Source organism: Pituophis catenifer, unplaced genomic scaffold (genome assembly GCF_029215685.1).
Source record: "Pituophis catenifer annectens isolate HBS135680 unplaced genomic scaffold, rPitCat1.0.hap2 SCAF_1, whole genome shotgun sequence".
NCBI classification, from domain to species: Eukaryota; Metazoa; Chordata; class Lepidosauria; order Squamata; family Colubridae; genus Pituophis; species Pituophis catenifer.
In genome coordinates this window covers 243,883,983-244,120,628 of record NW_027256881.1, presented here as the reverse complement: position 1 = coordinate 244,120,628, position 236,646 = coordinate 243,883,983, and the positions used below count along the sequence as shown (strand labels likewise).

The 236,646-nt window shown below is 38.4% G+C and overlaps 5 protein-coding genes across 5 annotated transcripts; 3 read left to right on the top strand and 2 right to left on the bottom strand.

Moving 5' to 3' along the window:
* Positions 1-16,013: 16,013 nt before the first annotated feature.
* On the bottom strand, positions 16,014-70,677 carry PNPLA2 (patatin like phospholipase domain containing 2). The gene is made up of 9 exons (XM_070932766.1): positions 70,168-70,677; positions 40,087-40,319; positions 39,807-39,872; positions 32,132-32,341; positions 30,664-30,724; positions 28,764-28,928; positions 26,397-26,529; positions 23,144-23,266; positions 16,014-21,414 (listed from the first exon to the last, which is right to left on the bottom strand). Exons 1-9 carry the CDS (start codon positions 70,352-70,354, stop codon positions 21,150-21,152), a joined length of 1,443 nt encoding a protein of 480 aa, XP_070788867.1. The 5' UTR covers positions 70,355-70,677; the 3' UTR covers positions 16,014-21,149.
* A 10,231-nt stretch (positions 70,678-80,908) lies between these two features.
* Positions 80,909-91,116, bottom strand: RPLP2 (ribosomal protein lateral stalk subunit P2). Its single transcript, XM_070957392.1, has 5 exons — positions 91,010-91,116; positions 89,823-89,946; positions 85,584-85,632; positions 81,559-81,654; positions 80,909-81,022 (listed from the first exon to the last, which is right to left on the bottom strand). The coding sequence occupies exons 2-5, from the start codon at positions 89,943-89,945 to the stop codon at positions 80,946-80,948; spliced, it is 345 nt and encodes a 114-aa protein (XP_070813493.1). The 5' UTR covers position 89,946; positions 91,010-91,116; the 3' UTR covers positions 80,909-80,945.
* A 3,929-nt stretch (positions 91,117-95,045) lies between these two features.
* On the top strand, positions 95,046-119,015 carry PIDD1 (p53-induced death domain protein 1). The gene is made up of 15 exons (XM_070957391.1): positions 95,046-95,310; positions 96,702-97,115; positions 97,720-97,923; positions 98,950-99,004; positions 100,566-100,767; positions 103,126-103,248; positions 104,097-104,276; positions 105,083-105,230; positions 105,610-105,745; positions 107,322-107,472; positions 109,219-109,342; positions 110,821-110,939; positions 114,008-114,115; positions 116,297-116,502; positions 118,778-119,015. The coding sequence occupies exons 1-15, from the start codon at positions 95,046-95,048 to the stop codon at positions 119,013-119,015; spliced, it is 2,673 nt and encodes an 890-aa protein (XP_070813492.1).
* Positions 119,016-127,942: 8,927 nt separating this feature from the next.
* SLC25A22 (solute carrier family 25 member 22) lies at positions 127,943-193,673 on the top strand. The gene is made up of 10 exons (XM_070957390.1): positions 127,943-128,242; positions 155,375-155,489; positions 159,239-159,364; positions 163,703-163,758; positions 173,193-173,283; positions 181,592-181,710; positions 185,476-185,650; positions 186,207-186,361; positions 188,745-188,820; positions 192,511-193,673. The coding sequence occupies exons 2-10, from the start codon at positions 155,470-155,472 to the stop codon at positions 192,662-192,664; spliced, it is 972 nt and encodes a 323-aa protein (XP_070813491.1). The 5' UTR covers positions 127,943-128,242; positions 155,375-155,469; the 3' UTR covers positions 192,665-193,673.
* A 34,211-nt stretch (positions 193,674-227,884) lies between these two features.
* On the top strand, positions 227,885-228,322 carry CEND1 (cell cycle exit and neuronal differentiation 1). The gene has a single exon (XM_070957389.1). It carries the CDS (start codon positions 227,900-227,902, stop codon positions 228,320-228,322), a length of 423 nt encoding a protein of 140 aa, XP_070813490.1. The 5' UTR covers positions 227,885-227,899.
* Positions 228,323-236,646: the final 8,324 nt, after the last annotated feature.

The following is a 236,646-nucleotide window of genomic DNA, read 5'->3' as shown; positions in this document are numbered from 1 at the left end:
TATAATCGAGATGAAATCACTACAGCACCACATTTGGAGAAAATAAAATAGAAAAGAGCAGAGGTGAAATCTAAAATTTGTTACTACTGGTTCTGTAGTGGGGGGAGGTAATGGTGGGGGGTAATGTGACTGGGTGGGCGTGGCCAATTTTTTTTTACTTTTAAAACCATTTTTTACATGTAAAACCATGTAAAAAAATGCTTTCAAAAGGCTCTGACGATCCCACCTGAGTTGCCTGATTAGCAGGCAACTCAGCTGGGATCGTCAGAGCCATTTAAAAGAAAAAAAAAGCTCTGATGATCACGCGGTTCAGCTGGGCATGGGGGGCAGGGGCAGGGATTTTTGCTACCGGTTCTCCGAACTGCCTGCTGCCATCGCTACCTACTTGCCCGAGCCGGTCCGAACCGGGAGCATTTCTCCCCTGGAAAAGAGGCATGCCACTATTCCAGACTTTAATATTTGAAAGTCTTTTATATTATACCACCATTGATTTAGATTCAAGAAAACTCAGTTTTTGCTTCTTATGTCTACAATCAATTTCTAAGTTTAGGAAGCAGCTTATAATTTGCTTCCATAAAATGTTTAGAACATATAATGGATTGAGGCTATAATTTTGATGAGAATAAGTAATGCTAAATTCCATGGGATTACTTCTGGAAAAACATGCCAGGAAAAAGGCTACTTACATACATATTATATTGCAGGCTTGCTGATGTAGAAGAGTATCTTGTATTTTTGTCCATAAATCTGGTATGAAATTTATCTACTGTAAAACAAAAACTACAAATATTAAATACTATATAACAGATCTGAGATAATTACAGATACTAAATAAATATCAAACTAAAACCTATTTCATTCAAGTACATATGCTTCCACCAAAACAAGAGTATCAGTTTCACAGGTATGACTGATAACTTGCCTTCTAGAAAAAATCTTCTTATTTGATCAAACTCTACTAAACTAAGTTTTAGATACATATCATCCCTAAATGATAGATATGTGTTGGAAGGAAGGAATATAAATCTTTGTATAAAATAAACAGCACTTATATTTGGAAAGTTACTCTTCAGTACTTAACTCAAAAAAAAAAAGAGATTTATTTAGCGGATGATGAGAACACAACAGAAGGGAAGTATACACACAATCCACATAATTATATACAAAACTTCTTGGGGCATTTGGCAGTGGCCTCATAACTGGATGTTCAATGTATCCTGTTTCCTCGAAAATAAGACATACCCTAATAATAAGCCCAACTGGGCTTTTGAGCGCATGCGCTAAAATAAGCCCCCCCCCTCAAAAATAAGCCCTCCCTGAAAATATTTAAACGCACGTGGAGCAGGTCTCTGCCATTTCCTCTGGTTAGGGTTAGGGAGACAGAGCTGGAAATCAGGTAAGTTGGCAAGAAGAGCCCCATCTTGCTCCACATGTCCCAAAATAATAAGACCTCCCCGAAAATAAGGCCAAGCGCTTATTTCGGGGTCCAAAAAAAATAAGACAGGGTCTTATTTTCAAGGAAACACGGTATATAAAAAAGAGATTAACAGATAAAATACCTTTAAAGACTTCATTTCAATGGCAGAGATCATAAATCCTTTGCTATCACGTGCACAGACGCCTTCGTTTTTTACAACTCTTCAAGAGCTGAGGAATTAACGCAGTTTTTCCTCAAATGGGGCACATTTTCTCCCCCAAAGCCTACAAAGACCAAACATTCATTATGTAATTAAAACCATGAAAAGAATCCATGCCATTTGAAAGAAAAATCAAAATAGTATTACTATAAATGAGGACACAGAAACACAGACATGTGTATTATCTGAAATGTTTATTCTCCTTTTAGTCCATTCAGTTTGCTCATAAAGAGTCCTTTGACAGAAAACAGGAAAGACCAGTAAGAAGATACGGTAGAATACTGGTATGGTATTGTATGTTCAACAGAAGAGATTAACACTAAGAAAAAGTAGCAGGATGTATTCACACTATCACAATGCTTATTGCAGCTCAGTTGGTTCAGCACAGCAGAAGTCTAATTTTAAAAAGTCCTTATTTCTATAATATGATAAACAAAGGCTGTCTAACTCTTAAGTGCCCTTTCCTAAGGATTATTAAAAGCTAAAGATAAATTACTTCAATGCAGTATAGCCAAAGGCAAAGGATCATATTTCACAATGAGGGAAACAGAAAACCTTCCTCCAAAAACTTCAAAGACATTTTGTGAGAGATGCAGAGGAATAAGACCCTGTTGTTGTTGTTTATCCCAGTTACTTTGTACAGCAGTGTTCTAGCAGAACTTTAAAATAATTTAATATTTTCTCTCTTCTTCCAACAGTGAACAGAAATATGGAGTCTGCAGGCAAAATGAGGCTACACTTCGTCCAAATTATGGGGTTTTGGTGCTTGTTTGCTTGCAGATATTTCATTACCCGATTAGGTAACTTCATCACTGCCAATGAGTGTGGAGTTTGCACTATATAATCAAACTCAGAGAGCATCAAGAACTCCACAATTCAAGCCTGAGTGACATATGTTCTCTGCATTTGTTCAGATTGTTAGACAGAGATGCTGGGATGCTAAGTCTTCACACAGACCCTAAGCAAAAAGATACAGATAATATAGATGCCTGAGTCATACATATATCTGGGAGCTGTCCCAGGATGGAGTTCAATAAAAGCATGGGATTGGTCTTCTTTATTGCCCTGGCTTAATAGCTGGAGAAATATTTTGCTAGACATTTAGCATTAGTTATTTAAGATCTTCAAACAAGATATATCAACTGGTAGATTGTACAGATATTCTAAGTGGGGGAAAGGATATTTTAGATAAGAAAAATGGCAGATACTGGCATTAAATGAGTGATAATATACTCAGCTCCTCATCAGGAAATTAGTAAAGTTACCAAGGCAAAGTATCTTTCAAGTCATGTTAGAAGTTTAGTATTTCTCCAAAGCTTAGTACTTGATGGACATATTCATGCAGTTTTTCACTGGCAGTAAGAAATTGCCTTGCCTTTAAAAACAGACATCCGGGTCAGGTTTACAGTACAACCTTGGAATTTTCCAGAGGTCTCCCATTCAAGCACTAACTAGGAAAAGCTGTTTTACTTCTGGGTTCAGACAAAGTTGGTTGGGTTGTAGTACCTATTGAGATGATAAAATTCTGACTTTTATCAAATGCCTATTTAAAAATACATGGTTAAATAACAAATGTATCTTACAGGTAATCCTTGATTTACAAAAGTTTATTTAGTGACAGTTTGAAGTTACAACAGCACTGAAAAAAGTGACTTATGACCATTTTTCACACTTATGACCATTGCAGCATCTCTGTGGTCACAATTGAAATTTAGACCCTTGGCAACTGACTCATATTTATGACGGTTGCAGTGTCCCAGGGTAATGTGATCACCTTTTGCAACCTTCTGACAAGCAAAGTCCATGAAGAAGTCAAAGTCACTTAACAACGTTACTAATCTAACAACTGCAGTGATTCACTAAACAATATGGCAAAAAAGATCATAAAATGGAGCAAAATTCACTTAACTGTTTCACTTAGCAACAGAAATTTTGGGCTCAGTTGTGGCTGTAAGTTGAGGACTACCTGTATTATTTATGCATAAGACTAATGACTGAGAGATACCTGTGTGTAGACTGGCCTGGTAACAGCACACCCAATTTAAGTTCAAATATATGCAGCTTTTCAGTTGCCTTTGAGTGTTCAGCATCACCTTTCCTTAACCTGGTGCCCTCCTTATTTAGAATTCAACTTCCATAAACCAAGTCAGGAAAGCCAATAACTGGAATGAGTTTGGAACAAGTAGAAGCAGAGTTTCTCAAGGGCATCTTTCTTTATAGGGTTCCAAACTATACACACTCACAAAATAAGACCCAAGTATAATTAGCTTTTTAAAGTACTGACATTAATTCAAATGCAACAACTTCTTTAAAAGCAGAACATTATCGTTGCCTCTTTATTAAAGAGATGGAGATGAAAGCCTAATTATACATTCTCTTAGGAAAAGCATAATTACAGTATTACATTTTCAATTAAACTTCAATCCTATGAGTTGTTCAGCAAAAATTTCAATAAAATTCCCTTTCCCATGAAGCAATTTATATTAGGAAGACCCTTGCTATTGGCATCTCTAAGAGATTGATACTAAAAATAATAACTAAGTTGAGACTGAACACATAGTCCTGAACAACAACGTCACTGCTCATTTCCATAATCACTTTATCCTATAATAACAGGATCTTTATGGTTGATTCCTCATGCCTTTGTGAGCCAGTCTAAGGTTTCCAGTTTAGAAGACTTCCGAAGAGATATATTGTATGCCTAGCACAAAACCTTTTCAATGCTGACACCAACATTTGGGAAGAATATTGAGAAATCTACTGGATGTGTTTGTGCTTATATTGATATTTTAACAAAACTATGTCACTTACTGTGGTCAAAACAGACAAGACATTTACGTAGTGCAATTGCCCTTTCTCAACTGAAGAACGTTAGGTACATTCTGCTGTGTTTTATCATTATATTTATCTTCTTACTTTCTTGAGAAAATACAATAAGGGAAGATGGAACAGATGCACAATGTCTTTTGATGGTAATGCCAAGAATTGTTATTGGGAAACATCCCTCTGCTTGGTGTGCAGGACGCACCAGGCTGAAATTTGGTTTGGGCTGATCATGATGTTTGAATGGATTAGCTTCAAGAGTGAAGTAAATCACTGTCGTTTGTTCAGCAAATGATAAATAAAACAAACTGTGGCAAAATTCGGCAGTCTTCTTTTTCCTAACCTTCCAAGTTCCCTAAATGGACAAAAATCAGTAGCAAAGTTTTCCATCATTTTGAAATGAAAATATATGAAATCTATAATGGAATTCTTAAAACAGATTCAACATAATTAAAAAAGATTCCATGGCCCTTCCCACTTATGAAACCCAATTAAAAGAAAATTTCTCCATCAGCCTTTTGTTTTATTGCTCCATTCAATATGGAGTTCTCTTTCCAAATGATAAGTGGTCTCTGGGAATCAAAACTCTGCCCACCCTTAAACTGGTGCAATACCCAAATTCAGCCTAAAGGAAAACAGTAGAGCTCATATAAGCAATTATTAGATATACTGTACCTTGCAAGACAAAATATCAAGTGCTGCATTCTGTTTATGACCCCCAAAAAGGTTCTAAAAATCCCCTGCTTTTCTAATTGGAAGAAGAGACTTTTGGGCTAACATTTAGTTCCTTTCTTTCACTATTTAAAATCAACTCTCCCATCTTGAACAGTAGCTAAACATACTTAGTCCAACTCAGTTATTTGAAAAGCCAAAAAGATGGACAGATATCTTATTTTGCAAAACTTAAGAGCTCACTAGAATCTGATTTGCCAAAAAGGAAAAAAAAAAGAACAATAAAAACACATAGCTTTAAGCTTCTTTCTACACAGCATTTCTGACAATTTATTTTCTCTAACCCATTGAAATCTCCAAAATCAACTCACACAGAACAATTTCTGTGTGTGAGAATGGTGCTGATTGAAAATGGAAACAAGTCCAACTAAACACATTGGGATTTACACACAGAATACATGTATAAAATGATACATTTTGTGACAGAGAAGTGAATTACTGTATATTTTATTCCACTGGCATTCAGAGGATTTTTTGATATGGTGCCATAAGATGGATCCTAGGAATAAGGAAGTCTGCAGAAAATTCTACCCATTATGCTTGGCTAGATTGCTATTTATTTTATATTTAACAATGACAATTTTGCACACATTTTTGCAGGAATGCTGATAGGTACAACATTGCCCTGTAATTGCTACTGGGCATGTATTTGTTTTCTTTCCATTAAGTCAGGAGGAAGCCAAAGTGAGCAAAATCTGTTTCAGAAATGTCAAAGGAGGGTGCTTTTTGTTTTGAAAAGCAGATAGCTCAGGGCAGCAAGCCAAGAGAAAGATGCCCTTGGCCTTCTCTACATCAGCCAAGGGCACCAGATTTTGGCACAGCAACAGAAATTCTAACACACTGGAGACCTTTGGTGCCAGGATCATGGGAGAGTTTAACAGCCTTGAGTAAAGCTCTTCACTTATGGATACCAGAGCAGCCCTCTAAGGTAATATTTACCTAGCAAAAGCAAACGTTGACATACCAACGTCAGAAGGAACATTTGGTCAGGTGAGAGAGTCAGAGTTGCTTGGGGATTTTCCTCCGTCCTTCATTTTTTGACTGCTTCTTTCCTCGAACCTAAACAGCTATTTTGTCTTGGGTGCCCTTTAATATCACTCCAATGATCGGGAGCTGAGAAGGTACATAATTGATTGGATCCTTCTAGCAATTACAACTCATATGAGAGGGGCAAAGGCAGACAGTGTAAAGTCAAACAGGAATGGGGGACCTTGTCAGAAGTTTCATTCAGGTACATAAAATGATGAAAACAGGAACTGCAACAAATTGGAGGTTAGTGTGAGAAGGGTAGTTACCCTAACACTGAAAGTATCTGTGATGCAAATACTGTTGTACAATCTAAAGTAAGAAAACTAGAAAGTTGAGAAGCAAATCTTAGAGGACATATGGTAAAAGAACATAGTAAATTAATTAGGTGAAGCTTTTGATTACAGTACTAAGCTCTTTGCTATGCTTTATTATTCCAGTTTATTAACAATTGCTTCATATGCAAACTTTTAGAAAGCCAAAACACGTGCATAGATATTGTTAGACTATCTGGGAGCCAAAAGATGTAAATTCATGTCCCCTCTTTGCTATTAACTGGTTGAAGAACTTAAAATAATAAAGCTTTTCCTTGAACTACCTTTAAACGTAAGGGGAACATGGGATACTAATAATTTTACAGTTTTACTCCTGGTAGATATTGTATGCATGTGTGTTTGCACCTGCATAAATATATAAGCTCCTCCAGTTTTTCTCCTTGTGTGTTCTTCGAAAAAGTGATGCCATCCCAGGTCCAATACATTTAGGTTAGATTTTGCATAGGTAGCCTGATATTTAATTCTTTTCATATCACCTTGTGTTCCCCAAAAATACACTGAGCAGAGCTATTTACCAATACTCTGGCATAATTTCTGCAACAAAACTTATGAAAGCAGGGAACAAAAGATATCCACCTCCACATAAGAATAAATATAAGTTGAAATAATAATAATTATAATAATAATAATAAATAATAATAATAATTATTATTATTATTATGGAAATATATAATGGAATGTGAAAATTACCTTGGAAGGGGGGGGGAGATGCTGCTTAGGGAACAATCAGAGAAAAAGGGGGAATGCCCACAGCTGAGTAATGGACATAGAAAGAAACTTAGAATTTGCCCAATGAAATAGGCAGTAAAAAGAGATTGCAGAAGACTTGTACAGCTGTCAGAATGTTGCTGATTGTTCCATCTGGAGAATAATAAAGCTAAGCTTTATTATTTTAAGCTCTGCAACCAGATAACAGCAAAGAGGGGAAATGAATTTACATCTTTTGGCTCCCAGATAGTCTAACAATATCTACCTACATTTTGGCTTTCTAAAAGTTTGCATATGAAGCAATTGTTAATAATGCAGTTTGCCCCATGCTTCCAAATATATGGCCACTGCAGGTAAAAGGATAAGAAAGAATTCCAGAAGCCATGCTCTGTACAGGTAGATCATCAACTTATAAGAGTTCATTTAGCAACCGTTTGAAGTTACAGCAGCACTGAAAAAAGTGACTTGTGACCGTTGTTCACACTTATGTGAACAAAAATGGTCATAAGTCACTTTTTTCAATACCGTTGTAACTTTGAACAATCACTAAATGAAAACTGTTGTAACATGAGGACTACCTGTAATTGAGCTTTCACAAGCATGCTAGTAATTGAAGGCAGAGTTCATGAGTGGGTTGAATCACCCATCTGAAACCTTGGACCTAAGCCCAAACATTTAGACTTAAATGTGCACAAAGAGCACGTTTGTTTCTCTTGGCTGGAATGGACAATTTCCTCAAAGTTGGGAGAAGTAGGATCTGCACATCAGGGGACACACGTCAGCAAAGATTTATCTAATGGAGTGGTGTCCACTGAGAATTAGTATTGTACAGTTTCAAGTAAAACCAGTTGGGATTTGTGTTATAAAAGCTCATGATGGCTTTGCCTTTGGTATAGAATGTTATGAAATAAAAAGGTCCAGTACTGCCAAAGCCCACATCATGCATTATTGGTAAACTGACAAGATAAATACTTGACTGGGGGGGAAAATACTGTAGTCTTTGAAGCTGGCTCCAATAGGATATGCCAAACTCATAGCTGATTGGACTGACCTTTCAGCCATTTTTTCTCTCTTCCTTAAATGTAGCTCAGACCCAATCTTGAATAGGGTTTGTGTGTGTGTGTAAAACTTAAATTATTAATCATGTGACAAGGCATGACTGTAAACTATCTCTTATCCATGGCCCTCAAACTATGCCAGGCTGAAAATCTCTCATTTCCAGAATCTAATTCCATGCTTTTAAAAACATAATGTATGTTTTATTACCCTCTTATAGTCACTGCTCCAAATCAGGAACCGATTTATCAAACTGATATCTAATCACAAGGATGGTAATCCACTGCCTACATGTCATACACAGCTCCACAACAATAATTTTGTGGCTCTTGGGATTGGCCCTGTTCCTAAATGTGCTACTAACATGCGGAGGTAGTCATTTCCCCCTTGCTTTAATACTGGCTTAATCTTTGGGAAGTGCAAGATTCATTTTAAGAGAAGATCCTGCTTGCAATTAATATGACTCCTACCACAGCATACCACAGCATAAGAACATGAGGTCCTTGGACACTAAATATTCCCCAAGCCTGCTTTAAAACAACTACAGACAGCTTTGCAAATAAAAGAAACTCTGCAATTCATGTAATTGCAATATGTTCATTTGAGTGGGAATGGAAACAAAAATCACTGTTATTTTCAGTGACTAGAATCGAAAGGAAATTGTGCTCTCTGATTTAGGCAAAGAACAAGCACAATTAAACAAGATTATCCACTCTATAAATGTAGGTTCCACTTGCTACAGGATCTAAAAGTAAAGCTAACTTTCATTCTATTACCGCTACCAGAACTAATTGAACATTTCTATTTTGTAGGTACGGTAGCTAAATTGACAGTTATCTGCCAATATATGACATGCTAAAGCTGTTACATCTGTGTATCAATATAATTTATTATGGTGTTAGTTTTTGTGAAACAGAGTTTAGGTCAAAAAATGAAATATAAGTCTAAACTGGCATTTTTAGGGTGTGTGTCACATTCACTTTTTAAAAAATAAAGACAGATGGAGAAAGGGATAGAAAACATGCCAGATTTTATACAGAACCAAAGACACATAGATAGTCCTTATTTAGCAACCATGATTGAGACTAGAAATTTGATTGTTAAGTGAAGTGAACCACAACTGTGTTTATTATCTCCCAGTTCACCACAGATCTGCTATAGCTGCTTCTGGAATAGTACATTTTCAGAAAACACATTCAAAGAAATTCTACCTTAATGCATGAGACTTCACAAGGAAGTTAGCATTTTGTACCTCTCACATTTGTCTCAAAGTGTCTTTACCATATAGCTTTGCAACATTCACTATCCAACAAAAAGTATCCAATAAATTATAGAACAAACAAGAAAAAATTACTATACAATCTTCAAATTGTATGTGCAGAGGACTAAACTAATAGAATTTATGCTTTAGCAACTCTGCTTAAAATTATACTGCAAGAATAAGTAGATAAGTGTCCTCTCTTATAAGGGATATTTCAAAAGAACAAGGATTTCCATTTTTCATAAACACTACTTTATGATTCATCCCTTGGTTTTTAATATTCTGTAACCTACACCATTTTCTGCCTTAATTCCAGAACTGCTTTCTGGAAATTCTGGAACAAAATTATGTTGAAAAAAACAAAACAATATTCAAAAATCTAATTAGCATACAATTTATTTACTAAGAAAGGCCCAGGCAATTTGTTCAAACTCAGGAATCATGTTGGAAAAGTACTGTGAATGAAAAACATAAAAGTATTTGCATATTTATTTGCAAGTAGTTAGCCAAATCACATCTTCCCAGGGAAATGTGTGGAGGGAGGGAGGGACTCTAAATTGTAGCTGGTTAAAATTAGATTTCATAATATCTAATTTTAATTCAATCTAATTTTAACCAGCTACAATTTCCTCTACATAATCAGCTAACTTAGAAATTTTGAAATCTGAATGCAAATCTAAGTCACATATTACTTTCCTTGGGGCCATATTACCTTTGATAACATTGCAGCTGTGTTTTCAAACTCATCTCTATAGCTACAAAGAATGGAAAGCATGTCTTTTTTTAAAAAGCAAGCTGGAATTCTAAAAGGTTTCCAAGGAATTCACAGAAACAAACTGGAACCAGCATAAAACTATAGATTGTTGCCCCTTATTACTAAATCCATTAAAATATTAAAATTAAATGAATAAATATAGGGACATAGCAAATTCTAGAATATAATTCTAGGGAGAATTACAAAGTTAAACTAAACATGAGGCTCATTGCTAAGACATTACCTATGTTAATGCATCACTCATCAACGATCAGGAACTGTTTTGTCATAACAATTATTATCTAACAGCGTTCCGTGCGCCTTTGGCGTTTAGTCATGCCAGCCACATGACCATGGAGACGTTTTCGAACAGTGCTGGCTCTTCGGCTTTGAAATGGAGTCGGGAACGACTAGCACATATGTGCAAGGGAAATCTTTACCTTTAATATAGGGGGTGGAAGGAGGGAGAAAAGGAAGTTTTAAAGATTTCTGAATGTATTTTCAAGTAAATACATGTGCGTGTGTGTGTGTATATAGATATAGATATAGATATATATGTATATGTATACACACACACAGTGTATAGGGAGAGCTGTAGTTGATTAAGTATCCTGACTCAAGAACAACAGGTTATTCTGAACTCCAATTTGGAGTGCACATAATATTCTCCTTAATTATGTACCTATTTATGGAGCAAGCTAAAAACTCCAAGAACAGAAGTTATATATACCATCACAGAATCCAAAAAGCTGTTCAAGCTGTTGGGTTAGAACATCTATCTTCTTAAGATTAAAAAAAAAAAAAAGTCTCAACTAAAGTTCAAGTCCTGTGCTATTTTTTAGGTAGGTAGTCTCAATCTGTTCTGAGCAAACTTAGATTTTCAAGATCAGCTCAGTTTGGCTATGTGCTGCCACCTAGCAGTGTTTCACCTAGAAGGTAGAAAATAAAATATCTGCAACTGTACGTTCTCAAATTTTATAGTCATCAAATAAAGTTTTAAGACAGTGAAATCTATAGACATTGTTATCAAATTCAGCACCAAGAGATCAAAATATTTGCTCACTTGTTAAAAGTGAGCATTTCCAGGTGCAAACAGACACAAGAGTAGCCTACCTCACAAGTATGTTCTCTAAAACAGTACAGCAGTTTAATTTAATTTAATTTAATTAATTAAATTTATATGCCATAGTTAGGATAACTATAAATTATTTGCAGGATGTTTGGACATCACAAAGGAGGCTTATTTATTCCCCAAAGTGCACTAAAATTTAGTGCACCAAAGTTTAACCAGGTATTATTTTTATTTTTTTCTATACTGTGTTTTATTGCTTGTAAGGCATCTAGAGTCCCTGTGAACAAACAGGTGACTATATAAATTTTCTTTAAAAATTAAGATACACTGGAAATTAACTTTTTACTCCATCAAGAGTCTCTCTTTAAACAGCAGCATAACTAACAAACCTTAAACAGGTGCCTGAAGGACAGAGGTGAAACAATGAAAAAGAAAACAATGTCTTTAAAATCTACTTCTGTTAAGCAACCGCTAATGACAGACAGTCCTTCATAAGGGAAAACATGGCCATGTTAAGACAGCCTAACTCAGCCTGGAAACTCAGGCTTTTGAGAAGGCGGGTAATGAAGCATCGTTTGTTAATTATTGCCTGTGGCAACCTAAAAGCTACACCAGCATCCAGGGAGGGGGGGGGGGGGGAATTGAAATTTCAGAAGTGATCTTCTCCAGAAAGAAAGGAATGCGTTGGTGAAAGTTAGTCTTAAATCCATTGCAGGAAAACCACCCACTAAGTGATTGCAGCAGATACCTGGCTTCGACCCAAGTTCAGTTTGCTTTCCTTTCCGAGATTCACCCCAAAACTCGCCCATTCTTAAAGAAGCCCTGGACTCTTTTACTCCATTTGGCTAAGAGTAAGAGCAAACGTCCACCAGTCGCTCTTCCTACAGCGTCCTTTTTCCACCTACCTCGTTGGGAAGGGAGAGAGGTGCAGCGAACCCGCATTTGGGGAAACGCTTTCTAGAGCATTTGCGCTGCTCCCGGTTTAAAAGAACGCGTGTGGCCGGGTTAAGTTGCCAGCCGAGGAAAGAAAAAGCCCTCGGTCCGTGGTTTTCGCGCAGACGAAAAGGCCGGCAAAACCTCTCGGACAGCCCGACCTGTTCTTTCCGAGCCAAAGGAACAGCTTGGAAGAGAAAACCAGCCAGCCGTCCAAAAAAAACCCAAGCGGGGAAGGCGCGGAAAAGAGGCTTTTTTGGCAAGCCGGAAATGACAGAACAGCAACTCGCCGCTCCGAAAGGTCAGCAAAGGGAATCTCCGCGCTTATACTTTCCTCGCGCGCTCTAAGCTTCCCGCCGCCGCCGCCTCGCAGGTGCCGAGAAAGCAGGAGGAGGAGGAGGAGGAGGAGGAGGAGGCCGCGCCTGGAGCGACGTCTCCTCTTGAGACAACCCACACCAGGTTGTCCTGGCTTCCAGTTGCCGGGCGGAGGTTCGGAGGTATCAGGACATTTCCGAAGAGGTGGAAGTCTATGGAGGTTGTCAGTCATCCAGGTCATGGTTGTCCCAAAGGTGCTTTTTCAGGAGGCAAGCGGACTTTCTGGTTTTTCTTTGAAGACGTTTCGCTTCTCATCCAAGAAGCTTCTTCAGCTCTGACTGCATGGTGGGGAATGGAAGGATTTATATTCCTTGCAGACAGCTGGTCATTTGCATCCTTTTAGAGGGTCCTTGAGGCACTTGGAGGTTTATCTGTGTCCTCAGGGTCACCTGAGTAGTGTTCCTGGGTCCTGTAGTGTACAATTTTTCTGGAAATCCGTTCATACTTCCACACCATTTGGAGGGCGTTCATCTCAAAGTGCATAACTAAAATCTATGGAGGTTCTCAGTCACCAGGGTCATGTTTGTCCACAGGATATGGTTGTCCTCAACGACTCTCCAAACTGATGCAAATGACCAGCTGACTACAAGAGACTAGGCTGGATTCCAATCCTTCCATTCCCTACCATCCAGTCAGAGCTGAAGAAGCTTCTTGCATGAGAAGTGAAATGTCTTCAAAGAAAAAAAACAAGAAAGTCCTGAAAAAGCACCTTCGGGATTCTGAAGAGGTGGAAGGACAGAAGCGTGGCGTGGGCAAAAGAGTGAGCTGAGTAAATGGATCATCCTGGACAAAAGGCCGTGCACAGGAAGAGCCCATTATGTGGGGATGTGAGTCCCCAAAAGGAGTAGATAAATCAAGTTGAAGCCAAAGGGTAGAAAGTAGTAGTTATTTAACCTATTGCTTCCTGGGGCTTTCTAGACCCATAACCCTGCGAGCTCTTTCTTTTCCAAAGCCTTGGAAATCTCGGAGCCAAAATCTTGACTCTCTGTTTATGAAGCCGTGATTTGGAAACATGTTTCACAAATGCTGCAAGCCTTCAGCTGCTACAATGATATGTGAGTGATAACAAGCATTTTTTGCACTAGTGTCACATCAGTACTGTAGAGAGTGAATCTCAGCACCTTTTCTTGTATATTGATGGTGACTATGTGTCTCCAATTGTCTTTGATCTTACACCCTGCGGGATTAAAGCAGGGGTGGGGGACTTTCCTGGCTTCCACAGCCACAATTATGCACTTGTTTCAGAATGTATAACACAAGTATGTCAGTCGCAGCATGTGTGGGATTGTCATCATATATGTATCACTTGCCCTTTACCTGTTCCCCCACCCATTGGTGCCCATGCAGTCATCTTCCATTTACTACAGGAAAATTAAATCATTCTGTGACTATTCACTAATATTAATAAAAGTATAGGTTCATGAAGATATTCTAAAAGCCCTAAAGTCTAGAAAGGTGTGGTTGTCCTCTAAAATCTTTGCTATATCTCAATTATAAGAGCTGAAGAAGCATCTTGGATGAGAAGTGAAATGTCTTCAAAGAAAAACCAGAAAGTCCAGTTGCCTCTTGAAAAAGCACCTTTGGGGTAACCATGACCTGGATGACTGAGAATTTCCATAGACATCTATCAATTATGGTTTCTTCAGTGCTCAAAGATCAGCAAGCCAGGGTTTTGTGCAATGTATGAATCCAGTTTATATGAAAATTGGTTTTGCTGATACTGTTTTCTTTGTACATGAAAACATGTATGTTACTTTGAAACTTTAGTGAGTTCCTCGAATCAGAATGTTATTCTTCAGCATCTAAAGCCAGGATAATGCAAGAGCTCATTTACTTTAGATATAAATATATGCTGCTTTTTATTTAAAAAAATTTCTATATGCCATTGTCTGTTTTCCATAGCTTAGTCACACATTAAAAATTCCTTATATTGAATCTGGTCATCAGTCAAGTGGTCATGGCTTTCTAACCTTTCAACATTGAATCAACAAGGTATTTCCTAATTCTATCTGGAAATGGTGGTGGGAATTAAGTATGGATATGTTGCATAGCCGCAATAAGCACTTCACACAACTCTAGCTTACCATCCGTCACTTGTCAGATTGAAAAAGGCTAGCAATGAAAAGGGGTTAGATCCATACCTCAGATTAATAGTTGGAAGGGATCTTGTAGGTCATCTAGTCCAACCCCCCCGCCCAAGCAGGAGACCCTGCACCGTTTCTGACAAATGGCTGTCCAATCTCTTCTTGAAAGCCTCCAGTGATGAAGCTCCCACAACTTCCAAAAGCAAGTTGTTCCCCTGGTTGATTGTTCTGTCAGAAAAATTCTCCTTCTTTCTAGGTTGAATCTCTCCTTGAACAATTTCCATCCATTATTCCTTGTCTGGCCTTTGAATGCCTTGGAAAATAGCTTGACCCCTTCATCTCTGTGGCAGCCCCTCAAATATTGGAACAATGCTATCATGTCTCTCCTGGTCCTTCTCTTCACTAGACTAGCCATGCCCAGTTCCTGTAACCAGTCTTCATGTTTTAGTCTCCAGTTCCCTAATAATCCTGGTTGCTCTTCTCTGCACTTTTTCTAGACATCTTTTTTATAGTGTGGTGACCAAAACTGGATGCAGTATTCTAGGTGTGGTCTTACTTAGGCTTTATAGAGTAGTATTAGTACCTCACCTGATCTTGATTGTATCCCTTTGTTAATGCAATTTAGGATTAAATTGGCTTTTTTTGGCTGCTGCCACACACTGCTGGTTCATATTTAGCTGGTTGTCCACTAAGACTCCAAGATCCCTCTCAGTTATTGCCATTGAGCCTGGTTTCACCCAGTCTACTTTTGGTTTTTCTTGCCTAAGTGTAAGACTTTACTTTTCTCTACATTGAATTTCATTTTGTTAGATAGGGCCCAGTGTTCAAGTCTGTCAAGATCTATCTGGATCTTGAGCCTAATATCTAGTGTGTTACTTATTCCTGCCAGCTTAGTATCATCCACAACCTCAGTCAGATGGAATTCCTGCATTTGTTATTTGACCTTCATGGCTAATGCAAATTTAGGAATAACATGGCAATAGTGACTTGAGGAATCCAGTGAAGCTGAGCAACACCTGTGGCTGTAATGCCTAATGGATGACTATGTAGCAAGAGTAACTGTGAGCATAGTGTAGGACTGCAGATCACAGAAGGCATCTTGGATCCATCTGGTTTGCCTCTTGCCAACTGGATCAAAAATACCTGATTATCAGAAAGTATCAACTGACTATGACTACACAAAGCATGAATAAATGCAAATCCACATTTCAATTCAATAAGTTTAGAAAGTATTTTATTAGAGATACATTTTAAAAGAATAAATAGCACATTTCCAGTAAAACACATAGAAGAAAGGAACTGAGGACATGGATAATGCAAAGCACGAAGAAAATTAACTCAAGAATGACTATTATAATACTTGATTAGTTTTCCTCACAGTATTTATTGCTTTCCTAATGCTACTAAATAATACAGGTTTTTATTTTAGTTGCAAGTGCTAAAAATGAGCTATTGCAATTTGACCAACAGCATCAGATCATGGTCATCTCCCACTCCCTAAATACGATTGAGTTCTTATGTTGAATTTTCTTTTTTCTTACAGAGTGCATTTTTTGCAGAGATTTTTTTATTTGGCATGTTGGATTTACTATGGCTTAACATCAGAGCAAGGTAAATCAGTTGCTTCTCACAATGATTAGTTCAGCCTTAGTAGTGTCAACAACTTAAGAACTATTACAGAATTCAAGAATGGTCAGAATGAAAACAGCAGAGGAATCCAGGTAGTCCTCGACTTACAATCATCCATTTAGCAACTCTTTTGAGATTTCAATGGCACTGAAAAAAGTGATCATGACTAATGCTTGCACTCACAACCATTGCAGGATCCCCATGGTTACATGATCAAAATATGGCCGCTTGGCAAGCAGCTTGTATTTATGACAATGGCAGCATCCTTGGATCATGTAATCATCATGTGACTTTCCCATCTGGCTTTCAACCAGTAAAATCAATGGGGGAAGTCAGATTTTTTTTAATGACTGCATGATTCACTTACTGATTAAGGTGACTCACTTAACAACCAAAACAAAATGGTCATTAAATTGGCATGATTCACTTAACAATCACGATGCATAGTAATAGAAATTCTGGTCCCAAATGTGGTTTATAAGTTGAGGACTACTATAGGTGCCCATAAAGATAACAGCAGCAGCAAGCTGTAAATAGTTTGGCTTTCTAAAAAAAATATAAAAGGCACTGTGGAATCTTAAACCATGCAACTTAACAAATCAAGCTTCTCTTTCATCAGCTTCTGATGTAATCAAATGTTGCTTTTCAACTTGCCCAAATTTCTATCTGCCAAGTCAAACAAGGTGATGTAAGTTGTTATCAGTTTTTGTTCAAGAGTTTCAAATCTGATACACCAATTTTTTTTTTCTTTTTAAGAAATTAGAGCTGGGCTGGTTGGCTTTACTCTGTGGATACTTTGTTGGTTCTAACTTCTATTTTTATTATGAATTAAAATCAGTTGGGAGCATTGCTTACACTACTTTTTAAGTTTTAGAATTAAAAGAAAATGTCTGTGTGTGTTTTTGCTGTGAAAAACACAGTACATATTGCAATACCAGTTTTTGGCACTAACATTTGAACTTACACTTTTAACATTAATATATAAAATTAAATAATTTTATATTTTGTTTTATAAAACCAACTATTTTTAAAATCCTGATTATCTTCAAACAGGTAAGATAGTTAAAAAGAGGGCTGTCTAAATTACAGTGCAGTGTATTAGCAATAAATAGAATCCCAGCGTTACAATAGCTGCATTTGAAGCAGCAATAGCAGCTTACAATTTTTTTAAAAAAAGACTATATAATTGTGCAATACATTTCAAAATAGAATACAGTGTTGAATAACTTAGTGGTTAAAGACATGCAAACACTGGCACATTTTCATCTAAAAGACAACAAATGACATTCACATTATAGTTGTAAGGGGGGAAAACTCTTGACGCTTATTAGAATTCAAAAGCAAAATCATGCTTTTCCAGCTATTTCACGATACAAGAACATTTTCCTCTAACAGAGGCTACTTTGCAGAATAAGCAGACAATTGTGTACTTAATAAGGGAAAGTATCTAGGCCAGGGGTGTCAAACTCACGGCGTCACCACATGACATATCGGGACTTTTTCCCTCTTCACTAAACCGGCTTTGGTCGTGTCCAGCGCATGATGCATCCAGCCTGCGGGCCAGGAGTTTGACAGGCCTGATCTAGGCACTGTTGTATTTTATGTGGGAAAGCTGAGATGATGTAATACCTATGGAACTTATTTGAATTAAGATAAGAGGAAGATTGCTTCCTCAATAGAGTTTTATAAAGGATCTTTTGCTCAAAGCTTTTCTCTTAAAGAGACATTGCTACTAGAGGAAACACTTCAATTTTGCATTTCTCCTGTCTTCATTTATTGTATATCCTACTTGTAATTAAATATGGGAGAGTAGGCATGAATCTTTGTACGTGACAGCTCAATCCAAAGCATTTCTTCCTCAAAAAAAAAAAATGTCTACCTTTGCTCAGCCTCTTCATTTTAATGTTAGTGAAGAGAGACAGGTCCTTTCTTTTCCTCTGCACTAAGAGTTGGTAGCTGCTGTACTTACTTATCCAAACATAGTAACATGGAAGAAATTATCAAAATTCGGTACTGAATTCCAGACCAGGAACTGGATTCTGTGCAAGTGCTCTGAATGCTTTGCAATTTGCTACTGCTGCTTACATTAAAGGAAATATTAGCAGTTAAAACAGTGTACTCTTGCCATCCTAAGCATTTATGTAACGTATAGGAGAGCCACTGTTAATTGCTAAACTTGATGACTCCTCCCATCCTGCCTGGTTGCAAATATTCATTCTTCATAGCTCCACTTCTCCCAGGGATGTGTAAAAGGAAATACTGGTGCAGAGATTCAAAACAGGCCCTTATGCCAAATGAGTAGACAGCAAAGGAATTTTTTTCTGGCAATAAGCCTATTTTTATAAAATCACTTCATTCCCAACTGATTTTTAATATTTGCGCTAGAAATTTTTACAAGTGAAAGCATTGCTGAAATGCTCCTTGTATTTTGCTCCCGGGTTCATTTCCTGGAGCAATACTATTATCCTGGTTTCAGCCGCTTTCAATAATTCTTTTTCCAGAAAAAAAAGCATGTGTATCTCATAGGCTTTGCTAATATAGAACCTCTTATTGCTCATAATACTTAAAGTTAGTAGTCTGTTGTAGTCTACTAAGAGAACAAATACACTATATAATAAAGCATTTCTACTCAGATTTATCCTTTTTGTTATCTTGTAGCATTTAAAATTCTATTACTATTAACTTATTTCTAAGCAATCGTTATGTCTCCCTCTCCTTCCATCCATTGTGTTATCTTTGGAATTTAACAGATAGTTCTGTACTAGGAGAAAAACAGAAATTCAGCAAAGAAAAGCAATCTTTTTTTATCCAAAAACAAATGTACCCAAACTTTTTTCCCTGCAGCATCAAACACTTCAGTCTATAACGATACAAAATCATAACAAGCACTCTACATATAGTCTCACACACAGTGACTAGAAATATGCCACTATTACTATACGGGTGCAGCTCCTGCTTTCTGCCATCATAATGAATATTTGCCATGCTATATATACAGTTAGCAGGAAGAAAACAACAGCAGTGAATGATGAGATCAAGTATGGTGCTGGTGATAATTGATAGACACAAGATAGTTGGTATGGGGCTGTGAGAAATTAACCAGAGTGCTTCATGTCGTGCTTATATGACAAAAGGTAACTGTTGTAAAGAAGGCTTATGAAAGAAATGGATAATGTATACCAGATCTGCTTCTTGGGCTATGTGTGAAGGGGAAAATGCTTCTATATTAACCTACCAACATTTTTTTCACAGCAATTGAAAGCTCCACTGGTTTATCACGAAAAGATTGAAATAAGACTATACATTCAATTTTGTTCAGCAAGAGAGCCAGTTTAGTCTAGTGGTTAAGGCACCAGGCTAGAAACCAGGGATTGTGTATTTTAATCCCACTTTAGGATGAAAGCCAGCTGGATGACTTTGGGATAGTCACTCTCAGCACACAACATTAGGCTCAGGTGACAAACCAGTCAATCAATTCCTATAATCTGAGAAAAAATGGACCCTGCACTAGTGGGGAAAAAGTACTTGGAAGGGAGAAAAAAAACAAACAATTTTGTTCAGCTGACTTACAAGCCAACCCTGTTCCTCCTCTTTATGCAATACCGTAACATTCAATACCTGCAAAACTATTACTTTCTTTCTGGCCTTCAACTTCAGACCCTGCTTATTTCCATCTCAGTGCAAGACAATTAATTTCTACAATTCTGCTGAGCAATGAGCAATGTTCCAAAGGGGCCACATTCACCACTGACGCAAGTGATGTGGATCCCACAAGCCAACTTAAATGCATTTAGAATATATTTTGGCTTCTGGATTCATATTCCTTTGCAGCTAGAATCAAAATCCCTTTCCTTCTTTCTCAAATGGCCAACTGATCCAGTCAGTCACAAACAGTTTCAAAACATACATTACACTGACTTAGCTGTTGCTTCCATCTATCCTTCTTGACATCCTTCTGCAACTGTACAAATTCAGATTTAAGCTAATTAAAATTACTGGGAAGCAGGGAAAAAAATAGTGCATCCAAATGAGATGGGACTTAAGTACATATTTCAAGACTTCTATTTTTTTCTCTCATCTCTCTAGAATAGAAGGACCTAGAAGACGGTAGGCCATGAATCCAGGTAGTATAAAAGTTAGCTGCATTCCTTATATATGACAAATTTACAAGAAAACAGTACAGGAATTATAAGGTGTCTCTACTTAGAGTGAAAATTTAGGACTGCATTTGGTTTAAGAGCTGATTTGGTAGCTCGTGCTGGCTTTTCTTTTACTGCATCATAACACAGAGAAGGATGATCCCAAAGGACTCAAGTCTTTAAGAACAAAAGCATGTTACAATATTGATTTAAAGTAAAGTGGATTAAAAACAAAAGCTAGAATCCTGATGATGACCCAGTCGTCTTATTATAAACAGTCCAAGAGGTGCCCTGAATGAAATTCTTTTCAGTTCAGCCCAAGCATCAACCATTTTGGTTGCAGTTGTCGAGTTATTTATGCCACTGTTTCCCAGAAAATACGCAACACCCAACACATTTTGGTGGGTATTTACATGGTGCTAGTCACCTGCTTAGTTATGGCACAATTGCCTATTTTGTTATCAGTACCCTGTCTGAATTGTGAGGGGAGGAGAAATCCCTCTGATTGTTAGAGTTCCATTAGGAAGCTGCTAAATGCAGCCTCTGCCCACCCTCTTTTCCCCAACCAGATTCTGAAGGTTATATTTAAAAGAGCTGAAGGGTCTCTTCCGTGCAGCTTGCTCGTGGATGTCTCATCTGCAGCCCTTCTGATGGGAAGATGGAGGCCTGCAGGTCCACATTGATGCAGAACAGCCCTAGCATCAGCTGGCGCTGGTATTCTTCCCATTTTGTCATAACGTCTGTTAGCGAGAGACTGTTCCTGAGCCATTTTGGAAATGCTTCCCCATAAGCCGTTCCCAAAGGGATAGGTAAACTCTGTGTTTTTCGGAGTTCAAGATGGTAGTATAGCCTAAGAGAGAAAGAGAGAGAGAATTAAAGTTTGCCATGCTATTTTGGTAAATATTATTTAACATATTTGGGTTTTCAACGTTGACATATAAATAAAAATGGAAGGAGAATGGAGAAGGAGAAAGAAGGAGAAAGATGGAGTACACGTCCCATTGAAATTGCCCCTTTGCATCATGCAATGACACAAAAAAAATCAGAAGATAACCTAAGGCTGCAGAGAGATGGAAGTGAGCAGCAGATTATTTTTCCCTGAGGATCTCACTACTGACACCCTCTAGCTATTCTGATCCTGTTTTCTTGGCCCATTAGGAGAAAATGCCACTTGAGCTGCATTAGCTTTAAAAGAAACTTTCAGAGACCTCAGATTCATGATCATCAAATTTCTAAGTTTCATTGAAAATCAAGTATACAGGGAGACTGTGATAAGAATAGGTGTCTCTGGGAAAGAGCCTCTTCAGTGATAAAGTAGATTCCAATTCCCAATAATGCTACCAGCCAAGGGCTTGGCAAAAACACATGTCTCTAGCTCAAACTATGATCACTGCTAGTCGAGAGATAAAACCTAACAGTAACTTTGATCTCAGGAGTAGGAGAATTGTGTATATCCCCTAAATGTTACAACCTCTAATATCCCTCACCATTGACCATGCTGTTTGGGGAACATAGGAGCTCTCATTCATAAGTACTTAGAAAGCACATATCCCCCATGCCTCAGCAATAATTATATAGCTCTTTATATATTGTGAGCTGTGTACACATGACCTTTGATAAGGAACAGGTATGGAAATAATGGGATGAATTTTTTATTTTCTCAATCTAGTATTTGGGAACCTCTTTCAATAATCCTATAGTGACAATCTTTGAACAATCTGCTTAAAATTGTTATTTCAGTTTGTTTCAATCCAAAAGGTTTTTCAAAATATAAAACTTTGACTCCCCGTTTATAACTGTAAACTTGTAGACTACCATTATATCTTCTTTAACATTTAAGGACCTTAGTTATTTTACACTTTACAAATTTAATTCAAATACGAAAGTGGATTTTGTTACCTAGTTTTGAAATGGACTGTACTAGGTATCTTACAATTTATTTATGTATTTTTATTTATTACATTTCTATCATGACAGTTGTCTTAAGGATTTTAGGACAAATTAAAATCTATAAATCCACAAGCTTAAACAATAACACAAAATAAAAATAAACAATACATTCAATATTAAAGCAGCAATAACTATACTACAAAAAAATAATCACAGACACGTAGGCTGTGATTTTTAAAGCACTCGGCCTTTAGAGAAAGGGCAATTCAAAGCTGGAGTGCTATGTTAGAGACCATAGAGCAGGGCTGTCAAACTTCCGGCCTGCTGTGACGCTGCGTGACAACCTGAGTCTGACACCCCTGCCATAGAGATTATAGAAACATAGCTATATTCAAAATTATTCTGACTGGGGAATATGTTTGGTTTTTATTTGCTCATTATACTTACTTGGGTTCATATATCATTCCAGTCCAGCAGACTCTGGCTTTAAGAACAAAGCAAACAAACACGACACCTTAATCATGCAAACCTGGAACAGAATCCAAAGGCACTAATTTCGATGCATGGGCAAATCCAACTGCAAAATCTCCCAATTCAAGAATGTTACGGCATTAGTGATATAAAAACATTGTATTGTGCTTCAGAATTCAGCATTTTCAGAAATGCAAGATAAGAAGCAACAATCCTACCTGGCTGAAAGGTGACTTCCTAGCTTCTTCTTGGCTTTTCTCATGAAATAATGACAGACTTTCCGTGTCTGTTCTTTCATCCACCTGATGTCCTCTGGAACATCTGGCAGCCATTCAAGCAGTCTAAATATGGCAGGTGCAATGCACAAGTATTAATTGAAAAAAAACTGTCCCAGTATTGTAAACACGCTCAAGTATACTATCTGCAGGTTCAAGCACTTTACTGAAATTTTTAACTAATCATCCCAGGATTGAGCCTTGGTGGCGCAGTGGTTAGAATGCAGTACTGCAGGCTACTTCTGCTGCCTGCCAGCTGCCTGCAATCTGGCAGTTCAAATCTCATCAGGCTCAAGGTTGATTCAGCCTTCCATCCTTCTGAGGTGGGTAAAATGTAGAGCCAAATTGCTGGGGGCAATATGCTGACTCTGTAAACTGGTTAGAGTGGCTGTAAAGCACTGAAAAGCGGTATATAAGTCTAAGTGCTATTGCTATTGCCATTTGTATCAACAGAAAGTGCATACATAAAACCCACTGTGCTAGAAAAGATCAAAGATCTATCTAATCCAGCATCCACAGAGATCAATGGGATGATTCTTGAACGAGCACAGAGAAGACCATAGGAACATATTTCCCAATAACTGCTATTCAAAATGACTCTTAACATTAGGCAGAATATGTAACTAATTAATGTCCACTGAAAATCATAGGCTGCAGGTTATAGTGATGCACAAAGCTGTGACGAGCAATCCCAAAGTAATATGTTAACTCTGAAAATAGCACGTTCCAATTAAAACTTGCAACACTTTAATTAAGCATCTAAAAACAGTGCTAGCATGGGAACTGGTCCCCAGAATTGGAAAGGTCATTACATATTGTATAGAAACTACTTCCTCATAGTATTCTCCCCATGTAACTGCAAAGTTAGTCAGGTGCCATCAAGTCAGAGTCTACTCTAGGTAACCTTAAGAACTTTGTGACCTCTCTCCAAGAACAATTTGTAGCTGTTTCCAGGTCTGTTCTGTAATTTTTTTGATCTCTCCATTAATTATCCCATTGTCTTCCCCTTTCTTCTAAAAGTCGTAAGCAACAATGAATACTATCTGCCAGATCAAGGGACTGGACACTCTTGGGGTGTATTTGTACAGGCTATCTCAATGCACGCCAGATGTCCTTTCAATGAAAAAAACAGCCTGTAATGGCTATTATTATCCTGATTTTTATAAAGTAGCAAGGATGATCCAACCCATAGACCTCTTCAGCATACTTCTGCCTTTGAAAAGAAGCAGGCATTGGTTTCAGAAAGCCAAACAGCATCCTGGGACTTGCAAGCATGAAGGCCACCTGTTGGCAATCACCTCAAGCATCCTCCTAATCTTCCCATTGCAAATGTCAGTGCAACTGCCTCCTATATTGGTAGGAAACCCCACCCATCCCCCATATATGAATATATCAGGATGCATAAGGCACTTAGGACAGACTATCTTAACTGGCCTTTTCATTCAGAAAAGTCCTAGAGTAACAACACCTTTTCTGGACGAGAAGTGATCCAACCACAGCAAAGGATTTGGAGTAATGACCTCCAGCAATGGGGCATGCATTAATTTCTCTGAGGCAAAAATAAAGTCAAACACATGTCTCTGTGTGTGTCAGGCTAGAGACTATCTGGATTAAACTTCAACTGTTACAGAGGCCACTAAGCTTTTCCAGAATCCTACAATATTATGATGTCCATATTGCTTGGAAAAATTGAAGGACAAAAAAGGAGGATGACCAGAAACAAGGTGGATAAATATGATTACAAAATCAATGAATATACACTGAGAAACGAACAAGACCAAGTTGAAGGCAGACCATTCTGAGGACTCTATCCATGTGGTTGCTAACATTTAATACAATTGATGGCATTTAATCAATCAGATAAAACCCTAAAATTATAATCAATATTTGAATACATTTTGGATTATTCTAAAGGCTATCGTGTTTTATAATCACTTAAAGAGCATCTCTAAGATTTGCAAAAACAGTGGAATAAAGAATTGGAATATTCCATGTTAACAAACTGATGGTTACCTTTTAAAATATATATTATGACCCTTGATAACATGGTGTTACAAAGTTCAATACGGATTAAAGAAGTGAATGTATTTTTAATTTTATATACAAAACTTAGAATGTATCATGAAATTAAAAATTATTATTTTTCAAGTAGGGATAAGGAAAACAGTTGGCAAGAAAGTGTGACCCAAAATTTAAAATCTTTGATTGCCACTATGTGTTTGCTGTCTGATTATGACTTAGTTCTCTCTGATGTCATAGAAAGACCGATCAGTATTATTCCACATGACCAAGGTTTAATGAGTGTTTAAAAGTAGGCCGAATCATTTCCTATCTATACCATCTATGCTACTGTTCTTTTCCTTGTTTCTTTCCCCCCCTTTTTCTCCAATACTAAAACAATACAAAAAGATATACAGCATTAAACAAAGAAGCGAAATCATATGAAAAATAACAACTATAGTCTGCTTTGTTGCCTTTATGTGTTGAAAGGCAAATCAAGACCCTTTTACAGAGATTTTGACACAAGAGCTAGATGCTCCTTTAATTGCTTCTTAATTTTTGTTTCGTAGTTGTGTTTTTGTTGTTAAATGAGAAAGCCTTGAAAGAGAAGATATTCAGATGCCAAGATATGCAGAATGATGCAAGCAATGGTTTTTCCTGTGACATGCTATAGAAATAAAAATTGGCCAGGGCTGGGGACAAACTGTGCTAGAGAAAAATTGTCTATGCTGTCACTACAGGTCAACACTGACTTGATTGCAGGTAATCAAAATAAACACTCATTTTGCAGCATAAAAAAAAAAAGATTTTGCCTTGTAATGAGATAAGAACTACTTCATAAAGTTACATTTTAAATTGAACAGTTACACCCAAATTTAAATTTACTAGCAGGAAAGCCTTTTCTCTCTAAGGAATTACCTCTATAATTTCAAAATTTACAATCCAGCAGGATACAAAACTCTCTCACCCCAAAATCTTAAAATGTGAATTCTGTTTCATTCTAACTATACCAAAGGAGATGCCACTGACTTGGAAGGAATTTCATCTAAACGTATTCTATCTCTGCTTTATTGGAAAGAAATACAATTAAATACGATTTTTTTAAAGTTGAATGCTGTAAATGGATTTAACATCCAATGCAAATCCTACTAATGTTCTATCACCACAGAGGCTCAGAAGGAAATTCAGAACATACCTGACTGTAAAGGAGAGAGCAGACTCTAGAGGAAGAGTATATGGTAGCATCAAAGTAGAGGCCAAACGCATGGGTAGAAAATTGGCAATGCAAGTGAATAATCCCCTCCTCTCAGTACAGGCTTCCAAAAGTGCTGCAGATGGAAAAGGTATATTAAATCAATGCCCTCCCGCTAAGGTTTGAGCACAGAAACCAATGATTTTTTTTTACCTAATTCAACCATTTAATTGTTGCACTTCTAATCCGGTTGCAAAGGATTTTATTCCTCAATGCTAAATCTTTCCTTATCTGTTATAAGCCCTCCCCAAATGTGCACATATCCACGACTTAAATGATACCCCTATTACTACTTCATGAGATTCTAAACAAAGAAAAATTCAACTAAAAATCAATAATTGGAGGTTTTGTTTAACTGAGTTGATTTATATTGGTGTAGTTTCCTGTTATTGTCCCTTTCGCTGGGTCCTTTTGAATCCAATATATTTTACCATCATTAAGCTGTCACTGATGTTTCCTTTATGCAATATTTCATTAAGCTGTTTAGCTTTAATTAGATGCAAGGTAGTCAGATATCTGAGGCAAAAGACATGCAACTGATCATTTTCCGGTCATGTCCAATTTTTAATCCTTTTCATTCAATTTTTAACCATTTTTGCTTTCACTAGTTCTTCCATTTGATTTTTACTAAATTCTTCTTGAAATTCTTTTGTCCATCCAGCATTTTTATTATAGTATTTTTTTAATTTCCCATAAATCTTTCCAAAACTGGATTATTTCCTTTTTGTTTGGTTTTCCATTTTCAGAATTTCTAGTGTCATTTAACTTTGGCAGAATCGTCTCTCGTCTGATTGAAATAACTGATTTTGCTTTAATTAGATTATTTGAGCCCCGTGGCGTTCAATTTTCCTTGCCATTGCTGTTATTTGTTGCTTTATGATTTCCAAAGCTTCTTCAATTTTTCTGGTGCTACGCCAATACTTTTTTTATTAGGCTTCGCTTGATCCTTACATTTTTCCAAATTTTGCTCTTTTTGTTTAAATTACTTGCTTCTGATCTTAGTTTCTTTTTCTGGGCCCCAGTCTGATCTTCCTCTTTGGGATTAAATATGATTTTGATTTTGGTTTTTTGATTATGATACATAGTTCTTTTGTAACCACCACTGCTGTACTGTAAGAGAGCTGATTGGTATGTTTGATAAATGTTATTTTAATCCTTGCAAGCGCCTTATTCATATACTTCATTATAGATGCCAGGTCTTAATGCTACTCTTAATGCTAGCAGTCTTTGTCTTTCTACTAAAAATTCTGCATAATTTTCACTCCTGTTAGTGAGGTCAGTTCATTGTCTATTTTAGTGCTGACCTGTACTGGTTCTGTTAATAACAACTAACCAAATTATTATTTCTATAGTTCATACCCGCTCTTTCCTTTATATTTAGAATTGCTATCCGAATTTCTTCTACTTCTACAATTGTTTTGGATCTTTCATTTTCATAATTTTTCTGACTTTTTTCCATTCTGTATTCCTAAATATTTTATTTCTGGTAATGAATCAATCTCCTTTGATCTAATCATTGTTCAGTGAAATTCGAATCTGGATAATTATTGTTATTATCAAATGTTTATCTTGCCTTTTTAAAATGTAAGGTAGAAAATATATTTAATACTGCTTTCTGTTTTCCCCATAACAATAATCCTGTGAAATTATTTGGGCTGAGATAGTGACCGGCCCAAAGTTACCCAGCTGGCTTTCATGGCTAAAGGAGTTCTAGAACTCAGAATCTCTTGGTTTCCAGGTCAGCACCTTCCCCAGCATGCCAAACCAGTTCTCTTATGTTCACAAACTTCTTGCAACTTCACAGCTTCTTCACAGCTTCAACAGTTCTCTGTTAACAAAACTGACAGCTCTTTGATTTTAACACCAATTGGTGATCCTGAAAACTTGTATTCCAATCACCAACTGATGTAGTTAAAATCAATGAGCTGTCCGTCTCCTCAACCGAGCCAGGAATTTAAATTTGGCCTTTGATTATCTTGAACCAAGATTGGTTCAGGAATTATATGAACGCCTTTGTCCTCTTCCAAGAGCAATGACTATGTCTACATGTGGACATATTTTCTTTGAAAATTTGCTTATCTGGTTTCTTTAAAAAGCATACAACGAACAGCCATTCCAGGTGTGTAGATTTCAACTGCCAAGATTCTCAGCAATAGCCAGCCATGCTTGCTGATAATTCTGGGAGTTGAAGTCAATGAATGACTTCTGGAGGAGGGCCAAGTCAGCAAAAACTGACCTAGAACCTGAACAGCTCCATTAAATTGGGGACAAAGCAATACAGCAACTTTCCTCTCCAACAAAAGATCTTACCTTGGTTCAGTTTAGGAGGCAAGTGTTCCAGAATATGTTCTTCAGCCTCTGCCAGTTCAGCACTTTCTCCCAGCTGATCGTCCTCATCCTTTTCTTTTTCAGAGTCCGTTTCCTCAGCATCACTGCTAATGGCTAGCGGAGGAAGGGGAGGTCTTTGGAGGAGAGCTAGAGAAAAAGGATAGGCGGCAGAATTGTGAATTTACCAGAAAACATCATTAGACTGTTAGATTATCTTCTCTTCACCATTTTACTTTGGAGAACGTGGCAGTAGCAGATAGAAACAACCTTTTGCAAGAAAGCCATCTTGTTGACTATTATGTGCAATAAGCAGGGGACAAGGAGCAGCCACACAAAAATAGGTTGAGCAGCCACAAACCAAAGTAGCTTTTAAAGTGAATCTTGGCATTTCTGTATAAATATTCTGTGTTGTTTTATAAGCATCAAATTTGCTAGTATGTGTAGGTCCTTCTGGAAAAAAAATACGGATGGAGAGGATATTCAGATGTACAATTGTTTTTACCCCTGTTTGGAAGCAAAATAGATGAAACTCAATCGCTTATAATTTGTCTTTGTATAAATATCGGACCTGGACAATCAGCTGAGCATCATTCAATTAGTGACTTTATAACTCTACTCTAAGAGGACAGAAATCTATATATAACATAATATGGCATGACATGACATCATAAGAAATCTTTGAAATTAATACAGGCAATTATGCTGAGAATGTATCATTATGGTTATTTAATCACAGCATATAATGATCAATGGCATGAGTCTCCTTGTGGGTATAAGTAGCATGCTGCCATGATTAAAAACAATTATTCATTTTATTCAGTGAATAAAATGGTTGCATGAGAAATTTGCACCACTAGGTGATGCTATAGAAACAGAAAATATACTGCAGTTACAGAATTAGACAACCTAAAAGAGTTCTACGGAATCACATGACTTTCAGCTAGACAAGATGCTCCTTCAATACCACGTAGGCACCTCTGGAAGCAGATAGCTCCTCTGCCAGGAGTGTGCATTACATGGCAGCTAAACAGAGAAAATGTTTTTTTGTTGGGTCTGAAATTCTTCCTCCATAAAGAAAATATGGAAAATATAGTGTCTCTCAGTATTGGCATGTTGCTAGGGTTCCTGAGATTTATAAATCAGCAAAATCCATAGGATTACATTATGGCCTCTGGCCAGCATATTATTTGAACTGTATATAAAGTTATTGTTGCTTTTATCAGTATAATTAATTTTGGTCATTTTTTTTTGCATACACCCCATTTCCTTAAGAATGGTTTAAACTATTTTTGAACAAACCATACAACAAAAGGTGCATAATACATCACCATACTTTTCCACACCTTCCATTCATTTCAAGGAAATTTGTGTACAATTTGCTGACTAGTAATATTTTCTATTGTATCTCTATGCACAAATATAAAATTTGCAGATGCCTGCCATTCAAAAAGAAAGTTTTCATTTAAAAATAAACCTCAATTTGTGCAAGAACATATAAAACATCAAATCATTTTTTTTAAATAATACAGAATAGAAAAATAATTAAAGTTCGATTAAGCAATAAGCAATAATGTCAGTTTTGGAAATTCACTTTGTAGTAATTTGACTGACCTCCTTCCTTTTGGCTTAGTGGGGAAGTTTTTATTTTTGAAATTTGAGCATTAACATATGCATGTATCCAAATAATGTTGCTCTCACTAAAAGGGACTGCAAGAGTTGCACATTTTCTACACAGCGAAAAGGGACTAGACAGGATGATATACAGTCATGACTGGAATGCAAGACCAGGCTCTGCTTTTTAATACTCTATTAGAAATAGAGAAAAGAACACCTGACACGAGATTCACTTTTGCTAGAGGATACAAAACTATTAAGAACTTACCATTCTTCTTCAAAAAGTGAAGAGCGTCCCTGTAGCCCTGCTTGCACATTTCCTGAAGAACCTGCAGAGTGATAAAGCAGCATGTTACTTACAATTAGTTGTAAGACATCTAAACGCTGCACTACCAGCATGCCCACAGGCTTCAGCAGAGGGAAGAACCCATATCTCCAAATGTACTTCCAGCTCATGTAGCCCCTGGCAGAAAGAGGGATCTCCAATGGAGACCTCTGCATCAGGCATGACAAGCAGACATGGCCAGCGATCACTGTAGGCTGGGTTTGATCAGATAGAAACACATCTCCGGTTGTATTGCTGATTAAGGAAGTTATACAAAGACAAGAGATGCTATTAAACAGCATTAAATGAAATAGTATTTCATTTTACAAAGTGGTCTTAATCCATATTCTCTGACAAGTTGGGATAAAGTAAAAGGCACAATTAATTACAGGAGTAGCCAAGTAAACCCCTCAGGTTTGATCCTGAAATGGGACTCCTTGTGAAAGAAACTCAATAAAAGTTTCTGCCAATTCTGAAAAAAAAAAAATTCAATTTTTCTGCCATTGGAATGAAACAGCTGCCCTCCAGCTGCAGTGTTTCCAAACTATTGAAGGCGTATATTGTCTCATGAGTTTTCAGCGTGAGCCAGCTTAACAATGTCTGAACAAATTGTCTTTAGCACCTTCTAAAGCATGGGTGTCAAACTCAGGGTCATGTTACCGGCACATATCGTATCACGACATTTTCCCCCTTTGCGGAGCTGGAGGGGGTGTGGCTTGCACACGACGCATCCATCCCGCGGGCTGCCATTTTGACACCCCTGTTCTAAAGGAAAAACTGAGCTCTGGAATTCTTTTCAATATCTCTGCTAGCACTACAGGAAGAATCTATATTTTCTTCTTGTATCAAAGTCGTGTGTTGCGTCTGCTTTCTTAACATATTAATTCTGTTTGGGTTGTGGGTACATTGCCAAATACAGGTGTTCCTTGCTCCACTAAAGACAGGGGGATTTAGCTCCAATAGAGGATTAAGCTGTTATAAAAATGCAGGCAAATTGTGCTGGGAAGTCATGAGAGGGATTGGCAGTGGATTATAGCTACTTCCTAAATAAGAAATTTCCTAAAGTTTCCTATGAACTATGAAAAATAGAAAATCAACAACAACAGCAATACTGAATCAATCTGCTATAGAATGAAGGCCTCTTTACTGAAGGTTATTAACCATAATTTTCTTTGCTGATCCAGTGCAGTTTGCTACTTGTAAATACTAGTAGTTTTTTTTTTTTTTAACTTTCTAGTCTAGGTTGAGAGTGACTGGCCTAAAGTCACCCAGTTGGCTTCAATGCCTAAGTGAAGCTTAGAAGCTAAATTTCACACTCTTAGTTCAGTACCTTAACTGCTACATCGTACTGGCTCTCAGTTTATTTAAATAAAAAACAATGAAAGTGTCTATTATGGTGGGGAAAGCTCACCTGGGGCTCTGGAGGAAACAGGGCTTTTGAAAGGCGGTACAAATTGCGCAGATTAAACTGAATGCTGGTATTGGTGATTCTGAGTTCATGAATGTTTGTGGAACTATCCCGTGGACAAATATCACTCTCCCCAGAGAAAGGGGATACAGTGATGGTGTTCTTCAGCTCATATTGAGGCAAGTTGTCAGAAATCCCTCCATCAACGTACCTCTGGGGAGAAAAGAAAATATGACGTTAGCTTCTTTTTCTCTCTGTCTTTTTCATAGTCCCCAGTCTGTTCTTCCTCTCTCAGATCTCTACATGCACATAGATAGTAGTTCAGCTTACTAGAGCATCAAGCGAAACAGACTCTGGGAGGAGGGAAGGTTGAGCAAATGATAAAACATTAATTGCAATGTTATGACCCGAACATCTGCTCTTGCACTGCAAGGTACGTCGCAAAAGGCCTATCTTGCATCATCACGACACAATACATCATTCAACATTCGGATCATTATGGTAAAGGAATGTACAATTATGGAAGTGAGAAATCAAAGGAATGAAGGTTTTTTTACTCCCCAATAGATCACTATATATTTCTGCAAATTTAGTGAATGAGATCTTTGCCAATCCTGTTTTATCTAATAGGGTGTAGTATTGGGTAGCTTCCGAGTTCTGTTCTCAAATGAATAAGATGAGGAAGAAGCGATGAAAGCATTTTTCTGAAATTAAGAGTAGTCCCCGCATGTCTAGCACAATAAATAAATAAATCTTTTTTTTTAATCCATGGCCTTTCACTTATGTTCCAGAAAGTAATGAAAAGTTCATGTTGACCTCTTCTACATGTTCCAGACTACAAAAATGAAGTTAAACAAAGAGTAATCTACATGCTTTTTCTATCTTGTGCACATGTTGCACACCTTTGTATTTTCCTTTCCACAATTACAGAGACCGGATACTTTAACACTGTGCATCAGCTTCAGAATCCTGTGTACCCTTCTAATGGCCCCAGCCTTTTCCTCCATTGGGACAGTTCAGACTGAAATTGGGGAAAAAAAGTATCCAAGCAACCATGGTTTGATGTTGTGTCTAAACCTCACACTGTAGTTATTCTTAATTGTAAATAAAAACAAAGATTACTCTCTCAGCTATGATGTGTTTAAACAGAAGCATAGCCTTCCAAGTTCCTCTTCCTGTTTCAACAATGGATGATCAGACAGATAAGCAGCAGACATATCTGTGACTCAAAGCCATTTATTTTTCAATAATGAGCCACATTTGAGTTATCACTGCATCTGAATGAATCGCACTGGGCTCTGACATAGCATAATTCTTTCAGCTTTGCACAAATTTAGTTCTATCTGGTTTGGGTGGATGGTTAGTGGGCAGTTCCCTATTCCGTTGGCCTTAAACAAAAGAGTTTAATGCCATCAGGAGTTGCATTAATGCATTACAGAATACAGTCACATGCAATACAGATAACTGATGACTTCATCTCTTATAGAAAAACTGATGCCCAGAATATGACCACATGAAAAACAAAATGCCAATCTTCGAGAGAAATAATTTACATGGAAAAACTAGCTCTGTTGTAATCATAACCCAATATCCAAATGCAAGAAAAATCACCCTGGTTGCTGTGCTGGGATTATTTACTGATATTATAGCTTCAAAAGCAAGTCAGCTTCTCCATTATATACTTTCCTGCAGCTCAGAAAGTGGTAACATTTATTGAATAATAGATATCCCATTTGGAATTCTAAAACGTCAGAATTAACACTATAGCTTAAATGTAAAGAGCCACCAATGATCTAAAGCTGCCAAAATGGTTGTGATCCCTTTAATTTCAAATATCTACAATGACCACTGTACTGTATTAACCAATGACATCGAGATGTTTGCCAGGCAGAGATCAAGAGAATGTTTCTCCAGAGGGCCAAAATATAATGTACTTAAGGGGCTCTAGAAGGAAAAGAACATGTCCAGAAGATACTCATTAAGAACTTTTCCCTGCTGTTGAGTTAAAATATTATCCATCCATTCTCGAGTTAGTAGCAGCTTATACAGACCAATCTGTATCCTTCCTCTACTGCCCCTGTTCTGACTCACTGCTAAATAAATGGTTCTGTTCAGATTTCGAATGTACTGGGTGTGATAGGCAAAGCAACTGGTTGAGTCCTCCAATTTCACTGGCCATCCTCTTCAATACATCACCAGCTTTGGGGAAGATCATTTGCCAATCATAGTGGTGCAGCAAAAAAGGGATGTGTTTTGGAAATAATGTTTTGTTGTCATATCTCGAGACTTCTTTTTATGCTTCTCCTCCTGCCCTTCATTCTGTAGTAATTCAAGTTGAATTAATTTTTTTTAATGAACCACAAAAAGGTATGACTAAGCAGCATTTTTATTTAGAATCTGCCTCCTGTGCTTTTCCTTATTATTGTTATTTTTTTTACTGGCAAGAATTGTAAAGGGTGGATAGATGAATGAGGTTTTTCATCATTCCACTGTTAGGCAGTTTAAGAGTTAGCAGCTTACTATGTTGCTAGCTAAGCGGGCTAATGCTACTGAGACCAAAGGGGAAAAGGTTTGCCTGCATCAAATCTAGAACAGCCTATAAATACAACTCTGATCCCAACTAAGGACAAAATTGTATCTCCCTAACCTTGAATCCTCCTAGAAGTGAAAAAACTATGTTCGTTTTTGAAAACTTATCCGTCACTCCTACTCACAATAGTCTAGAGCCAAACTGAATCTCAAGTGTATCAAGTGATACAAATACTAAAAACAGAAGAAAGTTCAAAGTGGAGTGGAAGTCAACTGGCAAGAGGAAGGAGAAGCATACCATGTTCTCCAGCAACCAGCATGTTCCTATAATGTTCCACAAAGTCAGTTCCAGGAAACTCAGTACATTACTGTATGTTAGCTACTAGCTGGACAATTAAGGATAGAACATCCACTACACAAAACTTTTTCACCAAGACTTTTCCACTAACAGTAAGATCAGTTTCTTCCTTTGTCCCTTTCAAAACCTCTACATTTATACCAGGGGTCTCCAACCTTGACTATTTTAAGACTTGTGGACTTCAACTCCCAGAGTTGAAGTCCACAAGTCTTAAAATTGCCAAGGTTGGAGACCCCTGATTTATACTTTAATCAAAGAATAAAAGCTGAATAGATAGAAGAGGCAGCCAGTTTGCAATCCTGCATTATTTTTTTCCCCCTTTATTTCATGTTTTTACACAACATCAGGAACAGAATCTGGCTAGATGGTGAAATTGTCTGCTGAGAGTTGGGTGATGTTGGTGGGTGGGCCAACTTCCCAAGCCCCGCTCATACTGGTATCATGTCAGTTATTCGGAGCTGCCTTTTTAGATTGCTGGAGCATCTTATAGATAGCCTTTATGACATACAACCACAACTGGGCCCAGAATCTTGGTTGTTAAGCGAAGCAGTCATTTAGCAAGATGCCCCATGCAACTACTTCACTCAATGATCACAATCCCAGCTCTCCCAGGTGCAGTTGTTAAACAGACAGAGCAAAACAGCATCTTATCTCAGGAGAATAGGCAGCTGCTCTCCATTCATGGAAGGGAACTCCTGCACTGGGCTGGAGAAGCAAAGCTTGGATCTTCAGAAGCTTTGTTTCTGCAGCCTGGTAAAAGATTCCTTACTCTCGCCCCCCTCCATACACAGAGGAGAAATCTGTTGGCAGGCAGCAGCAGATCTTGTAATCTTCCCTGTTGTCTTACCCATTAAATTTCTTTGGAACCCAGCAGAGAGGACTCCAAATCATGATCACATGATCACAGGGCACTTGGCAAGCAATCGTAAGTACAAATAGATTGCTAAGCATCCAGATCACTATTGCATGATCATGAGGGGAAGCAGCGGAGCCCTTTCCAAGTCATCGAATGTCAAACTATTATTAAGCAATCAGTCATGAAGCAAGGACTTCCTGTATGAATCTGTCTTTGGTTCCCACTTAGACTATACCAGAGGTGGATTTCAGCAGGTTCTGACCAGTTCTGGAGAACCAGTAGCGGAAATTTTGAGTAGTTCGGAGAACTGGTAGTAAAAATTCTGACTGGCCTGGCCCCCATCTATTCTCTGCCTCCCGAGTCCCAGCTGATTGGGAGGAAATGGAGATTTTACAGTATCCTTCCCCTGGAGTGGGGAGGGAATGGAGATTTTACAGTATCCTTCCCCTACCATGCCCACCAAGCCATGCCCACCAAGCCATGCTACGCCCACCAAGCCACGCCCACAGAACCGGTGGTAAAAAAATTTGAAACCCACCACTTGATTATACCATTGACTAGTCAAGACCCAATGAGTTGCAGCTTCAAAGCAATTAAAACATCTATAAAATTGTAGCTGTCCTAGGATTCCAATGCAAAAATATGCTGTCTACCTTCATCTCTTCCTTCCTGCATTAACCCAAGATTTCCTGCACTATTCATCCTTTCTTACTGCCATAGAAGCTAACTTGGAGATTTCAGAATAGTCATGATCTCTAACCTATTTCATCGGGCTTTTATTGAGAGGAAATAAAACATTGCTACTAAAATTTTCATGAGCTCCTGGAAGAAAGGCAGGATAGTAAGTTAGCCAAATAAAATGTAAGATTTCTTTGTTTGTATGTCTGTTTGCATGAATTAGAACAGAGTAACTAAGAGCTGGAACTATTTCACTTCTGCCTTAACTAGCCAGCTTTTCTCCCATGAAGTTCTTAATGTAGATATGTAGGCTTAAGCAGTCAGATGTTTTCAACCTTCAGCTGTCCATTTTTAATGTGGGAATAATAAAGCTGTTCATCCTTGGAATGGTCATGGCTTGCTTAGTATCTATGCTTTACAGACAGTGTTGATGCTAGAGCACTGGTTATGCAACTAACAGTGAAAAAGCATGACAATCTTCTGAAGCAGAAGGACCGGAAATGGAAATGGCTCATTGCCGTCAAAGAAACAGCTCAGGTTTCTGACTTCTGATGAAAGATGGCCAAATAACAATAAGCCCAGGGAAGGATCTCTGAAGGGGTTTTCTCTGAACTGTTGCTTTTTCAACTGGCATTCCTTTAGTTTATATGACACTCATGAATTAGGGAGAGTCGTAGAATCACCCCATAAGATCCTCCATACTGCATCAGTCTGCAAGAAGCTTCAGGAGCTGGGCTTTGGAGTATCTGATGAGTGATTGAGCTAGGGGGGGGGCTGCAATAACTTTATTATTAAAAAAATAGTCACTTTGGAATTTATTTTTCAAATGGACAATAAGTTTTTCCTTTCATTTCTTAATCACTTTTTAGAATTATTTATTCACTTAAAAGAGGCTTGAGCCACAGTCTGTTACTCCGTTTTGAAGATCTGTGCCATTTTGGGGACTTCTTTATTGTTAAACTACAACAAAAAGGGGATTGCTAAAGACAAGCTAAAATAAGGAAAGCTTGGAGTACCTTTTAACTTTGAAAGAGAAACATAAGGGTAGAAAGTTGTTGTTTTACTATTTTTAAGTAATTTGTAGCTTGGTTTGTTTTTCTGTGGGTGGTTAAAACTTTCAGATTTTTATAAACTCTGATTGCCAGAAATTCTTACAAGGGTCTCACAAAAAATTTACTCTTTGACCATAATAAGGAATTAACAAGATGGAGCATGGATTTGAGCAAATGTGATGTGTCTGAAAAATTATTAAATAAAACTCTATAGATCAATTATTAGATCAATTATTTCTAAGGATAGTATAAAAATACTCAAACTACTTCAGAGTGTAATTATGTGAAAAAAATGATCAAACCACTGAAATTACTGAGGCAATTTCAGAAGTAGCTGACAATGCAAAGGACTAAATTGCAACTTTGGAATATAAATCTGACACCAATCTTTATTATGATGATAAACCTCCCAGCATAATTGAAAGAAGTGTTCCAAGAAAATCTGCAACTTTCAAGAGGACAAGTTTGAAACTTTTTCTTCATGGATACTAACAAGGTTGAGAATTCTTTGAGAAAAAGAGAAGTCTATAATTACTTGATAGATATTACAAAGAAGAAAAATATTTTATTTTATGAAGATAAATTGGAAGGAGTGACTCAAATTTAATGAGTTAGAGTAAGGATGGATTTTTACCAGTCTGATATATGTAATTGAAAGAAAGTTTTAACGTAAAGTGGGTTTGACAATGTGTTTTTTTCCCTTTATTATAATGCTTAAGTAATTCCCAAAGCTTGTAAAATATTGAAAGAGTATTTGAAAGTATTTTTGTTAAGAGGAAGTTAAAAAAGATGTATTAGAATTTGAATATTTTTAAAGAAAAAGTTAAAGTTTTAAAATGGATGTAAAAAAAGGTTTTTTTCCTTTAAATTTAAAGAATACAGTGAGTTTTGCTAATATAAATGATGATAATCTATAAAGATTAATAAGAGCAGATAGAAATATATATTACTTTCCACAGCAAAGAAAAAAAGTAAGAGATGATTAAATTGATTCCTTTATTCAAAGAAAATAATATATCTAATTTTGTTTTTAATTGGAAATTGCTTCTAGATTTTGTACTTATGATGGAAAAATGAAATTTTGGGTTTGCTGATTAGATAGGTTTGTTGTTATAGAAATGGCTAGTATATATTATTGTATAAAAGTAAAAATTTGAGGTTGTAATGTTATTATTTCATACTGTGCTAAAGAAAGTTGAAAATCAACACTTTTTTTCTTTTTCCCTTTTTTACCCCACTCTCTCTTTTTTCCTTTTCCTGTCCCCTAGTTCCCATTATTTTTATTTTCCTTTGTATTTTATATTCTGATAAACTAATTAAAAGTTTCAACCCCAACCCCAACCCTCAAAAATAGCCCAAGTTTCTCTCCAAGTCCTAACAGAATATATTTTATTTTCTGCTTTGGCACACCCCAAAAATGTTTTTACTAAATTTTAAAACAAACTCATGGCAATGCTGAAGACCATTATATGCACTGTGACGACTCCCTTTGTGACATCAAAGTTCCAGGTTTGGTCATTGACATCCTAGTCCATGCAGTGCTTCAACTTCAATAAAGTGTTGTGACATTTCCTTTGTGGCAACAGGTGTTTCCTCCAAAACTGTTGATCAATACTTACTCAACAAAGAAAAGCAAACACTAAGAACAACACATTTTGACTTAATTCTACTAAACCTACTAAACCTTTTGCTAAATATACATTATGTCTATAAACATTATAGTCCAGAAACGTAAATGTGATACTACAAATAAAACTATTCCCTTAAACTCCGCTGAAAATATTACCTAGCCTGGTTAATGAAACATTCGGAAACCAACCCACAAGTCGGAGACCTAACCTTCACCCACATCCTACACCCGAGTTAAAGGTATTCACCACTATTGCAATACTATTTCTTTTCTTTTTTTCCCTTTTTTTGGAAAAAAGTCCTGTTTTCTCCCTTTTTTGTTTTTTCCCTTCCAAACATCAGATCTATAGTGCTTGATCTCAGCAATCAAGAAAAAAAAAACAGTCTTTTGAGAATAGTTTGATTACAACTGTACATTGTTCTTATTATTTTGCCAGAATTATGGAGCATATCATGTCATCTTCCCTAGTCTCCAGGTTTTCCCTTTCCCTCTTGTTGAAGCATGAAAATCAGAAACAGGCTCTTGTCATACAATACCAAACAGCTGAAAGTTAAAACACTCTGGTGCTTACTTACCACTCCTTGAAGAGTTGGAGGGATCAGGCCACAGTATACTGGGATGAAAGTGCTGCAGACACATGCCTGGAGGAGAGATGGGAAAACACCATGTAAAATAAATGAACTGACTAGAGAAGCCTGCAGTATTTGCAGAAGATAAATCCAGGCGGAGGATGAAGAAAGAAAGGAGAACTTCCATGACAAGAATAGGTCATATCAGCTCTACTGGTTCCTGGGAGATAAGGCATTTATGGCTTCATGTTGAAAGCTGCTAGAAAGCCCCACAGTTACAACTTGCCTGGACAAGCTCTTCTTTGGAGTTGAACTCGGATAATATGACATTTTCTCCATCCGAAACCCGGGTTAATGAAATGCCCAAACGTCCGGTGGCCAACTCATGTGCTTTGCCTGGTAAGGTTTTATATAAGCAGGCACGGATGATTTTCACCAGGTTGAAGGATGGGTGTAAAGGGCCAAGAAACCTCTTCCGGGCCTCTTTGGAGACATGGATGATATTTGCTCCAGCGTCACCTAGTATGAAGAAAACAATATAGATTTTAAATGATTAGGGATAAGAGTACAATAGATAAAGTTTTGATTCAAAATTAGCTTATTCTCATTTTTATCCTTAAATTGTTGGATTAATAGCCTGCTTTTTTCTACCATTTGAACGTAACTTACATGGGGAGATTTTCTTCATTTTAACAATGACTCCGCAGCAAAGATTGGACTAAGAAGATGGTGGACCACCAAAGTCTCACAGTGAGTTTCCAGGCTTGAGAGTGAATTTGATGTGAAACTCCCCAATCCTAACCCAACTCCTTAAGTATTAAACTGCTTATTTGAACCCTATGACTATTATTAAGTGTTGTACCTTATGATTCTTGATGAATGTATCTTTTCTTTTATGTACATTGAGAGCATATGCACCAAGACAAATTCCTTGTGTGTCCAATCACACTTGGCCAATAACAAATTCTATTCTATTCTATTCTATTCTATTCTATTCTATTCTATTCTATTCTATTCTATTCTATTCTATTCTATGGCACTGGTTCTAAATCCACTGACCCATGGGCTTAATGTACAAACTGACATGTACACATCACAAAGCAGGGGTGGGTTCTAAATTTTTTTACTACCGGTTCTGTGGGCGTGGCTTATTCTGTGGGCGTGGCATGGCTTATTTTGCGGGCATGGTTTATGGGGGGTAATGTGACTGGGTGGGCGTGGCCAACTTTTTTTTTTTACTTTTTTTTTTTTTACTTGTGGAGCAGCCTGTCTCTTAGCTGGCAAGAACGGCCACAGCCTGCCCCCGCCCTCTCTGGCCCGCCAGCTGGTGTGGGGGTTCTGCCGGAGAAGTGGCAGCACGAGAACTGTTGTTTCTGGGGGCAAAGGGGGGGTGGCAGCAAGGATAGGCAGTCCAGGGCTTCCCTGTCTCCCTGCCCGAGCGGGCTTTTGGCATGGCCCAGACCTCCGGGGGAAGGGATTGAAGCCCCAGTCCGTTGCTCCTTCCGTTGTACGGAAAGACCAATATATTGCTTGAATTATCCATTCCCTCCCTTCCCTCAATCCCATTTCATGGCTTCCCAACTTCCTCATCCTCGGCTTTTTTGCTGTTTTCTCCAAGCAGCCAAGAGAGAATGGGCTTGCCTGGCTGTCACAGTCTCCCATGACTGCGATGCCAGATCTCGCCTCCCGCCCGCCAGAGAGACTCTGCTTTCCTTGGCAAAGTGCTTCATTATTGCAGGACAGGGGACACGGGCAGCACCAGGGGATCCGTGCAGCTACTATCCCACCCCTCCTCAGCCTCAGTCACACCGCGAGGCTCCAACTCAAGGAGGAGAAGAAGACGGAGGAAGAGGAGGGCGAAGAAAGTCTAAATGGCAGCTACCTCGAGCAAGCCGCAGCCCTATTATGCAGGGCTCTGAGTGGTTGGAGAAGAGACAGAAACAGCAGCCAGGGCTGCGCTTTCAGCAGATAAGCACCGCTGCCTCTGCCGTGAGGAACTTTGGAGAGAGAGGGCGGGGGCAGGCTGTGGGAGCAGCCTGTCTCTTAGCTGGCGAGAATGGCCAGACTCCCCCCCACCTCTTTCTCTGTCTTCTCCTCCTCGAGTTGGAGCCTCATGGCCTGGCCGAGGCTGAGGAGGGGTGGGATAGTAGCTGCACAGATCCCCCGGTGCCACCCGTATCCCCTGCCCTGCAATAATGAAGTGCTTTGCCAATAAAATCAGAGTCTCAGGCTGCTCCTGGAGCAGGCAGGCAGAAGGAGAAGCTGCCAGCGGGGAGGCGAGCCGCCCCAGGAGGACCAGAGGAGAGCGCAGCTTCTCACTCATGGAGATCTACCGGTGGGGAAGTGGGTGCGATAAGAGGTGTGCTGGCCAGGAAGCTCCCTGGCCGGAGAGGGTTGCACAAACCTTTGCTAGAGTGAACGTGCAACCCTCTCCTGCCAGGGAGCATGACCGCTTCCTGGCTTGCGCATTTCTTACCGCTTTCCGTGACCACTTCCCTGCTGGTGGATCTCCATGAGTGAGGAGCTGCGCTCTCCTTCAGTCCTCCTGGGGCAGCTCGCCTCCCTGCTGGTGGCTTCTCCTTTTCCTGCCTGCTCCAGGAGCAGCCTGTCTGTTACCCGGCAAGAACGGCCTGCCACCACAGACTGCCCCGCCCTCTCTGCCCCGGCAAATACTCCTGGTGCTGCTGGAGAAGCAGCAGCATGAGAACCACTCTTGCTGGGGGCAACAGGGTGTGGCGACAGGAGCAGCAGGCCAGGGCTTCCCTCCCTCCCTCCCTCCCTCCGGAGGCCTGGGGCTATGCCAGAAGTCTGCTCGGGCGAGGAGACAAGGAAGCCCCGGACCGGCCATCCTTGCCACCACCGCCCCCTTGCCCTTGGTGGCAGCAGTTCTCACACAGACGCTTCCCTGGCAGTGGCAGAAGCAGCTGGCAGCGGAGAGGGGATGGCAGCAGGCTGCGGCAGCAGACAGTTCGAGCCAGCTAAGAGGCAACGTTCCTCCTCCTGCCAGCCTTGAGCTCAGTTACGGGCAGCGTCCAGCTAGCCATACCTGGCTTCTCCCTGCGGCAGCCCACAGGGATCCCAGGCAGCGCAACTTCGGGGCCTTTCCTCATGGTGGCGGTGACGAGGCAGGCAGGCAGCCAGGTGCACAGGAGCAAATGGCGGCAGCGCTCCTGGCTGGTAAAGGGCGGAGTCCCAGGGCTGCATGCGGGCAATGATGGTGGGCAGGATAAGCAAGGGGCGACCGGGCCGGGAACGGTTCGGGGGTGTGGCCAGCCAATGTTATTACAGGTTCTCCGAACTACTAAAATTTGTTACTACCGGTTCTTGCGAACCGGTGCAAACCGGGAGGAACCCACCACTGTCACAAAGAACCAAAATCAGTTATAGCTTAGTATGTTGTGTGAAGCAGGCCATGGATTGTAACCATCCATTGTCAAAATCACCATTTGGTAAATTTATTGTATTGCAATTGAAGAGTTCCTGGTTCCTGAAAAATTGTACATCATAAACATTTAAAGAGGTAACTAGGCAGCGCTGATCAACATCCTAAAAGTTATATATTTAATATAACACACATACATCCAGACTACATATGTTTTTCATATTTTAATCTCAATTTAAAAATTAGATGCCTTAATCTAGGTGGACATTTATAGCCCTTACTAAATTTTTTTTAAAAAAATCAAACTAAGTAATGCTGAAACTTTCAAAGGCATACCTTTGAAGTTTTCAAAAGCATTCTTTATATTGATAGAATCCAGAGGTGAGTTTCAGCAGGTTTTGACCTATTCTGGAGAACCGGAAATTTTGAGTAGTTCAGAGAACTGGTAGTAAAAATTCTGACTAGCCCTGCCCCCATCTATTCTCTGTCTCCCACGTCCCAGCTAATCGGGAGGAAATGGGGATTTTGCAGTATCCTTCCCCTGGAGTGGGGAGGGAATGAAATTTTACAGTATCCTTCCCGCCATGCCCACTAAGCCACGCCCACCAAGCCATGCCACGCCCACCAAGCCACACCCACAGAACCGATAGTAAAAAATTTTGAAACCCACCACTGATAGAATTCTTTCTAAAGCTAAAGTTATGCCCTAAGGATCCCTCACCATAAAATGTGGCCCGAATATTGTTAGAATATTAAAACGATAAATATAGCATTCATAACTTTCCAAGGATTGTTTATTTAATCCATTAAATACTTAAGAGGAAGCAGATTACAATATAATTCTCTTTTATCCAAAATAGATAACTATCCTAATTCAGGGTAGGTTCCATTCTGCTCATAGTTTTTGGCACCAAGAATATAAAGAGTTTTGTTTATAGTTCTACATTATGCTCAAGAAAAAGTACCTAGCACATGTTAATTGGACATGATATAAATTAAACAGCTAAATAAACTGCTTTGGGGGAAACAGCAAGAAATATGATTTCCCTAAAAGCATACATCACTTGTCAGGTTTTCCATCTTGAGCTCAGGACTACATCACAGATTTGATACCACTGAACAAATCTTCTAACCCACTGACAATGTGTTAACTATTAAACAGAGCACTGTTTTCAGGACAACGTTGTTGTGCTGCCCAAAGTTCTCTTTATCAGCCATCTCTGAGCTGGGAAAATTATCTCATTGCTAGTTGACCTTTTCCCCTAAGACCAAAGTTGTTTACCTTACACTGTGTTTCCTGCTCATCATAAAAAATATACTCAAGGTTAAACAGAGCTCAACTGACTGTGTTATAATGAGTTATGCTATTTTTTTCTTTATTGGTAGCCAACTTTCCCAAGACACATGCCTTTCAATCAAATACCATCCCTAATAGTCAGAAACAGTCACTTGATTAAAAGACACATGCCTTTCAATCAAATAGCCTTGGTAGTACAGTAGTCTAAAGCACCCTGTTATTAAGACCAGCTGCCTGCAATTACTGCAGGTTCGAATCTCGCCAGGCTCAAGGTTGACTCAGCCTTCCATCCTTTCTAAGGTAGGTAAATTGAGGACCCAGTTGTGGGGGCAATAAGCTGACTTTGTATAAATATATAAAAGGATGAAGGCTATTGCTTAGCGCATTGTAAACCGGCCTGAGTCTCCGGAGAAGGGCAGCATATAAATCAAATTAAAAAAAAAAAAATACCATCCCTAATAGTCAGTAACAGTCACTTTATACAGCTTTATTTGGGGTTTTGTGCTTTCAACTTAGATTTGACTCCTGACAACCATCTGGGCAAGTCCACGTACAGTGAAGTTTTGAATTTTCAATATTTCTGCACACATATGACCTAAAATGTGGTTTGTTCTCCACCCAAGTCCTAAAACTAGATAAAGAGTTAACCCAATTAAACAAATTAAGTCAAGAAAATGGTCCAAAGTTATATATTTGTGTATGTCAAAAGTACATAAATCTCTAGGATTATCATTTTATTTGAAGGGGAAATTAAAGTCAGCTGTTTCAGTCAATGGGCCTGGAAGATTGAGTGAGCAAAACCCTGTTCACCCACAAGCTATATAATAGGAACCATGTCCCTCTCTTAAGTCACACTGGTGATGTGTAATCATCAAGGGCATTCAACAAGTGTTATCTTTCCAAAGGAAGAAAAGCTGCACATGTATAGCTATATATATGTGAAGATTTCCTGGGTACAGACCTTCTCATTGAATGATGTGACTGTCATATGCTGAATCAAGCACTGCCAGTATGCTTTGAAGGGGTAGGGGTCACCTTATGGTTTTCATGGTAAGAACTACACTTCAGTTCATCCCAGGAAGAACCAAAGTACTTCTCAGAACACACAAATCTTGCCTTTTAAACTTCAGGTTCTAGTTTAGCTATATAAATTCTAAATTTCCAATTCTAAAAACGGGCCATCAATTCTATTGCTTGTTTCACTCTGTTTCTCATTGGTTCCAGCAAATTTCAAATCAGCTTGATATTAGGAGAAGGAAAGTTTCCATGTGTACTCAAAAATGACCGACCATTTAACCCCAACACAATAATGAAATTGCAGCATCCTTTTTCAACCACAAAACCTGTTTCTTTGTTTTCTGAAATGGAAACTAGCAGCAATTTTTTTCATGAATCTCTGCAAAGGAGATTAAAATTAAATTAAAAGAGAATAATGTTGGGATGGTTGTTGAACAAAACTTAATGGTACAGCTTTTTATTATCAAGGGCTCTAGAAGTACATTTATAGAAATCAGAGAGCAATTGCTTCATTCTTGGCCTCCCCTTTAAACTGGAGTGGGTCAGAGGCCTGGTGGTAGAAAAACAAGGAGACACCCATTTTCTTATTTCCTCTGGGGTACTTAGCTAAATATCTTGCTGATGTGTGTGTCCACAGAACTTTCTTCTAACAGTCTTCTGGGTCTTCCATGTGGTTTTTCACAAACTGTAGGTGTTCTTTATGGGACCAGTGACTTTTTCTTTGCCGTCCTGTCATGCACACCATTGTTGTTCAGTGTTTTCCTGATGGTAATCCTATGAACACTGACATTTTGCCCTACATTAATAGGTAATTTTGGATAATTTTCCTCAATAAATGAACAGGTATAATATTTTTGACCCATATGTTTAATTGAGTTCTCTTTATCTAGATTTAACACATGTGGAGAACACATCACATTTTTAGGCCATGTTTATGCAGAGATTTAGAAGATTCAAAATGGTTCACACATTTTTAAGCACCATTGTGTGTCCAGGATACCAATGGTCAACTGACTTCTTCATTTTCAGTCTACCAAATCCTATTGATTATGATGCATATATAAAGGTATTTACTTAGATCTGGGTGAATATATATGAAGATAACTAAATAAATATTGGATTATTTGGGTAAAGCTATATGCAACATCTGAATGCACCTGAACGACATGAGTCATACCGTGTTTCCCTGAAAATAAGACAGGTTCTTATTTTCTTTTGACCCCACCTATCCCACCCCAATGGCAACAGCTGCTTCTCTTCCCCGCCATCTCTTTATTGAGAGGAGTGGCAGGTGGGGCGGGGGAGAAGCAAAACGCGTGGAGCGAGACGTGGCTCCCCTTGCCGTCTCTTCTCTACCCTTCACGGGCATGGCATGGCTCTTGCCCCTTGCTTAGCCACCCCCCACCTTTAGTGATGCAATTTGGGCATGGCAGGTGGGGCAGGCGAGAAGCGGGACGCAGGTCTTATCTTTCAAGCTCTGTTGATTTCCTCACCGTTGTGTCCAGGGAAACAAGCTGTAAAAGAAAACCTTCTCACAAGTTCAATCAAATTTCTCAAACTCGCGAGAAGGCTTTCTTTTACAGTGTGTTTCCCTGGACACAATGGCAAGGAAAGTGATGGAGCTTGAAAGGTAAGACCTGCATCCCGCTTCTCGCCTGCCCCACCTGCCATGCCCAAATTGCATCCCTAAAGGTGGGGGGTGGCTAAGCAAGGGGCAGGAGCCCTGCCATGCCCGGAAAAGGGAGGGAGGGAGGGAGAAGAGATGGCAAGGGAAACCATGTCTCGCTCCACGCATCTTGCTTCTCCCCCACCCCTCCTGCTACTCCTCTCAATAAAGAGACGGCGGGGAAGGGAAGCAGCGAGGCTGCTGTTGCCATTGGGGTGGGGTGGGATGTGTTGGGCCGCTCTGCCAGCATGAAGAGCAGGGAGGGGAGGGCATGTCCCCCCTTCCCTCCCCTGGCCTCACCTCCTCAACTCATTTTGGTTGCGCGGCAAGCAGGGATGAAATGCTCCCGGTTCGGACCGGATCGCCTGATCCAGTAGCGATGGAGGCGGGTGGTTTGGAGAACCAGTAGCAAAAATCCCCGCCACACCCCCCCCCCCAATGCCCAGCTGAGCCGCACAATCATCAGAGGCTTTTTTTTTTACTTTTAAAAGCAGTTTTTCTACAACTACGGCCGAAAAAATGCTTTTAAAAGTAAAAAAAGCCTCTGATGATCACGTGGCTTGTCAAAGGCATTTAAAAGAAAAAAACCCTTTTTTCCTTTTAAATGCTCTGACGATCCCAGCTGAGTTCCCTGATCGGCAGAGGCTTTAAGCCTCAGAGCCTTTTGAAAACATTTTTTTACAACCTCTTTGCAGAAGAGGTTGTAGAAAAAATGGTTTTAAAAGTAAAGAAAAAAAATTGGCCACACCCACCCAGTCACATTACCCACCACCACCAAGCCACGCTCACAGAACCAGTAGTAAGAAATTTTAGATTTCACCCCTGGCGGCAAGCAACCAGAGGAAATGGCGGGACCGGCTGCGAATATGTGTAAGTAGGTGGGGGGGCTTATTTTGGGGGGGGGCTTATATTATCGCATACACTGAAAAGCCTGATTGGGCTTATTATCCGGACATGTCTTATTTTTGGGGAAACATGGTAGTTAAACAGTCCAACCTATATATGGTAGCCAAGTTACACTTTTAATAGTTGGATTGCTGGGATGTAACACAAACCTATCACCAAATTAAGAGAAGTCAGAAAAGAAAATGAATAGCTTCTCTTCACTGAATATGCTGAAGGGAGCATGGCTTGGCAAGGCAATAAAAGATGCTTCAGTTATTGAAAAGACATCATCCTGTAACCTTGGCTAATGCCAAAATAGCCTTAGAAATTGGACAGATATAGATTGAACTTCAGACTTCCTAGAAGAGAGCTCAATTTTGATGTCCTGCCAAAAGGGGATTGGTTTTATTTAGATAGATCCACAGAGAACAACAGAGCTGAAGATAACTCAACATGCCTAGTAACCTTGGAAAATGTCATCTATGTACATACACACACAAACTTTGGCAGGAAAGATCATCAGCTCAGCAAGCTGAGATATGAGAATGCCAGAGAGGATTATCAATGAAAGTTAAAGAGGTCAAAAAAATGGTGGAGCCTGAGGAACCTAGTATTTTTTAAAAAAAACTTGACAAGTATCCCTAATATTTTAATTAGTTTACATTTCAAGTGGACCACTTTTAAAAACATAACAGTTTTGTATTTACCTAATCACTCTTCTTCCAATGTTATGGGGCATCATCTCCATATTTGTTTGTTTGTTTGTTCCAACAACAGGAGAGAGAACCTTGGTTCTCACATATTCTTTTCTTATATTTCACACTCCCTGTCCTACACAAATGGTCTAATCTAAAATCTTTTTATTTATTATTTTTATTTATATTACACCTTAATTGTTTTTATAAACAACTCAAGGTAGTAAACATATTTAATATTACTTCCTCCTCCTATTTGCCTCACAGCAAAAACCCTTTGAGGTAAACTGGGCTGAGAGAGATGTGACCAGCCCAAGGCCACCCAGCTGGTTTTCATGGTTAAGGTGGGACTAAAACTCACAGTCTCCTAGTTTCTAGCCTGATGTCTTAACCACTAGACAAACTTGCTCAACTTTTTACAATTTCCTGAGACATAAATCAGAAGAAAGATATTGAATCTGAAGCACCCAGAAGCTCCTTTGTCAGGAAAGGTCAATTTGATCTGAAACAATATTTTGGCAATATTTGGAAAACAAAAGAATTAAAATATCATCATACACATATTAAATTTATCTGGGTAGCCACTAACAATACAAATTTTGGAATCTGTAACTCTTCTTGGAAATGCTCCACTGCAGAGTAAAGGGTGCCACTTCAAGCCAAGGACATTCCAGCTTCACTTGGAATTCCAAGATGCCTTTCACAGAGGACATTTAATCATATGACGCTTTAATCAGTCCAACAGGAATACAAAATTGTATTTTGTTTGCTTGAGTTTGTGCAAGTGGGATGAATAGTTTCCATCTCCTTGTTAAAGACCTCACACACCCACTTCACAGACGTTTCTGTTGCTCCCCTCTGGGGCGGAGTTTCGAAGTATTTCTAGCAGGACTACCAGATTCTGTAACAGCTTTGTTCCTTATGCCATCCGTCTGATAAACTTGCAAGATTCGTTTTTCTCGCTATGTACATGTATACATCTGAACTAGACTGTGTTGTTTCTCTGTGTCATATATGTGGGGTATATGCATAATTTTGTATGTATGTATGTATTTATATTTTTGTCATGTTTATGTAATGTATATTGGAGGTGGTGAGCCTTTGAAACCTGTATGCAACGAAATTTCATTTTAATGTATGCTGATTAGTGTACATCTAAAGTGACAGTAAAGTTATTCTAAGTCTTCTAAGTCTAAGTCAGTGGTGGGTTGCCCCCAGTTTGGACCAGTTCTCAAGAACCAGTAGTAAAACCGGTGGGAGGCTCCGCCCACTGACCCAGATGTCATCAGGAAGTTTCTGCACAAGCAAGCGCAAGAGAGCAAAGAGTACACGCGCAGTCCCGTTGCGAACCGGTAGTAAAGGTAAGTAGAACCCACCCCTGGTCTAAGTCTTCTATTGGTGAGAAAACACACAAACAGCAGAAAAAAAAGAAAAAAAAAACCACCCCACAAAAAAACCCCAAACGGTACCTCCCGAGATTGCCACGTAAATTTATATGAAAATCCTATAAAACTGGTTATATTCATGAAAGGTGCATAATCTACACTTCATATTTGCTATGTATCTCCAAATTTTCAAAAAGTCTTCTGCTTTACATCATACATTCATATAGAATTCATGGCCAAATTTAAACCCAGAATACCCTTCAAAATATAAACGAAGAACTGAATACGAGAGTCATTTTTTTACATGCTGCCCTAAGCATAACTCATTAGTTGAGCTATACACTTTTCAAAAAAAGATTCAAAAGTGCTTCTAACCACAGGAGAGCACAGGGATAGTACTGCCCTGCTGAAAACTTAAAACACTTGAATTTTTCCAGATTTCCACATGAGCCTGAAAAAGAGGTTGCAGCGGCTTTAAGGCTCAAATTAATTTTAACGAATTCATTCATTAAAGCAGCTGTATTTTTTTTCAGCCTCTTGTGGAGGAAGTCTTCTTTAAAACAGGAGGGAGCTGCCATACTTGTACCAGGTTCAAACCACTTTTTCAAATCATTTCCAAGGTGTATAGAGCCCTACCCAGTTTCATTCTTCAATGGCCTGAAAATTTGTCACATAGAAGGCAGCAAATTACCCCAGAGGACAGGACACAGAACAACGGATTAAAGTTGATGGAAACTCTAAATATATTCAAGCACACATGATGGTATTTTAAAATGAGTTCTTCCACCCTTTGCACCTTGATGGTTTTTGCCTTTAATGTTGTCTCTTTTGGACAAGAAAATGAAAATGGGCAGTAATTACACTGGTGGTGCATTCAGGGAAGAAAATGCTGCACAGAAAATAAATTCTATTTTTTTTTGTCCTTAAAAAAATGAAGCTTTGAGATAATCAGATCCTGACATTACTGAATAATAATGTTTTGCAGAGCTACAAGGGTTATTATATAAGTTTTTAAAATGGACAGTCCAGGGAACAAACATGTGGTTGGTTTAGAAAAGCCTCGTGCTGCAGAGAATGTCTAGTCTAATATTAGCTTAAGACATGCACATGAGTGCAGCCAAATTCTCAACTTGATTGTCTGATTGCCCAATATGATGTTGTATACTAGGGATGTAATGCAAGGAGAAGCCATTCTATAAATTACCGTATTTCTCAACACAAAGGTTTTATGCCACTTTTCATAACTCATCATGCTTCACATCCAGGAGCACGGAACAATCCAGGAACCATTCGCAAACAATGTGAATTTTGCAAATTCCTGACCTGTTCTTTTTCTAAAATATCATCTGACCTTTCCAAGTTGATTGTGTCATCTTATTCCAACAAGATGTGCCAAGGCTATCCAAAATTACTTGATGGCCCTTCTCTGCACTATTTGGCAATCTGTTTAACATTATATCCTTCCTCTTTTCACATACCTCACATTTGTTCTTATTATCTCTTTCATAACCCCGTCTTTGTTTTCATTGAACTGTTCCCTCTGCTTCTGCAATAGCAAAAGGCAGCGACAGAAAAAATAAGAGTGCCAGTGACGTACACAACATCGACCAAAGCACAGCTTGGAAATAATGTCTGCAGGATGTACCCCAAAGGCAAAGAGATTGGCTTCTCCCAGGAGAAGTGAGGGGAAGATTTCATTTAAAACCCTTTCCTAATCCAACAGCTCCAGTGTCCCCATGCAAGTCCTATTTGCTAATCTGAAATTATAAATTTCGCAGAGGAGAAGATATTGTCCTTGAAAAGGAAAGGCAAAACCCATTGAAATTATTAAAACCTAGAAGAGGTAAATGATCATAATTTGTTTTAAAGAATCTGAGAGTGGGAAGTGGGATAAAGCAAGATATTACACACAGACACAGAAAGGTACTACCAGGAGTATGACACAATCATTCATTGTGTGATTTAACACAAATTCTTAACATAGTGTGATTTCTTTCCATAATGCACCATTAAAATGTTCCCAAGTAATTGGCTGCAGAAGATGTTTGCTCTGTAAGCAAGAAATATATAATTGCTGCTAATATTTGTACCCAGAAATGTTTTGACCAGCACCTAGAATAATTAATGTAGTAATGAAAACTACCATTAACCATTATTTTGTCATTTAAAAATGCATATGCTGCCTCTCTCACAATGACACATGGTGTACAATCAAGAAAAGAAAATCAAAATCCAAACAACAAAGGTAAAAACAAGCACTGTACAAAACAAAAACAAAAATAAGTACCATGCATGAGAGCCTGGTGATAACAATGCACTGGAGAAGAGCTTAGTTTTTATGGCTCTATGGCCAACAAGGGTGGGGCCATCCAAACCTGGAGGAGGAGACCTCATTTCAAAGTATAGGTGAAGTAACAGAAAGGGACATCTCCTAGGTTTCGTTACATGGCACTGTGCCCTCAGAGATGCCTACTTTGTGTGACTTTATAGAAAGATGTGGGAAAATATGGCACTGCAAATAACCCAGTCTTGTGCTACATAGACCATTGTAAGTTGTATACCTGGAATTACACCTGGAAGCCAGTACAGTTCATAAATAGCAACTTGCTTTGATGTACCAACACATACTAATTAATATCCCCTCTGTTTCATTCTGGACTAGTTGCATCTTCTGGAAGTCTTCAAAAACAATCCCATGTAAAGGACATTGTAGAAATCCAAATGGTTGAGGCATGAGTAAAAATGGGAACCAAAGACATCCTGACCACAGCTGCCACTTGCTCTTCATGCAGGAGTGGACAGCCAAGGAGGATTTCCAAATTTTTGAGAAGGGAGCAAACTACCACTTCTTTCAGAGCCTGTAGAACCATGCACCCTCCCCCTTTCAAAGACACTTTTTACTACCCCATGGATGGATCCAGCTACATGTTGCTCACCTGGATGCCTTGGACCAGCCTGGAAGGGCATGAAACTAAAACATAGGTGGACAAGCTGACAGATCCCTGTCCACTTCCTCAAGGTCAAACTCTTCCCAGGTAACTATTATGCTAGATATGCCTACTTAACATCCAACTCAGAATGAATCCAAATGACTTTGTCCAGGAAGTGCCAAAAATAATTCTCACAGAGGTCTTTCAGTTTCTCCTTATCCAGGAGAGATGGTCACTGAATGGCAATTTGCAGACTCAATAACAGCAGAGAACATTTGATTGCTCTTATGCCAAAGGGCTCTTCAGGATGCACAGAGACAGTACACCCACACGCCTCCAATTCAATCTAAGGCTGTTATTGGCTGCCCATTTCAGGTATTGACTAAGGTCTCTGTAGAATCCGAGCATACCTGAAGAATAACCACAAACTCCTTCTAAAATCCAAAATACACCTGCGGCAGACTAATCCAACAGGTCTTCCTTCCTGCAGGACAGGGTAGACAACTCCAGGATTAACAGTGAGTAATCTATCTATAACAAGGGTGTAATAGCAATATCCCCCAACTACAGATCACATTGCCACTGCCCCAAGACAAAAACCAGAACTGGCATGTTACCCATTGCGTATGTCAGGTATTTGAATTATCTAGGGCAGGTCCATAATTGCCATGGAGGCCACAAACAACTGGACTGCTTCCAATTCTATGCCCTAGGAAAAAAAATTAAGTTTTCGAAGATCACAAGCTTGGAGAACTCTATTGCCAATCCAGCTATGGCATCCAGCACCTTAGACAGAAAAGCAGCTATGCAACAGGCAGGTTGGTACAGTAGCAGCCAGAGTGGATAAAAATCAATGATTTAAAAAAAAAAAATCAAAAAAATCAGATTTTTTTTATTTTTATCGAATTTATTTTAATAAAAAACTTTTGGGGTAAAAATCTATCATAAGATAGTTTTCTATTTAAGATACATAAATAATTTAGTTTATTCATCATGAAATGGAGCTTAGTTATGTAGCATGAGGCTGTATATTCTGCAACACTGGGACTATTGGTGAGTCAACAGTGGGTCAAAGGAGTAGCAGAGATGACAGTTACTCTTTAAAAATTATGATTTAAATCGAGTTGATTTAAATCAAGCCTTTTTACTAGTGATTTAAATCATGATTTAAATTGTGATTTAAATCAACTCGATTTAAATCAAATCCACCTGGTAGCAACAATCCCATCTGATCCCTTAGAACCAACTTCAAAAAGGGTCTTATATCCATATCTGCAAAGCAGTAGTTCTGAAACTTCCAAAGGTTTTTTTGATACATTGGCTATAGCCTGCCCATGCCTTGGTGTCACAACTGATGCCATACCTAAAACCCAGGTGGTCAAATTTCTGATACAAGCATTCTGTGATGACTCCTCCAGATGCTTTCCCAGATGCCTCTCCAGATGTCATTTTACAGAAGGATGAACCAGTCTTGGGCACTTCAAGAGGGGAATTGGTCAATGGCTCCAAACAGCCAGCTGAGAGTGATGTTGCTGAAACACAGCTGCAGCAGGACAGCCCTGAGGCTTCAGGTGGGAAAAGCACACAACTGCAGCCAGTTAGTGATGAAGATGAGGAATTACCTTCTGCACCTCATTCCGAGAACACATAGGGCAAAGAAAAGGCAAGAGCAGCAAAGGTTCAGCCTGATTACTCATGAGGGGGCAGCCTCGCCCTTCTTGATGGGATGCACCAGAAGTTGGTTATTTAGCACAGCAGACAGCTGGAGGTGATGCTGGGAATCCTCAATGGCACCTCAGGTCAGACATTAGATTCTCGTAGAAGTGGAAACCCTGCTGTAAACTGTGCATGCAAGGGATGCAGATTGCACATTTCCCCCCCCCCCTTTCAGTTCATGGAAACATTAGCTTCCATGAAATTGGTCCCTGATGCCAAAAAGGTTGGGGATCGCTGTCATAGACCTTTGGGGCAACTGCAGTAGGATCAGACCAATGTTCAATCTGGTTTTGGGCTTTAAAAAAGAGGTGAATGTGCCTTCTGCAAGTGCTTTAGTTGTGGCAACTTATGTTTCTAGTGGAAAAAGAAAATAAATCTGACTTCCCATCTCATGTCTAGGTCAACAAAGATAATTTTATCATCAGGAATCTGAACCTCCATAGAAAGACCTGTCTCAATCTGGGGGAAAAATTGAACTAAACAAATACCATTCTTGGTAGGAGGGGGGAAAAGAAGCGCATAACTTGATACCTGAGAAAAACCTCCCTTTACAGGAGCTGATTCCTACTTCATTGTTTTAAAAGGATGTGTCTCTGTTGCTGTGGTCAAATAGTATGGGATGGTCGAAATTGTTCTTGTTTTCTCCCTTGAGATTTTCCTGTGCTTCTCAAGCCCATAAGCCAAGGAAGAAGGCGATGGGAGAATGTTCTTTTCTTTTCTAATACAGAAAAAAAGAGGTTGGCAGGCTGGGACATATACAACATATACAAATAATTCTCCACATAACAAAGGCAATCTGCATGTTGGATTTACAAAGCCTTTGTTATGTGGAGAATTATTTTTAAATAAAAAAATAACCCTGTGCAAATATTCCTCTATGGAAAGATAGAGTTCTATAAAAGAGAGTTCTTAGAAAACCTGGCCCGGAGCCATCTTTGCATTTCTTTGTTCCCACAGAAACTAACCCAAATGTTATCTGGGCAAAGCAACTTCAGCCTAGCAAGGGATTTCAAGAATTCTATGCTATCTGCAAATGAGTTAATATCTGGGAAAAAGAAATACGATGCAACTGAGCATATCTAACAAACTGACAGCTTCCACTGTGCACCATCTGTAAGGTGCTGGCCTTGAAACTAGGCCTAAAATTCACCTAGTCCCACTTCAGGCAAGAAAGCCAGCTGGCCAGTCCCTCTTCTCTCTCAGCTCAACCCACCTCACAGGGTTGTTGTGGTGGTGTGTAAAATTCCTCTGTCACATACAAATGCACACATGCAACGTAACATTTCTACTTAGAACTGTCGTGAATAACTTCTTTATCTTTTTTTGTTTCTATTTTTCTTCAACTTTTTTGGGGGTTCCTTTTTCATTGATTCTTTCTTACTTTATATTAGTTTGCATTAGTTTTTATCTTCTTGTTTAAAAGTTACAAAACACTATAATACAAATACAGTGTAATATTTTACGCATCTAAATAAGTGGATGCATTTACAACAGGAATCCTCAAAATAAGTCATTATTGACCATCAAGGTTGACTTTCCAAAGGGTTGATAAATATCTGGGGGTCAACAGGTCAATAAATAATGTAAAATTGACTGGAGTTCATTAATCTTTGAGGACCTTATAGTGCTCCATGGCAGTCCCTAGTCCTGAAGGTGAGATGAGGGGCAAAATAGTTTACCCAGGGTTAGTATACCTGTGAGAGTGGCCTTGAATTGTCTCTATCATCTCTGTATTACTCTGTATTACCAGCACTGTGTGTCATTTACCGGCATGTTTTGCACTGAGACCTTTCACCCTCCCTTGTCTCTATCATCTCCCCCGTCTTAGGAAGGATATACATACCGTGTAGTATTCCTGTTCATCTCCCATCTGACCAATCTCCAACCAAGTATCAGTACCCTTGTGGATGCTCATCAGATGCATCCTTCCCATTAATTATATCATCCATTTCAGTAAAAACAATGTTAAATCTTGTATTTTTCCAAATTTCATAAACCACCAATTTTTGTGAAGTCATTGTTACCCATTATTGTATTCTTTCTGTTATTATTCATAGTACTATTGATGAAAGTCTCATTTTATTTTTGTATAATAAATATTTGAAGGTCAATGAACAATCTGAAACTTCATAAAGCAGTCTATGAGTTTGGAATGAAGCCCCAGAGTTAGAGCCACACAACTTCTTTTCAGTACAATAGACTAAAACCACTGCAATACCTATAATACACTATTGCTCTTTGTGGTGAGAACATGTTGCACTAAGTCATGTTTTGCTTAATCATTGCTCAGTAAGCTATAACTTATGAGCTTTGTAGTAATGCCATAACAAATTGTTTGCTCTTCTCAAAACAAATCACAGAAGTGATGGCTATCTGTTGCAATCAGGCTGTTGAAAAGGCCAGAATGACCAAAGACTTGCAACAAGAAGGTTTAATCATGCCTGTGTATAAGGCAGCAGTTAAATGACATAGGCATAAAGAACCCTTGAGGAAATACTGATGTCTGAAGCCCTGATTTAATGCTTCTTAGGTTGTCCATGTACCCAAGCCACAAAGATTTTATCACTGAAAAAATCAGGGTAACCTTGGAGCAAACTGAAATGGTCTAGATCTATATGGATGGGAGAGGTGGAACATTGTAGTTATTCATTTTACATTATGATTTTGCAACTAGCATTATTGCATGATAAAGAGAACTCAGTAAATATAAACCAAGATATTCACAGTGCCAGTTTGTCATAGCACCCTTTTCCTTTTGGTTTGGATTTGCTGCCTTCTGTGAACACAAGGTAACCAAATATTTGTTATGATGCAAGACAATATATTTGTTGGAAAAAAAGAACAACTAAAAGCAATCTAAATCATTGGCCTCTTTCATCATAAAAATATTTGAGGATTCCTTAACAAAATCACCAACGATGTTTCATCAACTCAAGGTAGAAACCCCCATGGAATATATTTCAATCCTTATTGGGTTTGTTTTTTAATGATCAGGTTTTAGTCTACACAATAGCAAATGCCATGAAATAACTAAAGCATAATCCAGCCACACAAAATGAATATTCAAGTTTGGTTCTTATTTTAAAAGAAAAGTTACATTCAAGGCATCTTTAAATGAAAAGGTAGAGTAGTAACTATATAAACAGTAGTTTCTAAATCAATGGATACAGTAGTTCTGCATTGTTTTTATTCTTATAACTTTATAAGTACCGGTAACTCAAGATTGTAAACATACATAACATTCTTTCCTTCTCCTATTTTCCCCACAACAGCCACCATGTGAGTGATTGGCCTGAAGTCAACCAGCTGACTTTCATGCCTAAGGCAGGACTAAAACTTCTGGTTACTAGGCCAACACAACACACCAAACTGGCTCTCTGGATTGATCGTATCCTTCAAATATCTGAAAGGATGTTACACAGAAGGTCAGGAGTCAGGACCTATTCTCTACACTCCAAAGTGCGGGCCACAGAATAATGGATGTAAAGAAAGCAAATTGCCATTGACTGCTAGGGAAATGTCCTATCATAAGAACAACTGAATAACAAATACTGATAGAATTTAAAGTATTGCAGAATCTAATTTCCTACAAAACATTGCAGTCTCATATAAAGAGAGCACTAAGACCAATAATGTGACTCACACATTTCTGGGAAATGCCAAGACTGACAGCAATTTCCCTTTCAATGAATTCCAACTGTCTTTAGTCAGTTCATCAACTTTTGTCACACGTGAAACTCATTGGTTACTGTCAGAGATCATCCATTTTCTTCTTGAGTCACACAAATCCACCCTTCACAGTTTACAATCTGTATATTTTTGGCTCAGCAATGTACAGTAATCCTATCAGCACAATCATCATCAATTTGTAGGTGAATTTGAACTGAAGAAATTTCTTCAATAGTTAAAAAACGTCAATTATGGTGCATTGTTTAAAAGACACTGACAAGTACTCACTGGAGGCTTTAATTTCATAAACAGTAAAAACATGTTTTCTCACAGCAACTTTCTGTCAACTGAAGTGAAAGAAATGCTAAAGAACATGTCAGAGCTCTAAAGCATTTGTGGTAACCTATAATATTGGAAGCGTTACCTTTCATTCAACCCTCAGATGAAAGGATCTGAATAATGGCTGCACAAAAATACACAGGAAGCTCAAATCTTAGAGTTCATTATGAACAAACAGTAGCCAGTCAAGAAAAAGTGTCTAATGAGTTTAATTAGCTTTTCACACTGTCCTAATTTATACAAGATACAATACCCTACTGTTGGATTGAATTTGGCTAAAAGTGATACAGAAATCTCTTATAATGAGACATTTATGCAAATCAGTTAATGTTACCTTGGCCAGTTCTTTTATTCTAAGGACTAATAATTGCCATTCAAACTTTGGATGGCTTCAGATACTCTGTTAAAAATTCTTTAAACAATGGTGTATTGAATAAGCTACAATGCCTGAATTTACATAATGTTGTGTTTATTTATTTAACAATATTGCTAGGCTGCCCCATTCCAAATAGATTGTGGGCAGCAAATAAAACAATAGTACAATTAAAATGAACAAATATTACAATTAAAAAATCTACCAAAACCAAGCACCATGAGATTCCCTATTCAGGGACTTGCTTATGAAAAGTAGATCTGCACACATCTATTGGGAAGGAGGGAGAGAGGAAGCTACTACTGGGAAGTACATCCTATGTCAGTGTTTGTCAATCTTGGCAACTTTAAGATATGTGGACTTCAACTATTAGACTACAACTACTACAATATGTGGACTATTGTAACACTCTCTACATGGGGCTCCCCTTGAGGAGCACTCGGAGGCTCCAACTGGTGCAGAGTGCGGCCGCGCGGGTGGTAATGGGAGCGACGTGGTGCTCCCATGTAACACCTCTCCTGCGCGAGCTGCACTGGCTCCCGGTGGTCTTCCAAGTGCGTTTCAAGGTCTTGGTTATCACCTTTAGAGCGCTCCATGGCTTAGGACCTGCTTATTTACGGGACCGCCTGCTACCACCAATAGCCTCCCACCGACCAGTACGCTCCCATAGAGAGGGGCTCCTCCGGGTGCCGTCGGCCAAACAATGTCGACTGGCAGCCCCCAGGGGGAGAGCCTTCTCTGTGTGGGCACCTACTGTCTGGAACGAGCTCCCCCCGGAGATACGGAGGATCCCGGATCTGCGTACCTTCCGTCGCGTGCTCAAGACGTTCTTATTTCATCAAGCTGGCCTGACCTAAGTTTTTCCCCTTTTTAAATGGAAATTTTAAATTTGGTTTTAAATCATTGGGGTTTTAAATTTTCAGCCAAATTGTTTAATTCATTTTATTTTATTTTAAATTTTGTATTTATATGTTTTATTCTATGGCTGTTCATCGCCCTGAGTCCTTCGGGAGTAGGGCGGTATACAAATTGAAATAATAAATAAATAAATAAATAAATAACTCCCAGAATTCCTGAGCCAGCATGCTGGCTGGAGAATTCTGGGAGTTGATGTCCACATATTGTAAAACTGCTGAGATTGAGAAACACTGCCCCATATTCTTTAGAAGGGATGGGTGGGACTTCAAACAGGCCCTCTCAGGATGATCAGACTAGGCAGGTCGATTCTATTATGGCAAGGTGTAGTCATGGATGAGGTAATCCAGTGGTGTGGAGGGCTTTAAAAATGTGAATCAAGAGATCAGTGAGGCAGAATTTTATGATAGTGGAAAATGAAACCCACCCTTTAAACATGCACTCACTATTTTAACTCTGCAGTTTTGCCAAAACTGATCAGTATTAAATTCACCCATATTAAATCATCATGGTTTGTAAAGTATGGCTTGGTATCATCTGAACCAGTTTATTATTTTATGATCTATTCAGTAAATGTCTAAAATAAACCATGACTTAGCTTAATATATAAACCTAGCTGTTATGACTGTGCATTGCACAATAATTTTTTTAATGAACTAGGTTTCATTCATTACATCAATTTTAGATGAATGGGAATATTTGTACTCAATGGCCATTTTTTTCATGGCATGTAATAGCCATTAAGAAATAAGTTCAGAGTCCTTGCATTACAACTCAGAAGTCTCCTCTTCAATATATGTATACTTCAATAAGTATACATACTTATCAGGGACTGATTTGGTTCATCATCATGCTGACATATGATTTTCTTCATAGTGGTTTGTTCTACCAGTCACACTTGGTTTAGTATTCCAGAAGACATAAACCATACTTTAAAATGGATAATGACTGGATTGCATTGTGATCTTAAATCCAAAATAAACTTCTTTCTCAATGGCAAGGCCTAAAAAGCTGCTATCTCTGGAATAGAGACTTTTACTGCTAGGCCATGCCACATCATCTTGCCAAAGATACGAATGAATCATGTATTGCTTTTTGATAACATTTATTTGATTACATGCTTATAGACCAATGTACATGATTTATCATAGAGGAAAATGCATGCTTCAGTAAATACCCTGCCCAGTCTCTGATTGCTAATTTGTGCTAGCCCCATCTGCCAATGTATATGCACTTTCAGAAATGTTTCCCAGCTGCTGCCTTGAAAGATAACACTTATCTAAGACAGCCCAAAGCTTCTTCCAGTATACACAGGAGAAGAAGAAGTGTGTCTGGGAGTTTTTAGAGAAAGTTCAGTGGTACAATCAAGAGGACTACTTGATGTTTGCGTTTTTAACAACCTGAAATCCAGGATCCCATTTTAAGCCAATCCACAGCAGTGAAGTAAAGTTAGTACCCTCTGTTTATATTTCTTTTTGTCACAAGTTTTTAAAAAGACTAATAAAATAATCCTCTTTAAAAAGAGGCATAATTCAATTATACGCTCTGTCCCAACAGCAGAAATCTGGTGCCAAATGGGTCTCTGGAATGACTTGGCTGGCGAGCTGCAAGTTAGATCAGATGAACCTTTAGACTAATTCTAAAGGTCTCTTTTTATATTCTCTATAACTAGCATCCTGTTTCAATACTTGTTCTTGGCATACTATATTCCAGAGTTTTTTAAAACACAGTGATACATGGACAGGTACAATATTTGAAGCGATAGACATTTAAAATTATAACAAGTTTTAGTTAGTTCCATGTTGGGCTTAAAAATTCTATCTATTTCTATCTCATCCTACATATCTACAGGAGATAATTAAACAATGAGCTGCCATCACAGATCTAAGTGTAAATATTGCAGTAAGAATTGATGTAATACTAGAATAAGAATTGCTGGTGGAAACCAAACAGACATATTTCTTGGCACAATCCACTCTGCTAGCTTGTTTCATATATCAACTTTCACTCCCTCTGGAATTCAGTCCTCTTTGCCCTTACATAAAGTGCTTACACTTACACATTATGTCCTACGGATCATAATTTAACTTTGACCCATTAGTCCTGGGTTACTGAAGCTGAATTGCCAACAGTGAAGTCATAGCCCAGTTTTTAATCTTCTAATTTTGAGTAGACAAGTGGATTCTTACACTAGTATGGTATTCTTGAAATTGATTAAGGAAAGACCTATCAAGCTTGAGGTGTTCTTGGAAATCCACTTTTTCTCAATTCATTTTGATCTGCTTTTTGTGTGTGGTTTGTAAGAAAAAAAAACTGTACAATACTGATTCCTTTACTATGACAGCAAAGTTCAGGAAGTACAATGTTGTTCCTTCACATCCATGAGACAAGTTTGGGTGGGGACAAACAAGGCATTGCTCTTTAATGGTTCCACTCTTATTTTGCAGAAGTTTTCAAACTGTATGCTGAACAATGTCTATGAAAATTGCTTTGGGTATTTCCAAGATTACATTGCATTTATGCCAGCCTTGCCCATAGGCTCTGTTGTTGAAAACTACCTTATTCATTTTAAGAAAAGCCAGGATATAATTTTCTTCATAACAACACACACAGAAACACATAGGGTAAAAAAAATTAAAATTGGATAGGAAACTGCAATAGTTTGTGGGAAGAAAGCAAAAGAACCACATATAAAATTGCTTCCCAGACACAATCATGTTCACTTCTGCCCACAAGTTGAAAGTAACCTGTTACAACTGAGAGTTTTATCAAATCTTTCCAATTTCTCATTTCCACTTTACATCTCCACTTTATCTCTGTCAGGTAGGAAAACTAAGATTCACCCAAAAGTCCCATTTATTTCACCCAAGGCTAACCAAATGTTCTGCTCAGAAATAAATCCAGTTGAATTTTCCCCCTTCCCAACAGTTATTGATTAAAGCTGCAGTTCTTGAGCATACTTCATCGCTTCAAGTCAGTGAATCTTGATAAATTTCAAAGTAAAGCATTTGGGACTGACTGCATTGGTATTTTTTGGAAGTTCTCTAAAAGCACCAAAAATATCCTTTTAAGGAGAGGGTGATAATAATTGTTAGCCTCAAATAACCAGAGCAAAAAGCACAGCTAATACCAGCCTTATGAGAGGGTCTCCCATCAAATCTGGTGGTCACATGGAAAACTGCTTCCTTATCATCTAATGATATAGATCTGATCATAGAGTAGCCAGTACTGAGTCCTGGATCAAGACTGGAACAAAAGGTCTTGAAGAAGACACTAATAAAATCTTCCTTACGCTCTCCTAAGTAAATATCTGTGGAATGTCAAACAACTTTATCATACCAAGCAAATATGCAGCCTTCTCTATTGCAGGGTGTAGAGGCCACATGTGCATGAATTCTCACTACTGAGAATGTCCTTACATGCTTTAATGCTTTTGCTGACCACCAAAGATTAAAAATCTTAAGAAGGCTGGCGAGATTCCCTCAAATAACTTCTTGACAATGTCTGGTTGTACAGTAAGTGCTTTTTCGTCAAACAGGACCTGATCAGTCACACATGGTCCTTTAGAAAAGGGATTATTCCTCATCAGTGTACTATGGTTATATTTGCAACTGAATTGCCCATCAACCAGCAAACAGAAGGAGCAAGCATTTGGCACACATCAGCACACATGCACAAGTGCTCTTGAACTGATTCAAGGAACTGAATCCTATAAGCTTGTCATGAGCCCAAACCATCTACTTTATGATACCTTAATGTGGTAAATCCAGTTCATAGACTGGGAATAGACAATCTGGTGTTTTACAAAGTTTGCAATCATTGTCTACTCTGGCTAAGCTTTCAGAGCTCTGTTTCTAAACATCTAGCAGTTTATCCCTGCCACATCCTTCTTCATGTTGGGCAATTGTGTAAATAATGTTACTCATCTTTTGGGGGAATACCTCAAATGAAAATGGCTGAAAGGAGTTATAGAGTGGAACAAAACTACTTTTGAGAGCTTAGGAAGATAAAACTGAAAGCTGTGTGGAAATGTCCTCAGTCTGCCAAATAAAAATTTAGACAGGACAAAAGATATGCAAGAAGCATAAGAGGTATTTTAAGTCTCCATTATTCAGTATTTAAAAATATGAAAACTATTTGTAGCTCTGCATTTTTTGTTTTACTTCTCAGGAGAAAGAGATGAATTCTGCAGACATATTTTCTGAGGAGATAAAACTTGCTTAATTTCTGTAAGCAATTCTGACTTGTGATGAGAATTGTATTCCAGCACTATGGTAGCTAGTTTTAACAATCTTGTCTAATAATCTTTTCTGCACCACAATAATTAATTTTCAAGATTATGAATTATATATTTATTTTTTCCAAGAAGGGTGGTTACTTTATGAGTACAGCAGACGGCTCAACCACACTACTGAATACAGTGATGCAATTTCTCCCTGATTTTCAGTCGAAAATCAGAATCTTAAACCTCTCACAAGGAACCCATTCAATATTTTAAAAGTCCAAAGACATCAAAAACAAGCCCATTCCTATACCTTCTGGAGATATGGGTCACATATCATAAATGTCATTTGCTTTTAGTTTAGTGCCAGCTGTGAGTTAGGATAAACCTTGGCTTCGTATAGCTATGAACACTGCCATTTCTTTAATTATGTAGCTATGAACTCAATCATTACTTTAATCAAGTAAATCCTTGATTTACACTTGCCGATCTTTACTAGGTCCTAATGCACACATTCTCTTTCTCTTACAACCACAGAAGCATAGTCAAAGGGCAAATTCCACACTGATGCCCTCTGCTATATTTTAACATATTTTAACACCTTGTTTATATAATGCACATCATGAGGATCAACTAGTAGGGTTTTTCAGCTACAGTTGCCTTTAATTTCATTCACTGCTTATGAATTTTAAATATCCAGAACATTCCTCACATTCATAAATAACATATTCTGATGAGGGGGGGGAACCTACATTCAAGAGATAGACTTAAGCAAAGTGTACCTATGGAAATACAAAGCGAATAACAGATAGTTTTACCATCTGTGCTTCATCTTAATTATGAATTTCCTTCCACCATTAAAATTGAAAATACATTTCCTTTTATTGTAGCATCTCAAAAACATGCAAGTAAATATCCAATATTTTGTTATTTGTGTTGCTCATTGGGAACTTACATTGCATCCCACATATGCGACTTAAAAAAAATAAAATAAAGTACTTCATTGGGGATCTCACTCTTCAGGTTCCTAATGTTAGTTACTTGGCTTAGCTTAACTCTTGCTAACACCTCTCTTCCTATTCATATTTATATATATGCTTCAGCTCTCATTAAAAACAGTGCAGTGTAAATTGTTGGACTAGGACTGAGGAGACACAGATTCTAATTCCCCTCAGGCACAGAAACCAGCTGGGTAATCTTGGGACAGTCAGACTCTTCATCAAAATGACTGACACTACCATTGCTACATCATGTATTGACAGCTTCCTTGCAAACCAGAAATGTGCAATAAAAAACCAAGCAGACACTACATCTTCGTTACACAATACTAGGAAAACAACAACAATAACAACTTCAGATCTCACCACATTCAGTTCAGGTGCCACATGCTCTTAAAAAATACATTTGTGACAGTGGTGGGTTGCTACCGGTTCGCCAGATTGGGTGAACTGGTAGCGGCGGCAGCGGGAGGCTCTGCCCACCTGCCCAGACACTTCTGTGCATGCGCAGAAATGTTGCGCACACGCATGAGCACCCGCGCACCCACAAGCGAACCAGTAGCGAGAGGTTTTGAAACTTGCCCCTGATTTGTGAGTATTGTATTTAATGTCGCACTCCAATCTAATGCTTTTAGATAACATTACGAGCTACATCTCTAATCACCCCCAGCAACCTAACACCCTGGGAATGACAGAAGTTGTAGTTCATATGGGCAATGGGATATACATACACATTCCCCATTATTTTAAGCAGTACTGCAGCAATTAGGCAGCATATGAGATTGCTGCATTTAATTATTTATCTATCAAATTTATTCAACTGCCCATCTCACAAAAGGCAACTCTGGGTGACATACAATTAATAAAACAATATTAAAAAACAATCATTATAAAAATCATTATTAAACACTAACATATTAAAAATTTAAATATACAGAACAAGGCTTGGAGAGGGTGAATATATCAATCGCAGAGGAGCCATTTAAGAATGTTTCCAGTTCTGTATTAATGGTACATCATGTAAACTAGGGGTGTCCAACCTTGGCGTCTTGTGGACTTCAACTCCCAGAATTGGCTAGCTGGGGAAAGTTGCCAAGGTTGGACATCCCTGACGTAAGCCATTCCTATTTGCAAAGGCTAATTCCGTCTCCTTTTTCACAAGCTTCAATAGTTCAACCAAGATGAATAAGCAATTCTGGAGAAGAAAACTCCCTAGACCTGACCTTTCCTAGATATTGGCCAGCTGAGGCTGTTTTGACAAGTTTCCACCCTCTGCTTGTTCAGCACTTGCACTCAGTCCTGACAGGTGGAGGAGATAGGAAAAAGGTAAACAGATTCTTCTCAGTTCTGAGAAAAACCCCCATATCAGACCTGAGACCCTCCATTCCCATCAAAGGCAACAGGAGCTCACCTGTCATCTTTGTAAATTGAGCAATAACAAAATATAATAATGATTAAGATGATGACATGGATATCATAAAGATCAATGAAATCACTTGCTATCACAGTGCAACATGCTTTCTGGTGAATAAAGTAGGCCACACCTGACATTTCAGACTGAACAATCTTTCTCCAGAAATGTAGATGCAGGTAAATATCATAATATAATATATTAAACATTAAAATCAGTATGGCTTGCCCAAGGCAATAAAAAGTGTTAGATAAATGTTTCTACCTAGGCCAAGCTAGGTTAACCACCAAAACTCCTGCCCTCATAATCTTATTAACTGGATTATTGTAACTTGCTTCACTGGGTCTGTCTTAGATAATTCAGAAGTTACAAAATAATGCAATCTGCTAAATAGGTACAGTAAATGGGGCTGCTAAGGGAGACCATGTTACATTGATTCTTAAAACTCATAGGCGCAGACTGCGTACGAGGGTGGGGGGCGTGTACCTCAGGGCTGCTTTACTGGCTAAATCCTTAAAAGATCAATTCCAATACCATGGATTAAATCAGATGGACAGGCCTTGCTCATAGTTTTATCTATGGGCTTGGCCCACAGGAGAGGACTTTCTTGATGATTGCCCCATTTAATAACACTCTCCTCTTGAACCATAAATATGGCTGGTCCATATACTATAAGGCTTCAGGGGAAAGTCCAAAACAGGGTTTTTCTCACAGCATTTGCTGAAGAATTCAACTCCTGGGCCACAATGTCACCAAGATATTATGGATTATGAGTATTTCCAAGGAAGCAATATTCTTATTGGGCTTTCCTCTCTATATGATTTCAGATTTTGTGAACTGTTCTAAGCTTTTTCTGGTAGGAAAAAACAGTATGAAATCGATAATAATTAACCCCATAGCCACTATACTCAAAGAGGTTTTGCCACAATACATTCAATATGTCAAATGGCATTATTTATGCCATTGTGAATAATGCCCTCCTCTGCATTTTTCAGGAATCATGAATTCAAGATGCTTTTGTGCTTGTCAAGATTCCCTTCTGCAGCTCCTTTATAACAAAGGAAATTAGAACACAGAGAAACAACAGAAGACTTCAGAATAAATTTCCTGTGGATTGCAGTAGGCCTCATAGAAGGAACCAAGGAACCAATTTCCTACTTGGACCTCTCCCTTATGATAAGAAAGAAATGTTTTCTTACATATCCTTTAATAATTCTCAAATTGAGAAATATGGGGTGAGGGAAAGTCAGAATACTTTGTTCTATATTTGTAACCCTCCCATTACATTAGAAGGATCACACGTTAGCATCAAACCTTCCAGAGCATTCTATGACAAATGGCAACTTGTCAGCAGGTTGGAAACTAACTACATCCAAGAAAAAAATAGAACATCCTGTAATTCCAAAACATAGCAGTGGCCATGGGAGAAAGAGGGAAAAGTTCACAAGCAGTTGTTTTAGAAGGTGACAATAATGCCTGGAAATGTAACAAGAAGCTTCTCAAAAACCAAGCTACAGATCTTGCTAGTAACCTCCAAAATAAATCTGTTCTTTTCATAAAAAAGAAAGGCTGAATTCTTGACCAAGATATTTAATGTTTGTTAGATCTACCTCATCTTTCTCTCAAAGCAAAGAGAGACATAAACATAAGCTTTTGAGCTATAAAAATATTAACTATAAATAAGTACTGTACCCAGTTCTTTCAAAAGCAATGTGGATGGGACTGATATAGCCATGTCTCATCCAGACATTAACTAACAACCTCAACTTCTTGTCTTTGGTCGTTGTGTGTATCAAAGCAAATTATGGTTAGTCAATTAATATCTACCCAAATTTAATAGACAAGTTAATTTACTTGATTTTTATTCCTCTGTTGTGAAGAAGGTTGAAGCCTTTTTTTTATATCTTCCTTTTTGTCTGCAAATGCTTTTGATCCCTTCCCTAGAGACACTAGAGGAAGAGAAGACAACTGAGACTCGTTTATGTAACGTTATATAATGTTTCTAAGAAAAAAGTGGAGGTGAACAGGCCTAAATTCTCCTCTCTCTGCCATACCATGGTGCCAGGAACAATATATATCCTGAACTACAGCTCTGCAAAACTGAATAATTCCAGTAAGCAGACATCTAAGTTTTTAAAATTATCCACTAAAATTTGTACTATATATGTCAGGATATATAGGACTACGGTTCAAGGCTCTCTGGGCATACATGGCAGAAAGCATCAAGGGTGAAGAAAGGAATTAAACAGCAAACAGTAAAACTTTAGGAACACATTAGGATAGCCTCTATATACTCCATATACACAAATGCATAATTTCCATCATCTATTTGTAGCTCCTACTAATGTGACCACTGCAAAGTAAAGCTCTCCTTTAGTTTATGTTTAGTGAAATTACAATGAGAAATTGCAAAGTGAAAGAAAGAAACTATCCTTGAAAGAAAGAAAGCATCTATAAAGGCTAGTTCTTGCTGCCTTCTGGGAAAAGCTTGGAGGCAACTCTCAAATGATTTAAAACAACAAGTATGAAATCTTTTTGTATTCCTGACCTTAACAAAGATCAAAGAATCATGTGCTGTGGGAGAAAACATCATGTAATAACTTGTGGCATAGATTTGTTTCCTTAGAGCCTGAATACAATGAACATTAATAGTCTATTCTACAACAACATATAATAGGAATCCATCATTAGCCTAAATAAATGAGTCTGGACATTTGGAAGAGCATTTATTCTTTCCCACCTATCTCCCTTTGAGATAAAATAACTACATGTCCCATAACCAGATCTGAGGAATGTATGCATACATTCCATTCTCTCCCTCAAATAATACAATGATTCATGTAAGAGCAGGAATCATAGCATATATCAAAGCACAGCAAAGTATCTTTTTAACATACAGCACTGCACTGGGCATTGCAATGGTCTGACTTAATAATTTTGACTCATCAATCAATTCTTAGTAATTATAATGTATAAAATATAATTTGCTTACTTCTGATTTATTAGTCCGAGGACAAATATGTTATGTGATGTGTGCAACATGCGACAGTACGAACCCAGCCAAACTTGTCTTTTAATAATAAACTAGGATAACAAGTGTAACAAGTATTAAAACAAGTCACCCTTCCGCAAAACCTTTTTTCGCCCCCCTCTTCTGAGTTGATCTGGTTTTGGAAAAAAAGCACCGGCTTGGTCGATCACAAGCCCTTCATATTTCAGCACTAAAGGTACAGCAGAATCTTTCCTAAATCGATTCCCTCCCGATCCAACACGCGAGATAGCAACGCATCCTGGATGAGGAGGGGACGGGGGCGGGGGGGAGGCTGCGGGATTGTGGTTTTGACAGCGCCCAGGAGCAGGAAAGGGCAGAGAGGGAATAACAATTTGAGGGGCACTTTCATTCACTATTCACTATTTCCCCTACACCCCCTACCCGGGTAGGAAAGATGATCGCCGCGCTCCCTTACCTAGGCAGGCACCCGAAACAAGGGCTGTAGCCGTCAGGGCTCCGGCCGAAGCGCCATAAATCTTTTTGGCATTCGCCACCAAGAAGGGGGCATGCTCTTGAAGGCAACTGGCTACCCCGATGTGGTAGATCCCGAGGAATCCGCAGCCGGCGAAGGAGATATTCCAGGTGGAGCCCGGCGGGTACATCTCCTCGCCTCCCCGCCACCAATTTAGTCGCACGCCCGGGAGGAGGCGCGGGTGGTGGTGGTGGTGGGGAGGAGAGACCACGGCTGGGAACGGGAGAGCGCCGGAACCCAGCAAGGTGTCCACGGGCGCGGGCAAAGGCAAAGAGGAGGCTCGGAGCAGCTCTCAGACCAGCCACCGGCGGAGTTGCCTGCCCTTCCGGGACTCTGGTTCACCTCACCCTCCGCGCCGGCTTTTTTTATTTTTTTTCCTCCCTTCCCCACTGCTCGCTCGCCACTCCGCTCTTCCTCCAATCGCCTTGCGCCTAATCGGCGACTGCTCGCCGAGGAAACGTTATATGAGGTGCTTTGCTGCTTGCGGCGGGGAGGAGGAGGAGAAGGAGGAGGAGCTCGGGGTGGTGACAACCTCCCCCCCTCAAGCTGCCCAGGGAGCAAACAAACAAACAAGCAGCGCCAGCCCCGGCTAATGGCTGCTGCGTAGGTAACGCCACCCAGCTCGGGGCGGAGTCCGGATCCTAGAAGTCTGGCGGGAGGAGCGACGGGGAGGTGGGGGTCCTTTGGGGACCCGCCGGCGGGCGGGCACAACAAAGAAGCGGGTGCGGTGGATTCTCAGAAAGCCGGGGGCGTTCCGAGACGCCAGCCAATAAGGGCGTGCGTGGGGCAAGCTGGGTAACCTATACAGTATTCCTCGGAGTTTGTGGCTGGGGCTGCCGCCCCTAGCGACCCAGCTTAAGTTTATTTAGTGGTACCTTTTGTCTCCTCCCCGGGGTCCTGCTTCCTAACGTGAAGGGCTTCTACTGTTAATGCGCATTGTGACGATTCTTGCGACGTAAGTGGTGGAAGAGAAAGGGTGCGTGGTCTCTGCAGGGGGAGGACTGGGGTGTTCGCCTTCTTTTATGCTTCTCGCATTGAATGAAATGGGGCATATTCTCCCCAATCCTTGCAAGGTAAACTCTAAATGTTAGTCAGAAAGTCCAGTTGCCTTTTGGAAAAAAAAGGGGGAAATAGCACCTTTGGGACAAGGTAATCTCTAGTTCCCCTAATACTGGGCGAATTCAATTCCTGGTGGTTTTAGAAAGCCTGGCCGTGAACAATAGAGTATCTGTAGGTCAGCAATACAGGTAATCCTCGATTTATGACCACAATTGAGCCCAAAATTTTGGTTGCTAAGTGAGACATTTGTTAAGTGAGTTTTGCCCAGGTGTGAAATCCAGCAGGTTCTGACAGGTTCTGGAGAACCGGTAACAGAAATTTTGAGTAGTTCAGAGAACCGGCAAATACCACCTCTGGCTGGCCCCACAGTGGGGTGGGAATGGAGATTTTGCAATATCCTCCCTCCAGAAGTGGGGATTTTGCAGTATCCTTCCCCTGGAGTGGGGAGGGAATGGAGATTTTGCAGTAACCTTCCCCTGCCATGCCCACCAAGCCACGCCCACCAAGCCACATCACGCCCACCAAGCGGTAATAAAAAAAATTGGATTTCACCACTGGTTTTGCCCCATTTTACGACCTTTTCCCCCCACAGTTGTTTAATGAATCATTACAGTAGCTGAGTTAGCAACGTAATTGTTAAGTGAATCTGGCCTGTCAAATTGATTTTGCCCTGTCAAAAGGTTGCAAAAGGGGATCACATGACCTTGAGACAAAGTAACGGTCACAAATCTGAACCGGCTGCCAAGCATCTGAATTTTGATCACATGATCGTAGGGGATGCTACAAAGGTCGTAAGTGTGAAAAATGGTCATGTCACTTTTTTCAGGGCCATTGTAACTTTGAACGGTCACTAAATAAACTGTTGTAGGTTGAGGACTACCTGTATCTGGAGGATTGCCACAGGAGGGCAAGAGGGCCTCCTGGATGAAAGAGAATTAATTGCCTTTGAGCAAAATCAATCAGTTTTCCGGTGGATAAGGGCTAATCCCAATTAATCTTACTATGGATCACACTGAGTACATGATGATAAAACCTGCTCCCCAGGAAATAAACACACATAGGTTAGCTTTACAAAGTAGTATAAGATCGTCTAGCACCCAGTACATCATGTACTTAACATTGTGACATTGATTAGTGGAGGCGGGGGAAGAGCTCTGTTAGTCTGTGCCCATAACACAAACAAAGTCTAATTAAATTGCATAAGCTTGAAGGTACTACCAAGCTTAAAGTCCCTTTTCCTGACATATTTACTATCGTTAGTGTCCATTTTTGTCAGATAGAAGGACAAGTCTAACTGGATATTAAGTGGAAGGTGCTTACAACATATTAGTGGAAATAGGTAGGAGAAGACCAGCTGCTTTATGACTTACTAAGTGATATCTGAATTTTATAGACCAGCAGTTAAATAAGTCATGATTAAAAGCTAAAAACTTCATTTTCCTGGAACTCAAAAGAACCAAGCTGATTCAGAATCTGCTGACACACGTTAAATTATTGTTTGTGGAAAGAACCATAGTTATCACAATTCACATAATACACTCCTAAGCAAAGGACATTATAGTTTAGTGAGATATATGAACCACCAAATAACAGTCTCTCAGATTAGCCTGCTTCAAATAATTCTGACGATTAAATTGAAAAGACAATCATGTATACCTGTTTGAGACCCTGTAAAACAGGGGTGTCAAACTCGTGTCATCAAGTGATGTATCATGACTTTCTTCCCCTTTGCTAAAATGGGCGTGGGTGACCAGCGGGGCCAGCGCGTGATGCATCCGGACCGGAAACTGCAAGTTTGACATCACTGCTGTAAAAGATCACCTTAACGTATATTTTTTTCCAACGCAAATGTTATTTTAATTTAAGAAAAAAAAAGAAGCATCCTGCTATTTCACCCCAGCATTGGAGTACAAGGATTAAAAATGGCTCCTTAATCTTCTAGTCCTACAGCCAAATACTGAGACCTGGAATTTCATTAGAAACCAGGTGTTGGGGAATAAGGGGTGGCAAAGGGGATTATATTTTCCACTTCATTCAGTAATTGAAGATTGATGCCCTAGTCCAGGGATGTCAAACTCCCAGCCCAGAGGCTGGATGCATCACACGCTGGCCAAGTCCATGCCCGGTTTAGCAAAGGGGGGGGAATCCTGATACATCACGTGACACCGCCATGACGACATGAGTTTGACACCCCTTGCCCTGCCAAACCATTTATTTTATTCCTTAAAGGAAGACTAGGTTCTTTTCCTCTGAAAATTGGAAAATAGCCTTTGATTTGTTGAGAAAAAGATTATGAAAGATGAAGACAGTTTTGTTTTGCTATGTTCTAATGTTCCTTTTTCCAACATTCAGAGAAATGCTTGTCAGAGATGATGTATTTAGAACAAAAATCTTCTACTTGGATGATCCAGAAGCTAGAATCTCTCTTGATGGTTTCCCCCACTTACCCTTCCTCAGGGGATTGTTCCTACGCAATCAGAGGAGGTGAAATGGAGATCTATAATTTCCATGTAAGCCTAATCTTTTTTTTCCTAGAAAAGACTGAAATCCAGGGGGATCTAGCTTTTATTTTATTTCTTGAAGATTATATATGGCTGAAAGAATAACATGGCATAGTTCTTTATGACTGAATTCACTTAGTAAGTTTTTGAGCAATTCCATAATTAGGTAGAATTAAACTAGTTATACAGTAAGTGAGTAGCACTGAACTGCAGAAAATTTTCATGAAGTTTTGTAAAGTATTTTTTGAAACTCCACTGATTTAAAAGTAATTATTCAGCCTTTAGCCATTTTTCTTTACAGTTGGGCCTTAATAAAATTGGAAGATTGGAACTACCATCTTAAAGCAGTGATAGACAATCCACAGACATGGGCCACTAATTCCATGTTTGCATCTTTAACCTGCTATCAAAAATACATTGTTGGCATTCAGGATCCTGCTGGAGGTATTCCAATGTTGGTTCCACAGTAAAGACTCCTTATAGACAATAAATATATTTATGGCTTCCAATATACTCCTGGAGTAAATGATATCTGAAGTGAAGGCAAGTCAATTTTAAGAGTGGGCAGAGGTCCAGCAAAGCCAGCAAGCTCATTTTTTTAAAAGTAACCTAAGATTTTCTCTCTTTTTGACACATGATTTTAAAAGGGATCCTCTCCATTTAGCCTGGGTTCTTTCTCTTCCATCACACAAGAGAAAAGAATCTCCCCTGGCTGGCTTCTACAAGAGAAGAATCTGCCTTAAGGACTAGTGAATTAGAAGGAGTACCTGCCTTGGAAAATGTAGTGAATTGGGATGATTAAAATATGAAGTTTTAGCTACTAGTTTGTAACCATAAGTTTTATTTTGTTTTATATATATTGTGTGTTTATGTATACAGGGCATTCTTTCTGGCAGGACATTTTCCTATCTCCTTTCCTCATCATCATTTTAATGCTGAACTGGTTCCTTAATTGTTAATATAGATAATAAGTACACATTTTACTAGTACATAATTCTGCAAGAGAAGTAACCTTAGATGCCTTGCAGCTCTGACTAGAAATGAGAGATGGAGAATCTTCCTCTTTCTCTACCAAAAGACAAATAGGGAGAAAATTTGCCCTATAGGAAAAATGATGATCACATCCTGTTAAGAGACACCTTCCTCAATTTTGAGAGACTGCAACAGTAGAGACGGTGGAAGAAGAGCTTAGGGCATTGGTAGTGGAGGGGGTGGGATGGAATATCAAATGCAAAACATGTCTGAGATGGTGCATAGTCGCTGTGGATCCATGGTAGCATCTCAAATGGAAGAGAAGCAACAATGGGATACAGTCGTGAGAGGGAGCTAGAAGGGTTAACTCTCCACACTCCCACACATGAAAGTGCCATCACAATGTCCATCTGATAATAAGGGAACTGAGTGAACCAACAACTAGCTCTTTGGAAATGAAGGAGCACTCAAGGTAGCTCCTAAGTTGAGATAAACATGACTCAACCTAAACCCATGATGGCGAACCTATGGCACGCGTGTCACAGCTGGCACGCAGAGCCCTCTCTGCAGGCACGTGAGCCATCGCCCAGCTCATGTCCACTGCGCATGCACACGTGCCTCCTGCCAGCCAGCTGATTTTTGGGATGCGTAGGGGGCGGGGCACATGCGGGAGTCGTGCACGCATGCGCAGGGGGTGGGGAAGAGTGGGAGAGCGGGGCACACATTCCAGAAGTGCAGAAATGGGCCTGTTTCTGGCCTCTGCAGGGGAATCCGTTTTTGCCCTCCCAGAGGCTCAGGGAAAGCCTCCGGAGCCTGGCAAGGGTGAAAAATGGGCCTACTGGAAGTTCCAGAAGTCCGGAAATGGGCTCGAGGAAAGCCTGTGGAGCCCCCCGCCATGGTACAGGTTGCTAAAATTTTTGAATCCCATCCCCTTGCACAGGGGGGGCACTGGGGGCAGATGCACGTGGGGGGGCGCATTGCAAGAGAAAATGGTTAGCCGTCACTGACCTAAACAAAGCAACCAGAATACTAAATCAACAGGCATTACAATAATGAAAATGGATCACAGTTAGTTTGTATCTAGAATGGACTTTTACTTTTCAACCTCTTTCAAGCCTTCAGAACAGATTTAAGCAGCTAGTTCAGCCAGAGTCAAGATCAGATAATGTTTATTAAAGTATACCATTCTCTTTTTAGAAATAATTGGTCATAACTGTAAAATATTTTTGTGGCATTTTATCTACACAGTACTAAACTCTCATATCTTTTAATTTTTAACTGGGCAAAATGGTACATCATAGGGCAAAACATTTTCAAACAAGGTACCTCAAATGGTTAACTTACAGAATACAAGCAAAATTTGGACCCTTAACTCCCATGGAATTGAAATTTGACAAAATACAAAATGTCATAAAACTTCTCCCATGGTGAACTTTGGACTGTGCTACACAGTTCAACATGGGCTACTTTCAAAGCAGATACATTTCTGAATATCTCTCTGAATTTTTAAGAATTTCCAATACAATAGAAGCTTTGCCATTACAGGAATTTAATTAAAGGGATTTAATTAGTTAAAGGGATTGAAGACTCTGTTAAGGAAATATATCTGAGATGACCACCCAGAAAATGACAGGTTTGTCTAGTTTTGTTTATTTATTAGCATTTGTTAAAGTCAAATTCTTCGGCCACCTAATGAGAAGGAAGGACTCTCTGGAGAAGAGGCTAATGCTGGGAAAGATTAAGGGCAAAAAAAGAAAGGGACGAGAGAGAATGAGGTGGCTGGATGGTCACTGAAGCAGTAGGTGTGATCTTAAATGGACTCCAGAGGATGGTAGAGGACAGGAAGGCCTGGAGGAACATTGTCCATGGGGTCGCAATGGCTCAGACACGAGTTCACAACTAACAACAAATTTGTTAAAGCATGTACTTTTTAAATCTACAGTTCATTTCAATTCAGTTAATGACTAAATTTATTCTAAACAGTCTTGTTGCTGGTAGACTGGTTATAAGTTGACTCATTGAATCTTTATGATCATTTAAGTGATTGGAAAGATATCTTAATATCTCTTCCAGTAAACCCTGAATATGTAGCATAGCGTCTTACACAAAATCACTTTGTGATATTAACTACATTCCAGTTCACTTCAAGATTTCAATCACACTATGGGAAGATAATTATCAGTCATTGTTGGAACAGTATGAATGCTTTCTTACACAAAAATATTGTAAACATATGCTTATCTCTGAGTAGCTGCCTGAATGAACTCGATACAGTAAATTGTATCTCAGAAATGGATTTTAGTAACTGTTCTATAGAATGCTCCATCTCAAGTTCTTTTTATCTTTGCAAGGAGGTATCCGATATTATTTTTTTACAATGTGTCAGGAACCAAATAGGTGAAGCCAGGGCACACAATAAAAGATTGAACTAAAATTTAAATAAAACTCTATTAAATGGAGGAACTATAGACTTGCACTAGATTTAGTATTTCTATTGAAATACTAAATAAAAAATTACAATGGTAAATTTGGGCAGAATGTCAACAACCACCCCCATGCCTCTAAGGAGTGAAAAGATTATGCATCCTTAATATTGGGGGCAGACTGGCGCATAGCACACAATGTCTTAGACATTTTCTCTTAACCAAATGAACTAAGGATTAAATGTGAACTTACCTGGAGCCTTTAATAAATCTCTGGAACTGAACTCTGATCTTCTACAGCCCAGGCTATTGTTTTATAGCACAAAGATGGAGTTACATTTTTACCTCTGTTCTACCGGTATGTACATACATTGAAAATTTGTATTTATTTTGGACTGATTCCGGGTGTATATAGGCATTCTACAAAAAGCTGTTTTAAAAAGGCAGATGAGATAACTGGTCCAGCTAAAATAATGTTGTGTTCTCTCCTTCAAACCATGGCTCAATTCCTTTAATATCTTTATTAGCAACCACAACCTTGTTCTTTGAGCACTGGATAAGGAGTATTCATCACTGCCCTATATTATTATTATTACTATTATTACTATTATTACTGCTACTATTACTATTATTAAAAAAAACCACAGGTAGTCCTAAATTTACAACCATAATTTGGACCAGAACTTCTGTTGCTAAACAATGTGGTGGTGAAGTGACTCACACCTGATTTTACAACTTTTTTGCCAAGGTATCCCTATTGACTTTGCTCCTTGGAAGTCCTGGAAAGGTCACAAATGGCAATCATGATCCCATGTCACTGCAAACGTAACATCCTGGTTCCCAAATTCCTAAATTTTGGGACTGTGAGGATGGAATTATTTTTTTTTTTAGTGCCGTCGTAATGTCAGTTATTGAACGGAAGAATGTAAGTCAAGCACTTACATTCTTAGGTGTTTTATGAGCTGAAAATTAGGTATTAGCGGCAGTTTATGAACTTGCTTTAGTAACACCAGGCTTTTGCATCAAATGCATTAGAACTACAAACGGATATCGAGTCTTTTCTTTTTATAAGCATCCTCAAGTCTGCTGTTTTTTCTAGGGCTGTGCCTTCTAGATATGCCAATTTAAAATTCCTGGCTACATGATGATGGAAAATATGATCTATAGAGAGCACCAACTTCAGGAAAGTTTTAATTTTTCCTGAAGAATCTACGACCAACATGTTTCTATAGCACACAAGTTGTTTATTGTGTTTTTAAAAACTCTGTATTTTGTATATAACCTTGTATATAACAGGGTGCAGTATCTGTACAGTAATGAAACTATATGATCAGCATGCAGCTGATTAGATTGTACTCAGTTTCAATTTCATTTGAAACAAAACACTTGATGAGAGAACTTAAAAACCTCAACAGGATGAGAGTTGGCGTTACAAGGAAATCCCGGGTCCGTAATCAAATTGTGAAGTAGGAAGTGTATAAAAAGCAGCGGAAAACCACTTCCATAGTATTACTCCGAAAAAACATAATTGTATGAAGTTACTATGAAAGAGCTTGATCTGAAGGCAACTCAGTTCTTGTTTAAAGCATAGTATTGGCTGGTCTGGAATCTGATCCATATTTGGGATGCAGGCAGAAAAGTCTGTCTTAAGTCAGTATCAACTTATACCGTACATAATGGAATATGTACCAGAGCTCCAATGACATCTATATTAGCGAGGTAGAATCTTACAAATACATTAATTAATCCGTTTGACCTGATAATTTAGTATATAAAAAAACAGCTCCTTAAAATCATACAAAGATGTATTGTTGAGAAGTCTCTAATGCTGGGAAAAGTAGAAGAATGACCAGCACTAAGGCAAACAGACTACATTGCACTGCAATGGGTGCACTATTAAAAAGATCTTCAATTTAGGCAATGGATAATTAAAAGCTGATTACAGGTATTAAAATTAGGTCATTTTCTCCAGAAAGGTGCCCAGTTGAAGATGTACAAATGCATTTCTACTGTTACTGGCTTTTCTCACTGCCAACATTTGTTAAGAAAATACTGAGCATTCTGCTCAAATACTTGATGCTTCATTAGTTGTGTAGCTATTCTAGATTTTGTATTCTTATGGAATGGCTTGTTTACTACCTAATGGGCCCCTTGTCTTGATTAAATCCCAATACATATTTTGCTGTATTTCTGAATGGGAACCTCAGGCTATCTTTTTAGATGTAACTATTTTAACAATTATTAAAAATTTGGATTATATCAATTGCATTTAGGCTAATTAAATACAAACATGAGAATCCTTTACAGGAAAAATGTCTTTATAAAATTTTTGAGAAGATACCTCACAATTAGATAATTTGTTGGAACAAAATATATTCAGAAAATAATCCCAGAAAACCAGTGCCTCACAAAGGAATGCTGTAAGCAAAATAAGCTTTGCATGCATGTTCCTGGAATATTTAGATATGTTAGGAAAAAAGAATTCTGTTTACAACTTAGATATCGTGTGCTCAATATTTTGATTATAAACTATGGTGTACAAAGCACAGTATTTTTTTTTTTTTAAATTTGATTTATATGCCGCCCTTCTCCGGAGACTCAGGGCGGCTTACAATGCGTTAAGCAATAGCCTTCATACTTTTATATATTTTATACAAACTCAGCTTATTGCCCCCACAAACTGGGTCCTCATTTAACCTACCTTAGAAAGGATGGAAGGCTGAATCAACCTTGAGCCTGGTAAGATTCGAACCTGCAGAAATTGCAGGCAGCTGTGTTAATAACAGGGTGCATTAAACCACTGTACTACCAAGGCTCTTTGAATGCATATAGCACATAAGTAGCTAATACTAATTCTTTTTCTTATATTTCTTATATTTCTCCAGAACACTCCTGTCAGGTCATATTATATTAGCTATTACTTTGTTCAAGTTAGCACATCCTCTATCCATTTACATTAAAAGTATTAAAACAAGTGGTAGGATACCAATGCCAACTGTCACATAGTCACATAAGGGCAGCAAACAAGAGTCTTAAGGTCTAGTCCATATTAAGAACAACTGCCTGCAATTACTGCAGGTTCGAATCTCGCCAAGCCTCACGGTTGACTCAGCCTTCCATCCTTTCTAAGGTAGGTAAATTGAGGACCCAGTTTGTGGGGGCAATAAGCTGACTTTGTATAAATATGCAAAAGAATGAAGGCTATTGCTTAGCGCATTGTAAGCCGCCCTGAGTCTCCGGAGAAAGGCGGCATATAAATCAAATTAAAAAAAAAAAAGGGAGTAGTTTATCATGGACTGACAGCACTAAGTGTTGAAAGGTCAGCTAGAAGATACTGTATAATTGAGATATCTCAAACACCAATTCAAAAATCAAAAGCTATAATGTAACTTGGTTCTAGCTTAATATAGTATGTTAAACCAGCCATGGCGAACCATAATCCATGACTGAATTCCGAGAACCCAAATAACTGATGATCTAATGCAGGAAACCAGTACAGTAGTTTTGTAGTATATAAACTCAAGATAATTATGTTATAAATTAGTAAAGACAAGGGTTTAATTTTTACTAGAAAAAGCATTTTAAGTTTTAAAATGATCATAAGCTTTAAAAAGTGACAAAATATTCAAAACTCATCATAATGAATACACAATATTCTGGTTTCTTTTGGGCAGGTCCAACTTTTGAAAGTATTAACTAAGCTTATAAATTAACAAAACAATGCAAAAATCTTTGAAAAATATTTATTACAGACTAACTCTTATTTTTAGTCAAATAATCCAAAACCCATATCATCATCAGATTCTTCAGACTCCTCTTTCTTTTCCTCTTTCTTTTCTTCTGCTGAAAAGACAAGTAGATAAAATCAATTAGCCAATAATTTTAAATGCTACAAAGTTATAGGTTTTCTAAGTAAAGTTCCCTTCAAAGCAAGACATTAGGGATAAGCAATAATTAGGATTTTAAAAAATGTACCAAGTTAAAAGATGGATTTGCTGACAGGATTAAGCTCAAGCACAGAATGTACTGTATATGAATTTATCTGCTTTTTACAATCATGCACCAATAAAGGAATAATAGAAATGGCTGGATATCTACAGTATAATTTCAAAATGAAGTATAATTAGAAGTGAACAACTGTTGAAATATTTCATTTTATACAATTGCTGATAGAAAAGTTTTTCAGAGATTAGCATGTTCCTTTTTATATAGAACTATTCATGTTTGTCTTTAAATGCAACAAGGGTATTTAACAGACTGGATAGGTAACAGGCTGTTTTACTGCTCTGTAAACTTCAGAAAAACTTATTTGTGGAAGAGAAGTTCAGCTTGAAGTTTACCCACCCAAAACATTTGTTTTCATGATAAATTATACTTACCAGCAGCTGGTGCAGGCCCTCCAGCTGGAGCAGCAGACCCTCCTGAAGAAACCGCTACAGCCCCACCAGCTGGCATGCTAGCAAGCTTGCTGTTACCTAGAGGAGAACAAACCAGAAAGATGACATATTGCACATAAAACTTGCCAGGCAAAAGTGAAACTAATATCTGAAGACAATGAGCTGCAAAACAATTAAATTTACTGCACTTCTACCACTCCTTCCTCAGCTTGATTCCATATTCCCTTCCCTTGTGCTGTGCTACCTCAAGTTTATTTATGACAATGATGGAAAGTGAACAATGAACTTTGCAACTGATAGGTTAGTCAGCATCCTTGTGGCTTATCAGACCTAGAATAGTAGTAGATAAGTTATTTATTTATTTATTTATTTATTCAATTTATATGCCGCCTTTCTCCGGAGACTCAGGGCGGCTTTGCTGTGATTTATTCATTTGCAGTTGCAACACAAGGCCAAGCTTAGAACTGGCAAAGAGTTCCAAGGAACTGCAGAAGTAACATGATGGATGGGCCCCTGAGATACAAAGATTTCCTACAGATTAATGCCAATAGTTCTAGGTATGTTTGAAATACACTATTTCCCTTGCGAGCAATGAGATGATTTTGGCTTTCAGAAGCACATTGACAAGGGCAAACAGCCTATTCTCTATTTCTAGGAATACATATCTAAAGTGTTCCATGTTTTCAAGCCCCAAAAGTAAACATGTTTTATTAAAAAGAATATAGTTTAGATATGGTTAAACACTTACTCAGAACAGATAGAGCAAACCATTAAGTATTAATCACTCTTAACAGTGTGTTGTATTAGTCTTCCTAAAGACAAACCTAAATGCACTGATATAATCAGGTGGCTGATGACACAGCAATTACTTTATTATGCTTTTGTTTCATTCAGTATAATAAATGCTGTAAGATATTCCGACCATACTACATGTATTTCAGCTTTGCAATGAGAATAGAGACCAAGTCAAATTTTACAGGAAGTACAGTATGTCAACCGTACAAACATCCAAGGGCATAATTCCATGCAGAAAGGTTATTTTTAAAAAGGGCAGATAATGCTGCTTAAGTGGGCAGATTGTTTAAGTAGAAGAGAAAGTTAGAGACAAGAATATAATCTATTAACAGTAAGAAAATGAATTCTGAATAGGATGGAAGAATAATTAGAGAAAGTACAAATTTATTTTGGATGTCCTCTAATTGTTTTTAAAATATTCTTATTGCTTTAACTGTTTATTTTTTTAATTATAAGTTGCCCAGAGTCATTGATTGCGATCGGCAGCTATAGAAATTGAATAATTTAAAAAGATCATAACTAGAGCATAGAAGGCTAAATCAAAATACTGAACGAAAAATACTGTGTTGAATGTAGGGTATGTGTATTAGCAAAACCCTTTCAATTTAAGTGAGAGGTTAAAAAAAAAAGTATCAAATGTTCAAATGGGTATGTGAAGAATACCATGAAAACCTAAGGATCCCCAGAGATGGGATGGAGATTTTGTCATCAATAGATATTTTGAACAAACAATAAAGACAAGCTAAGAACAATTTCATTATAAAGGACAGACATTTCAAAATAGCATTTTCAGTGATGTGCAGAAACTAGGTTACAAGGCAGAAGTAATTTCCCTAGTGGCTGCAACTTTGACAAAATAAGTCAGCTACAGGTATCCCAGAAGAACATTACATAACAGAAAGTACTGAGATCTAATTTTATTTTTGCTACTTGTTTTTAGCAATTATGGATGAACTTAAGGATAAGGACATGTGAAGAAAGCCTCTGGGAGATAAGGTTCATTTAACTGTAGAAAAAGAACTAAAGGAACTGGAAATAAACAGCATGTTTCAAGAATCTGAAATCAGAAAACAGTGTTGGAATGCAGTTGCAAAAAACAAAATTTATCAAGGAGCATGGAGAAAAACATGGTGTGTTTAAAAAGCAGTATAACTGCAGTATAAAAGCAAAAATGCACATGAAAAATATACTATTAAAATTAAATACATACTTCAGATGATAAAACAAAGAGAAAATAACAGTAAGAGAAGGCATCTCACAAAATGAAATAGAGAGATGAAAGGAGTAATAATATATTGATGCTTTGAAAGCTTCAAATCTTTTATGTGAAGATTATTAGGCCTAGAATAGGGTAAAATCAGTAACAGAACACAAGCCTTTGTATAGCAGAGGATGCTGAATAAATGTTATGAGAATAAATTTTTCCTTTGAATGACTTGCATTCCAATAATTAAACATTAGTTTAGTTTTTAAGATAAAAGCTCAATTTTTCTAGTAATCTGTTGAGAACATCCTCTATATAAACAGATCAGCATGTATCTGTTTTTAAGAGGGTTACTCTAAGTTAATGTAGTCCACCAGCGAAGCCCATCAGGTAACAATATAAGCCTGTGAGAATTAGGATGGACCCATTTCATGTATGATACATAAATAGAATGCAATCGTCACCCACTGCATCATGCATGCACTGAAAATGCTCTGGGGCCTATTTTGATTGCAGAATCCCAACCAAGGACTACACACCCCTCCTCCTGAACATTGCAGACACAAGGAAATTATGAGTGTTGGTTTTACCCATCCCTTGTTCCTTCTCATGGAGAAATCAGAGGATACAAACAGCCAAAATGATTTTTATAAACATTACCAGGATCAGCTAATTTTCCTAAGTCTACCTTTCCACTCTAGGGAAAGGGACACTGTGTATGAAATCAGTAACAGCTCATTTTATCAATGGCTCTACAAAAACAGTGGAATCATTGTCATTTCCCCCTCAGTCGAGTCTATGATTTTCCCAAAGGGAGAAGATGTGCACTAGTTGAATCACTTTTCTTGATGTCAAATAACATGTCATAAAGGATGTGATTTCCTATTTTCAGGCAGAGAAAATGAATTGGGTTTGTGTGTATAAAGCTTAACAAGGGATTGATAAACAACTTTACCCTTTGATGTCATTCACTCTCCCAAATTATACTTTAAATACAGTCATCAGTTCATTTAGTTTGAAGTTACATCACTGAAAAAAGTGACATGACCATTTCAGCATCCCTGTGGTCACATGATCAAAATTGAGAGTTGGCAACTGACTCATTTTTGATGGTTGCAGTGATCATGTGATTACCTTTTACAACCTTGTAACAAGCAAAGTCAACGATGAAGTCTCATTCACTTAATAACCATGCTACTAACTTAACAATTGCAGTGACTGTGGCAAGAAAGGTTGTAACATGGGACAAAGCTCACTTAATTGTCTCGCTTAGTAACAGAAAGTTTGGGATCAATTGTGGCTGTAAGTCAAGGACCACCTGTTAATAAATATAATAATAATATTCAAGCTAAATACAGTTGAATGTTGAAATGACCCCTCTTTTAAAGGACCTTTGGCTAGAGTTTATTTCTAAAATTAATCTCCATCAATATATTTTGCACAGGTAGTCCTCAATTTACAATAACTGAGTCCAAAATTTATGTTGCTAAGTGAGAAATTTGTTGAGTTTTCCCCCATTTTATGACTTCTCTTGCTACATTTGTTAAGTGAATCACTGCAATTGTTAAATTAATAACATGGTTAAGTAAATCTGGTTTCTCCATTGACTTTGCTTGTTAGCAAAGGTTGTAAACAGGTGATACCGGGGCATAGCAACTGTCATAAATGTGAGTCAATTGTCAAGCATCCAAATGTAAATCACATGATCATGGGGATGCTGCAATGGTCATGTGTAAAAAATGATCCTAAGACACTTTTTCCAGTGCCGTTGGAACTTTGAACAGTCACTAAGTTAACTGTTATAACTCAAAGACTACCTGTATATGCCCCAAACTGGACTGCGGAGACCCATTTTTGATTCTCCAAGTTAACTGGAAACTCATTGGATGATTTGAGGCCAATCACTATTTCTTATGTTTTGCAGATATGTCTTTGGAAGGGTAAACAACAGAAGACTCCTTTAATATTCAGAAAAAACACAGTATAGAAACATAATAAATCATCTCACCTTGGGCAATGACATCTTCAATATTTTTCCCATTTAACTCACTAATTACCTGTATAAAATAAAATTACAGAGTTAATTTAACAGCTAAGCAGCTAGTTTGATGTAGTGGTGAAGGTGCTGGCCTAGAAATCAGGAGATTGATTTCAGGCCTGCCTTAGGAATAAAAACTGACTGGATGATTTTGGACTAGTCATTCTCTTTTAACCCAGTCTACTTCAGAGGGTTGTTGTGGGAAAATAGGAGGCAGAGGGATTAGATATATTTATATATATTAAAAAGGTGGTATAAAAATCTAATAATAATGAACATGGTGCTGCTGCATCCGTGCTCTTGAAAAAAAAAACGTGACTATCTCCTATTAGGATGGGAACAATCACTTAAACTACTTGTACATATTGCAGAGCAATAATTTGCGAATTTCCAATATTAAACTCTATAAAGATTACAAATACAGTCACAATAAACATAAAGGAGGATAACTCACAATAGTTATCAAAATAAGAAACAGGTTCCACCCACTGTTTCTTCTTTATCAATGGTATTTCTACAGAACTGTATCTTGTCTGAATCTAAACATTAAATATTATCACTCCCTATATTCTCCTCAAAGCAAGGAATAAATAAAGCAAGCAATATCTATGTTACTCTTGACTATCTAAACTACATTCCATAATAATAGTTTAGTTAAATAATTCATTGCTACTTCAGAGATGAGCATTCATCAGCAAGAAGAGCCTTGGTAGTACAGGGGTTTAAGGCACCCTGTTATTAAAGCTGGTTATTAAGACCAGCTGCCTGCAATTTACTGCTGGTTCGAATCTCTCCAAGGCTCAAGGTTGACTCAGCCTTCCATCCTTTCTAAGGTAGGTGAAATGAGGACCCAGTTTGTGGGGGCAATAAGCTGACTTTGTATAAATATACAAAAGGATGAAGGCTATTGCTGAGCACATTGTAAGCCGCCCTGAGTCTTCGGAGAAGGGCGGCATATAAATCAAATTAAAAAAAAAAAAAAAAGTGTTGAAAACTAGCATATGTAAAAAAAAATGCTAAAATATATGAATCAAAAAAATCATATCCTATACAAAATCATGGACATATTTCCAAAAGTTTTAAGAGCCTTCTGACCTTCAGTTTGATGACTTCCAATGAACAAAAACTCGGGGGAGCGGACTAGAAAGTTCAGTGGTACAATCTACCCTGGAAATATTACAGCACACATGTAAACAGGCTGTAGTTTTAAAACAAATTTTTAACTCTCCTGTCCTGCGTGAGCTGCACTGGCTCCCAGTGGTCTTCCGAGTGAGCTTCAAGGTGTTGGTTATCACCTTTAAAGTGCTCCATGGCATAGGACCTAGTTATCTTTGAGACCACCTGCTGCTACCGATGGCCTCCCATTGACCTGTGCGCTCCCACAGAGAGGGCCTCCTCGGGGTGCCATCAGCCAAACAATGTAGGCTAGTGACCCCCAGGGGGAGGGCCTTCTCTGTGGGGCCACCTACCCTCTGGAATCAGCTGCCAGAGATAAGGAGAATCCAAGACCTCGGTGCCTTCCGCCGTGCCCTTAAAACCTTCTTTTTCCAGCAAGCCGGGCTGGCCTAATACTTTTTAAAATGTTTTTAATTGTTTGTTATTGTTTTTAATCATGGGGCCAAATTTATATATATATCTTTTTAATTGTATTTTAATGTTTGTAGTTTATGTTTTTACTTGGCTGTTCACCGCCCTGAGTCCTCAGGGAGAAGGGCAGTATACAAATTTAAAAATAAAATAAAATAAAATAAAATAAAATAATAAAATAAAATAAAATAAAATAAAATAAAATAAAATAAAATAAAATAAAATAAAATAAAATAATAAAATAAAATAAAATAAAATAATAAAATAAAATAATAAAATAAAATAAAATAAAATAATAAAATAAAATAAAATAAAATAAAATAATAAAATAATAAACTATAAGCAATGCTTTTTTCTGGAATTTTTAAAAATTTAAACTGATATTGCAATTTAAGAGACTGAGCAATATATCATGGATAATACTTGCTCAGTAGCTACAACTGGAACCGCTGCCAAACAAAACATGTGACAGTTATCTCACTTTCCATTTGGTTATTATGTAGGTCACTCTGGGTCATTAAGTGAGACATATGATTTGCAATCTTACTGCCAACTTTGCCACTGATTTTGCTTGTGCGAGAACAGTTGTAAAGCATGTGGGGATGCTACAATGGTTGTAAATATGAGGATTGATTGTAAAGTTACTTTTTCATCACCCTTGTAACTTCAAATGATTGCTAAACAGGGCTGCTGGGCAAGTGACTCTTATTCAATTAAACATTCCAATTTAATGGACAGTAACAACTTAGCCTGAGCACTTTGAAGCAGAGTAACAGCAAGATGAATATGGCTTCTTTCATTGGCTTATGAATCAAGGCAGCAAAGGAAAGTGTCTTATTTGCAAATCTATTTTTTACATGATATAATCAGTTGGAAAAATAGATAACAATTATTGAATAAAAAATCTATGGCTGTTTACTAATTAAAACTTTGTGCAAATTGTTTACATGTCATTTGTTCTGTATTATAAATACAAATATTAAAAAAATAATTGGTTTTTAGTGTGTCAACCTGGGAGCAGCTGCACTGTGCCACAATAACCTTATTATCTCCCTTGGATGCATTATGTAATATTGAAATTGTACTTAACCTTAAAGTACTTTGGCAGGACTTTTTAGTAATAGCCCCCATGTACTGAAACAGGCTCCCTCTTGGGTCACATTTGGCAGCATCCTTCCAAGCATATTCCGTAAGACTTACCATCATCCCATTCCCATCCCATGCCTTTGAATTTGGGTAATAGTGGATGGCCACTACATTGGTTATAATATGTATATTGGACATTTTATATTTATTTACTCTTTTACTCTGCTTTGTTCTTATAACTCATGGAGTCTTCACTGATGGTGAATACTGCAAATAAATTAACTAATTCCAATGATCACCTTTTAAGTAATATGAAAGCACAATACTAAGCTATATATAAATTTCAAAACAGAAATTAAAGTATTTTTATATAACAAGACATAGAGGAAAATTAAATCATCCCACTTTAAATAAGATTTAAATGAATTTATAGGATATTACAGAAACAGCTATCACTGGCTGTGTACAGGATGCAAGTTTTGATCTCTTAAGTCTTTCATCTGTCCCACCTTTAGGAAAAGGAAAGTTTTCACTGTGCTGAGTAACAAAACCAGCCCCATCTTGTTTCATGGAGGGATAGTTATTGTTACTCGGACTGCTCTTTGGAAAAGGCATTTGTAGTTTACAGGCTTTAGCCTGAAATCTAAGTGTGAGAGAAGAAAATGTCCTCAACCTAACAGAATTCAACAAATAAAAGCTGTTTTTGCAGGTAATAACAATATTGCACTTATTCATCTATAGCTTTTCCTTCTTAAATAAAAAAAATATTTCACAATGATGGCTAATAAAAACCCAAGTCTGTCACTACGTCACAAACTGATTTATAAACCATAATAGGTGAATTACAACACAGTAAACTAAGCCAATCAAACCATGTTATTATGATTATGTACTATGACAGATCAGCCTTCTAGTGATTTTGCAATATATTATACTGAATCAAACCTAGCTTAATACATGAATGTTGGATTTAGGCGAAATCATATTTAAGGCTACTGAAATCAATATGAACAACTAATTATGAGTAACTTGGGTGCAACTGATTTCAGCAGGGCAATCGTATTGCAGGCAGTTCTATTTCATCTACCTGGAAATAGCTTTTAACTAAATTCAAAGGAATTTATTTCTCAATAAGCATTAAAAACTACCCTATATCTGATCTGAATAGGCTACCTAAGCTTTTTGTTTGTTTGTTTTTGCTCAGGTACATACAATTCCAGTAAAATGAAATTAGGTCTAATATTTCATTCCAAGACTCAGGAAAATATTTAATCCACTGCAACAATACACATAGCATTATAGCTAAAGTACTCCAAATCACTAGTTCTGAATAGTGGAAGTCAGTTATAGTGTGATGTCTTCAAGACCTCAAGGGCTCTCTATGGAAAACAAGCCATGAGGAACACATGTTGTAAACCTTCATGTCATCCACTTGGTTAACTGTGAAGATTACACTTACAAAATAGTTGTTTCATGTGTGTCTCTGAATGATGGCCAAGGAAAACAGGAATACATGTATTATTTATCTAGTCTCACCTTATTCACACGTTCATCGTCTGTCTCAATGCCTACACTATCAAGAATTTTCTTCAAGTCTTTTGAACTTGGAGATTCATTGCCACCAAGGACAGCAAGAAGGTAAGCTGCAACGTAACGCATTCTGTGAAGAGAAAAGCAAACATTTGTGTATTTGAATAGCAACATATATTTCTTAAATCTAGGGCAAAGACTATACTGTCTCAATTTCCTGAAGAACATATACACTACTCATAATTTTGATAGTACTCATACTGAAAATCCAACCCTAGTCACTTTGCATGAAATATGATCTAAGCTAACCTTTCCAGTTCAGTCTCCTCTATACATGGATATTAAAAATTAAAGATTGGGAATTTTATGCAGTAAAGATCCAACACCCCAGAAGATAAGTATAGCATGTATTTTGTTAATTCTGACATTATTACTTTTTATTTTTAAAGAATCGCATAACAGGTATTTAAAATATTGAACTTAGAAAGCCACTGCTCATTATTATAAAAAACTACCAGCTATATAATAAAAATTGAGACTGTAAGTTCAAAGGAAGATTGGAAAAGACAGTACTGATCTGTATTGCCTATCACTATGCTAAGGACAATAAAAATTATACTCGACCACATTTAAAAACTAGCAATTTGAAAACGTTGATCCAGATACAGTATTTGAATCAGTTTAAACTCTGTAAAGGGCCTGGCTTTTAAAAGAGGAGGTTCTATTTTTCTAAGTATTCTTGGGCAACTGTCTCTCTTCCCCAAAGAGGAGAAAGTACAGACCCTGATGGGCCAAGCATAGCCTTACACAAGCTTTCCTTCACATACTGTTCTCACTTTCTACAGCCTTTTTGCTTTAACTTATTTTTTCCAAAAGTCCGTGTTTTAATATCCCATTTTCGAGTATTGTATAAATCCAGTGTCTTAATTCAAGCCCTCTTTCTTTGTACTGTATTTTATTCTTTTCATTTCATAGACCGCCGTGATTATGCCATCCGGTTCCTCACGCCAATTCGAGAAGCACATGGCCGCCATGTCAACTCCCCCCCCCACTCTACCTAGGCCCAAGCTACATTTCTCGGCCTTTCTCCCGCAGATATATTCTCCCTCAGCGGAACAAAGCCTGAACCCCCACATGTCTTGTGAGCACACTAAGGCGACGGAGAGGCCGGCTTCCAGTCCGCCGTTACTTACTTCCCCTCGTTGTCGGCGCAAAGGCCAGGCCTCAGACCACACGCTCCCTAACACGGCGACAGCCAAAAAGAAAGGGCGGAGCCTACAGAGTAAGGTTCTGCCCAGCGCCGCAACAATCGGCTCTCACATTGGGCGCAAAAAGCAACCAATCCGAGATCACGTAGCTAACTTGAAGCTTCGAAGGCGTTCCGCCAATAGAAACGCGAGTCTTCAAACGGCGAGATCGGCGACTGCATGGGCGGGGTTTTTATAGTAGTCCCCGAGCCGGTAGGCGGAGCCTACTGGTGAGAAGTGGGAAGTTTTATATAGTTTGAACTGCTGGAAATGAAATACTTTGACTGTCGCTAACCTGAAATGATCTGAATCCTAAACCTATTAACTTGATCATTGCTTGGCTTCTATTATTAATAGGCTACAATATGTCCTGAATCACAGGCAGCATATTTTTTAAAATATCAGCTGCTTATGTAGGGAAAGTGGAAAAAGGCCTTCCTGTTGTAATTGATGAATGCATCTGGTTTGATCGACCCACTTTTTGTCTTAACACAGGAAGGAGCTTATGGTTCTGTTAACAGGGTTTTGTTTTGTTTTTTGAACTTTGCATATATCACAGCAGTCAATCAGATACATTCAGAAACTCTGGCAATGTTCAGTGGCAAAGAGATGCAAAATTCCAGAAAAGTGTAAAAGATGCATTTTTTTTTCTACAGGATATTGACATCCAGTCTTTAACTGTCCTAATTTGGGAAAAAAATTCAAGAAGTTCGGTTTTTACTTTTAAATATAGAGTAAAATTGAACAAGAAAAAACACCTCCATGTCGTTTTATGACTTATTTTCAACAACGACCAAACTTCCTGGTTGTGAGGAAATGATTTTAGTCAAAAAAATTCAGAGTGTTTTTGTATCATATTAAAGAGTGCGTGGTTGTAGTGAGTTTCTTCTTTATGTTCGATGATTTTTGTTCTTTAAAGTGTCCAGAATCCTTAGGGTTTAGTTTAATAACAATAAATCTGAAATCCTCTCTGACGTACAAATCGCAACATAATTAACTCGTCACTGCTGAGCCTGGAAAAGCAAAGATATCAATTCTCACACCGGCTAAGTTTTGTCGCAAAAAGCAGGTGATTGTAGAATTCACTTAACCAGATCCTTGGCACGCAAGTTAACTGCTTCCTTCCTTTTTCCGTTAAAACGTAGTAACCCTTAGTTTGCCAGGGTGAGAAGACTTGTGAATGCAGGGAAGGAACGGGAGCAGCTTTTCCTTTAACAAAAAAAGTCCCGAGTGTTGAGAAAAAAAAATGAGGCTTCAGTCCGCAGCGATGTACAAACGTCAGACGATCGACTGCAGCGGTTCAGCATTCTAAACACACCTATTTTCCTCCACAAAAGTAGCGTGGCTTCTTTTTAAGCAACAGCGGGACGAAAATGACTTCAAAACAACAACAAAATGACCTTGCTGGGTAAGATTTTTTTTTTTTTTTTTTGCCAGTGAGAATTGAGGAATGGGATTGTTCAATCGGAGGGACTGCTAATCCGAATGGAAATTTCTGTTAAAGCCTCTCTTCTCTATATGGGAGTGGACCTAAGAGGACGCCCTTCACCATGCTTCTTTTTCCGGGCAACTTTTCTGCTTGCTTCCTGCAAAGTTCCTCCAAAGTTGCTGGTTTTTTTTTTTTCCCGCCTCCTCAGAACGTTATGACAAAATAAATTAATAAAATCTAGTTGCTTCGCCTTAAGGTAAAACAAATCAAAAACATAAACATGAATTTATGCAAGGCACTATACCTGCCAGCAATTCTCTTCTCAAAACCGGAGCCCATTCCAGGACCAACGGCTGGAAATGCTCAGGCTAGGAGCTATGGGTTTTGTTTTGTTTTTCCACAGCTGCATTTTACAAGACCAAAAACGTATTTCAGAGATGTGTGCAGATAATTCTACAGGATTTAACACTAAAGGATTGACTCTGACTAAATGACTGAATCTGAGAGTCGGAACCCTTCTAAAGACACGGAGAAAGTAACCACGCTGCCTCCCGATCTTTGCTTCTTCTGCCCACAGTGTTGTCTTTCACCCCTTCTATTAACCTCTTCGGAGGATCTCACCAAGGGAATGCCGCCTTGTCTTTAGACCCTTTCAGCTTTGGCTCTGATCATAGATTATGCTTCCCTGAACTCCCAACTTCCTGATGCTGGCCTGTTCTTGGTATTCCCAGTGAGTTTGAGGGCACCAAGTTGAGAAAGGATGTCAAAATAAAAAAACAGGAAGTATATTTAGGTAAGCAAACCTTGTAATGAATAAGCAAGAACATGTAAAAGGGGTCTTGGATTTTGTTGTTTTGTTGTTCCTTCAATGAAGTTTTGACTCCTGGCAACTGCCTGGAGAAGTCCCTGGAGCTTTCTTACCAAGATTTTTCAGAAATGGCTTACCATTGCCTGCTTTCTAAAGCTGAGAGAGAGTGACTGGCTCAAGATTACCCAGCTGTCTTTGTGGCTAAAATAGGACTAGAACTCACAATCTCATGGTGTCTACTAAACTGTACACTAAGATGGCTGTTCTAGATTAGACATACTAACTCGAAGTTCATTAATAAATGAGGGTTTGGGGCTTTTTTTTCTTAACATTGTCCACAACTGTTTAATGAAAGAAGAAACTAATGCTTGGCATAGGAAATAATAAATCATATACAAAAGGAATTGGGGGCTTTAGTGATGTGCAAACTTGAGACAAGAAACTAAGACTTGTTGTTCAGTAAATATACATTATATTACAGGTAGTCCTTGACTTACAGTCATTCATTTAGTGACTGTTGAAAGTTACAATGGCACTGAAAAAAGTAACTTACGATCTATCCAAACACTTCTGACATGGCAACAGCCCCATGGTCACGTAATCAAAATTCCCAGTGCTTGGCAACCAGCATGTGCAGACAAAGTTGCAGCATCCAAAACCATATAATTATCCCGACCTTCCCAGCTAGCTTCCAACAAGCAACCAATGAGGAAGTTGGATTCGCTTAACCACATTATTCGCTTAACTATGGTGATTCACTTAATGATTGTGGCAAAAAAGATAAAATTGGTCACAACTTTTTTACAACCACTTTGCTTAGCAAAGGAAATTCGGGTCCCAGTTGTAATCAAAAGTCAAGGGCTATCTGTATATGCCTTTTTTTTTTTCATTCCTAGCATTTTCACACAAGTTCGGGTTCTACTTTTTTAGGATCAACCTAGCATTGATCCATTGGTTACAACAGGAATTGACCAATCAGTTTATTGCCTGAGCCTGACATCATGGCCTGAGAAAGAGTGACTAGCCCAAAGTCACCCAACTGGCTTACATAGCTAAGACAGTATGGTTAAGACAGTATGGCTAGTATAAGACAGTTTCTAGCCTAGTGCTTTAACCACTAGACCAAACTGGCTCTATAGTATGCAATATAATGTGTAAAATAATGTAATTGTATTAATTTGCTGGATTCATCCTGGCACCGTTTGCTGACAAGATGATTCTTTGCTCTAAAATACAAGAGAAATGTGATAAAAGACAGCACTGCTGCCATATGCTTCATAATTGAGATAGAAATCATGCTAGTAAGAGAAAAACTGCACCTAATATTTTCTAGCTAATTGCCCTATCAGTTCCTCATCTGTTCAAGAAGATTATTTATACAAGATTTGGCTGTTTCACTATATTAGGGAGCCATTACTTAAAGCACTGGAAGCTTGAAATATCCAATAATTTCTTGCCAACAAGAAATTCCTTATTTTTAGTGTAAAAGCAATTATCACTTGAAAATGTGTGCTTGAATAAAAGGATGCCTGTAAGACGGGACTCGTCAGTGACATCTTGCTCAGGTGCAATCTCTGTGGCTTTCTTCACCAGACTAATTGTGCAGTTCTATAATTTCCTAAACTGTTTTCATGTTCTTCCCATCTCTTTTCCCCAGAGGCTGCCTCATTCTTCCATCTTTAATGATTTGTAGTACCATTGGCAAGTCAGAACATGCATAGCCCATGGTGATATAAAACCAGAAGATGACAGGACTGCCAGAGCCTGGGTACCCTCCAGGGGAGGGCACTTTGGGGGCTGAGGCATTTGCTATTTCTTATTTGGCTGGCAACCGATTGAACCTAGACGTCTATCCTGAGAGCTGCTGCTTGTTCCTCAAGCTGCTGGAGAGCAGGAGAGAAGAAGTAGAACAGGTGGAGTTCTTGAGGCTGAACTGCAATGAGGACCTTATCACTTCCACCCTGAGCAGCCTCCCTGCTTTGCGGGGCTTGAAATCTCTTGTGCTCAAAGGTAACTGCATGTTTATATGGCCACTTTGTTCAGCTGCCTGCTTCTAATGTGCTCTTTCACAGTTTCTTTTTCTGTCCTGATGGTTTGGTTCATTTTCTTGTAGCTTCTAGGAATGATCTCAGACCAGTTTCCTTCACAAAGTTATGTGGCAAGAGGCATCTGCCTTTACTTAGATGTTGTTCACTCTCCTTAAAAGGGGCTTACTTGCAAATAATGATATGAAACCTTGTAGCCTTAGCATTCTTCAATGGGAAAAAACCTCCACAATTTTCTGCTAATATTTTTCTGTCTGACATGGATTACCCCTGCAATGATGGAGGGTTCTGTGATAAAAGGTTGCAATTTGTGATAGCATTCCTGTCAAATACAGATGTTTTCACAACTGAGAGCATGCAAAAATACGAAATCAATGGGAAATCAATTTTTCTGATTTCTGTCATCCCAAAGTTTATATGAATCTTGATTTCACAATCATGCAGCATAGTGAACTCATTTTAACAGTTGTGTAAAATTTCTAAACTCTTATGGAAGACATGTTTTTTCTCATCTTTCATCTTTTTACAGCTTTCATTGCATAAAACCAGCAATATTTTCAATAATGAAGCTCAGCAGGTGGAGGGGTATAAATGTTGGTAAAAGCACAGTAGATGATGTTTAATGCTGTTCTTTAAGAACAGTGTATCTTACTTAATTCCCCTCCCCCTTTCATTTGTGCAGAGGAGATTTCAATATTTAATTAAATTTGGAATCTTTATCTTATTTTCCCTAAAGTAAAGCCGTGGCAATCATTAGATCTTAATTCTGAATGTCTATTCAGAGAACTACACTCTTATTTCTGCATAGATTATGTACAAGTTAAATCTGCAAATGTGGTATCCTATTAAAGTCAGTGTCATACAACTCAGTCATATATGAATGTGAGCCTAATATTTTTGCCTGTTATGTAAATAGTTAAAATAACACCTTAGAAATAGTTATTAATATACATATTAATAGTGAGTTAATGCTGAATATTAACCAAATAATTCCCTTATCTCAATTGCAGCTTCCCAGTTTAGTAAATTGTATCATTAGAGAGCTATTCAAGAGTTAGTGGACCAAGAGGCCCAAACAGTGGTTGTGTGTGCCCTTACTGGTTTTCAAGGAGAATTTAACTATCTCTGTCTTGGTCTTTTAATTACCACTATATCCTGAAAGAAACAGGAGAACCTCACCAAACGTTCACTCACTACAGTTGTATCTTATTGTTGTATGCATCAAAATTCTTTAGCTTCCTGTGCATTCCTTAATGTTTCATTCTGTATTGCAAATTATTTCAAGTAAATACCATGTCTATACGAAGTTGCTGTGGTGCAAACATCTTCTTTGTTTTCACTTTTGCTTGCTTTCAGGTGGACACTCCAGAGATGACATTGGTGCATATGAGAAAGGATTGCTAGCATCTTTGCCACAAGAGTTTGGGCAGCTACAATGCCTTGCTCATCTAGATCTCAGCTTCAACAGCTTCACCATTTTACCTCCCTGCATTACTAAGCTGGCCAGCCTCAGTTTTCTCTCAGTCAACTACAACAATTTACAGAGGCTGCCTGAGGACTTTGGCCAGCTTGCCAAGCTGACTTTTTTCTCTGCCATGAAGAACCAGCTAAAAGGTTTGCCACAGAGCATTGGGGGGCTGGCAGCCTTGCAGACACTGAATCTCTCTGAAAATGCACTGGAATCACTCCCCGAAGAGATTGGGAACTTGCACAACTGCACTGAACTTGATCTCTCTGGAAATGAATTAACAGGAATACCCAGTTCTCTTGGTAAGCCGTTCACAAATTAAAGAAAAGGATATGGATTCCCTATTCCACTTCCTGGAAAAAAGAAGTGCCCCCGGTTATCAAAAAACACTGACTGAGGAGGCTGAGAAGCTTCACCTTGTAGGCAGAAAGCTGGGATTAAAATAATAATTATAATTCATTTATAGCATCTTTGCAACCAGCTATATAACCCTGAATATATAACAGACTAAACCTGATTTCCTTTGTACCCTTATTAATTAGATGTTCCTTGTATGGGTATATATCCATTTTGAGCTACATGCTGGTGATGTTACCTAGTTTGGGTAATGAAAAGTCTGCAAGAAAACAAGCAAGCTCAGAGAGCACCAAAGACCCCTCATAGTTCTTTATAATCGGTGTGCCAGTGTGAGTGTATTGTAAAGCTAAGAAATCAAGTATGCGTGGTTAGTTGGTTGTTTTGTATGTATAACAACTAGATTGGGATGGATTGATATAAGACCCCTGGTGTTTTCTAAAGGGATTTGTAATTTGTAGAGATTAAGAGAGGTGTGTGAATGTATGTATTTATTTGGTTTTACCATGGCTAGGTTTTCTTTCAATTTTTAATCTGCGTTGTGACCTGCAGCCAATTTACAGTCTCTGCAGCAGCTGCATCTTCACAGCAATCTTTTGACAACTGTTCCTGCCTCCCTTGCCTGCCTACCTCACTTGTCCAGACTTGATCTGCAGAATAATAGGCTTCGAAGCATCCCTCCGGAGATTCAGAGTTTTCCTTTTGTGCATCTAAGGGGCAATCCTCTAGGAGAACTGGAGGTGCCTCTGCAGTCAGGTAATTGCTTTTTTCTGCTTGATTTGCCTACTGAACAGCTGTTCTCTGGCACTCTCGTCTCATCCTGGGGAGGTGCCATCTGATCAACTATTTTGGATGGCACAGAATAAGGTGCTCTCTTTTGTTGTTGTTTTTTGTTGTTGTTAAATGCAGTTCCCAAACTGAAGACATGGTCATTCTTGATACAAAATATATACCGGTACTAGGAAAGCATCGTTAGAAAAAATCACCTCAATTTCTTGTTGGTATTAGTTATTTGTTCCATTTGTTTTCAGCTGCCTAGCCAAAATAACTGTTTGGAAGATATACAGCACTTAAAATAAAACTAACTATAATCCATAATTCCTTTAAACAGAAAAATTAAAAAGCAAGAAAGTGTTCCAATTTTAACAAATGGAAAACAATTCCAATGCAAGCTGAAATTTAAACACCCTGTGGCTGAAAGGCAACAGAATTTTTTTTCCACAGGGCTAAATAACTCTGGTGAAGCCACAATACATGAAACACTAAATTTATCAAATTAAAAGATTAAAGATTTTTGAAACGTCTAGGAAATAATAGCAAGTCATTTATAATATGTCAGAAGAGTTTTACAATAGGTTAGTTGAGGATATGTTCAGTTGGATAAGAAAAGGTCCTTTGTCATGTGACTCCCTTTCACGTCTCAGATGGAGCTATGCTTATAAAATAAAATAAAAATTTGCATCATAGGCATCATATCATAACATACTTATTGTCATTTCTTTATTCATTTCTGTTTTTTCTTTCTTCTGGGAGCTCAAAGTGACTCACATCAAACTCTCTCCTTATGTTTTTCCACAACAGTAAAGAGAGGTTTTATTTATTTGTTCAACTTATATGCCTCCTTTCTCCGAAGACTCAAGGCGGCTTACAATGCATTTAAAAACCATATATAAAAACATTAAAAATTAAAACATTAAAAAGGTTAGGACATGGACAGGTTTCCCTAGATTATATTCTTCTTCTCAACCACAGACTGAAGGAAGGTCTTTTGTTTTCTTGCAGATGACTCTAGTTCAGAAGAATTGCAGAGAGTGTATCTTAAAGCTGATGAAGACAGGTATTTCATGTAGTGTTTGGCTGATATCTTGATCAGGTGTCCTAACTCCCCACCAATTTAGCATACATAGGCATCCAATATAAGCCATAATAAAATAACAAATAATGCAAATTACAGTCTTGTTATTTAAGTTACGACAGTCATGTGTTTCGTGATATCACTTCCTTCCAAAGATACACTCCATAGCATGCATATTGCACCCAATGTTTTTCTTAAACCAGTCTCATTCATTCAAATATGATTTTCTCAGTGTTTAAAATCTCAGCTCATTCAAATGAGCCAGATTTTGCTTTTGAAGACTAAAGAGTTGCATTACAACTACTAATGGTTGAGTGTATGCAGTAAAACTAGGCATAGATTACAAAGTGGCATCCCTGGGCAACTGCCACAATATTAGCTGCCTGGTAGAGTCTCCTCACACTTAGAATTTGCATTCATGTGCAAATGCAATGAAGGAAGAATGGGAACACCTAAGGGCGGTGTACAAGTGTATCATCTTATTTTGTCATCTCAGCTTATATATGAAGCATAGAGGGAGATTGTGTGGGTGTATGAATGAGTGTGGTTTTCTTTATTGTTGTTTATTGTCCAGAAAACTATGTGTATTTCCTGAAGATCTGGGGAGAAAGAAATGATAACTAGGACTCATCAGAAATCTTCACATTCTTTGATCATGATTGTAGGAACAGGCAACAAAGTTTCTCGCCCCAAAAGAATGGGGAATCTGTAAGATAAGTCTTAATAGAGACATAGTCACATTTTATTGAAGGCTATCAATTGACAATTTAAATTGGGCCTTTATGTTTAAGATGCTGGAAGAAATGGACTTTGGAGTGAACTTTATCCAAGGAATTAAAGCAATCTATATGTCCCAGAATGCAAAAATTGTTATAAACTTAACTAATTCATGCAAAATTCAAAAGTATACAAGACAAGGATGTCCCTTGTCTCCACTGTTGTTTATCTGGGTTTTGGAAGTCCTGAATACTAGTATTATACAAAAAGATAAAATAAGGGGTATAAGTATTAAGAAAGAAACTTATAAATTGCGGGCCTTCGCTGATGATCTGGTTATAATTTTACAGGATCCCATAAAAAAGATAGAATACTTGATGATGAAATTGAATGAGTTTGGGGCTTTGGCAGGTTTCAAAATAAATAAACAGAAAACAACAATGCTGACCAAGAATATGTCTTCTCAGGATAATGATATATTGAATAAAAAGTCAGGTTTTAGAGAAATAGTCACAATTAAAACCACCTCCCCACAAGACCAGTCCCTCTCACTCTGCAGAGCTCACCTGCCTCAAAACTATGGTAACCAAAAAGTGGTCCACCCCTGTTTAGGCCATAGCCTTTAAAAAAAAAAAACCTAAATTCCAGATGAATCAAAGACAAACAGGTTGGACTCCAGCACCCTATAATTCACAACCAATTGTGAAACATTGTTGTGATTTATGGGAGTTGTGATCCAATCCATAATTATTTTTTATTTCAACTCTTGCATCTCAACAAGAATAAAGATTATAAAGACATTTTGTTTCTTTTTGCATTTCCAAAGCTTTACTGTGACTCCTGAAGGCTGCCACGTCTTCTTGGCTTGTGGCATACAACTCCGTTTCCCACGGGGTGCTACAACTACTCTAGTAACTATTCACTTCCAGAAACGCTCCCCTGACCCTCATTGGGTGAAGCTTAAGCACCATGACATCCTGCTAAGTGAAGTCCTGGAACTGCAGCCCCATGGGATTCATTTCCAGCAGGTAAGCACAGAGGAAAGTTTAAAAGAGATTAAGCTGGAACCTTGCTAATTCTCTTGTTCATGTTAGTCTGCAGATTTACAATTTGCAAACTAATATGAACCAGAAGGAGAAAATATGCAGAGCGTGGCTCCTGGAATTCTTTTCAAATTCTTTACAACTGTTATTTTCTTCTATGTGATTAAGTAATGTTTGCCTTCTCTGAGTGTGATTCTGCTGTTTCCTCTGATTGAATCTGTACGTGTGCACTAGGAAGTGGAGAACAGACTGCATATCTAAACTCCACGTGGAACAGTTAACAGCATTTTGAGCTATTGCCCATCTTCCTCTCCTAGAATAATTTTTCTTCTCTAGGACCCCTGCCTGGATTTAGTCATTTTCAAGCTCAATCCTTCTTTTGATAGCTTTTTCTTGGACAGACAAAACAGATAGAGTTCTGAATACCTGTACAGAGGGGTGAAATCCAGCAGGTTCTGACAGGTTCTGGAGAGCCAGTAGCGGAAATTTTGAGCAGTTCAGAGAACCGGTAGCAGAAATTTTGAGTAGTTCGGAGAACCAGCAAATACCACCTCTGGCTGGCCCCAGATTGGTGTGGGAATGGATATTTTTGCAATATCCTTCCCCTAGGAGTGGGGAGGGAATGGGGGATTTTGCAGTATCCTTCCCCTGGAGTGGGGTGGGAATGGAGATTTTGAAGTATCCTTTCCCTGCCACGCCCACCAAGCCATGCCCACAGAACCAGTAGTTAAAAAATTTGGATTTCACCACTGCCTGTACATTCTTTATTTCCATTGGGTTGTTGCACTGGGTGGTGGTGGATTAGTTGCTTGTTAAATAGGCTAGTGAGTTGGATCAGTTGATGGGTTCTTACTAAAGGTTTAGGCTGAATTTTGAATTTACAATAATATTGCTCCCCCTCCCCCCACTCAGACACTAATCCAGATTAGAGACCTGGAATTTAGGAAATGAAGAGGAGAATGTTGTTGAGTAAGTGCAGGCTTTGTTCACTTGTCCCAACAATTCTCCATCAGTTATGCAAAGGCGAATTGTAGTAATATAAGAAATTATTTCCTAATTCAGAGATAATTGTTTAGGACAGAGTAGAAACTGCTTCTCCCATTTTAAAAAATCCACTAAATTGTATTTATTTTAACCCTGTATGTGGCTGTCTTTCTTTTGGGTATATATGGAATGATTAAGCACATGGATTCCTATTTGCAAAGAAAATACTATGAAATTACTGGGAATTCCAAAAATTACTATAAGTTACAAGATGCTATCATATCCCTAGAACATCTAGCTAATTGTCTAGAATGAACTAACACCCTGTTAAATATCTCCTTTGCTTTGCTAACTCCCTAAACCTTGGCAGTGGCATTCCATGCCACACTGTGATATACAGTGAGCAGATGGTGTTGCCCGTCTTGCTTTGTTGCATAGGCATCCATCTGAAGAAGAAGAGGGCCAAATGATAACCTGCATGTGATGACAACATCATGCATGCCATAACATGCAAATATATAATGACAACTTTTGTGTGGTAATATCATTATACACATGCTATCATTTTTGAGAGATTGTTTATGTTGCTGTTTGCAGGCAGCATGCTGAACTAGGTCAATTTATGGGTGGAAAAGTATATTCATTCCTTTTTCATTTAGTGTGAGGTGTAAATCCTTTTGAAGCATGTCTATGAGAATCTATAGCATTTATGTATGGACAACTGCATTTTTTTTTATAAAAGTTTTTTATTTTTATTTCTCATAAAACATATATAAATGTACAATCTCTTTAACCATTCTTATCACACATATTATCTTTTGGTTTCCATATTGGTTCATTCTTCATCCTAAAACTTTAAAATATATTCGGAGTTGCTCTTCTACCATTCCATATCTCCCTTCTTCCCTTAAAGGGACAGGTAGGAAGGAGAGAGGAGAAGAGGGAAAAGAGAGAGAGAGAAGAAAGGAAAAAGGAGAGGAAGAAAGGGAGAGGGAAATAAGAGTAGGAGAGAGGGTTAGAAAGAGAGGAAGAGGGGAGGAGTGGGGGAAAGGAAGGGGAAGGAGAAGAGGGGAAGGAGAGGAGGAAAGAAGAAAGTTGAAAAGAATAGAAGAAGGGAGGGAAGGTTAGAGGGGAGAAGGAGAGGAATGGCTGTTGTGGAAGGTAGACAACTGCACTTTTGATGCCATAGTATGCTGGCTTCCATATTATCACATCCCATTTCCTATATTGCCTTATTTGTGTTCTATTTTTACTCCCTGGAGTGAGTCTTTCTCTTGCTCCATATATTGCAGAGCTTGACTAAGGTTGTCTCTCTGGGATGAACTTATGGACACCCTCTCTTCTCTCTTGGCATGCTAGGAGGTGCGGATCTGGATGCCCTATGCTTCTCCTCACAGCCTGAATGACCGTGAGCTCATAATTCGAACCTTTGATGGACATAAGTGGAGCGATTTGAGAACCAGAGTGAAATGCAAAGGCAAGGTATGTTGAGGATGGTTGTCATACCCATTTCTTCCCTTATCATTTTTTTCCTTTTCCTGTCATTTTTTCCTGCGAGAACTTGACATGTAAACTCTGTCTGATATAAACAATCTCTCATAGCTTAGAACAGTGTTTCTCAACCTCAGCAACTTTAAGATGCGTGGATTTTAATTCCCAAGAATTAGGGATCCCCGACTCCCATGGCTGTGGCATTCTAATCTGCAGGCTGTCTTGTGCCTTGGGAATTGCATTCTGGGAGTTGAAGTCCACACTTCTTAAAGTTGCTGAGGTTGAAAAACACTGGTTCAGAAATTATCAAGCTCTTTGGTTGACCTTTAAAGAAACATTCGGTGCATCAATATTTCAATGGACTAGTTCAGATATAAACTCTTTGAAGAAACATGAACCCCTCATGTGATGAAAGGCAGATGTTCTGTTTTTTTTTTATTATATAAAGCTGATAAATAAGTAATTCAATTCATCCTGAGAGCACCCTTTGTCCTTCTACTTACCTACTAGGACTTATATGTCACTGAGCATCTTACATTTCCTCTTACAGTAAAAAGGATAAAATACAAAAGCAAAATAAGAACATAATAACTATCAAAGAAACTGAGGCTACTGAGAACAAAATTAGACACAACTCAGAGTATCGTAGGTGCCCTTCCAAGGTATTCTTTAAAAGCCAGATTTTAATAGCTGTCCTAAAACAGCAAGCCGGGGGGTAATCCGACTTCACTATTAAGCCCTGAGTTATGATCTATTGTGGTAGTGAGTTGGTGTCTGTATCATTAAAGTAATTCCGTATGTCCTGAAGGTTCTCTTCATTCTTCCACATTCTTGGACAGAAGCATTCAGCTTGCTGCAGCGTCTCTCACTTCTCCTGGTTTTTGGTCGTCTCACGTCTTGTGGAGAATGAATGCAAAGTCTGTCAGGAAGGGGGCTTGCTTTTTTCAACTGTTGATCCCAACATTAAAGTGACCTTTCCTCCTGGTGTGACCGAGGAGATGAGGACAGTGAAGCTTCAGGTAAGGAAGAAGCCACCCACCCACCCAAACAAATACAGATAAACATTGACACCCAGTAATCCAGGCTTCCAGTAAAAAAATTTGCCTGCCTTACAAGATTGAAAATCACCTGGTTCAGGTCACACAATTTGGGTCATGTGAATTTAAAGCTGTACAGTTAAAAGACGAGTCCTGAAATAACTGCTTCATCTCAGGTTTGACTTGTATAGCCAGTCCTCAATTCTTTTTCTTAATTAACCCACGTTGCTTGTTTGTAAAATTTCATTAGGGATGTTTGTTTAATTTCAGCCAGGAAGGATGGTGAGAATGCAAATAATCAGGGCCTGATCGCACTCTGCAATTCTCTGAGCCAGATTTGAGAACTAACAACTAGAAAGGCTGACCCAAGAGCCCTCACAAGGAACAAATTGGGGCCTGAATCTGTGGCCAGAATCCAAGCGACTTCCTGTTTATTTTTTTTCCAAGGGCATCTCTTAAATCAGTGGTCCCCAACCAGGGATGGGTTCCGTGGAAAGAGGTTTTTCCTTGAACTGGAAGGGGCATGGTTTTGAGTGCTGGCTGCATACCTTGGATGGGGCTTCGCTTGTTTACGTGGCCTAGTTTCTGGCATGCCGTGGACCAGTGCCGGTCCATGGACCGGGGATTGGGGACCTCTGCCTTAAATTCTGTCAGATTCCTCTCCAGTAAGACTCTTGATGTTCATGATCAACTTTTGGCTGTGGGAAGAAGCCCTGAGAGATTTTTCATGTATGGAAGCCCACACAGTTTTGAATGGGCCCGATTATATTTTTTATTTTTACTTTAAGGTGCTTCCTGTATCAACAAAGGACCTAAGAGAGATCACTGGTGATTCTGAAACAATTGCCAGCCCTCTCCTCTGTCTCTCTCAAAGTTCCACTGTGGACTTTCTTCAGCCTGTTAAAATTCAGCTTCCACTGCCTCCTGGTGTCACAGGTTAGTTTGCCAGGTTTTTTTAAAAAAATGTTTTCATGGGATGGGAATATTTCTTTAAGATACACAACTCCCTGAATTTCAAGAGCAGTTCAATGCCTTGATACAGTTAAATACAATTTCAAGAACATTTATCTTCTGCGGAGGAAATTAGGTTAAATTCTTAAGGATAGGCATTGCAAAAGTTTAGGGTAGTTTAGCTCTATCCTGCAGAACATTCATTGTTTACATTTGGTCAAACTATCATAGTCCTTTCCACATGTTATCTGTCCCATCAGTGACATAAGTCAACCTCCATCCCCTCTGATGCAATTATAAACTGAAAAGAGCTCAGTTCAACCTTTAAGTTTATGGCCAACATCTTTTCATTTTCCCCCCTCAGGTCTAACCTTGGATCGTTCCAGAGTACATTTGTTGCACAGTGACTGGGATGCTCAGAACTGGAGTGACATCACCGATCAAGTGATACTGGAGTTCACCCACCTCTATGCTTTATTTGAAGTAACACACTTCTCTTGGTTAGTGGGCCAGCGGTCATAATCTTAACCTCAGTAGCACTTAAGTAGTTGTGGACAGCAAATGTTCTCAGATGCCCTTTCCATATTTACAACAGAATTGATATGCATTTGGAGCATTTTACTTGACCATAAGAGCTGAAGCCCTGCTTACACAGTTGTTTTGCAAAACAACTTGGAGAGGCATTTGTCTGACATGCTATAGACTAGAGTCCCCTACACGAGCAGGGGGTTGGAGTAGAAGACCTCCAAGGTCCCTTCCTATTCTGTTAAGTGATGGGAAACAAGCTGTTCCCACTTTTTGATGAGATTGCTTTTCTTCTTTAGAATGCTTTCAAAGTCATGATATGGTGGACACAAGGGTGAAATGCTCCCGGTTCGGACTGGATCACCCGATCCGGTAGCGATGGCAGCGGTTGGTTCGGAGAACCAGTAGCACAAATCCCTGCTCCCACCCCCATGCCCAGCTGAGCCGCGCAATCATCAGAGGCTTTTTTTTTTTTTTACTTTTAAAAGCATTTTTTCTACAACCTCTTCAGCCGAAAAAATGTTTTTAAAAGAAAAAAAAAGCCTCTGATGATCGCATGACTCAGCTGGCATTGTCAGAGCCTTTTAAAAGCATTTTTATACAACCTCTTCAGGCGAAGAGGATGTAGAAAAATGCTTTTAAAAGTAAAAAAAAAAAAAAAAAAAGTTGCCCATGCCCACCCAGTCACATTACCCCCACCAAGCCATGCCCACAGAACCGGTAGTAACAAATTTTACATTTTACTTTGGATTGCTTGGATGGACATCAAGCAATCCACAGATACAGAGTGCCTTCCTTATGCACAGCCTCATTATCGGCAGTTTCTAAGCAGAGACCAGACCTCAATAAAACACCAAATATTTTTCATATCGGAAATTTAGACTGTTGTTTTTGTTACTTTATGCATGTAATGGCACATGGGTTTTGGTGTATGTGTAATGTACATTTTTAAGATGTAGGCTAGAATACCTGCTGTATATTTGTTCTTCCTCCTGCACCACATTTTTCTGGGTCAGCCTGGGGAGCAAGGCTTCACATGGCTTCTTCATAGAAGCTGGCTTTCTCTGACTTGCTTAGCGGTGATGGATGTGCACCCATGTGGATCAAGAGGATTTCTCTTCTCCCCATAGTCAAAGTCTCTTGATCCTGCTATTGAATGCTCACACAGACTCCAGAACTCCTGTCCTCCTCTTACTCACTGGTGCAGCACCAGCTATGATTGCCAGCATTGTGGTTGGAAGCTTTGTGGAGACACAAAAGGCAGCTGAGTGACTTTGAGTAGGTCATTCTAACTCAACCCAACTGCTCTGAGAGTTGTTGTGGAGAAAAAGAGGAAGGAGTGTTATGTTTGTTCACCACCATGAGTTATTTATAAAGTTAAAAAGTAATAAAATCTAATAAATATTTTCTTTTAGCATAAGAACCATTCATACTTGCATTTTTTCATTAATGAAGCAATTGTGTAGCCCTCATACACTCGTATATGGTTGACTTTATCAGAGAAGACCTGGACCCATCCAAATCATTTTACAAATCTCCCTTTCCCTCCAGGTATTGGTTATGGTGCACCACAAAAGCTTACATTGGTGGCTTTGCTAAAGAAGTCTATAAAAGATTGCGCATGTACCGGGTGAACTTCATAGCACTGCAGAGAAAGAAAGATCCAGAACAAGTCTTGCTCCAGTGCCTCCCAAAGCACAAAGTGAGTGTTTGTATGTGCATAAGAATATATCCCTGCACACATCACATATACCGATGCACACATATGTCCATATAATAGAAAATACAGCATGTATTCTGCAAACACAAAGTTGTTCTTTTTAGCCAGAATTCTAAAAACAGGAATATAGTGAGGAATATAGTTGGAATAACTAGGAATGTTTTTTTTTTTCATTTAAAGCTGCGCTTGGCCTGTAAGTGTGTGTCTGGAGCCAAACTTATTAAAATATAGAATCAAAACAAAATTCATTTGTAAGTGTGTGTTGTATATAGTATGTTGTATATAAATTGCACTTGGAATACTGCATCCACTTTGCCCACCATGATATAAAAAAGATGTTGAGACTCTGGAAAGAGTGTAGAAAAGAGCAATTAAGATATCTGGGAGGGGGAAGGGGAGGAGGCTAAAATATATGAAGAACAGTTCCAGGAATTGGGTATGTCTAGAGAAAAGAAAAACTAGGGGTGACATGATAGTAATGTTCCAATATTTGAGGGGCTGCCACAAAGAAGGGGGGGTCAATTTTTTTTCCAAAGCACCAGAAAGCAAGACAAGAACCAATAGATGGAAACTAACCAAAGAGAGAAGCAACCTAAAACTAAAGAGAAATCCCCTGAGTACAATCAACCAGTGGACTAGGTTTCTTTCAGAAGTTGTGGATGCTCCATCACTGGAGGCTTTTAAGAAGAGATTGGACATCCATTTGTCTGAAATGGTATAGGGCCGTGATGGCGAACCTATGGCACAGGTGCCACAAGTGGCACACAGAGCCATATCAGTGGGCACGCGAGCATTGCCATAGCTCAGCTGCAGTGCGCTGGCCAGCTGATTTTTGGGCCTTCCGATCCCACCGGAAGTTGGGAAATGGGCTGTTTCCGGCCTCTGGAGGGCCTCCGGGGGGAGGGGGGTTGGGGAAGGCTGTTTTTGCCCTCCCCAGGCTTCTAGAAAGCCTCTGGAGCCTGGGGAGGGTGAAAAACGGGCCTACCGGGCCCACTGTGCCATCACATGCTAAAAGCGGGGCGGGGGGAGGCGCAGGGGCAGGGCGCATTGAACTATGGGTGTGGGCACACACGTGGGCGACCTCCCCACACTCCCCCCGCTTTTGGCACGCGATGGCAAAAAGGTTAGCCATCCCTGGTATAGGGTCTCCTGCTTGAGCAGGAGGTTGGACTAGAAGATTTCCAAGGTCCCTTCCCACTCTGATGATGATGATGATAAACATATAAGCAGATCTTTTGGAGTTCAAATGGAAGATCACAATTCCAAAATACGTCAGTTCTAGGGAACAATTTGCAGGTTTCAATACATTTTAGGAGAGGTTAGATTAGCAAACATGGAGGGAGAAGAGGAAACTTGTCTGATGAAATCTTTATTATTTGATCAGACTATTATTGATTGCTGCACTACTTGGATAAGTGAGTTTTGGTAAATTGTTTCAATTTTCTATGAGAATATATACATTTTTTGCGGTTCATTAGACAGTTTCCATTGCACTGACTCCTTAAAACACCACCATATTTTTCAGCCTTTTGTGGAATTGTTATTATGTGAGAGTCTATGATTAGAGATACATAGAGAGCTCCTATTAAATGTATTGCATTTTATTAAGCCTCTGGGAGCTCATTTCCTTGGAAATCTGAATCTTGCCTCTGAAGTGATAACAAGGATAAAGAAATGAGGATTTTAAAAATATGTTCATTTTTTTATTCCTTTCTGATGGTCTTTTAGGTGGATCCTGTTTTGAAAAAGCTCCATGACCGATATCGAGGCCCTGAGCCATCTGACATTGTGGAGATGTTTGAAGGGGAGCAGTTCTTTGCAGCTTTTGAACGGGGTATCAGCATTGACGCAGGTGAAATGTCAAACAGCTTGTCTATATTTATATATGTATGTCTCCATAACTCAGGTTTAACTGTGCAATTCCAAATCAGCTCATAACAGTAGCAATAGCATTTATCTACCATCTAATAGTGCTTTGCAGCACTCCCTAGGCAGTTTACATTGTCAGCATATTGCCTCCAACAATCTAGGTCCTAATAAAGGAAAATATTTATAACTCAGGGTTGAAATGAAATAATGCCAAAGAGCCATTAGTAAACAGCCCAACCAAAGAATCCCTAAGATCCTTGCCCACCCAGACAGGCAAGACACCAGAATATAAACTGACAGCAAACAGCATTCCTTACTAGCACTGATGGTGTTACCTAGTTTGGGTAATGAAACGTCTTCAAGAAAATAAGCTCAAAGAGCACCAAGGACCCCCCTCAATCTAGGTCCTTATTTTACCAACCTTGGAAGGATGGAAGGCTGAGTCAGCCTTGAGCTGGTCAGGATTGAACTTCTGACTATGGGCAGAGTTAGCCTGAAATACTGCACTTTAACCTCTGCGCCACTACAGCTCATTTTAAGAGTATTTCCAAAAGAGAGAATCAGTTGCGTAAGTAGAACCTGGATGCATCTTAATCCCACATTACATGGTATCATAGCGGAGGCCTATATCTGAGAAACAATAAATATGAGTTCTCCTGCCTCTGACTATAGAAACCACTTCCCTCTGTCCCCCACCGCCACCCTGGGACTATTTTCTAATTTATTGCTAAGGAGGAATTTCTTTTCTGAATTTTCCAGGAAAAGATTCAGTTACTTTAAAGTATTGCAGATAGATGTCATACACAGTATATGCACTGCCAGATGCTTTGAAAATTTCAAAGGCATTGTCCTAGAATAGAGGGCCCATGATATTAATGTTAAAATGCCTTTAACTGAAAGTTGCACTTTTAATTTTTAAATGTTTTTATAATGGTTTTTTTTTAATGCATTGTAAGCCGCCCTGAGTCTCCGGAGAAGGGCGGCATATAAATTGAATGAATGAATGAAAGAATGAATGAATGAATGAATGAATGAATGAATCAATAAATGAATGAATAAATAAATAAATAAATAAATAAATAAATAAATAAATAAATAAATAAATAAATAAACTGAGTCCTTTCAAGTGACAATTTGAGTAATAAATGTGGGATATTTTATCTGCAAAGCATGTGATTTGCGAATGTGTGGCAAAAATTACAATTTACTTGGAGATTGAGGATAGGAAAAAGGAAAATTAGGATGACTTCGTTCCAAAATTCTGTTTCTTGTGAGACAAAAACATGTCAAAGAAGTTTAGTCTTCCTAACAGCCTTCCCAAACTTGATCTTGTGATAGCTGAGAATTTCAGAAGTTGTGTTCCACCCCGTTTAGAAAACTTCTAGCTGCAGGAGGCTATTTTATAAGTATGAAATTATTTATGATTAAGTAAATTGGGTTATTTTCTCAAACTTATTTCAGACCGGCCAGACTGTATTGATGGAAGGATTTCATTCAGCTTTTTCTCTCATTTGAAAAATGTGAAGGAAGTCTATATTACCTCTGAAGTGGACAGAAACAGCAAGGCTGTGAAAGGGCAGGTACATATGCTTCTCCTCTCATCCACAGTAAAATTTCCTATAACAGTTTGTGCCCCAATTAATTAATACTAGCATATCAATTCTTTTTTCTTATTGCCTGAATCCAGTGGCATAACTTTATATTCTCTGATTCCATAATTCAAAAGATGAACATATAATTTTGACTGTACTAAATTGTAATAAATATTATCTTCCAATTATTTTTGTAGATTGTGCTTCATGGATGGCTGTTGTTCACAGTTGAACCCAAAGCCAGTTTACCTCAGTGTTTTTTTAAAGTAACTTTTTAAAGGGGCCTATTCCAACTGTCAAATGTTCTACTGCCCAGATGCTTTCTTCTACTTCTCACTATATTATTATTTTCCCATGTATAATGCCATTGTCTCTAATATTAAACAGCTGTAAAAACTCAGAACTTAAATACATGCAAAATTGATGGGATATGTTTGCTAAGCAAGCCCGTTTTTTTTTTTTCAAAGTTTATTTTCATTTTTAAAAATACAATATTTTACATATATACATACAAGGTTATTGCAACTAACATACACAAATCTGCGCCTATACCACTAATACAATCCATTTCATTTCCCTCTCTTTTCTTTCACCCAATTATGTCATAAATTCCAACATTTGTAATAATCAGAATCTTTTTGGTTCCTAAGTAATTTCGTTAACCGGTCTGCCTCTGCGCATTTTGTAATTTTGTCTGTTTTCATTCCTAATAAAAAAATCTCTGGTTTCAGCTCTATGTTATATCCTGTAATTTCCACTATCCAGTTCCGGACCTTGGACCAATATTTGCCTGCTTTGGGGCACATCCACCATTGGTGGTAGTATGTCCCACAACCATTCCCATACTTCCAGCATGCCGGAGAAACTCCCAGGAACATTCTTGCGATTCTTGCCGGGGGGATATGCGAACGATAGACCATTTTATAAATATTTTCCTTGTAGGAGGTTGACAAAGTAAGTTTCATATTCCTATTCCATAACTCATCCCACTTATCCAAATTTATAGAAAATCCAAGGTTCCTCCTCCAGGCAATCATAGTGTCCTTAATCACCTCCCCACCAATCCATCGTGATACCAAAAACTGGTAGCACCTTGAAAGTAATTTCTTTTCGATTCCCAATAAGATTTTATCTAACTCCTGTAGTGACCTATATATTCCCTCCTTTCCTTTGTCCCTTCTGACTCTCGATTGTATTTGGACATACGCCCACCAGTCTACCTTTTTGCCCTGTTTCGTAAGCTCCTCTCGGGTCTTCAATTCCCCTTGAGGGTCAAGCAAATCCTGATAAGTCAATGGTATTTCCTTGTTATATAGTGTCGCATGTGTTACTGCCTCTAATGGGGCAAACCAAATCAGAATCATTGAATAATGGCTGTTCCTAACCCCTTCCCAAGATTCTAATAATATTCTCTGAAGGTAATGTCTCTTAAACTGTCCACATTTCTTGCCCCTCTCACTCCATAGAAAATGGTGCCAACCTTGACACAAATCATAACCCTCCAATGTAAGAGTCCTCTTCCTATTTAAAAGCATCCAGTCTCTGATCCAAGTTAAATTAGCCGCTTGGTAGTAAAACTCCCATTTCGGTAGACCAAATCCCCCTCTACATGGGGCCTCTAAGTTTTATCTGGGGCTTCTTCTGCTACACAAATTTCCTCACATAACTATCTAGCAGTTTAAAAAAACCACTATCCAGTCTCGTGGGGGCGGTCTGAAATAAATAGTTCCATTTCGGAAGTATGTGGGTTTTAATCATAGCTATCCTACCAAGTAAGGAGAGTTGCAGGTGCTCCCACTTTTCTAAGTCTGTCTTTGTTTGGGCTAACAACTTTGTGTAATTATCTGCCATAATAGACATATTTTTAGAAGATATCCAAATACCCAAGTATTTTATTCTTTTAGTCACTTGAAGGCCCAATTCTCTCTCCAATTCACTCCAACGATTTCGTATCATATTCTTTATTATAATCTTCATCTTGTCTTTGTTGATTCAGAGACCTGCAACTCTACCATACTTCTCTATCTCCTGAAGCAAGTTTTTACCTGATTCTAATGGATCCTCTATGATAAAAACCAACCCTAACCCTAACCCTAACCAAGCAAGCCCTTTTGAGTTACCTTGCAAACCATAACTTGCTTTGCACATTGCAGTAATCATAACATAGTTTGTTTTTGACTTAGTGTTGGCATGAACACAGCTGATTATTACTTATTCAGTCAAGCACAGTAAGCAAATCATGGCTGATGTATGAACCTTGTCATACTTCATATATATGTATTTAACTTTTTTCTAAATAAGGAAATTGATATGAATGTAATTGCATATTATGCATCGATAGTACTAGAGCTTACAAATTCAGTTTGTAAGAGCAAAAGAAGAGAGCCAGTTTGGTGTAATGGTTAAGGCAGCAGCCTAGAAACGGAGAGACCTTAAGTTCTATGGTTTTAGGCACAAAGCCAGCTGGGCAACTTGTCATACTTCATATATATGTATTTAACTTTTTTCTAAATAAGGAAATTGATATGAATGTAATTGCATATTATGCATCGATAGTACTAGAGCTTACAAATTCAGTTTGTAAGAGCAAAAGAAGAGAGCCAGTTTGGTGTAATGGTTAAGGCAGCAGCCTAGAAACGGAGAGACCTTAAGTTCTATGGTTTTAGGCACAAAGCCAGCTGGGCAACTTTGGGCCAATCAATCTCTTTCAATTCTGGGAAGGAGGTAATGGCAAACCACTTTTGAAAATGGTTCAAGAAAGCACAAGAAAGATTTCAACACTGACTTAAAGGTATAAAAGAAATGTTGGGGGGGGGGCAAAAGAATGAGCACAGCAAATCCCAGGTAATCAAAATATAGTGATAATCCTCAACAGATTGGTTTGATAATAGGCACGCAATAATATGCCAGGGACAGATTATTTGCTACGCATTTATCTCAACCTAGAACCTCTATAATTAAATGCACAAGTAAATAACCTCCCAAAAGAGAGAACACTAACATCTCATCCAGCTGTGGTTCTTTCAAACCTGTCTAAGGCTGATCTCTTTTTGAAGGTTTCCTTTTATCGAGGAGAAGTTCCTGAGAGCATTCCTGAAGAGATTACAAGGAGGAGGAAGGGGCCCGATTCTCACTGGCTAGCTACTTTGCCAATCAAGCTACCTGTAAGTATTATTCACAAAGAAAAATCGACTAGTGCAGCATTAGGATTGCTATTCTTTTTTCTCCTGGCCTTGCCGGTTGGGAAGTGTCTTGCATGCACACTTTTGTTTATGTAAATAGACAGGGTATCAAGAGAGAATATGGAATTCTTAGTTGATTGTTTTAATAGTTGCTTATTTGTTTATTTTATTTAAAACATTTATACAACGACCCATCTTGTACCAGACTCTGGATGGCTCCCAATCAAGAATTAAATAAGAAAATAGCCTTGAAGCCATATTAGAACTATTAAAACTATAAACTATATTTAGTTGCTGAACTTTAAAGGCACCATTGTAATGAAACAGGAAAGGGTTTTGCTATTTTGTACTGACTTGTACTTAACATTTGGTGGTGTTTGTGTTATCAGCTGTATGAAATCATATAAAATATTTTACATAACTGAAAATAAAATACGTAGGAAGACTATTAAGAATAATTTGTACATTAAAGCTGGTTGGTTGGATCTTGAAACATTTGAAGGCCACCTGGATAAAGACTATATGAGGATAGTGTGTAGGGTTTTGAAAAACTATTTAAGTTAGCTATGTTTGCTAGGAAAATAATTCCATTATTTTTTAAAAAAATTATCTATAGACAATTAATATACTTTCAATAAACATTTATCAAAGTTTTTGTTGGGTTCATTCAGTTCAATAAGAGAAGCATGTTTTAATCCATTGGTCTCTTTAACTGACAATTTATAATAGTATAATGTGGATTTTCACTATATTACAGTTATTTAATAGAATTTCTCTAAATATTTCTATAAAATAGCTTGTTTTTATAAAGGAGAACTTTTTTAACTTTCAAATATTAAGATGTTTCAGCTCACGAGTATGCACTTGTAATGGTAAGGATACTTTCTAATTTATAAACAGGAACACACTAATTTTGATAACAACTACCATTTAATTGCATAATTATACTATATATTTAGCATAAATTCATTGGTCATAAAATTCCTAAGAAATTAGATGTAAGCAAGAAGAGACCTATCTTTCATTTAGATAAATATTCCAAATTAATGCCTTTATTAATGCCTAACCTTTTATTGCCCATTCCTAATCCAAAATTCACTGTTTCCTTCTTACCATAACATACACATCTGTGTTTTGTACCATATCATACATCCAGTTCACATTTTAATGCTTTCCGTAACTCAAAATAAACCAACCTTTATTAACCATTAACTGATAAGCAAAACTTTAAGTATATTTTTGACCTTAAATGATGATTGACCCTTCAACAGATTTCAGATAACTTCTGACCAGGAGAGTTTATAACCCATCATTACTCAAGTCTCTTTCTGGCTGAGGCAGATAGGACCTTAACAAGATGGTATCTAAATCACTTTGTGTGTATAAGTTCATATAAATTTCCCAAAACTCATGGTGAACCAACTTCTGCTTTATGGCACTTCCTTTAATATAATATTTATTTTTATTAATACTATTTTAATTTTAATTTTTTTTATGTAATTCATCTAAAGCAGGCCAGAGGACTATGTTTTAGCTGAAGATATGTATTGTTTCTCATTCTCTTTTTGAAGAAATAGTTAATATTATTGGGTAGAAACCTTCTTCCTTTACACTTTAAAGATTTACCTCTGAACAAGGAACAGACCTGTATTGGCACAAAAGCTAAATTGCTAATAGCAAAAGTTGTTATTTTTCCCAATTTTAAAATCAGAAGCAAAAACAAAATTGGATAAATGTTGTCCCAGTCAGCAATATCAGTGATCAAAATGATAGATGTTGAAGTCCAACAGAGCTTGGAGTTTTTTCCAAGTGGGGAAAGGATGTCTTTCTCTAAATCTGTAGTAGTTGAACAAATTTCCAGAACACACCAAACCAGTTATGGTTTTTTTCCATAATATATATCCATAACAGTGCAGTATTCATCTCTATAGAGCTAAATCAATTGCATTTAAATGATGAGGGTAGTTGAAACATAGTTGAACACACAAGAAACTTCATGCTAAGGTCAGTTCAACATGAGAATCAATTATCTAAAGAGACAGTGCTCTCTGATTCAAGATCCAAGGTGGGCAGTCACAGTCATGTTTTGTAACATGTCATGAATAACAGGACAATAGGTTAATATGTGATAACAAGATAATATGTTATTTTCTGTTCTACCAGAAACTGAAAACTCAGGTAAATAAGCAACTCACAACTCCAGACGGCTTCTCTCTTCCTCCTTTGAATTTGGGGAATGCTGAAACTGGCTATTTGACTCAGTCCAATCTCCTTGGCATTGCTGGGCGCATGGGAGCTGACTGGAGAATCATTGGCTTAAACCTGGGATTATCCTATCAGCAGTTGGAACGGATACAGTACAATAATAGGTGAGAAATGAAAAAAAAAAAAACAACATTAATTCAGGAAATATGATCTGGAGCACCAATAATCCAGCTGCTTAGATCCTCATCTGTATCTTGGATGATAAAAAGTATTTTTTTTTCTTTTGCCTTGAAATTATCATACCATTCAGGTTTCCTATTTTGCTTGTTTATTATTTATGATGTTTGTCAGAACTTACAGTACATAGAAAAAAATAGAATGCAGAATCAGAATAAAAATAAATTAAAATAGCGAATAGAAGTAAAGGACTAGACTTATAGAAAATCATACTGCTATGCATAGTTAATCCTCAAAGGTTCTTTGGAAGAGCTATCGTTATAACCTGCTTCTGAGAGACCATGAAGGTTGGGTCATCTGTCCTTCAAGAGGTAATCTACTCCATCTAAAGAGTACTCCTTCAGGGGAGCCCACCACTGGAATGGAATGTCTCTGCAGGGACACAGAGCATGCAGCAAGATACCACAGGGAGTTACACCATTACAAAAAACAAAATCCGTATCCTAATTTGATTTGTTTTTATTGATCATGTGCCATTAAGTTGTTTTTAACTCTTAGCAACCGGGTAAATAAATTTTCTCCTTTATGAGCTATCATTAAGCTGGACCTTTCCAATGGTGAATTCATGGCTATTATAACTGAGCCTATCCATCTTGCTGCAGGTCATTCTCTTATCTTTCCCAAACCTGTTTGTGGGAGGAGAAGAATTTGATCACAAGTTAAATAATACACAGACCTGGAATCAGTCAGCCTCTGAATCAACAGCAACTCTTGTCTTGTTCGGGTCGAGCCTAAACCTGTTTTTCTCCACCCAAACTCTGAACAGCCTTCACACACTGGGTTATGATATCTATGTCAGGGTTCAGATAAAAATGTGTAACTGAGTATCATCTGCATATTGATGATACTTCATCTCAAACCAGAAAATTACTTCAGCAGTTTCATGTAAATATTGCATAGGATAGATAGGGGAAAGGGAGTCAGTCCATAATGAAATTTCTTTGAAAGCTAACTTTCTTTACTATAACAACCTGTCTTCAGAAGCAGAATAACATCATAACTCCAAATCCCACCCATGTAGGTGATGCAGAAAGATAGTGTGGTCGACTGCATTGAAACCTGTTGAAAATCCAGGAATATAATAATAGTTATGCCACCTCTATTCAAGTCCCACCACAATCAGTCATCTGTGATAGCAATCAGTTTCTGTCTATATCCAGTCTGAACCCAGATAGTCAAAGTCCTGATAATCCATATCCTCCATAGTCCTTTGCAGCCTCACAACTTTCTCAATGTACCTTTCTGAATGTACCTTACATTCAGAAAGAAAACTTAGTTATAGTACAATGGTTGTCTAGTTTTGTTGGATCTAGTCTTGGCCTCTTAATGAGTGGGTGAACCTCTTTAAGGACTTCTAGCATCTTCCCTCAAAGAATCATTGACTACATCTTAAGTCCAGCTCCTAATTCTCTCCTTGGCCACTTCAATTAGCCTGAGTGAGAAAGGATCTAATCCAGAGGTAGTGGAGATAAAATCACAGAGAACTGTCTACTTCATTGGGATTCATAGGTTCAAAAATCTCCTACATAATGTTACCTTTCATTCAGGATGAAAAATCTCCTACAAAATATTACCTGCCATTCAGAAGTTTCTTCTCACTTCAACTTGGAGCACATGCAGGTGATTCTAGAAGATGCTCAGCAGGTTATCCCACCTGACACAGACTAGATTTTCCAGTCCATCCTTCCTTCAGAGGGACCAGGATACTTTCACAGTGTGGCTGATCAGCATTTTTACTTCAATGGTTAACATGGGAGGCATGCGTGCAGTTGTTAACCAATCCTTGCAGGTTAATATTTCATGCAAGTACAACCTGCAGGGTTTACATGTCCTACATGAGCCCAAGTATTATGGCTTCCTTACCCCTAGGATGCTGCTGGATTCAGCATATGTTTAGGTTACTCTACTAGCTTTGCCCTCATAAGGATGTTTTTCCTGTTCAGAAGACATTAAACTGGGTTGCTGCTGAAAATAATTAGTTAGTGCTTACCGCTTTTTTACATGTGACCATGTAAGAGTACCTGTTCAGAGTATCTTGATAGTGAAATGGGCAGCATGTACATTAAACAAAAAAATAAATAAAGACTTATTATGTAAATTGATAGTACATTGAAAGATGTGATATTGGTACTTAAAGCAAACAAGACTTCCATATGCATGATACAAACCTATTTTTTTCACTGTTGTTTTTTCTCCCCCTAGGGAAGATCTTCATACTCAAATTCTAGACATGCTCTTCTCCTGGGCTCAGCAAAATGAAAAGAAGCCTGACTGCATAGACAAGCTGATTAAGGCCATGCAGGATAGTGGCCGCCAAGACATAGCAGATGAGATCACTACCATTATTGGCCTGGGAAGGCAAAAATATTCAGAGTCGATACAGAGGGTGGGCCTGCACCGGGAAAGTAGTACAGAAGATTCTGCTATTGCTACAGGATAATTGCTAGACAATTATGGATTAGTCAACAAAATATGATTAATCAAATCCAGGCTATTTCTTCTTCAAGATTACTGGTACTGTCCAATTATTCTCTTTAGGTGTTTGCTGCCAACTAGCCGTGCTTTTGGGCCACCAGTGGTTTTTACTAGATACTGGCAAGCAGCCACTTGCAAGTTCACCTGGGATAAATTAGATTCCCAATTAAGTTTTACTAAAGTTTTATATTTTTAAGGCAAAAATGACCTTAAAATACATAAAGCAGACCAGTGCACAATACTGCCTATGGAACCTAAGAGTATCTTCTTTGTTTGTTCCTTGTGGGTAGAACTTCTGAGTTTCCCAAGTTTTTAAAGTGGCTCAACTGGGCTGTCTTAAGGATGATGAAACTACATATTTTAGAAGCAAATTGCACATTGTTCATTTTTCAATTGTTTCTTGATATGATCCTTGGTTTTATTTCAGCACTTGGACTTTGCAGGATATCTTATTTGGGGGAGTTAAGAGAATAATGCACTGTACTAAAACTTTGGCTCCTTCCTCTCCTAGGTAGATAGCTGTTCTTTTACTGACACTGTGATGGGGAATATCTGTCATGTTTTAAGTTACAGCAGCAGAATTTCTGAAACACAGTCAGGAACTAGGGCTCTGCTGGTGTGATTTAACACAGTGGTCTCCCATAATTTGTTTCATCCTTTTGGATGTTATCATCTGTACTAAGAAAAGCTGAATTTTGACACCCATAAAACTGAATCATTCTTTCACATTTTATTTTGCACCTAACCTAATTTTGTCAGGTATTTACAGGAAAAAAGGAGGAGCACTGAAGAATATTATACTACAAGAGATGCTTGTCAGCCCCATTTTGATCCTTCTAAATATAAAATGTTCCTTTAAAATAAATAAATACATAAATAAATCAAAACAAAAGCCTAGTAAACCATAAACAGATTGCACAATATCCTCTGATGAATACATGTTGTAAATCACTGTATCTCTGGCTCCATTTAATATATTAATATCACATTTTTGTTTGTGACTTAGAATGAAGTATAACTCTTAACCATTGTTATTTGTAAATTGTAATTTATGACTTGGTATTATATATGATTCCAATCATTTTGGTTTACTCAGGCAGTGGCTAAGGCAAATTATGTCAACCAAGGAAATCTGTCAAATCCAGGGCAGGTAATCCCAGGTAATTCCACAACTATTTACCTTGGATAACTAAGATATCATCATGCTGTAGTCAAAGTCATCTGACTACTAGGACAATTTTGGTTTAGTTATTATTTTTCTTAAGATTTTTCTCCAAACATTTCTGCTTTGAGTCACTTTAACTGCTTTTAGCTAGGTTGACTAGAGTTATTGTTAAGAGGTTTTTTTTGTTTTGTTTTGTTTTAATTTATATACCGTCCTTCTCCGGAGACTCAGGGTGGCTTACAATGTGTTAAGCAATAGCCTTCATACTTTTGTATATTTATACAAAGTCAGCTTATTGCCTCCACAATCTGGGTCCTCATTTTACCTACCTTTGAAAGGATGGAAGGCTGAGTCAACCTTGAGCCTGGTGGGATTTGAATTTGCAGTAATTGCAAGCAGCAGATGTTAATAACAGTGCTTTAGTCCACTGTACTACAGGCTCTTTCCAGTTTTATTAAGTTTTATTGCTTATAAAATGTAATGTTAAATTTAGTATTGTTCAGTTTTTTTAAAAAATATTACAACAGACTAACAGGGAATAATATACATTGTCACTGCTGCTGAAAGTTGATCGTGATGTTGAAAACAGCTTTCTAATCCTTTTATGTCACCACTCTCAGAAATGAGAAGGCAGCTGTCATATTTCTGTCCTTTCCTTTCTTATCTTTCAACATTTGCTTTTCGTTTTTCTTGACATCCTCCTTTCATCCATGATCCTCTCAGCTTCAGCTGCCCCTTTAGTATTTGTTCTCATATAAACGGAAAAGCAATTTTTATTGTTCTTTTAAAAAATTGACCATCTTAAAACTCTCCTAGAAACTGGAAGTAGCTTGATCATTGTTTCTGTAAACCATCAAGCCAGTTCTGATCAAACTGACAAAATGCTCCTTTTTACAGAAACAGTTGTCTTTGGTAAATGTATTTCTACTCTTTAATCCTCATGTCCTGTCAGGAGGTTCAGACTGCAGCACTGTTTGGCTGTAAGTGCTATTTTTTTTTAAATGTGATTTTTTTTTTAAAATGTAAAGCTGTTTGATATTTTCTGCAGATGCTGATAAAAGTAAGTTTTCCCCATTTGGAAAGCTGTGGTACTTTATTTGATGTTTGAGATGTCCATTTTTACAATGAACCTGTAAGAATTAAATAAGCTCCAACCAGATGGATTTTTCTTGGTCCTGCTAGCCCTTCCTCTCTGTTTTAACAAGACCTTAAATGCTGTCTCCCCTCCACAATAGGAATTGCCAGGGAGATATTAGTCCTGTATTCTTCAGGTAGTTGGACAGATAGGGGATTGCATTTAAGCATAAAGAATGAAATGTTTCTGTTTTAATCTGTCTTATTATGTATTCCTTCTCTGGCCCTGCCAAGAATAATTTCTTTAGAGATGTAGTTTTCCAATCTCTCCCCACCCCCGCCCCCTTTGTCCTGGTATATGATTTTTACACTTGCCTGTATTAGGGAAATCTTCATTTGGTACTCCAGTTTTGGAGAGGTTAAACAGGGCATATTGCCTTTATTTGTAATATGTAAAATTTTGTTTATTCTTATGTAACCTAGTAATGTAGTTGCCATAATGAAATGAGTCAAAGCTGTGTGTATTGTTGTTAACCTCTGACAAATGAAGATGGTGACAGCCAGTACCAGCTGACATGCCGAAGGTTGCAAAGTGATTTGCAAACTGCTTTCAAAATAAAATGTCTCCATTTTGTACCACAATCGTTCTGTGCAAAGAAATAAATTCTTCAGTCTTTCTAGATAATGCAAATATTCTGAATTGTGTGCTAACATGTATCATTTATTCCTCCTCTAATGTGTGCGTGGATTCCTCTGCAGTTTTGCATATTTTCCTTTCTAGCCTACTGAACTTCAGAGGACAAAAGTGATTTTTAAATAAATTTTAATAAAATGTGTTAGTCTGAAAAACCATACTATATTCACGATTTTTAGCTATTGTGGGGCTCTGCAGATTTAAGACAAGAATGCTGGGCTCATACACAGCCTGGCTTGCAGTAGGTGGCAGCACTGCTGTTCCAAAGATCTCCTTGCCAAGAAAAGAGAACTCAGTTTGAGTCGATCAGATTTTTTTGGCTAGGACAATGTGTCCGTCAACATGCAATAAAGAGCATGAAGTATTTTGGCACAGAGATAAGCATAGATTTTATTACTGTAGTCTACCTTTTATGTAACAGGTTGAATTGTGCTTTGATAGCTGCTATAAAGCAAGAGCAATCCAATTAATTGGCAACGGTTAATTAATCTTTTCAGTGCTTAATGTTTCAGTGTAGAAACATTTTGAAGAAACATTGTTTAAAATCATTTATAGGTCACGGATTCTGAAGAATAATATTTTGCAGTATATAGACCATTACAATATGGACGTCTTCTTCCAGTTGGAAAAAAGTATTTATTTCAAAGTTGGCCATCGTAATTCAATTTTACTTTACCGAGAGTAATATTTAAAAGCTAGTTCCCATGCTAGACTATGCACAAAGCGACAAAGTGTATGGAAAATACTTATCTGTGACCTTATAAATTGTTTCTCATGTGTTTTCAGGGTAGCATTTACCTCAATATTCTTGGTCATTTTGAGTTATTGATCTGCTGACGTCAACACATCTTCTAAAGGGCTTTCTGGAAGCTGACTGGTATATTATAAAGTTTGAATAATATAGTTGGAGCTGTATTTTGATTTTGTTAGAGTTTTGATGCTTTACTGTATTCTTATATTACTATGTTTGGAAAATCAGTACAGGAATTTTATGAATATAGCAATAGCACTTAGACTTATATAGTGCTTCATAGTGCTTTATAGCACTCTCTAAGCCACATGTGTCAAACTTGCGATGTCAACGGGGTGGAGGTGGCCAGCGCATATTGCATCCGACCTGTGGTCCACGAGTTTTGACACCTCTACTCTGAGTGGTATGCAGAATCAGCATATTGCCCACAACAATCTGGGTCCTCATTTTATCAACCTCAGAAGGATGAAAGGCTGAGTCAAGCTTGAGCTGATGAGGATCAAACTCCTGGCAGTCAGCAGAGTTAGCCTGTAATACTGCATTATATCCGCTATGTCACCACAGTTCCTTTATATAACCAAATATTGGTATAAATGGAGCTTTGAGGCAAAAAAATATTCAATCTTCACTGAACTGGGAATACAGATAGTCCTTGACTTACAACATTTAGTGACTGTTCAAAGTTACAACAGCACTGAAAAATGTGACTTACAACCATTTTTCAAAGTTGCAACCTTTGCAGAATCCACATGATCATGAGGTCAAAATCCAAACATTTGGCAACTGGTTCATATTTATGACTGTTGCTGTGTCCCAAGGTCATGTGATCAACTTTTGCGATCTAACAAAATCAATGGGGAAGCCAGTTTCACTTAACAATTGGGGTACTAACTTATCAACTACAATGATGGTGGCAAAAAAAAGTTGTAAAATGAGGCAAAACTCACTTAATAAATATCTCACTCAACAACAGAAAATTTGGGTTCAATATTTGTAAGTCAAGAACTACCTGTACACATAAGAGTACTGTTGTAGAAATGGGTCTTGTTTGTTTTATCTGTTTTTCCAAGCAAGATTATAGTTTGGTAGTATCTTTTATATATCAGAGCTGGGCAGAGAGGGGATTTGCTTTATTGCTTCAGATAACTCATGTTAAGTCAACACCATGTATACTTTTCCAAAAGTGATAACAATTTTTTTCTTTTCTTGAATTGGGTTCTTAAAACAAACATTTGGTGCAAAGAGAAAATTTTGATATAAAAAGATTTGTATGAAACTGGTATCCTAAACTGGTGGTACTGGTATCCTAAACAAATTCATGAGCTGTTATTGGACATCTTATTTCTATTTTGAAATTGTAAAGAAAACCTTGGTTGAATCTGTCTCTTCCATCTCTCCTAGGACATGCTAGAAATCCTTTTACAAAGGTCTTATAATATCTAATATTCCCCCACCCCCTAAAATGAACCAGTCATTTACTCTCAGCTCAACTCAATTTACAAGGTTGGGAAAAAAAGAGGAGGCTTATAAAAATAACAAAGGCAGGATAAAAATCAACAAGATACTGGTTCTGGAAGCTTTTGACGTGCATTAGATCTTCAACTCCGAGATCAGTTTGCTACAAAATTCCAGGACCTGCATTCCTAGCAGATCTAAAGGACACAAGGATGGGAAAGACTATCTTATGGAAAAGCATTCTTAGCATTAAGGCATTACCCAACAAATATAAATGGATCCATTGTTTGCTTCCCCCATCTTTTTACCCCTTAATATATTGATTTCATCAAGTTCAATAATTATCACTAATGAAATGCTTTAGGAGAAGCGCATGTTGGTACACATCAGTGCTAAGAAAGGGGCACAATTGCTAGATATTTTTTCTACTTTTATCTTCCTGTCACTTTTGTGTGTGTGTGTGTGTGTGTGTGTGTGTGTGTGTGTGTGTGTGTGTGACATGATTTCAGTATGTGCTCTTTCTGTTCTAAAAGAAAAATACTTTGAAGAGGAAACCTTGGTAACAGTAAATGTTGGCTGAATATGAGACTTTTCTTTTTTTTTTTTTAAACAAAAAGAAGTGAAGCTCTTTGCTGCCTGTAGGATTAAAAGCTGCTTAGAACAGCATGGAGAAGGTCTCTGAAATGCAAACACTGCTAATGTCTACAAGGCTTGAGTTCATTTTCCTCTATTTGTTGTTTCTTGATCAGCTGCAATCAAAGTAGCATAGCAGACATTTTTGTACTGCTTCAAATTGTTCACTGAAGTACAACACTCCATGTTTTTATATTTTTATTGCTTTTCATAGGCTAGCTCTTCAATAGCTTATGATATCATCTTTTAAATAATTATTATATAAAAATAAAATAAAAATAAAACAATAACTTTGTCATTGTACGTGTATACACAGTATACTCATACAATGAAATTCACTTAACACCCAAAAACCAGGTCCAACACCCATAACAATCCCCAAACACACCCCCACCCACCACAAATTCCCCACTCCTAAACCACCCAAACATCCACACAACAGACCAAGTAATGCTGTCCAACAGCTTACTGATGAGAGAGAAGAAAGGGAGTCAAGAGTCCCAGTGTATTAGCACAGGAATTCAGTTGAAAAACTTTCCCAAGGGTAATAAATCAGCTTTCCCAGGCAATAAATCAGTTTAATTTGACCTTCGCATATGGACCTGATCTTTCCTGCCTTCCGTCATCTGGTTCAGTCTAGACTGTGTTGTCTTCCAATTCTCTAATCAGTGTCTGCACCATCATTACAGTGAAAGTTGTTGAAGTCCAATGCAATTGGGTAACAGTGAGTTTTGGAAACTTTTGGAAATCCTAATGTTTCTGAGGAGCCAGCCTGAATAATTAGTGTTTTATCACCAAAAGTTTACATTTGGGAGATTGTAAATAGGATATGTAACTTTAGGATTTGTGACCTTTAACCTTTGGAGCTTCACCTTGAATCTGGTGTTGCCAAATTTATAAAGAACAGCAGCCTAATTTTGTGTTTGCATATTGTTAATGGGTATCTAATCTACCCAGGCAGCTAAATTCCAAAACATGTTGCTGGTTGATAAAGGCTGTCATCCAAACAGGAAGAAGTAAGGATATTTTCCAACTCTGGAATGCCTTGAGCAGTAAGAAGTATAAATCAATCAAAGCACATACTATCTCCGGAAGGTCCCTTAAAATCTTCTGAGTTTCAATTAAGCCTACTTTATCCTGCTTCTCTTCCTTTATTAATATCTTATATGCACATTGCTTTTGCTTATTTTGTGTGTTACTACAATGCATATGTGATAGATTGTGGGGAACAATGTGTTGACTAATAAAGAATATTTGTAACTCAGGATTGAAATGAAGGGTCCTTGGTGCTCTCTGAACTTGTTTGTTTTCTTGCAGATGTTTCCTTGCAGCACTGATGTTACCTAGTTTGAATAATAAAACGTCTACAAGAAAACAACCAAGCTCAGAGAGCACCAAGGACTCCTCAATGTATTGACTTTCAGAAGTTTCTAGATTAGTTATTATGGTTTGCATAGAATTAGAAAGCTTGAAATAAAATTGGGCTTTGGTTATACTTGTAGAATATTGGCCAGAATGTGCCAAATCTACCATTAGCAAGATGGCTGTGTGACAGAGGTACAGTTAAGGCTAATAATTTAGTCAACTTCCTTTCTATCTTACTAAAAACTCATTTGAAACACTTGATTGGTGGTGGAGGCTGTTATCTAAGGGTTTATCTGGTGAGGAAGATTGTGATGTGAAATGTAGGAATAGGAAATGATAAAAGAGCATAATGGTAAATAAAAGAAAAATAGATATGTTGTGTGTTTGTGAAACAAAGAAGGGAGAAGGAAGTGATATATTTTAATGAAGTTGGTCCCGACTTCTGGAATGTAGTTGTTGAATACACGTAAGGAACATGTTGGTTTAATTATGCAATTATGTTGGTTTTATTCTGAAATGTATCAGAAAACATGACAAGTTAGCATTTAGATTGTTGTGGGTGTGGAGGTATAAAGGTTATCAACCTTTATAGGTTGATAATAGTTGTTGTGGTACAAACACCAGTCTCTTTGAGAGGAAGCTTCCTCAGCAGTGAATTAGTATTTTTAAACTTGATTCCTGTGGAGCTTACAGTTGCATGTTATACTCCAGTGAATAATGATAACAGAAGACCCAGGGATGAATTTTGGGGGAAATTGTGCAACATTCTGAGTGAATAAAATCAAGAATGTGGACTTCTATCTATATAAGAATAGATACATGAGAATATGAGGAAAAAGTTGGATCATTCATAGATCTAGGAATAAGAATACTATTTGGTGTGAATATCTGCTCAGAAAAACTTATATTCATTTCTAGTTAATGGATTAAGCATAATTCACTTCACATGGTGTCCTGCATTAAAGAGTTTCAGAAGATAGATTTATCTTTTAGCAAAATGAAAAAAAACCATAAAGAATGAATGTTCCAGCTTCCTGGAACAGAGTGAACAATACTTAAATGTGTCAAGTGACACCATTGGAAAGAATGACAACCTTGATGGAATGAATTGCTGAAAGAGAATGTGGAAGCCTGTGTAGGAGAACGATAGCCACAACAAATGAAGAAAAAATATAACACCTATATTGAGAAAAAGATATCTGGAAAGAACATAGAGCAGGGAATGGGTTGAGATTCAAACAGCAGAGAAAATGTAGACTGGTATTTTGAAAAATGCAAGTGAAGTAAATGGAATTAAAATTTTAAAAAATTAAAGAGGTGAATCACTGCTATGGAAAGTGAAGATTTGGACAGATTGGATGGACGGACAGACAGACAGACAGACAATTTTTAGTAGATTAACAAGTGTAACTTAATCCTGTGTATATTTTCTCCCGCAGAAATATCTTATCAATTGCAAAGGGACTTCACTCTCATGTGGCCCTTACATGGTACTGTATGATTTTTTTCCAGTACCTCTGTGTAATTTTTTTTTTTTTTTTGCTAAACTCCTAACCAGAACTAGACAAGACCGGATTGCTACTCTTCCTTTTATTAGAGCTCGACTACTTTTCCGCCTGGATGCAACGCATGTGCTTTTGGGGTGGGCAGGGAGCCGCCTCCGACCTCATCTCAGGAGGCGCGTGCCGTGACGGGAGCCGGAGCGGAGGGAGGCGTGAGCTTGGCGAGGGCGAGCTCTGACGCGGTCGACTTCACGTGAGCTCTCTGGGGGACGCGAACTTTCGTGCGTAAAGCGGGAGAACCAGCAGCAGAGTCGCTGCGATTCCCGTCACCCACCGAAGGCGGCGCGTGAGCTGGAGCTGGAGCTGAAGGGGAGGGAAAGAAAGAAAAAAAAAAAAAAACTCCACGGACATCCTGGTCTGTACCACTTGAAGGAAAAGCCGGAGTGGAGGGAGGGGAAGCCAAGCGGCAGCTAAACCGGAGGATTGGCGGTTTCTCGGGAGTTTCCAGGCAGAGGCGGGCAAGAAGCAGGGATCGCAACGGCTTGGTCGCTCGGTGAGTGTTGCTGCCGCCTCCCCCCCCCCCCTCCTCTCCCTTTCTGGTTTGCTCGTTGATGCAGATGGGCTGCCTGGGCAAGCTCGGCGTTGTGCAGAGATCCCTCCTTCGGCGCAAGGACGGGTAGCCGAGCGCCCGAAATTGTTCCTCCGATCCGATCTACGGGTAGTCGCGGTTTGGAAGCTCAGGAAGTGGGGGGTTGGTTGCAGGCAGCCCCTTCCTGCGCCCGTTGCAACGCGTTGACTTGCAAGCCGGCGGGGCTCGCCCACCCACATTTCTCGCTCGCGTCCGTCCCTCCGGCAGGTTTGCGGAATGAAGCGGCCGGATTAAAGGCTGGTGCCTGCGATGAACTGCCCTGTTAATCCCGAACGGCGTGAGGAAGGGCGGATTCTGTCGGAACTCCGCCGGAGAGATCCCCCCCTCCTCCCACCGTATCTGTTGCATCATGCCCATCCTTGCCCTGGAGGGCGGCAGGGTCTCTGTCCTTACTACATCCTCGCTTCCTTGTCAGCAAATGCGCCGCTTCCTTGGAGAAACTGGAAAGTTTGAATGGGGCTCGGCTTTGTCCCCAAACCATAGGAAGCCAGGAGTTTCCTTGGCTTCCCAAGAACATTATCCTGCTACTGCTATTTCTCCAGTCTTCTCCCAGCTGGTAACCTCCCACTAAATTGCTCTGCCACCCTCATCATTCCCAACCAGAAAGGGGATAGTAAGAGTTGGACTATAATTGTTGGCAGCATATTTGAAGGGCTGCTTCCCATGCCAATTTATATTTGTGGCTGTACCAGATTTTTTTTTTTTTATGCTTTTCTTTGTGAGATGTGGACAGAAAAGAAAATCAAAAAGGGTTTGACCATAGAGATCCGGGAAACATGGAGGCTGAAGTGGGTAGGGGGTATAAAAAAAACCTTGCCAGTTTCTGCTGCTTCATCCTGCGGTGTTTGAAAGTCTGATTGTAGCGTTTACTCAGCACTGTATCCAAAGTTCAGTGGGGCTTACTGCCAAAGGAACATAAATTTGGAGCCTAAACTGTTCTGTGATTTTACAGAGATAGCTTCTTATGGTAGTTATCTAGCCACAATCTAAAATGTGTTATATTTCCTTTGATAGCATGACTCTTGCTTCCCCTTGTTTAACATTTCAGGGGTGGAGTTTAGTTTAATTATGCATTCACTAATCCTGAAGCCTTTAGTGATGGAGAAAAGGTAATTGAATTTAAGCCCATTAGAAAATTGGATATTTTGCTACCAAACTTTTTTTTGTTATTAAAAAAAAACACTTGTAGACATCACACTACAGAATCCAGGATATTTGAAGCTGCCTGGATGCCTTTAAGATGACACATTTTACTCTGATGACTTTCTATAGTGGAGCTTTGCCAAAACTGATCAGGTTAAAAGTTTACAGTGTGTCTTTGTAGAAGTAATCTATCCTTTAATCTTCTCCCCTTTGATGTAGTCTCCTCTATCTTAGAAGAAAACAGCACATTTTCTCCCCTCCCCCATCTCTTCTCACATTAACATGGGAATGGCAGTCTTGCCTGATCTGATAAAACAGCTTGCTTATGTCTTCATATTAGAAACAGCAAGGAATAGGCAGTACATAGTGTAGTCAGTGAGCAGATTAATTTGGCAGATTTGCTCATACACATTTAGATTTAGTACTTAGCTTTCTTTCCATTTAACTTTCTCTTTAGAGAACAGACTTAGATATTGTCACTGATTACATTATCAGAATGAAAAGGATGTGAGTTGTGAATTATGAAATCACAGTTCAGTACATCTGGAGAATGCAAGACTGGAAAATGGCTGTAAGATTGTCTTGGTTATTTGAACATTAGTGTTCAATGTATAGATTATTCTGATCTTAATAGTGCAACATGGCCTCAATAGATGGCAGGCTCTACCTGATCTTCACATATCAATTCCTGGTCTGTACTTGGATGGAGGCATCCTGGAAAGTCCAGAGTTATATGCTTGTCAAATAAATTGGGGTGGGGGTGTCTAAGTCTTCTGTATTGAATCTGCATCAATACATCCATATAAGGCACCCTTAGTTGAACTTAATTCAAAGGCACATTTTTTCCTCCATCTTGGAGATTGGGCATTCTGAAATCCCTTGTATAAAATTGGCACATTTTTAAAAAAAAATCAGATCTGAATTCTTAACTAACACTTGTGCTTAGCCAAAAGGTCAGTTTCAGCATTTGGTTCCTCTGCATTTTCTCTTCCCTTTTGTTGGTGTTGTCTGTTCAGATGTACAGATACATCTGTTCAGATGTATAACCTCCCCTTGATCATCTGCTCTTTGCTTATTGTGACATCTGCTGGTTTAGGATCTAGCATAAAATGTTGGCAGCCAACTACATGGCACTGTGCAGCCATGAGGTAGTGGTAAATTTTGTAGAAGAGGGCGGTTAGTACTCTTAGTTAATACTCTTTGAACAAGGTTTATTCAAGGTTATCTTACATCCTTGCCCCTAAGCACCTCAGAAATGAAGTGATGAAATGCACATAAAGTTCCTGATTTCTCTCGGTGAACAATCAGATAATAGCTTGATTTTTCTAGCTTAATGCTTTTCCTTTCCAGTTTATTTGGTAGCTAAGCAAAGCACACAGCAAGTTCCTAATAGCATTGTTCAAAAGGAGAAAATAATGACATCTTCCACATTATGAGAATATTCATCCCTAAAATAAAACAAAAAAACCCCTTTCTAGCAGCCCAGGGAGCTGAATTAGACTGAAGTAATGATCGATTTGTCATTGATCTATCAGCAATTTCAAATCAGGTGTTTCTACTTCATCTCCAGCACTAGTTGTATTATCACATTGGCCTGTATTCTTAGTTTTGAGATTCTTCTTTTGGTTGTTGAGCCACATCATTGTTCTTATTTCCAGATTTCAAATTTAACACTTGTGAACCAATTAAAAAATCACCTACTGAAGTTTTTTCTGACTTGCATCTGATAGTATATGAACATCATACATAGGACCAGTTATCTGAGGAGGCACCTGTCCCCAGTTACATCCAACCACACAGGGAATATGTTTCAGGTGCCACCTGCCAAGGACTTACATTTGGCTGGTTTTAGGAGACAGGCCTTCTCTCCACTAGCACCAGTCTTATTTATTTATTTATTTATTTATTTATTTATTTATTTATTTATTTATTTATTTTATTTCATTAGATTTATATACCGCCCTACTCCCAAAGGACTCAGGGCAGTGAAGAGCCAAAAAGATAAAACACACAGATTATAAAATTTAAAACAGTATAAAAACATATTAAACAATTTGGCCTGAGACAAATTAAAACATCCCCATATTTAAAAACAGATTTAAAATTACTCATATACCATTTAAAAGGGAAAGTTAAGCCAGACCAGCCTGTTGGAATAAAAAGGTGCGTAAATCCGGGATCCTCCATATCTCCGGGGGGAGCTCATTCCAGATAACAGGTGCCCCCCCAGAGAAGGCTCTCCCCCTGGGGGCCGCCAGCCAACAATGTTTGGCCGACGGCACCCTGAGGAGCCCCTCTCTGTGAGAGCATACTGGCCGGTGAGAGGCTATTGGTGGCAGCAGGCAGTCCTGTAAGTATCCAGGTCCTAAGCCATGGAGTGCTCTAAAGGTGGTAATCAATACCTTGAAGCGCACCCGGAAAACCATCGGGAGCCACTGCAGCTCGCGCAGGAGAGGTGTCACATGGGAACGCCATGTCACTCCCATAACCACCCGCGCGGCTGCACTCTGCACCAGTTGGAGTTTCCGGGTGCTCCTCATGTAGAGAGCATTGCAGTAGTCCAGGTGGGAAGTGACGAGGGCATGAGTGACCATGCGTAAGGAGTCCTAATCCAGTCTTATGGTATAGCGGTCCCCCCCCCAAGTGAGGTTCGCTTCCTCCTTGTTATAGTTCCATAAGTCCCTCAATTGATGTGACCCAGTGAATAAAGGAATTGGATTTCAGAATATGCCTAGACATATGATTTGTTCAAGAACATACTGTAATCAATTTCCCATGCAACTGCATAACCGAGTTTCTTTTAAAATGTTATGACTGGTTCCAGTCATACTTATAGAACAAAGACATACATATTATACAGCATGCTTCTAAAGCAGTTCTTCATGATGGCTGGGGAATTCTGGGTATTGAAGTCCACATATCTTCAAGTGGCCAAGGTTGGGAAACACTGTTCTAAAGGTTACAGAACAGTATTTAATGTTTGATAGGATAGTTGTTAATTTACTGACAGGCTAAGATTCATTGTCGCTTTTAGTATTTCAGGAAGCAAGGTTTACATTTGTGCATCCATTGATTTTCTATTTTGAGGTGTTGTGCTTGCTAGAGAAAAAATTGGTTTTCTAAATCTTTAAAAGTCAAATAATGCAGAAGTAATGTGTTCTGCCTAAATTGTGTTGGTTTCCACTATATACTCTGGTTTTGCTGAGTGTTGCACAATGTTTCATTTTCAAGGAGGCCAAGCAGAGGGAGAACATTTGAGCAGCAAAGGAAAGCTAATAACTAAGAAAACAAATCATAAATGCAGAGAACAAATTAAATTTGCTACCCTGCATACATTGCATGGCAGAACTGTTAAATATTCATTAAAAATCAAATAAAATGTCACATGTATTAACAGAAAAAGGCTGCAAGGAACAGTCATATTAAAAATAGTATTAACTGCAGCATATGAATAGGTTCACATAGCACATTCAGCCATGGCTTGCTTAACCCTGATTTTTTTTTTATTAAGCTATTTGGCAATCAATGCCAAACAATTAAAAAAAATGTGCATCTTGAAAAGGACAAACTGAAGTTCTGAGAGAATAGAAAGGTGTTTACAGGGTTTTAGATTAGGGAATCTGAATAAAAAAACTAGTAGGGCTAGATTTAAATTTTGGTCTTGTACTTTGGTCTCTATATTATTCTTTATATATTTCTAAGGGGAATTCTTTGAGAAAATTTCCCTATTGCACCATCACATGTCTTCAGAAATAACATCGCTTATTCTCTAACTTCAGATTTATTTTCTCCAATTCTCTGATTGCACATGTAGAATTTCCATTTTGGATTTTACTTCATATAACCAGTTAACAGTATTTCTAAATATTAAATGAAAATAATAGACCAAGAAGGAGGCAACTAAAACCTCGTAAGGAGACTGTAGGTAGATATACTGAGGGAGTGTAGGCAGTTCTGAGGGAGGCTGAGCAGCAGCTGCTGTAACTACTATATGTTTTACCGTCATACCACATTATATCTCCAATAGAAAATGCTGATTCTTAGATCTCTAATTTCTAATACTTCCCTTTTTTAAGTTGCATTGTTAAGATCTGCTGTTTGAGAAGGAGGAAATACTTTAGTCAACTTGGCCATTTTTGTATTAGCATTTTGCTTTCCTTGTGACAGGAAGTGCCGTTTCAGTGGTGTATATGGGTGGACCAACCATGCCATTTATTGTCTTGAAACCTTTATTTTGTAGTCTTAATACTTGAAGGGTTTCACTGTGTTTATTCTTAGAAACTGATCTCCACCTCCATTGTGAACGAAGGAGCCTGTGTTTGTACAAATTGATGAATGGGTTTCATCTCAGAGTTTGCCCCTGGATCCAGTACACTGCAATGATGCATCAGGAGTGGCTGAATGAGAATCAGATTTATTTAAGGATTTGTACAGCCACCCATATTACGAACCACAATCCTGGATGACTCACAAACAATAAAAACACTTAACAATAAACAACCATAATAAAAACTCCTGGGTCCCTGGGGCAATACTCTCCCACACATTAGCATACCACCTTGTTGAGTTCCTTCCACCCCAATGCTTGTGGGCAAAACTAGCTCTTTCAGGCCTGATGAAGATATAAAGAATATGAAAGAATGGAGATGGTGACAGACAAAAGGGGGAAAGAAGAATCACTGCTGCAATTAAGTCCATCCTCATTTTTCTTCTTTTTCCTTCCAGTTCTTCCTGCTTTGGCCCATCAGTTGGCCTGTTAAAGTATTGTGTCCCAGCTATCAAAAAGAAATGAAAGGGAGAACTTTTCTCCCCAGCCACAGTTGTCTGGTTGGGATAATAAAAGAAAGTCAGCAAGGTGTTTAGAAGTGTGGAAGCTACTTACAAGTGACTTGGGGCAAGAAAAAAAAATCACATCTTCTTTTGAATATGTAGAAGAGAAAGCATGTATGTGTGCTCAGTAGTGGTGGTGCAGAGAAAGAGATAGTGAAGATGTATGAGATTGTTATGTTGAGGTTGATAGATCTTATGGGATGGGAGTATGGGATGAAAAATTGTTGGAAGTTGAGAATCTAGGATGAGAGTTGGAAAAACAGCTTTTAAAAGGGTAAGAACAAAGAGCAGCTTTGTGTTTTGTAATTCAGATACCATCTCTATCTTAATGTGCCAATTCTTGGGCAAGCTACTGATTTTACAGCTTTCTTTGAAACTGCTGCATCCTCCACTAAAGCTGGTTTGGACAGTATCTGTATCAGCTTGTACGAATTGCCCATTGATTCAAAAAGGCTCAAGACAAAGATGGTTGCACAGTACATGCAGAGATTAGTGCGTATGGTACATGAATTGGATTGAGCTGCAGGATCATATATTTCTTTTTCTCTGCAATGAAGTTTTGGTTTGTTCAGTACCTTCTATTCCATAAAGGATTTAGTTATATACAAAGAGACTGAACCATGATCAAGGTATATAATGTAGCTCTGAAATGTTGTATTGGACAGCAGGCTAATTCTATTCTTTGAACAGTTTTTTTCAAGAAAAAAATCATAATAATCTCATGTATTTGTACGTGACGTGAATGCAGCAGCTAGAATTATCTTACATTAACAGCAACAGCATGTTTGGGGGAGGCAGCAGGTGATATGCCAGAAGAGAGAATATAGAATTTGATGTATAGAATGAAAGGGACTGATAACTCATAATTTTCCTTATTTGGAAGAAGGAAGACTAGATTTAAAACTACACTCTTCCCAGTCCATTATATTTCTCCCCCTACAATGATGAATCCATTTTTAATGTGCCTTTTTGATTTTCCTCACTATATATCAGGGGTGTCAAACTCGTGTCGTCACACGATGTATCACAACCTTTTCCCCCTTTGCTAAACTAGGGGTGGCCGTAGCTAGGAGGTGATGCATCCGGCCCGTGAGCTGCAAGTTTGACACCCCTGCTATATATATATCTTTCCATGTGTGATCTTCATGCCATGCTGCTGAAAAAGTAATAGACCTTATTCAAGCTCTTGTCCCACAAATAAGCCTTCAATACAATCTCCTCTAACCTTATATTGTCTGGATGTCTTCATTTACAAGCCCCACCATTGCCTTGATAGTACAGGGGTTTAGTGCACCCTGTAATTAACACAGCTGCCTGCAATTTCTGCTGGTTCGAATCTCTCCAAGGCTCAAGGTTGACTCAGCCTTCCATCCTTTCTAAGGTAGGTGAAATGAGGACCCAGTTTGTGGGGGCAATAAGCTGACTTTGTATAAAAATATACAAAAGAATGAAGGCTATTGCTTAACGCATTGTAAGCCGCCCTGAGTCTCCGGAGAAGGGCGGCATATAAATCAAATTAAAAAAAAAAAAAAAGTAGCATGTCCATTGGCTGCATTGGCTAGGGCTGTGTGGCTTGCTGTCTATTAAGCCCAATATAACTCAAGAATTATCCAGGCTTCAGGATGGTATCTATAATGCAACTCTGGGATAAATACAGAATTTTGGGAACTCTTAAGAGAAATTTCACACCTTCTGTTATAATGAGTTTATTAAGATGAAGTCTAACAATTTGAAATGCTTCTTTTCAGGTTTCTTGTCATGTGGGTTGAGATGGTATTCATGAGATAAGCTGTTAGCTGACTCATATGGCTTATATCAATTCTCCCGCCTATTCCTTTCTTACCTTTCCCTCAATCTGTTCCATTGTTCAGGGCCAATAAAGGGCAGCAAACTGATAAGGGCTGTTTCAAATTGCTTAGTTTGTTATAACTCAACATGGTTCTTCTCTAGTAGACTTCCCAAAGTATCCAATGTCTATGAAATAAGATTACATGTTTGTCATCCTAAAATTGAGTAGCTAAAACATATTTCTGGGAAGTAGTAAACTAATAAATAACCATTTAGAACCCAGGAACTAAGACCCGAGCTAAAGATGACTCTGAAAGAGTTCAAAGGAGGCAGGTTTATGGCTACTTCCATTTCCTCACTTTTAAGCAAGCTCCTATCTCTATTGCTTTTAAATATTTTCATGTTTCAGGGATCATACTGAAACTCCTATAAGTTTTTTTTCCTCAGAGAAGCATATGACTTTCACAAATTTTCAGTAAGTGCCCTAGATTTACTTTTGGGAAAGCTGAGAGTTAACTGTTTTTAAGCTTGCATATGACAGTTTGCTTGCATATGGCTGTCCTGGAATATGAAGGTTCCTGGATTTGGTAGTGCCAGCCAAAGAACTGTTTTGAGGGCTCCTTCCTGAATGGAAGGAGATCACACCTCCAGGAAGACTGTATTTCATAATGCAGGGACTACTACTGAGAAGGCCTGTCTCTGAACTCTGATGGGCTTCACATGGAGGGTGCAGGCCCACTTTTCTGCCCCAGATATGAACTCACACCTGACATTCTAAGACAGGGCTGTCAAACTCCCGGCCCAAGGGCCAGATGCATCACATGCTGGCCATGCCCCTGCCTGGTTTAGCAAAGGGGGGAAATAAATAAATAATAAATAAATAAATAAATAATTTTATTTCTATACCGCCCTTCTCCCGAAGGACTCAGGGCGATGTACAGCCTATTAAAAACACAAAGACAAACATCAGTTAAAAATAATTAAAATTATTACATAATTTCGGCTCAGATTTAAAACCCCAAAAATTTAAAACACCCAATTTAAAAATCATTACATTGATAGCCCAGCTTGGCGGAACAGCAGGGTCTTGAGGGCACAGCGAAATACACGGAGGTTGGAGATCTTACGCATTTCCGGGGGCAGTTCATTCCACAGGGCAGGGGCTCCCACAGAGAAGGCCCTCCCCCTGGATGTCGCCAGCTGACATAGCTTGGCTAATGGCACCCTGAGGAGACCCTCTCTGTGGGAGTGAACTGGCCAGTGGGTGGCTGTTGGTGGCAGAAGTCGGTCTCGAAGGTACCCGGCTCCTAAGCCATGGAGCGCTTTAAAGGTGGTAACCAACACGTTGAATCGCACCCGGAAGACCACTAGGAGCCAGTGCAGCTTGCGCAGGAGGGGTGTCGTGGGCACAACGGGTTGCGCCCATAACCACCCGCGTGGCCGCATTCTGGACCAGCTGGAGCCTTCAAGTGCTCTTCAAGGGGAGCCCCATGTAGAGAGCATTACAATAGTCCAGCTGGGAGGTGACAAGGGCGTGAATGACCGTGCACAAGGCATCCCGGTCCAGAAAGGATTGCAACTGGCGAATCAGGCGAACCTGATAAAAAGCCCCCCCTGGCCACGGTCGTCATATGCTCTTCTAAAGACAGCCGTGCGTCCAGGAGGACGCCCAGATTGCAAGCCCTCTCTGTGGGGGGGCAGAGATTCACCCCCAATAGTCAGCGATGGCACCAGCTGACTATCGGGACGCTGGAAGCCACAGCCACTCAGTCTTGGAAGGGTTGAGTCTGAGCCTATTTCTCCCCATCCAGACCCGCACGGCCTCCAGGCAGTGAGACATCACATCAAGGGCATCGTTGGGGTGGTCTGGGGTGGAGAAAGTCCCAATACGTCACGTGATGTTGCTGTGACATGAGTTTGACATCCCTGTTCTAGCAGTATCTCCATAACTGCTGGATTTGCACATGATACTGCCATGACTTACAAGTTGCAATGGCTGGATTTGAACAATGTCAAACTTGTCATATTAAGACTTTGTCAAGTCAGGGTCATATGTCCCCTTGCAAGCTCCCCAAATAAAGCTGTTTAGTTGCGTGCGTATAGCAGTGATACCCAGCTATTTTGAGGGAAGAGAGAAAAAGATATTAGAGTCTCCTTCAAGCTGGGCTTGATTCCTGCTGACTTCATGGACACGTCCCTATGGTGTTTTTGGCAAACAAAACTCAGAAGTGATTCAGTTCTGCTTAGCATTTTGAGATCAGCCAAATCAGCTGCTCCACCACCTGGTTGGACAAAATCTGATTCTGCAAAAACATTTTTAAGGCTATCTCGGGGACACCAGGACGCTTGTATTCATGGTTTCAAGAAAAAAGAGAAGGGAGTTGTTCAGAATTGTGTATCCCTTTTACATGTTGCATTGAGAGGAAATGTTATCCTATGCAGATTTAACAGCCTCTATTTTTGGCATCCTGCAGGTAAACTCAAATTTTCAGGTTGAACAATTCCAAACCATTAGCTTTCTACTGGGGAGCATTTACAGTGTCAGACTAGCAAAATGGATTTAATTGCAGGGTAATTTTGTTTTGCAGATTAAATAACAATTGATCAGAGGTGGATATTTAAACAATATTTTAATTAATGAAGTCCAATTTGCATTTTGTCATATGTACTGAGATCTTCAGTAGATGTAGGTCAGGGATTTAAACACACTGAACATAGACATCATTTGCTGCTATTTATGTGACAGCAAAAAAGAGACTTCAACAAGCCAACAGAGTAGTAGGTGCCTAACCTTATGATGTACGTCTAGAGCCTCCTGTCAATCAGCTATTCTTCTATGTGCTTTGCATCAACTCTTATTCTAGGAGCAGAAAACCAAAAAGTTTAAAAGCTATTCAATTTTTAAAAGCTCACTGAGGTATCTAATTGCTACTCAGCTCCTCTGAGAGGAAGTGATTCTGAATAATTCATGCGAAATTCTTCTGTGGTTTGCTTGTGTAGGAATAGGCTCACCTTTGTCTTTCATAGGACATTTTGTTGGGCAGAATAGAAAAAAAAAAAGCTTATTTTCATTTCTCATGACATGTGGCTGCTAATAAGCAGAGCCTTGTTGAAACGCAATTTCCCTCAGTGTGAAAAACAGAGGCGGGGTTACTCACCATCTTCACTTTTGCTTGCATAAATTGCCACAGAGCAAAATTCCCTCATTCATAAGAAACAGGCCTTTGCAATTACAGGAATTAAGCCGCACATGGTTAACTGCTGAGCACCAATCATTTTCACCTATCACTGGTGGAACTTTAGTCTTGAGGGTAATCTCCCTTCTGTATTCTTATTCATTAATTAGATTTGATTATAGCTGCTGGTGACAACTGAAATATTTGGATAGCAGTGGTGTTTCATTTGGCTTCCAGAGTATTCAGGATGAAAGGAATAAAGGTTTCTGAACGTCCCCTGAGCAGTGTTTGCAAATGGGTTGCCTAATTCATAGTTGCCAGAGAACATCCAGCAACATATCAGTCCACCCCGTTCCATTAGCCTTTGTTTGCTATTCACAGAACAGGATAGTATCAACACATTCAATGAGGCAGAAGCTCTCACCTGAAGAAAGCAAGCTTATGGCTGAACATCTGTGAAATGGGAAATGGATAATGCTTGAAAACTGGCATTCATACATAGAGATGAATTGCAGTTTATTGTCCCTGGGGGGGGGGGAGAGAGAGAGAGAGAGAGAGAGAGAGAGAGAGAGAGAGAGAGAGAGAGAGAGAGAGAAGTGGGTGACTTTGAGCCAGTGGTTAATTCTTGGCAACTGCCTGCCTCCTTCCTGGGGCTGAGAGAGAATGACTGGCCCAAGGTCACCCAGTTGACTTTGCGCCTAAGGCAGGATTAGAATTCACAGTTCTGCTTTCTAGCCTGGTGCCTTATCTACTACACCAAATTGACTTTCTCACTATAGGAATTAAAACCTTGACAATAGAGTTGGGAAAAATGACAGACCTGCGAGCCAGGTAGAATTCCAGCTGCTAAATCTTTGATTTCTGTATTGGCAAGAAACAAGGTTGGTCTGAGCATATATTTGGAAAATGACACTCACTTTGTTTTCGCCAAGAAATTTCTCCTTCAAGTGATGATTTTCCATGATGGAGATAGATAGATAGATAGATAGATAGATAGATAGATAGATAGATAGATAGATATTTATAAATCTGAAAAATATGTTTAAAAAACATTTAAGATTTGATACCACAATTTTTTTTTATTTTATTTTTATTTTATTTTTTTTTGCAAATTCTCCAAAGCTTGAGAAGAGATTCACTTGATAATATGTTGCCTTAGGAAACAATTCTCTGAGGCTGCTAGAAAATGTTGCTGCCAATCCAGAGGATATTTCTCCTAAGCAGAGCTTTGAAATCTCTCTTTTTCCAGTGAAACAGCCAACTTTGAGCAAGACCTGTATATTGCTATTCACTAATGGGAATGAATAGGAACTTTTCAAATCCACAGGATGCTGCCATGGCTTGGCTGTGCTGTGTTTCCACTAAGTAATGGACAGAAACATAGTTTCTTTGCAAGGCTTTTTTTGCAGTTGCTTTTAAAGTTATTTGATGTTTGTGTTAAAACATAGACGATGCCTGTGTCCTTTTGCCCACAGAATAAGGTGTTTTATCTATTTTTAAAACCCAGTACATTGGCAACTGAATAATTGGTGACGCACAGACAGTTACTGTTCTACAGTCCGTATGTTAAATCAGTATCAAATTTGCAAGCCTGAATCAAGATATTTTGCTGCTTGAAGGCTCATCCCTTAACCAACATTTTAATCATTCTTGTTTTCACCATTCAGACATCAATTCCTCTTTATATCGATCTTCCGTTACCTATGTTACTGCCCCAAACAATAGCCTTCGACCTGAATAACCTTCATTCTGCCAAATGAGACAGCCTAATTAGCTGCTAGTTTAACCCTTCAGAATCTCATCAATTAATTACTTTTGATCAGGGCTGTCAAACTTGTGGCCTGCGGACCGGATGCGCCATGCGCTGGCCATGTCCATGCCTGGTTTAGTGAAGGGGAAAAAAGTCCTGATACGTCACGTGATGATACCGTGATGACATGAGTATGACACCCTTGCTTTTGATCATTAATAAATAGCTAAAAGACTTTTCTATTTAAAACCCACCTCATAATCTCTTCTTTTCTGAGATAGCTGGCTGCTTTCATATTTTCCCAGGTGAATGCATTTTAAATGAAGCCCCTTTGTTCCCTTTAACTGGAAGCTATGGCTACATTGTTTCCAATTGTGTGTTTGAGTATTCCTTCTTCATTAAAACAAGCAATTGACATGCTATACCTCTGGAAAGAAAGGAACATGTTTCCTGATAAATGTTTTGTCCATGCAGGCCTTTTTAAACATACTGCATGTAAAAGTATTCAATATTGACTTTGCCCAACTCCAGTCTCAAGTGATTCAAACCAGCAAAATTGCAACCAGATCAGAGGTGGGTTTCAGCAGGTTCTGACCAGTTCTGGAGAACCGGTAGCAGAAATTTTGAGTAGTTCGGAGAACCGGTAGTAAAAATTCTGACTGGTCCCGCCCCCATCTATTCGCTGCTTCCCAAGTCCCAGCTGATCGGGAGGAAATGGGGATTTGCAGTAACCTTCCCCTGGATTGGGGAGGGAATGGAGATTTTAAATATCCTTCCCCTGCCACGCCCACCAAGCCGCACCCACAGAATCGGTAGTAAAAATTTTTGAAACCCACCACTGAACCAGATAAGGATCTATGTGTGTGAATATTTTAGTTCCCACTCTTAACAGGCCTGGTTAAGAAAATACAGGAAACTACCAAGTCTGATGGTTGCTTACTGAATAGGTACAAAAATTAATTAGGCATTTGCACACATATTATTAAATATGAAAAAGAATTTTGTTTATATTGTCACAAGACAATAATCTGATTTAGATATGGTTACGGACAGCCTGATGTGAATGCAGTATACCAATGGAACTTATCTTTTGGATTGAGGGATTTATTATTGTGTTGTGTTGACTGTTGCTTCGAGACTGTTTGTCTCCTGGATGCCTTGTGCATCCAATTAACTGCTTAGCTTTTGCCAGCTCTCTTGTAGACTAATGAGAAGGAAAACAGTTCAGGTTTCTCAGTCACCTGGTCTCTTCTCATTTACTCTAGGGAGAGCAAGTGATTGAAATTTCCCAAGACAGCTGGGGAGGTACCTTCATTGGACAATCCTACAACTGGATAAATGTAATTTCTGTGGTTGACAAAACCAACTACTAATTCAGCAGGTCTCTGGCTCTACAGTTCTATGTTAAAACTGTAACCTGTCCTTGCCCCTGCTGTGACAAGATTTTGCAATGCAAAGTACATTTCCTTTGTTCTTGGTGTATCAGCACCTTTTGACCTCATGATTTCAAATTTCTCTTACATTACCCAAGAGTGAGCTGTTGATTATTGTTACACATGACTGGGTTTCTTAAAAGTTTGTTTGCCGTTGTTGATTCTTAATCTGTTTTCTGTTATCAGTGGGCCAAAATTGAATGTTAGCTTTGCATTTTGCTTTAGATTCTTATGAAATGCAGAGTGGAAGAAATGTTTTTTTTTCTTATCTAGAGAAATAATGTGGAGGCAGAATGTGAATGTTCACTTCTTAGATATTATCCTGAAAATCATACCGTGTCCAAGATGAAATGGATTGAGAGGTTACAGTTTCTCAAGTTTATTGTGGAACAAACTGGATTTCTTTGAGAGACTCATAAAACCATGTCTTTCCTTTTTATAGGTCTTTGCATTGTGACATAATTTCACAAACAAATTCCTACAAAGAATATGCAAGACTTGGGCATTGATAGCATTGGTAGTCCTTACCTTAATTGCCTTCTGATAGATCTAAACCTGCAGTAGCTAATCTAATTTGGACAATATGTCAGTAATCAGCTGTGACTATGAGTGGCTGTACCAGAAGGCAGCTATTTTGCCAGATTAAATAGAGAAGAAAAGTACAAGAAATGCGCTAAAAAAAAGCAGTCCCCTTGAAAATTCAGTCTTTGAATTTTGTAATGAGTCAGGAACAGGTTACCTGAAATGGCATTCCAGTAAACAGCTCCAATTTATTTAGCTATGTGGTCCTGCTGGGCCATGAAATAGACCATAATATAGCATTGGAGAGACGGAAAGCACAGGTTGGGCCTATCCTATGGCCGGGTTTCCATATCTACCTAATCCTGTTTGGTATAAGTGCCACATTTTAGCTACCTATACCCTAAGTACAGCTCTTGTTCTCTTAAAAATGGCCAGGTAAATACCGGTAACTAATGGAGATTATTGAATAATAAATATATACTTAGCTTTTTAAAGAATAACCAGAACAGTCTTTTTTTCATTACAGCTTTCTTCTCACTGCTGTGGATGCCAGACTTGTTTGCTCATCAGATTACTTTCTGCAGGATGGTATACCTCAAATCGCTATCATTTTGAATATCCTCTAGGACTAGGTCTAGGAACAAATGTGTAAATTATTTTCCCTTTATTAGCCTACAATGTAGAGTCTCCATTCAGTTGACCTTGTCACCTGGTGACTTCATGGACATACCTAAGCAGTTTGCTTAGTAAAATTGGTTTGCTATTAACTTCTTCTGAGAAACCAACATTGCATTATGTTTTTTTAAATGAGGGTAATTAAAGGAGGATATTTCCTTAATGCAATTAAGTGCTTGTTTGGACCATTTGGCAGATGTAATGAGTAATGTAAAATTAGAAAACCTGTGAGCCGAAACTGATTTACAAAATGATTGTATTGTTTTATCAGTAGCTTTAATGGGACTGCGGGTCTTACATTTTAGAAACTCTCATATATGCTAGGACAGTGGATCATGCAGTTTTTCAAGACAGAGGTTGCTAGGCAGCTAGAGAAATGGATTTATATGGCTAGTCAACTAGAAAAAACTTTTTTCATGGATATACTGTACAGAAAACAAGTAGCAGGAGGATTGGGGCTTGAAAGCATAGATTCATATCCTGGTCAGGCTCCAGTGAGATAAAATCTATGCAGACAATAGATCCAAAGAGAACAAAGCTAAGAGAGCGGAGAATTGTTTTGATGTCTTTATTTTATGGAACCTATACAGGTAGAACAGCAGATGCATATGGCTGTTCCTTGCAAGGATTCCTGAATGTTTAGAATTCCTGTATGTATAGATTTCTCACATATTTCACCATAAGCACAATTGTTTTCTTTGAAAGAAGGCAAAAGCAGTTTCAGTAACTCTTTAATACAATATTTGGTTTTGCTTGAAAATTAATGATTTCTAGTATTTGAAGAAATACTAATGCAAACATTTCCTGTAATTCGTCCAGTGAAAGTCATTTGATCTTCCTATCTGTGGGTTTAATCAGATTTGTATATAGGCAATAACATTGGTGAAAACTTATTTTTTCAATATCTTTTTTCCCTTTCAGTCCCCATATTTTTTCCAATGTTTTTTTCTCAGATTCAGGAGCCCGAGACCAGTTCCTGAGCTTTTCTGGGACCAAATTCTTATAATTTAGTTGATAGAGAACTCTGAATCTGGCTCTTTAGGCTCTTTCTCATATTGTTGAGAATTCTATACTTTGAAGCACATAACCAGGCTACTAATAAATCTTTAACTAAATTTAGTTGATAGTTAGATGATCAAACATCCTTCTAGCTGATATTCAGGAGCTATTTCTAACTGTTCTCTCTCTCTCTCTCTCTCTCTCTCTCTCTCTCTCTCTCTCTCTCTCTCTCTCTCTCACACACACACACACACACACACACACAGAGAGAGAGAGAGAGAGAGAGAGTGTCACACACACATTGTTTGGATGCTTACAATTGTAGAATCAGAATTTAATCTGTTAAAAAACCAGTTACTACCAGTATGTGGACCTACGTATACTATCCCACAACTCCTGCTTTTACCACCGTCCCTTTTCTTTACTAGTTGAAACCTCCCTGCAAATACCACCACATCATTGCAGACTTTAAATTTTGTCTTCTCTGCTCCAGTGCACGCCCCCCCCCTTTCATTCTCTCTGACCCTTACGTTACTATTTAAAGGAAATCTGGGGGGGGAAAGGCTGATGCTGAATCAGCTCTCTTGTCTGAGCTGTCATCTTTTTGTCCTTTTTTGAAGATGGTTCAGTAATTTGTATGGTGGCCATAGGGATGTCTTGAGCTTCACTAGTGGCTTCTAGGCCATAAAAGTATGTGCTTTGATAAAATATTGCCTGAATCTTTTCCCTCAATTACCGAACTAAAACAGCAGCTTTATTACTCTTTTGGGCAGCAAGAAAAAAAGGGATGGTTGTAATACATTGGAATAGCACCTGTTTTACCATATTGCCTCCTTCAGAGATTTTGCTCTCTTATAATAGAGACAGGGGGCAATTATTTTCCTTTCTAAATGTCTTAATGCTACTCTCTGGACAAAGTGGCCTCATCTCAGGGTCGGTCCTCTCGCCCCTCCTGTTCAACATTTATGTGAAGCCGCTGGGTGAGATCATCCGTGGTTTTGGAGTGAAGTGTCATCTGTACGCTGACGATACCCAGCTGTACATCTCCACCCCAGACCACCCCAACGATGCCCTTGATGTGATGTCCCGCTGCCTGGAGGCCGTGCGGGCCTGGATGGGGAGGAACAGGCTCAGACTCAACCCTTCCAGGACCGAGTGGCTGTGGCTTCCGGCGCCCCGATATAGTCAGCAGGTGCCATCGCTGACTATTGGGGGTGAATCTTTGCCCCCCACGGAGAGGGCTCGCAATCTGGGTGTCCTCCTGGATGCGCGGCTGTCTTTAGAAGAGCATATGACGGCCGTGGCCAGGGGGGGCTTTTATCAGGTTCGCCTGATTCGCCAATTGCAGCCCTTTCTGGATCGGGACGCCCTGCGCACGGTCACTCATGCCCTTGTTACTTCCTGGTTGGACTATTGTAATGCTCTCTACATGGGGCTCCCCTTGAAGAGCACTCGGAGGCTCCAACTGGTCCAGAATGCGGTCGCGCGGGTGGTTATGGGCGCAACCCGTTATGCCCATGTGACACCCCTCCTGCGCGAGCTGCACTGGCTCCCGGTGGTCTTCCGGGTGCGATTCAAGGTGTTGGTTACCACCTTTAAAGCGCTCCATGGCATAGGACCCGGGTACCTCCGAGACCGTCTTCTGCCACCAATAGCCTCCCACCGACCAGTTCGTTCCCACAGAGAGGGTCTCCTCAGGGTGCCGTCAGCCAAGTTATGTCGGCTGGCGACGCCCAGGGGGAGGGCCTTCTCTGTGGGAGCCCCAGCCCTGTGGAATGAACTGCCCCCGGAAATTCGTAAGATATCTGACCTCCGGGTGTTTCGCTGCGCATTGAAGACCCTGTTGTTCCGCCAGGCCGGACTATCAATACAATAGTTTTAAATTGGGGTATTTAAATTTATTGGGGTTTTAAATTTGAGCCATTTATTTAATTATTTTAAATTTTATATCATTGTTTTGTTTGTGTTTTTAAATAGGCTGTACACCGCCCTGAGTCCTTCGGGAGAAGGGCGGTATAGAAATAAAATTATTATTATTATTATTATTATTATTATTATTATTATTATTATTATTATTATTATTATTATTATTATCTATAATTTGGTTTCCTACTTCTCAAAATTACCCCCAGCATTTTTGGCAAGTGGCAATCTGTATTGCTGGCAAACTCAATTTTCTTTAATATTTTACAAGATTGTATTGCGCAACTGGACTATGAATAAAGAGCAGCTCTGATCAGCAAGTGATTGAATTTCTTTTCAGATTAGGAAAAGTTGTATTATTTTAAGGAACAGTTATGCAATTCTATGGTAGTTTCCTACTTATGAATCTGATTAATTATTGCTCCAAGTAATAATACAACACACAGGAAGCTACATGTCTCTCTGTTTATCATAATATTCCCCAGGTATTCAGCAGAATGTTTAAGTAAGGAATTATTAAATTAGTCCTGGGTAATTTTAATCTTGCCTTTTAAGGTCAAAAGTGGCTCAAGAATTTATGACCACAATTATAACTTTGAGTTTCTTCCAGATTTTTATGGGCATGATCTGGGGATACACATTGACCTGGCTTTTATTTTGGAGCAGATGCGACTTGAGTTGCTGCTAAGATACATTTCTATTCTGTTGCCTTGGATCTGCGTATGCTGGACATTTGATGACCAAGCTTCTTTTTGTAGGGAAGTTTATGAAGAATGTGGTAAGGCAACAGGTACAGAGAATCCTGGAAGAAGTACAAATGCTATAGATACATAAAAGTCAGGATTCATGCCTGGGGATAAAATTTAAACTGCATTGGTTGCCCTCCTGGATGGGTTTTGGCAGCACTTAGATGAAAGGGTAGTGTGCATTCTCATTTTGTTACACATTTTAGTGACATTTGATACTGTTGAGCACAGTATAGTTCCGGCCTGCCTGTTAGATTAGGAGGCATTGAAACACATTTGTTCTACTCCTTCCTGTGTAGAAACGTCCAGTCAAAGATCACAGGTGAGAAATGTCAGCCCCACAGATGTTCCATCATGTAATACACTCCAAAGCTAGGGTTTCTGTCTATCTTGTTTTATACCTTACATGAAGCTGCTGGGAGAGGTCTTGCATTAGTCTAGGACAGTGATGGCGAACCTTTAAGGCACCAAGTGCTCAAAGTGCGCATGCGCACCCAAATTGCAAGGTGTGGCTTAAATTCACATTTGAGGCTTGCATCTTCTCCCTTTGTTTCCAGGTTGTTCATTGGTACTTGAGGGTGGCACTAGAGATGTACCTTTCGTATGATTATCATACTAATTTCTCAGTCAGGCAGGGAATCAATAATATGTTATTTTAGTAATTCTTTTCTAGATTCTGCTTCTTGCTATTTATTTAGGATATAATTCTACTTTCTGATCTGTTTTTCTTGTTGATGAATGTGTGAGAGGTAGGAGACAGAAAAAGATATTTGCCTTGGATTAAATTATGTTGTTAACATATTGCTGTCTGCTTTGCATTCTTTAAAAATAGCCTTTAATTAAACACAAACATGGAAAATTCACAGATATATATAAAGATACAAATAAAGTACTTTTTAAAAAGAAAAGTTCCTAACAGTTTCAGAGAACGATAACCATATTTTGCTATAATGGGCCATAAATAGTAAGCAACTCATTTGTATATCTCAGGTAACATTTGATCTTTAGTCTATTGAATAACTCAGGTCATAAATGTATCTTTTTGAAGGACAAGTCTGTTGGCAATATGAAGAGTTGCAGAGAAGAGTCCACTATTCCTGTTCAGCCGTTAGTTTTCATGTAGGCTGTGAAGATCTGAAAAAAATCAGATTAAAAAAAAAAACAGGAAAAATCATCAGAGACCCAGTTTGGTCTAGTGATTAGGGCATTAGACTAAAAAGCTGGAAACCATGACCAAGGCAGTTCAGGTCCTGCCTTGGTCATGAAAGTCAGTTGGGTGACTTTGAACCAGTCACTCTTTCTCAGCCCACAGGGTTGTTGTGCAGAAAATAGGAGGAGGGTATGTTGGATATGTTAGCTGTCTTGAGTTATTTGTAAAACAATACAGGTGGAATACAAATAAATAAATAAAATAAATAAATAAATAAATAAAATGGAAAAGCTGTATTAGTTAATTTGTGTAATGACGTATTCCCAGAATAGAGTGAATTTAGGATACCACAATTGAATGAAGTTTTTTGTAGTTCATAAATAGGTAAAGACTTTCCCTGTCCGGTTGAGTCCAATTCTAGTGGGCGATGCTCATCTTTGTTTCTTAACCGAGGAAGCTAGCATTGTCCAAAGACACTTCTGTGGTGATGTGGCCAGCATGACTATATGCCGACATGCACGGAATGCTGTTACCTTCCCACCAAAGTGGGTACCTATTTATCTACTTGCGTTTGCATGTTTTTGAACTGGGGCAAGGATGGGAGCTCACCCCATCACACCGTGTTTATAACTATTTACAAATTCCCAAGTCTATTATTTGGGCTTCTACTTTTAAGAAGGCTATTTCATTCTATTTTGTGTAGTCTTATCTGATATTAATTCTCTGGATTTAAGCAGCAACAAGTCATGTTCAACCTCTGTTGGTTTTGCTAAGCAAAACCAATATTTTCTGGCTTTCTAAGAAAACAGCAGAGAATGGATCTGATATTTCTGAAAACATTTTTGGCAGTCACTCATTCAAATGCTAACTAGACATTGGTCAGGTGCTGCCATCTGCTGAGATAAACTCCCCTTCAGTTTAGTGTAAAAAATAGGGTGTTTGCCTGGTTGCTGGATTATTAAAGGTTGGAATGATCAAATCTAGAAAAGAGACCTTGAACCTGGCAATTTGTTTCAGTTTTTTAAAAGATCTTCAGTATTTGTGCCCAAAGCATTTGCAGTGGGATTTCCAAATGAATGCTGTAGCAAAATGGACTATGTTTCTTTGATAAAGTATTATCCTTTCTATAATAAAAGGGGGCCAAAGGTTAATCATTCCCCTCTAATATGTTATCTCAGAAAGTTCTGCATGCAGTTTTTCCTGCTCTGCAAAGACTGAAGAATGTGAATGTCCTTTGTAGAACTGAGAGGTAGGAAAAGGAATGTGTGAAAACAAAAGGGAGCAACAAGCCTAAATAGGAATGTGAGAATGCAATAGCGGTGAAATCCAGCCAGATCTATCCGGCTTGCACAAACCGGTAGCGCCGGTGACAGGAGGCTTCGCCCATCCACTTGGACATCATTATGTCCCGTTTTTTACCCTCTGTGCATGTGCACGGTTCCATTCCCAAACCAGTAGCGAAGGTAAGTGGATTTCACTGCTGGAATGCAGCTATGGATTCTTGAGTCATTGAGTTACAATTCCTTTCTGACTGATATTAGGAGACAGTTAAGGCCACTTAAGGACATCTGCAGAGAGATGGGATAATTGGGATAAATGTGTGGAGAAGTGGGATTACGTCTAAACTCAGGGATGGGCAAACCTTTTTTGCGTTAAAAGCAGCAGTGCTAATTGATTGTGTGAAAAAAGGAACAATGCAAGAAATAGGAGTGGAGCTGAAAGTAGGACAAGATACTATTTCTCGCTGTCCTCTCTTTTCTTTTTCTGATAACTCTACTTTTGACCTACTTCTCTTCTTTTCCTCAGTATCGTCTCTTCCCAAGGAGAAGGATGGGTAATGAAAGAGAGCTCTTAGCCAAAGTCTGCAGTGATTCTTGCAGAGGACTGTTGAAATGAGGCTTTGGGGCACGTATCCTAGCTCAAAGGAGCCAAGAGGCTGAACATGAACTAGAGAAAAAGGATTTGCCTGGTGGTTTACTGATTAAAAGTGAAGTTCGTCTAAACCAGATTGAGCTTGGAATGTACTGGTCTCTGATTGTAATGCTGTAAAAGAGCGCAAAATAGCTCTAGTCCATTGTGAATTAAAATGTGCTGTACAGTTAATACCACAGGAGCTTAATTGGACAATTCACTGGATTAAAGCTTATAAATGGACTAGTTTGAGATAAATTTAGCTGTCATTGTGGATCTCTTCTGGTATATTGCCAGTGCCTCCTAGAAGACAAAGAGTTTTATAGTTGTATAAAACAAGGGAAGTTACTGTCATAAGTTTTTTCTTCCTTAGGACATGGGTAGCAGAAGTTCAGCAGAGGAAACTAACGAATTCTGGCATTTTAATGCTGGAAAAAGTTACCTTTCAAATGTTTATACTGTATATGAGTACAGTTTAGATTTATTTGTTAATTTGTTAAACATATTTCTTTGTTGCAACAATCAAAATGATTAGGCAGCTTACAGAGAAAAAAATACAATATCAAACATACCCAATTTAAAATAAGATAAAATAAAAATACAACCACACTACAAGTAAATCCAAATGCATGTTTCATTTTATTGTTATTTTTACTAGTTGTTTGGGCAATAATTTTATTCATATTCTGGGAATGAGCATATTTTTTTTTTCAAAAAGCTTTCCCCAACCTTCAATAAAGAAAATCAAAGCTGGAATAATTTTGAAGTCATCTTAGTGTCAGCAAGATACTAAAATGCATATGAGTAAATTTAATGTTCGGTAGTTATATTACAAATGTAGTTATTTGTGTTTGGCTCAAACTTGTAAGGAAGTTTGTATGGCAAACGTAGTTATTTGTGTTTGGTTCATACCCTGTTTCCCCTAAAATAAGACACCGCCTGATAATAAGCCCAATCGGGCTTTTGAGCGCATGCGCTAAAATAAGCCTCCCCCAAAAAATAAGCCCTCCCCAAAAATATTTAAATGCAGAACTGGAAATCAGGTAAATTGGCAAGAGGAGCCCCGTCTTGCTCCACGTGCCCCAGAATAATAAGACCTCCCCGAAAATAAGGCCAAGTGCTTATTTCTGGGTTCAAAAAATATAAGACAGGGTCTTATTTTTGGGGAAACACGGTACTTGTAAGGAAGGATAATACTACTGACAAAAGTTTCAGATGGATGTTCAGAAACATATTCAAAAAAGGTTGCTTATGAATCAGGTGATTGTCCTCAAGGATGGTAGGCAAGCAACCATCTAAGTACTATTGCTATATAGGAGACGGGATACTTTACAAAGAACAATTTTGATTGGCTTCTTTCTAAGATATTTGCCATATAAGAATTGTTAACTAAACAGTTTGCCACTGTGGATGAACATTTTGGACATTTGCATATAGATCTTTATTAGATTACGGCTTTCTACTGTTTGAGGGCAAATTTATAATGTTGAGAACATATTATGCATACCTTTGCAAAACATCTTCCATTCATAAAACACTCATTTTTCAGAAAGCAAGTTGAGATTATTCTCTTTCTTCAAACTTAATATTGCTATGTTGGCTGGCAGGAGGGCTTATTTTCACAAAGATCCTGAACAGCAACGGTCTATCGTTTTGTTTTCTAAAAATGCCTCTGGTCCCATAACTTATTTTATGGGAGTTAAAATAATTGTGGCTGATGCATTACTTTATGAGGATAAAGGCTGTGACTTGCTATCTCCCAATTTAAGATGTGATTCTAGACAGCCTGACAGCAGATGTTGACCTATGTCATGCATCACAGTAAGTATCTTAACCATAGTTCAGTGGACAAGCTGCAGCTGCCTGGCTTCACAGGATGCCCTTGGCCAAAAATTGTGACAAGAAACTCTATAGCAATAATGTTGCAACCCTTGTGACTTTTTGCAGAACTTATGAAGGCCCCCTTCTTATCATCACCATATACAACAACCACAGTCTCTTTTAGAATGTATTGCAGTTAACTGCAAACTTCCTCACAGCTCTGAAAGGGAACAGTGTGACTCATTCCAAAAGATGCGATTGTGAAGAGGCTCAAGGAGAAAGGACGGCTTGCTGTAGCAAAGCAAACAGCTGGTTGCCTTCTGCATTTGCAGCTCTTTGAATGTGCATTTTTCTGAGAATAAATGAGAGGATCTGAATCATCAGATGGGAACTGGTGGTTGAGCTCCAGTTCTGACTATGGAACTGAGAAACAAAATACATTTTAAAAAATGATGCATATTGTTGAGAGACAGCCTTGGAAATTTTAGTTCCTTGTCTCTGCCTTCCCATGAATGGAAACAGTTATAATATCAGTTGTAACTTCTAATGGATTCTAAAAACATGCATAGATTTTCCAATTGTTAAAGGAATGGAGGTCACTGTTCCATATTGGTAAAGAACACAGTTGTGCTATGTCACTTCACCTTTCTGTTCTGTGGACCGAAAGAGTTAATTTTATAGTTGGCTAATTCTCCAGATAACAATCATCCCTAGCCCAATTATATATGAGAATGTAAAGGTGCAATAGAGCTCTCTCTAGTAGGACCTATCTTAAGAATGAATCGCTGGTTGCTTCATAGCTGCCACAGTTGAATAGTCAAAGAGAGATTTTCACAATAAGTTGTACATAAACTGGGTGGTAGTTTGTTTCATCATCATTTGTTGCTCTACTAGTACAATGTGTTCGAAACTGAATTCTTCAGTTTTGTCCTGTTTTGTATGTATGCTGTGCTTCTATTATCATTTTGTAGTTAAAGGCTAAATTGCAATGGATATGGATGGATATATACAGGTAGTCCTCAACTTACAACCATTGATTTAACAATCATTTGAAATTTTGATGACACTGAAAAAAGAGAGCTCGTACTTACAACCATTGCCGTAACCCGTCATCACATGATCAAAACTCAGGTGCTTGGCAACTGACATGTATTTACATCCCGATTCACACAATCACCATTTGTGACTTTCCCAGGGGCTTCTGACAAGCAGTCAATGGGGAGAGCTTGGTTCACTTAAGGACCATAGGATTCACTTAATGATCACAGCAAAAGAGATCATAAAATTGGACATGACTCAGTTGACACTTGCATCACTTAGTGACAGATGTTCCGATCCCAATAGTGGTCATAAGTTAGGGACTGTGTGTTTTGTGTGTGTGTGTGTGTGTGTGTGTGTGTGTGTGTGTGAGAGAGAGAGAGAGAGAGAGAGAGAGAGAGAGAGTAATATAAATAACTTTGTGGAATACAAGCATGGTGTAGTGGTTAAAAAGCTGGACAAGGAACAAGGGAACCCAGGTTCTAGTCTCTCCTTAGCCACAAAAGCCAGCTGATGATCTTGGGGCAGTCATGTCAGGCTATAAGACTGTACAATAAACTGGTGAAGAACAAACCCCTCATTGCATTATGTATTGATGAGTTTGCTGTGAGAACTAGGGAAGCACAGTGCAAACGAACAAACCCTGTAGTGAAGCAGAACAAACACTACGTAAATGAATAAATCACTTGATGAGATCACTTGATAGTTCTGATGAATAGGTTCTGTTGACCCATTTTCTGATGTTCTGGTATCTTGCGATGTACTATGTGCTGGATTTAAAATAGTTGTTCACTTTTTATGTGTGAATCTCCTGATGCTGTTATTTAAAAAATTGCATATATGGAACGAATCAAACAAAACAAGAATCACAGTCATACTTATGAGAAATTCTAGGATTGTTCAAAAAGCATAAAGATAGCTGCAAAAGTAAGTCTTGAGCACCCCTGTGGACAGAAAACCCACAAAATTGTACTTTCCTTATTGCCTTTTGGAAAATGTAATTGCCAGGATTCCTGTTCTGATTGCAATATATTTAAAGGGAATAATTAAATTCTCTCCCCCCTCCCCAATAGCTCACCCTTAGTCCCTGGGGAATTTCTAGCACCTTGTAGGAATGTTGTACTTCTTGCCTTCTATCTAAACTTGGAGATTGCTGTAAAATGGTTTGACGTATTGTTAAGGTGTTTGCCCTGAGCAATGAATAATTTATTAGTGGAAGTCTATTAATGTAGCCCAGTTGTTAAATATAAATAAACTATAACCATAGTCATTTTTAGCTATAGTGCTCTTTTTTAAAAAAAAGTTACCTCCATGGTTTGGATTTTGAGAAGTGCTGAACTTGTGTTTATGTGAAATAGATCTGAAAATCCAACCAACTCTGTCTTAAATACAAGTTATTTTTCTGGATTTGCATAAGAATGTTGCCAATTCTTTTGCTGCATAGTTACTTAATGGGAAATTCGTGTGAAACAGAAATAACAACCATTTGTCTTCTCTCTCTCTCTTTATTTTCCTTGTATCCTTCGCAACAATTTTCAGCAGGCAGCCTCGCTTCTCTTGTGATTCTTTCCAAAGAGCCTGCACATTTGGCAAATGCCTCAGTGCCGTATGGGAGGTGGGTGGAGAGGATTTTGCTGTCATTCTTTCAGCTGAGCTTGTTGACTTGCTTCAGTAAGTAGCAGGAAGAGCTTGAAATGATCTTTCTGGGAATACATTGAAAACCGAATGTACTTCGGAATTTCTGTTCCGAATGAAATAGCTCCATTTGGTAAATATTTCATGGGAAATATCTAAATGATATTTCCCATGAGTTAAGGTTAGCAGTACAGAAAGAAATGGCTTGCTTGTGTCTTTCATATGGATTGCAAAATTAAAGAATGGTCAGATGTAGCACAAGTAATGTGCCTGAAGTATAAAAATAATGTTTGAGCATTCATTTCCTTTTACCATTTGTGACCAATTGGAATAAGATGCATTTTTCTTCATTTTAGCTATTTTTGCATGAAAGTTCATCAGATCTCTCTTGGAAATATGTGGGAAACTTTTATCAAAACATTTTTACCTGTATACAAGGATAACCATGGCTAGAACCATGGCTAATAATGTTAATATTGTTTCCATCTTTTTCTAGAAAACCAACGGCAGAATTAAGTGATTGTAACCCCAAAGGTTTAGAAGACTTTTGGAAGACTAAATCTTGTTTCTACAAGATCAGAACTGAATTAAATGGCTGATAAACAGATTAGGTAAGAGCTTTTTTCTGTTCCTCTCTTAGCTATTGTCTCCTTTCCTTTGTGTTGTTTCCACACAGTCCATTTTCTTTATCTCTATCTCCAAAATACATCTTCCTTTTGCCTTTACTTCTCTTTTCCCTAATCTGTCTTCTATATACTCATTTTCATTGGCCATTGTATTAAATGCCATCTAGACAGGCCAATTTCTCAAAATTGGTAAATTTAGAGAGATTATCCTATAGAGGTGTGTTGTTGTTTTACATCTTCTACATCTGTAGATGTATGGTTATAAAGGAGGGTTTCTGAATACGTAGTAAGTTGAAATTTTGTGTGAAATGCAACTTGTATATTTGTTTATATGTTATAGTTCCAGGATAAAAATAGGAGGAAATTGTAGCCTGTAGCTGCAATACAATAGAAGATTATTACAGTATCTATATCAGAATGATTTGCATTGCAAATGTGCATATTTGTTCACTGGATACAAACGGGAAGAGGCATAGCCCTCCAAAGGATAATATAACTAACAGGCAAGATTGATAGAAAGATTAAACGATGAAAAACTGTAGAGGGGGCAAGATGAAGAGGAGTTTATATGTGTATCAGAAATATTGATAGTCCAGGCCCTTGTATATATACTTCTTCCAGTAGAGGAATAAAATGGTCATTGAAATAAGATTTGAAATTATATAATATATTCCTTCAGTTTCTCTAGATTTTTTTTTTAAAATATCTTTGTTGCATATTACATGTAAAGTAAGTCGATCTTTTCTGATGGTCAGAATGCATATATATTGGGATACGGTTATCAAACTATATCCCCAATATAGTAATATTACTTATGGCATAGCAATTTCTTTAATAAACCACAATATTTGATATTGTAAATGTTTGCAGTTGATTCATAGATAAAATGTGATTTTTATAGGATTTAAACTGTGACAGCCACTTAAATACTGGATTGATTTGTGATGTCACAATAATAAAGGATGCTTAGGTATGTTTGTTTTAAAAAAATCTCTTAAAACAGAACTGAATTCCTGCGTTCTGTTAAGCAGATACTTGGTACGCTATTACAGACAATGTTAACATGCTCTGGTGAGTTGTCTAGGCAATGGCATGGATTTTATTTTTCTGCTTTGTAGAATCCCTAGGAATCTAATTTTCAGTAAACCCCTGAATTCACTACAAGATTAATCTGAACCCTGGAACTCAGTTGATAGCTTCCAAAATCTTGACCTACCTTTTATTTTTTATTTCTCTTTGTTAAAAGGCATTCTGAGTATAATATTCTATTCTGCTTAGGTCCACAATTATCACATTCTTTTTCAAGAATGGCTCCATTTAATTTTCTCCCAAGACAAGCATTATGGATCAACTTTTGATCAGACAGTGAATGCAGTTTTGTATCAAGGGATGTTATGATTATGATTTAAAGCATAGACAAGTGGTTTTTAATTCCCTTCAGAGAAATTCAGTGGTAGGTGGGATTCAAGCAGTGGGGGATTTAATAGTGTATGAGGCCACTCATTCTCTTTCTCTCTTTGTCTTTTGTTGTTGCCTCCCCAATACTTCTCCTTCCCCCATAAAGAAAAGTAGGATAGGTTTGTCAGGAATCTGAATTGTCTACTTAGAGTTGACTATAAGTATTCAATTTTTTTTTATTTGATTTATATGCTGCCCTTCTCCGGAGACTCAGGGCGGCTTACAATGCATTAAGCAATAGCCTTCATACTTTTGTATATTTATACAAAGTCAGCTTATTGCCCCCACAAACTGGGTCCTCATTTCACCTACCTTAGAAAGAATGGAAGGCTGAGTCAACCTTGAGCCTTGGAGAGATTCGAACCAGCAGTAAATTGCAGGCAGCTGTGTTAATAACAGGGTGCTTAGACCACTGTACTATCAAGGTGCCATCCCATCTAATGTTTTTAGAGAAGAGTTCTTTATCATGGTCTCTGAAAATCATATTCAAGAGTGATATGCCTATTTAGAGTCCCACCCTAAAACTTAAAACTTGGCAGAAGTTTCTACAACCTGCCCTCTAACTCGGCATGTCTTATGGTAATTTTATTGTTCATTTGTATCTACTGCATTAGTCTTAGGAATTTGTTTGTAGATGTTGGTAGGTGTTGTACTAGTTGTAGGGTGATGGGCCCCTACCAGAACTCTAGAAGGTTCTGAATGGGATTTTACATACACAAATCACCATATTTATAAATGTACAGATGATCACAAGAAGATGTGCAGTTGTAAGAGAATTAAGAATTCTTTGTACTGGTACCTTTTTTGATTGGGATAATTTTTAGAAAAATGCATATGAAGATTCTTTAAAAGAACTATAAATACAGAATTGCATGCTAGTCATAAGCAAATCTTAAACAGTTTCTGTATTTGATTCAAGCATCAAGTGTTCAAAATGAAACCAGTATTTTATTTCTTTTCATCTTAAATTTAGGCTCATATAAAGATTAACAGCTCTACATTGTATGCAGGAATATTTTCTAATCAGTTGTATAAGATTTGAGCAACAGAATGGATTCACGCCAGAATATATACTCTTGAGATGTTTTTCTAATCTTCTAAATTTCCAAGGTGACCCAAGGTGGTTTAGATGGTATAGCGGCTGATCTGGAGGAAAGGTCATATTTTATAAAGCCCATATTTGACCTACAAACTCCCACATTTTGTCTTGTCTTACAACTCCACATGATACACCTCCAACTGTCTGTCTTTTGAAAATCCTCAGAGTTCTTTAACCAACTGCCTGTATTTGCTCTCTTGTCTCCCTCCCTCCCGTCCAGTAAACATTCTTGATACAGGCAGAGCAGAATATGCTACACTTTCTGAGGCTGGTATCTTTTCTTTCTCCCTTTTAGAGATTGGCCTTCTAATCTTGGCCATTATGTTTGAAAGTCAAGTCAATAATTCTGTTAAAACAAGTATAGCCATACAGTTCTTATACTGTTGGAGAACTTGTAAGGATTCTATACATCCTTTTTTCTTTTTAATTAAGTATGATAACCATGGGATTCCTGTAGATTTGATGGTTACAAGCTTGTCTGAGAGTTAACTCTCATTGAATTCAATGAGATGTCTTAACTGTAAACTCATCATTCAAAGCACCTAACAATCTTGGTGATGTAGCCATATCATTAGTAGAAAGTCAAACTTGACTGAAGGAAATTCTTATCTGTTTGAAAATGAAAAACTTTAAGGGTTTTATAATCTTTTATATGGTTTTATACATTACATTTAATGTGATTTCTTGAGGTTGACTTAACATATAGCTATTGTGGGTTGTAAACCATAACATTTCATCACCATAGTAAAGTAGGAGAAGCTATCATTTTCTAAATTCTTAACCTCTGTGGCATTGCGGAAATAAATTTGAGAGCCAAGTTTTATATACCATGGGAGGGTAGATTTTCAGAAATGTTACAAAAAGATTTCTGAAAAATAAAGTTAAAGGAAATAACTACACATACAGAGAACAGAAAATGTTCTTGAATTAACAGGGATAGGGTTTGATCGGTTTTGAAAGAATTAAATCCTTTGTAACACAGTCAGTTTTCAGTGATAAGTTCCCCCCTTTATCAGATATAGTCCTGATTCAGTGGTTTCCAGTTTATGAAACTTGCTGTGAAAGTACCAAAATCTTTTAAGATGCTGCAGCCTGGCATTTATCTACATTTCTCTTGCCTTTTGTGATTGGTTTGCTATTTTCTTGGGAATGAACCCCTGTGCTCTCTCTCTTACAGTTTACCTGCCAAGCTGATCAATGGAGGCATAGCTGGGCTCATTGGGGTCACCTGTGTGTTTCCTATTGACTTGGCAAAAACACGTTTACAGAACCAACAGAATGGCTACAGGATGTACACCAGTATGTAAGTATCCCACAGATTTAAAGAGAAAAGAAAGCACTATTATTTTTTAATCACTTGTTCCTTTGCGTGAATTGCTTAAGTAATATTTGCACAAAAATCCTGTGGAACTATTTACTGAGATTCTCCAGGCTGCATATTTTTAGTAGAACCTCAATCTGAAGATAGTTTACCAACACTACATCGCAGTGTTTTGGTTAATTGAGGGTTTTTTTAGAGCTATTATAGTAATTTATAATAATCTTAAGAGCTGGGTGCCTATGAGAGACATTTCTGCTTTATCGCTAAAATAGACATAACCCATTTAACCCATTGGGTAGCTATAATACATTTTTAATATATAATAAATAAAATAAAATAATCATGGAAGCAATCGTTCTAGCCATTGAATCCAACCCTGCTTTGTGCAAGAATCCATATTAAAGCATCAGTGATGGATAAGCAAATCTGGTGTTTGCCATTCACTATTGGAACACTTGTAAATGCACATGTAGTAAGTAAACAAAGAAATTTGTTTATTTATCAGATTGTTATACTGTCTTTATTAAATTACTGAAGGCAGTAAACATGTATAATATTCTTTCCTCCTTGTATTTTCCTCACAATAGAGATGGGTTTTTCCTCACAACTATGAGAGATGGTTGGGCTGAGAGAGTGTGACTGGCCTAAAGTCATCCTGCTGGCTTTCATGCCTTAGGCCGGATTAGAATTCAGAGCCCCATGGTTTCTGGTGTTGCCTTTAACCACTAAACCAAACTGGTTCTCTTACCCTCTCTCAGAGTAATTAATTCAACTGTACTAGGAAATCTTTCCTCACATTCAATTAAAATCTCCCTTCCTGTAACTTAATTGATCAATATTCTACTCTCTAGGATGATTCAGCATAATTATTTATTTGATTAGATCCCTATTCCCTAACCCTTTTCTCTAGGAGCTTTCATAGGGATGTCCTTTCCTTCTGCCCCTGCAACAACCCTGTGAGGTAGGTTGGGCTGAGAGAAAAGGTCTGGCTCAGAGTCATCCACTGAGTTTTCATAGCTAACTGTGGACTGAGCTTGGATTTTTTCTAGGTCTATTCCAACATATACAAATAGCTAATGACCGTCTTCTGTCTGACATCCTTTCAAATCCTTGAAGAGTACTATCAAATCCTATTCACTGTTTTTTTTTCTTCTCAAAGCTAAACATTCCCAATTCCTTCAGTCTCTCTCATCAGACATAATTTGTCATCCTCAAGCCTTACCAATTTGTCTGAATCCTCCTTACAGTTAAGTGTGCAGAACTGTACACAGTATCTAAGGCAGAATTCAACAACAGTCAATGAAATGAAATGTTAGTTTCTTGTGACTTGGGAAATATACTTCTGTTAATAAAGGCTAACATTTCATTTGCTTTTTTGGGCTGCAATCCTATTAAGATAATCTTATTTCTGTCATGTGGGCACTTTTTTATTCATGCTTTCAAATCAATTTTGACTCATCATGACTGCCTGGACAAGTCCCTGCAGTTTTCCTGGCAAGGTTATTTTTAGAAGTGGCTTGTTCATGCCTTGTTCTAGGGCTGAGAGAATGTGACTGGCCCAAGGTCACTCAACTCACTTTGTGCCTAAGACAGGACTGGAATCACAATTTCTTGGTTTCTAGTTTGGTGCACTGATCATTACACCTAATTATTTTATCCCCACCCCCTTTTATTTCACCTACAGATTTAATTTAATAAGTATTCTCTCCACGTTCATCCTCAAGTCATCCATAAAACTATTAAAAAGTATGGAGCCCAGGGCTGAACCTTTAGCACCTCTAGTCTACTGAAGAACAGTTGAGCTCTCTCTGAGTACAATCTGGAACTAGCTGTGCATTAGTATACTAGATAGCCGTGACCCATTGGGTCAACGTTTCAGAGATATTTTTCCTTATCAGATTCCTCAATGCTTTCAATAATGGCAGAGCTTCAAATATACTTGAAAAGTTCTTAAAAATTCAGGGAAATATTCAGAGATGTATCTGCCTTGAAAGTAGCCCCTGATTGTATAACACAATCAAACATCAGGAGCTGAACACAGTAAACATTTTATTACATTCTGTACTTGCCTTTCCAAATATCTATTTTATGATAATTTTTACATGCTCGTGTGATGAGTACTGTAATCAACATGCCTAAAAGATATTGGTTGGATGTGCCAATTGAAGTCGTCATCCTTTTATATCTGGACAAAATAGAAGGATAAAAATTTCCACTTTGGCCTTGGAAGATCTAAGTTCTATTTCCCACTTAGTCATCAACATAAGATCACTGGGTTTATTTTGGGCTACTCATTTCCTCAGCCTGATTTATCTCCCAGGATTATTGTAGGATAAAAACATTAAAAACATCATTCCATTGCTTGGGTATTGCCCTTTCATGTTTCAAGCAGCAAGGTCATTGAAGGATTAATGCAGTCTATACTGACAATCAAAGATGGTTAACCCACAACATGAGAGAAGCAATGGAATGGGAACCTTAAAAAGCGCTTTGTTTGTTTGAATCTGTTGACTACAGTTACCCTGACACATGCTCTGGTGACAGATGGGAAGATAAATTTCAGGCTGTTAAACAAATTACATTATTACATCAGGTATTTCCAGGCTAGAGAAAAATGGTCTTCAGGCTTTATTATAAAACTGATTTTGGAGATCGTCATCTCTTTGCAGTTATGAGCTTTTTGGCACTGAGGAAAATGGTGAGAGATAGATGAGAAGAAGGATCTTTGTACACTGCTCTGTCTTTCTTTCTCACCTGGCTTCTTGTTAGTTAACTCTGCATTTATGAGACAAAGGAAACTTAATGGTTTTTTTTTTCTTTTTTCTCTACCTCCCTCCAAAATTGTCAACATTCTGCTTATATTCAAGAGCCTGTCTTCCAACAAGAGTCCCTGCTGAATTCAAATCTCTCACAAATAATTATTCCGTTACTACAGAAATGGTCAACCTGTAAAATTATTTTTTAAAGAAAGAAATATCCTGCTTATAATATATAGGATTTATCTAAAATTAGAACACTTAGCATGCAAAAGATTTTTGAAGACTACGTATTTGAAGTCTATTCAAGTATGAAAAGAATCATTCATCAAGGTTATATGACCCAAAGTTTCAGCAAATAGGTGGCTGGGGAAGCACTTTGTTTATGGCTGTTTTTATTTAGCTTCAGATGTTTCTCAAAGGAATTGATGTTTCATATAAAAATAAAATTATTCTTGAGAGTGAAATGCTCCTATTCTTCATTATATCTGGACCTTATTTTTTGAAGGGGTTCTGTAACTCTTATCAAAGGGAATCTGTTTTTAAACAGGTTGAAACAAGAACGACATTCTGGCACTAGTATAGTGTTGTTAAGAGTGTTTTCCAATGTAGGTATGTGCTGAGGGGAATCAAGAGATGGCAAGTGACAAAATGTTCACTGTGACATCATAATGCAAACCCTATAATTTACAAACTTGTGTTCAATGTCAAGACATACATTAGGAAAGGGGGGAGTTTGTGTTGTAATGTTGAATGAAGAGTTTGTCATTGGGTGCCAACTAGCTGAGCAATGCTGTCAAATTGAAGCATGCCTCAGGATGACTTTTCATGCAATTTACAGCCTGAACAAGTACCACTATTTCCTTTCCTTTCCCTGCACTTGACAGCCTGGCATCTAGATACTGATACTGTTGTCACAACCTTTCCAATCTGTTTTCTCTCATATATGCTGTATTGCAAGTCCAGTCAACTGGTTATGTGGATGGCAGTTGCTGTCCCACATAAGGAGTATCCTGATTTTGAGAAGGCTGAACAGTTTTGGTCGCCACAATGTAAAAAAGATGTGGAGACTCAAGAAAGAGTGCAGAGAACAGCAGCAAAGATGATTAGGGAATTGGAGGCGAAAACATATAAAGAACAGTTGCTGGAATTGGGTATGTCTAGTTTAATGAAAAGAAGGACATTGGGTAATATGATAGCAGTGTTCCAATATCTCTGGGGTTGCCACAAAGAAGAGGGAGTCAAGCTATTCTCCAAACCACCTGAGGACAAGACAAGAAGCAATGGATGGAAACTAATCAAGGAGAGAAGCAACCTAGAACTAAGGAGAAATTTTCTGACAGAACAATTCATAAGTGGAACAACTTGCCTCCAGAAGTTGTGAATGCTCCAACACTGGAAGTTTTTAAGAAGAGATTAGAGAACCATTTGTCTGAAATGGTATTGGGTTTCCTGCGCGAGCAGGGGGTTGCACTAGAAGACCTCCAAGGTCCCTTCCAAGTCTATTATTCTCTTTTTTTAGTATTTTAATGACTAATAACTCTTTGCTTCATCTTTTCAACAGGTCTGACTGCCTTATTAAAACAATCCGGTCTGAAGGATATTTTGGGATGTACAGAGGTCAGTGTTTCATTTCATTGTCACAAATAATTAATTCCAGAAAGAAATCTTACTGAAAATGTTGCATCTAGATTAGAGGTTGCTAGGCTTTAGCATAAGGCTGCTGTGCATTTAACTGCTTTATAGCAATTAGTGTTTCTTACCACTGAAATGCGGTGATTTAGAAGGGATTCTAGGTGGCAGCCAGGAAAAAGAGTTTAATTTTTCAAGTGTGAAATAAAGATCAACAGGCATTCCTCTAGGAATTACAACTCAATTTTTTTTGTCGCCACATAGGTATGAGAAAACTTTCTATAACTTGCATCAGGCTGGCAATTGGAAATATAGATTTTTTAAAGAAAATGTTAATTCAATTTACTTTCATTAATGTTAATCACAACTTTAGAAAGCAAATTAACCTGAATATATTATACACATACCATATCTTGCTAAAATCATTTCATATACCTACTATATTTGTTGTTATAAAAATTATTTATTAAAAAAAAATGTTGACTTTTAAAATTTTGTCCAGTTTCCCACATGTCAGTATGGACAATAATTGAGAAACAGCAAGTTCCTGAACTTAATTATTGATGTTAGAAATGGTGGAGGGTTTGTTTGTTTTTTTGCTGTTGCTGGTATCCTTATGATTTATATTGACTGTTTCCAAATATAATTTGATTGCTTATTTGTACCCTATGACTATCACCGTTCTGCGGTGGTTCTCCTCCTACCTCTCTGACCGGTCGCAATCTGTGTTGACAGGGGGGCAGCGGTCGACCCCGAGGCACCTTGCTTGTGAGGTGCCACAAGGGTCGGTCCTCTCACCCCTTCTGTTCAACATTTATGTAAAGCCACTGGGTGAGATCGTCCGTGGCTTCGGGGTGGAGTTCCATCAGTACGCTGATGACACCCAGCTGTACATCTCCACCCCAGACCACCCCAACGATGCCCTTGAAGTGATGTCCCAGTGCCTGGAGGCCGTGCGGGCCTGGATGGGGAGAAACAGGCTCCGACTCAACCCCTCCAAGACCGAGTGGCTGTGGCTTCCGGCGTCCCGATATAGCCAGCTGACGCCATCGCTGGCTATTGGGGGCGAATCACTCGCCCCCACGGAGAGGGCTCGTAACTTGGGCGTCCTCCTGGACGCACGGCTGTCTTTAGAAGATCATTTGATGGCCGTGGCCAGGAGGGCTTTTTATCAGGCCCGCCTGATACGCCAGTTATGCCCCTTTCTAGATCGGGACTCCCTACGCACAGTCACTCAGGCACTCGTCACTTCCCGCCTGGACTACTGCAACGCTCTCTACATGGGGCTCCCCCTGGGGTGCACCCGGAGGCTCCAGCTGGTCCAGAACGCGGCCGCGCGGGGGCTTATGGGGGCGACGAGGCGCTCCCATGTGACACCTCTCCTGCGCGAGCTGCACTGGCTCCCGGTGGTCTTCCGGGTGCGCTTCAAGGTGTTGGTGACCGCCTTTAAAGCGCTCCATGGCTTAGGGCCGGGGTACTTACGAGACCGCCTTCTGCCACCAATAGCCTCCCACCGGCCAATACGCTCGCACAGAGTGGGCCTCCTCAGGGTGCCGTCCGCCAGACAATGTCGACTGGCGACTCCCAGGGGGAGAGCCTTCTCTGTGGCGGTGCCCACCCTCTGGAACAACCTCCCCCCAGAGATACGTACAATAACAGACCTCCGGATTTTTCGTCGGGCCCTGAAAACCCATTTATTTCAACAAGCAGGGCTGGCTTGAGTTAAATTTTAAATTGATTTTAAATTGGGTTGTTTTAATTTACGGCCAAAATATTTAATTATTTTAAACTGTTTTTAAATTTTGTATGTTCTGTTTTTTACTTTGGCTGTTCACCGCCCTGAGTCCTATTTGGAGAAGGGCGGTATAGAAATAGGAACAAATAAATAAATAAATAAATAAATAAAATAAAATAAGTGTTGTACCTTATGATTCTTGATGAACGTATCTTTTCTTTTATGTACATATGTACATATGCATATGCACCAAGACAAATACCTTGTGTGTCCAATCACACTTGGCCAATAAGGAATTCTATTCTATTCTATTCTATTTTTTCTGGATAAAATCTTGTGACTTTTTACAACCTCATGAGAAACTGAAAACTGGTAAATGAACATTTTCTCTTCCCTCTGCTTGCCGATCTACTTACCATACATCTGTTAAAGCTAGAAAGGTTTTGCAGCAGTAATGACAAAAAGAAATTTAAGTATACGGAGCAGAAGAAACACATTATCCATATTACATTAGCTAATTTACCTTCTGTCTATCTTGGCACACCTTCATTTAACGGTATAGTCTAAGATTAGAGGCCCATATTTTCAGTTCAAAGAGCTATAAACCTTGAAGTAATTCCTGTAATGAGAAGGGTGTAGCTACAATTGGAATCTCATTTAGTTGATAATACTAGAGATTTGCAAGAGTAAACATTTTTATCTGTTTCTCAGAAGAGGTTATGCAGCATACCAGAGTACCATAGCTTACTCTGCAGCATTGGACAGCATAGATAATGTTACTTTTCAGATTTGATTACATAAATTCCTGTCCTGTTTTAATGATCTTTGAAACAATGCTGCAACAGCTCTTTTGTGGCTTCTCAGAAAGGGAAAACAGGGAGTGGCATTAGAAGTAAAAAGAAAGTAAAAAGTACAGGTTGTCTTTGATTTATAGCCACTTGCTCTGCAGCCATTTGAACTTTACAATAGCTCTGAAAAAAGAGACCTACAACCAGTCCTCAAATTCACAACCCATGACAGCATCCCCGTGGTCATGTGATCAACATTTGGGTGCTTGGCAACAGGCATGTATTTATGACAATTTCATCATTTTGGGATTATGTGATCACCATTTGTCATCTTCCCAGCTGGCTTCCAACAAGCAAAGTCAATGGGGGAGGCTGGATTTGCTTAACAACTCCAGTGATTCACTTAACAACTATGGATAAAGTCTATGCATAAACTATGCATAAAGTCATGCATGGCTCACTTAACAACCACCTTGCCTAGCAACAGAAGGTTTGGTCAAAATTGTCGCAAATCAAGTACAGATAGGCCTTCATTTACAACCACAACTGAGCCTGAAATTTCTGTTGTTAAGTGAGTCATTTGTTAAGTGAATTTTGCCCCATTTTATAACCTTTCTTGCCACAGTTATTAAGTGAATCGCTGCAGTTGATAAGTTGGTCACATGGTTGTTAAGTGAATCTGGCTTCTCCATTAATTTCGCTTGTCAAAAGATTGCAAAAGGTGATAGCATGATCTTGGGACACAGCAACAGTCATAAGTATGAGCCAGTTGACGGTCACTAAATGAAATACTGTAAGTTGAGGTCTACCTGTACTGCCTATAAGCTCACTGGAATACAAACAACAAAGCTTGAACTGGGCCTTCTCTTGTAAGTGTGGGAAATCCAGAAAAGTAAAAAGTGAACACTTCCTTCCTTTTTAGAAAATGCTGGATTTCTTTGCAGCCTCTTATGCATCACCCTAATCCTATTTCTGAATAGCAGCTCAGAGACTGGCAGGTCATCCGTTCGGACCATCTTGTGAATAATAATTGCATGAAATTTCCCACCAGTTTGCTCAGCTTCTTCTCCCACTTTCCTTTTGGATTGGGAACCAGCCAAAGAACTGCCTTTGCCAAGATGTTTCCATAGCACAGAACTGCTGCAAAGCAGACCGTGCAAGACAGGCAGCTGTCTTACTAAGAATAACTTCCTCCTCATCCCTGGATTTGTAGTGAAACGGGCAAACCATTTCTAGCCACTGGGAACAAAGTGAACTTTTCTTCCATTCAGTATACATGTATTGATCTACTTTGTGCGCTCTCAAAGTGCCATTCAGGGACCTGCAAAACAGCCAATGCCAGACCGTTTTGATGTAAAGGGGACCCAGCTTTGCTTAGGATTTTCATTTTGTTTTTGTTTTTTTACCTTGAAAAACGCAAATCAAGGCAAAAATTGGCACAATCTTGTTCTATTCCCACACATACATTCCGTGATGTTGCAAATATGTAAATTAGGAAATTGCATACTTTATTTTAAAGAATAAAAGAGAACAAATATGAATAGCAATATTGCTTTCTAATAGCAATAATTCGAAACACACATACAATGTATTTTCTTTGAACAGAGTATTTGGCCAGTTCACAAATTTAAACAGTGTTTAGTCATTTCAATTAAATTTACAATTTCTATATTTCCTTTTTGCCATATTTATTCTTCATCTATTTTTAAAAAAAACCAATATTACCCTTCATCCTCATCTCTAATCTTAATCAAATTCAATTTTTCCCTTCTATTCTATATTATACCCCTTCCCATTGCCATCTATTTTTATATTCATCCTCACATTGGTTAATTATGTAATATTACAGTTGTTTAATACAAATTCAACATTTTAATATAAATCAGTTATATAACTATCGTTTTTGTATATTAATCAATATGAACATGAATATTCCAATTATTTCCATGCCATCCAATTTCTTACAAATCAATTAATTATATTTACCAATAATAATAAACCAAATAATTTCCCCCATATATTCCTCCAAACCACAACTTAACCATTTCTGCTTTCAACACAATATACAATTAATAGTATCTCAATTATTACAATTCCCTAGTTAAATAGAGCTTTTTTTCTTTTGTGTTTTAAAATCTTGAACTCTCCTCTTTTGCCCTAAATTTCCCATTGTTTGCAGTTTTGCACCTACCTTTTTTGGTGAGGAAAAAGAAAAAGAAATCTATCTCTGCCTCGTTTTGTCAGTTGCAGCAAAGACCCTGCTTTACTTTCAGTTTCGCTTTTTCAGCATAGCTAGAAGGGAAAAAATCTGCTCCAGCACTCTTTGCAGATAGCAACAGAGCCCTGCGCAAAACAGCTGAGAGCAAATCAGCTGAGAGTCGGGAGGCCGATCTAATCAACTTGTGCTAATTAACCAATGCTGAAGCTGAAGGGGCTGTTTTTTCTTGCTGTTTGCTTGCAAGGAGGTAAGTGCTGTGAGGCACAGGCCAAAGGGTGGGGGCCACCCTCCTTGCCACTTAGCCCCCCCCTGCCACCCCCCTTGCCTCTTACCGCCCCTAAGGCATTCCACCGCCCCCTAGGGGGCGGTACCACCCACTTTGGCAACCACTGGCTTAACTACTTAACTACTTAACAACCGGTTCTACCGAAGTAGAATCCCACCACTGGGTCTACCCATTTATTTTTGCAGGTGTTGGTCTACTCTTTTGTTTTCTTTTAACACTGATCAGCTGTAGGGCAGCCCTTTGAAGTCCCGCGGCAGCTGCGAGGCCAATAAAATTATAAAAAAACACCGAACCATTTGTTAAACTGCTGGCTCGCCCACCCCTCGCCCAGTGGTGCGGAAGGGCGGGGCAAGGGGTGGGGCGAGCCAGCAATTTAACAAATGGTTCGGGCGAACTGCCTAGAACTGGCAGAATCCCACCACTGGTTAGAATGCAGTAATGCAGGCTAATTCTGCTGACTTTCAGCAGTTCGATCCTGACCGGCTCAAAGTTAACATAGCCTTCTATCCTTCCAAGGTCAGTAAAATGAGGATCCAGATTGTTGGGGGACAATAGCTGACTCTGTAAACCGCTTAGAGAGGTCTGTAAAAAGCACTGTGAAGTAGTATATACGGTAAGTGTAAGTTCTATTGCTATTGCTGAGACAGCAGAGCTCACTCATACTTAAACCTTGAAATATCTAAATTTGTAGGCAAGATTTTAAAATCATCTGTCTGGTGGCCTTCACTTTCTCTTGAGGGTCCCTTGGTGGTCTTAGCTTAATGGTGGAAACAGAAGAATCAGAATAGATGACATCATAATATAATGATTTGCCACTAGTTGGCAACCCCCAGGGCATCTTTAACATTTTTAACAACTTGTGTTGTTATTAGTTGCAAAGTCGTGTCCGACCCATCACGACCCCATGGACAACGTTCCTCCAGGCCTTCCTGTCCTCTACCATCCTCTGGAGTCCATTTAAGCTCACACCTACTGCATCAGTGACTCCATCCAGCCACCTCATTCTCTGTGCCCTCAATCTTTCCTTGAGTCCTTCCTTCTCATTAGGTGGCCAAAGTATTTGAGTTTTATTTATTTTATTTATTTATTTTATTTTTCATATTTGTATACCGCCCTACTCCCGAAGGACTCAGGGCGGTGAACAGCCATAATAAATACAAATACATATAGAAGTTAAAAACTATTAAGAAACAGATTAAGTAATTTAGGCTCAAAGATTAAAAAACATCCAAATTTATCTAAAGAGGTTTAAAACCCAATTTAAAAGACAGTTTAAAAGCCAATTAAAAAGGGAGAGTTAGGCCAGACCAGCTTGTTGGAATAGAAATGTTTTCAGGGCTCGGCGGAAAATGCGTAAGTCTTGGATGTTTCGTAACTCCGGGGGAAGCCCGTTCCAGATGGTAGGTGCCCCCACAGAAAAGGCTCTCCCCCTGGGGGCCGTCAGTCGACATTGTTTGGCCGACGGCACCCTGAGGAGTCCCTCTCTATGGGAGCGAACTGGTCGGTGAGAGGCTATTGGTGGCAGGAGGCGGTCTCGTAAGTACCCTGGTCCTGAGCCATGGAGCGCTCTAAAGATAGTAACCAAAACCTTGAAGCGCACCCGGAAGACCACTGGGAGCCAGTGCAGCTCGCGCAGGAGGGGGGTTACATGAGAGCGCCACATTGCTCCCATTACCACCCGCGCGGCCGCATTCTGGACCAGTTGGAGCCTTCGGGTGCTTCTCAAGGGGAGCCCCATGTAGAGAGCATTACAATAATCCAGGCGTGAGGTGACAAGGGCGTGAGTGACCGTGCGTAACGAGTCCCGATCCAGAAAGGGATGCAACTGGCGAATCAGGCGAACCTGATAAAAAGTCCTCCTGGCTACGGCCGTCATATGCTCTTCAAAAGACAGCCGTGAGTCCAGGAGGATGCCCAAGTTGCGAACCCCATCTGTGGGGGCCAACGACTCGCCCCCAATAGTCAGAGATGGCGCCAACTGACTATATCGGGACGACGGAAACCACAGCCACTCGGTCTTGGATGGGTTGAGTCTGAGTTTGTTATCTTTATTTTATCTTCAGGATCTGGCCTTCTAAAGAGCAGTCAGGGTTGATCTCCTCTAGGACTAACCGGTTTGATCGCCTTGCAGTCCAAGGGACTCGCAGGAGTCTTCTGCAGCACCATAGTTCAAAGGCCTCAATTCTTTGGCGCTCAGCCTTTCTTATGGTCCAGCTTTCACAGCCATACATTGCAACTGGGAAAACCATAGCCTTGACTATACACACTTTTGTTGGCAGACTTGTACTTTGTAACAACTTGTACTTTGTCTTTATCCCACTAAACACTTCTGCATTCTAATGGCTTAATTTTTGGTAGAAACTGATGTTGGTGAAAGAACAAAAATTCCATAAAGTAAGAAGCTTGTGGTATTATTTATTTATTTATCAAGTCTATATGGCTACCCATCTTTCAAAAAATGACACTGGGCAGCATACAAATGGCACTAATTACAGGAGCATGTAGGTTTTTAGATTATGCAGACCTCTTCGTAATTCGTTATTAAAGTGTGTTAACCACCAGTTGAATTTTCCTTGGGTTGACTCAGCAATAGAGTCGGGAGGCCGATCTAATCAACTTGTCTAATCAATCTAATCAATAGAGACAAAACAGTGCTTCATGGTTCTGTTGTATATGCCAAGAAAGATTATGTAATCATATCTATTTTAATTAGAAGCATTAGCATGGGCTTGTTGGGGAAGGGGAAGGGCTAGTGAAATAATGCATGTAGTTCTTAGTTGTATAGCCAATTTGTCAACGGAAGCAGCAGTGTCTTTCTAAGTCACAATTGCGTTAGAGACAACAATTGCTTTGCAGAGTACCAGCTTCCCATTTAGTTATTATGGCCCTTTGTAAAATAGTTGGATAGAGCAGGTGAAAGATTAAAATGTTCCAAAGACAAAGAAGGCTTGGCAGATGTTAAACTCTCTTCCCTGAGTGATTTCAGTAAAGTGGGTCACCCTAGCATTAGTAATACCCTTTTCCTTTGTGCTCCCTGAGCCAGGCACAGCTTGGGGTCTTCTTTGTAGCCCTGGGATTTGTTCTTAGGTTTTCTCTGTATATATAATAATATCCCTCTTTCCCATATCCCTGTCAAAGGCTGTCTACATGCCAGGGAGCAGAACTGGCTGAAAGTGGCACTCTGATCTGTTTTCTTGCAAAGAGAATTTCCCCTGAACAAGATTTCACTCAGAACAAACAGGTGTCAGGCAAAAGGAAAGTTGACCTCATTGACAGGAAAATGTTACTGATAAATATAAATATTTATGTGGAGTTTCCTGAGGAATAAAAATATGTGAGCCTTAATATACATGATTTTGGCATTCCCTAAAACACCTTTTTAAAGGAGGACCTAAGCATTATCTGGAAGAGAGGACTGAAGTTGTTGGAGGTGGCTTGCCTAGGGCACCCAAGCAAATTCATAATAAATAAGATTTGAACTAGTTTTTCCAGTTTGTACTCATCCCTCTTAAGGAGATTGGCGGAATCTACCATTAACATGCATGGATTTTGGACTGAGTCAAAATGTTTTGAAAGGAATACAGTAACAGGTCCTTTTAACACGTGGTGACAAAGCTGACCTATTTTGTATATTCAGACAAACAAATGGGGCCAAGAGAAATGTTTCTGGAATGCTCACTGGCTATTTCTGGCTTTATCTAATGAAGAACAGCAGTTAGATTCTAAATTCCAGGGCTTGACTTTGGACTACATGTCTTGAAAAGGTGTATACATTTTTCAATGCAGTGACTTCACTGTGTGCAGGTTCAATCCAAACCTGTAAATATGTCCTAATTCATGGATATGAACCCTGAGGCCCTCCATATATATACTCACACGTCCCTCCCCACTGGCCCAGCAGATGGAAGCTATATAGCTTCCATCTGCTGGGCCAGTGGGGAGGGACGTGTGAGTTGTCATTCAGCCATATTGGAGGATTGTTCCAGTTAGATGCAGTGCAAATATCAGTTTATATTTCTACAGATGAAGCAATGGCACTGGGGACAACTGTCCTACCTTGTCCACGGATTAATCACCAGCTGTTGGGAAAGAATTGTACTTTCTCTTTAAAAAAAGATGCTAACAAAATTCCTCTGCAGTTTAGCTGTCTTCCAGTGTATGAATGTACAACTGTCTTTATATAGCACAGTTACGACACAATATAAGAAAGTAGATAAGTGGCAACACTATTGTCACTATTTGCTGGCTGCTAATCATAACACGCCTTTTCTTGTGTGTAGATGTCACTCCTAGGATTCACTTTTTGTTTTGAGCACAATTGATTATCACCATGCAAAGATGATTTAAAATCCCTTAAATCACTAAGCTGTGCCTTCTCTTCTTTTTCTTGTCCAGGGGCTGCAGTGAATCTAACACTTGTGACTCCAGAAAAAGCCATCAAGTTAGCTGCCAATGATTTCTTTAGGTACCATCTTGCCAAAGATGGGTAAGTGGAGTGTGGGGCATATTTCACATAAGGATTTCCAACAAAAATGGAACAATCAAACTGGAACATGTCACTGTTACTCCATTGTTGTGTATTTTGCCCCATTATAGTTCACAGAACAGTTAAACATAAATATCTTTGTTGATTTTGCTGCTATAATGTTCAGCTGCTTTATTGTGCCCACAATATAGAAATGGATACATCCTAACTCCAGAACAGGCAATTTGTATATTTTTGGAAACGGGACAGACTATCAGCTTTTGACATGTCCTATTTGGTACACTATCAAAATATGATATCCTCCTTATTCCAGGGCAGGAATGGTTGGTACTTACTGCTTTGGTGTTCTAAAAGTAAGTCAAAGATAACTACTTGATGCATCTTATTATAGCTTAATAAGATTCCAACTTCTGTATTAAGACAATATCCTTAATATGCAGATAATGTGAAAAAATGCAGTTTTCTAGTTTACCAAAACACTTTAAACAGTATATAGCAAGGCAACAAAGCCAGCTTGGAAGCCATGGGAACTTCACATTGTCATAGTTTTATGGTAAAATTTGGGATTAGATTCAGGTATCCAAATTATTTGACTAACTGCAGAAAAAACATTTTTCCTAGAACTGTTTTCTTTTTTTGGAAATACTACAGAAGAATTAGAAATAAAAGAAAGAAAGAAATAGAAGAAAATAATACAGAATTGACAAAAATTTATAGTATTTAAATCTAGATGTGGAGTTTATAATCACAAGATAATTGTTATCATAAAAGGGAAATCCTTTCTTGGGCAATTAAATCATTATATTTGATTAATTTGAATAACATTGCCTCTAGTTATTTAACGCCACCTACTAGAAATACAATTTGTGAGATCTTTTGAGGACTTTTTATGACTTTTTATGCCAAGTAAATAAATTAAAATGCAAATGCACACTTTTGTTTTCTTCTTAGAAATAATAGTTGGGACAGGGTTTAACTTCTGCCTACACCATGCAGTCTTTTAAATATCTCCTCCTCCAGTAGTTGCTATTCTCTGAAAGAAATCTGACATCAGCACCAAGATTTGGAATAGAGAAATTAGGGAAAATAGACCCTCCTCATTTCCACATATGTTACAATCCTAAACAGCCCCTCCTCTTTTATAACTATGCTTTTTACTTACACTTGCCTATGACTACCTTGTTGAAGATCAAAGCGAATTGCTCAATTAATAGAAACATGCAGTTTTTCTTGCCTTAACTTTGGATTGGACAAAATGATTCATAGCTGTAAGATGTCATTCTGATAGCTGATGAGAATGATGCATGTGGAAAATGAAAGTGAAAGCCAGTCCCCAAAGGGTCGCTTATTTCTGTCACTAATTTTGGCTGCTAAAAATACTGTGTTTAATAGACTGAACTAAACTGCGTTATTTTTTTATTTATGACATGCAGTAGATTATGTCTCTGTATGTTATGATACACCTTCTCTAAAGACATTGTGAATTTGATTAATGCCTGTTCCTTTGTCTTTACAATTCCTGGGAGAAAGGAGACTGAGCACATGATAACTTTTCATGATATCCAATATGCAGCCAATCGTGGGGTAGGAGTGGGGTTTAGTCAGATCAAGGGTGTGTCAACCTTGTCAACTTTAAGACCTGTGGACTTCAACTCCCAGAATTCCCTAATCAGCCATGCACCTGAGTTAGATCTTGGCAAAAAGAGGGATTTAGCCAACCCTTTCTCCCAAGATATTTTTCCATCAAAATCAGTTTTCCTATTATAAATGCTATTACATTTACGGTGAGAAAAGGCTAAAAATATTTTAAGGTACTTTGGGTTAGGAAGGAGCTATAAAACCTATCTTATTTGAAAAAATAGACCAAAGACAAAGGATTATATATTACATTTGTATCCACTCCTGGAGATATTTCTACTCTGATCAATTCTGTAAGCCAGAAAAAGAGATCCTTTTCAGGTTTGGAGAAAGCCTCAGTCATGCGTTTCCTGTCTTTAATCCAGATTTATCCTGATACTATTTGTCGGGATAAATAATTGCAAAAGATTATGATCCTTACACTTAACTTCAGAATGCCTTTGTCCTGGGAAAGGCTTACTGGAACACTGAATGTGAATCCATAGATGTGAAGCTTTGTTATCTTTGAATGCAGAGAAATTGTGAATCAATGTGTTGAAACAGAAGCCTTTGCAGTAGTGAAAGCTGGACCAGAAATGATGCTTTAATTTGGGATGAAGCTGTTTGATGTAGTGCTTTGCCTTGTCTTCCACTAAGGCTGCTAGATACACTCCTTTGCTCCTTCCTCAAGTCACCTAAAGATATGAAATGTTCAGTTTGTAATCATGCTATCTGAATTTTAATAGTCAATGTATAAAATGAATATTGTTTTCCTGCAGAAGGGGGCTGGCAGCTTGAATTAATATTACCAGTTTAATCATGCAAACATTCAGGGGCCCTTTTCATCTGAAGCACTGATTACTATAAAGCAGCCACAGGGATTTTCTTTTTTTCAGTGGGTTGCATAAGTAATGTCAGGATTTTTGTTTGTTTAAGCAGCAAACTTAAACTGGGATTATTAAATTCAGTAGTATATCTGCTTTCGTATGTTCCCTATGTGCATTCTCAATTATGACTCTGGGTTGACCTTGGGGGTTACATCCCCTGTATTTGTGATAATCTAAAACTTCTAAGGATGCAATGGGCCACAGAGTCAAATTCCTTGTGGAATGCATGGAAATGCATTTCTTGAAACACATAATTAGCATGTTATGGCTGTTAAATGATTTGTTGATAACAGCAGTACCAGATCAGCGGAACTGGTTTTACCTGCTTTAGACATCTGGTCCCAAAGACAGTTTTGTAGCATCATAGACGTATTTGTGTTAGAAGTACCGGTAAGAATAAAACCAGTAGAATGGAATTGGTTCTTGGTGTCAACCTTAAGTATTAAGAATGCACATTTGCATGTCCCTCAGTGTAGTAAAAATATTAATACATGTGCTGCTTTTGCAAATGAGTGATTGCAGAGATAGCCAAAAAAAAAAAAAAAAAACCAAAACCCCAGCTGGTACTTGAGCTGGAATTTTAATGATTTGATTCAGCACTGTAGCACACACGTTTTGAAGAATACAGAGCTATGTTTTTCCATTTCAAGACCAGATATAGAATTGTTTCAAGTGCAGATCATGTTATTGTTGGTGTCCGCATTTTAGTACCCTCAGCACACCAGTTGTAAAAGCATGGAAGAAGGTGGGAGGTTTTTCTGTATTCCCTGGGGAATCTTGCCTTCTGTCCCTGGGGCTGTGTTTGGAGAGGGGAGGGATGATGATCAGCACACAGCATTGTGAAGGAAGGTGGAGTGGGAGGCCTGCTGGTGGGGACTGTTAGTTCACAAAGTGAGTGGAATGTCATCATGTGCTGCTAGAATCAGTGTCAAGAAAGTTAACTGGTTAATACTAACCTGCTTAAGCATGTTGTGCAAACAGTGCCATAATGATAACAATACAATTGGAGAGATACCTCATAGGCTTTTATGCCTAGGTATTCGCTGACCATAATTAATCCCTTTTTTTCTCTGCATAGTGTGCACTGTAATGTATGTGCTGTATTAATTTTTGAACTTGCTGATTGTTGCTATGAGAACTATTACCCTATTAATTATTTTTAACTATATCCCCACTTTCATTTTGTCTGTTTCCCAAGCACTGTGATTTACAAACAACCATGCATGATAAATAACCACAAGAAGCGTAAAAATATCCTAAAAGATCTGATTAAAAGTGTAACAAGTCAGGGGCCATCCTAAGTGGGAACATTCAGTTACCATTGGGGATAAAGTAAGCCCAGTAAACTGAGACTTAACCATGTCCTTCTGTAGATAATTTCATTATATAGGTTATATTTTTTTCCTTTTAGAATCTCTTGGAAATCTCTATTAAGCCATCCACAGTATCTGCCTAAATATCCTTAGTAAAAGGGAAGCACTTCTCTGAATAATTGGTTCCACTGTCAACCATATTACCATATGCTAATAGTAAAATTAGCTTATAATAAGATGTTGGAAGGAGTTGTTCGATTATTGTTTAACTACAGTTCCCATGGCAGCCTTCAATAAAACATGCTGTGTATCTCCAATCTCTCTAACAGATATAACCCAGTTCAAGATGTTAGTTGTATTTTATACCAAATGATGGTGGACTTCATGAGGGCAAAGAAGAATAGTCAAGGCCTCTGAAAGGCACAAATCCTCTCAAGCACTGTGAAATTTGCATCTAAACAAATATTTATAGGACTATGTACTTGCAAGGGTCTGAAAATAGTATCTAGCATTGCACTGCATAATTTCTACAGGCGATTTTGGAGCATATGTACACTATCATTTGGTCCCATTGGGTACTGTGACTCAGAAATTGCCAAATGTTTTCAAACACTTAAAAAATGTTCTGAGTATAATCTTTGTTTAGTGACTGCCTCATTTAGTGACAGTTTGCTATCACGACAGTGATCAAAAAGTAAGTTTACGACCAAGCCTTGCACTTGTGACCTTTGAAGGTCTGTAAAGCAAAGGAAAGCTGAAGTAAGATTGAAAGCACAGTTGTTGTTTCAGTTAACAACCACTTCACTTAATGACCAAGTTTCCGGTCCAGTTATGGTCACTAAACGAGAACTATCTGTATTACTTTTTCCAAAAGAACTTTATCTTCATTAATATTGACTCCTTCCTGTGGTGCAATATAATCTTATTCTTTTTATCTTGACCTTCACATTGCTGTTTAGGGTTGACCAAATACAGTATATTTGCTGAGCTTTGTTTTTTCCCTTCCTATCTATTAAGCATGGTTGCATTAACTGTTTATGCACCCTATCCTAATCAGCAGGGAAATTGATACCTCCTTTTTATGTTTCTTGTAAGTGATATTGTTTTGCTTAACAAACAAAAATGAGAGAGAACTTGTGCTTACAACGCCTAGTTTCTCTATGGCATAGTATCTAGGAAGTATCTTCATCAATTCACTTTTTGGTAAAGAGATGTTCTTTGATTGGCTAGCCACGTTGTAACGACCATTCTGCTGAAGTACCCATGTTTTCAAAAACCTAACTGTAGCCACTACCACCTCACCCCCATATTCAAAATCCATTTTACTAGGTAAAATACAGAAAGGGTGATAGCCGAATGGAATGGGGGAAATTCTGAAGATCAACTCCAACCTTTTCTTTATCACTTTAAAAGCCTAGAATATATATGCTAATTTTAGTTACGAGAGAGAATTTTTTTCTAATTTTATATTATTCTTGGGAAATTGTTTCAATTCAATTGTTTCAATTAATACTGAATATTTAATTTGTTTTAAGTACAGCTGTAATTATGTTCATGGGGTGGTTTTTTGTTTTGCTAAATATGGTATGATCTTTTTTTAAGGGTCTACCATTGGTCTTCAGTTTACTTACTTAAGACTGTTAAATTGTAAAGGCTTATTTAAGGGATTTCTGGTTAATGAATGATGCATTTTTGAGTACCTGTAGTGGAAAAGTGGATAATAAATAATGATTGTGGTGATAAAATTAATGATTATAATGTAAAATATTAGATAACTTTTACTTATCCAGCATTCTTTAGAACAGTATTTTTCAAAGTAGCATCCATCAGACTGCAGCTTCCAGAATGACTTCAGCCTAGCTAATTAGAAATGGTGGGAATGCTTTCCCAACATATCGGGAGAGTTTTTCCAAAGTAGCCTTCCACCAAACAGGAGAAGCTCAACATTTTACCAAAAATAGATATCACAAGCAGGCTATGACCTAGTTTCTGCACATCCTGATCCAGAAACTAAGATTATTTCAGTCACGTTTCAGTGAAAAATGTGGGGAAAAGTTTTGGAGGCAAGTGACAAACTAACTTCAATTTTTAAAATATTGTAGCTCATCATAAAATGAGTAAAAGTATTTTTAAAGTAGCTAGTGCCCACTTCTCAGTTTTTGAGTACGCAGAAATAATTTTCAACAGATATTCAAAAGAAAATCTAAACCTATGAAGGAGTTAAGAATTATTTTGTGAGAAAAAACTAATACAGAAAACTAATCCCTTAGAGAATTGATTCCCTGACGGATTCTATTCAAGGAGGGAATTGATTGCTTTAATGGTTTAAAAAGGATATTGCCAACTCTGTTTTCTTTTTGTACCAATGTGACTTGGGTGCAGTGAAAATTCCTTCCTATATTCTCAAAGGAGAAATCTATATTTAGTGATTTGATCATCTCTGCTGTGGCCTTACAACTATAATCTCCTCAGATGAGAGAACTCCGCACCTAAGCAGCAATCATGCAGACTGAGGAACTGGCTGCATGTGGTTGCCTGAAGCTATTTTTCTGAGCCGGAGAGGAAACTTGAAGCAGTGGCAGTCCCTCTAGGTAAGGGGATGAATGTTATGCTACTCCAGGCTTCCCACAGAGGGAAGATTTTGATGGATCACAGATGCTAAGCTTCAGCTATGTGGTGTTGGCTTTGAAGACATAACTGGGCAATGTACCACCTCATTTCCAGCTCTAGCTAGTGGCTGGTAGCCAAGATCTTTGGTTGCTCTGAATTCTCTGAGAAGTGACAAATTAACCTTAGTGCCAAAAATAGCCCAGCCTGTGCACTCAGAAAGAGGGTTCCACACTGGATCTCTGTGTGATTTATGCTAAGTTTACCTAAACTATGTTTTCCTGATACTCTTTATTCAGTGTAACTAAAGTGATTTAACAGTCTCCTCTCATATTTTCCACCATGTACAGTAACAAGATATATTAAAAATGCAAAAGAATGAGTACATATTAAAATGCGGAAACATTGTTTCAGATCATTCTTTCTGATTAGGCTGGTCATTGGTCATGGATGCCTTGTCAAAAGTCCCTTCAAAAAAACCCATATAAACATCATAAAATGTTTCTGGTCATGAAGTTAAATATTACGTTGAAAAGAAGAAAACAGAAAGTCTCTGAATTCTACTAGGAGGCATGAGTATGGGAGGGCTTTGTTTTTTTAATCAAGTAGCATATTCTTTTAATTCTGGCTTTGAAGATAACCTCTTGATGACTTGAGTGTGATGGGATTTCAGCCTGTTCTATTCCCAACACTGTGAACTGCTCTGCTTTTGCCTAGTATTACAGGCTAAGAATTTCAGATTTGATCACTTATATTACACTAAGTTATCAAAAGTATCTGAACCTTCCTATTTGTTTGTAGCCAGTAGTGGAAAACAAAAAGTTTAATATTTAATTCCCTTAATCCTCAAGTATTTAATTATTTTTCTTTTCTCCCATAAAAATCATACAATATGGTGGCAAATTTTATAGGCACCCTTTGAGATTACAAACTTCTACAACAGTAGATTGTAGTTTGATGGAAAGGGCTAAAACTAAAGCCAATATGCCTCAGGGTTAAAGGGATGACCCATGATGCAGTTGCTTTTCTCCTTCATCCCCCTTATATTGTCCTCCTTGAAGGTTACTTCTTTCTCAAAGTGTTGCCTGACCAAGAAGACCAAATTCCTTTCCTGTTATCCTCCTTTGCTCTCATGGTGATGATACTCCTGTGGCTACAGTCTCCTATTACATTATGACCTTCTAATGTCATCAGGTGATGACAGCTGTAGGTAGTATTATGATTTGCATTACACTTCTGCAGAGCCAAAATACTGTAAGAGAGAAATTTACTGCCTAGCACTGCAGTGGCTTTATTTCCAAAACAGGATTCTTGTCAACCTCTTAGAGAGACATCTAGCTTTACAGATTAACATAACTAATTCCCCTGGAATTTTTTTTCCTTGCCTCCAATGTTTGTGGTTTATTTGTTTGTGTCTTCAGTGTTTTGCCAAAGAGTGTGCTTGGATAAATCTGGCTGTAGTTCTTGTTTTAAAATAATAACATAGAAATGATCTTTGAATAAAAGCAAGGACAGTATATATTTCATTTTTCTGAGTGCTGTCTTTGTTCATTTAAAAAAAACGTTTGGTCTTTCAAAATTGTGCTGCAGTGCTGTGCTATTGAGCTAGTAGTCTTCAGATTTTATATGCCATTGCATTCATGATCAAGAAGACCAAACTGGACAGGTTTGACGACTCTCATTCCCTTACAGTTTGTTTGTCATTTGATTCATTAGCAGTAAAAACTGGGCATTTGACTGAAAGAACAAAACTTGTCTGGTTTGTTGTTGCTGCTGCTGCTGCTGCTACTGCTGCTGCTGCTTGAAATCAGATTATGCTGAGTGGTTGGATTGCTTAGTTGATTTTCTTGTGTGTTTGTTTCTTTCTCCCTGTCTTTTTGCCAGGGGCAAGTTGACGCTGCCGAAAGAGATGCTGGCCGGTTGTGGGGCAGGGACCTGCCAGGTGATTGTCACTACACCCATGGAGATGCTCAAAATCCAGCTGCAAGATGCAGGCCGAATTGGTACCTTATCTCTCTCTCTCTCTACTTTCCTTATAGTGCTCATGTAATAATAGAAAATGCATCCAATGATTCCTAATAATGGGAGAAAGCTAAGAGTGAGCTACTTCATGGGTAGTGGGACTTGAGGCAAGCTATCCTAATTTAAGATTTTACAAAGAGAAAGATGCAGTTTTCCCAAACCATCCATCTTAGGCATAGATTTAGATTAAAATTTCCACCATGTCCTGAAAATGGGCAAGAGTCATGGAGATAACAGGATGTCCTCTATAAAACAATGACAGGATGCCAGATTGGGCATATTGAGTTATTGTTACTCTTTTTTTTCACCCATTGCAGTTGATAAAAGACTCAGCAGGTTACAATCACAATGTTATTAAAACATCCATGGTACAATTACACATCTGCGTAAATAATCCCTATAAAATTAAAAAAATTAAACCAAAGATAGAAACAGCTAACTAATAGCAGTAAATATACGAAATGGATGATTATATTAAGAGTCAAAAGGTTTCTTAAATAGCCCCATTTTTAATAGCTGAATTCAATAATAAAGTTTAGGAATACATTTGGAGTCTGACAAATTAGAGCTATGATAACATCAGTTTATTTACCCTTTGTTTATGGAGAAGTCTTTTCTCTTTTTGTCCAGACATGGGTGATTTACCTCATATATAGGACTCTTTTTTAATGAAACTGGATCTTATAAGTATTTAAATAGTGGAGTAAGGAAAGGAAAAATAATAGCTTTCTTGTGGTAGTAAATTATTAAACTGGAGAACTCACGCAAGAAAGAGAATTAGTCACTTGATGCTTTTATTCAACTTGTTCTCTTTTCCCCACTTGTACAGTTGCCTTCCGAAGCCCTAGTTTTGCCTTACGCAAGTTTTATGTACCACTCTTCTAATTCTTCTACACACCCCCACACCCCCACACAGAGACATACACACACTTTTTTTGTGGACTGATCTACTTCAAAACTCAATCTGTGCAGAGCAGGAAAAAGATGAATATGTGTGCTCTGAAATGGTGGGACACACAAAATTAAATATTAATTTTACTGATTCAGGAATGGTTCACCTCATCTTCAAATGGACACCTTCCATTTGAAGGTGGAAGTGTTGGGGTGCGGGTCCCCAAGCCAACAGTTCATAGTGCTTGTGGGAGCCACTTCCACCTCCTTCTGGAGTGATGTTAGTGTGGGACATAGAGTTGAATGATAAATGACTGCTATTGTTGGAGCTGAGTCAGCCACACTTCATTTATTTTCTAAAGCCTCAGTCTAGTATAGACATTATGTCAAGCTAGACTGCTGTGAATGAGCTATATTATCTCTTTATACTTTTATTTGCCTCTTTGTCCCTGTCTCTGCATTTTTCAGTTCAAATAAGCTAATGCAGATTCTTTTTATTATTATTATTATTATTTGCAGAAAATTGCCACTGTAGCACAAAGGTTGACATAAGTATCTTGGTTGCTCAGAAACTATTTTAACTCTATACACTAGCTTTGGTAAGATTTCATGTAGCCTACTCTGTGGCAAAAAATAGAAAGATTACAAAGAGAGTAGTTAATGGGAAAAAGCAGAGGGTGTAGATTTTAAACATAAATTAAAATGGCTGCCCCTGATTTGTGCCCTTAGCTGATAACAGCAGAAATTCAGAGAGGGAAAAGTAAAACTTTTACAAGATTAAGATTTGAGATTAAAGGTGATTTTTTGGTCTGGCAAGATCACAAAGCTTGTCAATACAAAGCTTCCTAAAAAGCATCTGCTTTTCCTGAAGCAGTTAAGAAACAAATTTCAGAAGTGATTAGAAAAGGAATTATATGAACCCAGTGCCCTTTTAAAGGCACTGACTATAGTTTGTGCAAGGTGTCTATTTCCTGACCTCCCAGAGTTCTAAATCTGCCAGAGACCGCTGTCTTGCAGTCTCCTTGTGAGAAGCAACTGTCTGGAGCACTTGTGGTCAATCTCAGATCCTCGCTTTATCCTGAGAGGAATTATCAAAGAGATGTCCACCTCTTCATTCCACTGTGGCTGTTGGCTCCACTGTTTGTGGTATCATTTTCAGTTTGTGGTTTCTTTCCCAGAAGTCTTAATTTATTATTTTTAAATATGTTTTTAATACACTTCAAAAACATTAACATTTATTTTATAAAAAAAACCCTAGTTGCTAGTATAATATTGTGTATAACCTAAATAGCATCTTAACTGTAACAATTATAACTATATTATTAATGAATGCAGCAGAGGTGGGTTCAGCAGATTCTGACCAGTTCTGGAGAACTGGTAGCGGAAATTTTGAGTAGTTCGGAGAAATTCTGACTGGCCCTGCCCCCATCTATTCTCTGCCTCCCGAGTCCCAGATGATAGGGAGGAAATGGGGATTTTACAATATCCTTTCCCTGCCACACCCACCAAGCCATGCCCACCAAGCCACACCCACAGAACTGGTAGTAAAAAATGTTGAAACCCACCACTGGAATGCAGGACTATTATATGTTATTATGTAAAATATATACAAAGACTAAATATGAATTATAAACTGTACAAACAACTATGTAGTGAAAAAAAGGGGGAAGCAATTCTAAACTACCTAAGGAAAGAAAAAAAAGGTAACTGCCTGAAAAGGAAAAGAAAAAAGAAAAAATTACAAGAAATGTGAAGTAACACTAAAAACAAAAACCTACACCTACACCTACATTGTATCTAATTCTAACTATAGGAGAGGAAGTTGAATAACAAAGAAAACAATGTATCAGGCTGCTGAAATTATATAACTTTCATTTCAACCGCATGATCCAATTTTTAAATAATGAATTAAACCTAGACCTTATACAGGTACCGTAGTCCTCGACTTAACAACCATTTGTTTAACAATGATTCAAAGTTATGATATCTTTGGAAAAAATGATTTATGAGATGTAATTGTAGTTACGACTGTCTCACACCCACATGGTCACTTGATTGTAATTCATGTACTTGGCAACCGGCTCATATTCAGGATCAGATGTAGCATCCTGTAGTCATGATCATGATTTCTGATATATATTTTTGTCTATTTCCAGTAAAAAAAAATACCCATTGGGGAAGCTGGATATGTTTAATGACCGCATGATTGTCATAAAACTGGATCCGACATTTAACAGAAATTCTGGCCACATCTGTGGTTGTAAATTGAGGACTAACTATACAATAATATTATCCAGCTAATTCAAAGGCTGAGTGTTGACAGTTTTATTAAACCAACATATAAAGTCTCAGGAATAGATATTCTTTCACATCAGTCCAAGCTTGATATACAGTAGCAATTTTTTTCATAGATACCGTCTTTCCCCAAAAATAAGACCCTGTCTTATATTTTTTTGAACCCTGAAATAAGTGCTTGGCCTTATTGCCATGCGCTCAAAAGCTCGATTGGGCTTATCAGGGGATGTCTTATTTTGGGAGAAACAGGGTAGAAGAATTCTAGATCTTTCAAATATAGTATATCAATACATATATTGGTCTTCCAGGAACCTGGTTCAACATAATGGTAATAGCTAACCAATAAAAAATTACAAATGAGCATACCCTTGGCATATGTATCAAAGTAATCTTTGAATAAGAACAAGCAAAATTCTTGTGTCTTGTGCTTCATTTAGTCTGAAGTCAGAGAAGAATACCTTTTTAACAGCTTACCCATCTGTTGTGGTTTCCACTTGTGCTGCATCCTCAGACTAAAATGGAAAAAACTAAGTGGTTTTGCTGTTTTGGTTCCTCTACAGCTGCTCAGAAGAAGTCCATGATAGGACAAGCTCAGCTCAGCCCGTCATCCACTGGCACTGGAGCTGCAGAGTCGGTGGTAGAGACGCGAATGACAGCGATGCAAATCACGAGAGATTTGCTTCGGAGCAAAGGCATTGCAGGACTGTATAAAGGACTTGGAGCCACGTTGCTCAGGTTGGCATTTTCTCCAGACGCAAACACCACCATTTCAGTGGCATGTGTGTGTTTAAGCAAAAGGTCCTAATGTATGGAAATTCCTGCCTTTGAGCACAGCCACTTGGCTCTATTCCCATTCAGAAGAAATCATGTGTTTCTGTCAGAAGTGTTCTATTTATTATTTCTGAGGTATTTCTAAAATTATGTTAAGAATCACTACTGCTTGCTGCTGATTTGGCTAGTCTCAGAAGATTTCTTTGCATGTAAATTGGAAGCAAGAAAATATTATAGGAGAGAAGAAGGGGCTTGGCTGGAAAGGGGGGGGGTCCAAATGAGCACCATTACCTTCGCTTGAGTGTTCATTCAGTCAGGAAGGCCAAAAACTTGCCAGGGATGCTCTGTGAGGTAGCTTTATGGAGCTAAATGCAAGTATAAAGTACGAAACAGAATTACTTTCTCAATGTACACATCAGATAGTTATAATGAACATGTGTGTGGCCAACTAGTGCTATTATGGGACAGAAAGAAACAGCTTTTCAAAAATCCTACTCATTGTGTGCCTCTCTTTTTGTAGGGACGTCCCATTTTCCATTGTTTATTTTCCACTATTCGCCAACCTAAATAAATTGGGTCAGAAGAGCCCTGATGTCAAGGCTCCATTCTATGTCTCCTTCCTGTCTGGATGCGCAGCAGGCAGCACAGCAGCCGTAGCTGTCAATCCTTGTGATGGTAAGTACTTTTATAGCATTCATTGGGGGTGTGGGGGCAGGAAGATCCATCAACATTGCTGGCTATGGATGTTGAGGAAAATAACCAAAACAAAACAAAAACAGTAAAACAGACATTTAAAAACTGTAATTAAAATAAGTCCTAAGTGTTTGGAATATTTTAAATTAAAATTAGCTCCCACACATCAAAGGCAAATTTGGAAAAACCTTGTCCTTATTGGCAAATGAATATCAGAATTCTGCTGTGTTAACACTGTCCATATATTAGCACAGCAGAATTCTGATGTTCATTTGCTAATGTGGACAAGATTATTGGGATAATTTATTCTCTGCTGCTATTCCCGAGAAAAGCAAATAACCAGCTAAGGCAATCCATGTGGAATGAAGGGTTAACTCCAAACCATCTGAAGGCTCCACATGTCTTCCTCTGAAGCATCAGAGATTTTTCAAGGAGTTGGTTTACACATGTTGAAGTCTATACTTCTCATGAATCATCCATTCAGACACAGTTTACTGAACAAAATTTAGATTACAAATGGTTAGTCTTTGGTGAAACTCAGAAAAGATGTACCAACTAGGAATACTAACACTATTGGTTTAGATCTAACCCTATCCCTAACCCTAGATTCATTTTCATTGGAAATGCAATCTTCCCATATATTTTGGTGGGGTCCACAAACTATTCCAAAGGAAAAATTGTCACGTCTCTTCCCTTAGAAAATCTCTAAGAATATATTCTTAACAATACTATTCAGCCATGACTCCATGTAGACCTAACCTGAACCCTATTTTCATTTTGATTAGCAAAGAGATTTTTGAGTGTATGTTACTCAAATGTTTGTAATCCACAAACAACACTGAATGAAAAGCTCTTGCAGTCTTTGATCTTAGAAAACTGCTAAGAATCTATTGGCTACATTAGGTTTTGGGCATGATTCCAAGTAGACATAACCTTAACTCTAACCTTAACCGTAGATTCATTTTCATTGGCAATTGATATTCCCATATATTTTACTGTAGTTCACAAACAAATTTCAACAAAAAGCTGTCACCATCACTTTTCTTAGAAAACCACTAAGAATATACAGTACAATTTCCCTAACAATATTTTTCAGCCATGACTTCAAGTAGACCTAACCCTAACCCTAACCTGAGATTCATGTTCATTAGCAATGGGATTTTCCCATATATTTTAGTGTGGTCCACAAACTACTCCAAAGGAACAGCTATCAACATCGCTTTCCTTAGAAAACCCGTAAGAATCCCTCCCTAGTATTAATTTTTTGCCATGAGACCTAATCCTCACCCTAGTTTCATTTTCCTTGGCAATGGGATTTTCCCATGTAATTTACTGTAGTCCACAAACAACTCCTAACGAAAAGCTATCAACTTTCCTTAGAAAACCTCTAGGAAACTATCCCTAGCATTATTATTTTTTGTCATGACTCCAAATAGACCTAACCTTAACCCTAACCGTAGTTTCATTGGTAGTGGAATTTTCCCATATATTTTACTGTGGTTCAGAATCAAATCAGAAACAAACTTGGTCAATGTTGTTTCTTTAGGAAACCTCTAAGAATCTATCCCTATCATTACTTTTGGGCATTACTCCAAGAAGAATTAACCTTAGATTCATTTTCCTTGCTAATGGGATTTTCCTATGTATTTTACTGTGATCCAAAAATGACTTCGAATGAAAAGCTATCAACATTGCTTTCCTTAGAAAACCTCTAAGAATGTATCCCTAACATTAATTGTTAGCCATGTCTCCCAGCAGACCAAACACTAACCCTAAACCTAATTCTAACCCTAACCTAGATTTATTTTGATTGGCAATGGGATTTTCCTATGCATTTTACTGTGGTCCACAAATAACTGTGAACAAAAGGTTGTCACCAGCTCTTTTCTTAGAAAACTGCTAAGAATATTCCCTATTAATACTTCTCATCCATTACTCCAAGTAAACCTAACTCTAACCTTAGTTTCATTTGTATGACAATGGGATTTTTCCCATGTATTTTATTGTGGTTCATAAACAATTCCGAACAAAAAGCTGTCAACATCTCTTTCCATTGAAAACCTCTGAGTGTCAGGGTCTGAAAGCTCTTACCCCTTCTTTTATTTTTACTTTACAGAGAAGTAGGGGGGGTCCCTTCTGAAATGGTCCCCACTTAGATTAGTTCTAAGAACAATGTTCTAAATCAAGATTAAATATTAATATGTTCTTGGAGTGAGAATTGATAAGATCTTTTCCAGTACAGCTTTGATTGATTGATTGATAGATTGAATAGAAGTATCTGTAACAATTGAAAAACTTGCAAAAATAACTTGACACAAATGAAGGCATTGATTATAACAAACTCTACTACTATATATTTCTGCAGTAATCAAGACAAGACTTCAGTCCTTGCAGAGAGGAGTCAATGAGGACACATATTCAGGGATAATAGACTGTGCCAGGTAAATTATCTCTGTCTGAAGGATGTTGTTAATGAGTAGTTAACAGAGGATTAGCAATGGAAGGATAGTATCTTGAGAGTGGTTGGCATAAAACTTGCTACTGCTTCAGCAAGCAATCATAGAATGATCCAACTATGTTAAAAAAAAACCCACCTCTATGGTGATATCCTCCACATTACAACTGGTCCAAGATAAGATCCAAGATACAACAGGTCCAGATTTAGGGTGTTATCCTTGTTGTCTGTTGAGACCTCAGTGACTTGGATCAGGTCCATGGTTACCATGGTGATCCTTAACCACCCCATAATCTGTGTCACTCACAAGAAGCTAAACCCCAAGAACTAGCAACCACAGAGACTGAATGGCTAACTCAGCAATAGAATTCTGGCAGAATTCTTGCTACAAGCATGGAGACCAGTACAACAGCAACAAATCCAGCAGCTCTCTAAAGCCCATCTTGAAGGGGTTTACATCTGATTATGTCCAGAGCAGAGCTTCTGAAAGCTTTCAAGACCTCCTGGTTTGCAATTGTTATCCCCACCCCCCACCCTATTTCATGGCTGGTGCCAGACCTGAAACCTAGGTGGACTCATGTTCAAGAGTGGTACTTTCTCCTCTGGGCCCCTTCCCAGAGGAGGCGTGTAAACCTGACATGTAAAGTGGTTGATCTGATACTGGCTTGGCATCAGGGGTGAAATGCTCCCGGTTCGGACCAGATCACCCAATCCGGTAGCGATGGCAGCGGGTGGTTCGGAGAACCGGTAGCAAAAATCCCTGCGGGCCCCCCCACCAACCATGCTCAGCTGAGTCGCACGATCATCAGAGGCTTTTTTTTTTTTACTTTTAAAAGCATTTTTTCTACAACCTCTTCCGACTAAAAAATGCTTTTAAAAGTTAAAAAAAAAAGCCTCTGTTGATCGTATGGCTCAGCTGGGATCCTCAAAGGCTTTTCTTTTTTTTTATTATTATTAAATATTTTTTTATTTTTTCCAAACATAAACATAAAAAATATCTTTCAAGAACGAAATCTTAATCCGGTCATTGATAGGTATGCTAATTTTACAGATAAAAACAAATATTTTAACATAAATTCTAACATCTTAATTTAAGCCTTTCTATTATATCACCATAAATCTTAATTCCCAAATAGACTTAACTCATTTTTATATTCAATTATAAATCGAAATTCAATACAGCTCTTTCTAAATTTTTCTCCATTGCTCCTTTTCAACAATAAAATACAGAATTTTTTTTTTAAAAAAATAATTTAACCTCTTAATCTATATATTTACCTTACCATTTTATCACCACAGATCTTAATTTCCAAATGTATACAACTCAGTTTTTATTTTAATTTATTAATCAAAATTCTTTCTGTTCTTCTTAGTATCTACACCCATTTCATCCAATCTTTAAATCTTAAACTTTTACACAGACATCTCAAAGTTTTTCATTTCATTTCAATTGTCGTCTAACATTTTCTTTTTCACCCTTTATTAATAACTGTTCTCCAGTGTATTCTCCTCCATTACTCCTCCTATTGTTTGGTTGATTTCCAGCATAACTTATTTTGGCTGAATTTCAACATATTCTCCTCCATAACTCCAACTATTGTTTGGCTGATTTCCAGCATTTTCCAGCATTTTGGCTGATATCCAGCATATATTCCTCCGTACTCCCATCAATTGTTTGGCTGATTTCCAGCATCTTTTATTTTAGCTGATTTCCAGCATATTTTCCTCCACATCTCCACCTTTTGTTTAGCTAATAACCAGCATATCTTATTTTAAGTATTTCCTTTTCAATATATTTCAATATATTTGTCTATTAATCAACTATTTCCAAGTATACTCTTCCAGGGTGTTTCCCCATCTGTTTCTTAATATTAATCATTTCCAACATATGTTACATTCAATCTCAATTGTTACTTCAATCTGTGTACCTTATTGTACCATCCATAATCATTAACAATTAATCATAATTCTCCTTCTCAACTTTGTTAGCAATTTAAAATTAAAACATGTTACATCAAATTATACTTTTATAAAAATATCACTTTTAACCACCTTAACTTCAAACTTCTATTTTAATTATTTTCTTTTGTTTTCTATCTTTATTACCCCACAGGCACCTCCTGTTTTTATTTAAAGCTCATTTAAACTTTTAAGCATTTTAACATTTAAACATTTAAGCATTGCCTTTTAATTTTATCTATTTTATTTCTTCATTTCCCTATCTGTCCATAAGTATTTCAATTTGTAGTCAGTACTTCCATGCTTAAACCTCTGTATATCATTTTAATTCCATTGTAGAATCTGTTTCCTGTAAAGTCCATCAGTTTCCCCACTTTTATTCCTGTGTCAGTTCTTTTGTTGCTACGCCAATTAATTTCAATTTTATTAGTTCCATTGTATTTCTTCTTTCTTTGTGAGTCCATCTGTAGACAGAATAGGAATCTCCAAAATCCAAAAGTCCATAGTTATTTTCAAAGTAATCCAAAATAAATAGCAAGTCAAAATGGTTCTTTTTCATGCAGAGGGCAAATTTCTACAATCCACACTTTTGCTTAGTCACGGATACAATCACCATTTTGAAGCAACTATGTAACTATCCGTTTGATAGCTTTGTCTGGCATTTAAAGGTGCCAAGTCCTTAATTATCACTTTTCTCTTTTTCCAAGGATCAGGTCTGCTACAATTTAAAAAAATAAATTCAAATATCCAATTTTAATTTGTTAGTAGTCAGTTCATTCCAATCAATCAGTACTAAAGTAGATTTCTTAAAGGGTCTTTATCTCCTTTCATTACTTTACACAATCTTCAAGCCCCACAGATCTTCAGCCGCTGTTTAAGGCTGGGGATCTTATTAGTAAACATCAATGCTCTATGGTTATTTCTCACCTGGGTTGGTGTCACTCACCCGGCTTCAGAGCACGTCGCTCTTTTTTCCTTCCTCCTGCGCATTTCTTGTCCCAGTTTGTCCCAGCTTTATGGCAGCCCATCCCCCCCGCCGACTCAGAGGATTTCCTCCCGCCTCCAAGGAACTTGCCTGTTCCTCTCGGCCACTCAAGGTGTCCCTCTCTTTCCCCTGTCCCTACAGGACAGGTTCAGTCTGCAGACCTGTCGGTGGTTCGTCAGTTGGGGTTTTCGCGGAGCTCATGAGAGCCCGCTATTTCCCTGACTGCATTGCCACGATGCCAAACCGGAAGCCCCCCTCAGAGGCTTTTCAAAGCATTTTTTTCTGCAACCTCTTGGCCGAAGAGGTGATAAAAAAGATGCTTTGACAAGTCTCTGACGATCCCAGCTAAGTTGCCTGATCGTCAGAGAGGCTTTTCAAAGCATTTTTTAAAATGCCTCTCTGACGATCCCAGCTGAGTTGCCTGATTGCCAGAGGCTTTTCAAAGCATTAGAAAAAATCCTTTGAAAAGTTAAAAAAAAAAAAGTCGGCCACGCCCACCCAGTCACATTACACACACACCCCACCAAGCCACGCCCACAGAACTAGTAGTAACACATTTTACATTTCACCCCTGCTTGGCATGTTTTCCAACTCCAGACAGTGTGGTTTGTAAACTATGTTTTGTGGATTAATGCAATGTATTCAACAAACTGTTATTAAAACCAATCATAGTTTAACATGATATTTGAAGCCAATGGTGATTTCATCTCTTTTCTCTGTGTCTTTTTCTAGGAAAATCTGGCGTAATGAGGGTCCCTTGGCCTTTTTTAAGGGGGCATATTGCAGAGCCTTGGTCATTGCCCCACTCTTTGGTATTGCACAAGTTGTCTATTTCATCGGCATTGCTGAATTCATCCTCGACATGTTTCCACGGCATCGGGATTAACCTCTCACCCTTCTTCTCATCCAATTGGAATTCATCATAGTATTTTTGTCATTGTGATGTCAGAGCAACGGCACAAAGGGTTCCAAGCAGTAATAGTGGGAATGAATGTTGTCTCTAAAGTTATTTTTCCTCATATCAACATGGCCCTGAGGAGGGATACCTAAATAGTCATATCTGTTTTTTAATTATCAATTTTAAAGACACTGCTTAACACAGACTGTCTGACTGGCCTGCTGTTCCTCTTGTCTAGTGGAAGATGAGCCCCCTCTCCCCTTTTCTGGAATTGCCAACAACTCAAGAAGGAGCAAAAGAACAGGACGTGTTTCCATGCCTCTATTCTTGGGGTTAGGTCTCTGGAGAAAAGAATCAATTGGTACCCAATAAAAGGGAGGTCAGTTTGACCCAGGCAATTACTGAGATCAAAATATTTGTTTTTAGATGAGTCTCCTAAACATCCCTTCTTCAAATTAGCTGGACTTAATGAACTTTTGAATATTAAGAGAGGGCAAAGGGAAAGCTGCATCTTAATGTTTTGATTTTATGAAAAGATCACCATAATAGGTCCATGTGGGAAAATGTACTCAGGACAACTGTGCATTTGCCCTCTGAAACCTCAACTTTTGGAAATGTCCAGGGTCATGAATGTGAGCCATGACAGTTGGGGGAAACCAAATTACTTTGATTTTTTTTAAAAAAAGAATATGCTGGATAAAACTCTAAAATAACATAAATACTCCTCTGTTTCAGCCTGAGATGCTGCTCTCCATGCTACTTTTCACCCCATCCTGGTTTCACATGTCTCTGTCTTTTAATCAGTGTATAGAATGTGTTTATTGCGCCCTTATTTTTGTTTGGGATCATAGCAAGACCAAAGGCAACTGAACTCTCTTGTGGCTGGTCAGTGCTATAAAAAAGCTGGGGAACAGAGCATGAGGGAGGAAAACCTTGCATGTTTCTTTAGACACACCAAAGTCAAAGAAGTTTAACCTATATACCAGCAGATTATCATTTTTTCCCCTGAACAACAAATTGCATTTTTGAGATGCCAGTTTTTATTTTAAAGGGGAAGTTTGTGTATTTATTATTTTCATAAAAGTCAACCATGCATATATGTTCTCATTTTAAGCTGGTTTTCTGTTGTTTTTCCCTTACATTTGCTGTTTCAGTGGAAAAAGCCATTCCATTATTGGCTGTTTCTTTCTTTTTTTGTTCTTGGCTTTGGTTAGTTCAGTCAGCTGCTTTTCTTTGAATATCCTTTTTGAATATCAAACATTGGGAGATAAATTTTTTTAAAAAGATTTATCTTCAAAAATTACAACACTTTTAGTCTTAGGGGACAGAAGATCCAATGTTTGGCATGTTTTGCTTGCATTTTAGACTTCTTGTCTCTGTAGATTGCTTTAGTTGCTAGTATCTTCATTCCCTATAACAACAATTTTTATACATAGTTGTCTTCTCTATTCAGAAATGTTCTTGGATTCCAAATCTGAATGTTTACTATGTTCACGTTCCTTATGAGATCTTTTGAATGATAAGGATTTTTTTTAATGTGTCATTAATTTTTCTACTTGCGCTTTCAAATTTAATGTAAAACCATGTCTGTTTTGGAAAATTAGTTGTAGGGTTGAAGATGGTCAAAATAACTGTGGGGCAGGTAAGACTGGTTTAGAATAGAAGCTATATTTAATAATTTGTTTCATGAGACACAGATTTTTCTTTAAATCCTTTTATAAGCATTTAATCATGATTTAAAACTTCTTTTGCAACATTTCTTTCACCCAGCTAATCTGACATCACTTCAAAAAAAAGAACGCCTTAAGATTTCATTGTTAAACCAAGAAATATAATGGCACATAATATTTGAATTCACTGCAACGATATATTTTGATATTTTTGAAACAAATTAAGCAAAATTGTGGGTTTTTAGGAAGCACAAAATTAGGATTAGTTGATGCACTTTAATAAGTAAAGTTTAGATCCTTATTTTAATTAACATTTAGTTAGATGAAGACTTTAAAAATATGACTGTCATTTTTTTAAAAAAAGAACCAAATGTTTAATGTCCTTTACAATAGTGTCTACAAGATTAATGGTCTGAGATTCTATTTTAATTCCAAGTAAACCTTTGCTTGGGTGAAAGCATGGATAAAGAAAATTATTTATACCTCAACTATGTCCAGATTAATAAAATTGCCACTAGATTGCAGCTGCATGCTGTATCAGGCAGATTTCCTGCTGATTGTGGGTCAGCAGTACTGCTGGAAAAGGAGAAAAAGCAGTATTTTGGGGCAAGGAAAACTTTACCATGCTCCAGATACAGGAAAATAAGGTGTCACTATTTCACAGGCCTTCATATTATCTAGCAATGTAACACTTAATGCTAATATTTTAAAGGCATGCTTATGCTGCAGAGACAATCTAATTGGTGTGTAATTAATGTTTGTCTGAATGCTTGTCAGGGGCTTGTGGCTCTGTGGAGCCATAGTTAGCTGGGTTCTTTTCTTGTAGGGAAATTGTGAATCACTGCGGTATTGACAGTCTCTTAGGTTTCTTGATTTCCAAAGGTTTACTTGCAAGTGCTCACTTTAAAAAGAAACCCTCACAATGTGACTTCAAGCATATTTTAAGTTGTAGAAGTTTTTCGTCTTGTTTTAACAGATTTGAGTTTTTCTACTTAAGGTGCAAGAGCTTTGACAGGCCTCTTGCAGCCTATGGTGACTTTTGCACATTCCATGTAACACAGTTATATTTAGGATAATCTTGATAAAGCAAAAAGATTGAACTGACAATGAATTGCTTGTATTGTTTTTAAGTATGTGATTCTGTGTGCTATTTAGCCTGTGATGATCAACACTGGCTAAAGTTTGCTATGAAAATAAGATGATGTCCATAGGTGAACTGCTCCTTATTTTTATACAGTGAGCTTCCCATTGCTTTTCTTTATCAGTCTGTATTTCAATCTTTGCATGAAAGCACAGGAACTTGTTGGCAAGTAAAAACTCTCTTAATTGCATGTTTGGAAGAAGATGTGCTGGAGGTGAGCATCTAAAAATGGCCACTTGGTACAGTAGGTCTGGGGACTGCCTTAGAAGAAAACTGTGAAGGTCCTGCCTCTAGCAATATCCACCTAGAGTTTGGATGGTGATGATCATTAGGAAGGGAAGTTGAGAACTGATGTATATTAAACTGAGGTGGAATAGAAGTTAATGGTGTTGGGTTTTTAATAGAATCATGTGGATGTCATTTTGAACTTTTTCTGCTTTTACTTTGGACATACTATGGAAGACAATGTGTACAACATAAAATGCATATAACATTCTGGTCTACATAAACTTGTTAGCTAATAAATGATATCACATTTTATATTGTTCCCCACCAGTGTAACATCAATATAAAGCTCAATCCTAGGTCTAATCATGTGCTGGTTAGTTGTTGTCATTTTTTAAATTGTCTCTGACCACATTTTTGTCTGTACTCGCAGGGTACAAGCAGGTTAACAGGTAACATGTCTTAGCCACTGCATGCTAACTGAGAAGCAACAAATTTTCAGGAGTACGTTTCATTTACTAAATACAGATTAAGTATTCTAGGTCTTGTGCACAAGAGCTCAGAAAGGACTCTGGTTGATTAAATAATAGTATCATAATTAAACATGATAATAGCAAATATCGGCTATTTGCTGATCCCTTCTCAAGTTCTAAAAATATAATGCTATTTAATTAAAATGGGTATTGTGGATTAAACATAATTTAAAAAGCTGACCGGGGTGGGTGGGTGCCCAGAAGAGATTTGAAGGCTGCAATAATTTTCCTCCAGGAAAAATGTCCCCTTTTGTTACAATCCTCTAACTTCAAATCTCTTCTCTGAATGCAAATCTGACATTAACTGCCATTATTAATATCTTATCAAATCTCAGTTTAAGCCTGGTTCTATGGGGGAATATAGTGGGGGACATTAACAGGGAAAGGGCATCACAGGGTGACTTTTGTATCCTTCTTCTGAATAAAGCCTATTTCATGAATGTTACCACCCAGATACTCATTTAAGGGAATTCATTTTGTTAGTACTTCAAAATATTTTAAACTAAAACTAGAGATAGACTCTCCTGTAAATTATTATGTAAGCTAAAATGAACATACATTCTTTACTCTGTGAGCTTCTGCTGAAATCTTTTGCATTAGGAAAGTTTAATGCTGAAGATAACAAAATAGTAAAATTTGATTCTACACTTTCCATCTATCAAGAATTACTTTTTGCCACAAAATATTATTAAGCAGCATTTAAATACAGATAAAACCATCTTATAAACAAAGCAAATTAATAAATACAATCAAAACCCTTTTGTGTCAGGTTTTCTTCTCATATGCACTTTGTCCTCTGGATTTTTAAAAGCAATTGGATTCTGTGAAAATTACAATGGTTTGTAATTAATGATGACAATATAACTGTAGAACTTGGGAAAAATAAATCATTAGCAGATTCATTTAATTAGGCATGATTCTGATTCACAGAAATCAGTGAACTTTTATTGAGTAACACCAACAGAAGAAAATATCTTACATATGGATAGTTTCTGTACTTTAAATAATTCTTGGTTAGGGATGTTGGTTCAGTGGTGGTTGCTACCGGTTTGCCCTGGATCAGGCAAACCGGTAGCGGCGGTGGCGGGAGGCTCCACCCACCTGCTCAGATGCTTCTGCGCACTAGCGAACCGGTAGCAAACTAAATTGAAACCCACTACAGTGTTGGTTATATAAAGAGCTATTTTTCATAGAATCTGTTATTCCTTTTTGAAAAGTTATTTTCAGAAGACTTATCTGTAGAGCATATTCCTAACCATTAACCAAATCTACCTCTTTTTTTTTGACAGAAATTGTCCCAAACCAGGCCAAGATATTTATAATACAATCCTGTAAATCTCTTAACTGGAATTATTTCTGAATTTAAAGCTAAAAGTATCTCATGCTTCAAATATATGTTTATTAAATGATACATTTGCTGATTGTCTTTTCTGAAAACTTGGGCCTTGCTTTAACATGATTTTTTAAAATTAGGAAACAGTTCTAGCTTTTATTCCTCTCAGAAATACGTAGTAGCTCCTATATGTAACATTCTGTCAAAAGTCTTATCAGTGAAGGTCAGATTTTAGACCATATTTTAAAAGTATAATTTGTAAAGCTAGTAGATACACTGTATTACAGCCGAGTAGGATCTTTTTCATGTGCAGCTTTGTCTTCCCACCATGTTAGATGGGAAAATATTTTAATACTCTCATATCCTCCTTTGAAAGTGGTTATGGTTCTGCCATCAAGGAGAGTATTGGTCCAGAGCAACCTGGATCTACAGGGTAGGATATAAGCACTGGATAAACCAATGAGGAAATGGAGGATGATTCCTGCTTTGAGCTAAAGAGCCTATAGATGTAGCAAACTTCTACAGAGATGCTAATACTCTAGGATATATGTGCAGAACTTTGGACAGAGGATAGCTTTGACCTTCAAAGGTTATGCCATGGGGCAGAATGAAAATAGGAGTTCAGTAATGGGAGGAAGAAAGTAAAGAATTGGAAAGCCCATAGGAACCAGTGGACAAAGAGTTCCAGCTCACTTTCTCTGTTTCAAAATTAATAAATAATGGAGTACATTTGTTTCTGAGTTGACTTGAAAAACTGCCTGAATGTTTTGCTATTAAATCCATCTGTTATTGTAAAATCAGTACAGTTCATTGATTCGTCCCACCATCAGATCTTCTGTTGCTATAATTTATAAATTAGATTCTGGGTAGATCTGATACTTCCCCCCCCCACACCCATCAAAATTTCTGCTATAAAACCAGATGTAATGTTAATTAGGAAATGCAAATTCCCCCTGATCAAATTCTGTGCCATCTCCATCTCTGTTCATCCATTAAATGAATTTTATCAATTGTTTTTCTATTATGGTTTCTTTGAATTTGGGTGTCTGCATGCATTGGAAGGTACCTGCCATTCAGACTTAGTTACCTAGAAAAAAAGCGAATCAGAAGAAGGAATATCACATTTAGGTATACCCAGAGAATAACAATATCTCTGGGATCAATATTAATAAAGGAGCATGATGAAAAGACAGTGGTATTGGTAACATCTAGATCAAGGAAGGAGGTAATTTAAACAAGCTCGCTGCTGATTTGAACCAAGCTAACAAGGCTAAAAGAGACAGTAACAAAATGAGGAATTTAAAACCTTGTTTAATCTGATGCAAACTATACAGACAAAAGGTGGCATAAAATATATTACAAATATTAAAGTTGGCCATTAAATGTGTGTTGATAATCCTTGCTGCTACACTACTGAAATTTAACAGTAGTTCCAAAACCACATATAAGATCTTGCTAAGGAGGGGGGTGTTCAGTTTTGGATCTCTGCTCTAGACATTGATGCGATATTAACACAAATATATGATTTCTCTTGTTCCCTTATTTTCCCATTAGGGCAAGGCTTGCAATAGCATCTGTGGAACCTTAACATTGAATAATGTTTAAACAACATTACTAAATTTAGGAAGACTTTGCTACTCAAAGCCTTGCAAGATTTAGGGTAGTTGAATGCAACATTTCATGCAAGATACTGGAGTTATCCTGTGAGATCTTGGATATGATAATCATTGGACTTTGCAGATATTTATCATTATTGTATTACCCTTGTTTATGCACCAGTGCCTTTGTATGAAATAGTGCCTGGAAAAATTTCCAGTTGATACACTTCACGATGCAACTTAACATTTTGATGACATGGCTGCTGATGGGAAGGTTAATTTGAATGTTGTTTTCCAACATAATTTATTGAAATCTTTGAGATTTCAGTCAATATTTACTACGAAATTCACCCTGTTGAGGGAAAAAATTCATTTGCTATTTGTATTTGATTTATAAAGGATGCTAATTTTTAAGGTGCTATAAGATTTCTTGTCACTTTTACTTCTTCAATACTTTCTAAGATAGTGCATTGTGTGGTACTCAGTAGTAAGTCATTTGCTGCTATGAAATGGATTGTAATACTTGATATGTATATTACAGCTCTGTTGTATAAATACAAAAAATAGCTACTTAATTTATTTTTTATTTTTTATTTTATTTTGAATTTGTATACCGCCCTTCTCCCTGAGGACTCAGGGCGGTGAACAGCCAAGTAACAAGTAAGCTATTCTTAAGCTATTAAGAATCCTGTTATGTTACTGTGCAGTAGCTTACAATATATTCTTACGACATGAAAAGGAAGTAAATATCTAGTGATATTTTTAAAGTATAATAAGGTTGCAGTTTTCTAGAAACATGGAATCAGTTTGGGAAGATTAAAATTTTTAATTCCCATTTTTCTGATGAAACCTGCCATATGAGAGTGGGAATTAATATTTTATAGCTTTGTATCATGTCACTGTAACCTTAGAAGGAAGTCTAAGGCATTCAACTGCTTGAACCACAGAGCTTGAACAAAATGACGAATGGAATATACATTTACAATTTTTAAAAACTCATGTTTTGATCACATTTTGATCATTAGTTGTTGCAAATCTTTTGGCCAGTGAATGTGTTTTGAATATAAAATTAAGACATATTTGAAGTCAATCTGAAAATTTAAATGGCCTGTTAAATATGTGAATGATGCTTCATCATTAAAGGGGAGAGGCTTCCTTCTTGGAAGAAAAAGGAGACCTTGAAAATCAGCTTACTTTTAATTTTTAAGTATGGATTTTCAGTTCCATCTGCTTCCTGTCATAGTCTATTAAGACAATTCAAAGTTATAGCCTGATTCATTGGTATTTTTTTCAGCCTCTGTTTCCTCTACCTGTCCAAGCATTGGCATGGACTGCAAAGCATTTTTTGTGTTCTGCTCCTTGCCATCTTTTTTATGGCATTGCCATGTCCTTCCTTGTAGCCCTGAACAGAATTCCATTGCTCAAATAATCTTCCAATTGTCTATATACTCTATGTAATTTACTTGCTGCTTCTCTGACCTTGGATTTAAGAAAAAAATAGTGTTGGTATTTTTTTTTTTCATGCACCTCTTCCGATGTTGCTTGTACCATAAATAAATTTCTAGTCTAGTTCATATGAGACATTTGCTTTAAAAGGGGAGAAATGGTGAGATGCATTGTGCTTTTTTAAAAAAAAAACTGAAGGAAAATCATACAATTTTGTAGCTTCTGCATGTAATAGACTACAGCAAATATCCATAGCCATAAAGGATATGTGCTTGTGCCAATCTTTTTTTCTTTAGGATTTTGCATAATCATTTTTTTAATAAAACGTATCTATTAAAACTTTTTAAAAGAGGGAAAGACTTAGATTTAAGTCCATGGCAGAAGACATGTAATTTAGCTTTGCTATAAGAAATGTTAGTTAAATGTCATAATTTTAGGCCAAATATGACTATAAGAACACTATCTGTCCCAGTGATAATCCATAGCACTTCCCCAGATATTCCAGTGATCTCCTTAATCCTGTTTATCTATGTTGGCTCCCCCTTCTTCTGCTTCCCTCAGCTTTGCCAAGAACAGTTGTTGTTTTTTATTATAGTTCGCCATGTATTTGAATCACATGCCCAGCTCTCAAGTTTCTCCTTCTGATCATTGTCTCAAGGGAACAGTCTTTATTTTCTTTAGAACAGATTGAATTGGTTCCCCTTGCTGTCTAGGGTTCTCTCGGTAATAGTCTCCAAATCCATAATTTGAAGGTGTCTATTTTCTTTACTTTCAGTGCTCAGCTTTAACAGATTAACATATCATTGGAAAAAACACTGATGTTCTGAATTTTAATGGCATTAGTGTGTGCTTCTCCTTCATGAACTTGTTTAAATTTGTCATTAGGTTCTTACAATTAATTTCTTTTTTACTCTACAGTCTTTAGGTTCTTGAACAAAAGACAAAACTATCTCCCACTATCTCATTCTTCCCATAAACTATAAATTGTCCAAATATGCAGATTGCCACTACCTTTATCTTAATGTTTAACAGTAACCCTGATTGTTTACTTCCTGTTTGTAATTTCATAATATTCTCTTCTATGTCTTCTTTAGTTTCAGCACAACATGGCAGTGCCTGCCTATTTTAAATTTTTACAAAAAGTTTTGATACCTGTGACCATCTCTTCTAATCCTGCTACATTTATTATTTGTTAAACAAATTCAACAACAGCATTTTTGTTTTGTCCCTACTCAAATTAACACCATTTTCCAAACTCAGTTTTCACATAATGAACATAATGTAAATATAAAACAAAAACATAAAACGTAATGAAAAATATGCAGTTAATTCTCTTGCTTTATTCATAGGAGGGTGACTTCCAACTTTACATGAAGTGGCAGTTGTTGATCATTGGGCATAAGGGATAAGGGGAAAAACCCTGAGAGATGGGTCTCAAAGGTGCTTTTTCAAGAGGCAACTGGACTTTTTGATTTTTCGTTGAAGACATTTCGCTTCTCATCCAAGAAGCTTCTTCAGCCCTGATTGGATGGTGGGGAATGGAAGGATTTATATTCCTTGCAGACAGCTGGTCATTTGCATTCTTTAGCAGAGTCGTTGAGGCCACTTGGAGGTTTGTCTGTGTCCTCCAAGAGTTGAGAAGACATTTCATTAGCTAACCTGTATTTGGTGCAAATTTCTCTCAATAATTGAAATTTTTGTCCTCTTACTCCAAAGCTAGCTGGAATGAAGAGTCTTCTTTGGTAGAAATTTCCACAAAGTAGAGGATAGAAAATGTTTGAATAATATAAAGAGTTGCAAGTCACCCAGATAACATACTGTATAGTACAAAAATAACTAAAACAAAACATTTCCCCATCTCAAAACAATGAGCTGGATTCATTATGACAAATTTTGGCCCTCCCCCAACTCTATTGTTTAAATACTAAGTTGTTGCTAATTGTGGTGTGAGAAAGAGAGGCAGATAGTCAGACAGACAGGCAATATATTCAGTTTTGCATGCCAGGCCTGCCTAGAGAATAACTCTGTTTTTGGATGCAAGGATATAACTGAGTTACAACTTCACTGAGAAATAATAAGCCTATGTAGACATCTCCAAGGACTGTTTTTATTTCTGATCAGCTCAGTTATATAGGTTTTTCTCAATGTTAGAATTGTTTCTCTGTCTAGAGATGAAATAAAATGTCAGTAATTAATAGGCAGCAGCACACTTCTGCTGGCTTGTTTTGAGACATTTCCCTAGAATTTTTTTCCCAGGTTGTTGTGAACTCTGTTTTGCAAAGTTATATTAGCCAACAGGTTTGTACCCACAGGTTCACTCAGCTTCACTCTCACAAAAAGTGTGATGGCAGATCATTATTGAAAGGATAAATATCTCACTTTCTTGTTGCTCTTTCTAATCTTCAGGGTAGTCTAAGTGCCTTTTAAAAAATCCTCTTCACCCACAACATGATTGGCTGTTGCTTAATTGTTTTTAAAGGAACATCCATTGCAAAACAAGTTAAGAAGAGCTTTTGGAACAAGGCTGCTAGAAATCCTTCCAACTTTAATAATAATTCTGCCCTAGGTCACATGACGAGGGAGGGGCTGAGAATTGAGAGATTTGCAGCATTCTGAACAGCTGCCCAACAGCCTCTCTCATAGTGATGCATGGGAGGAGTTACAGGTAGTCCTTGAGTTACGACCACAATTGAGCCCAGAATTTATGTTGCTAAATGAAACATTTGTTAAGTGAGTTTTGCCCCATTTTATGACCATTCTTGCCAAAGTTGTTAAGTGAATCGCTGCAATTGTTAGTAACACAGTTATTAAGTGAATCTGACTTCTCCATTGACTTTGCTTGTCAGAAGGTCACAAAAGCGGATCATATGACACTGGGATACGTCATAAATATGAGCCAGGTGCCAAGCATCTGAATTTTGATCATATGATCACCAGGGTGCTGCAACAGTTGTAAATGTGCAAAATGGTCATAAGTCACTTTTTTCAGCACTGTTATAACTTTGAATGGTCATTAAGTGAACCACTGTAAGTTGAGGACCACTTGTATTCTGCAAGATTTTTCTTCACAGCTCTGGTTTGGATCACGCCCATTTTCAAACACCATCTTTCTTTTGCTGGCTTATTTGCCTACATCAAATTTGATCCTATTGGTTCTCCTTTTTTTGAACTGATCTGACAAAGTCCCAAGATCCTCTATATAATTTCTAACTATCTATGTAGTTGGAAAGCATAAAAAGCAACATTTCAGGAAGTGGCTTTGTTTATCACAAGCACAAACTATAGTCAGTGCTGTGTGTGCCTCACTAGTCAGTCCTGGAAAATAGATTTTATGTCCATATCCAATAAAACTGTGTTTAGTCTTTACTTAGGGTATATCTGGACAATTTTTAAAGTTCTGAGAGAGCAGCTGGCCCTTGTATGTTCCATTTTTTCAACCTCTTTTTGTTGATCTGAACTGGAAACAGAATTGTGGCTCATAAAAAAATATTGTATGTAAAACTATATAGCAGTGATGGTGAATCTCTTCGGAACCGAGTGCTGAAAAGGGAGCACTTCACGCTTGTCACAGCCGCGATCAGGAAGAGGAACTGGCCGGGGGGCATGCACGCACCAGATAAGGTACTTCCGGTTTCTGACATGTGCATGTGCACCGGCCAGCAAGTCATCTGGTTATTGCCACGCATGCGCATGCTATCGCCAGAAAATGTAAGACAAGTTCTTCCAGTTTCCGGCATTGCCGCACGCACAAAGATCAGCTGATCATCGCATGCACATGCGTACCAGATGAGGAACGGGCAACGCCGCGCATGCCAGGAAACATGGCTCTGCATCCCACTTCGGGCACACGTGCCATAGGTTCGCCATTATGGGTATATAGTGAGTTTCAAAATATATCATGCAGTCTCTTGGCAAATGAATGGATCTGATAATTTTCAGCATAAATTGATCTCTGTTCTGTCACCTATAGTTGTTAAGAATAGTTTGTGGACCATAGAATCCACTTTCTGTGTTCCACAAAACGCCATGAAGCATATACAAAGGCTGACATCTATGCACCTGACAGGTCTGTGGATTAAAACAATATTTCTTGCTCCCATTTGAAACCAGATTATTCCAATAAATTGAGCAAATACTGAAAACAAGTGTGAAAGGGGAGAGAGGTCCCTTGGTGAAAATGCTCATTTTGTAAGCCTGCCTTTGTGAAAACTGGTGGACCTCACGCATCCATTTTGTGTTATGTATGTATGCAGTGATCACTGAGTTGTTGGTGTGAGGTCGTCTTTGGCATGCAAAGTTCAGCTTTTTTTGTATGGGGCTGTATTTTTGTGCAAGAATGTGCACTGCTGGAGGTTCCAGATGGGAATGTTTTGATATTGTGCTTACACCTTATGCTTTTGTGGAGTGGCAGGGTGAGGTGGGGTACTGCTTTTATTGTTGAACTTATTTTTTTCAGGCTTGTCACCAACCTCCTTGTTGCATCAGTGAGTTTGTTTGAACCAGTAGCACAGGTTTTCCTCCCCCGCCTCCCCCAAAAAACCCATAGATGCTTCCTCTGCTGCTTTGGCTTTTTTGTTTCCTTGGTTGTATTTTTCAGGTCCCACAACTGTTTCTTCAGTAGTGCAGTTTAGTGTGTATTTGTGATTTCGTGTCCAATACAACACTGGAGGGATAGGCATTAACATGGCAAAATGGTTTTGGACAAACTTCTTCACTCTTAATCTAAGTTAGGAATGTAATTGTGACACATCTTTCTTCATCTGACATAGTTGATTTTCTTTGAGAACTCAATAGGCCTTCGATTTCAAAATTTCTTAGACTGACTTTTTGGAGTTTAAGGCCTTGGTTAGTTTCAACAGAAAACAGGAAGGACCAATCAACTTTTCTGTATTGTATTGTTTTTAGTAGAGGTAATTTCTGTTCATAATATGTCAGTTGACAAGTTTATGTCATTTTATGTTCACTATTTTCTGATATGAAAAGTTATTTCTTATCTTAAACACTCATTTGTTCAATTAAATAACATTTCATGTTTCCATTTACATTAGCCTCTGTGTGCGTTTGTGCACACGCTTATTTTGTTCTGAGATGTTCCTGAATGAAGTTTCAGATTACAATTTTAGTATATCCTGTTGCTGAATAGGACTTTTAAACTACTTGTACTGTGGTTTTTTTAAAGTGCTGCTTAAAGATAAAACTTAAAAGGAGAATTATTTTTTCTCCTGGAGAAGTTTTGAAAAGTACTTTTGTGTATTGTCATGTAAAATAAATACTTAAATAAAATTAAAATCTGATTCTCCAGTGCTATTTGATTTTTTCTTGTGGTTTTTAACTTCTATTTGTGATCTTCACAGTATTGTACTTACCTAAATAAAAAATGTGTGTATTCTTCAGACTGGAAAATTAAAGATAATAAGTTGGACTATTGAGTTAAATCAGTGACTATTGACAAATAGCAACTGCCCACATTCGGGAGTTGGGCGGCATAGAAATGCGATAAATTCAATTCAATTCAATTCAATTCAATAGTGAGTTCAGAAGATATGTTCTAATTGAAATTTCACACAAGGATTCCCTAAAGCTGGGTCCCCCATTCCTAATATATTGTTTGGATACTATTACAATTACAATATTATAAAAGCAATATGCAACCTATCCAACAATGAATTTCTCAGGATGTGTGGTTTGAAAATATAACTTGCTGATAGAACACATGCTTTCTTTAATAACTTTAATCAGAGTAGATCTGGAAGGGACCTTGGTGGTCTTCTAATCCAACCCTCCACTCAAACAGGAGACAGTCTTTTCTTAAAAATCTCCAGTGATGAAGCACCTACAGCTTCTGAAGGCAAGCTGTTCCACTGGTTAATTGTGCTCACTGTTAGGAATTTTCTCCTTAATTCCAGGTTGCTTCTCTCCTTGATTAGTTTCCATCCATAGTTTCTTGTCTTGCCTTCTGGTGCTTTGGAAAATAAGTTTTCCTTCTTTGTGGCGGCCCCTCAAATACTGAAATACTGCTATCATGTCCCCCCTAGTTCTTCTTTTTTCTGCACTAGCCATACCCAAATGGCAACCATTCTTCATATTTTTTGTCTCCAGACCTTTAATCATCTTATTGCTCTTCTTTCCACCTTTTTCCAAAAGTCTCAACATCTTTTTCGTAATGTGGTATTCAAAATTGAATGCACTTTTCCAGATGTGGTCTTATTAAGGCTTTATAAAGTGGTACTAATACTTCACATGATTTTGATTCGATCCCTCTGTTTATACAACTAAGGATTGTATTAGCTTTTTTGATTGCTGCTGCACACTGTTGGCTCATGTTTAAGTGATTGTCCACTAGGACTCCAAGGTCCCTCTCACAGTTACTGTTTTTGAGTGAGGTTTTGCCTAATCTGTACTTGTACCTTTGGTTTTTCCTGCCTAGATGTAAAACCTAGGCAGGAAAATTAACTAATATTAACTAAAATTAACTAAAATAGTGCTTCTTAATTACATTAAAGCTTTCTTGCTAACCTTATTAATAATATATTTACCGCATTTTTCGGAGTATAAGACGCTCCAGAGTATAAGACGCACATTAGTTTTTTGGGAGGGAAAAAAAAATTCTGCCTCTGCCTACCAGCATCCATCGGTATTCATCTGGCTAGCGTCCTTGCAGCAAACAGCCAACAGCCTGGTCAGCTTCAGCATGTTATCACAGCCTGATTCAGCACGAGCAGTTGATTGGTGGCTGGATCAGCCTCCTAGAATACCGCCAATCAGCTATTCCAGGCTGCGGGGAACGCCACAGCCCATCGCCGCCTCCGCACGTTGGGTTTTTTGCCTCCACACATCGCGTTTTTGGCCTTCACACGCTCCATTTTAGACCCGTTCCAAGCTGCGGGAATCACCATAATACATTGCCACCTCCGTGCGTCACATTTTCGGTCTCCGCACGCCCCTTTTTTGGCCTCTACGTGTCACGTTTTCAGCCAGTTCTGCCGCTTGGAACTGGCTGAAAATGCAATGCGCAAAGGCCAAATATGGAGCGTGCTGAAGCCAAAAATGTGATGCACAGAGGTGGCGATCGGCGGCGATGTGCTGTGGCAATCCCCGCAGCCTGGAATGGGTCTAAAACGGGGCATGCAGAGGCCAAAGACGCAACCCGCAGAGGCCAAGAACGGCTGAAGGGTGGGGGCCAGCAGGTGAGTGGGGCTTCAGCAACATTCGCTGTATAAGACGCACAGACATTTCCACCCATTTTCAAGTGTCCGTTAAAGGTAATGTCCAGTGAAATTTCAAGGTGGAGATGAAGATCAAATTTCATTTTTTTTTTTTTTTGTGAAATCAAGCAAAACCATTTGGAGTATTCAAATGGTTTTGAATATAGCAACTCTGGGCACTTTTTAATGGTTTATCTGTTTCCCTGAAGACCCAGTTATATATATACAGGTTGTGTCTATGGGTTAGGGCTGGCTGATTGTTTATCCCAAACACAAGCTAGCTGCTTACCACAGCCCCTACGTTTCCCCAGTGAGATCAATGTAAAAAGATAAAAAAGAACAAGTCACATCTTAGCAGAGTGGATTTGATTTAAATCGAGTTGATTTAAATCACAATTTAAATCATGATTTAAATCACTAGTAAAAAGGCTTGATTTAAATCAACTCGATTTAAATCATAATTTTTAAAGAGCAACTGTCATCTCTGCTACTCCTTTGACCCACTGTTGACTCACCGATAGTCCCAGTGTTGCAGAATATACAGCCTCATGCTACATAACTAAGCTCCATTTCATGCTGAATAAACTAAATTATTTATGTATCTTAAATAGAAAACTATCTTACGATAGATTTTTACCCCAAAAGTTTTTTATTAAAATAAATTCGATAAAAATCAAAAAATCCGATTTAAATCAAAAAAATCTGATTTTTTTGATTTTTTTAAAAAAATCATTGATTTTTATACACCCTGCATCTTAGTAATTTCATGAACTGGTTCTCATCACGACCCAGTGATTTCATTGTCTTTATTTTCCTCTTGCCTGAATTCTGATCTTTTTGCACAAGCAACAGGGTCACCTTGTTCATTTTTTTCTGTTTGCTTCCCTCCCTCTGTTTTCTTTCTTTCCACACAGTGTACTACCATCTTGTGGCCACTCTTAAATTTCCTGTTCCTCTGTTTGTGTATATTTTTTTACCATTCAGGTAAATTAAAAAATGAGGTCTGAAAGTGGCTATATTAAGGAACTAAATTGAGCAGATCACCATGTGTCACTGATAAACTTAAAGAAGAAAAGGAAGGGTTGCCAGATGCAAATCATTATTCCTTGCAGTAATGCAAATACACATTTGAAGCTTTTGGGAGAAATGCCAAATTGATCAGCTTTAAATTAATGTAAACCAGTACTTTGTTATTAACTTGTACATCGGCTTAGTTGACAGAGTGACTCCAGGTGTCTCACAGAATAGGGTTAAATATTCCTTTGGAGATTTACAACATAAATCCAAAACAAAAAAGCACATATTAAAAACATTTTTCCCCAGATTTAAGCTGCCAAAATAAATTTCCAAGAGTAGGTTTGATTCCCTCCCCCCCCCATACTGTTTGGATACTATATAAAGGACAAATGCAATAAAAGCAGCATAATATCCAACCTATTTAACCAGGAATTTTTCAAAAGTTCTGGCTTGAAAACAATGGGCTGATAAAAGAGAACACATGCATTCTTTAGTAACTTAATTATATTAAAAGCTTTCTTGCTAATCTTACTAATAAAAGTCAAGGTTGGATGACCCAGTGAAATTTCTATTTGTAATCATGAAGGTTTCATTTGATAGAAAAGGACAATATCCACTTTAGAAAGCCAGTTGGGTGTAGTGGTAAAAGCACCCGGTTAAAATCCAGTTTAGGCAAAAAGTCAGCTAGATAACTTTGGGCCAGTCACTAGCTCTCAGCCCTTGGAAACAGGCAAAGTCAACTGCCAAGATTGACTCAAAGGCACACACACACACCCAAAAAAAATTAACATACCTTGGTCAATTTATTAAAGTAAGAGTTCCCTTTTAAATAAACCCAAACTCGATCTTTAGAACTATTAGGTGATTTGTTATATTGTTCAGCTTCATGGATGGAAAATAATGAAACTGATTCCATTCAGACAAAATAAAGGCCAGTCACCTTGCGACTACACCATAAAATGCCCCTATTTAGGGGGCATAACGGGATTTCAGCGGGTACAATGTTGAAGCAGGCTTCAAGGCTGTAACAAGAAGCTTTTGGTCTCCATGACCGGAAGCCAGCCCACAGAAGTGAAACACGGGAAGGGAGGGGAGGGGGGGAGAGAGCTGGAAGGGAACCGAAGTTGGAGAAGCGGCTAGAGCAGGGCCCTCCAACCTTGGCAACTTTTAAAGACTTATGGACTTATGGACCAGAATTCTGGGAGTTGAAGTCCACAAGTCTTAAAGTTGCCAAGGTTGGAGAGCCCTGAGCTAGAGGACAGTCCTGTTCCGTTACCTCCTGTTCTCAGCCACAAAGCCCTGTGAAATTTCACAGGCGGATCATCCGGCGTAAAGATCTACCTTGAGATAAATGCACACTTCCTCAAACAAGTGGTGATGGAGATCGGGGGTATCCAGAGTGGGCAACTTTTAAGATTTGTGGGCTTCAACTCCCAGAATTCCCGAGCCAGCCTGGGGAATTCCGGGAGTTGAAGTCCACAAGTCTTAAAAGTTGTCAAGGCGGATCACTCCTGGTGGGGATGGTTCTAATTTGGAAGCGGAAATCCATTTTACTGCCATCCTGGCCAAAGTAGATTCACATTTGAGCCCGGGATAGCACGAGTCGCCTCGCAGGGCGGCCGGATTTTTCCCCTCCCGCTTGCAATATGTATATGTATATGTATATGTATATGTATATGTATATGTATATGTATATGTATATGTATATGTATATGTATATGTATATGCATGTATGTATGCATGCCATGCATGCATGTCCAAGTGTAAGGCTGAAGTGAGCCCATCCGGAGAAGGAAGGAAAAAAGGAAAAGTTATGTACCGTCCCTGTTGCAAGCGGGAGGGGAAAAATCCGGCCGCCCTGCGAGGCGACTCGTGCTATATATCTGTGTGTGTGTGTGTGTGTGTGTGTATACATATATACATATATATACACACACACACACACATATACATATACATACATATATACATACATACATCTCCGGACAAGCCCTTTAATCCCGATGGTTTTATTGCTGACTTTTTATATTTAAAAAATCTGCTTTTGATTTAAGTCAGCCTTATTGACTAATGCTGAGAGCCGCTATTAAGAACAAACGCATCCCGAGTACTTTGCCGTCTCATTGCTCCGAAATATTTGGAGCAGAACATCTTCTGAAAACCCCACCCCACCATCTGCCTCCAAAATCCAAATTCTGGCGAGTCAGCTGGTCCTTTTCCGATCTTTGATGGACGTAAAAGCGCCCATCATCCGATGCTCTCTGAGCAGGCGTATAACGGCACCCTGATGCCATTAGCCCCGTTTTCTCTGCGGGCAGGTCAGCTGAAGCGACCCGGGAGCTAAAACCAACGTTCCCGCATCGACTTTCCGGCCCCGCATTTAGCAATTCCCTTCGCTCCACCCTTTCCCCGCCTCTCTTCGGCTCCTTGGTTTAGGCAGAGGACCCGAAGCGAGGCATTGTGGGAAACTCCCAGTCGTTTCCACCGCCCTCTCCCGTCCATCCGTTCCTCCTTTCTGCGGAGCATCTGGCTTGCGAGGTGTGACATCAGCAGCCGGCAGCCCAAGGTGGGAGTGAAGGTATGGATGGCTTTTCTTCTGGCTTTTCTCAAACGCGATAAGACTCTCAACTGTAAGGGAATATATTATAAGGTGCCGTGGGAGGAGAATCGAGGTTGGGAATGGTTTTTGCACGCCGGAAAACCTGTGCAAGGGCTCCGGCGGTGCTTGTGAAAGCTCAAAGATGGGGAAAGACATCAGGGCTGCAAAACTCCGAAGGGCAGTTAGATGATAGCAAATAATTAAGATCTTTTTTAAAAAAAATCTCTTTGCTGCCCTCTAGCGATGGTCTGGAATTTTGCGGCCTAACTGTGCTGGCCCTTCTCCTAAGGAGAGGTCATTGGACCTGCTGCTCTGACAAAAGCATTTTGATTACAGCAGGAGTGTCAGTCTTCGAGGGGCCATTAACCCCATCCTGGCACCTGATTAAAATGAAGATTGTGTCTCTGGATACTGTGTCCTACTGTCTGTCTTGAAGGTCAGATTATGGGTGTGAGCAGGCACAGAAGCCGAAGACGAACAAGCTAACCTTAGGCTTCAGTGGCTGAAGAGCATCATGTGCTTTTGCATTAGTCATTTGCAGATAGGACTAATTCTGCATAATGGTTTCCCTGGGTGCTCAGGAATATTTCATCCTATAATTGTTTCTCCTGGGGGAAATGGTATTACCTACAATGCTATATATCTGGTTCCAAGAAATAGAAGGCCAACTAAAGAGTACTGTCGTAGTCTAGAAACATACCTAGGCTTAGTTTAAATTAAACCAGGAGAGGAACAGGCAGAAATTTAGGATTTTGGCAGACAACTTCAAAGGGGGAAAAAAGCACCTTTTGCAATGAAGGTCTGTCTCAGCATGTAGCAACTCCCTTCAAATTTTAAGGAGCAATCTGATTAATTGTGCATTTTGTTGCGATTTTGTTGTGACTGTGGGTTTTTGGTTTTTTTAATTTTCTGTGATGAAGACTGAATGCTGGTTTGTACAGAAAATGTAATTACTTGCATCCTATCAAAAGTAAATGTCTTCATTTGGAATTAAAATCTAAGAACTGTGTTCTTTCCTCATCTATATACAGATACACACACAAAGATACATTCTGCTAGAAAAAACGGCACTATCAAAACTTTATTTTTCAAAATTATAGTTGAGTTTATTAGAAAAAGGAAAAAAGCCTAATAACTAAGAAATAGCTATGCTTTGCTGCATTCTAAAAATGAATTTACTAATTAGTTGTAGGTAGCATCTGTGGGTAAACGCTCTTTAATACTTATTTAATATCTGCTATCATTTAACCACTTCTACCTTGATTACTCTTGCACTGCTTGAAAATTCCAAAGGAAAAAAAGTGAATTCAATATCAAATTTTGGGATTTGGGCTCCAGAAAAGCTTAGCTTTCTTTTCAACCTTCATACAAGAAATGGATGCTTTTCTACTGGTATCTTGCCTGAGAAGGCCGAAGAAAAGTGCTCAGAGCTGTTTGGATTAGAACTGCATAAAAAAATATCAGTAATAAATAAGCAAATAAATATTTTTTCACAAACTACAGCTGCTGTAGTTTTGTTTATGACTAAATGTTGAAAAATCTATGCATTGGAAATTTATTTGTAGGTTCACCAAGAATTGGGTACAGTTTTACAGAGCATAACAACAACATGTGCTTAGACTAAAATTTCTGCTACAGACCCTTTCTTTGGAAGGGGTGTGATTTCTTTGAGATTGAAATAGAATTCCAGTATAATACACTGGATGTTCCTCTTGGTTTCCAAACTATACATATATACCCATTACAGTCAAGAAAATAATTTTATCACAAATCCACAACCTGATCAGTAAAATGTGCACTCAAGTTCCTTTCATTTGATGTACATGGAACACATATTTTAATTTGGGGGAGGGAGTATCTGATTTTCACAGGATAGTTTTTGCATTTTCCATTGGACAGCTTTATTTCATAATTATGCGAATAAGGTACTAGATTATTCTTTTCTATGACTGTGGTTTGCATTCAACATTGTAATTTATTTTGCAGAGGGTACCAGAGATTGGACTATTCACCTTTTTTCCCCAGCTCTCATGGGTGATGCTTTTGGAGTGATTAAGAAATACATGGATTGAAATCAGCTGGTTTCTCTGGAGGCCTTTCTCATGATTAGCTAGTTGGAACCTGTTCTCACATCTGGAGGATGCTTTGAAATCTCCTTGCTATAGGTGCGGCTTGGAAATGTCACGACTCATATAGAAGCCGGGCATTCTTTGGCAGCAGCTTCCCTTTGCTACCACCCACCTTCCTGGCATTCTGCCACTACCATCCCTGGCAAGCTTAATTGCTCTAGCATTCAGTTCTTTTTAGCCAGATTGTTGACTGAAAGCTCACTGCAACAGGAAGACAGTTTTGCTCTCCTTGTTTTTCCTCTTGTTTCTTGATCATTTGAGAATAAATCATCCATCTCAGAAAGCATCTGGTGCTAAGTAGCTTAGAGATGCACAATTTCCACTACATGCCCTCTCGGTTTGCACAGGGGAATGGGGCAGGAGAAGACTGTTGAATCCAGGCCCTCCCACTGATTGTGTGCTATTATTTGTTAAAGGTCGTTGCTTCAAGCTGAGTCAGGATCTTTCTCTGCAGTGGCTTCTTGAATTTCCAGTGCGACACAGTAGCTTTGGACTGGTGCCTATGAAAGACATCTTGTGAGATCCTGCCCAGTCTTTGCTTTCACCTGACAGAGCGAACAGAGGAATTTCTGGTGACATCTGGGCCACTGCATTGTTTGGAATTTAGTCCGATGGAAACAGAAGGAGCTAGTTACTAGAAATATTGATGAGGGGGGGAAAAGCTATCACTCTCTGTAGAGTTACTGTTCAGTGTCACAACACTGAAGGCTTTGTTCTTTCTTCATGGTGCTCTGAATTTAACAAAGGAATGCCCCCCCCCCAAATGTCAGTATAGTGGCCGATAGAATTCTAAACTATAAATTCCATAATCAACTTTGTCACACCTGGAATGTTAATACAGTAGAAGATTTCTGCACGTAAACTGTGCCTCTCTCTGTACAATGTTTGGGAGATAGTTAAACATTAACCCCAAAGAATAGCATGAGATAAATCCACTTAAATGGGTAGTGAAAATTACTTTGTTGCAAGCAATACAACTCAGGGGAGATCAGAACCCATTTGACTCTTCTTTCTTCTATACTCTATATAGTATACTACTTCTTCTTGCTCTTTCACTTGTAGCTAAAAGAGAATATATGAGTATTGGCAACCTAAAGCATCAACAGTCTTACTGAGTGGTGTTTATTGCATATCTTCTTTTCCCACAAATTGTACTTTTTTAACATGCCGAGGCTCAACCTGCCAAGAATATTAATCTATGAGCCAAAGACTGGACCTTGAGACAAGATTTCTATATATAAATGAGTTCTTGATTGTGAATTGGCTAGAAGGAATACATGCAGTTCAGGGAAGGATATGAAAATAGGAACCATTGGCATTCAACTTCCATCTAACCAAACCAAAGGTATTTCTCAGCTGTTTGGTAACTAAGGACAGCCACAAAATCATAATAGGCTGGATTTGCACAAGTTTCTTATGTTGTAAATCTATCATTTGCAAATTATAATGGCTGAATTCAGTGGCACATTAAGCCAAAATCAAACCAGCAACATTACATCTTAATACAATGAATGAATTCAGCCAGAATTCAGATCAGCCCTTTTCAATGTGGTGTCCTTTATATGGAACTGGCCATGCTTACTGAAGTTGATGGGAGTGAAGTCCCACATATCTAAGCCTACGCATCAGGTTAGGAAAGGCTGGTGTGTAAACAGACCGGGGCTAGTTTTTTATTAGTTTAGGTCAGGGGTGGGCAAATGTGGTCCTTTTACAACCTGTGGACTTCAACTCCCAGAATTCCTGAGACAGCCAAGCTTGGCTGTCTCAGGAATTCTGGGAGTTGAAGTCCACAGGTTGTAAAAGGGCCACATTTCCCAACCCCTGGTTTAGGTCATTTAGTATCAAAAACCACCTCATCCCGCTGAGGCCATATTCATACAACTGCATAGTTATTCCCCTCCCACCCAGAAACCAGCAGGAAATGCATGCCACACTATTTCTTACTATCCACGAAGCAACCCTTACTGTGTGCCTGGGACAAGCGTGTGCTGTACATCTGTCCACACAGGCTTAAAGTGCAAAATTCAAAGCCATGAGGGGTGGTGGTTCCCTGGGCTGAAATCCCACATGAAAAGGCACATTCAGTTGGCATGTACAATGCTGTGGCCACATGGTACATTTTTAAATGTTACTTCTGTGCAGTAAAGACCAACTTAACCTTTAGTTTGTTTCAGTCATTCTTGAAACTATGGATTAACTGATCAACTGTCTGATATAATGACCACAAGGTGGCAGTAACAAAAATAGGGCTTTTTTAGTAACTTTCAGCCACTATGAAAAAAAAACAGAAGAGTGATCATCTGCCAGTAGGGAAGTGCCAGTGGAAAGTTAGCATTGGAGAAATGGATTGAACTATGGGAGATTTAAACTATTTTAAGAGGATAAGCATGAGCCGTGGTGGCACAGTGCTTAGAATGCAGTATTGCAGGCTACTGCTGCCGGCTGCCGGCAATTTGGTAGTTCAAATCTCACCAGGCTCAAGGTTGACTCAGCCTTCCATCCTTCCGAGGTGGGTAAAATGAGGAGCCAGATTGTTGGGGGCAATAGGCTGACTCTAAAACTGCTTAGAGAGGGCTGTAAAGGACTGTGAAGCGCTATATAAGTCTAAGTGCTATTTTTATTGCTATAGCATGAGAAGAGAAAGCCAGGAGCTTTCACTGTTTTCGAGAGTCACTGGAAAGGAATTCCCTGCCTAGAATAGACCTTTCACTATTTCATGCACTAATCAGGCTTAGGTTGGTCAGTTTTAAGGTTTTGCACTTTCTAGGTCAACCAGTTGCCCAACCTATGTAAAAATAAATGGCTTGGAAGCTGAAGTTCCTGTCTCCAAAATGGATTGAGGGATGAGCAAAGAAGTCTGGGTTCAGACTGAAAGGGATGGTCCTGTTCCGACCTAGGCTTTCTGAGACAGTAAAAAGCACACAATTAGTCCCCAAAACCCTCTTTTTGTTTCAATGGCTGTGAATTATGTTCATTCACAGCCCGTAATGAGTCACAAATAGTTTGTAAAGAGTCCGACAAGTCTGCCACAGTTCTTCTGCATAAGGCTGAAAAGCACCCACCTTTATCTCCCTTGACACGCTGCCAAAGACCTAATTGGCAATTAGCTTTGCAAGGCCACACGGAGCACAGAATCAAAACAGAGCTTCAGAATTTAAACTGATCAGAATAAACAAAGATGCTTCCTGCAAAGGCTCACATGCCTTTGCTCCTCCTTTATGTCTTATGGGAGGGGCCAATTATCTCCAAGCCCTATTCCCGAGTCGTCCCTTTTGACTTAACTGTTCTTGCTTTCTGGCAGCTCTGCCCATGCACGCACTGAGAACAGGCTCTCCTGTTCCTCTGCCTCGCTGATGTCCGACTCTGGAGGCTCTGGAGGCAACACATAACTCCCAGGTGGCCCTGGTCCCCTCTCTGCCTCTGATGCAGAGCCCTCGTCCGAGCCTTCCCCAGACTCCAGGACTGGCCCATGTTCCTCCCCAACTTCTTCACTGTCCGACACTGCTGCCAGCTCCGCCAGCCGCCAGCAGACCACAACAGGTCCCATAGAAAATGACTGAAGCCAGAATATTGCAGGGACAAAGCACATTGTTTCACCCCATCTCTACAATGCACATCAACCCATCATAACTACATTGCTGGAAATGGGATATTAGAGAAAATACCACTCGGAACCTAGCACATTCAGCTCTCCTCTGACTGCCCCAGCTGGGGGAGAATCTGGAGACAGGATGCAAATAGAGATATGTGGATATGTCCTTGGGATGTCGTTCTCCTGGGGCAAAATGGGTGGGTGATTTGCCCCAGGACCTCTGTGTATCTCTTTGAAATTTTATTTCTGAATTGAAAATATGACAGTGTTTTAAGATTAAAATCTATGCCCCAAGTATTTAAGCACCACTACCAAGTTTTATTTACATATAATTTTATTTACATATTTATTTATTTCTTGGAATTGAGAGGATGCATTTCCGGTGTGACACAGTAGAAATCTAGAAAGGAGCTATGTCTGCAAAATAAACTTGCTACTTTCCCTCTGGGCAAGAGTTCCAGAGAATGAAGGAAAATATTTTAGATTGATAAAGACAGAGCAAAGTCTGGGGCAGCTGTGAGTCAGTGCACTTATTTATGCAATATTTTCATCTGAAACTTTCCTTGACCTTGAATCTGCTTGTCAAGTGTGCCAGTGATCTCCCTTCTTGGCCACACTTTCTTGCTCTGCACTACCATTTCATTGGAGCTTTTGTATTGTGGGATGTAATATGACCCAAAGGGGTTTGACTTCCCCTTTCTGCCAGTTAGTTTCCATGGCATAATTTTTATGTCCTGTTTCTCAAAGCCAGAGTTCATACTTCCAAGTAAACCATGGCTCACCTAAAGCAACCAAATCACTTTGAAGATTCAACATGCAACATGTAAGCAAACAATACAGTGGACATTGGGCTCCTAGGAAAGCACTGGCAGCTTGTTGGGCAACCCTTGGTAAAAGCAGAGCCACATCTTATATACAGCTTTAGCCTATTACATTTCTAAGACGAGACAGAGAAAAAGGCAAACACAGTATAAATTACAGCATAACATTGCAATGTTTTAGATAAACCCATCTAGATGGCCTACTCATTACTTATCCTGTCTTACTAGGTCATGGGGAGCTATACTATCTTTGAGATACAGTCAGGGAATATAAACAATTTGGTTAAGTGGGCCACAGGTCCTTGACTGATGCCTCCTATTGCTACTCAGGGTCAGTTCAGTTTGCTGTGAATGTTTTATTACAACACTTTTAAGTAGCTTACATATATGGGGGGGAGAATCAGTGGTGGGTTGCTACCGGTTCGCACAGGTTCAGGAGGACCGGTAGCGATAAATTGGTGAGGTTCGCAAAACCGGTAATAATTGCTGGCTGGCCATGCCCCCGAACCGGTCCCCATCCCACCCAGTCACTTCCTTTTCCTCCTTGCCACCCGGGCGGCTTGCCTGCCTAAGCTGCCTTCCCATATGGTGCCTGCCCTGCACCCCAACTGAGCTGCCGCCTCCTGCCTATAGGTAAGTCGCGCAATACCGCCTTCACCAGAGCATGCTGTGCCACCCCCACCAGGCTCACAACCTTACCTTCCCCCGGAGAATGGAATGGAATAGAGCTGGAAGGACCTTGGAGGTCTTTTAGTCCGGGTCCCTGCTCAAGCAGGAGAACCTATAGCATTTCAGACAAGTGACAAGTCTCTCCTTAAAAACATCCAGTGATGGAGCTTCCATGATTTCTGAAGGCAAGCTGTTCCATTGGTTAATTGTCCTCGCTGTTAGGAAGTTTCTCCTTAATTCCAGGTTGCTTCTCTCTTTGATTAGTTTCCAATCATTGTTTCTTGTCCTGCCCTCTGGTGCTTTGGAGAATAATTTGATCCCCTCTTCTTTCTGGCAACCCCTCAAATATTGGAATAGTGCTATCATGTCACCCCTAATTTTTCTTTTCTCTAGACTAGCCAAACCCAAATCCTGCAACCATTCTTCATATGATTTAGTCTCCAAGCCTTTGATCATCTTATCTGCTCTTCTCTGAACTTTTTCCAAAGTCTCAACATCTGTTTTTTTCTAATATGGTGACCAGAATTGGTTGAAGTATTCCAGGTGTGGTTTTACTAGGGCTTTATAAAGCAGTACTAATACTTCACATGATCTTGATTCTATGCCTCTGTTTATACAACCCAGGGTCATATTAACTTTTTTGGTGGCGGCTGCACGCTACTGGCTCATATTCAAGTGATCATCCATTAGGACTCCAAGGTCCCTCTCACAGTTACTGTTTTTGAGCCAGGTCTTAGCTAATCTATACTTATACCTTTGATTTTCCTGCCTAAATGTAAAACTTTGCTTTTCTCCAAACTAAATGTAATTTTGTTGGATAGGGCCCATTGTTCAAGTCTGTCAAGATCTTTTTGGATCCTGAGCTTTTCTTCTGGGATGTTGGCTGTTCCTGCCAGCATAGTGTCATCTGCAAATTTGATGAGTTCCCCTTCTATTTCCTCATGCATCCCACATGTGTGGATAGTTACCACACATGGTTCAACAATGGTTTATAAGTTTTAGGTTTAAGCACCAGGATATATTTAATGTGATACCATTATCATGGTTTACAGATAACAATTAATTTGCATATTTCTGCTGCATTATCTTGTAATTTACATTATTTAGTTTTGGCTTGGCATTATGTCTGAATACAAACTGTTACTCTTTGGTAATTTTCTTTCTGCATTTCACAAACAGTGTGCTCCATCCTTTCATGGAACAGAGCATTAATTTATCAATAAATGAACTCAAACAATATTTTTTGTTCTTGGTTACTGAGAGGATTTTTCCTGTTTGCATTTGATGTACCATGGGTACCAACTTGAGATCACTGAAAAATAGGATATCAAGATTGGATGGTTCCCCCATCATGATAGTTTTTCACCTGTGAGGAATTATTCTTTGGGCAAGATGGAGTATACTTTTACTGGGTAATCACTTCTGGGAAAGACAAATAGGGAGCAGTTGGTTTTTCTGATTTAAATTTGTCTTGCAGGGCCAATATTTGGCATAATTAAGGAAAGAAGCTTTTTCCCCACACTGTCAGATTGAGTGGTTCAAGTAACTTCCATTGGGCCAGTCAGGCTGGTTTGCAGCATGTTTGGCCAAATTTAGAGGGCAAAGTTTCTGTCTTGTAAAGAGGCTGCAGCTTACAGAAGCAATTGTTAAAATTTGACTCTGGACTGGGTCACAATTCCAAAGGAGGGGAACTCCCAAATATTTGGGAGAAGGAAAAAAAACTAGTGGCTTGAGAAATTATACACATGATCAGTGCTTAATTGAAAAAAATGTGTTTGCAAAAATATTTCTCCAGGTGCTGCACAACTATATGTGATCCTGAAGGCTGCTTTACTCATTATATAACTTCTGTACACGAAATATTTCCAATGTAAGCACAAATGTACATATAGATTATGTGTGTTCTTTAACAACAATGCTGTCAAGGCCCTGTTCACATCACAAATTTAATTGGATAATAAGGGGTATAAATATCTTGAATGAACATCTAGCCCAGAGATAATTTTAGTTGCAAATTGTCCTCAGTGGCTTGCAAAGCATCTCTAGGAATTCCCTCTCTATTTGCATATATAAATCCCTCATAATGACATCAACAGCTGTGAAAAATAGCAAAATGGGGAGGATATGGGTAAATGCTCTATAAATGCATCAGCAATTGCATTAATCCCGATTGCCCTTTTGTGTTTAAAACTGCTAGATCGGGATAAATGGAATTGACAGCCCCTATGAGCGCTGGGGGTATTTAGAAAATGGCTCTTCCCTAGGCCAAGTTAATTAGAGAAAACTAGATCAGCTGGACTGTGTGAAAATAGCCACTGTATACATTTGAATCAATGGCATCATTGGAGAACAAAGAGGGTGGAGGTGCTTTTCATATTTCAGACTTTGTCTGGAAAGGTACTTGAATTATTCAAGGTACTTCCTGAGCTTGAATTAAAAACTAAGGCTACACTTCATGTAAACCTAAAGCCCTAATATTTGGGAGCTATTAGATAGTTGTGGAACTCTGTAGATGCATCATGGATACTCCAGCAAAAAAGTTGATGGGAAGGAGTGGCCTGATCACAACATGGATTTTCATGGGGACTGCAGTCAGTTACAAAGTACCAATTTACCTGCACATGACCTGTCATTTCCTGTCCTCTTCCATTGGCCAACATTTTCATTTTCTAACAAAGTTGATGGGACCCATTTGGGCTCCAGAGAAATTCTGAGAAATAAAGGAGATGCTGAAGGCTGGCCCTTACATTTATTTGAAGCATGTCATCTTCTGAGTTTTATAATTAAATTTCCTTTAAAACACGTAATAAGCCATATGCAGGGACATAGTGGCTCAGTGGCTAAAACACTGAGTTTGTCGATCAGAAGGTCGGCAGTTCAGCGGTTCGAATCCCTAGTGCCACATAATGGAATGAGTTTCCGTTATTTGTCCCAGCTTCTGCCAATCTAGCAGTTCAAAAACACGTAAAAAATGCAAGTAGAAAAATAGGGACCACTTTGTTGGGAAGGTAACAGCGCTCCATGTGCCTTCGGCGTTTAGTCATGCCAGCCACATGACTGCAGAGACGTCTTCGGACAGCACTGGCTCTTCGGCTTAGAAACGGAGATGAGTACTGCCCCTAGAGCCGGAAATGACTAGCACGGATGTGTGGGGGAACCTTTACGAGAAAGAGCCAAGAGAGTTATCACTGACCCTCTCACACTGATTTGATGTCATGTAATCAGTCAGTTGACCAATTGATCAAAAACTGACTTTTCCTTTGGTAGGTTTACACAGTGGTCTCCATAGATGTAAGATTATACATTTTGACCCTGGCTGAAACTGGAATCTTGGTCAAACAAGCTGAGCTGAGAACATGGTTTGGTTTTGGATTAGTGTGTTCCTAGAATATAGGCAGTTGCAGCTAATTCAACAAAAGAAAATTAAGGCGATGGCTTAGCACCATGTGTGAATCATGTCTGTGCCTGCAGGGCAACATGCAGAGGCACCCAGTACAAACCATGAACATGTCATTTGCATCATGAGCATCTCTTCTTCCCTTGTTGCAAAAACTAGATCATTTGTATATTATAATGCCTTTGACATTTTGACTCTTCAGCTATACATTTCTACTGGATTATTTCTGGTGATGTACATCCTAACAGGCAATGACTTTTATTCTGATTTCATTGTCAGCTCTTTTACTTAATGAACTTTAAATGAAATTTAAATACAATGGATTATTTAATTTTAGTCAGAATTACCATACTAGCATTTCTAATACAGGTACTTGACTGTATTTATTGAAAAACAATTTTAGCAATGTTTTTGTAAACATCACTATATTTAATAGTACAGTACATATTCATTTATGACAAATAAAAGGAGAGGAAAAGGAAAACAGGAAAAAGGAAAACAATAAAATAGGCATGTATAATGGACAGTTATAGACATGTTGACTGATCAGGGATGGCAATAACTTGATGGATTCCAAGCATGTGGAAGATTTTAAATTCTTCAACATTTTTCATTAGGTAAAATGTCAGAAAAGGAAAAAAGGAAAAGCGGAGCACAAGAGAGAAATAAGAAGCTCTCCAGAGCCAAATGTTTAAACCATGAAACCTTCAGTTCAGCATCATCCTGAAGAAGGAATATCTAATTAGTGTTGCAGGTTGTTAACTTTGGGTCATACCTAACCTCCACGGGGAGAGAATCCTGAAAACACAAAGCCAATAGCAATTCTGCCATATCAGGTTTGCAACACTTCAGATGACCACTAGGTGGGTCAGTTTTACAGTTCTGATGTAGTAAGCCTAATAATTAATACGTACCGGTATATAAAATTATTTTCCTCATCAGGTAGGATGCATCCCATTTCTTTGCCATTTTTATTGATGAAGAGTTCTAAAAAACCTGAACGCCTACATAGTCTTCTATGACATTAAAAAAAAAACCAATAAAGTTATTACCTTCTGATTTTTGAATTTTAGAATAAATACACGGGAGATAGTTGGTCTATTAGATGAGGTGCTTATACAAGTAATTGTACGACATACAGGTCTGGTAAATTTAATCTCCTTGATTCAATACTAAAATTCCCACAGCATTTTTGATTCTTGTCCTGGGTATGAAATGTTAGGACCCTAGAGAGGAACAGATTGGTGACAGCTAACATAATCAGTGAGTGGGTTCAACTTTCTCCTCAACTGTCAAACTGTTTGTTTGTTTGTCTTTGTCTTAAGACAATGTGTAAAACCACCTACTGTACCTTGTAAGCCATGGTTTATGGCTTAAGTATAAATCTGCTCTTTGTGGCTTATTCAGCAAATCCTGGGTAGAAATTATGACTGATTGTGATAAACCTAGCAGTATCTGCAAAAAAACAAAACAAAAAAAACCCAACCAATTGTGACTTTTACTTTGCCTATGAATACCAAGATGCGGGAGCAGGACGATTAGGTGATTGGTATTTTGTAATCAAAGGGATCAGTTTTCCAGTCCTTTATCAGATATTGAAATAATAATATTGTTTGATTTCAATTGAATCAAGTTGACAAACTGAATCTTAAACAAAACCTCAATTAATGGAGTCCAAAGTTCCTATCCTGTTTGACTTCTGCTATGTTAAGGAGTTGTACCTGATAGAGTGTCTTGGTCAAAGATTGAAGGATCTTGAATTAAATATCAAAATGCAGGCTGATCAGGAATACTGAAAGTAGTTGTCTGGAACAGTGTATATCCCTGTTGTTAATCTGGTATATTTTAGAGAGAAAACAAGTACTGGACACAGAGGACAGTATTTGTAGAAGAAATGTTTATTTACAACAACAAGTCTATAAGAAAAATAGAATGAGTCATCCATTTGTTGCAGGGCAATTGTGTTTCAACAGTGTGATCAAAAAGAAAATATGCTTCATTTCTATTCTTCTTGGAAAGGAGGAATTTATAAGAATAGGGATGAGATGAAGACTTGAATCACTGGGAGAGCTCTAGCCCATTGAATGCAGAATAACATCCCCATCAAAAAAGAAGCTGGAATTGAACAGGGTCAATTGACATGATTTAATGAAAAGCAGGGAAGAATTACTCTTCTCTGTGCTGAACAGGATTGCTCTATTCCACCCACTTTTTTCTTCTTCCTTTTTTTTTTTTTTTTTTAAATTTGATTTATATGCCGCCCTTCTCCGGAGACTCAGGGCGGCTTACAATGTGCTCAGCAATAGCCTTCATACTTTTGTATATTTTATACAAAGTCATCTTATTGCCCCCACAAACTGGGTCCTCATTTAACCTACCTTAGAAAGGATGGAAGGCTGAGTCAACCTTGAGCCTTGGAGAGATTCGAACCAGCAGTAAATTGCAGGCAGCTGTGTTAATAACAGGGTGCTTTAAACCACTGTAGTACCAAGGCTCTTTAACAGATTAAGAGTTGGAAGAGACTTTATTGTCATCTAGTCCAACCCTCCGCCCAAGCAGGAGACCCTACACCATTTCTGACAAATGGCAGTCCAATTTCTTCTTGAAAGTCTCAAGTGATTCTCCGATATGTCCCCTGTGTCTATTAGCTAGGTGCTTCTTTGGCTGTACACATCTTTAAAAATAGTCTTCACCCTGAAGATAGCATTCCACTGGACTTGTTTATTTTCCCCCTTTTTAATTATCTGTTTTGTAAGCTCTGCTTTCTCCTTTTTGCAGGAAGTTTAATAGAATTCAATGGAAAAAGTGAATATTATTGCAGAATACTAAATAAAAGGAAAGTGAGTATGGCTGGCTTTGCAAGCCCTGTTTTGTGAGTTCTCTCGTCAGCACAGGATGCTGAAGCAATGGAGAAAAAGGGTGGATTGCTTGCCAGTCAATCTGAAACATGGAAAAAGATTGACTAAAAGAGGAATCATGGCGGGCAGAGGGGAGAGAAGTTCTGTATCATACTTAAAAATCCATTCCAGGTACCAGCTCTACTTCTTCCATAATTAAGAAAATGCAGAGAGAAGTCAGTTGAAGCTGATACAAAATAGAAATTGTTTAATTTCATCTTTTGCCCAGGCACAGGGAAAAGTAGGCTCTTTGGAAAATCAACCTTTGTACAGTTTAGATGGTGTTCTGTTATAGCTCTATAGAAAGTGTTTATCAAGCATTAAATTAGTTTTGGATAGTCACTGGGTGAGCCAATGATTCTGGCAGTTTGTGCTGTGATGATTGACATGTTATGCCCCAGAGCAGGAGTATCAAACTCACGTCGTCACAGTGTCATCATGTGATATATTGCGACTTTTCCCCCCTTCGCTAACTGGGCATGGGCGTGGCCAGCATGTGACGCATCCGGCCTGTGGACCGCGAGTTTGACATCCCTGCCCCAGAGACATGCTCATAGATTTTGGTGATTTTATTTACTCTAAGAATTTATTGATATGAACCACTATTTTTTCATCACATGCAGTTGAATGCATGGACTGAACTGATGCTTAAAGACTACTGTATGTGAATGGTATTCACAAACATTTACCTGAACATGTAAGGAATTATTTCTACTGTTCAGTCATCCTAAAATACATTGATGGACCAAACTTAAGGCTTCTCTAGTTTTGCCTGAATGAATCTTATCCTTTCAATTAGAAGATTTGGTATTAAGTCTTAGCCTTTTTTGTTTGGTTTTTAAACTAAATACAGGCTATTCTGAGCCCATTATAAACAATTTAGTGATACAAACAGATTGCTAAAATGGAAAAATGGATTGTAAGTATGCTTTGAAGTACACTACTTAGGCTTTGCAATTTTATCCATAATCTTTCGCCTTATACTGCATTTTCTAAACAATCATCAAAGCTCCCTATATTAAACTTCCACTACTATTGTCTTTAAAATACCTGAATTTTAATACCTAAATCATAGAAATAATCTCAAAACAATAAAAAATCCTTCTTTTTTACAACCCAGTTCACTGAGTTATAGAAGCAAAGCAATTTTAAAAGGATTTTTTTTTTTGCTGTTCTGTAAAATAGACTTTAGTTTGTTAAAAAAATTATGATGTGAAGTATATTAAAAAAGCATGCTAGAATATGCATTGAAAATGACCATATCCAGGTTTTACTGCTTATTACTTACTTACAGATCAAAAGGAAAGGAGCTTATGGAGGAGTTGGGAGGTATGTAGGCATGCACACATCAGCTAGTTCATCTGCTGAATATCTCTATGCTCATATGGCATATTATGCAAATAGAAAGCTAGAGTGATATGCTATGTATGTGTCAGATCTCATTGACTACACAAATAGATTTCTACAGGATAATCTGCCCCCAACATGATCTTTCAGATTTTCCAAAGTTCCATCATCATTGCAACTGAGTCTGTCCACCTTGCTACTGGCAATCCTCTTCTTCTCTTTCTTTCCACCTCTCCCAACATTACAGACTTCTGTACAGACTTAGAGCTGTGTCTTTGCATAAAGTGGGTAAATAATAACAACAACAGCATCAAATATCCAAATCTGCCTATCCCAGGTCCTTGATAAGGACTCGATAGGTAGACATACAGTAAATGCCAAACCCAGTCTGAACATCTGACTGACTGTGCAATGAATAATAATAATAATAAATAAATAATAATAATAATAATAATAATAATAATAATAATAATAATAATAATAGGATGCTATTTCCCCAGTCTAGTTTCTCTCCCAGATATATGAATGTCTACTTTCCGAGTTCCCTATCAACATGACGATTGCTGAGAAATTTGAAAACCAAAATCTTATGTACTTGAAGATACCCTAAGTTAAGGAAGCCTGGCATATGAACTGACATGCTTTATGGATCAGGAATATTATTTGTGAACAATTTGCACTATTAGGTCCTCCTGAGCCATCAGAGTTTCAAAGCCCAATGAAGAGCTTCTGTACGAGAAAACTCATTAATAGATCCAGCTACCACGGGGAGTTTCACATTTAAGGATTGTGTGCTGCTTATCTCTTATCAATTCTCAATAACTGTCACTGGGAAGTGATTATCCACATTTAATTAGGTTCATGTTCCTGATCTGAAACTAGCAGTATAAAGATTTTGGAAACCTTGTGGATTGAACATAGAAGTGCCCTCAAAGATTATGCAGAAGACTGAAATGGAAGGCTCTAGTTATGGTCCAGGGCTTGAAAAAGAAGAGTGAATATTGTGCAAAGACATAATACTATTAATGGGGAAAATGTTGGAGTGTAACTCTGTTGTAACAGCAGCCATATCACCATGAAGGTGCATAGTATAAAAATGCCATAGTACAAAGTAAAATGAAAAATGAAAAATCATGTCCAAATCAGGGGTGGGTTCTACTTACCTTTACTACCGGTTCGCACCGTGCCCGCGCGCGCAGAAGCTTCCGCACATGCGTGGATCACTTATGATGATGTCTGGGTCAGTGGGCGGAGCCTCCCGCTGGTTTTACTACCGGTTCTTTAGAACCGGTCCGAACCAGGGGCAACCCACCACTGGTCCAAATGCAAGGTGTGAATAGTGTTTCTTTATATGGGTTTTACTGTATATTCTGACCTATGTGTTTCTGTTTGATCTTACAGGAATTATACTATGTTCAGGCAAGATATCCTTTGATCAACACACCTTTTGGAGAGACAGAGCCGCAGCTATCCCAAGGTCCAGAAGTGAGAGGCAGGTCCTCTCTTTGGGCCAAAGGAAGAGAGCCATCTCATCAGCTGGCTTCACATCCTTCTGCTTTGTTCTGAGCTGAGTTTAGGTGATATATCCACCCGTTGCCACTCTCATGAGCAGAATGGAGTCTAAAGAAAGCACCCGAAGTGGAAACAAGACTGATACCAAGACTGCTAGCTCAGCAAAGTCTGAGAAACCTCATTCTGGGCCGGCAGCAAGCGCTGATAAGAAAGAAGCACCCAAGGAGCAGCCAGCTCCTGCTGCCACCACCCCTGCAAAAAAGGGGGCCACAGCACCCAGCGAGGCAGCCATGCTGAATGACCACAGCAACCTGAAGCCTACCGCAGTGCCAGCAGCCGAGGGGCCTGAGGCAACTGCCCATCCTGCCAACTCCGAGCATAAAGAGAACAGTGCAGAAGAGTCTCCAGGGAACACCATGTTTGAGAACATAAAGCCCCTGCTCATCTGTGGAGGGGCAGCAGTAGCTGCCATAGCTGTGATCATAGGAGTAGCCATCCTAGCTCGGAAAAAATAGGAAACCTAAGGAATGCAGGGAGCAGAATTTCCCCTGGGTTGTGTACTGTTCCTTTTGACATCAGTGCATGCAATCACTTCTATAGATACTTATAAATATGCAGTATATAGCAAGAGAGAGATAGGTAGGTCTTGCTTAAGGTTAGTATGCCAGGGTCCTGAAAAAAAACACCCAACCAGATTTGTGTTTCCTGGTCAATAGATGCTACTTTGTGTTTTCTTTCCACAACTCCTCCCCATCCCACTTTTTGGTCAGCTGTAAACTTGGTTCCAGCGTCATTTTCAGAATCCTTTGCTTTTAGTTGGGCCATGGAAGAGCAGAGGAAATAAACACTTTCTCTTCAAGAGGACTCATCTAGTATCCTGTATCCAGCTCACTGAAATACTTTCAAAGATGCATAAAAAGGCAGCATCTTCACTAATCTGAAGACCTCGTGGTCCCATCCAGAATTCATCTTTTTTGGTTCATCGTCAGAGCATTGAAGTATACTCTCACCCTAAATTACAAAGTTCTCTTTGGAATAGGAGAAGCTATCAGAGTTCAAGAAGCAAACTTAGCCTATTGACATTACTAACTAAAGCCCAGAAGGCAACATCTTGGCTCACCATCTATCACACAATGTCTACAAAGCATGGTACTAAATATAGTTTAGCCATTGATTGGAATAGCTTTGGAACATAGTAGTCTTTAAATGCATGTTAAATGCAATTCTGGCTATGAATTGGCCAAGTACCCTTTGTAGAATTTAGATACCTTTAAAAAAGTTTTTTTTTTTTTACAAAAAATCAGATATTTAAATCTATTTAAATCTAAATATTTATCTATTTAAAATGTTGGGAAATTAAAAAGCTCATCCGTGCAGATGGATTTTGAACAAATGCTGAAGCTTCTCCATATAAAGTTACATACCTGTTTGTGCTATGAAGGGGAGTCAAGAAAAACAACAAACACCAAAAGCGTAAGCATGTATATTTTATTTCATCTGGAATATGGATTTAAGAAAATTTGCATATGGAATAACTGCCCAAATGCAAGAATTTGAACCCAATGGACGATCTTCATTTCAACATTTTATAAGCTTTAATTCAAGATATATCAGAAGAATGATATAGCCTCATGTATTTCAAATAACAAAGACTGATTCGCAGGAGCCATTTCCCCCCACAGCATTTGAACTGTGATGCTGAAGATGAGAAGAAATTTCCTGTTTTGAAATAGCCTTGTTGTGTTAGTGGTCTTCTTGAAATGATTAAAACCAGATGTGAGGGGGGAGGGGAAACAGTTATTTGTCTTCAATAGATATACTAAATATATTTCCCTGACAGAAAAAATCTGGACAATGGAGCATTGGTTATAATGTAAGATGACTGAATGACCATCCCTTATTTAGTAGATTTTTTTCCTGCTTGGACCATGCCAGTGTGAAACAGGTGTGTGTGTGTGGGTGGGTGTATTAATTATACAACACACCTATACTAATTAGATCAGATTTAGTAAAAGATCGCTGTTTGTTGTGTGTGTGTATGTGCGTATCATGTTTTCATCTCATCATGTTCAGAAACTAACCTATAAACTAGATTTCTTTGTATTTTTAGCCCCACTTACTTTAAAGTCACAAACTATAAATCCAGAAGTATAGTAAAATGATAGTAGTGCCTAGGCCAGTGTTTCTCAACCTTGGCGATTTTAAGATTTTAAGACCTCAACGTGGCTGGCTAGGGGGCAATTCTGGGAGTTGAAGTCCATACATCTGAAGAGTTGCCAAAATTGACAAATACTGACCTAAACTACAATTAATCATCTCTCTCTTGCATTTATGGCTGTGTGATCTTATAGGTTAGGTCTATAAGGGAATCATTCACTGGCAGTCATTGTTTAATATCATGATACCCCACTGTTCTGAATAATTTTTCAGAACCTGCTCCCCATCTGAAAACCTGTATTCTTGTGTATATGTGTACAAGCTTTCCTAACCCTGCCTTATTTGAGAATATGTGTATATACATTATAATTTTTGTAAAGCTACAAAACCTGTATTCTTTGTAGAAAAGCAGAATGCAACCATTTATCTGCACACCTGCATTCACACGAAGTGTCTGTGTTTGTGCCACTTGCATTCCATTGTACAGTAGCCAAAACCAAGATTTCCTTTCAATAAACAAAGATACATTTAGCTAATTGATGAATGTATAATAATCCGTCTTGTGCTTGTAAGGAACCCCTTTGATTGATGGGACTGTTGCGTGTACAAAAGAACTTTCTCTGCTTGCCTCTAATACATGTTCCCAAACTATTCTGGAGCAATTGATAACAGTCTGGAGCAGGAAAGGGTGAGGAAGGAAGAATCTATTCTGCCCAAAGAATGGCATCAACAGATATTCCTAAATCTAATTTGATGGTGTAACTGTGTGATAACATATGCAAGCTTATTTCTCTCTTGAGATTTAAGGTAAACCTAGTGGTGGTATATCATCTTTGCCCCTGCCCCAAATTGATCCTTAGAGAAATAATAGTGATGCAGAACAGGGCTAATTTGCTGCATGTGTTCTTGTATACTCCACAAATACATCTCCAGTCTATTTCACTGCAGTAATAAATACAGCAAATGCTTCCTCATTCTTTCTTTGAACAATGGACATCTGGAAAATGTGTTCATTTATGTAGGCCAAGCTCAGTGAACTTGTGCTTTATGGAAATGGGCAACTTCTTGCAGTAGAAAGGCTAGTTCTGTCTCAATTTGGTAAGCAATGTCATGCAAGCTTTTGAATGTGGTATCACAAACATTTGTGTTTCTTTTAAAGGTGAACAAATTGGCATGAACTGCATCCTGATTTGTGCAACCCCTCATATGTCTTGTCTCCTTACTTAGTGGCTTTTGGTTGCTTGTTGGCACCAGGGAAATTGCTGCTAAGTTTGACATTGGCATATCTAATATTATCTATACTTCATATAGTACAATAATCCCATGTAAACATTTCTCTAGTTCCAAGGCTGTTGATACACTTCTATTATCATTAATGATAAAGTAACAAAACACTTCCTTCAGAAGGCTAGGCGTCTTCAACTGGGCCCCTTGTATGTCTTGAGAGAAGTCAGGATGACTTCTATTGGTTTTTTATGGATTCCCCCCCCCCCCAATTTCAATCTTTGCCATACTGCTACGGGCAAAATTGTATTGTTTCTGTATATTGTTGCAGATCAACTGGATTATTATACAAGTCATCAACTAACTGGTTTTATACTTGGTATTTTTACTCTTTCCCTACCCCTCCAAGTTTACATACCAGCTCTTCTCCATTGTTTAAATTGAGAATGAATGGATCAGGGCAATTCTGTGAGCTTTATGGACAAGAAAAGTCTAGAACTTTGGCTCTCAAGATTCAATATTACACTGGTTTTTTTTTAATACAGTGCAATCCTCAGAAAGTACATTCTAGAGTAAATTGTGTTGACTTAGGTTCTTTTTACAAAATAAGTGAGTGCAGCTTTTTCTGTGGGTAGGAAAGGTTCAGCTAATATTAAATGTCTGCTCCAAGTGGGCACATCCTATATCAAATGGCACATAAGAGTATACATGCAGCTGGAGCTAATGTTAAGACACGACAGATGTGAAAAATAATTGGACACTTCTCCTTAGTTATCACAGATAGTTTTGTTGCCAATATTGGAACTGTCATCCTTGCCTCCATCTTTAATTTTAATATAATGGAATTGGGGAAACTGACCTTGAGACAGTCTTTGAACACTGAGAAGACGTGGTAGCTTCAGCAAATTCATTAGCAAACTGCTGTAATAGCAAAATGTGTCATGATATCATTGTATAAGTGGTGCAGTAATGTGATGATGTCACAATATCTGTGATATCTGTGAATAGCTAAATCACAGCCTTTGTATTTGTATGATGATGTCGATGCGTCTGTCATTCTCTCTCCACCCAATCTACCCTGTTGATGCCCATGTATAACCTGCTAACAAAGGAATACACATTTAATTTAAATCTATCATGTATTATCAAAAATCCACATTCAGTAGGCCAAACTTCCTATATGTGCTTATTTGGTGGAGAATACATCAGTTGTTCTCATTTTTATGGAGATGATACAAAAGTTTTCATTCTGCATATAAAGTTGGAAAGACAGTTCCCTTACATCCCTTCTTTGTTCCTGTACAGCCTCTTAGTACAAAATATTAAGACATGGTAGCAATCTCAATTTGGCCATAAGCATGTATCACTAGAGTCAGGGAGATCAGCCCTTTATCGGCCTCGTACAGGACATTCAAGAAGGTTGCATTATTAAACATACTGGAACTTATGCATGAGTATTCAAGGTGACACAGCTATAATTGCAGCAATGCTTCAACTGTTATCAGTAATTCTTGCTGATACTTGAATTCATTGTGTAAGGTTTTTCCCAACATCATAATTTGCTTTTTTACCTGAAAGAAAGACTCAAATTTCACTATTCAGTACTAAAAATGAGTTAGGGCAAGCTACTCTATATTCTTGGCTGGTTTTAAGTATTGCCCCTGTTCATAAAAATGGATCATGTTTCTCTCTTTAGTGACTAAAGTGTGAAAAAAGAAAGAGGGAAACTAGTAAAAGGATAAGAAACTCCTTCTCACCCCAAAATGCTACTTTTGTTGTATATTAAGATCTGGATGGTAGTTTTAGATGTGTGAGGACAATAAAATGTAATGATAAGAACTAGCGACTAAAAACTAAAAGTATTTTAGTTTAGACAAATAAATGTACAAGTGGGCAAATGTTAAGACCATACTTCTATCCAAAGTCTTGGCTCTGTCTATCATGCATTCTCCCATTCTTCTTCTATCACTCCTTCCCCCCCCCACCCGAACCATCTATTAAGATGCCCACTTCATCTTCTCCACAACACAGAACCTCCCACACTCTTGCCAAGCAGTCTTTATTTTAGTCTGACTCCGATGTCATTTTAAATTATGACTGAATTGTAGTCTAGGATGAATGGGGAAAAAAACATCGGCTGATGTAATCACTTAATATTTCTTCTGTTTCTTAATATAAATGTGGCCCAAAACATCTGGGATATGAAAGATAGTTCTTTTATAGTTTTCTGTTTCAATCTCAAAGCCATGCTTTGATTAGAAGCTGGCAGCTACAGTTCCATCATTATATCTCATTGTGCAGAATTGATAAGCGTTACGTGATGCAATTAAAATTGTCTAATCAGTTGCTAATTTTTCAATCATAGAAGTTTCCCAAGCTACCAAAAATGCAAGAAGAAGACCCCTTTTGTGATATACCTGTGACCTTCTTTGTAAATGTATTTGAGGTGATCTCCCACCCCCTCATATTTCTTATGTCTTTGCCTGTATTTATGGTTAAGGGAAGGCCCAAAGTAATCCTTGTAGATGGGAAATGCTAGTTGATTTAATCTGAATGTTTGCTATCTGCGTCTAGATTCATTTAAACAAAACAACAAAATCATACAAAATGTACTCCACAGCAAAAATTGTTTCTTAAAAATGATGTAACATTACTAAAGAGTCTCCCCATTAATTTGAGTAGCCTATAACATTAATTGATTATTTCCCTTACTCAACAGGCACACTTACATGAACAACTTGAGATAATCCTGGGCTATAACCCACCCAGGTCCGAGATATAGTCCAACACAATTGGAAAGAACAAAGTTGGTAAATGCTAACTTAATATATGTTGGCCTATGCATAACAGAGATTAAGGTGTTTCCTTTCTTTAATTTTGAAGTCAGCTATTGCAGACTATCTTTTGTCAAAGCAAATGTGAAATAACACCACTTTAAGTTAGAAAATAAATCTGAACCTTTTGAAATCTTCAGATATTGCCTATGCTTCTATGGACACTTTGTATGGGCTTCAGCTCAGCTCCTTAAAATGGCAAATAATTTTTCCTTTCCCATATAGTATTCTTTTATTTGAATTTTAAAATGCGTATAAATGCAATAATGCAGGTAGAGTAGAACTATTAGACTGAAAATTAAAGTAGTTTAGCTTGTCCCATTTGTGACCTACAGTGTTGTATGACACCCAACACTGTATCCTAGCATTCTCAAGGCTTTCCTACGTAGCTGAATCTAGTCTTAGCTTTGAAAATTCATTGTGTGAATGGTGGGGTGGGTTGACTGGGAACGTGTATGCTTTACACACCGTATGTTATTTGCATCAGAAGCTACATAGCCACTCCATTTTCTATGGAACTGTAAATGATTCCCAATATACCTGTAACTATTATCAGGATTGTGTGAAATAAACTATATATATATCTATATAGATATACATGTATATTGTATAATTCCTACAGTTATCTTCATGTTTTATTTTCAGTATAACCCTTTTTTTTAAAAAAAAAAAGAAAACTGTAATACATAGCTTTCTGAACACAGACCAAGAATGATTTATCAATTAGGGCAGTAACAGCAATCCTGGTGACCTAGTGGTGAAGACGCCTCCCGTTTGGAAGGTTGAGAGTTCAATCCTAGGTAGCGGCAGATGTTTCTCTCCTAGGGCATAAAGAAAAAATATCTGCTGTGAACTCCTCAGGGCATCAGGAAGTAAACGTTCAGCTCCATTCAGTCACCCCAACTCTTTCCTGAATTAAGGGATTACAGGTTCATAAAAGGAAGCAATCCTGTTACTCAAAAAATTATAAATTAGACAAATGCACAATCAGAACTGATGTTTGTTTATAACTCTTATTTAAATTCAACAACAAACAGACCCTTAAGACAGGGAATTCAAGAAACAAAGTACAAAGTTCTGTAATAGGAATATTGCTCCAATTTAGGCTTGCATTACCTATACTTTTATTTTTCCCTGATACAATTTCAGGAAATAATACAGGGATAATGATAGTAAAGAGTAGTAGAAGTACCTGAAGGGCTTGGGAATTATATAGAACCATATTTAGAACAATGCTGCTGGCAATACATTTCCAAAGGGGTTATGATTCAGGAACAGAGGAAATTTAAGTCATTTTAAGGCACTATGTTGAGACTATGTTGCAGTTAGGGGAATACCTTTGAGATAATTTCCTGCTATATGGCACTTCTGTAAAATGTGTACCTCTATTTCTAGTTGGAAGGTAATGTCTTCTTTACAAAATTGGTTAACTTGGGAATAGAAATTCAGTCTTCACCCCTAATCATCATCACTGATTTGTTGACAGCTCACTTTGGAACAAATGATTCCAAGCGCAGGTCTCCTGCTATATATAAGAACCAAATTTTCGGTGCTCTTGAATTTTCTCATAATGCTTAGAAAGATTCATATGGTATCACGTCATGCTACTGAAAAACTGGTCTTTTGTAACAACCATGAAGGTGATATGGACTAAATTACTGTAAATGGGATGAGCTCAAAATCAAACATGTTTGGAATGAAACTTCGTGGAGATTAGGAAGTAGTGAACAGTTGTTGTTTTCCTCCATGACAAACTAGATTTTGTTACAAATCCTAGATATGGTCATAAATGAGAAATTTGGGAAAAAACAAGTAGAGTTATGTGTTCAGCTTTTGTTCTGTGTTATGCTAGGATAGTATACCTTAATGTACTTTTTGACTTCCTTTAACATGTGAATCCACTCTAAGAAATAAATAATGAATCTGGAAGTATACAAAGATAGGGAAGTGTAGGCCTATGCTAAAGCATATTGTGTTCATAGTTAATCTGGATAGCAATTGTGAGTCAACAGCTGAGTAACAAGCATTAAGTCTAGATCTCAATTATGCCAACATAATATTGGTATAGTCTTTCTCTGAAAACACCTACATGTACCTCTGTTTTTGAAAACAGGGGATAATTTCTAGAAGTTTCAAGATAATCCAGGTCTTCTAAAATATTTCAGGATGATAGTTGTAGGCATGAGAAATATGGTCTTGGAAAATCAAACCAAAGAAGAAGGAAATTAGAATTGGAGTTTGCATTCTTAATTGGAGGCAAATTAAGTCGAATAACCTTGCATAAAGGCCATGGAATTCCTAAGCAGCTATACAATTTAAGGTCTTTTTCATGATGTTACTCTGTTTTTTCCCTTCTTGACTAAATTCCCAATTTATCCCTATTTTCTGAAAGGTGACTACCATAACAAGTTATTTAAATTACTTCTGTTTATGACAAATGCTGAATTAATTTGCAGTGCTTGAAAGAGATCCTTCTGTTTTACATTAACTATATAAACAAGGTTTTTAGCATGCATACCCGTGTTTCCCTGAAAATAAGAGCCTGTCTTATATTTTTTTGAAAACCCTGAAATAAGTGCTTGGCCTTATTGCCATGTGCTCAAAAGCTCGATTGGGCTTATTAT

Bases quoted from the DNA above. Each gene is read 5' to 3' on its own strand.
- CEND1 (XM_070957389.1), top strand. From the start codon at position 227,900: ATGAGCAGAATGGAGTCTAAAGAAAGCACCCGAAGTGGAAACAAGACT.
- PNPLA2 (XM_070932766.1), bottom strand. From the start codon at position 70,354: ATGTACCCGCCGGGCTCCACCTGGAATATCTCCTTCGCCGGCTGCGGA. The intron at 32,342-39,806 runs GTAAGTAAGCAC...TTTTCTCCCCAG, and splicing joins CTCCAACTCTTCAAGGAGTG to AGGTACGTTGATGGAGGGAT. The intron at 21,415-23,143 runs GTAGGATTGTTG...TTTCTCTCTTAG, and splicing joins GGAAGTCACCTTTCAGCCAG to GCTATACTACCATCTTGAAC.
- RPLP2 (XM_070957392.1), bottom strand. From the start codon at position 89,945: ATGCGTTACGTTGCAGCTTACCTTCTTGCTGTCCTTGGTGGCAATGAA. The intron at 81,655-85,583 runs GTGAGATGATTT...GTTCTCCTCTAG, and splicing joins TGAAGATGTCATTGCCCAAG to GTAACAGCAAGCTTGCTAGC. The intron at 81,023-81,558 runs GTAAGTATAATT...TTGTCTTTTCAG, and splicing joins AGGGCCTGCACCAGCTGCTG to CAGAAGAAAAGAAAGAGGAA.
- SLC25A22 (XM_070957390.1), top strand. From the start codon at position 155,470: ATGGCTGATAAACAGATTAG. The intron at 159,365-163,702 runs GTAAGTATCCCA...TCTTTTCAACAG, and splicing joins TACAGGATGTACACCAGTAT to GTCTGACTGCCTTATTAAAA. The intron at 173,284-181,591 runs GTAAGTGGAGTG...TCTTTTTGCCAG, and splicing joins TACCATCTTGCCAAAGATGG to GGGCAAGTTGACGCTGCCGA.
- PIDD1 (XM_070957391.1), top strand. From the start codon at position 95,046: ATGACAGGACTGCCAGAGCCTGGGTACCCTCCAGGGGAGGGCACTTTG. The intron at 97,116-97,719 runs GTAAGCCGTTCA...TGTGACCTGCAG, and splicing joins AGGAATACCCAGTTCTCTTG to CCAATTTACAGTCTCTGCAG. The intron at 105,231-105,609 runs GTTAGTTTGCCA...TTCCCCCCTCAG, and splicing joins ACTGCCTCCTGGTGTCACAG to GTCTAACCTTGGATCGTTCC.